The sequence below is a fragment of the Balaenoptera borealis genome, assembly GCF_965194805.1.
Source record: "Balaenoptera borealis genome assembly, chromosome: 19".
NCBI lineage: Eukaryota > Metazoa > Chordata > Mammalia > Artiodactyla > Balaenopteridae > Balaenoptera > Balaenoptera borealis.
The window spans coordinates 63,375,680-63,654,343 of record NC_138878.1 but is presented as its reverse complement, the minus strand read 5'-3'; the positions used below and the strand labels follow the sequence as shown (position 1 = coordinate 63,654,343).

The 278,664-nt window shown below is 49.2% G+C and overlaps 17 protein-coding genes, 2 long non-coding RNA genes and 2 pseudogenes across 40 annotated transcripts; 12 read left to right on the top strand and 9 right to left on the bottom strand.

Annotated features, from left to right (window-relative positions):
* The first annotated feature begins 10,129 nt into the window (after positions 1 to 10,129).
* LOC309616550 (sialic acid-binding Ig-like lectin 14 pseudogene) lies at positions 10,130 to 11,170 on the top strand (annotated as a pseudogene). Its single transcript, XR_014249830.1, has 2 exons — positions 10,130 to 10,639; positions 10,863 to 11,170. The product of XR_014249830.1 is annotated as a sialic acid-binding Ig-like lectin 14 pseudogene (transcript).
* A 72-nt stretch (positions 11,171 to 11,242) lies between these two features.
* Positions 11,243 to 14,276, top strand: LOC309616549 (sialic acid-binding Ig-like lectin 14; the record flags this gene model as incomplete). The annotated part of the gene is made up of 5 exons (XM_082367204.1): positions 11,243 to 11,267; positions 11,385 to 11,432; positions 12,213 to 12,494; positions 12,577 to 12,712; positions 12,850 to 14,276. 5 exons carry the CDS (start codon positions 11,243 to 11,245, stop codon positions 13,040 to 13,042), a joined length of 684 nt encoding a protein of 227 aa, XP_082223330.1. The 3' UTR covers positions 13,043 to 14,276.
* Positions 14,277 to 23,705: 9,429 nt separating this feature from the next.
* Positions 23,706 to 49,340, top strand: LOC309616548 (sialic acid-binding Ig-like lectin 5). The gene is made up of 15 exons (XM_082367203.1): positions 23,706 to 23,826; positions 23,904 to 24,284; positions 24,508 to 24,786; positions 25,040 to 25,087; positions 25,867 to 26,148; positions 26,231 to 26,366; positions 26,504 to 26,691; positions 37,143 to 37,595; positions 37,819 to 38,097; positions 38,351 to 38,398; positions 39,178 to 39,435; positions 39,521 to 39,805; positions 40,030 to 40,129; positions 40,971 to 41,052; positions 48,820 to 49,340. Exons 1-15 carry the CDS (start codon positions 23,790 to 23,792, stop codon positions 49,009 to 49,011), a joined length of 3,048 nt encoding a protein of 1,015 aa, XP_082223329.1. The 5' UTR covers positions 23,706 to 23,789; the 3' UTR covers positions 49,012 to 49,340.
* A 4,430-nt stretch (positions 49,341 to 53,770) lies between these two features.
* On the bottom strand, positions 53,771 to 61,595 carry LOC309616481 (cytoplasmic tRNA 2-thiolation protein 1-like). The gene is given in 4 exon segments (XM_082367098.1): positions 53,771 to 55,609; positions 57,051 to 57,595; positions 58,967 to 58,998; positions 59,000 to 61,595. Coding segments are annotated over 4 exon segments (1,371 nt in total). The 5' UTR covers positions 59,195 to 61,595; the 3' UTR covers positions 53,771 to 55,010.
* On the top strand, positions 55,492 to 71,934 carry LOC309616485 (beta-1,4-galactosyltransferase 3-like). 5 transcript variants are annotated; one of them, XM_082367106.1, is made up of 8 exons: positions 55,492 to 55,630; positions 58,205 to 58,293; positions 58,921 to 59,018; positions 69,804 to 69,848; positions 69,931 to 70,118; positions 70,674 to 70,796; positions 70,910 to 71,108; positions 71,592 to 71,934. In XM_082367106.1, the coding sequence occupies exons 4-8, from the start codon at positions 69,834 to 69,836 to the stop codon at positions 71,664 to 71,666; spliced, it is 600 nt and encodes a 199-aa protein (XP_082223232.1). In that variant the 5' UTR covers positions 55,492 to 55,630; positions 58,205 to 58,293; positions 58,921 to 59,018; positions 69,804 to 69,833; the 3' UTR covers positions 71,667 to 71,934. The 5 variants fall into 5 exon arrangements, with proteins under 5 accessions (XP_082223232.1, XP_082223233.1, XP_082223229.1 ...); XM_082367107.1 differs by lacking the exon at positions 71,592 to 71,934 and adding an exon at positions 71,201 to 71,445 and having other exon boundaries at positions 71,007 to 71,108; XM_082367103.1 differs by lacking the exon at positions 71,592 to 71,934 and adding an exon at positions 71,201 to 71,445.
* On the top strand, positions 59,215 to 110,401 carry LOC309616483 (sialic acid-binding Ig-like lectin 14). Its single transcript, XM_082367100.1, has 7 exons — positions 59,215 to 59,241; positions 102,742 to 102,802; positions 102,869 to 103,252; positions 103,471 to 103,773; positions 103,951 to 103,998; positions 105,598 to 105,733; positions 105,848 to 110,401. The coding sequence occupies exons 2-7, from the start codon at positions 102,769 to 102,771 to the stop codon at positions 105,888 to 105,890; spliced, it is 948 nt and encodes a 315-aa protein (XP_082223226.1). The 5' UTR covers positions 59,215 to 59,241; positions 102,742 to 102,768; the 3' UTR covers positions 105,891 to 110,401.
* Positions 72,385 to 84,019, bottom strand: ZNF175 (zinc finger protein 175). 8 transcript variants are annotated; one of them, XM_082367096.1, is made up of 7 exons: positions 83,835 to 84,019; positions 82,473 to 82,744; positions 81,777 to 82,376; positions 79,654 to 81,617; positions 78,988 to 79,114; positions 78,629 to 78,724; positions 72,385 to 74,645 (listed from the first exon to the last, which is right to left on the bottom strand). In XM_082367096.1, the coding sequence occupies exons 5-7, from the start codon at positions 79,019 to 79,021 to the stop codon at positions 72,781 to 72,783; spliced, it is 1,995 nt and encodes a 664-aa protein (XP_082223222.1). In that variant the 5' UTR covers positions 79,022 to 79,114; positions 79,654 to 81,617; positions 81,777 to 82,376; positions 82,473 to 82,744; positions 83,835 to 84,019; the 3' UTR covers positions 72,385 to 72,780. The 8 variants fall into 8 exon arrangements, with proteins under 8 accessions (XP_082223222.1, XP_082223221.1, XP_082223216.1 ...); XM_082367095.1 differs by having other exon boundaries at positions 79,654 to 82,376; XM_082367090.1 differs by lacking the exon at positions 79,654 to 81,617 and having other exon boundaries at positions 83,775 to 84,018.
* Positions 110,402 to 116,503: 6,102 nt separating the features above from the next.
* Positions 116,504 to 124,064, top strand: SIGLEC10 (sialic acid binding Ig like lectin 10). The gene is made up of 11 exons (XM_082367097.1): positions 116,504 to 117,662; positions 117,751 to 118,131; positions 118,279 to 118,563; positions 118,885 to 118,932; positions 119,022 to 119,285; positions 120,436 to 120,483; positions 120,613 to 120,870; positions 120,953 to 121,237; positions 121,553 to 121,646; positions 121,749 to 121,884; positions 123,295 to 124,064. Exons 1-11 carry the CDS (start codon positions 117,521 to 117,523, stop codon positions 123,559 to 123,561), a joined length of 2,208 nt encoding a protein of 735 aa, XP_082223223.1. The 5' UTR covers positions 116,504 to 117,520; the 3' UTR covers positions 123,562 to 124,064.
* A 723-nt stretch (positions 124,065 to 124,787) lies between these two features.
* On the bottom strand, positions 124,788 to 143,863 carry LOC309616490. The gene is made up of 8 exons (XR_014237494.1): positions 143,759 to 143,863; positions 140,728 to 141,751; positions 140,320 to 140,591; positions 139,499 to 139,543; positions 135,158 to 135,325; positions 128,994 to 130,680; positions 128,315 to 128,407; positions 124,788 to 126,721 (listed from the first exon to the last, which is right to left on the bottom strand). It is a non-coding gene; the product is annotated as an uncharacterized lncRNA (long non-coding RNA).
* LOC309616487 (piRNA-mediated silencing protein C19orf84) lies at positions 132,138 to 135,130 on the top strand. The gene is made up of 2 exons (XM_082367110.1): positions 132,138 to 132,392; positions 133,064 to 135,130. The coding sequence occupies exons 1-2, from the start codon at positions 132,358 to 132,360 to the stop codon at positions 133,575 to 133,577; spliced, it is 549 nt and encodes a 182-aa protein (XP_082223236.1). The 5' UTR covers positions 132,138 to 132,357; the 3' UTR covers positions 133,578 to 135,130.
* On the top strand, positions 135,170 to 140,808 carry LIM2 (lens intrinsic membrane protein 2; the record flags this gene model as incomplete). Its single annotated transcript, XM_082367111.1, has 4 exons — positions 135,170 to 135,479; positions 139,047 to 139,196; positions 140,332 to 140,466; positions 140,705 to 140,808. 4 exons carry the CDS (start codon positions 135,170 to 135,172, stop codon positions 140,764 to 140,766), a joined length of 657 nt encoding a protein of 218 aa, XP_082223237.1. The 3' UTR covers positions 140,767 to 140,808.
* Positions 143,864 to 145,973: 2,110 nt separating the features above from the next.
* On the top strand, positions 145,974 to 147,216 carry NKG7 (natural killer cell granule protein 7). Of its 2 annotated transcripts, XM_082367109.1 has the most exons (4): positions 145,974 to 146,137; positions 146,214 to 146,360; positions 146,448 to 146,582; positions 146,687 to 147,216. In XM_082367109.1, exons 1-4 carry the CDS (start codon positions 145,981 to 145,983, stop codon positions 146,743 to 146,745), a joined length of 498 nt encoding a protein of 165 aa, XP_082223235.1. In that variant the 5' UTR covers positions 145,974 to 145,980; the 3' UTR covers positions 146,746 to 147,216. The 2 variants fall into 2 exon arrangements, with proteins under 2 accessions (XP_082223235.1, XP_082223234.1); XM_082367108.1 differs by having other exon boundaries at positions 146,448 to 147,216.
* A 136-nt stretch (positions 147,217 to 147,352) lies between these two features.
* On the top strand, positions 147,353 to 150,349 carry CLDND2 (claudin domain containing 2). Its single transcript, XM_082367112.1, has 4 exons — positions 147,353 to 149,075; positions 149,425 to 149,562; positions 149,866 to 149,985; positions 150,236 to 150,349. Exons 1-4 carry the CDS (start codon positions 148,709 to 148,711, stop codon positions 150,307 to 150,309), a joined length of 699 nt encoding a protein of 232 aa, XP_082223238.1. The 5' UTR covers positions 147,353 to 148,708; the 3' UTR covers positions 150,310 to 150,349.
* A 662-nt stretch (positions 150,350 to 151,011) lies between these two features.
* Positions 151,012 to 162,936, top strand: ETFB (electron transfer flavoprotein subunit beta). Of its 2 annotated transcripts, XM_082367101.1 has the most exons (7): positions 151,012 to 151,171; positions 158,005 to 158,163; positions 158,399 to 158,557; positions 159,342 to 159,404; positions 161,359 to 161,517; positions 162,127 to 162,244; positions 162,723 to 162,936. In XM_082367101.1, exons 1-7 carry the CDS (start codon positions 151,115 to 151,117, stop codon positions 162,800 to 162,802), a joined length of 795 nt encoding a protein of 264 aa, XP_082223227.1. In that variant the 5' UTR covers positions 151,012 to 151,114; the 3' UTR covers positions 162,803 to 162,936. The 2 variants fall into 2 exon arrangements, with proteins under 2 accessions (XP_082223227.1, XP_082223228.1); XM_082367102.1 differs by lacking the exon at positions 162,127 to 162,244.
* On the bottom strand, positions 151,085 to 151,570 carry LOC309616492. The gene is made up of 2 exons (XR_014237495.1): positions 151,462 to 151,570; positions 151,085 to 151,304 (listed from the first exon to the last, which is right to left on the bottom strand). It is a non-coding gene; the product is annotated as an uncharacterized lncRNA (long non-coding RNA).
* Positions 162,937 to 165,241: 2,305 nt separating the features above from the next.
* VSIG10L (V-set and immunoglobulin domain containing 10 like) lies at positions 165,242 to 174,818 on the top strand. Of its 5 annotated transcripts, XM_082367086.1 has the most exons (11): positions 165,242 to 165,599; positions 165,681 to 166,520; positions 166,940 to 167,233; positions 167,392 to 167,676; positions 168,525 to 168,779; positions 169,215 to 169,493; positions 169,907 to 170,013; positions 170,119 to 170,203; positions 172,706 to 172,819; positions 173,044 to 173,198; positions 173,698 to 174,818. In XM_082367086.1, the coding sequence occupies exons 1-11, from the start codon at positions 165,374 to 165,376 to the stop codon at positions 173,767 to 173,769; spliced, it is 2,712 nt and encodes a 903-aa protein (XP_082223212.1). In that variant the 5' UTR covers positions 165,242 to 165,373; the 3' UTR covers positions 173,770 to 174,818. The 5 variants fall into 5 exon arrangements, with proteins under 5 accessions (XP_082223212.1, XP_082223211.1, XP_082223210.1 ...); XM_082367085.1 differs by having other exon boundaries at positions 169,907 to 170,203; positions 173,909 to 174,818; XM_082367084.1 differs by having other exon boundaries at positions 169,907 to 170,203.
* Positions 174,819 to 177,261: 2,443 nt separating this feature from the next.
* IGLON5 (IgLON family member 5) lies at positions 177,262 to 192,262 on the bottom strand. Its single transcript, XM_082367099.1, has 8 exons — positions 192,130 to 192,262; positions 183,458 to 183,536; positions 182,528 to 182,760; positions 180,816 to 180,935; positions 179,305 to 179,439; positions 178,973 to 179,093; positions 178,249 to 178,403; positions 177,262 to 177,531 (listed from the first exon to the last, which is right to left on the bottom strand). Exons 1-8 carry the CDS (start codon positions 192,206 to 192,208, stop codon positions 177,443 to 177,445), a joined length of 1,011 nt encoding a protein of 336 aa, XP_082223225.1. The 5' UTR covers positions 192,209 to 192,262; the 3' UTR covers positions 177,262 to 177,442.
* A 9,635-nt stretch (positions 192,263 to 201,897) lies between these two features.
* SIGLECL1 (SIGLEC family like 1) lies at positions 201,898 to 207,358 on the bottom strand (the record flags this gene model as incomplete). Its single annotated transcript, XM_082367202.1, is given in 5 exon segments — positions 201,898 to 202,943; positions 206,334 to 206,394; positions 206,397 to 206,435; positions 206,582 to 206,863; positions 207,205 to 207,358. Coding segments are annotated over 5 exon segments (732 nt in total). The 3' UTR covers positions 201,898 to 202,747.
* Positions 207,359 to 214,578: 7,220 nt separating this feature from the next.
* Positions 214,579 to 218,251, bottom strand: LOC309617442 (UPF0193 protein EVG1 pseudogene; annotated as a pseudogene). Its single transcript, XR_014249829.1, has 2 exons — positions 215,477 to 218,251; positions 214,579 to 215,159 (listed from the first exon to the last, which is right to left on the bottom strand). The product of XR_014249829.1 is annotated as a UPF0193 protein EVG1 pseudogene (transcript).
* Positions 218,252 to 245,640: 27,389 nt separating this feature from the next.
* On the bottom strand, positions 245,641 to 274,236 carry LOC309616761 (sialic acid-binding Ig-like lectin 5; the record flags this gene model as incomplete). 3 transcript variants are annotated; one of them, XM_082367711.1, is made up of 9 exons in its annotated part: positions 245,641 to 253,078; positions 257,240 to 257,321; positions 257,670 to 257,766; positions 258,075 to 258,359; positions 258,445 to 258,702; positions 260,872 to 260,919; positions 261,141 to 261,419; positions 261,637 to 262,023; positions 262,092 to 262,140. In XM_082367711.1, 9 exons carry the CDS (start codon positions 262,138 to 262,140, stop codon positions 252,896 to 252,898), a joined length of 1,668 nt encoding a protein of 555 aa, XP_082223837.1. In that variant the 3' UTR covers positions 245,641 to 252,895. The 3 variants fall into 3 exon arrangements, with proteins under 3 accessions (XP_082223837.1, XP_082223838.1, XP_082223836.1); XM_082367712.1 differs by lacking the exons at positions 245,641 to 253,078; positions 262,092 to 262,140 and adding an exon at positions 273,910 to 274,236 and having other exon boundaries at positions 256,637 to 257,321; XM_082367710.1 differs by lacking the exon at positions 245,641 to 253,078 and having other exon boundaries at positions 256,637 to 257,321.
* Positions 266,798 to 273,238, bottom strand: CD33 (CD33 molecule; the record flags this gene model as incomplete). Its single annotated transcript, XM_082370200.1, has 5 exons — positions 266,798 to 267,357; positions 269,882 to 269,963; positions 271,270 to 271,366; positions 272,668 to 272,715; positions 272,947 to 273,238. Coding segments are annotated over 5 exons (690 nt in total), but the record flags the coding sequence as incomplete, so codon positions are not given.
* Positions 274,237 to 278,664: the final 4,428 nt, after the last annotated feature.

Here is a 278,664-nt window from a genome sequence, read left to right as displayed (position 1 = left end):
GTATTTCAGATTGATACCCTCAGGGATTTTAACATCATGCATGGTACAAAACGAGGTCCTCCAAATCTTGCAGCCCTCCAGGATTTTAATATCAGGAGAATATAACTGAAGTTCCCATGCCAAAAAGGTAGAGGAAATGCAAAACTGCCAGCCCTGCATCTTATTTGAGAGGCTTTCTGTGGATGATGTCATTCTCCTAGGTATCATCTGCCGTCATGTCCTTTCTCCCAATATGGGAACAAAAACTTCTTTCTGGCATTCTCCAGCACTATGAATCCAATGGGATTATGTGTAACATACTTAAAGTTTGGGGACTGCAGCAGGGAATGACCCCACAAAAAAGGAAGCAACTTAAATGGGATATTAATCCCCAGTGTCTATCTCCACGCCATGAAGCCCCATACCAGCTGAGAGTCTCCTGTCACCATGCTGCTGGGACCTCATCTCTCGTGACACAAGATGAGGTCCTGTCCCCACCATCCATTGCCGCTGAGACCAATGCTGCCCAGACTTTTTTCCCTAAGCCATAATCTTAGGCTTCACATAATTTAATTAGGCAGAGAAATTATTTTTAATTAATTAATTAATTTATTTATTTTTGGCTGCATTGGGTCTTCATTGCTGCGTGCAGGCTTTTCTCTAGTTGCGGTGAGCGGGGGGCTACTCTTCGTTGCGGTGCGTGGGCTTATTGTGGTGGCTTCTCTTGTTGTGGAGCACGGGCTCTAGCCGCACGGGCTTCAGTAGTTGTGGCATGTGGGCTCAGTAGTTGTGGCTTGCAGGCTCTAGAGTGCAGGCTCAGTAGTTGTGGCGCACAGGTTTAGTTGCTGTGCGGCACATGGGATCTTCCCGGACCAGGGCTCGAACCCGTGTCCCCTGCATTGGCAGGCAGGTTCTTAACCACTGCACCACCAGGGAAGCCCAGGCAGAGAAATTTTAGCCTGTTCTTTAGCTCAACCACCAGACTAGTCCTGCGTCTTCTGTTTAGACATTCAAGAAGGTAACTGATTTGTTTTGAAAAAATAACTGTGTAGGTCCTTTCCCTGAGATGATTTTGCAGCTCTTCTTGAATGTGGGGTTTGTTCTACAACACTGTGAGAGTCTGAATATACAAATGGATGACCTCAGAACATATGTCAAAATAGAACCTTAACCCACAATGGGCAGCACCAAGCCCAGGAAACCAACCCATCATCTACAGAAACCAGCCCACGATGCCAGCCTGCTATCAACAAGTCAGACTTGTAGAAAGTCAGACCATATCTTTGGCAACCTTTCAGGAAGCTAAACAACAACCCCTGTATCAATCAGCCCCAAATGGACAGGACTTGAGGCAACTTCCCTAGTTTTTGGTCCCTGCTCCCAATTTAGAAACAGTCAGAACAAGCCAAATATGTACCCCCAACCAATCACATAGCATGCCCCACTTCTACTCAGCCCACCTCCAGCTTCCCCAGGTCCACAGTCCCCATCAGCACACACCTGAAGCCTTCTCTTTTCTCCTCTATGAATCTCCCCCACTCCTCTGCCTGCCTTTGAGTGTAGGCCAAAACATACGTGATGGTGGCCAACTCCCTTGTCACAGCAAGCTCTGGCTAAGTGGCCCCTGCTTGAAATGAGGCAGGACCCTATGGTTTATGCCCTCCATGCCCTCCACCTGCCTCTTGTTTGTGGAAAAACTTTAGCCAAATAATAAGTTTATTCAGAGAAGTGAGAAAATGCAGAAACGAAGGAAAACAGTCAAAGGAGACCAAATAATAATAGTTTAGTCATTAAGCACAGTCAAGGACCTTTAGTTCCTCCTTAAGGGCTACAGGTAACCTTCTGAGCCATATCCTGGGAGCTGTCTTATAGATACTGAAAGCCCCACCAGGTGGAAGAAGTTAACTGCATGATGACCAGACCGTAGCCATGACATAAGCTGCCACAATTCCGAGAACTGGCCTCAAAGAAATGGAAACAAACCAACCCTGGAACTGAAGATTAACTTTACCTAAAACAATTAAGATGATATTGGTCAGACCACCGAGGACCAATTTCAAGATGACTGTCAGAGCTGACAGAGCTGTTTCTGCATGTAACCCCCTCCCTCTGTCTATAAAAGCTCTCGCCCCCTGATTGTCAGAGGCAGGGAGTCGGCCTTTGGACAGGTGTCCTCCCCATCGCCCCTGACCACGGTTACCAGCATCCAAAATAAAGCAAACTTTCCTTTCCACCAACCTTGCCTCTTTATTGGCTTTTGAGGGGTGAGCAGCCGGACCCCACTTTCGCTTACAACAGCAAGCTCTGACTAAGTAGCCCCTGCTTGTTCTCATTTGGTTGGTTGTTTTGGACTGAATGTTTGCTTCCCCACCCAAATCTATATGTTGGAGCCCTAACCCACAAAGTGATGGTATTTGGAGGTAGGGCCTTTGGGAGGTAAACAGGATTAGACGAGGTCATGAGGGTAGAGCCCCCATGATGAAATTAGTGTCCTTATAATAAGAAGAATGAGCAGTGCTTGCTCTCTCAATCTCTCTCTTTCTGCTGCAGGAGGACACAGTGAGAGGATGGCCATCTGCAAGCCAGGAAATGGGTCCTCACCAGGGAACCGAATCAGCCTGCCCCTTGATCTCGGACTTTCCAGCCTCCAGGACTGTGAGAAATAACTTCCTTTTCTTTAAGCCCCCCAGTATTTCATTATGGCAGCCTGAACTAAGACACCGGTCTTTGTTTATTTCTACGGCAGGTTTTGGTCATTTTTATTTCATATTAATGGGCATCAGAGAAGGAGTTGCTAAAAACTATGAACATAGGTCAGCGTGTTTCCCAGAAGTCCACAGAAGGGTTGTGAACTGGGAAATTGAAAACAAGTCCCACGGGGAGGTTTGGGGCAGCTTCAGGGGCTGAGGCAGAGGAGGTAAGGGTGTGTGCACTTGGCAGTGAGGGGCAAGGTTGTGTTAGGCACACGTGAGATCTTTCCAGCTCAAGTTGGCCTGATGGAGAAAACAAAACAAAGTGTTGACTCACTTAGCTTGAAAAGCTCTGAAGTATACTGGCTTCAGGCACTGAGGGTTTTGGGACTTGGTCAGTGTCACCAAACTCCTTTTTTGAAAAAAAAATTGTTGGGACTTCCCCAGCAGTCCAGTGGTTAAGACTCCGTGCTTCCACTGAAGGGGGCATGGGTTTGATTCCTGGTTAGGGATCTAAGTTCCATGCGAGGGTGGGAGTGGGAGGGGGTGGGGGGAGAGGGGAAACTAGGGTCCCGCGTGCCATGCGGCGCAGCCAAAAAAAGAAAAAAAAAATCATTCACCCTGTAGCTTTGCTGGCCTTGTTCTCAGGCAGGCTCTCACCAAGTATCGAGCTCTGAGGATGTCCAGTTCAGCCTCTTCCTTCCCCAGAGATGTTGCAACCGAGCAGGACCCTATGGGGCCTTCCTGGGAAAGACCCCCTCCCCCACACCCTCTGCCGTAGCTCTTCTCTGAAGTATGCCGACAATAGTATCTCATGTATATTTCCTGAGTTTTCCGGATGCTAAAAACCACCACCAAATGGGAGAAATTAACTACTTGATGATCAGGAACATGTAGCCCCCAGACCTTCTGGCGCCTAAGTATTGATTACCATCAACCAATTAGAGAATTGTGCACGAGCTGATCACACACCCTGGGACACCCCTCACTCACCTGGCCTTTAAAAATGCTTTGCTGAGACCCTTCATGGAGTTCAGGTTTTTCTGAGCGTGAGTCATCTGTCTCCTTGCGTGGCCCTGCAATAAACCTTTCTCCAAACTCTGACTTTTGGGTTTGTTTGGCTTCACGGTGCATCCGGCACATGAGCTTGCGTTTGGTAACAATGTTACGGGGAAACTTCCTTTTCTGTTCAATCAGCATCCCTGCGTCTCGTCCTTCCGTCTATGCGCTGCGGCTTCTAGAAGCAACTTCCTTCCCGCTCCCTGATCTTGTCTGTGCTCCCATTCCTGATAGATGAATCAGAACATGGGGTAAGAGAATGAAGTAATACCAGGGTGTTGTAGACCCAGGTCCTTAGACCCTTTAATCAATAGAAATTGATGAGGGACTTCCCTGGTGGCTCAGTGGTTAAGAATCTGCCTGCCAAGCAGGGGACATGGATTTGATCCCTAGTCCAGGAAGATGCCACATGCCGCGGAGCAACTAAGCCCGTGCGCCACAACTACTGAGCCTGCGTTCTACAGCCTGCAGGCCACAACTACTGAGCCCACGTGCCACAACTACTGAAGCCCGTGTGCCTAGAGCCCGTGCTCCGCAACAAGAGAAGCCACCGCAATGAGAAGCCCGTGCACCGCAACAAAGAGTAGCCCCTGCTCGCCGCAACTAGAGAAAGCCCGTGCACAGCAACGAAGACCCAACACAACCAAAGATAAATAAATAAATAAATAAATAAATAAAATAATCATTAAAAAGAAAAAAGAGAAATTGATGAGAGGCCAGCTGAGAAATTCAGGTAAGGCTTTATTGGGCTTTATTGGGCTGCAGAAAGGTGCCCTTGCTCACTCTCTAGGGAGGCGAGCTGGTCCCTTACATGGGGTGAGGGTCGGGGCAGATCAGTGGGTGGGCTGGAGGGGGTAGCTTAGGTGGCCTGCCCACCCCCTTGCTGGTGCCGTGTGCAGGAATCATGTGCAGGACCCTGCTTTTGCTCCCCACACCTCAGAAGTGGCAGTTGGGTTTTGGTCTTTTTGTATCTTGTTGCTCATAATTTGCTCCACTTGCCCATGCATGCAGTTACTTTTAGTCCTTTATAGTTTCTTTGTATTTTATTGCTGAGTGAGACGTTTCTCCAGGTGCAAGCACTTCAGTAAATGGTCCCAGGTCCCAGATGCCAGGTCACCAAGTGTCTCAAGGGCAGGGTCTTGACCTTCCAGCCTAGAGATGCTTCTGCCCTCCCTACTAATGACTGGGTAACCCCGGGGTGGGGGCGGGGAGTGGGGAGTGCAGGCCCACCTGCAGGGCTGGCCCTGCTCTAGTCTCCATCCCCCCTAGACAGAGCCTGAGATTGTGCAGAAGCTACATGTGACCACGAGCCCCAAGCTTTTCCCTTCCCTGACGTCTAGTCTGACTTGGATCCTCAGGTCCATGAAGCCTCAAATTCAAGTTCTTCATGTTCAGAATTCCCTCAGGGCATGTGTGACTTGGGTTCCCTCTCTGGATTTCCACCCTCTCCTAGATTTCGGACTGAAAATTCTTCTCTCCTGCCAGCGCTTTGAGGATTTTCAGAACAGTTACAGTGATTATTTATATTAAAATGAAATTGTATTTTTAGTTATTTTCAGCAGGAAGCTGGGTCTGATATGCAGCTCCTAGAGCCCCTGGAGATGGTCCTCATCTCTTTTCCTTTTGTTTTTTGGTTTTTTTTGTCGCACAGCGCAGCTTGCGGGATCTCAGTTCCCCGAACCTGGGCCACAGCAGCGAAAGCGTGGAATCCTAACCACTACGCCATCAGGGAACTCCCTTCTCGTTTCCAATTAAACTCACTCCCTCTGTGATCTCTCTTAGGCTCATGACTTGAAATGCTGTCTGCATGGTGACAGGCCAAGTTCGTGTGTCCAGCTAGAACTTTTCCTTAAACTCCAGACTCATAGATTGAGCGTCTGTTGATTCTCCATTTGTGTGTCTAATGTGCATTTCTCACTCCACACATTCCCAGTAGAGTGCCCAATCCTCTTCTTTAAAAATCCCTTAGGGACTTCCCTGGTGGTCCAGTGGTTAAGACTCCGTGCTCCCAATGCAGGGGGCCCGGGTTCGATCCCTGGTCAGGGAACTAAGATCCCGCAGGACGCAACTGAGACCCGGAGCAGCCTAAATAAATAAATAAATATTTTTAAAAAAATCCCTTAAAGTCTTTGCCTCTGTGGCAATGGTGGCTTCACGTCGGCAACTGTTACCCAGCAAAGTGCTCACTGCTGGATGCACCTAGAAGCCAATATGATGGCACTGGCTTTTGAGAAAAGAAAAAAGCTTTACTGAGGGGTCGACCAGCAGGGAGACAGGAGGCAAAGCTCAAATCCATCTCCCCAAGTTGGATTTGGTCAAAGTTTTATGAATTAGGGGAGGAGGTTGGTATGCAGAACCAATGATAGGGGAGGTCTGGACCGGAGGCCATTTGTGGGAAGGTATATAACGGGTGCTTCAGCTCCAGATCTTCCTGGACAGCAGACCCTTTGCTTCTGAAAGGGTTTCTGGTGTTCAGGTTCTGGTGTGCTTCTCACCAACTCCACCTGGTCTGACCTGGCCACCCCCATCTCACATCCCAGGCATTTGCAACAGCCCTGGCGGAGGAGTCTAGGCTCAGTACAGCCAAGTAGAGTGATCAGGTGAAAGCAAATCAGAGCCTAACCCCTTTTCCGCTCAAGCCCTGAACTGCCTTCACACCTGTGATATTGTGATTTATAATAAGAAATATATATGTTTGGTCTTCATCTCTGTTTCTGGCACAGAGCTCCTAAAAACCTGGGGATTTCCTAAGTAATGAGAGTGATAAAGGGGTCTTGTGTTATTTTAATGAGGCCGCTTTTGAGAAGCACTTCAGATGGGGTTTGGTTGCCAGGGAAGCCCTAGAGATGATTAGAGAGTTGGAACTTTCAGTCCCATGCCCTTGACCTCTAGGGAAGAGAGAGGACCCCAGAAGTTGAATCGATGACCAATGGCCACTGATTTAATCAATCATGACTATGTAGTGAAGTCTCCAAAAAATCCAAAAGCATGGGGTTTGGAGAGATTCTAGGCTGGCGAACAGGTGGAGATTCAGGGAGAATGGTGTACCCAGGAGAGCGTGGAAATTCCATGCCCCTTCGCGCATACCTTGCCTTATGCATCTTTTCATCTGGCTGCTGATTTGTATCCTTTAATATCCTTTGTAATAATCTAGTAATCTAGATTACTGGTAAGATAGTAAGTAAACTGGTTTCTCTGGGTTCTGTGAGTTGCTCTAGCAAATTAATGGAACCCAAGGAGGGGATCATGGGAACCTCTGATCTATAGCCAGTGGGTCAGAAGCACAGGTGACAACCTGGATTTGTAATTGGTGTCTGAAGTTGAGGCAGTTTTGTGGGACTGAGCCCTTAACCTGTGGGATCTGGTGCTATCTTTAGGGAGGTGGTGTCAGAATTGAGTTAATTGCTTGGTGATGTGGAAGAAGCCCCCACACACACATCAGTATCGCTGTTGAAATCACAACAACTCAGTCAAGTGTGATAACTCATTTTGTGTCAACCTGGCTGGGCCACGAGGTGCCCAGACATTTGCTCAAACATTATTCTGCGTGTTTCTGTGAAGGTGTTTTTGGATGAGACTGATATTTGTTTGTTTGGGTTTTGTTTGTTTGTTTTGTTTACATTTTAATTTAATTTTATTTATTGAAAAAATTTAAAAATTTTAATACAATTTTTAAAAGTTACTTTCGATTTACAGTTATTACAGAATATTGGCTATATTTGCCATATTGCACAATACATCCTTTTTTTTTTTTTTTTTTGGCTGCGTTGGGTCTTTGTTGCTACACGCCGGCTTTCTCTAGTTGCGGTGAGCGGGGGCTACTCTTTCTTGTGGTGTGCAGGCTTCTCATTGCGGTGGCTTCTCTTGTTGCGGAGCACGGGCTCTAGGCGTGTGGGCCTCAGTAGTTGTGGCACACAGGCTCAGTAGTTGTGGCTCACGGGCTCAGTAGTTGTGGCTTGCATGGGCTTAGTCGCTCCGCGGCATGTGGGATCTTCCCGGACCAGGGCTTGAACCCGTGTCCCCTGCATTGGCAGGCAGATTCTTAACCACCGTGCCACCAGGGAAGCCCCACAATACATCCTTGAGCCTATCTTATACCCAATAGTTTGTGCCTCCCGCTCCCCCACCTCTATATCCCCCCTCAATGGTAACCATTAGCTTGTTCTCTATATCTGTGTCTGCTTCTTTTTTGTTATATTCACTAGTTTGTTTTATTTTTTAGATTTCACATATAAGTGATATACAGTGTTTGTCTTTCTTTGTCTGACTTATTTCACTTAGCATAATGCCCTCCAAGTCCATCCATGTTGCTACAAATGGCAAAATTTTGTTCTTTTTTATAGCTGAGTAGTATTCCATTGTATATATATATATACACCCCATGGATGAGATTGATATTTAAATCAGTAGGCTGAGTAAAGCAGATTGCTCTCCTGAATGTGGGTGGGCCTCACCCGATCAGTTGAAAGCTCGAATAGAAGAAAAGGGCTGACCTGCCCATAAGTAAGGGAACTCCTCCTGCCTGACTGCATTCCAGCTGGGATATGAGTATTTTTCCTCCCTTCGAACTTGAAACAACAGCTCTTCCTAGGTCTCAAGCCTGCATACGTTCAAACTAGAACCACACCATCAGCACTCCTGGGTCTCCAGTTTGCTGACCACACATCTTGGGACTTGTCAACCTCTGTAATCACATGAGCCAGTTCCTTATAATGAATCTCTTTATATATGTATACACATCCTGTTGGTTCTGTTTCTAGAGAACCCTAATACACCCAGAGTAAAAGTCAAATTCTTACAATAGTCTCAAAATTTCTTCATCATCTGACCTATGATACCTCTCGGACCTACTCTCCTTATTTACCCTGTTAATCACTCTGCTACCCTGTCATCCAGCTGCTGCTACACACACCACACACGCTCCCACCTTGGGACTTCTGAATGCGCTCTTCCTTCGGGGTGGATCACTTCTGCCTGGATACACATAGGAGTCATTCTCTTACTTTCTTCATGTGTTTACTCACATGTCACCCTCTCCATGAGGCCTGCCCCAGCCACGTTTTAAAAACTTTGAGCAGTTCTCAACAATTCCTCTTCTGCTTTCCTGTTTTTCTCAATATTTATTTATTTGGTTGCACTGGGTCTTAGTTGTGGCAGGGAGGCTCCTTAGTTGAGGCTCCAGGGCCCCTTAGTTGTGGCATGCGAACTCTTAGTTGTGGCATGCATGTGGGATCTAGTTCCCTGTGGGACTGAACCCGGGCCCCCTGCGTTGGGAGCACGGAGTCCTATCCACTGCGCCACCATGGGAGTTCCTGCTTTCCTGTTTATGATTGTTTCCTTAGACTACATCATTCTCCAAGAGACTGTGTATCTTAATTTTCTTATTAAATGTTGGTCTACCCACTCAGATTTTTGACCCACCTTTTCCATCCTAGGAGCTTATCCTGTGTTGTATCTCCAGCCCCTACATAGCCCCTACATGGGGACATGGCGCACAGCAGGTGTCCTCAGAGCCTTAGTTGAATGCGCGAGTATCAGTGCCAGCCTGTGTCCTAAGCACTTGACACATATGAGCTCATTTCATCCTCACACAGCATTTCTGCTAGTGTCTCTGTTTTTCATATGAGCAAACTGAGGCACAGAGAGGCTAAGTAACTTTGGTAAAGTTGAACAGGTGGCAGCTGAGGTGGTAGGTAGGCAGGTGTCTGGGTTCCAACCCGGGCACTCCTTGCCTTCAACTCCCACATTCCAAACGCCCTGCGCTCGGTCTGCCTTGGGCACCAACAGCAGGACGAGAGTCTGAGGCTGCCTGGACGAGGACAGGGATGGGAAAGGGGACCTGACTCTGAGGGGTCGGGAGGCTCCAGGGTCGCTGGTGGGGACCGCAGCTCTGTGACCACTGTGGACCAAGTCATGTCCAACTGACACGCTTGTTGCTGAGAACTTACCTTCTCTCCTGACTTGGGGGCGGGCCTCCATCACCTGGACCCTCAGCCTGGGCTCCCTTCCACATGGGATAATGAATTTGCTCTTTGACCCCCCCCGGAGGCTCTGATCCCCAGGGAGCCGGACAGATGAGGCTGTCTTCCCTGTGTAGACAACAGCGCACGGGGAAGGGCTGCAGCGACGGGTACGGGAGCCTAGACAAGCCTCACATTTCAGTAGCTCACGGTCTGCAGCTGCAAATGGGAGAGATGAGGGAAACAGGATGATTTCCCAGCCTGACCTTCCCCGTCCTCTGGCCTGTGGCATCCAAGTTCCCCTTCTGTGCTGGGCCAAGGCTGTCTCTCTGTCACCCACTGGCTTCCTGTTGGGGCTTCCTCGGTCGCTCCCCACATTCGCGGCGCCTCCTTCCCTGACGGAGGCACTTGGACCCGGGCTCTGCGCTGGCGGACGCGGACATGGTGCCCCTGCTGTTGCTGCCCCTGCTGTTGCTGCCCCTGCTGTGGGGGGGTGAGTGGGCCGAGGGAGGAGGGGCGGCAAGGGTGGGGGAGGGGCTGCAGCTGCAGCGGAGCCTCTGTGTCCCCCAGGGTCCCTGCAGGACGACCAAGGGTACAAGCTCCGAGTGCAGGAATCAGTGACGGTGCAGGCGTGCCTGGGCGTCCACGTGCCCTTCTCCTTCTCCTACCCTCGGAGGTCGTGGCCCTTCTCTGGCGAACCCTTCATCTATTGGTTCCGGGAAGGGGACAACATACACCACAGTGATCCTGTGGCCACAGACAACCCATGGAGACAAGTGAAGCCAGAGACCCAGGGCCGATTCCACCTCCTCTGGGACCCCAGGAAAAACAACTGGTCCCTGAACATCAGAGATGCCAGGATGAGCGACACAGGAGTTTACTTCTTCCGAGTGGAGGCAGACGATGTGAAATACAGTTACAGAGATAAGAAGCTGAATTTGCAGGTGACAGGTATGGCAGGGGCCCAGGAGAGGACCCTGGGACGTGGAGACTCCCGTATTAGAACAGGAACAGGACACAGGACCACTGCCTGCTCCAGGTCTCGGGGTTTAGGGGTTCAGAAGAGACACAGGACCTGGGGTGAGCTGTGGCTCTGAGGCACCGGTCCCTCTCAGGGTCACGCTCTGGGCCCCCACGCCCCTGGGGCCCAGGCACCCCCCTCTGTCCTCCTCAGCCCCAACAGAGAAACCTGACATCCGCTTTCTGGAGGCTCTGCAGTCCGGCCGCCCCACAAACCTGACCTGCCGCCTGTCTCTCGTCTGTGATGGGGGAAGAGCTTTCTCATTCTCCTGGGCGGGGGATGCCCTTGACGCCGTGGACCCAGAGACCCTCCACTCCTCGGTGCTGACCTTCACCCCGAGGCGCCAGGACCATGGCACCAACCTCACCTGTCGTGTGGAACTCCAAGGAGATCAAGTGACCATGGAGAGAAGCATCCGGCTCAATGTCTCCTGTGAGTTTGGAGGGGGGCTGGGTCCCTGAGGGCAGTCGGCTGTGTGTGTGTGTGTGTGTGTGTAGAGGGCAGGGACGGAACGAGGGCCAGCTCACTCTTTTATGCATCTGAGCGCTGGGAGCCGAGGTGGGGAGAGGCCGTGAAGGGCAGCCATCCGCGCTCCCTGGTCTCCTTCCTTGGGTGCTGGGTCAGTTTCCATCCCACTCCTCACCTCCGAAGCAAGGCCATATCTTTCCATCCTAGATGCTCCTTGGAACCTCAGCGTCAACCTGTGCTTCAGAAATGTCACAGGTAGGAAAGGACCGCTCTTCTCCAGGGCTGGGTCCAGCTCCTGGGACCACCTCCAAGCAGAGAGGGTGGGATTAGGGCTTGAATGCCATCACGTATGGGAAGAGCAAGGATAAAAATCACCACCCTCCCTCCCCCACCTCCCAGGCACTAGTCCACACACAGGTTCAATTCACATATACACATGCACGCACATACATATATACATGCACACACATACATATATACATGCACACACATACATATATACATGCACATACACACATCCAATCCACATCTCTACACATACAGACACATACAGAAATGCACATACACACATGCACATGCAATACACACACACACACACATGCACCTACACACGCATGGACATGCACACACAGGCCACACACACATACACACCACACACATACGCACTCACGCGCTCTGGTCAAAGCCCATGTCGCTTCACCACGGTTCTGCTCTGTGGCTTTCCTCCACAGAAGCCTCCTGAGGCCCATTTCCTGGTGCCTTCACTGCCTCAGCTTCCCAAGGCTTGAGGCTCTCTGTGCTCTTTCCACCAAGCAGCCCGGGCACGTCCCACTGAGACACTGAGCCTCCCCTGAAGATACGAGGCCCGGACACGTTGGGTCAAGCTCCTTCGGGTGTGAGGGTCCAGCCTGGGAAGCCACACCGAAGCAAGCTAGCGGGCCAGGGGAGGAGAAGGAGAGGCCAACTAGATGCTGGGAGGGCGGGAGGGATGGGACCTCGGCGTCCGCGAGCTCTCGCTGCACTTTCCCCCCAAAGCCCTCAAGGCTCTGCAGAACAGGGCCTCGGCCCTTCTCATCTCGGAGAGCCCGGCGCTGCGGCTGCTGTGTGTGGCTGACAGCAACCCCCCCGCACGGCTGGGCTGGTTCCGGGCGTCCCGAGCCCTGAACGCCACCCGCATCTCCAGCACCAAGATCCTGGAGCTGCCAGGCTTAGGCGCTGCAGAAGGAGAATTCACCTGCCGAGCTCAGAACCCTCTGGGCTCCCAGCAAGTTTCCGTCAGCCTTGCTGTGCAGAATGAGTTGCAGGACAGGCGCCAGGGTAGGCAGCCTGGGCAGGTGTTTGGAGTGTGGGAGGGGCTGGGGGCTGGGGGCAGAACTTCACCCCTCTCTGCCCTCCCCAGAAAGGCCGTCTTGCTGCAGCCGCGTGACTGAGGCTCAGCAGGGCTCCTGGCCCCTGGTCCTCACCCTGATCAGAGGGGCCCTCATGGGGGCTGGCTTCCTCCTCACCTATGGCCTCACCTGGATCTACTACACCAGGTGAGCAGACCCGTTCCTCTCCAGGGAAGTCGGGTAAATGGCCCTGGAGTTCCCGGTGGGGCTGAGCTGGCCCATCCTGCCTGGAGCCACAGTTAAATTGTCCGACTCTCTGACCTGAGACAGTGTTGGTCCTGCAGGTGTGGAGGCCACGAGGGGGCAGGGCTGAGCCTCCCTCCTTCTCAAGACGGGATTCACGTGAGGATGCGGAGCCCAGAAGACAGCCGTGGGGCCATCACTGTCGGCTTCTCCCCGGAAACGCTCGACTCAAACCCTCATTTGCAACCACGAGCTTTTAACTTGCGTGATGACATGAAGAGTCAATACCGTTGAAAGGAGACTTTTATTACTTAACATCTTCCAAGAGTAGGTGGCTCGTCACGCGGGCAGGACCAAAGGGGAAGCACCTGGTTTTGCTCAAGAAGCAGGAGCAGGTGCGGAGAAGCCTTTATTGGGGTTTCCACGGGAAAGGCAGGGCTGCGTAGGGAAATTTCTTTAGGATCTGCTCATTTGAATAATTCTGGTGGGCTTTGGGCGGCAGGGGTGATCTGTAGTAGTCTGTTACCTGTTCGTGAGTGACTTCGGGTAAGGGAAATAGTGGCTTGGCGAGTGAGGGGTAGCTAAAGGGGTGGTTGGGGATTATGGGGTAGCGATTGATTGGTTTGCATTTTAAAGGTGAGGTCCTGGAACAGCCCTTTTCTGTCTCTAACAGTTGCGAGGCGGTGTCCTTTTCAGGCCAGCAAGCTTTTTAAGATGTCAAAACGTCATAAGATACAGAAAATAAAACATGGTTATTGATGACGCACCCTCACTGCCCGCCCCATTGTTTCTGAAGCGCCACTCCCCATCTGCTACCCTGCTTGTGCCGTGGGTCGTCCTTCAGCCCTCTCCTCCACCCGGCTCCTCTCTCTGCATCGCCAGCCCTGCAAAGGGCTTCTCCTCTCATGACCCGGAAGTTACCTGCTTAACACCTGAGTTTCTGGTCTCCAAAACTTCCCTATTAGTGGGGACATCCACACACAGTAGAATCAGGAACACAGATTTTCTTTCTTGGTTTCAAGTTGCTTACCTCATAATAGTTAGTGTAAAATATCACAACATTTCATTATTTGAACGTATTATTAAGTAACATAATAATAGAAAAATCATTCTTACCTTTTAGTTTTCCTGTGAGAGTTTTCAGCAAAATGATCTCTTCATCTACCATTATTTTTGAGTGATCTGTTACAAATAAGGCTGCTTCTTCTTTTTTTTTTTTTTTTTTGGCCATGTGGCATATGGGATATTAGTTCCCCAACCAGGGATTGAACCCACGCCCCCTGCAGTGGAAGCTCAGAGTCTTAACCACTGGACCGCCAGGGAAATCCCAACAGTCCCCAAATGAGATAAAAAGGAAATTAAAAGAAGAAGAAATATTTATTCATTGTTTGGCTCTCCCTTTTCTGTCCCGATGGATGCGTGTGCCAATCTTTGTACTTTCTCTCAGTATTATGTTTTTCAGATTATGCATGTTTTTACATGTATCAATAATTCATTTTGGTTTTGCTATAGTTTTTGTCTTTAAAATTGTATTTTACGTGTGACTATTTCTCCAGTTATGTATCGACTGTAAAATATGATGACGTTGCATTTGTTTCCAAACTTTGGCTTTTTCAAAATAACTTTGTTATGAATATTGTGATGAAAATAGGAGGACTAGCACCATTTTCCTGGTGAGTATGGGACTGCTTCATCATAAGGTCGGCATATATTTAGTTCTAGAAGGTACCATCAAAGAGTTCTCTTGAGTAGTCAAATGAATTTACATCCCACCATCATATATGAGTGTTCTGATCTGTCTGCATCCTTAGCAGCACTTGTTTGCCTGCTCAATATTCAGCATTGCAATCCATTTGTGGCAGTATTTCATTATCTTTTTAAAAAAATTCTATTTTTGCCTGTGTCGGGTCTTAGTTGCAGCATGCGGGATCATCGCTGTGGCATGCGGGCTTTTTTGTTGCATCACGTGGGCTCTTCACTGGGGTGCGTGGTCTTCTCTCTAGTTGTAGAGTGCGGGTTTTCTCTTCTGTAGTTGAGGCGCGCGAGCTCAGTAGTTGTGGCGCTTGGGCTTAGTTGCCCTGCGGCACATGGGATCTTAGTTCCCCGATTGAGCCCACTTGCCCTGCATTGCAGGACAGATTCTATTCCACTGGACCACCAGGGAAGTCCCTCATTGCCTTTTTAATTTATTTCCCTTATGTGTGATGATGTTGAGTCATTTGAATGTGTTCTTTTGTGAAATTCCTGTTTTGCTTCTTGCCCATTTAAAAATAAAAATTGGGCAATCTTTTTCTTATTGATTGTGAGTTCTTTATTCTGGATGTGAATCTTTTTTAAAAATTGGAGCATAGTTGACTTATGTTCTGTTAGTTTCACGTGTATAACAAAGTGATTCAGCTATACATACATACATATATACATATATTCTTTTCAGAATCTTTTCCATTGTAGGTTATTACAAGATATTGAGTATATAGTTCCCTGTGCTATGCAGTAGTTCCTTGTTGGTTATCTATTTTATGTATAGTAGTTTGTATATATAATCCCCAAACTCCTAATTTATCCCTTTAAATTGTGAGTCTTTAACTTGTGACTGTCTTTCTCTCCTTCTCTCTTTCTTCTTTGCTGGGCAGGAGTCTAAAATTTTTTATGACATCCTCTTGTCAATCTTTCCATTTAGATGTAGTGCTCTTGCTGTCCAATTATGAAATCTTTGTATATCTCAATATCTTTTTAAAATTAAAGTATAGATGACATAAATTTATGTTTGTTTCAGGTGTAGAACAGAGTGATCTGCCACCAAATACGTTACAAAATGATCACCCTGATAGGTCTAGTAACCATGTGTCACCGTAAAAAAATGATGACAGTATTATTGACTATATTCAATTACTGTGGCTTTATAGTACAGTTTGAAACAAGGGAATGTGACACCTCCAGCTTTGTTCTTCTTTCTCAAGGTTGTTTTGGCTATTTGGGGTCTTTGGTGGCTTCATACAGATTTGAGGATTACTTGTTCTAGCCCTGTGCAAGATGCCATGGGTATTTGGATAGGGATGGCATTGAATCTGTAGATTGCTTTGGGTATAATTGATACTTTAACAGTATTGATTCTTCCAATCTATGAGCATGGTATATCTTTGACTTCATTGTGTCTTCTTCAATTTCATTCATCAATGTCTTATAGTTTTCAGAGTACAGATCTGTCTCCTCCTTGGTGAAAGTTATTCCTGGGTATTTCATTCTTTGCGATGCAGTTGTACATGGGAATGTTTTTTAAAGTTTTCTTTCTGATAGATATCTTCTTGCATTTCCAGAGCACTAAATACAAGTGTATTTTGTGTAAGTGTTGGGGGCAGCAGGAGAAAATAGTCCTTCATGACAGGAAACAGTTTCAATAGGATACTAGGTATCATGTTGCAAAAACTCACCATTCATTCTCAACATAGAAAGTCTTTTCCTGGATGTGTGTGTCTGGTGCCCATGCTGCTGGCGCCAAGAGGCATCTCCCAAATCCTCATTCCATTGTCATGGAATGACAATGAACTTTCAACTGTGCTTCCTCTCTCCTCCACAAGAGGGAGCCTCTGCGTTCAAGTTACTTTCTCATCCACTGTCATTTTAGTTTCCTCTTCATCTCATCCTCCAAAAGTGGATACATCCAAAATTATCATTAGTATTTTCATGTCATGTGAATACCACCTCAATAAAAATATAACTATTAATTTGTTTTTTTAAGTATATGTATGATATACACACTCCTTTCACTGATACGAAGTCTGTAACTCTCCTCGAATGTAAAAATAGTTGTTTCATTTCCCCAACTCAATCGTTTGGGTTATTTTACTTTTTTTTTTTTTAATTTTATTGATTTATTTATGGCTGTGTTGTGTCTTCGTTTCTGTGCGAGGGCTTTCTCTAGTTGTGGCAAGCGGGGGCCACTCTTCATCGCGGTGCGTGGGCCTCTCACTATCGCGGCCTCTCTTGTTGCGGAGCACAGGCTCCAGACGCGCAGACTCAGCAATTGTGGCTCACGGGCCCAGTTGCTCCGCGGCATGTGGGATCTTCCCAGACCAGGGCTCGAACCCGTGTCCCCTGCATTGGCAGGCAGATTCTCTACCACTGCGCCACCAGGGAAGCCCTATTTTACTTCTATTAGGGTGGGCATTGTGCCCCTGAGGTGGGCCAGCTTGGCCTCTTCCCTAGCCTCAGGGGCCAGCTTTCCTTGCCCAGGTTATGGGGAAATTTCCTCTTCTGCATTTCTGTCTCTACCTTGTGGCTTCCGGCTGCAGTTTCTTCCCATCTTATCCACCCCAATTGTTTCTGACTCCCAACATCCAGGACAGAGTATGTGGGGTGAGTGGAATGAGGCTGTCCCCAGGCAACATCTGAAATTAAAATCTTGAGAGCTGCTTCTACTGTCCGTGGTACGAAGGCCAGAGGATTCCTGACTATATATCCTGGTGAACATGGGAAATATTTTTTCTATGGTCACTATCTGATAAACATAATGTTAGCTCTATCTAGGAGCCATATGTGTTATTTAAAGTTTTCTAAATGCCATATTAAGAAAAAGTTTTAAAGGTGAAGTTAATTTTTGTAATATATTTTTTTAACGAATATATCAAAACTCTATTGCCTCATAGAGAACAGACTTGTGGTTGCCAAGGGGGAAGGGGAGAAGGGGAGGGATGGATTGGGAGTTTCGGATTAGCAGATGCAAACTATCATATATAGAATGGATAAATAACAAGTTCTACTGTATAGCTCAGGGGACTATATACAATATCCTGTGATCAACCATAATGGAGAAGAATATGAAAAAGAACATATATATGTATAACTGAATCACTTTGCTGTACAACAGAAATTGACACAACATTCTAAATCAACTATACGTCCATAAAATAAATTAAAAACTCTATTTCATCAATCTGTAATCATTATGAAATTATCAATGTGGTAGTGTGATATTGCGATTCATAACATGAAACATATATTTAGTCTTCTTCCCTGTTTTGGCACAGAACTTATAAAACCTTTGGCATTTCCTAAGGGCTGAGAGCAGTAAAGGTGTCTTTTGTCATTTTAATGAGGCAACTTTTGGAAAATAGCTAAAGATGGGGACTGGTTGCCCAAGGATCCAACCATGTGACTAAAGGGATGGAACTCTCATTTCTGCCCCCCCACCCAACCTCCGGAAAGGGGAGAGGAGCTGAAGGTTGGATCAATAACCAATGGCCAATGATCCAATCAATCATGCTTATGTAATGAAGCCTCCCTTAAAAACACAAAAGTGTGGAAGATCAAAAGAACTCCAAGTTGGTGAACAGGTGGAGGTGGTGGTAGAGTGACAGGTCTGGAGAGGGCATGGAATCTCTGTGCCCTGATCCATGCCTTGCCCTATACCTCTCTTCCATTCAGTTGTTCCTAAGTTGTATTCCTTCATAATAAACCAGTAATCTCTGAAGTGAAGTGTTTCTCTGAGTCTGTGAGCTGCTCTAGCAGATTTATTGAACTTGAGGAGAGAGTCTTGGGAACCTCTATCTGTAGCCAGCAGATCAGAAGTACAGGTAACAACCTGGAGTTGAAATTGGCATCTGAAGGTGGGAGGGAGGGGCAGTCTTTAAGGACTGAACTCTTAACCTGTGGGATCTGATGCTATTTACAGGTAGACACTGTCGGAATTGAGTTGGATTGAATTGAATTCTAGAGCACCCTGCTGGTGTCTGAGAATTGCTTGTTGGTGGTGTGGGTGAAATTACAGACACATTGGAATTGGCCTCAGAATACCAAAATAGTTTACATTCATTTCCTTGTACTAAGTCTGGAACTCCAGTGTGTATTTAGCCCTTATAGCAGCACTTCGTGTAGCCCCTTACAGCACCCATCCTTATAACCATCTTTCAAGCAGTCGATTGCCACATGTGGGGTTTGGCTGCCATTGGTCATGGCTGCTCTAGAACATGCATCCAAGGAGTGGAATTTCTGGGCCCTGATGCAAGCACATCGTCAGTTACTTGGATGATGCCGATTTCCTCTCAAATGCTTGGACCAATTTATATTTCACACATTCCCTAATACTTGGTGTTTGCAGGTACTTTAATAGGTGCCAACTTGGAGCACGTATAGTAATAGCCTATTATTGTCTTAATGTGTGCGCTTTCCTGATTGCAGTGAGGTGCAGCAGCTTTCCATTCATTGATGGCCTTGTTGAATGTTGTCCTCTCTGAGGCCCCTGCTCAATTGTACCCATTTTTCTATATTTCCTTTTCCTTATGTATTCATAGAAATTCTTATATCCTGGATACTGACACTTTGATGGTTATATGTGTTGTAAGTACCTGCTCCCACCTGACGGCTGATGGTTCGGCACTTCTTGTGGTGTCTTTTATGAACAGTTCTTCATTTTAATCCAGTTCGAGTTTTCAATGTCTCTCTTTTATAGATGGTGCTATTTCTGTCTTGTTCAGGAATCTTTCCCTACCACCAGTTCATGGACACCTCCTGCTAGATTGTCTTCTAACAGCTCTATTGTTTTGTCTTTCCAAAACAATACGTCTTCAGAGCATCTGCACTTGATTTTGTGCCTGGTATGAGCTAGCGGTGCAATTTCATTTGACTGTTTCAGATCCCTTATTGCCCACAAAGTTGGTGAAAAGGCTATCTCTTTGTCACTTCTTTGTATCACCTTCTCTGTCACACAGGATGCTTCCTGTGGTTGAGGTTTATTTCCAGCTTCCCTCTCCTGTTCCATCGGTCTACCGGCCTATCCCTCTTTCTATACATAAGTTATCTTCTAGGACGTTGTACTACTTATTGATATCTTGCAGAGCCGTGCCTCACACATTGTTCTTCTTCTTGGTAACCTTGGCTATCCTTGAAATGTCTACTTCATTATAAATTTTACAATGGAGTTATCGAATTCCACAAAAAATCCCCTTGGGGTTTGGGTGACGTATTGTTTTCATTCCTCAGATGAAGTTGGGTAGAATGCATATTTATACTCTGTTGTTCCACACCTATAATGTGGCAATTTTTGCATTTATTTCCGTCTTTAATGTCCTTCAAGACCGATTTATAATTTCCTCCGCTGAGGTCATGCACATTATACTTTTGTTATATTCCTTTCTAAATGTCAGGTATATCCTGATTTTTGATGCTATTGTCAATGGCCTGTCACATAAAATCCCAGTTATTTATTACTATGATATGGGAATGCAACTGATTTTTATTTTTTTTATTATTATTTTTTTTTATTTTTTATTTTTTTAAAATTTTTGTTTATTTTTTAATATTTCTGGCTGTGTTGGGTCTTCGTTTCTGTGCGAGGGCTTTCTCTAGTTGCGGTGAGCGGGGGCCACTCTTCATCGCGGTGCGCGGGCCTCTCACTATTGTGGCCTCTCTTGTTCCGGATCACAGTCTCCAGATGCGCAGGCTCAGTAATTGTGGCTCACGGGCCTAGTTGCTCCACGGCATGTGGGATCTTCCCAGACCAGGGCTTGAACCCGTGTCTCCTGCACTGGCAGGCAGATTCTCAACCACTGCGCCACCAGGGAAGCCCGCAACTGATTTTTAAAATTTGCAATTTCTGTCTTGTAATTGTGCTCTCATTTATTTATTTTTTTAAAATGTATTTATTTATTATTTTATTTTTGGCTGCATTGGGTCTTTGTTGCTGCGCACGGGCTTTCTCTAGTTGCAGCGAGCAGGGGCTACTCTTCATTGCGGTGCGCGGGCTTCTCATTGCGGTGGCTTCTCTTGTTGCAGAGCACGGGCTCTAGGCGCACAGGCTCAGTAGTTGTGGCTCGCAGGCTCTAGAGCGCAGGCTCAGTAGCTGTGGCGCATGGGATTAGTAGCTCCGTGGCGTGTGGGATCTTCCCAGACCAGGGCTCGAACCCGTGTCCCCTGCATTGGCAGGTGGATTCTTAAGCACTGCGCCACCAGGGAAGCCCTCTGCTCTCTTATTAAGCCCCCAAATGTGTGTGTATATACTTCTGGATTTTTCTGTATACATAAACCTTTATGAAGAGAAACCTCTTTGGTTTATTTTTCCTTTCAATTGTTATACCTTTTACCTATATTTATTGCCTTCCTAGGGTAGAACCTATGCTGCTGCATTAACTATGATGTTTCTGAAGACACCCTTTATCTTTTTAGAGAACTTCTCTTTTACTTCCAGTTGACTGTGAGTTTTATCATAAGGGCATTTGAAATCACCCCATTTTTTTTTTTCATCTCTTGAGAGTTTATCAGTCCAGGGCCAATAGTGAACACAAAAGCCACACTATGTATTTCGGCAGAGGGGATTTAACATAAGTAATTCATTAAGCAGGTGTTTAAAGGCCAGTGGAGCCTTTCAACTAGGGAACACTGCCTGGTAGCCTTGGACCACTCTAATCTAAGGACCCAACTTGCGATTTAAAACTCTTTTATATATTTTTTTTTCTTTGAGGTATAGATATAACATTATGTTAGTTTCAGGTGTACAACACAATGATTTGATACATGTATATATTGCAAAATGATCACCAAATCTACCTAGTTAGCATTCATCACTACATATAGCTAAAAACTTTTTCTTGTGATGAGAATTTTTAAGATCTAGTCTTTTAGCAACTTTCAAATATACAGTACAGTATTCTTAACTATACTATTATAGTTAATAGTATTATTAAGTCTAGTCACCATGATGTACATTACATCCCCATGATTGATTTATTTTATACCGGAAGTTTGTACCTTTCGACCACTTTTGCCCATTTTGCCCATGACCCAACTCTCCACCTCTGGGAACCACAAATCAGTTCTCTGTATCCATGAGTTTATTTGATTTTTGATTTTTTTTAAGATTCCACATGTACATGAGATGATATGGTATTTGTCTTTCTCTGTCTAACTTATTTCACTTAGCATAATGCCCTCATGTCCCACCCATGTGTTGCAAAAGCAGGATTTCCTTCTCTTTTATAGCTGAAGAATACTCCATGGTGTACACATAGCACATTTTCTTTATTCATTCACCCACCGATGGACATGTAAGTTCTTTCCATGTCTTAGCTATTGTAAATAATGCTTCCATGAACATGGAGGTGCATATATCTTTTCAAATTGTTGTTTCCATGTTTTTAAAGATAAGTACTCAAAAACGGAAGTGCTTGATGGTTCTATTTTTAGTTTTGAGGAACCTTCATACTGTTCTCCACAGTGGCTGCACCAATTCACATTCCCACCAACAGTGTACAAGGATTCCCGTTATTCCACATCCTCACCAACACTTGTTGTTTCTTGTTGTTCGATAATCCCAGCTTGAGATTTGCTAGACCACCACCTGCTGTGAATTTGTGCAGCACAAGCCTGTGAAACCCGGCCCTCATTGTTGTGTTCAGCAATGTCCCCTGCAACAGGTGAGGACCGAGGGGAGAGAGCTCATCACCTCTTGTTCACCGGGATCCAGCAGCAGGGCCAGTCTGTGGAGCCTGACATTTATACAAATGTTGAGATCCCTCCTCAGAACAAAAAAAGTCACTGAATACAATACAAACGTGGCACCCAAGTACAAAATGGGACACCCATGTCACCTGTTTGGCCCTAAAGTGCTTTTAGGAACTGAGAACAAAGACCAAATCTTATAGCAAAAGATGCTCCCATATGTCCTATGGGATCAGAAAATTCCAGGTGTTCTAGGAGCTGTGAGTCAGGAACTGTGGGTGAAGACCAAATATACATATTTCTTAAAGGTCACATATCGTAGGCACACATCTTAGTTTCTTTTCAAATAAGAAAACATATTTCATCAATCATAAAAGCTAAAATGCTCCAAACCAAAAGATAAGTCAATTCAGAAAAATTACAGACTACTTTTCTTAATAGTAAGGCACACCTGTGTGTCACACCTGTGTAACACCTGTTCCCCACACTTTTGGGCTGATTCTTTATAGGAGAATTATCTTGTATATTAATAAATATTAATATGATACTAATAATATTATTAATTATAAGTATGTTATATCTAAAATAGAGAGAATGGAAAGAAGAGACATTATTTCCACTGGCACAACTGATGGAAATTTCTTTTTATTTTTATAGTTTAAGAAACTAAAAAATAGATGTATTTCTATACAAACGTAAAAGAAAGTTTCTTTCAATCCCACAGCTTGTTACTGGAGTGTCTAAAATGTTTACCATCATTGTCAAATTTGGGAAACCTTTATGAAATGTCTTCTCTAGAGAGCAGTAAGTTTACAGGTTATTTCCACATGTGGCTTGAGCCCTTCTTGGGGATTTTTTAAAAAGGCAGTGCAGAGTGAGGGGTCCTGAATTATGCTTCTCTGTGTGGTCTAGCCTTTCGGGGTGCCCACTGAATGGGGCAAGGGTCTCCCTTTACCCACCCCTCCCCGCCCTGTTTTTCGTGGGCCTGTGCTCCACGGCTGATCCCACAAGACCCTTAGATCCATGAAGACCAACACCCCCGTTTGCCATGTTTTGAAAACCCTTCAGAGTAAAGGAGCTTTTAATGCTCAGCTTTCCTTCCTGGGTTCCACCTCATACTGTGTTTGGGTCTGGAAACTTCCTTCCTGCCCGAACGTGAATGGTTTTGAGAAAATTTTCAATATTCTTTTCCAGAATGTTCAGTGTTTCTCAGCCTCAGGGTGGGTCCCGCCGGATGAGCAGGGCTAGACCCCATTTCTCTTTTCTGCTTGCACTGGCCCCCTCGGCGATCCCACTGTGGACGTGAACATCGTTTGGAAGGTGATCATTTCAGAGCCACATGCGGTGAAACGTCTCCGACACTGGGGGCCTCAGGATCTTCCCCTGCAGCGTAGGGCGGGGGGAGAGGGTGGGACAGCGTGACTTCTCGGTCCCCACCTCACCCCTACGGCCTGTGGCGTCCAAGTTCCCCTTCTGTGCTGGGCCAAGGCTGTCTCTCTGTCACCCACTGGCTTCCGGTTGGGGCTTCCTCGGTCGCTCCCCACATTCGCGGCGCCTCCTTCCCTGACGGAGGCACTTGGACCCGGGCTCTGCGCTGGCGGACGCGGACATGGTGCCCCTGCTGTTGCTGCCCCTGCTGTGGGGGGGTGAGTGGGCCGAGGGAGGAGGGGCGGCAAGGGTGGGGGAGGGGCTGCAGCTGCAGCGGAGCCTCTGTGTCCCCCAGGGTCCCTGCAGGACGACCAAGGGTACGAGCTCCGAGTGCAGGAATCAGTGACGGTGCAGGCGTGCCTGGGCGTCCACGTGCCCTTCTCCTTCTCCTACCCTCGGAGGTCGTGGCCCTTCTCTGGCCAACCCTTCATCTATTGGTTCCGGGAAGGGGACAACATACACCGCAGTAATCCTGTGGCCACAAACAACCCATGGAGACAAGTGAAGCCAGAGACCCAGGGCCGATTCCACCTCCTCGGGGACCCCAGGAAAAACAACTGGTCCCTGAACATCAGAGATGCCAGGATGAGCGACACAGGAGTTTACTTCTTCCGAGTGGAGGCAGACGATGTGAAATACAGTTACAGAGATAAGAAGCTGAATTTGCAGGTGACAGGTATGGCAGGGGCCCAGGAGAGGACCCTGGGACGTGGAGACTCCCGTATTAGAACAGGAACAGGACACAGGACCACTGCCTGCTCCAGGTCTCGGGGTTTAGGGGTTCAGAAGAGACACAGGACCTGGGGTGAGCTGTGGCTCTGAGGCACCGGTCCCTCTCAGGGTCACGCTCTGGGCCCCCACGCCCCTGGGGCCCAGGCACCCCCCTCTGTCCTCCTCAGCCCCAACAGAGAAACCTGACATCCGCCTTCTGGAGGCTCTGCAGTCCGGCCGCCCCACAAACCTGACCTGCCGCCTGTCTCTCGTCTGTGATGGGGGAAGAGCTTTCTCATTCTCCTGGGCGGGGGATGCCCTTGACGCCGTGGACCCAGAGACCCTCCACTCCTCGGTGCTGACCTTCACCCCGAGGCGCCAGGACCATGGCACCAACCTCACCTGTCGTGTGGAACTCCAAGGAGATCAAGTGACCATGGAGAGAAGCATCCGGCTCAATGTCTCCTGTGAGTTTGGAGGGGGGCTGGGTCCCTGAGGGCAGTCGGCTGTGTGTGTGTGTGTGTGTGTGTGTGTGTGTGTAGAGGGCAGGGACGGAACGAGGGCCAGCTCACTCTTTTATGCATCTGAGCGCTGGGAGCCGAGGTGGGGAGAGGCCGTGAAGGGCAGCCATCCGCGCTCCCTGGTCTCCTTCCTTGGGTGCTGGGTCAGTTTCCATCCCACTCCTCACCTCCGAAGCAAGGCCATATCTTTTCATCCTAGATGCTCCGTGGAACCTCAGCGTCAACCTGTGCTTCAGAAATGTCACAGGTAGGAAAGGACCGCTCTTCTCCAGGGCTGGGTCCAGCTCCTGGGACCACCTCCAAGCAGAGAGGGTGGGATTAGGGCTTGAATGCCATCACGTATGGGAAGAGCAAGGATAAAAATCACCACCCTCCCTCCCCCACCTCCCAGGCACTAGTCCACACACAGGTTCAATACACATATACACATGCACGCACATACATATATACATGCACACACGTACATATATACATGCACACACGTACATATATACATGCACATACACACATCCAATCCACATCTCTACACGTACAGACACATACAGAAATGCACATACACACATGCACGTGCAATACACACACACACACACATGCACCTACACACGCATGGACATGCACACACAGGCCACACACACATACACACCACACACATACGCACTCACGCGCTCTGGTCAAAGCCCATGTCGCTTCACCACGGTTCTGCTCTGTGGCTTTCCTCCACAGAAGCCTCCTGAGGCCCATTTCCTGGTGCCTTCACTGCCTCAGCTTCCCAAGGCTTGAGGCTCTCTGTGCTCTTTCCACCGAGCAGCCCGGGCACGTCCCACTGAGACACTGAGCCTCCCCTGAAGATACGAGGCCCGGACACGTTGGGTCAAGCTCCTTCGGGTGTGAGGGTCCAGCCTGGGAAGCCACACCGAAGCAAGCTAGCGGGCCAGGGGAGGAGAAGGAGAGGCCAACTAGATGCTGGGAGGGCGGGAGGGATGGGACCTCGGCGTCCGCGAGCTCTCGCTGCACTTTCCCCCAAAGCCCTCAAGGCTCTGCAGAACAGGGCCTCGGCCCTTCTCATCTCGGAGAGCCCGGCGCTGCGGCTGCTGTGTGTGGCTGACAGCAACCCCCCCGCACGGCTGGGCTGGTTCCGGGCGTCCCGAGCCCTGAACGCCACCCGCATCTCCAGCACCAAGATCCTGGAGCTGCCAGGCTTAGGCGCTGCAGAAGGAGAATTCACCTGCCGAGCTCAGAACCCTCTGGGCTCCCAGCAAGTTTCCGTCAGCCTTGCTGTGCAGAATGAGTTGCAGGACAGGCGCCAGGGTAGGCAGCCTGGGCAGGTGTTTGGAGTGTGGGAGGGGCTGGGGGCTGGGGGCAGAACTTCACCCCTCTCTGCCCTCCCCAGAAAGGCCGTCTTGCTGCAGCCGCGTGACTGAGGCTCAGCAGGGCTCCTGGCCCCTGGTCCTCACCCTGATCAGAGGGGCCCTCATGGGGGCTGGCTTCCTCCTCACCTATGGCCTCACCTGGATCTACTACACCAGGTGAGCAGACCCGTTCCTCTCCAGGGAAGTCGGGTAAATGGCCCTGGAGTTCCCGGTGGGGCTGAGCTGGCCCATCCTGCCTGGAGCCACAGTTAAATTGTCCGACTCTCTGACCTGAGACAGTGTTGGTCCTGCAGGTGTGGAGGCCACGAGGGGGCAGGGCTGAGCCTCCCTCCTTCTCAAGACGGGATTCACGTGAGGATGCGGAGCCCAGAAGACAGCCGTGGGGCCATCACTGTCGGCTTCTCCCCGGAAACGCTCGACTCAAACCCTCATTTGCAACCACGAGCTTTTAACTTGCGTGATGACATGAAGAGTCAATACCGTTGAAAGGAGACTTTTATTACTTAACATCTTCCAAGAGTAGGTGGCTCGTCACGCGGGCAGGACCAAAGGGGAAGCACCTGGTTTTGCTCAAGAAGCAGGAGCAGGTGCGGAGAAGCCTTTATTGGGGTTTCCACGGGAAAGGCAGGGCTGCGTAGGGAAATTTCTTTAGGATCTGCTCATTTGAATAATTCTGGTGGGCTTTGGGCGGCAGGGGTGATCTGTAGTAGTCTGTTACCTGTTCGTGAGTGACTTCGGGTAAGGGAAATAGTGGCTTGGCGAGTGAGGGGTAGCTAAAGGGGTGGTTGGGGATTATGGGGTAGCGATTGATTGGTTTGCATTTTAAAGGTGAGGTCCTGGAACAGCCCTTTTCTGTCTCTAACAGTTGCGAGGCGGTGTCCTTTTCAGGCCAGCAAGCTTTTTAAGATGTCAAAACGTCATAAGATACAGAAAATAAAACATGGTTATTGATGACGCACCCTCACTGCCCGCCCCATTGTTTCTGAAGCGCCACTCCCCATCTGCTACCCTGCTTGTGCCGTGGGTCGTCCTTCAGCCCTCTCCTCCACCCGGCTCCTCTCTCTGCATCGCCAGCCCTGCAAAGGGCTTCTCCTCTCATGACCCGGAAGTTACCTGCTTAACACCTGAGTTTCTGGTCTCCAAAACTTCCCTATTAGTGGGGACATCCACACACAGTAGAATCAGGAACACAGATTTTCTTTCTTGGTTTCAAGTTGCTTACCTCATAATAGTTAGTGTAAAATATCACAACATTTCATTATTTGAACGTATTATTAAGTAACATAATAATAGAAAAATCATTCTTACCTTTTAGTTTTCCTGTGAGAGTTTTCAGCAAAATGATCTCTTCATCTACCATTATTTTTGAGTGATCTGTTACAAATAAGGCTGCTTCTTCTTTTTTTTTTTTTTTTTTGGCCATGTGGCATATGGGATATTAGTTCCCCAACCAGGGATTGAACCCACGCCCCCTGCAGTGGAAGCTCAGAGTCTTAACCACTGGACCGCCAGGGAAATCCCAACAGTCCCCAAATGAGATAAAAAGGAAATTAAAAGAAGAAGAAATATTTATTCATTGTTTGGCTCTCCCTTTTCTGTCCCGATGGATGCGTGTGCCAATCTTTGTACTTTCTCTCAGTATTATGTTTTTCAGATTATGCATGTTTTTACATGTATCAATAATTCATTTTGGTTTTGCTATAGTTTTTGTCTTTAAAATTGTATTTTACGTGTGACTATTTCTCCAGTTATGTATCGACTGTAAAATATGATGACATTGCATTTGTTTCCAAACTTTGGCTTTTTCAAAATAACTTTGTTATGAATATTGTGATGAAAATAGGAGGACTAGCACCATTTTCCTGGTGAGTATGGGACTGCTTCATCATAAGGTCGGCATATATTTAGTTCTAGAAGGTACCATCAAAGAGTTCTCTTGAGTAGTCAAATGAATTTACATCCCACCATCATATATGAGTGTTCTGATCTGTCTACATCCTTAGCAGCACTTGTTTGCCTGCTCAATATTCAGCATTGCAATCCATTTGTGGCAGTATTTCATTATCTTTTTAAAAAAATTCTATTTTTGCCTGTGTCGGGTCTTAGTTGCAGCATGCGGGATCATCGCTGTGGCATGCGGGCTTTTTTGTTGCATCACGTGGGCTCTTCACTGGGGTGCGTGGTCTTCTCTCTAGTTGTAGAGTGCGGGTTTTCTCTTCTGTAGTTGAGGCGCGCGAGCTCAGTAGTTGTGGCGCTTGGGCTTAGTTGCCCTGCGGCACATGGGATCTTAGTTCCCCGATTGAGCCCACTTGCCCTGCATTGCAGGACAGATTCTATTCCACTGGACCACCAGGGAAGTCCCTCATTGCCTTTTTAATTTATTTCCCTTATGTGTGATGATGTTGAGTCATTTGAATGTGTTCTTTTGTGAAATTCCTGTTTTGCTTCTTGCCCATTTAAAAATAAAAATTGGGCAATCTTTTTCTTATTGATTGTGAGTTCTTTATTCTGGATGTGAATCTTTTTTAAAAATTGGAGCATAGTTGACTTATGTTCTGTTAGTTTCACGTGTATAACAAAGTGATTCAGCTATACATACATACATATATACATATATTCTTTTCAGAATCTTTTCCATTGTAGGTTATTACAAGATATTGAGTATATAGTTCCCTGTGCTATGCAGTAGTTCCTTGTTGGTTATCTATTTTATGTATAGTAGTTTGTATATATAATCCCCAAACTCCTAATTTATCCCTTTAAATTGTGAGTCTTTAACTTGTGACTGTCTTTCTCTCCTTCTCTCTTTCTTCTTTGCTGGGCAGGAGTCTAAAATTTTTTATGACATCCTCTTGTCAATCTTTCCATTTAGATGTAGTGCTCTTGCTGTCCAATTATGAAATCTTTGTATATCTCAATATCTTTTTAAAATTAAAGTATAGATGACATAAATTTATGTTTGTTTCAGGTGTAGAACAGAGTGATCTGCCACCAAATACGTTACAAAATGATCACCCTGATAGGTCTAGTAACCATGTGTCACCGTAAAAAAATGATGACAGTATTATTGACTATATTCAATTACTGTGGCTTTATAGTACAGTTTGAAACAAGGGAATGTGACACCTCCAGCTTTGTTCTTCTTTCTCAAGGTTGTTTTGGCTATTTGGGGTCTTTGGTGGCTTCATACAGATTTGAGGATTACTTGTTCTAGCCCTGTGCAAGATGCCATGGGTATTTGGATAGGGATGGCATTGAATCTGTAGATTGCTTTGGGTATAATTGATACTTTAACAGTATTGATTCTTCCAATCTATGAGCATGGTATATCTTTGACTTCATTGTGTCTTCTTCAATTTCATTCATCAATGTCTTATAGTTTTCAGAGTACAGATCTGTCTCCTCCTTGGTGAAAGTTATTCCTGGGTATTTCATTCTTTGCGATGCAGTTGTACATGGGAATGTTTTTTAAAGTTTTCTTTCTGATAGATATCTTCTTGCATTTCCAGAGCACTAAATACAAGTGTATTTTGTGTAAGTGTTGGGGGCAGCAGGAGAAAATAGTCCTTCATGACAGGAAACAGTTTCAATAGGATACTAGGTATCATGTTGCAAAAACTCACCATTCATTCTCAACATAGAAAGTCTTTTCCTGGATGTGTGTGTCTGGTGCCCATGCTGCTGGCGCCAAGAGGCATCTCCCAAATCCTCATTCCATTGTCATGGAATGACAATGAACTTTCAACTGTGCTTCCTCTCTCCTCCACAAGAGGGAGCCTCTGCGTTCAAGTTACTTTCTCATCCACTGTCATTTTAGTTTCCTCTTCATCTCATCCTCCAAAAGTGGATACATCCAAAATTATCATTAGTATTTTCATGTCATGTGAATACCACCTCAATAAAAATATAACTATTAATTTGTTTTTTTAAGTATATGTATGATATACACACTCCTTTCACTGATACGAAGTCTGTAACTCTCCTCGAATGTAAAAATAGTTGTTTCATTTCCCCAACTCAATCGTTTGGGTTATTTTACTTTTTTTTTTTTTAATTTTATTTATTTATTTATGGCTGTGTTGTGTCTTCGTTTCTGTGCGAGGGCTTTCTCTAGTTGTGGCAAGCGGGGGCCACTCTTCATCGCGGTGCGTGGGCCTCTCACTATCGCGGCCTCTCCTGTTGCGGAGCACAGGCTCCAGACGCGCAGACTCAGCAATTGTGGCTCACGGGCCCAGTTGCTCCGCGGCATGTGGGATCTTCCCAGACCAGGGCTCGAACCCGTGTCCCCTGCATTGGCAGGCAGATTCTCTACCACTGCGCCACCAGGGAAGCCCTATTTTACTTCTATTAGGGTGGGCATTGTGCCCCTGAGGTGGGCCAGCTTGGCCTCTTCCCTAGCCTCAGGGGCCAGCTTTCCTTGCCCAGGTTATGGGGAAATTTCCTCTTCTGCATTTCTGTCTCTACCTTGTGGCTTCCGGCTGCAGTTTCTTCCCATCTTATCCACCCCAATTGTTTCTGACTCCCAACATCCAGGACAGAGTATGTGGGGTGAGTGGAATGAGGCTGTCCCCAGGCAACATCTGAAATTAAAATCTTGAGAGCTGCTTCTACTGTCCGTGGTACGAAGGCCAGAGGATTCCTGACTATATATCCTGGTGAACATGGGAAATATTTTTTCTATGGTCACTATCTGATAAACATAATGTTAGCTCTATCTAGGAGCCATATGTGTTATTTAAAGTTTTCTAAATGCCATATTAAGAAAAAGTTTTAAAGGTGAAGTTAATTTTTGTAATATATTTTTTTAACGAATATATCAAAACTCTATTGCCTCATAGAGAACAGACTTGTGGTTGCCAAGGGGGAAGGGGAGAAGGGGAGGGATGGATTGGGAGTTTCGGATTAGCAGATGCAAACTATCATATATAGAATGGATAAATAACAAGTTCTACTGTATAGCTCAGGGGACTATATACAATATCCTGTGATCAACCATAATGGAGAAGAATATGAAAAAGAACATATATATGTATAACTGAATCACTTTGCTGTACAACAGAAATTGACACAACATTCTAAATCAACTATACGTCCATAAAATAAATTAAAAACTCTATTTCATCAATCTGTAATCATTATGAAATTATCAATGTGGTAGTGTGATATTGCGATTCATAACATGAAACATATATTTAGTCTTCTTCCCTGTTTTGGCACAGAACTTATAAAACCTTTGGCATTTCCTAAGGGCTGAGAGCAGTAAAGGTGTCTTTTGTCATTTTAATGAGGCAACTTTTGGAAAATAGCTAAAGATGGGGACTGGTTGCCCAAGGATCCAACCATGTGACTAAAGGGATGGAACTCTCATTTCTGCCCCCCCACCCAACCTCCGGAAAGGGGAGAGGAGCTGAAGGTTGGATCAATAACCAATGGCCAATGATCCAATCAATCATGCTTATGTAATGAAGCCTCCCTTAAAAACACAAAAGTGTGGAAGATCAAAAGAACTCCAAGTTGGTGAACAGGTGGAGGTGGTGGTAGAGTGACAGGTCTGGAGAGGGCATGGAATCTCTGTGCCCTGATCCATGCCTTGCCCTATACCTCTCTTCCATTCAGTTGTTCCTAAGTTGTATTCCTTCATAATAAACCAGTAATCTCTGAAGTGAAGTGTTTCTCTGAGTCTGTGAGCTGCTCTAGCAGATTTATTGAACTTGAGGAGAGAGTCTTGGGAACCTCTATCTGTAGCCAGCAGATCAGAAGTACAGGTAACAACCTGGAGTTGAAATTGGCATCTGAAGGTGGGAGGGAGGGGCAGTCTTTAAGGACTGAACTCTTAACCTGTGGGATCTGATGCTATTTACAGGTAGACACTGTCGGAATTGAGTTGGATTGAATTGAATTCTAGAGCACCCTGCTGGTGTCTGAGAATTGCTTGTTGGTGGTGTGGGTGAAATTACAGACACATTGGAATTGGCCTCAGAATACCAAAATAGTTTACATTCATTTCCTTGTACTAAGTCTGGAACTCCAGTGTGTATTTAGCCCTTATAGCAGCACTTCGTGTAGCCCCTTACAGCACCCATCCTTATAACCATCTTTCAAGCAGTCGATTGCCACATGTGGGGTTTGGCTGCCATTGGTCATGGCTGCTCTAGAACATGCATCCAAGGAGTGGAATTTCTGGGCCCTGATGCAAGCACATCGTCAGTTACTTGGATGATGCCGATTTCCTCTCAAATGCTTGGACCAATTTATATTTCACACATTCCCTAATACTTGGTGTTTGCAGGTACTTTAATAGGTGCCAACTTGGAGCACGTATAGTAATAGCCTATTATTGTCTTAATGTGTGCGCTTTCCTGATTGCAGTGAGGTGCAGCAGCTTTCCATTCATTGATGGCCTTGTTGAATGTTGTCCTCTCTGAGGCCCCTGCTCAATTGTACCCATTTTTCTATATTTCCTTTTCCTTATGTATTCATAGAAATTCTTATATCCTGGATACTGACACTTTGATGGTTATATGTGTTGTAAGTACCTGCTCCCACCTGACGGCTGATGGTTCGGCACTTCTTGTGGTGTCTTTTATGAACAGTTCTTCATTTTAATCCAGTTCGAGTTTTCAATGTCTCTCTTTTATAGATGGTGCTATTTCTGTCTTGTTCAGCAATCTTTCCCTACCACCAGTTCATGGACACCTCCTGCTAGATTGTCTTCTAACAGCTCTATTGTTTTGTCTTTCCAAAACAATACGTCTTCAGAGCATCTTCACTTGATTTTGTGCCTGGTATGAGCTAGCGGTGCAATTTCATTTGATTGTTTCAGATCCCTTATTGCCCACAAAGTTGGTGAAAAGGCTATCTCTTTGTCACTTCTTTGTATCACCTTCTCTGTCACACAGGATGCTTCCTGTGGTTGAGGTTTATTTCCAGCTTCCCTCTCCTGTTCCATCGGTCTACCGGCCTATCCCTCTTTCTATACATAAGTTATCTTCTAGGACGTTGTACTACTTATTGATATCTTGCAGAGCCGTGCCTCACACATTGTTCTTCTTCTTGGTAACCTTGGCTATCCTTGAAATGTCTACTTCATTATAAATTTTACAATGGAGTTATCGAATTCCACAAAAAATCCCCTTGGGGTTTGGGTGACGTATTGTTTTCATTCCTCAGATGAAGTTGGGTAGAATGCATATTTATACTCTGTTGTTCCACACCTATAATGTGGCATATTTTTGCATTTATTTCCGTCTTTAATGTCCTTCAAGACCGATTTATAATTTCCTCCGCTGAGGTCATGCACATTATACTTTTGTTATATTCCTTTCTAAATGTCAGGTATATCCTGATTTTTGATGCTATTGTCAATGGCCTGTCACATAAAATCCCAGTTATTTATTACTGTGATATGGAATGCAACTGATTTTTAAAATTTGCAATTTGTGTCTTGTAATTGTGCTCTCATTTATTTATTTTTTTAAAATGTATTTATTTATTATTTTATTTTTGGCTGCATTGGGTCTTTGTTGCTGCGCGCGGGCTTTCTCTAGTTGCAGCGAGCAGGGGCTACTCTTCATTGCGGTGCGCGGGCTTCTCATTGCGGTGGCTTCTCTTGTTGCAGAGCACGGGCTCTAGGCGCACAGGCTCAGTAGTTGTGGCTCGCAGGCTCTAGAGCGCAGGCTCAGTAGCTGTGGCGCATGGGATTAGTAGCTCCGTGGCGTGTGGGATCTTCCCAGACCAGGGCTCGAACCCGTGTCCCCTGCATTGGCAGGTGGATTCTTAAGCACTGCGCCACCAGGGAAGCCCTCTGCTCTCTTATTAAGCCCCCAAATGTGTGTGTATATACTTCTGGATTTTTCTGTATACATAAACCTTTATGAAGAGAAACCTCTTTGGTTTATTTTTCCTTTCAATTGTTATACCTTTTACCTATATTTATTGCCTTCCTAGGGTAGAACCTATGCTGCTGCATTAACTATGATGTTTCTGAAGACACCCTTTATCTTTTTAGAGAACTTCTCTTTTACTTCCAGTTGACTGTGAGTTTTATCATAAGGGCATTTGAAATCACCCCATTTTTTTTTTTTCATCTCTTGAGAGTTTATCAGTCCAGGGCCAATAGTGAACACAAAAGCCACACTATGTATTTCGGCAGAGGGGATTTAACATAAGTAATTCATTAAGCAGGTGTTTAAAGGCCAGTGGAGCCTTTCAACTAGGGAACACTGCCTGGTAGCCTTGGACCACTCTAATCTAAGGACCCAACTTGCGATTTAAAACTCTTTTATATATTTTTTTTTCTTTGAGGTATAGATATAACATTATGTTAGTTTCAGGTGTACAACACAATGATTTGATACATGTATATATTGCAAAATGATCACCAAATCTACCTAGTTAGCATTCATCACTACATATAGCTAAAAACTTTTTCTTGTGATGAGAATTTTTAAGATCTAGTCTTTTAGCAACTTTCAAATATACAGTACAGTATTCTTAACTATACTATTATAGTTAATAGTATTATTAAGTCTAGTCACCATGATGTACATTACATCCCCATGATTGATTTATTTTATACCGGAAGTTTGTACCTTTCGACCACTTTTGCCCATTTTGCCCATGACCCAACTCTCCACCTCTGGGAACCACAAATCAGTTCTCTGTATCCATGAGTTTATTTGATTTTTGATTTTTTTTAAGATTCCACATGTACATGAGATGATATGGTATTTGTCTTTCTCTGTCTAACTTATTTCACTTAGCATAATGCCCTCATGTCCCACCCATGTGTTGCAAAAGCAGGATTTCCTTCTCTTTTATAGCTGAAGAATACTCCATGGTGTACACATAGCACATTTTCTTTATTCATTCACCCACCGATGGACATGTAAGTTCTTTCCATGTCTTAGCTATTGTAAATAATGCTTCCATGAACATGGGGGTGCATATATCTTTTCAAATTGTTGTTTCCATGTTTTTAAAGATAAGTACTCAAAAACGGAAGTGCTTGATGGTTCTATTTTTAGTTTTGAGGAACCTTCATACTGTTCTCCACAGTGGCTGCACCAATTCACATTCCCACCAACAGTGTACAAGGATTCCCGTTATTCCACATCCTCACCAACACTTGTTGTTTCTTGTTGTTCGATAATCCCAGCTTGAGATTTGCTAGACCACCACCTGCTGTGAATTTGTGCAGCACAAGCCTGTGAAACCCGGCCCTCATTGTTGTGTTCAGCAATGTCCCCTGCAACAGGTGAGGACCGAGGGGAGAGAGCTCATCACCTCTTGTTCACCGGGATCCAGCAGCAGGGCCAGTCTGTGGAGCCTGACATTTATACAAATGTTGAGATCCCTCCTCAGAACAAAAAAAGTCACTGAATACAATACAAACGTGGCACCCAAGTACAAAATGGGACACCCATGTCACCTGTTTGGCCCTAAAGTGCTTTTAGGAACTGAGAACAAAGACCAAATCTTATAGCAAAAGATGCTCCCATATGTCCTATGGGATCAGAAAATTCCAGGTGTTCTAGGAGCTGTGAGTCAGGAACTGTGGGTGAAGACCAAATATACATATTTCTTAAAGGTCACATATCGTAGGCACACATCTTAGTTTCTTTTCAAATAAGAAAACATATTTCATCAATCATAAAAGCTAAAATGCTCCAAACCAAAAGATAAGTCAATTCAGAAAAATTACAGACTACTTTTCTTAATAGTAAGGCACACCTGTGTGTCACACCTGTGTAACACCTGTTCCCCACACTTTTGGGCTGATTCTTTATAGGAGAATTATCTTGTATATTAATAAATATTAATATGATACTAATAATATTATTAATTATAAGTATGTTATATCTAAAATAGAGAGAATGGAAAGAAGAGACATTATTTCCACTGGCACAACTGATGGAAATTTCTTTTTATTTTTATAGTTTAAGAAACTAAAAAATAGATGTATTTCTATACAAACGTAAAAGAAAGTTTCTTTCAATCCCACAGCTTGTTACTGGAGTGTCTAAAATGTTTACCATCATTGTCAAATTTGGGAAACCTTTATGAAATGTCTTCTCTAGAGAGCAGTAAGTTTACAGGTTATTTCCACATGTGGCTTGAGCCCTTCTTGGGGATTTTTTAAAAAGGCAGTGCAGAGTGAGGGGTCCTGAATTATGCTTCTCTGTGTGGTCTAGCCTTTCGGGGTGCCCACTGAATGGGGCAAGGGTCTCCCTTTACCCACCCCTCCCCGCCCTGTTTTTCGTGGGCCTGTGCTCCACGGCTGATCCCACAAGACCCTTAGATCCATGAAGACCAACACCCCCGTTTGCCATGTTTTGAAAACCCTTCAGAGTAAAGGAGCTTTTAATGCTCAGCTTTCCTTCCTGGGTTCCACCTCATACTGTGTTTGGGTCTGGAAACTTCCTTCCTGCCCGAACGTGAATGGTTTTGAGAAAATTTTCAATATTCTTTTCCAGAATGTTCAGTGTTTCTCAGCCTCAGGGTGGGTCCCGCCGGATGAGCAGGGCTAGACCCCATTTCTCTTTTCTGCTTGCACTGGCCCCCTCGGCGATCCCACTGTGGACGTGAACATCGTTTGGAAGGTGATCATTTCAGAGCCACATGCGGTGAAACGTCTCCGACACTGGGGGCCTCAGGATCTTCCCCTGCAGCGTAGGGCGGGGGGAGAGGGTGGGACAGCGTGACTTCTCGGTCCCCACCTCACCCCTACGGCCTGTGGCGTCCAAGTTCCCCTTCTGTGCTGGGCCAAGGCTGTCTCTCTGTCACCCACTGGCTTCCGGTTGGGGCTTCCTCGGTCGCTCCCCACATTCGCGGCGCCTCCTTCCCTGACGGAGGCACTTGGACCCGGGCTCTGCGCTGGCGGACGCGGACATGGTGCCCCTACTGTTGCTGCCCCTGCTGTGGGGGGGTGAGTGGGCCGAGGGAGGAGGGGCGGCAAGGGTGGGGGAGGGGCTGCAGCTGCAGCGGAGCCTCTGTGTCCCCCAGGGTCCCTGCAGGACGACCAAGGGTACGAGCTCCGAGTGCAGGAATCAGTGACGGTGCAGGCGTGCCTGGGCGTCCACGTGCCCTTCTCCTTCTCCTACCCTCGGAGGTCGTGGCCCTTCTCTGGCCAACCCTTCATCTATTGGTTCCGGGAAGGGGACAACATACACCGCAGTAATCCTGTGGCCACAAACAACCCATGGAGACAAGTGAAGCCAGAGACCCAGGGCCGATTCCACCTCCTCGGGGACCCCAGGAAAAACAACTGGTCCCTGAACATCAGAGATGCCAGGATGAGCGACACAGGAGTTTACTTCTTCCGAGTGGAGGCAGACGATGTGAAATACAGTTACAGAGATAAGAAGCTGAATTTGCAGGTGACAGGTATGGCAGGGGCCCAGGAGAGGACCCTGGGACGTGGAGACTCCCGTATTAGAACAGGAACAGGACACAGGACCACTGCCTGCTCCAGGTCTCGGGGTTTAGGGGTTCAGAAGAGACACAGGACCTGGGGTGAGCTGTGGCTCTGAGGCACCGGTCCCTCTCAGGGTCACGCTCTGGGCCCCCACGCCCCTGGGGCCCAGGCACCCCCCTCTGTCCTCCTCAGCCCCAACAGAGAAACCTGACATCCGCCTTCTGGAGGCTCTGCAGTCCGGCCGCCCCACAAACCTGACCTGCCGCCTGTCTCTCGTCTGTGATGGGGGAAGAGCTTTCTCATTCTCCTGGGCGGGGGATGCCCTTGACGCCGTGGACCCAGAGACCCTCCACTCCTCGGTGCTGACCTTCACCCCGAGGCGCCAGGACCATGGCACCAACCTCACCTGTCGTGTGGAACTCCAAGGAGATCAAGTGACCATGGAGAGAAGCATCCGGCTCAATGTCTCCTGTGAGTTTGGAGGGGGGCTGGGTCCCTGAGGGCAGTCGGCTGTGTGTGTGTGTGTGTGTGTGTGTGTGTGTGTAGAGGGCAGGGATGGAACGAGGGCCAGCTCACTCTTTTATGCATCTGAGCGCTGGGAGCCGAGGTGGGGAGAGGCCGTGAAGGGCAGCCATCCGCGCTCCCTGGTCTCCTTCCTTGGGTGCTGGGTCAGTTTCCATCCCACTCCTCACCTCCGAAGCAAGGCCATATCTTTCCATCCTAGATGCTCCGTGGAACCTCAGCGTCAACCTGTGCTTCAGAAATGTCACAGGTAGGAAAGGACCGCTCTTCTCCAGGGCTGGGTCCAGCTCCTGGGACCACCTCCAAGCAGAGAGGGTGGGATTAGGGCTTGAATGCCATCACGTATGGGAAGAGCAAGGATAAAAATCACCACCCTCCCTCCCCCACCTCCCAGGCACTAGTCTACACACAGGTTCAATTCACATATACACATGCACGCACATACATATATACATGCACACACATACATATATACATGCACACACATACATATATACATGCACATACACACATCCAATCCACATCTCTACACGTACAGACACATACAGAAATGCACATACACACATGCACATGCAATACACACACACACACACATGCACCTACACACGCATGGACATGCACACACAGGCCACACACACATACACACCACACACATACGCACTCACGCGCTCTGGTCAAAGCCCATGTCGCTTCACCACGGTTCTGCTCTGTGGCTTTCCTCCACAGAAGCCTCCTGAGGCCCATTTCCTGGTGCCTTCACTGCCTCAGCTTCCCAAGGCTTGAGGCTCTCTGTGCTCTTTCCACCAAGCAGCCCGGGCACGTCCCACTGAGACACTGAGCCTCCCCTGAAGATACGAGGCCCGGACACGTTGGGTCAAGCTCCTTCGGGTGTGAGGGTCCAGCCTGGGAAGCCACACCGAAGCAAGCTAGCGGGCCAGGGGAGGAGAAGGAGAGGCCAACTAGATGCTGGGAGGGCGGGAGGGATGGGACCTCGGCGTCCGCGAGCTCTCGCTGCACTTTCCCCCAAAGCCCTCAAGGCTCTGCAGAACAGGGCCTCGGCCCTTCTCATCTCGGAGAGCCCGGCGCTGCGGCTGCTGTGTGTGGCTGACAGCAACCCCCCCGCACGGCTGGGCTGGTTCCGGGCGTCCCGAGCCCTGAACGCCACCCGCATCTCCAGCACCAAGATCCTGGAGCTGCCAGGCTTAGGCGCTGCAGAAGGAGAATTCACCTGCCGAGCTCAGAACCCTCTGGGCTCTCAAAATACCTCTGTGAGCCTCTCCGTGGTCTGTGAGTGCGGGGACCCCTGGGGGCAGGACACTTGGGCCCAGGTGAGGGGAGAGGCACCGCTGACCCTTCTCCTCCCTCTGTACAGACCCCCCGCAGCTGCTGGGACCCTCCTGCTCCCCGGAGGATGAGGGTCTGCATTGCAGCTGCTCCTCCCGAGCCCAGCCGGTCCCCTCCCTGCGCTGGCGGCTGGGGGAGGGGCTGCTGGAGGGGAATTTCAGCAACGCCTCCTTCAAGGTCACGTCCAGCTCGGCTGGGCCCTGGGCCAACAGCTCCCTGAGCCTCAGCGAGGGGCTCAGCTCTGGCCTCAGACTCAGCTGCGAGGCCCAGAACGTCCACGGGGCCCAGAGCGCCACTGTCCTGCTGCTGCCAGGTCAGGGGGCCTGTTGGGGGCAGAGGCTTAGGGGGAAAGGAGTTAAGGTCCTAGAAGACGATGCCTGGTGGGAGCGGGGCTGGGGCCTGGACGGAAGGCGGTTGCTCGGGCAGGCTTCTCCATCTCAGACCTGAAGGGCTTCTCCAGCAAGTTCCGCAAGGAGGTGGGAAGGCAAGAGACTGACTCCCGGAAGTGAGCCCATCTCACAGCCCTCTCTTCTGCAGGGAAACCGGCATCCCTGACCGGAGTGCTTGGTGGGGCCCTTGCAGGTGCTGGTGCCATGGTCCTGCTGTCACTGTGCTTGTGCCTTATCTTCTTTTGCATGTAAGCCTGTGTTCTTGGGGAGGCATACAGGGAGGTGTGTGGTAGGCAGTCCAGAGAAAGGTCACTTAATCCCAGAAAGGCAGAGCTGAGTAGACTAGATCCAGAGGGGGTCTTTTTTTTTTTGCAGGGGGTGGGGAATGGGTAACAGCCTTCGTGAGATAGAATTCCCATACACTTAAGGTGTACGATTCACTGGCTTTTAGTCTATTCAGAGTTGTGTGTCCATCACCGTGATTTTGATAGAACTTTTTCATTAGCCCATGAAATGAAACCAAAAGGAAACCCACACCCCTTGTCATCCCATCCGATCCGTCCCCTGCCCTAGACAACCACTAATCTGTTTTCAGTCCCTCTATTCTGGACATTTCATATACGTGGAATCATAAAATACGTGGTCCCTTGTGACTGACTTCTTTCGCTTAGCGTGATGTTTTCAAGGTTCGCGCATGTTGTGGCATGTGTCAGTACTTCGTTCCTTTTTATTTCCAAATAATGTTCCCTTGTATGAATGGACCACATTTCTACTCATCCGTTCATCCACTGATGGACATTTGGGTTGTTTCCACTTTTTGGCTATCATTTGCCAATAATAATAACATTCATGTGCAAGTTTTCATGTGTAAGTGGGGTGTTTAGTGATGGAAATTCAGTCTTGGCCAAGGTCCTGGTCATCCAAGAGGTTGAAGCACTCACCTGCACGTCAGGAAGGCCTCCGAGTCCGGTTCCAGGGTCTGGATGCCTCAGTTGTCTTACCAGGGAGTGGGGACAGGCCTGCTTACCTTTGCCCGAGCCATCCTGGCTGCAGTTTCTTCTCTTCTCTTACATTGTTTTCTTCTCTTAGAGTGAAAGCCCGCAGAAAGCAGGCAGCCAGGAGACCAGAGGGCGTGGATGGTGAAGACCCCGTCATGGGTACCATCGCCTGGGTGAGTGATGTGGGCGTCTTCTCCTGCAGTGGGAGCCCTGGGCATGTCCACTCGGTGGCCAGACTGAGCTCCTCAGTATTTCCTGCTCCTCCCTGGCTTTCACTATCAATGTGTATCTCTTCACAGTGACACCTACCTCTACTGGGGTGTCATCTGTCTGTGTGCCGAGAATTATCTTTATTCTCTCAGTAGGTGCAGCAGTGAGTGAAATGTAATGACCTATTTGGTTGATTTTATATTCTTCCAATTTGCTAAGCTCTCCTGTTAGTTCTAATAATTTGTATATAGACTTTTTTTTTTTTTTTTTGGCCACATCGTGTGGCATGACATGCAGGATCTTAGTTCCCTGATCAGGGATCGAACCCGTGCCCCCTGCAGTGGGAGGGCAGAGTCTTAACCACTGGACTGCCAGGGAAGTCCCAACATAGAAGTATTTTTAATGGATTTTTGCAATCTAAAAAATATTACAGGTTGGTCTTGGGTGCCACTCAGAATCTTTGAGGATTTCAAATTCAATGATCATATTATCTGCAAAATAATAACAGCTTATTTCTTCCCTTTGATCCTAACTAAGCATTTCCTTCTTTTTTCTTGTCTTAATATCCTGGCTAAGATTCCAAACCCGAATAGAAGTGGTGATCATGGGTATCCTATATTACTCCTGGCTTTGAAGGAAAGGCACCCACTATTCCATTTAAGTTTAACCAATCCATTTAAGTTGGTTTTTGCTGTAGGTTTTTGTTTTGTTTTTTAGTGTAGATAACCTAAACTTCATCAGGGTAAGGAAGTTCTTTTCTATCACTAAATAACTTTAAGTTTTTATCATACATCTCAGTTGAACTTTTCAGATACATCTAGTAATATGATTTTCCCCCAATCTGTTACCAATGGTGAATAAAACAGTTAAAGATTTTTGTAACATGAAACTACTCTAACATTCCTGAGAAAAGACCAAATTGTTCAGTGTGTGTGTGGGTTTTTTTGTTTGTTTTTTTTGTTTTTTTTACACCCTAGTAGATTGTTTGCTAATCTTTTGTTGAGCACTTTTGCACATATATGCAAGAGTAAAATGGACCTCTTGTATTCCTTTCTCTCCGTGTTGTTTGCTTGTTTGAGTATCAAGATAATAGTGAGGAACTGGAGAATATTCCCATTTTTTCTATTATCTGAGAGTGTATAAAACTGAAATGACCCGTTTCTTGAATGATTAATGTGTCGCTCGTATTACCACCTGCGCCTCCTCTTGTCTTTATGTGCAGTTTTCCTAATTCAGTCATTTTATGTGTCCGTTAGTGAGCTTTTCTTTCCCTAAAAATTTGTTCATTTAATCTAAGTTTTATAATTTTTTGACAAAAGGTTATGGGTAGTAGTCTCTTAATTGCATACTGTTTAATTAGGATTACTTCCCCTTTTACATTCCTGACATCAGTTTTTTGTGACTTTTTTTTTTTTTTGGCCGCTTGGTGCGGCCTGGGGGATCTTAGTTCCCCAACCAGGGATCAAATCTGCAGCCCCTACTTTGGGAGCACAGAGTCTTAACCACTGGACTGCCAGGGAAGTCCCTCTTTTTTTTTTTCCTAGACAATTCTTGGTAATCGTTTGCCTATTTTTTATTATTAGTTTTAAAAAAACAGCTTTGGGGATTGTTGATTTCTCACTGTATCTTTGTTTTCCATTTTATTTATTTTTATTCTTATTTCCTTAGCAGCTCCCTTTGACTTGCTTTGGTTTATTCCAATGTTCTTTCACTATGTTTTTAAGCTGGATACTTAGCTTATTAATATGTAGCACACTTCTTTCATTATAAAAGTATTTTTGGATAAATTTCTCTCAGAATATGACTTTAATTTCATTCCACACATTTTGAAATGTGTTATTTTAAGATCATTCAGTTCTAAATAGTGCTAAAACCCTATTGTGATTTCTTTCTGGAATCTTAAATTATTGGGGATTTAAAAAAAATTCCAAATGTATGGGGATTTTAAAACATCTTTCCATCCTTAAATTCTAACTAAATTGAGTTTTTTCTCAGAGTGCATGGTTTTTATGATACCTATTTTTTAAATTTGTTGAGACTTGATCTGTGGCCTGGTATGTGATGAATGTTTGTAAATATTTCCTATATGCTTCAGAAAAAAATATATTTCCTATTTCATAAGTTCCAGGTAAGATGAGTAGGCCAGTGTGTTAACTGTATTGTTCAAATCCAAATCCATATCTTTCCTAATAGGTCTTCCTGACCTATCAATATTTGAAATCTTACATTATGATAGTTTACTTGTCAATTTTTCCCTGGAGTTCTATCAAATATATTTCTTATAATTGATGTATTTTTAAATTAAAACTGTATATTTTAGAAGTATTGTATCTTAGTGAATTGAACATTTTATCACACTTAATCACATGTAGTGATCGTCTTTGTGCCTACTGATACTTTTTGTTTTAAAGTCTATTTGGTTAGATCTTAAAACAGATACACCAATTTGTCATTGGTCAGTTTGAAAGGATTTCTCCATCCTTTCCTCTCCCCGCCCCCCTCCAACATTTTATTTATGCTTTGGCAGTGATTCTTTTAAATAGTATATAACCAGGTTTTAAAAAATCCAATTTGACATCCTCTGTTGAGTTCACTCTATTTGTATTTATTGTGGTTATTGATACATGTGGATTTCTTTGTACTATTTTACCTCTTTCTTCTGTTTGGTTCCATTTTTTTTCAATATTTCATTTTCTCCTGTCTTATTTAAAAATTTAATATCTCTGTCTTACACCTAACAAAAAGAACTCGAGTGCTTTTGTATCTATTGGTTTCCCCTCTGTCCACCTTCTACTGTAATGTTGGTTCTTTTTCTAGATCTCCAGTTTTCATTCTGGGTAATTATGAACACACTTAACATTTTTCCATTCTCTGGTCTTTTAAAAAATATATATACAGGTACACATTTTCCTGAGGTATTTGAGCACCTTTGTATCCTATATTTCTTGCGTGTGGTTTCTTAGTTTTTTGTTTTTTTTTTTTTGTTTCTTAGTTTTGTTATTTTTATTTGAATTCTTTTTATTTGAATTCTTCCTCCCAACGTGTTCTCATTTGGGTTTTCCTGTATTAAGACTTGTGTCTGAAAATATTTTTATGCCCCTACAGTTGAATTTCATTTGGCAGGATATTAATTCCAGGATCAAGGTGATTTCGCTTCAATGCTTTGAACACTTTATTCATTGTTTCTTGTACCCAGTATCGCTGTTAGAAATCTTAGGTCTCGCACATTGGTAGGTAATCCACTCATTCTCCCTGGAAAGGTTTATACGTTTCTCCTTGGTTTTGATATTCTTAAGAATACTCTGTTTGGATGTGGGCTTTTCCTTGTCTGTTTTCTTGTGTTTTGGGGGTCCTTTGAACTGAAGTGGTTCATTTTTTAATTCTGGCAATTTTATCTCCACTATTTTTGTCCAACTATTTCTTCTTCTTTTAATTTCCTTTTTACCTCATTTGGGGACTGTTGGGATTTCCCTGGCGGTCCAGTGGTTAAGACTCCATGTTTCCAATGCAGGGGCGGAGGGTTGGATCCCTGGTTGGGGAACTAAGATCCCACATGCCATGTGGCGTGGCCAAAAAAAAAAAAAAAAGCATATCATTTGGGGACTATTATAATCTGAGTTGAGATTTTCTATTTCTGTCCTCTATCTATTGTAACTTTTCTTTTCTTTTTTTTAAAAAATATTTATTTTGGCCGTGCCAGGTTCTAGTTGCAGCACGCATGCGGGATCTAGTTCCCCGAAGAGGGATTGAACCCTGGCCCCCTTAATTGGGAGCACGGAGTCTTACCTACTGGACCACCAGGGAAGTCCCAACTATTCTTTTCATATGTTGTGTTCTTCATCCTTCCCTACTTCCTTCTAGGGGAGACGTCAAAGGCCCTTCCAGCTCACTGACGTGCCTTCAATTGTATTCATTCTATTCTTCATTCCGCCATTGGGTTCTTCCTATTCTATTTTTCAGACATAATATTTCCACTTTTTACAGAACTGCATACACATTTCCTTCTCACATAATTTACGTGATTACATGACTTCTTGTTTTACATTTTATGTACATAATTTCTGATGTATATAATTTCCTTTTTTTCCTCACAGTTTTGAGATATATTTGACATACAGCACTGTATAAGTTTAAGGTGTACAGAATAATGATTTGACTCACATACATCATGAAATGATTAGCACAGTACGTTTAGCAGACATCCATCATCTCATATAGATACAAAATTAAAGAAATAGAAAAAATTTTTCCTTGTGATGAGAACTCAGGATTTACTCACTTAATAACTTTCATATATAACATAGAGCAGTGTCAATTATAATCATCCTGTTGTACATTACATTTCTAGTACTTATTTATCTTATAACTGGAAGTTTGTACCTTTTGACCGCTGTCATCCAATTCCCCCTCCCCCAGTCTCCCACCTCTGATCACCACAAATCTGGTCTCTTTTTCTATGAGTTTGCTTGTTTGTTCATTTTTGAAGTATAATTGACCGACAACACTATGTTAGTTCCTGTTACACAACATAGTGATTCAGTATTTCTGTATGTCTAGTTACAATATGTCACCATACAAAGATATTGCAGAGTTATTGACTGATGTACCGAATTTCTTATTCTCACTTTCATGATGGTAATATCATCACTCACTTCTCTTAGTGCATTTAGCGTGCTTAGTTTAAACCCTTGATCAAAGTGTTCTAATGCTTGTGCTTTGGAGGTACAGGAAGTTCCCAGGTTCCGTTGGTTTGTTTTCCTTCCGGGACATTTACACTCCACAGGTGTCCAGTCCTGTGAGCTGGGAGGGCATATTCCCCTGGAGATGTTAGTTACTCTGTCTGGAGTATTGATTGGGTGAAGGTGAAGGGCAGATGATAGTCTGTGTCAGCTCAAAGGAGCAACGGGGACCAGCCCCAGGGTGGAGCTCCCCCAGGCACCAAAACCACTGCCCATCATTCCCACTTCCTGTCCCCGCAAGAAAGCAGCTTAAGTCACCCCTTTGCCTTCTGACCCTCAGAGAGAAGGCGCTTTGGGCAGGGACTCTTCAGGGATTTTGATCCACTAGACTCTGGAGTTTGGAAAGGAGAAAATGATGACAAAAATCCCAAAGGCCAGTGAGGCTCCACCTCTGCTTTCCTTCTCTTCACTCCAGGGAAACTACGGTGCTTATCCAGCACTTACCTCTGGGCACCTGCATATCACTGCCCTGTCCACGCTCTCTGAATTCTGCAGGCAATGATTGTCCCAAGGCAAGAGTAGAAGAGAGAAAGGAGCAGAATTCAAGCACATTTGAGGGGAAACATCCTCTCATCAACAAGGCAGATTCCCCAGCCCTGGGCTGCAGCACATCACCTCCCCGACCCCATTTGTTCACATTAGCCTTTACTTCCCCCAAGGGACTTCGGTGTGATCAACTGATTAATCAAGCAATCGACTAATTGATTTATAAAACTTTGTCATCCTGGAGTTCCATCTGTAGTTCTTCTATTGTTGGATCTTGGTGAATAGAGCCAGTGGCATGTGTGAATTCACTATCTTGACAGGAACCGTGACAGAGAGCTTTGTTTTCCCCATTATTTTACTCTCAACCTTTCTGTAACTTTCATACTGTAGGCAGAATAGTAAAGCGATGAGCTTCATAGGCCCTGGAGTTCAACTTCCTGTGTTCAAGTCCTCGATCCAACCACTTCCAAGCTGTGTGACCTTGGACAAGTTAGTTAACCTCTCTGTTTCTTTATTTTCTCTTCTGGAAACGAGACCGTGGATATGGTGGTACCTGTTTCATTGGGTTGTTACGAGAAATGCTTAGAAATGTGCCTAGGTCATGGGGAAATTGCTTACAACTGTTACCTAATGTTACTATTCCCCACTCTAATAAGGAACTGCATGAAGGCAGGTATTTGGGGCTGTTTCAGTTCCTCTTATGTCCTCATTTGCAAGAACGGCACCTAACTCATAGCCAGCACTCGGCAAAGAGGTATTGAATGAAAGAATGCACATATCACTTTCTCCTGTTTATTAATCTGAGCTGCATGTTGCCTTATGATGATCAATTTAATCCCTTCTTAATATATGGTAAGGCTATTATTAATGGACGCACATCCTTATTTCTCCCTCTTTGGCTGCAGTAGCGTCAATACACCTAGCTGCTTTGCCATTTCATTTTACCTTGCTCATGTCTGATATGGGCAGCTCTGTCTGGATATTCTATTTTTTTCCTGAGGTCATAAAACCATTTGTTCCTAACCTGGAACTCGTTTTTTTTTTCTTTCTGAGCTACTTTTGAAGGCTAATGTTGCTTTCAACACACTCTTCTATAGCATGATGATGTAGGGGTGTGGGCAGACTTGAGAGAGAAAAGGGAATGGCTTACCAGTGTCTGGGTACCATCTTTGCTGGGAGACTTGGGTCCTGCTTTATTTTCGTTTTTGTTTTATGGAGCCCAGGCCCAGGATCCAGAATTGCCATCTCTTTTAAAAAATTATTTATTTATTTATTTTTGGCTGTGTTGGGTCTTCGTTGCTGCGTGCGGGCTTTCTCTAGTTGCGGAGAGTGGGGGCTACTCTTCGTTGTGGTGTGTGGGCTTCTCGTTGCGGTGGCTTCTCTTGTTGCGGAGCACGGGCTCTAGGCATGCATGCTTCAGTAGTTGTGGCACGCAGGCTCAGTAGTTACGGCACACGGGCTCAGTAGTTGTGTTTCGCAGGCTCTAGAGCGCAGACTCAGTAGTTGTGGCGCACGGACTTAGTTGCTCCGTGGCACGTGGGATCTTCCTGGACCAGGGCTTGAACCTGTGTCCCCTGCATCGGCAGGCGGATTCTTAACCACTGCACCACCAGGGAAGCCAGAATTGCCATCTCTTTTCTGGTTTCTGCATAAGCTATCTCACAACACACCGCGAAGTTAGAAATTTCCTTTGTTTACTTGTCTCTAATCCAGTGCTCCTAGCAGACTGTAAGCTGCCTGAGGTCAGGGTCCATGTCTGTTTTCTCACACAGTCCATCTGGCCCCTCGCCCAGGACTTGGCATGGGAGACACTGTCAATAACACAGCAGACCTGGGTTTGAGTCCTGGCTCTGCCATTTACCATATGAGTGACCTTGGGCAAGTTACTTTACCTCTCCCCACCTCAGTTTCCCTACCTGTAAAATGGGGATAATGAGAGTATCAATCATACTGGGGCTTTTTGTGAAGGTGAAATACGATTCGTAAGCCCTTGATATGGCCTAATCTGTCTTAGTATTACAAAATTGTAAATGAATGAGTGAATATTTGAGTTCATAGGAAACACGTGTGGAATAAGAAGATGAATGGGGCTTCCCTGGTGGCGCAGTGGTTGAGAATCTGCCTGCCAATGCAGGGGACACGGGTTCGAGCCCTGGTCTGGGAAGATCCCACATGCTGCGGAGCAACTAAGCCCGTGTGCCACAACTACTGAGCCTGCGCATCTGGAGCCTGTGCTCCGCAACAAGAGAGGTTGCAGTAGTGAGAGGCCCGCGCACCGCAATGAAGAGTGGCCCCCGCTCTCCGCAACTAGAGAAAGCCCTCGCACAGAAACGAAGACCCAACACAGCCAAAAATAAATAAATTAATTAATTAATTTAAAAAAAAAAAAAAAGGAAGATGAATGAATAAATGAATGAATAAATGTCCCATCAAGCTGACTTTCCCTTGGAGGGAAAAGTGCCTGCCTTACTCCTTCTCTGACTCCCTTTTCTCCCCTTTACTCAGGGTTCCAGGCAAAAGCCCTGGCCAGACGGCCCCCCAGACCGGACGTCGTCCCCTGCAGAGGAAGCCCTGCCTTCAGGGGGGCAACAGGAGCTCCATTACGCCTCCCTCAGCTTTCACGGGATGAAGTCTTGGGAGCCTTTGGACCAGGAGGCCACCAGCACCACCGAGTACTCAGAGATCAAAACGAGCTAATGAGGACTCGCCCAGAGCTTGGTCCTGGCTGGAGGAATCACAGCCTCTGTGGGGAAGAGGAGAAGTCAGGGACTAGTTGATGAAGGCTTTGTGGCAGTGTTAGCATTAACTACTGTGTGAGTGTCCCCAGGTAGAGCAGAAAGAAGACAGGTGATAGGATTAGAGAGACTTGGGCTCAATCAAATGCAGGTTCCAGCACTTCCTAAGGCATCGTTAGCAAGCAATTCACTTCATCTCTCTGTGTCTCAGTGTTCCGTTCTGTAAATCAGAGATCATGTGTCTTACCTCAAAGTCGTGTGAGAATTAAAGAAAGAACACATAAAAATCAACCAACAGAGGTCCCGTCATGTGACGTGCGCTTAGTGTCTGCTGGTTTCTCTTCCTTGAACAGAAAGGTCCTCCTGGCAAGTTCTCCTGAGGCTGGGGGTGACGAGTGTTGACCTGAAAAAAATCGACGGCCAAACATTTCTCCAGCAAACATGGGTTTATTCCGCATTACCTGAGCATGGCAACTTGGGGTCTGCAACCATTGTGAGCCATGCGCAAGTGCTGACACAGCAAGGGAAGGAGACTGCTTTTACAGAGGGGCAAAGGAAGTTGGGGGCTAGAGTAAACAAAGAGTCCCTGGCTTTTCATTGGCTGAGTCCTTGCCAGGAAAGAAGAGCAGTCTTTCTTCTTCCTGTTGGGCTCTACTATCATCACAGGGGGTGAGAGCTCCTCCTCTGGTCTCCTGACTCTATTAAATTGAGGCTTCATTTTATTTATTTTTTACAACAGGCATAGAGGAAAGGGTGGCAACTTGTTGATGTCATTCTCCTTCCCAGAACTCTTCGAAGCCTCCCCAGGGAGAGATCAGCCCCTCAGCCTGACATTCGGTTCATAATCTTTATCTCCCTGCCTCACTCTTACCTGTCAATTCTTGCAGCACATTTCCTTCACTTCCTGACCTCCAGTCCCTTCCCTATCTCATTTATGGACCCTAAAGGGATCTTCCCAACAGCCAGAGGGCTGACCCTTATTCTCCTGCACAAACCTGTCTGTGGCTTCCTCGTCTTAGTACATTGCAAGCATCTGTCCCAGCATTTAAAGTCCTTCATGGGGACTTCCCTGGTGGCACAGTGGTTAAGAATCCGCCCACCAATGCAGGGGACACAGGTTCGATCCCTGGTCTGGGAAGATCCCACATGCCGCAGAGCAACTAAGCCCATGTGCCACAACTACTGAGCCCGCGCTCTAGAGCCCACGGGCCGCGACTACTGAGCCCGCGTGCCACAACTACTGAAGCCCGTGCGCCTAGAGCCCATGCTCTGCAACAAGAGAAGCCACCGCAATGAGAAGCCCGCGCACCACAACAAAGAGTAGCCCCCGCTCGTCGCAACTAGAGAAAAGCCCACGTGCAGCAACGAAGACCCAACGCAGCCAAAAATAAATAAAATAAAATAAATAAATTTGTATATAATAAAGACCAATTACCTTCCAAAGAAGAGCAGTTTGACTGACTTATCAAGTAGCACCATGGAGAGCAGAAGAAAGCAAATACTATCTTGAAATATAATTTTATAACCTATACTCTGTAAAGATAATTCAAAAATGAGGAAGCAATACAATTTAGAACAAATAAATGGGGGGTTCTTTACCTGTAGAATAACAATAGAAGATAGTTTAAAAATTCCTGACAATAGGGATTTCCCCAGAGGTCCAGTGGTTAAGACTCGGCCTTCCAATGCAGGGGGCGTGGGTTCGATCCCTGGTCAGGGAACTAAGATCCCACATGCTGTGGGGTGCGACCACAAACTTAAAAAGATTTCCTGACAATAGCAACAGCTAAGTCCAAAGCTGGGGGCAGGGAGAGGTAAGTGGACTTTACATTTCCTAATATCTGCAGATTATCCAGGAGGAGATAGAGGTTTTCATTTACTTTAATAGGTTAATTATGCATGCAGGAATTTTATGGTAATGATGACAAGAATAGAATCAGAATGTATGACTTACAAACTAGAAGTCTTTAAAAGTATCCTATAAAAAGCTTAGTAAATCAAAAGAAGACAAGAATGGAGAGATAAAATAATGTGAAATTGGTGGCACATATAGAAAATAAAATGTAACGTGGGGTACCTACATTGACTATATTGGATAAATGCTTCAGTTAAAAACAGAGAGTCGGCTTGGATTCTTATTCCAAGTATATGCTCTTTATAATATATGCATCTAAATTATAAGGATAGAGAAGGTCAAATGTAAAAGCAGACAAAATTAGATACCATGACAACATTAAAAAAGAAAGCCTTCTGAAGCCCCTCCGACTTAGGTGCCCTGCTGGCCTAAGGCTCAGGACCTTGTGCCTGTGGATTGGGGTCCTTGACAGAGTTGGGGTTTTCCTGAACTCAGTGCCCAGCTATGATCCAGAACCATGGACAGCGTCAACCCTTCAGCTAGGACCTCCCCGGGGTCTGGCAGGGTGGTTGGAGTGCCCCCTGGGGGCAGATCCCTGACCTGTCTCAATTGCAGAGGAAAGAGGGCTGGGGGAACGGGAGTGGTGACGTTCTGTCCCTCAGGACAGAGGTGCTCATCAGGGGACAGCCAACTCCTCCTCAGTCTCCCTTGAAAGCCTCCTCATCCTAGGGAAGAGGGGACTTAGCTTCAGAGACACAATGCATTTCTCACAGTTCCTTGCCCCTCGGGGCTGACTCTACCCTCACCCCCTGCAGAAAATCTTCCCTGTGTCAGATTCCTCCCCTTTCTCCCCTCACTTTCCAGTAGGGTGATAGTTTGCGCTTGTTTTTAATCCCTTTCTCATACTGTCATGGAACTCTGGATGACAGAGAACATAGTTTATGATCATTTTCTATGCCTGGCGCTCTGCCACGTCCTGATTCAGCTCAAATAAAGGAATGAAGTATCAGAAGTCTGGTTTAGCTGATGGGTCACAGAAATAAATTCTAAGTTTTCCTTATTCTCCATGAATGGTAAATATTCAGATTGGGGAAAAGATCTTGTGGCCTCAGTGGACCACAGCATGGAGAGAGTTATCATGAAGTACAGAGGAAGCCAGGCAAGGTCAGGAAAAAGTAGTACTGGGGTAAGGAGAGGAAGCTTCGATAGATACCATAAAGAGGGGAGACTCTCTGAGGCTGGAGGAATTGTACAGAAGTTAGAACTCATTCTGAAGGTGCGAGTGCAGGGCTCATGGGAAACCTGAGAACGGACGGAGAGCCACATACAAATCCAGTGGCTTTCTGAACTGAAATTGACACCAGAAACCTGCAAACATCACACCCAATTCTGGGTTTGGACCCAGCACCCCAGTTCTCAGTTTCAGCCTCTGACCAGAAGGAGCCCCTTGCAGATGAGTTTGAGGTCAGCCATCCCTTCTTGAAGCTTCTTGTGTGATCAGGCCTGGGCTAAGAGCCAGGATTGAGAAGATTCCGTTTCAGGTAGGTCCTGTGCCCCCCACACTCCCCTGCTCTGAGAGAATTCGAGGAGAGCAGCGAGAGACCACAGTCCATCCATTTTCTGAAGGGGATGGAGATGGACACTTGCGGGAGGCAACATGAGTGGCGAGTGGGATGGAAGGAACCACCTTGACAGGTTATCATCAGACCTGGGATAAGAAGAGCTCAGCCTTCACTTCCCTGGTCATCACTGGGGAGAAGGGGAGCTCCTGAAAGAGGGAGGAGTGGAGGCAGCCCAATCCAGAAAGAGTCTCTGGATGACTGCTGCTTCTGAAGCTGCCCTTTATCTCCAGATAGAAGGAACTGATCTGGTGGTGTCAGGCATCCCAGACTTGCCCCATCCAAGCCCAAGCTGCTGCCACTTCCCTGGCTGCGAGTGTATAGGGGTAAGTGGTCTGCAACACGTGACTCTATGCAGGGTCCTTGGTCTCCACTTCGGGGTACAACTTGGAGAAGCACAAAGGGTAGGAGCTGCAGGTATAAAGATTGGGGACACTGTGTAGGACAAAGTGCTTCTTCATGCTCTGACGTTCTCTCATCCTGAAATTTCTAGGTTTACTCTAAAAGAGTCTACATCTTCTGATTTATGGAAGGGGCCAACATAGACCACGATCCTCCTATGCCCACAAACAGACCAGGTCAAAAGCTGCAAGGGAGGATCAAGGACCTTGGGCCTTTTCCATCTCTTTGAGGACCTCCACCTATGACTGCTCTGTGAGCAACAGGTGCCAGGATGGGGGCAAGCAGGACACTGGGAGATGGCATGAGGTTCATCCTAGTGTCATACTTTTCTGGGCTCTGGTTCTCTCCGTCCCTCCCCAGTGTTGACCCAGACACCTGACATCTATATCCTGGGGACCCTGGAATCTGGGCACAAGGGAATCCTGAGGGGGTAGGGCACCCAACAACTGGCAAGGGGTGTCTCTGAGTCACCCTCCCCCCAACACACATCTTATGGTCGTGAAGATGCAGAAGCTCTGCATCCTTGCACCTTCTCCACCGCAAGATGCTCAGGTGGATTCAGATCCACTTCATGGCGGCTGGTTCTGGGAAGGAGACATCCTCACCTAGATGGGAGGAATCAGGGAGGCTTCTGGGAGGTCCCTGGAGGATGTGAGCCAGAAAATGGGCAAGGAGGGCACTCCTGACAAGGGACCAGCCCAGCAACGCTCGGAGGTGGGACTGAGGACACCAGGTCTCCCCAGGGGTCAGGCAGGAAGTTTCTGAGCCTCACACCTGTCTGGACTGGCAGGAAAGCAACCCTGCAACCCAGAGCCCCCTGGTGGCCAAACTTTAATACGAACAACCAAGTCGGACACCATTTATTGAACGCTTTATCAAATACTCACAACAGTGCTCTTTTCTAGGAGGCTTTGATTCCATTTTCAGTGGAGGAAATAGAAGACCAGAGAGGTTAAGTCACTGACCCAGGCTCACCCAGCTTTGCCTCTAGAATCTTGAGGTCTGGGGAGCTCACCCAGCGGCTCCCCACCCATCACACAGAGATTGGGGGTAAGGACTAAATCCACTGTCTTGAGGAGCCCCAGGCAGACCTGGGTGAAAGCCCCTAGTTGGGGCTCCAGCAAGGTGACCTCAGGCTAGTTGGCCTCAGGTTGTAACAGGGAAGAGTCAAATCTGACAACATGTTGGATCTGTTTCTTTTACTTTAACCTTTGCTTTCCGCTGCTTTTGTTCACTAAAAGGATACTATCTATACATAATGGCCTGCCTCGGGGAACCCTGCCCCTCTGCCTGAAGGTTAAACCAAAGTGCCTTTGTTCAGGGAAACATCCGGACCCTGTCCACCTGTGGATGGATACAAGAAAGAAGAAATTAACACATCCCCTCCCCGAGGCTGGCTATTCCAGGTGATATTTACAAAATTTATGGCCTTTTCACTTTACTTCCTCATCTCCTCGCCCTCTCTGTGCAGTAAAAGAAACTGGCAACCAAACCCCATAAGATGCTTATTTTGAGACTTCAGTCCGCCATCTTCTTGGTCTGCCGGCTTTCCGAATAAAGTCGTTTCCTTGCCTCAACACTTCCTCTCCGATTTATTGGCCTGTGGTGCAGGAAGCAGAGCGAGCTTGGACTCAGTAACAAGGCTACAGCCAATGAAATCATGCTGGGGATAAAATGAGACGACCCAGCGCCCGCCCTGTGTACAGCGCTCACACAGAAGCATCACGATTGCTGTAACTGACGTGCCCATCAAGTTACATGGTTTTGCTTATCCTACTACAGGCAAACATGAAACCTCAGGCACACAGTAGGCGCTCAAGAAGGGTTAGGACTATCTGAGCACGCCCAGAACCCCACAGAGGTACAGGCAATCAGCCTCCTAATTCCCACTCGCTCAGGAATGTAAAGTTGTTTAGTTCTCTCCTCTCTGAGGCCCAGGAGTCCCCCAGACACCCAGGAGACCTCCGCAGCCCCAGGAGCCCAGAGCCCCAGCTTCTGCAGGATCACAGGTAAGGGGTTCCGACCCCTTCCCAACCTCACACCGAAGCCCGGCCTAAGGTAACTCGGGTTCCTTCACAGTGTCATTTACAGGCGGCCCCGCACTCCCACGTCGTCGGATCCCAGCGGAGAACCGGAGTCTCTAGAAGCCGGGGATGGGCTCCGAAGCCGGGGGTCCGGACGGCTGCGGCTCCCGCGGCGACCCGGCGGCCCCTCCTCGTCCAGCCCCCGGCGGCCCTTGCCGATGGCCAGGCGGGGCCGGCCGCGGTTCAGGCCGTCCAGGAGGGCGCAGGCCTGGCAGAGCGCGCGGCTGGCCAGCGCCCCGCAGCGGGAGCAGGCGCCGGGCGGCGGGGGCCGCGCGGCCGGGGCCAGCGCCAGGCGCTCGGCCGAGTGCACGAGGTCCAGCACCGCCGACGGCCGCGCCGCCTCCAGCAGCTTGAGCAGCTCGCGCGCGTGGCCGCGGAAGGCCTCGGGCGCGTACACGCACTCCTCGGAGAAGTAGTCCAGGCGGCGGAAGTGCGCGTACAGCACCACCTCCTTCTGCGAGGCCAGCTGCAGCGGGCGGCAGCGCGGCAGGGCGCCCCCCTCGCCCGGAGAGCCCAGGCCCCCGCCCCGCGCCAGCCGGCCCGCGTCGCCCCGCAGGAAGTTCATGAGCACCGTCTCCGCCATGTCGTCGGCGTTGTGTCCTGGGGGAGAGACGCGAGCCGGTGAAGAGGGGGCGCGGGGGCCGGCGGGTCCGCGGGAGGAGACCTCGCGGTACCGCGGGGCGGCCGGGGGGAGGCTGCGGGTGGACCCCGCGAGAAAGGAGAGGGGAACACACCAGGCTCCCGTGGAGCAACTTGGGGTGCCCTCATTTGCCCCCCTCGTATTGCAAACCAGGCTCTGTGCTCGGTGCCCTTTCAGGTAGTGAGTAAAACTGCTTTACGCTACAGATGTAATTTCAGTCTTAGTGAAAAGTGTACTTCAGACTGCACAGACATCAAAATGGTATTTGATGGAGATGCTCAAGTGGGCTGTTGACACAAGTGCCTCTGGGAATGCAGATTATGGTGTTTAGAAGGACCAGGGAGAAAGTAAGTGCATATTTACAGAACAGTCACCATAAATTTGAAGCTAAATCTCTACTTATTCTGCAACTTGTCATCTTATACTTGAGTCTGTAATAAAACACTGGTCTTAGGGCTTCTCAAGTCGGCCATACTTTTCCTCCTCAGGGTCTTTGCATAAGCTGTTTCCTCTGCTCAGAACCTCTCCCCACCCCCTTTTCGTTCTTCACCTAGTTACCCACTCGGCTTCAGGTCTCCGCTCACTCAGGAAACGCTTCCTTAATCCCCACGTTTCTCCCTTCACTAGGTCCTCCTGTGTCATTTTCCTTAGTGGCACAGGAAATAATTATAATCAGGTTATAATTACGTATGTGAGAAACGGACAGGAGCAGAGACTGTCTTGTGCATCATCATAACGGCAAACATTTATATGTTTACCGTTTCTCAGTGTCTTGTCTAAGTGCTTCATACGTAATTCCCATAATTCATCTAATTCCCAGTAACTCTAGGACCTAGATAGTATTAATATCCCCATTATATAAAAGAGGAAACCAAGGTTGGGTAGTTTGTTCTAGGCTATATAGCTTGCATCTGGCACACAATAAATGGTCAACAATTATTTAAGTAATGATTGGTACAGAGAAAGTGTTATCAAAGAGAAGCGAATAGAGAAAAGGACACAGTTGCGTTCATACTATAGATGGCTTCTCATGGGAGATGCCCCTTCATACCCCTCCTTTTGTGACAAGGGACACAAAGAATGTCATTAATAAAGTGCAGAGAACCACAGCCCTAGCCCCTAGAGAGTACCCTATCACCCCTCTATTTGCCAGTGTGTGTGTACAAAGATGATGGCAGTGACTCAAAAGCTTACCATGCCCATCCTAAGGACACGCACATACTATGAACCTTAAGTGTGCATGCACAGCTCCTCCTCCCTGTTTAGGCTCCAATTAGGATATGCGCAGTCTCCATTACCACCTCTGGGGCACGCGCCTCAGTGGCCTTACAGTGTCCGCCCATCGTCCGCGCATGCGCCCGTTCCTCCCACCGCGCCCCTCTGTGCCGCGCCTGCGCTCACCCGTCACGACGTGCGTGGCTCCCACGCGGCGCGCCCCTTCCTCTAGCGCCCGGCGGCGCAGCACCCCGCAGAAGGTGCAACAGGAGCGGCTGCGGCCGGAGCCGGCCGTGCTGCGGGCCACGGCGTCCATCGTCCAGCCCCCGAAGAGCTCTGCGTAGGCCACGACGGTGAGCGGGAGCTCCCAGCGCGCTGCCTGCCGCCGCACGGCCGCCAGCGCCGCGTCCCGGTAGCCGCCGATGCCCTCGTCCACGGCCACGAGGTGCAGCGAGATGGCGAGGCGCGGGGCCAGCTCGCGCAGCACGTGCGCCAGCACAGTGGAGTCCTTGCCGCCCGAGGCGCCCACGGCCACCACGGCGCCGGGCGGCAGCAGGCGGCCCGCCACCACCGTGTGCAGCACCTCGGCCTCGAAGGCGGCGCAGAAGCAGGTGCCGCACAGCGCCTGGCCCGAGCGCGGCCGGCGGAGGGCGGCTCGCGCCTTGCGGCAGGAGGCGCACTGCGGGGCGGGCATCGCGGGCTCCTGGCGAGGCGGGAGGGGTCGGCTTCTCCTGGATGGGTGGAGAGGGGAGGCGGGTTACACGTGGATTCCGGATTGCGGGGTCGTTGCCTCCTGGCGGGCTGCCTAGATAGTGCTCAGAGTAAACCCATTGTCTGGAACACTTTGCCCCCAGCACTGTGCAGGCCTGGCACCTTCAAGTCTCAGCTTAAGCTTTCATTCATTCGTTCAACAAATATCCACTCAGTGCCTCCAAAGTGCCCAACTGGTTAGGCACTGGGGACACAGCAGGAAGCAAAACAGGAAAGGTTGCAGGCACTAAGTTCTAGTGGAGGAGCCGACCCGAAATACTTTTCAGATATAAACAGTAATATGAGGGAACTATCCTCTGAGCTGAGGCCAGAAGGAAGAGAAGGAGTTAGGCATTAAATCAAGGTGGTAAGAATTTTCCGGATAGAGTTAATACCAAATGCAAAGGACCTGAAAGGGCAGGTCCTGTCTGTTCTCTTGGCTGGAAGGTGTGTTGATGGTTCAAGACTGGAGAGGGTCGGGGGCTTGGAGGTTGGCAGGGTGAGGAGCTTGGACTTTATTCTGAGTGAAATAGGAACCGTTGGATGGTTTTAAGCTGGGTAGTCACAGGATCTAATTTCTATTTTAACAGGATTCCTTGGGCTGCGTGTGAATAGAGGGGTGGAGAGTGGCAAGGACAGACATGGGCAGACCAGTGGGGAGGCTCCTGCAGTGATCCAGGTAAGCAGCAGTGGTAGCTCGGAGCAGAGTGGGGACAGTGGAATTGGAGAGAAGTGGTCAGATTCTGGATCGCTTCCGGAGACAGAGTAGATGGGACTCTGCCAAGTTTTGGGGGACGGCAGTGGATGAAACAGAGGACTCACGACAACTCCAACTTCTGTTTTGACTTGAGCACTTGTAAGGGTAGCGGGACCATTTAGTAAAGAGGTGGTGGGCGTTATGGAAGAATGGGGAAATATCGTAAGAGGAGTAAGTTTAGGGCAAAGAATCTGGAATTTCTTTTGGGCATGGTAAGATTTGAGGTCCTTTGCTCTGGAAGTCTTTCCAGAACTCTGGGCTGGGTCTGGCGCCTCCTCTGGGCTTCCACGGCCGTCTGACCCTCACCGAAGGCCAGCCCTGACCACTCTAAGGTTGTAATCGGGACAGAAGAGGGTGCGCGCACCCAGCTTGGGCGGCGGTGGGAACAAGGAGTGAGACCCGGCCGGCAGAGTACAAAGCGGGTCAGCAGGGACACCAGTGGCTTAGGGCACTCCCGCGTGGAGGGCCGCCGGGAGACCGGCTGTGGGGGGATCACGGAGGGGAATGCGTGGGAGAAAAATATGGAGACCGTTAACTTCTCCACTGCAGCGCGACCAAGGGCCGAGATCGACCCGCCGAGGCAGGAGGAACTCACCTGAGTAGAACCCGCGCCGGACGGTCCAGGCTCAGAGAAAACGCGGAAGCAGGTAAAATAACTACGACTCCCAGAAGGCTTTGGGTCAACCCGCGAATGACTCCCAGGTGCCCGTGCGGCGGTTCGGCCTGGAGCGCTTACGGCTCTCAGACAAGCTGGGCCTACAACTCCCGGCGATCCTCGCGGCGGTGTCTTTCGCTCCCGCCTACGGCTCCCAGAGTGGTCCATGCCAGTGCGGTTCGATTTCCGAGTGCGCCTGCGCAGGAGCTGGTGAGGTGTGTGATTTGGGTGATGCCCTGCGTTGCGCGGTGTGGTTTATTTCAAAGATGGATGTTTTTCAGATTTTCTGCTCTTGTGGGAGCATGGTAGAGTTTGTGGTGGGGGTGGAGAGGCGTCAGGGCGGGATACGAAGGGGATAGGGGTGCGAAAGGGAGAGGTAGAGAGGGCGGTGGACCGATTCCAAGGATCGGGATACAGTTTGGGTTCTTGCGCGCGCCCCCACTGACGGGAGAGCGGGTGTGCGCCCCGGCTGAGGACCGCCGCCGTGCGGGCTGGGGGCGTTATGCTTGCGCGGAGCCGAAAGGTAGTGGTTTGCGGTTCTCTACGCGGGTTCGGGGCATAAACGCGGTGAGCAGATATGCGCGCACCTGGGTCAGGGGCCAGTGCTCACGCCTCCTGCCTGGTGGAGTTGAAGGCAGAGGTCGGGATGGAGGGCAGGTGAGACCCGGAAGACGGAGGGTTCCCCGGGGAACAAGTCCTCCCAAACCAAAAAACGGAGCACCTTCCCAAGAGTCAACCGGAGCCCTGATCCCCAGGTCCAAGCTTTCAGCCCCCTAATTGCCGCCTCTCCTGCATGTTATATTCTGAGATCCTTTTGTCTCTACTCCTATGAAGCCTTTGAGAGGGTAATGATGGGGGACATTTGGGAGTCTGAACCTATTTGTTGAAGCTTGGTCATCGGGTTCATTCATTTGTTAATCATTTCCTGAGGCTTTCTGTGTGCCAGGTCCTATTCTCTGGGACACAGGTGTACCAGGCCTGGTTGGGGAGATAAGGATGGCACAGCTTGATGTGGAGGTTCCAGATGTCAGGGGCTGCAGGAGCCCAGAGATAACAGGTGCTGCTAACCAGGGCATGGGGGGTGGGGGGCACTTAATAAGGAGTTAGCATGTGCCAGACACCGGTGCTCTGCACTTCCCTTGCACCATCTCAAGTTCCTCGTGTGTAAAATGGGGATGATGATCATAGTACCTGCCTCACAGAGTGTGTGTGAAAATAAATGAGTTCACAGCAAAGTGTTTATTGACCAAACCATAAACTTTTATCATTTTCGTGTCATTTAAGTCTCATAACCAGGCATGGCTGCCTTTTCTGGGGGGCTAGGCCTAAGTTTTCTTTTAAAGCAAGCCGTGAGTTGGGAATTTCAAAATTTCAGGCAACCTACAGATAATCTAAGGCAGTTCTCAGTTGGGTGTCAGTTTATCCCCAAGAGAACATTTGGCAATGTGTGGAGACATTTTTGGTTGCCGCGACTGGGGTGCGAGGGGAAGGGTGTGACTGGTGTCAGGCAGGCAGCGGCCAGGGATGCTGGTAAACATACTCTGCACAGGATAGCCTCCCACAGCGAAGAATCACCCGGGCCCCGAATAACAGTAGTGCCGAGGCTGAGGGGCCCTGGCTTAAGTGGTATTCTGCTGTGCCTGGTTTTCTACCCCCAAATTAGTATACATTCAGGTGTTGCTGTGTTTTAGCCCCTCGCTATGAAAGTTTCTTTAAGTATTTAAGCGGATCTCCACACCCCTCACATATTGAGTGAGAAGTTAGTTAAAAAAAAAAAAAAAAAAAAAAAAGTTCGTCTTAAACTGGGCTTCAGTGAAAAAAAAAAGAGGATGTGAAAGCCAGCCTGCCCTCATGACTCCTGTGCCACTTGCTTAGTCGTGTGACCTTGAGTAGGTGTCTTAACCTTTCTGGGCTTCCTCTGTTCAGGGGATAATAAGAGCAGCTGTTGGAGGAACTAGATGATTTCATACGTGTAAAGCATTCAGGACAGGGCTTGGTGCTTAGGAAGAGCTGTGAAAAAAGTGCAGGGTAGTGTTCTGGTTCCTTATGTCACTCCCCTGGGGCAGCAGTGGTAACACGTTAGCTTAGTTTCTAAGGGGAAAGACTGAGTTGGTGTCCGGGGCTTCTGGAGAGGGCGGATTACTGTCTGCAGCTGCTTGTCGATTACAGGGTAAAGATTGAGTCCCTCAGCCTGGTGTGTGTGACCTGGCCCCTGATGACTTTCCAGCCTCATCTCTCACACCTGCACCTCGGGCAGGTCCCCACCTTTGCTGGAGAAATCACTTTTTCTGCCGGGTGTTTGCACACTCTCTCTCCCCTTCCCGAAGACCTTCCGTCCCTCACTCCTCCTCCCCCGCCACACTGACTCCTGTTCCTACTCCAGGTAGCCACTTGGATGTACTTCCCCCAGGAAGTGCACAGGATCCCTTCTCCCCCGCCTTGGATTAAAAAGCCACCTCTGGGCTCCCACGCCCCTGGTCCCTTACTTTGTCAGAGGCCCTGTCACCTTGGGCTGTGGCTGTCTCTGTTTCAGCATCTCTTTGGGTTGGCTGCTTTTTCTTTCTTTTTTTTTTTTTTTAAATTTATTACTTTATTTATTTTTGGCTGCATTGGGTGTTTGTTGCTGCATGTGGGCTTTCTCTAGTTGCAGCGAGAGGGGACTACTCTTCTTTGCGGTGCGCGGGCTTCTCATTGCGGTGGCTTCTCTTGCTGCGGAGCATGGGCTCTAGGCGCGCGGGCTTCAGTAGTTGTGGCTCGCGGGCTCTAGAGCGCAGGCTCGGTAGTTGTGGTGCTCGGGCTTAGTTGCTCCACGGCATGTGGGGTCTTCCCGGACCAGGACTCAAACCCATGTCCCCTGCGTTGGCAGGCGGATTCTTAACCACTGCGCCACCAGGGAAGCCCCAGAAATATGTTTTTTAATATGTTTTGCTGTAGAAAAAATAGGAACAAGCAGAATTTTCTCTAGCACCAAGAGAGTTAAGAAGAAAAAAGATGTTATATGCTATATACACGAGATCTGCATGTAATGAATAGGCTCAGAAAGTGAAAGTAAAGGGTGGGAAAAGATATACCAGGAAAAGAACTCAAAGAAATCTTTTAGCCACATTAACCACCAACCAAAACAGATTTTGAGTCAGAAAGCACTGTCAGTGATAAAATGTCATCACAGATGAAAAAGGAACAACCGGGATGATGAAACAGTTCTAAACTGGGATGCACATAACAGCATAGTCCCAGAAGAAATAAAACTAAAGTTAACAGGACGACAGGAAGAAATTGACACATTCCAGAAGCACTGTGACATTTTATTACGTCTCTCAGTAATTAATCAAGTAGACGACAAACAATAAAGCTCTGGAAAATTTGAACAAGACCACTAACCAGCTTGAACTCATGGACAGAAATGGAACCCAGTGATGTGAGCATATAGGTTTTTGCCAGGCACACAGGAACTATGTACAGATGTCTGAGGTGTGGCTGTTCAGAATGGTACCCATTGGGCCACATGTGGCTAATGAGTATTTGAACTGTGGATAGTCTGATTTGAGCTGTGCTGAAAATGTAAATACATACCAGATGAGAAGACTTTATGTGAAAAAAAAATGTGGAATATCTCACTAAATGTTTTATCTTGATTACATGTTGAAATGGTAATATTTTTTATACATTGGGTTAAGTGTAATATTAAAAATTAATTGTACTTGTTTATTTTTACTCTATAAATGTGGCTAGTAGGAAATTTTAAATTACATCTGTGACCTGTATTATGTTGGATAGCCCTGTTCTGGACTACATGTAAGTCTTAGCAAATAGCAAAGTCACTCTGCTCTACTCCCCAAGACAAGGGACCTTAACCAAGAAGTTTAATATGTGTACTTATGATCCAGTAAATGAATTTTCCCGTTAGCCTCTGTTTTACGATTTAGGAAATGGCTAAGACAATTTTTCATAAGTCTTGAAACTAGCTAAGACGTAATAAGTCTGAGTGTGTGTGTGTGTGTGTGTGTGTGTGTGTGGGCATATATTATAGTCATCTTAAAACACTTTTGCTTGGGAGACCCCAAAACCATTCTGAAAAGCTTTGTACCACCACCTCACTCATTTTAAGTTGATACCTGAAATTTTTCAACATTAACAAGTGTTTGTTTTTGTTACTCACAGGTAGAAACCACACATTTTATAAGGTGACATGAGATGAGGGTAGGCTGTTCATGGAATAAATATTTCGTGACATGACTCATATAAGTTTTAATTATCTTAGAGAATAATGTGCACCAGTTCTAACCAGTTTACCTGGGTATTGTATTCAGTGTAACTTGAAAAATTTGTCCCTGAAAACATTCCAGTTAAATTTTTTAAAAAATTAGCTTCACCAACTTATAATACTTTTGGTTGTTCTAAACACAGAACATTCCAACGTGAGCCAAGCTTCACCTTCATCAAAATGAGTAGACTAGAAGTACACGCCACTGCCCAAGGAGTTTTGTGTGTATACCCCACTTGGAGACCTCTACTTTGTTAGATAAAAAAGCTTCCATATCCCCAAAGACATTTCTTACCTCCTTGGAGGTCAGGAAGTTTAGGGATTGCCTTAGGGCAAAAAGCACAATCTGATCTGGGGCATGTATATCTGAGCCTAACAGATGCAGGCAGAAAGATATTTTCTTGACTGAAAAAAATGGCTTTCATTCTTAAAGAAGACATGTTACTAATGTGAGATTTTCTTTGGAAAGAGGGGCTTCTCGATGGTTTGCTTTCCACACCTTCCCTCTTGCCTACAAATGAAAGTATAAGATTATTAGACCAAACAGTACCGTGTCAGCTGGAAAATGTGGGTGTACACTTTACTAATTTGAATCATGTACCCTGCATGAACATTGCTGCTGGTTTAAGACATCAGAATTTTTTCCTGAAATCTTACATAACTTTGAGAAACAAAACATAAAATTGATTTTATCATACCCGGTTTACCTTTCAATGGTAGTGAGATGGAATCTTTTCTGTTTTTTGAGGAAGTAATAAGAACACACCTTTGTGCTGCCACAACTATAGTCACATGATAATACTGCCAAATTCTTTTTTTAAATTTTTTCTTTTTTAATTTATTTATTTATTTATTTTTGGCTGTGTTGGGTCTTCCTTTCTGTGCGAGGGCTTTCTCTAGTTGCGGCAAGTGGGGGCCACCCTTCATCGCGGTGCGCGGGTCTCTCACTGTCGCGGCCTCTCTTGTTGCGGAGCACAGGCTCCAGACGCGCAGGCTCAGTAGTTGTGGCTCACGGGCCCAGGTGCTCCGCGGCATGTGGGATCCTCCCAGACCAGAGCTCGAACCCATGTCCCCTGCATTGGCAGGCAGATTCTCAACCACTGCGCCACCAGGGAAGCCCTTAAATTTTTTTTTAATTGAAGTATAGTTGATTTACAGTGTTGTGTCAATCTCTGCTGCACAGCAAAGTGACTCAGTTATACACATATAGACATTCTCTTTTTATATATATGTTTTTCCATTATGGTTTATCATAGGATATTGAATATAGTTCCCTGTGCTATACAGTAGGACCTTGTTGTTTATGCATCCTATATATGATAGTTTATATCTGCTAATACCATATGCTATCACTTAAATGTGGAATCTAAAATGTGACACAAATAAATCTATCTACAAAGCAGAAACAGACTCACAGACATACTGAGGACTAGGAGTTTGGGATTAGCAAATTCTTTTTTTTTTAATCATTGTTTATAATTAAACTTTCATCATCAAGAGCCCCAAATATAGTAGCACTGTGTAGCACTAAATCATAATCCCTGTGGATACAATAGAGATTAATTATAAAACCAGGAGTAAGAAAACAATCATGTGAAATCTACGTAACTCTCAGGCTCTAAAAGTGCCTCTCATGTATCCTGTGGAATCCGAGGGGTCATTTTTACTGGGTTTTCCAAGAGACAGACCACACTTTCAATAGCAGCAGGCTTTCCCATCCCAGCATGAGGAGGAGGACATCTGGGAACGTGAGTCTGGCTGTCTGAACTCTGTAACCAACATGATGTGTAACTAACACACTTGCTCTGTTGGTGGCTTCCCGGAAACCACTGATGCATCCACTCCTGCATGAAGAATCATGCTCCTGAGAGGACATACCCCACCTGAGACTCTTCGCTCCTCCAAGCTCACTGACCCCCCTGCCTCGGAACGGGAAATGTCACCATCGAGGCTTTGTTGGCACCTCCTGTTCACAGAGCAGCTGGACACTGGCCCGTGTGGCATGATTCAGGCGTGGGCCACACCCGCAGCATTCCCAGCTGGGACATAGGGATTGTTATGAGCCCTGCTCTTTTCATCCCAGCAAACACGTCCATAAGTTGCTGCTGGGCCAACTCTACCAGGGTGTTTCAAAGACTGGTCTTGGTCCCTGAAGGACAGCACCAAATCGGGCTGAAGTTCCTGAGTTGTTTTTGACTATTGATTACTTTCTGTGTGTGAGCAGGGTGCATTTCCACCATACATGTGGGGTCTAGTTCTTCTCGTTTTGCCTAAAGGACGGCTGTCTAATTCTAGATGTGCCACTCAAAAAGCCTGGATGGTATTCTCTGAAACAGCGCTCCTTTGAAACCTGCCTTTCCAGCTGAAAGGCTGGGAGAAACTCTACCTTATGCCTATCCCACAACAGAATCTGCTACCGAGATTGGATTCTTATTTCCTTAATGCTCTTGTTTCCTTAAGTTGGAGGATTGTCTATCCCTGATCACATTCTGTCTTGCCCCACATTTGAGACTTGGTCCTGAGCCTGCTTCTGTAACGAGATCGTTTTCTAGTTCATCTAAAAGTATACTTGCCAGTTCAGTGACAAGGACATCAGCCTGTATGTAACTTTTCCGTGCCTTTCGATTAGCTCGTTGATGCATCTATTCATATTCTTCACCTTTGGCTTCAGAATGATCACGGGGACCAGCATGGACCAATGCAAATCCTACCCGTTTCTGTTCACGGGACCCATTTGCTTCCAGCTGAAAGGTGTCCCCTGGGATGAACCTGGGGAGCAGAACTTCTGATCCCATTTCATTCTCTACCATCTTTCCGCAAGATCCCCACTTTCCACTTCTCTCCAAGTGTAAGTTCAAAACAGGATTCGTCATCCATCAGCTGGGAGCCCTTGAAACACAGAAAGGAAAGGGGAAAAAAAACCCAGGATTTGTTCTTCATGCTACAGCCAGAGGGAAGCCTTCAGGGTCCATGAATCAGTCCCTGTCATCAGTGAGTCTTTGGAAGAGCAGGAAATGAGAACACTCCCCAGTCCTCCTTAGGAACCAGTGCTGACAGCGACCCAGGTCTCAAGGCCAAGAAGTGTCTTTGGGGAAAGAGAGAGAGGTGGGGGGTGGGGGAGAGGGAGGAAGAAGGGAAGCGGAGGGAGGGAGGGAGGGAGGAACAAAGAGACCAAGGCATTCCTCCCCGCTGGGTCACCCTACATTGCTGAAGAACATACCACATTGCCTGTAGAGCAGTTTTGCAACCTCAGTACTTGATATCCTTGGTTTTACGGGGTGTGGGTGGGGCCATCTTGTAAACCGTAAGATATTCAGGGGCATCCCTGGCCTCTACTAGCCCACCAGATGCCAGCAGCACCCCCCCCCACCATTTGTGACAATCAAAAATGTCTCTAGACATTGCCAGATGTCCTCTGGGTGGGGACAGAAACTTCCCCAGTTGTGAACTCTCGCTCCAGAGCGATCTTTTATATATGTGAACCAGATCACACCTCTCTCCTGCTCCCTCACCGTGACCTGGAAGAGCCTTTCTTTTTTTCTTTTCTTAAAAATTAAATTTAATTAATTAATTTTTTTGGCTGCGTTGGGTCTTCGTTGCTGTGCGTGAGCTTTCTCTAGTTGTGGCAGGCGGGGACTACTCTTCATTGTGGTGCACAGGCTTCTCATTGTGGTGGCTTCTCTTGTTGTGGAGCACAGGCTCTAGGCACGTGGGCTTCAGTAGTTGTGGCACGCGGGCTCAGTAGTTGTGGCACACAGGCTCTAGGCGCACAGACTTCAGTAGTTGTGGCGTGTGGGCTCAGTAGTTGTGGCTCACGGGCTCCAGAGCACAGGCTCAGTAGTTGTGGCACATGGGCTTAGTTGCTCCGTGGCATGTGGGATCTTCCCGGACCAGGGCTCGAACCCGTGTCCCCTGCATTGGCAGGCAGATTCTGCCTGCGCCAACAGGGAAGACCACGGAAGAGACTTTCTGATCTAGCTTCAGTCCCCTGCCACTCTGATCTCTTATCTACCACTCTTTCTGTATTCTCCCCCTTCCTGCCTCAGGGCCTTTACACTTGCTGTTCCCTCTGCCAGAGACACTTCCCATGGCCGCCTCTGCCCCGTCTTCCAGGGCTCAGTTAAATGTTGCCTCGCCAGCCACCAGGGCTAAGATAAGGGCATGTTGGATAAGCGATATTGTTTTGGCCATCTTGGGAAAAAAATATGGTCTGCTGCTGAAAGAAGAGGCACAGCTGGGGGCGAGTGAGTGGACGGTGAAGCCCTCAGTGAGAGCGGGAACTGAGAAGGAGGCTGGTCTGAGACGTAGGGAGAGTGGGTGGCCTGAGAACCGCCCAGGAGGAGACATTTGGGAGGCAGGTTGGGGTTGGAGCTCAGGAGACAGATTGAGGACCATCAGGGCCCAAAGGAAGAAAAGCAACAGGAGGTGATGAGCTTGCTGAGGGAGGGACAAGAGAAGCATGGGAGCCAGGGGAGAGATGAGGGGAGGAACACAGAAGAAGGTACGGAGAGGTGAAGGGAAACCCAGGAGGGCAGGACATTTTTGAGCCAACTGGGCCCAGCTCAGAGCCCTTCGGACTGGTATGTTAGTTTGCTAGGGCTGGCATAACAAAGTACCACAAACTGGGTGGCTTAAAACAGCAGAAATTTATTCCCTCACAGTTCTGGAGGCCAAAAGTCTGAAATCAAGGTGTTGTCAACGGTCGGTTCCTTCTGGAAGCTCTGAGAGACACCATCCTGTGCCTCTGTCCTAGCTTCTGGTGGTTGCTGGCAGTCCTGGGCTTGGAGGAGCATCACTTTAATTTCTGCCTCTGTGGCCACTTACTTTCTGTCTGGTTCTGTGCACGGCCTTCTTATAAGGACCCCAGTCATTGGATTTAGGGCCCACCGTCAACCAGTATGACCGCACTTCAACCAATTATATCCGCAAAGCCCTTATTTTCAAATAAGGTCACATACTGGAGTTCCAGGTGGATATGAATTTGTGGGGGGTGTGATTTAACCCAATACAACTGGGTGGTGGGGTGTCTGGGGTGGGTCCCTGACCATCCCTGGCCTCTGCCTCTCTCAGGTGGGCCCTTGAAGGTGATGATCCCAGACAACCTGACGATGGCGCAGGTGGTGGAAAAGAACGCCCTGGTGGAGCTGGGAGGCCAGTACTGGCCACCTGACTGCTGGACACAGCACCACACGGCGGTAGTGGTGCCCTACGGGCAAGCCCAGCACCTGCAGCACCTGCTCCTGCACCTGCACCCCTTCCTGCAGCACCAGCCACTGCACTATGCCATCTATGTGGTGAACCAGGTGCGGCAGGAATGGGGAGGGGCAGGGGCAAGAGGGCAGAGGGGTCTGAGCCTGGCCTTGGAGCGTCAGGGCTGGAGTTGTCAGTCTCTGAGCTGAGAGCATCTGGGCCAGAGAGTATCCAGGGGGCAGGATTGATGAGTCAAGAAGAACTTGCACTGGGGGAAACCAGAACCAAAGGCTATAGGTTTGGTCTAGACTGGCTGAGTCTGGGATCAGCTTGAATAGCTGTCTGAGGGAAGGGCTCAATCCCAGTGAATCTGGGTCTCTCTGAGACCAGGGCTGGTCAGATTGGGCAGTTAACCTAAGGGGTAAATTAAAGCACTGGGTTTGGGGTCTGTTAGATGCCTGTTTGAATCTTGGCCTTGTTCATTATTACCTGTGTGATCTGAGGTTGGGACCGATCATCCACCTATCCATCCATCGATCCATTTATCCATCCATTCATTCAGCACACTGTTACTCAGTATAACTATGTATAAACTTGGGGCATTTATGCTCTGTGCCACTGTTTTCTCATTCATGAGACAAAGATTCATTGAGTTAATGAGTATAAAGCAGTGAAGCCAATGCCTGGCACATAGTAGGTGCTCAGTAAGTGATAGTGATAATGATGGTGGTGATTATGATGGTGATGGTGGTGTTGATGGTGGTGACTGTGGTAATGATGGTGATCGTTAAGATGCTGCTGATGACAGTGATGATGATGGTGGTGATGATAGTGATGATGGTGGTGATGGTCATGATGATGTTGGTAATAGTGATGATGGAGGTTAGGTGACTGTTGGTGATGTTGAAGATGATGAAGATAGTGATAGTGATGATGGTGGTGATGCTGATGATGAACATCACGGTAATCATAAGTGATGATGGTTATGGTTAGGATGGTGATAAAGAAGATGATGATGAAGAAGGAAGAAGAGGAGGAGGAGAGGCAAACCCTATCCTGGGCATCAGACCTAGTCTTTATCTAGTAGGAGTAGAAATAGAGACACAGGTGGTCCCCAATCACTCCTGACCTCTGCCTCCCTCCGATGGCCTCTGGAAGGTGATGATCCTTGAGAACCTTGAAGATGGCCAAGGAGGGAGAGCTGAGAGGCTAAAGATACTGACTCTGACCAGGATGGGGGTGGGGATCCAAGAAAAGTTTCTCAGGGGAGGTCACCTTTGAACTGCACCTTCCTGGACAAGTCTGGGTTTTCCATCTCCACAGTGGGAATAAGAAGGGGTTCCAGGCAGGAGAATGGCACTTGACAAGGTGAGAGAGGACAGGCCTGGCAGGTGGCGGGGACACCACTGCCTGCGGTGAGGGCAGCGCCGAGCATCTTCGTCCACCCCAGGTGAACAACACCGCCTTCAACCGGGGCAAGCTTCACAGCATGGGGTTCTGGGAGGCCGTGCAGGAGGAGGGCCGGGACTGTGTCTCCTTCCACGATGTGAACCTCCTCCCCAAGGACGATCGCAACCCCTACATCTGTGACATCTTCCCTGCCCACGTGTCTGTGGCCATTGACAGCTTCAAGTACACGTAGGTGGAGGGAGGGGACCTCCTGTGGGAGACTCTGGGCCAGGCCCCCAGTTCCCTGGGCCTTGCCCCGCCTCTCTGTGTAGTCCAGGCCCTGATCCCTGGTGCTGAGGGTGCAGAGGATGATGGGGCCTGGGGAAAGGCCTTGTAGACGGTGAAGAACCTTCCTCCTGGGTGTGGGTGTCAAATGGGAGTGGGATTGGCTATCAGTGGGGGAATCAGGATGCACTTAGTAAAGCAGTAGGCAGAGAGGTTGCACCAGAGGTCAGAGAAGGAGAAGTTATAAAAGGAGGGACCCTTAATGGGGTCACAAGAATGGCCTGTCAGATGATTCAGGGAGGGGATCTCCCGGGGTCACGTGAGGGGCCATCTCAAGGGTCAGGGGAAGGGCTGCCCCAGAATCAGGCATGGAGACATCCTAGGGGTCAGGGGAGAGGTTCCCATGGGGGTGAGTGGAGAAGGGCTAACCCAGAAGTCAACCTTGTGATCCTGGCCAGGAAAGGGCCAGGGACCGTTCCCTGAAATTCTCTGTGCTTCCAACTCTCCCTGCCTCTGCAGGCTGCCCTACCGGGGCTACCTTGGAGGGGTGTTTGCCCTGCGCCGCCTTCACTACGTCAGGATCCATGGCTTCCCCAACACATACTGGGGCTGGGATCGGGAGGATGATGACGTCACTTCCAGGTAGGGGGCCCTGCTCTAGGGAGCCTAGCACAGGGGGCGGCAGGTCCCTCCATGGTGTGGCGGACACAGGCTGCCCTAGACTGAGAGGGGACACGAGCTATGTCGGATTGCAGGAGACGCAAGCCACTCTGGCCTGAGGGGCCGGGTGTGGCGTGGGGACTCTTATCAGAGGAGACAGGCATCTGGCCTCCCTGCCCTCTCCCCTGTAAGGCTGAAACTCAGTGGGATGCTCCTCTTACGGCCCCATCTGCTCTTTGGCTGCTACCGTATGCTGGAGGGGCAGGACTGCAGCCAAAAGCAGAGCCCCCAGAGGTGAGTCATGGTTGGGGGCGGGGGTAGCCAGTCCTGGGCCTGTTCCCGAGCCCTCGGCTCACACGGCCTGCCCCTCCTGCCCCTCCTCCTAGTCCTGGCCTTCTGGCCCGGATCCGTCGCAAGTGGCGGCACGATGGCATGAACTCGCTGGGATGCAGGCTGCTCTCCAAGGAGCTGCAGCCCCTCTACACCAGCCTCACTGTGGACATCAGCCTCTCAGCCCCAGGAGCCCTGGTGCCAGGCTGAGGGGTATCTAGAGGCTGGAACAGAATCCCTGAGACCGGGGCTGAAGGGCACCCATCGCACCTGGTTTCATATTAAAGGAGGCTTTATTTTACTTGCTTCTCCTCTCTGCCATCCCTAACCCCCATCCTTTCATTTCCATTCACTTGGTCACACAGGGCCCTACTCAAATTCACCAAGGTCTGGTTCTCTCCACGCAGTTAAAAGTTAAGGCTTATTTACCCATTTATTTCTCACAAGGACTCGTGGGGTAGCACTACTGTCATCTTGCTTTTGAAAACCAGGACAGATGAGTTAAATATCTTGCCTGATTGATGTAGAAGCAAGTACAGAAACCTGACTCCTGGGCCTGTCCATTTACAGATTATGCTATTCTGCTGCTTTCTTGTAGCAAAAAAGGTGGGGGAAAGAATGAATAATAAAAAATGTGAGGATGGTTGAATAAATTACAGCATGTCCACATACTGATAGAATACTAATGTAGTCACTGAACAGCTGTATTGTAGCGTGAAAAGAACAAGTGCACACGTGTATATGATATGGTCTGATATTTATAAAACAAAGGGAAGAGTACCTATATAGGTGTATGCTTATGAGCATAGTAATGAGTGTGTGTGGATAACAAGTGTTGGCAGACTTCTGTAAGGGCCGGAGAGTAAATACTTTCAGTTTGCAGGCCATACAGCCTTTGCCGTGACTACTCAGCTCTGCCACTGGAGCACAAAAGCAGCCACAGACAATACATAAACAAATGAACATGGCTGTGTTCCAATAAAACTTTATTTAAAAAACACAGGTGGCCAACCAGATTTGGCTGATGGCCAGTTTGCTGACTCTTGGCGTAAATGATTAGGAGCGTGTATAAAAATACGAAGGAGTCCATAGACCAAAAGTTTCACCATAGATGGTGGAGGTGGAAAGAGGAGGGTAGAGCTGAACTAATCATGAAAGAAGAGAAAAATGACACTGTGAAGACTAGAATCACATTTATGCATTTACCAAAAAATATACATTCATCTGTATACATATTAGGTTCTTTTAAAAAATATGTAATTTATTGACACCTCCTGTTCTGCAGTGAATTCTATAGCAAACACTACAGAATTGAGGGTATGTGTATGTGTGTATATAAACAAATATGCTGACCTAAAGATTCTGTCTTATACCATATTCTACAGAAACTTCTCAATGCATTAGTCAGGGTTTCTTCCCCAAGTGAATTTTATAACTTTTAATGAGGCTAGTACAAATATGGACATTTCCACTCATTCTTAAAAGTTCTTTCCCGAATAATTTCCTTCACATAAAATGTGTAACTTGGTGACATGCAGTGCATCCCTAGAGTTTTTCTGAAGCATGAATTCTATAATATATGATTAAATCTGACTCATAAGATTTTTTTCTTCAAGAAATTCAGAGTTTATTGCATTTACGTATAATGCATATTAGGAATTGACTTCTGAGTAAAGCCTTGCACAGAATAACTGCTTTTGTAAGATTTGTCTCTGGTATGAGTTGTTTGGTGTTTATTAAAATTTGATCTGTTGTTGAAGGTCTTCCCACACTTGGAACACACGTAAGGTCTCTCTCCCGTGTGGATTCGTTGATGCACTTTGAGTTGTGGTTTCCTACTGAAGGATTTTCCACAGTCACAGCATTCGTAAGGTTTCTCTCCGATATGAGTTCTCTGATGTGTAATCAGCTCTGATTTCTGGGTGAAGGTGTGTCCACACTTGTAACAGGCAAAAGTTCTCTCTCTACTGTGAGTCATCTGATGTTTATGGAAATTTGACCTACCATTGAAAGCCTTCCCACATGCAGTGCATACGTAGGGTTTCTCTCCAGTGTGGATCCGCTGATGCTCTCTGAATTGTGACTTGGAAGTAAAGGCTTTCCCACAGTCACTGCATTTGTAAGGCTTCTCTCCGGTGTGAATTCGCTGATGCATGCTGAGTATTGACTTCTGGTTGAAGGCCTTCCCACATTCACTGCACACGTGGTGTCTTTCTCCAGTGTGAATTTTCTGGTGTATGTTGAGGTGCGACTTTTGGGTGAAGGTTTTCCCACAGTCACTACATTCATAAGGTTTCTCCCCAGTATGGATTCGATGATGTATATCAAGTTGTGACTTGGAAATGAAGGATTTCCCACAGTTGTGGCACTGATAAGGTTTCTCTCCCGTGTGACTTCTCTGATGTACAATCAGGTGTGCCTTCTGGATAAAGGCCTGGCCACATTCAATACAGACATAAGACTTCTCCCCTGAATGGATCCTCTGGTGCAAGCTGAGTGTTGACTTCTGGGTGAAGGCCTTCCCACATTCGCTGCATACGTACTGTCGCTCGCCGGTATGAATTTTCTGATGTATACTGAGGGTTGAATTCTGGGAGAAGCCCTTCCCACATTCAGTGCATTCGTAGAGTTTTTCTCTAGTATGAGTTCTTTGATGTCTGAAAAGAGATAACATCTGGAAAAAGGCTTTTCCACATTCATGGCATTTATAGGGCTTCTTTCTAGTGTGAGCTTTCTGGTGTGTAACCAGTTCTGGCCTCTGAACAAAGACTTTTCCACATTCCTTACATATATACGGTATGTTACCTGTATGATCTGTCACATATACACAGAGTTTTGGTTGTGGGGTGAAGGCTCTCCCGCATTTACCACATTCCTGGAGGTTTTCTACACTATGGAATCTCTGTTGCTCAAGGAGGTGTGACTTCTGGGTAAAGTCCCTCCCACATTCAGTGCACTTATCTGGTTTTTCCTGAGTGTGAACTTGATGTTGTGTGAGTGACTGTTTACGGCCGAAGACTTTTGTACATGAATTACCTTCACAGAAGGTCTCTCCTGTATGAGTATTTTTGCAGCTGGCACTGGAAGAGCTATGGGTGAATAGCTGACCAGATTCAACCATCTCATCAAGATGTTCTGTGGTGTTGCTTTGACTTTGATGATTTACTTCTAGGTTAGGTTTCAACCTTTTTGCAAAAGAGCAATGTTTATGAGGTCTCTTTTGTGAAGGAACAAGGTGGGGCCTCGTGTGGATGATTTTCCCAGGGTCCTTATAATCACAGTCCCTCTCTGTGTTCAGTTTTTTCTTGTTGATGAAAGCCCCCTGATGTGAAGGTTTACTTTGATTTTTCTGGTCTCTCTTTGTTTGGTCAGCTTCTTCCCACAGCTTTTCTAAAATGGAACACCATGAGCCATCTCTTGTGACTTCACCCAACATCTCATTGTGAAATGAAGCTGTTTCAGAAATTTCCCATTGTGGGGTTTCAAGCCCAAACTCCCCTTCTAGAAGGAGAAAAAAATGAAATAGATACAGTGAACAGTTAGCAAAGGATAGAGGAAAAGTCACGTGGAGCTGATTGAGATTGCGCACAGGGAAATTGCTGGGTCATATACCAGTGGTGGTCCTGATGGTGATCATGAGAGAAAACAGTTGCACAGCCCTTATTTTATGTCAAGCACTTATCTGTATAGCACTTAGCACTCGCCAGGCAATGTTCTACGTGATGTGTACACATAAGCTCATTCAATCCTCGCAACAACCCCAGGAGCTAACTACTTATTATCCCGGATTTCCACATGAAGAAAAGGAAACACACAATGGTTAAGTAATTAGCCAAAATCACTTTGCTCAGCCTTGGGGAAAGTTAGATTTGAACAAGGGCAAACTGGCTCCACTCATGTAGGCGGTCTTGATACCCAGACCTAGTGGGATGACTACAGGATAAAAGAGGCAAGTGTGTCATAGGGCAGCATCTGTGGATAGCCAAAGGTTGAAGGAGGGGGCTCAGAATACAGAGTCTCTTCGACTTACAGTGGGGTTGTATCTTGATAAACCCATCAGAAGTTAAAAATATCGTTAAGTTGAGAATGCATTGAATACACCTAACCTACTGAACGTCGTAACTTAGTCCAGCCTACTTTAAATGTGCTCAGAACACTTACGTTAGCCTACAGTTGGGCAAAACCATCTAACACAAGGCCTGTTTTATAATAAAGCGTTGAATATCTCATGCAATTACTTGAATACTATACTGAAAGTGAAAAACAGAGTGGTTATCTGGGTACAGAAAGGTTGTAAGTGTACTGGTTGTTTCCCCTCGTGATCACATGGCTGACTGGGAGCTGCTGCCCAGCATCACAAGAGTAAGGTACTGCATATCACTATCCTGGGAAAAGATCAAATTTCACAATTCAAAGTATGGTTTCTACTGAACATGTATGGCTTTTGCAACATTGTTGAGAAATTCATAAGTCAAACCATCATAAGTCAGGGACCATCTGTATAGGTCTTCATTAGCTTTCAGATCTAAATTGTAACTAATCTCCCAGCTTCCTCCCACTCGTGAGAAACAATACAAAATCCATCAGCCCTAGATATTCCTCTGAAATACTATTAAAGTATCAATCCTAGGGGCTTCCCTGGTGGTGCAGTGGTTGAGAATCTGCCTGCTAATGCAGGGGACACGGGTTCGAGCCCTGGTCTGGGAAGATATCCCACATGCCATGGAGCAACTAGGCCCGTGAGCCACAACTACTGAGCCTGCGCGTCTGGAGCCTGTGCTCTGCAACAAGAGAGGCCGCGATAGTGAGAGGCCTGTGCACCGCGATGAAGAGTGGCCCCCGCTTGCCGCAACTAGAGAAAGCCCTCACAGAAACAAAGACCCAACACAGCCAAAAATAAATAAGTAAATTTTAAAAAAAGTATCAATCCATAGCCAAGCACTGAAAGAATACCTATACCCAAACTCGCAACTCTCCATGAAACTGAAGTTTGTCTTCTTGAACTTAGGAATATGCATATCCTAAGAAGGGTACACTGGAAGACTGGACAAGCAAGCTGTCCCCTAGAATCTGTTTCACCCTTCTTCCACAGAGGTTAACTGTGGCCAGGTACAGGGCAGCCAAGCCACGTAACAGCTCACAATTTCCTTTGCAATGAGATGTGACAGACACTGTTTTTGCTGATGGAATGTGCATACAACATTATGCACCACTTCTGGCCAGGGTAATAAATCACAGCTTCTCAATACCCTCCACCCCTTTTCTGCCTAGTAGAACCTGGCTTTGGGTGCAGTGCATTCAGTCCCACAGAGCGACAGCATCATAAAAGATGGTACTGCAATGACAAAAGAAAAACTTCAACACCCGAATGAATACAAAACGTAAGGCTTCCTGCTGACCTGCCTTTTAGAAGTGTTTTATAGGAGGGAAATTATTCTGGAAATTATACTGGTCCTTGGTCTCTTTGTTAATAACTTTCAGCTTTACTTAATATGCCATTTTTTTCCTAAGAATGGGAGTCACTGATCATCCTATTCGCTAGTAAGAACGTAACAACAGATTCTTTAAAAAAAAAAAGTGGCTAAATTTTATTATTACTTTATCCTACCAGAGATATAAATACTGAGTATGATAAGACCATCACATCTTGTTTTCTTTTCTCTTTCCATCACTTGGATAAACTGTATCCCAGACCCTTGTCCTGTCCCCAAACCTCAGTCATCTATCACTATTTTTAAAAAATGAGAATGCTCTTTATAATCACTTTTAGTGTGTATGTGTGTGTGTGTATGTATGTGTATGTATGTATATATATATATATATATTTTTTTTTTTTTTTAATTAAAATTTGAGAAAAAAGAAACAAAATACCAATCTTTGGGGTAATAAAATCTGTCAATGGCATCTTGACCGAACTCATGATGACCGGGAATCCACAAATCCCATTAGGAACAAAATAACCCAAGCATGAGAAACTAGGGAGCTGGTTTATGGTGATACCCGTGTAATTAATGAAAAGGGTGAATTAAATTGTACTTTCAAAAAGAAAAAATGGGGCTTCCCTGGTGGTGCAGTGGTTAAGAATCTGCCTGCCAATGCAGGGGACATGGGTTCGAGCCTTGGTCCAGGAGGATCCCACATGCCGCGGAACAACTAAGCCCGTGCGCCACAACTACTGAGCCTGCACTCCGGAGCCCGTAAGCCACAACTCCTGAAGCTCGGGCGCCTAGAGCCCGTGCTCTGCAACAGGAGAAGCCACCACAATAAGAAGCCCACGCACCGCAACGAAGAGTAGCCCCTGCTCACCGCAACTAGAGAAAGCCCGCACACAGCAACAAAGACCCACCGCAGCCAAAAATAAATAAATAAAATAAATAAATTTTTAAAAATACCTTAAAAAAAAAAAAAGAAAAAATGGAAATTCCCTGGCGGTCCAGTGGTTAGGACTCTGCACTTTCACTGCTGAGGGTGTGGGTTCGATACCTGGTCAGGCAACTAAGATCCCACAAACCGAGTGGCGTGGCCAAAAAAAAAGAAAAAAGAAAAAGGGGTAGAATTTCTAAAATAAGAAAATGAGTTAGAAGACTGAGATGGAAGAGCCAAGAAACAGAAGAATCTAAGAAATGTATATGGTGAGAAGAATTTCTGATTTGTGTAATGATTCCAATTTCTGAGCTCCCCAAAATAAGGAAGTGAGTCATCCCACGGGAACTGTCCACCATGTAGCTAAATAAGAGAACACAGTTTAGGCATGGGGCCTGGAGGAGTTGATAAAGGGATCATCAGAAAAAAATTTTTAGGCCTAAGTGTTGAGAATAGAAGGGCCCTTTAAAGGGATTTAAGGGATTTAAAGTAATTCCTCTATGAAGGGATGACCAGAGGGAAGTACAGAGGCCCAAGCTGGAGGCACCGCAATTAGGGGTAAGAAGAAAGATCCAGCACAGGAAAAAAATTGATGAATTCAGGGGACAAATAAAAAGGAAAAAAAAAGGCTTTCAGAAAACTCCACAAAGGGATAAAACAAGATGACAAAAGCAATATACAGATGGAAAATCCAGTCAGGTAACGTGAAACACTCTGTTATTAGAAAAATGAGATTAAAATATGAAGCAGCTCTATCATAACACAGGCCATAAATGAGGAATTTGATAAATATTAAATGCTGGCAAGCAAGATGTACAAATGCAAATCCCTGTGCATTCCCACATGACAGTGTGGATGGTGAAGCCCACCTGAAGAGCCACATGGTTTACTTAGCTAAATTCAGTGTAGGCATATCCAGTGATGAGGCAATCCCACTCCTGACTATTCACCTCAGAAATTCTTATGTTGGCCCCTATGGGACATTTACAAAATAATGTTTGGCGGCATTAGCCTTAGAAACTAGGAGTAGGAGGTAACCTGTGTCCACTACTGGGGGAATGGATAAGTGTGGTAGGTTGAATAATGGCCCCTCAGATCTTCACGACTTGACAGTCACTCACCGTGATACCTCTGACGTGGGAGTTCAGCCTCCCCCATCCATTGCTCCTTTCCTTTTTCCATCCTGAAAATGATCTCTTGGTTGGGAATGTGATACCCTGTGAATAAGAAAGGATATTGCATTCGGACATGGTCTTGGGCTTTAGAGGCCATTCAATGAAGCTCTATTGGCACATCAGAAAAGTCAACACCTTTCACTAGGAACAAAGTAACACTCAAAGATGCCCAAAAGGAATCAACAGTTTGGGACAAGCCAAGGGCAAACTGATTACATTCTTAAGACGTCCCACTGCATGCCACAAGAAGGAAGGGCATCTCCTCAAGGAGGCCTGTCCAAGAGTCCCAGGTCAGATGTGCTCACCCACGGAGAAGAGGTGGCTGTAGATCTCCAGCATCACGTCCTGGTACAGGCGTCTCTGGGCAGGGTCCAGTTGCTGCCACTCCTCCCTGCTGAAGTCTATGGTCACGTCCTCAAATGACACGGAGCCCTGTAACAACATACCCCAGCTCAATGAGAATTAGTCATCATTGGTGAACGGGCACTTACATACAAGGGTGTGTTTTTAATGATTTTTTTCACCATGATATATATGGCTTCCCAGTGATGTGACTTCTTTTATGTTATGATTCCTACTCCTCTGTGTGAAATTCATAGGATTTAAGCTATGTTAAGTAGTGCAAAATGGAGTCACAGTGGCCAATGTGAACTTCCGCATTAGTTGTTGTGAAACAGCCGGTATAGGGCTGGGAGCGTCTCAGAGTGATAAATTAAGAGTAGATAAGGAACGACTTTACTGGAACAGAAGGAGCAACTGAGCGAGACAAGATCCCCTGGGGTGTAACCATTACATCCTATTGACAGACTCCTTATAATGAGAGCACTGGGCCAAGTGACTCCTTACTCCCCACCCCTTTTCTCCCTACTTTGACGAACCTGTGTTGTGTGCTAATTGTGTACAATAAACTGAGTGACTTATTAATTGAATATTGGCTACATTGCATACATCTCTAACCCCATGATTCTTACCTGGCCTCACTGCTGGGCCGCGTGACAAATTGGCTCCTTTGTTCTGCACCTCGTCCTATATATCTCTTTATCTGGCTGTTGATTTGTGTCCTTTAATTATCCTTTGTAATAAACTGGTAATCTAGCGAGTAAACTGGTTTCCTGAGTTGTGTGAGCCACCCTAGTAAATTAACTGAACCCAAGGAGGGAGTTGTGAGAACCTCTGACTTATAGCCGATAGGTCAGAAGCACAGGTGGACGTGCCATTGGCATTTGAAAGGGGGTGGGGGGACTCTTGAAGAACTGAGCCCTTAACGTATGGGATCTGACACTGTCTCCAGGTAGACAGTGTCAGAATTGAACTGAATTGTAGGACACCCAGCCGGTGTCACAGAGAATTGCTTGGCGTGGGAAAAATCCCTGCACATTTGGTGACCATAAGTGTCAGAAGTGAAGTGTTCTATGTAGAGAGAGACACACAGGAGAAGTAATTGATTTCAGGGAATACTGAGCTAATCAAAATTTAACCCACCTCGTGGAAAGGTAAGCGTGAAAAGCATGCATGTGAGTGCTGCAGGTGGGAGTATATGACAGAGGGCCAAACATAAACCTGGGAATCTGAGGCGGAGCTATATTAGGGTGTCATTAAAGGATTAGGAAGTAAGTACCAAAACATTTAGTTAAAAAGGTAAAAATTGATTGCCTCTCAGGAGGTGGATTTTAGAAGAAAAGACAATGGTGACAGCTGTTTTATTTACAAGCCCAGCGAAACAAACCATGTGCAAATAAAACCAAAAACTACTTCTAAGGGAAACAGTGGCAAAAGAAATTTACACAGATATGCAAAGAAAAATGGGTTATTAATATATAATACATCTTTGAAAGTCCAGAGACTAAGTCAAACTAAAATATAAATTGTCAAAGGACAAGAAAAGTAAATCACAAAAGAAAAATCATTGACCAATAAAACTTTGGGAAAAAAAATTATCTTGCTTGTAAAAAAAATACAAATTAAAGCAACAATGATATATCTCTTTTAATTAAGTTAGCAGAGTTATTTAAAACAAAAACAAAAACAGAACCAAAAAAAACCCTAACAACACAGTATTGGCCAGAGTAGAGGGAAGGCTGCAAAGCCAAGATGACGTGAATGTTGTTGGAGAACATTCTAACGTGAGCGGAGAAACTGCTCGAATATCTCAGTGAGCAAAACAGAATCAGGGCAAGCAAACGAAATATCTTCAATGTTAAAAAAGGAACAAGGCTACTAAGTATCATGTATCTTAACACGTAACTGAACGTGCTTTTGGAAATGCTCTTAACAATTCAGCCAACTTTAGTACAAAATGAAAGACATTTTTCTACAACAGTGTCACTGGTATGGGCTGAATTGTGTGCCCCGACCCGAAATTCATATGCTTAAGTCCTAACCCCCAGGACCTCAGAATGTGCCTGTATTTGGAGAAACAAGGTATTTCAAGAGGTAACAAAGTTAAAATGAGGTCTTCGGAGTGGGTCATTATTATTTTAAAAACATGCAAGTAAAGTGTCATGAAATACACAGAGTAACTTGGAATTTCAGGAAATCTTGAGTATACCGAAGAACCCTGCTTTCTCATTCCAAAATATCAAATATTAATATCTGTGAGCAATTTGGAAACATTATTCCCCGGCACTTTTATTCATCTTTTAAAGTAGGAAAAACAACATGGTCCTTAAAAGCCAGTTCTTGCTCTAGTAGCCAATGACTGTAAACTATGAGGACAAAGGGGAAACCAGCCAGTCTCGGGTGAGGAGTCAGGTGGGGACCAGCTAAGACCATGCGAAGACCCAGCGGTGGATGGAAGATGCAGGATCTTCGCCTGTGCTGAGAAGGAAGGAATCAGCATTTCCCCGCCTGTGGCTGGATGTACTTTTGCTTCTTCCTTTGCCCCAGGGCCAGCCCTCTTCTACTACACATCCTTCTTCAGCCAGTTCAGTTTCCTCTGTAACACACAATGCCCATGGATGAGGAAACATCGGCCACCTGTGCTCTGCTCTACGCAGGAGAATCCAGCTTGTCTCAGACACAGGGAGTCCAATATGCTGCTTCCTGTGCCTGCCCTCAAGTTCTGGAGAACTGTCCCCGTGGGGCTCCTGCTTACCTCACATGATCTATCCCGCTCCTCTGGACCCAAGACCTGGGGCCTCTGCAGTAAATTCACATCAGCAAGCATGTCGTTTCTGGGCTTCAGTTCTTGGTCCCTTTTGCTGACAGCTCCACTCTTTCCAGGAGCCTGGAGCTGGGTGGGCATCAGAAGGCTCCAATCAGAGCTGCTGGGAAGAGTCAGGCTGGGGCTGTGAAGGGAGGTCCTGCAGCCTCAGCGATGTGGCCTGACCCAGGGGCTCTGCAGGGACACCAGAAGTCCTGGAAAGGCAACGACCACATAGTTCTCATCTAATATTCACTCCACATGAATTTCTGAAGGCCATTAGGTGAAAGTCACTGTGTTCGAGATGAGGGTAGACAAAACTCGGAAAAGTCTAGCTATTGGGGTAAAAAATGAGAAAAGATGAAGAGGTTTGGGCTAAACTTAATGAAGCTTTCATTGCAGCTCTGACACCTTTTAACCGTGAGAAGACGAAGATAGTACTTCAGTTGCAGTTTCCAAAATGAGAAGGAAGGTATTTATTGTAGGCATCGGGGAGCTTACATGAGATGAGGCTTGTCAAGCCCTCAACACCTGCCTGGCATATGGGAAACACTGAAAAAAAATCAGCAAGTTGCAGAGTCAGATGTCAGGTACCTTGTTTAATTTTCATGCAACCCTGTCAGCTAAATATTATGATCATTATTATACCCATTTTGTGGATGAGGAAACAGTGCTGTTACAAGGTCACTCAGTCTGCAAAGGGAAGAACAGGGAGTGAGACCCAGGTCCGCCGCACTTTAAACTGCACACAATTGCCACTATCCCATGCGGTCCTCTACGTGGTCAGTTTCCAGAAGTGCCATTTACATTTCCTGTTGCCTTCAGAGAGCTGAGGCTTCAAGCTGTCCGTGTCTGGAGTGCCTAATCCGACATTCTGGCCTTTTCAGTGCCCATCCATAATATAGACAGCTCAGCATTTTCTGACAAAAACAAAACTCAAATTCAATATATGGAACTCCACCTTCACCTGGAAAGCCTGCAGACATGCACCAGGACTCCCAATCACCTACCATTTCTTGCCTCTCCATTTCTCCCTCCCCGCCCCAACCAAAATATAGTCGTTGACCACACTGACCTCTAGAAATCCCCAGTGAGTAGACCAAAGAAGGTCATGAAATGCCTCCCAGTCACCCACGGCCAGGCTTTTGAAACCATTACTGCCCTGATTGCCAAGAAATGTTTCCAAAGGGAGTGTGATTTCCACAGGACCCCCCAAATAACCACCAACATAGGGTTCCAAATAATGCACCCCAGTAGGAAACTCTCATTGATCTGCTCAACAGCCAATCACTGACCCTTACCATGTCCACAGGGACCCGAGGAGACCAACACGGACCTACTCAAACATTCCCAAAGGACCCCAACACCCACTGCTCAAAGAGCAATGCAGTCACCCTCGCAAACCTCCATCACTGACCCCCTAGGTCTCCCATCCACTGGTTCCCATATGCTACCCGTAGCACCCCACTTTACTGATTTCATAGATCCTCAATCACTGCCCCCCTTGCGTGTGCTACAATGTGACCCTCAAAGCCCTCCAATCCCTGAAGCTCCTGCTCCCAATCAATCACTGCCTCCTACAGCCCCCCCCCCAAGCTGTGGATCACTTCCCCAAATGGCTCCCGGTACCATGCCAAGGCCCTCTTGAGACGCACGTTCACTGTCATATGAGCAAGATGCCCAGGCCAACAATGTAAGATCTGCATTAAAATACACTTGGAATTCAAGTTACAAAAATACTTACATACATACAGAAATTAGGCACAGAAAGAGTGAAAATCAGCGAGCCAAGCATTCAACTTAAATTAGAAAACCCCGCTTACCCCATAGCCTCCACCACTGAGAACCCCATCGCTCACCCCATAGACCCCCACCACTCACTCCGCGCACCCGGCATCACTTATTCCACAGGCCCCCATCACTCGGCCCCCAAACGCCCACATCACTCACGCCAAGCCGATCTCGCCTCATTGACCCCACGGATTCCGCATTGCTAATACTCCACATCACCTCAGCATCTCGCAGGCGGTTCACGGCTTAGAACAGTTGACAACATAAGCGAAATGGCCGCTCTGGGCCCCTTGCGATTTGGGATTCCGGTCAGGACTTGGGAGGCCGGGTTTGAACTGTGCGCATGCTCACTAGAACCTTTGAAGCCACTGCCTGCCAATAGTTATCATGGCGTGTCACGTCGTCTCTGTACTCCGCGGTTCAATTTCTTTCAGGGACTGTGTCAGGATGGACGACATGGCCGCGTCCATAAGGATTATGATAAGGAGACCGCCATTTTCAAAGAACTTCCATTCCGTACATGCAGGGAAAACATTAGGCAACTTTCCTAAAAAGTCTTGGAGTTGTCCCGCGTTGGAAGGGGACCAATTAAATACTTGTGTATATATAGTTCTAGGAGAAAACAGCATTGCATATTCTGAAAAATACCCTTTCTCTGTACTTTTTACACTGATTTAAAGCCCCACTCTCAGAATGCAGGTATCCGGCCCCTTCGTCCCTCGCACAACTCTGCCCAGAGAGGAGACACATGTTGGGAGCCCAGAGGTGTTGAGCTTGACAGAGAACTCCTAAAAACTTCGACATTGCCTTAGTGATGAGAGCCATAAAAGTGTCCTTTGTTATGTTAATGTGATGGTTTTTGGAGAGCACTTAAGGATGTATTCCCTCGTTATATACAGGCTCTCCTCGCTTTATTGCGCTTCGCTTTATTACGCTTCACTGATAACTGCACCTTTTTTTTTTTAAACACACTGAAGGTTTGTGGCAGCGCCGCGTCGAGCAAGTTTATCAGCACCATTTTTCCAAAAGCATTTGCTCACTTCATGTCTCTGTGTCACATTTTGGTATTTCTCGCAGTATTTCAAACTTTTTCATTTTAGTTTTTACGATGATCTGTGATAGTGATCTTTGATGTTACTATTGCAAAAATTACAACTCTCTGAAGGCTCAAATGATGGTTAGCATGTTTTACCAGTAAAGTGTTTGTGAATTAAGGTGTGTACATTGGGTTGTTTTTCTCTTTTTCTTTATTTTAGACATAATGCTATTGCACACTTACCAGATTACATAGTGTAAACATAACTTTTATATATGCACTGGGAAACCAAAAAAAAAAAAAACTGTGTGACTCACTTTATTTCGCTTTATTGTGGTGGTCCGGAACTGAACCTGAACTATCTCCAAGGTATGCCTGTCTGCTAAAATGTCTGTATGAAGTTGAATTTCTCAGAGGGCACGTGCATTACTAGCGTTGATAGATATGGCCAAATGGCTCTCCAGGAAATTGTGCCAATTTGCATCACCGTCTCCTGCAATGTGATGAGAGTCTCTGCTTCACTCCAACCTCAACAGCAGGTTGCGTTAGCACTGATTTTGATCTTTCCATTCTTAACAATGAAAAATGTACCCCATCATAGTTTTAACTAGAATTTCTCTTTTTAGGCATGAAGGTGAGCATTTTTAAATAGGTTTCATGATGATTAATATTTTCCATTCTAATCTGTTCTGCCATTCAGTGAACTGACTATTCATATCTGTTTCCATCATTATTAGCCTATATTTCTTTTCTTAAGGATTTGGACAAGTTCTTTTTTTTTTTTTTTTTTTGAAATTTATTTATTTATTTATTTATTTTTGGCTGTGTTGGGTCTTCGTTTCTGTGCGAGGGCTTTCTCTAGTTGCGGCGAGCGGGGGCCACTCTTCATCGCGGTGCGCGGGCCTCTCACTGTCGCGGCCTCTCTTGTTGCGGAGCACAGGCTCCAGACGCGCAGGCTCAGTAGTTGTGGCTCACGGGCCTAGTTGCTCCGCGGCATGTGGGATCTTCCCAGACCAGGGCTCGAACCTGTGTCCCCTGCATTGGCAGGCAGATTCTCAACCACTGAGCCACCAGGGAAGCCCCTGGACAAGTTCTTTTTATGTTAGGAAATACAATCATTAGTCTATAACATGACCATGAATATATTCTCCTGGTTTGTCATTGTCTTTTGATTTCATTTAGCTTGGATTTGCTATCCAAATTTCATTTTATATAGTTGAATTTACGTCTTTAAGCTTTAAAGCTTATACGCTTATAACTCTTTGCTAATCACTCTGGCATTCCCAACTCTGAGATTATATATGATGTTGTGAAATGTGAAATTAAATGGAGTCATTTATGTCAAGGGTTTTTAAAATGGATCCAGGAGGCCATTAAGGGGGTGGACCTTATGCACGTCCCCACCAGGTGGAACCATGAACTTTTGAACTGGATCAAACCACAGTTATTTCAAGAACACTGCAAGAACACCTGCGACTTGTCACTGCAACGAACTTTTTCCACCCTCTAGTTATAGCCTTAGCACTCAACCATGTTCATCTAAGACTAGACTCTGCCTCCAACTCTAATGAAAATTCTTTTTTAAAAAAATAAATAAATAAATTTATTTATTTATTTTTGGCTGCGTTGGGTCTTCATTGCTGCACGTGAGCTTTCTCCAGTTGCGGTGAGTGGGGGCCACTCTTCATTGCGGTGTGCAGGCTTCTTATTGCGGTGACTTCTCGTTGCAGAGCATGGGCTCCAGGCACATAGGCTTCAGTAGTTGTGGCGCATGAGCTCAGCCGCCCCGCAGCGCGTGGGATCCTCCCAGGGCTCGAGCCCGTGTCTCCTGCATTGGCAGGCGGATTCTTAACCACTGCGCCACCAGGGAAGTCCCTCCAATAAAAAATGTTTGTAGTGCAAATCTCCCCTTTTTGCCTTTAAAAACCCCTGACTTTTACTCCTGTGTGGGACGCTGTTTGGGTTGCTACCTGAATCTGTGTGCCCTGAATTGCAATTTTTTGATCCCAAATAAATGCTTTCTGCTTGATTATTGCTTCCTAAATTTATTTAGGTTGACAATGTATGTATCACCATGTATACACGTATGCACACAAACACAATTATATTTATGTTTATATTTAATTTGGATTTATATTTACATATAATCTTGCCAAGGTTTCCTCTCTTCGCCTCTGCCCTCCACACTTTCATACACACTCCTTTCCTCTTGCCTTTTAGGGTTATTTTCCATACCTTGAAAATCCAAGGCCCTTTCTCTCCACAGTTGTCTTTCTTCAACTTCATTCTCTCTTCTAGCTCAGATGACTATTATGTCTGTAGAGAAATGTGTTTTATAGTCCCTGGGTTTGACCCTCCTTAAGGGGACCCTCATGGGGACCAGCTTCGTACTCACCTGTGGATTCACCTGGATCTAGGTGAGCAGCCCCTTCCTCAGATGATCTGACACGTGAGCCCCCAAATCCCAAGGGAGAGTGGCCTTGTCTGTCTCTGCAGCCCTAGCCCAGAACCTTCTCTTACCATTTCCCACACAATTGGAGGGTCCTAGAGGAGCATGGCTGGGATTGTGGGCTGAACCACTCTCTCTCCTCCAGACATGGTGAAAGGCAGGGCACAGAAGCTCAGAGGGACAGAGTCTCTGTCCCCCAGGCGTCGCTCTCACCACAGCTTACCTCTGTGTATCAGGTCATACTTGCTGACTTTTCTCAGCCAGAAATAACCTCTGTCCAGTTTCATGTCTGGTCTTCTGAACTGGATGGACCTATGGGAGAGGATGGGTGGATGTACAGATCAGTCCTTGGCTAGTGTGCTCTCAGGCCATTTCCTGGTCCCTCACCTACACTGCTCTGTACTAATGGGATTTACCCCTGCAGGCTACATTTTCCAAGTGCCTTTATTAGCTGGCTTCCAACTAGGTTCAGTTACTGAGTCAAATGCTGGAGATTAAAATCAAGGAGGAAAATGTAAAATCCAAGGTATTTATTTCTTCCCCTCTCTTTGCATTGTGCAACCTCTCTGGCAGTGGCTGCATCCCCTCTGAGCCTCCAGCTCCCAAAGGGGAGGACCTGCCATGGTCCAGCTTCCTCTGGGTGTCCAGATCCCTGGGCTCTGTCACACTGCCCCTTCCCTTTGTCCTGGTGGTGGTCTCCTGCTGTTGTTCATTTCTAGGTTGCATTATTGTCCTCTGTTGAATTTTTCATCTCTTCTGTCAACTGTGTAGCCAATCTTATTGATTAAATTTCCTTTGTCTTAAATACTTAGAGTGATTTCCATTTTCGTAATTGAACCTTACCTGGTAGAGATGAACAGAAGAATGGATGGATATATGGAAATACAGATGTGATGGGTGGATGGGATGGATGGAAATATGGATAAGTGGATGGATGTATGGATGGATGTATAGATGGGCGGATGAATTGAATGAATGGAAGAATACCTGGGTGAGAATATGTTATTCAAGGAATGTGACCCTCTTACCAGTCTTAGGGTTCGTCCCAGACTTTTCGTTCTTGTTTCATTTCCCAAGCATCGCCATTCTCCCTGAGTCTGAAATGTGTTTTCTCGTGCAATCATGAATTTGTAGACCTGAGTTATTTCAGTGTTATTTTGTGTGATATTCCCTTCTAATGGCTATCCTTCCCGTGACCATGAAATGCTTCCGTGTTACCATAAATGAGGCTCATTTCAGATCCTTTCCTTCAGAACCTCACTCGGCCTCACTCTCCCTTTCCTGAAATCTGCCCCATTGTTTACTTTATGGCCACTACTGCCCACTTTTCTAGGGTACGCTTCTGATGATGGAAAAGCCTCCTGAAAATTCTGCCCAACTGGGCTTGCTGGCATTGTCCCGACTAATTGTATTTTCCTCTTAACTCGACTTTTCTTCTTTCTCCTCCCTTTAAATGAAGTGTCCCAATGATAGGGACAGAGTAAAGGACAAATTAGGTAATTAATAGTTAATCTCACTAGGGTATTGTAAGTAAAGAAAAAAGTATGGGAGACCCCTGTAAGTTAATGATCACTCAAGAAAGCAGGTTTACTTAACCCCAAAACCAAGCAGGCTTGCCTGGCAACAAAACCATGTGACAGAAATTTGAGACATGTCCCCAAACAATAAAACAATGGTGGCATGAGACCCACATCCTGCCCAGTGAGCTCAGTAGGTTAATGACCCCCAGGACATGCTCTCTGCACACATAAAAAACAATAATTTTTGGAAAGGTACTCATCATACAGAGACCTAAAATAATTTTTACAGTCCTGGCTTGACCATGTAGGGACAAAAAAACTCCCCTGCCCAACCTGGAGGCGGAGCTGATGATGGAAGCATGACGTCTACTCAAGAATGAGGAAGGAGGTGGTCTTCTCCCCCTCCCCACTTTTCCTTTGATTATAAAACTGTAGCCCACTAAGTTCTTGGGGAGGCACCCTCTCGCCCACCTGCTTGTAAGCCTCACAAACATCCTATTCTTTTTTTTTTTTTTTTTTTACTTTTTGTTATTTAAATTTTTCTCTAACAACCATAGCTTGCTTTCACACTAGAATTTATATTTTTAAAACTCTCTGGACAGGGATGGATTGAGCACCTGGAAGAAATGTACAATTACAAAATGCAGATAATAAAACCACATACTTGATATTAAATACCAAATTATACATGTAAACACATGCCAAGTTCTTAGTCTTATACAACAAGGGATGAACAGAGAGCCCCATCAATAAAAGAATTTTCATTCTCTTCCCAGAAGAATTGCTCAGCCAACAAATACCCAGACAGGAAACTTGCTGTCTCATAGTGAGAACATCAGCCTTGTGCTTAATTTAATTTATGACTTCACAGCAGCTCGCCAAAATTTGAGATAATGTCTTCACATTCCTGAATTAGTTTACTGAAACATCTCAAAAGGCACAGTTGAGCCCTTAGCAGATGGCAAGCTTCAATCCCTGAAATGGGATTATAGTTCTTTCCTTGCCGGCAGTTGACAGATGTGTATCATCACATGCCTCAGGGCAAAGACTGGAAAAGCATCCTATTCTAATAATCTGGATAGGCAGTGAAATGTCCAGAACTCAGAGTAGGCACACCAGACATGGCCACTCCAAAACCTAAGCTCTCTGAAGGCAACAGGAAACGGAAATGGTGTTTCTGAAATTGGATCATGTAGGGAACCAGATGGGATAGTGGCAATTGTGTGCAATTTAGAATGAGGTGGACATTGGACTGATTCCCTGTACTTCCCTTTGGACCTTAAGGCAAATTATGTAACAGCACTCAGCCTCAGTTTCCTCATCCACAGAATGGGTGTAATAATGAACGTAATATTTAGCTGACAGGATTGTGTGAAAATTAAACACGGTACCTGATACCTGACTCTGCAACTTGCTGATTTTTATTTTATTCACTGTTTACCACGTGCCAGGAAGGTGCTAAGGGCTCGACAAGCTTCATCTCCTATAAGGTTCCAAACTTAGGTCCCTTCTCAGATGCATGTTTCACTGTCCTCAAATGAGCAAGTCTCATGAACCAATGATGTAAAACCCAACAGTAAAATTATACTTGGAGTTTAACGGTTACAAAAGTACTTATATACGTACATACAGAAAAGCAAAAGGAGAGGGTTAAACTTCAGGAACCATACGTCCAACTTAAATTAGAGAAACTGGCCCCCAACACTCAGAACCTCGTTACTCACCCCACAGACTCCCTGTCACGCAGTCAAAAGATCCTCCCATCACTCACCTTACGCAGTCCCCCACAGTCACTCTCCCCACCAACGCCCTGGAAGAGATCACTCTCCTCAAAGACACCCCCTCACCCACTGTAAATCTCCCCAATCACTCACCCTGGAAACAACCCTGATACTCACCCCACGGATTCCCCATCACCCTCCCCAGCAAATCTATTCCAACAAACACATTCTGGGGCCTTCCCTGGCGGTCCAGTGGTTAAGAATCCGCCTTCCAATGCAGGGGATGCGGGTTCGATCCCTAGTCAGGGAAGTAAGATCCCACATGCCGCGGGGCAGCTAAGCCCACGAGACGCAACTAGAGAGAAGCCTGCGTACCGCAACCAAGACCCGACGCAGCCTAATTAATTAATAAATTAATTCAAAACAAAACAAAAACAAACACATACTTCTTCATCAGCCAGACCGTGGTTTACCTCCGTAACACTGAAGGCCTGTGGACGAGGAAACATCTGCCCCCTGTGGTCTGCTCTCAGCAGGAGGAACCAGATTGTCCCAGGAACAGGCAGTCCAGAATATCTGCTCCCTGTGTCTGCCCCCAGGCTCCTGAGAACTATTCCTGGGGCTGGGGGACATTAGGGGAAGTGATCCACCACTTGGGGGGCTGTAGGAGGCAGTGATTGATTGGGAGCAGGAGCTTCAGGGATTGGAGGGCTTTGAGGCTCACATTGTAACACACTCAAGGGGGACAGTAATGGATGGAGGACATCCGAAATCAGTAAAGTGCGGTGCTGAGCACAGCATGTGGGAACCAGTGGATGGGAGACCTAGGGGGTCAGTGATGGAGGTTTGCGAGGGTGACTGCATTGCTTCCTGGGCAGTGAGTGTCGGGGTCCTTTGGGAATGAATGAGTGGGTCAGCGTTGGCCTCTCCTTGGGTCCCTGTGAACATAGTAAGGGTCACTGATTGGCTGTTGGGCAGATTGCTGATGGTTTCCTATTGGGACGGGTTATTTGAAACCCCAAATTGGGGATTATTTAGGGTACAGTGTTTACCAAGTGCCAGGCAGGTGCTCAGGACTTCACAAGCCTCATCGAATGTCACTTTCAAACCTGTGATTAATACCTTCCAACACATTTTGGAAACTACAACTAAAGTCATAGCTTCATATTCTCACAGTTAAAAGGTGGCAGAGCTGTGATTAAGTTTCATTAAGTGTAGACCAAATCTCTTTTTTTTTTGTTTTAATGCTGTTCGATTTTTCTGAGCTTTGTCTACTGTCAGTGTCTAGCACAGTGACCTTCCCAAAGGGCCCCCAGAAATTGGTGTAGAGTGAATGGTGGATGAGTGAGCATGTGGTCACTGCCTTTTGAGGGCTTCTTGGTGTCTCTGCAGAGCCCCTGGGTCAGGCCACATCATTGAGGCCCTACAGAATCCTCCTTCACTTCCCAATCCCACTCTCTCCTGTGGCTCTGGTTGGAGCCTTCAGATGCCCACCTATCTTTGGACTCCTGGGAAAAGTGGAGTTGTCAGCAAGAAAGACCGAGAGCAGAAGCCCAGAGAGGACATGCCTGCTGATGTGAATTTGCCCCAGAGGCCCCAGGTCTTGGGTCCAGAGGAGCGGGATGGATCATGTGAGATAAGCAGGATCTCCGGAGTCAGTTCTCCAGCACTTGAGGGCAGATACAGGAAGCAGCAGATTCTGGACTCCCTGTCCCAGAGGTACTACTCAGCAATAAAATGGAATGAACCACCGAGGCAGGAACCAACAGCATGCAGGAATCCGAAGAAGCTAGACATAAAAGAGTACACAGTTATGATTCCATTTTTATGAAGTTCTAATATGGCCAAAACTAAGCTATGGCAATAGAAATCAGTAAAGGCTGCCTCAGGGAGGCATAGTATAAGGAAAATTTGAGTAGTGATGGAAATATTCTACATCTTGATTGGGGTGGATGTATGCATTTATCAAAAGTCATTAAAACCTGTGTGCTGGGCTTCCCTGGTGGCGCAGTGGTTGAGAGTCTGCCTGCTAATGCAGGGAACACGGGTTCGAGCCCTGGTCTGGGAAGATCCCACATGCCGCGGAGCGACTAGGCCCGTGAGCCACAATTGCTGAGCCTGCGCGTCTGGAGCCTGTGCTCCGCAACAGGAGAGGCCACGACAGTGAGAGGCCCGCGCACCGCGATGAAGAGTGGCCCCCGCTTGCCGCAACTAGAGAAAGCCCTCGCACAGAAACGAAGACCCAACACAGCCATAAATAAATAAATAAATAAATAAAAGAAGTAATGGAAAGACATTAAAAAAAAAAAAAAACCTGTGTGCTAAGCAAAGGAAACCATAAACAAAACGAAAAGACAACCCTCAGGATGGGAGAAAATATTTGCAAATGAAGCAACTGACAAGGGATTAATCTCCAAAATATGCAAAGAGCTCATGCAGCTCAATATCAAAAAAACAAACAACACAATAAAAAAATGGGCAGAAGACCTAAATGGACATTTCTCCAAAGAAGACATACGGATGGCCAACAAACACATGAAATGATGCCCAACATCACTAATTATTAGAGAAATGCAAATCAAAACTACAATGAGGTATCACCTCACACCAGTCAGAACGGCCATCATCAAAAAATCTACAAACAATAAATGCTGGAGAGGGTGTGAAGAAAAGGGAACCCTCCTACACTGTTGGTGGGAATGTAAATTGGTGCAGTCACTGTGGAGAACAGTATGGATGTTCCTTAAAAAACTAAAAATAGAGCTGTCATATGACCCAGCAATCCCACTCCTGGGCATATACCCTGAGAAAACCATAATTCAAAAGGATGCATGCACCCCGATGTTCATTGCAGCACTATTTACAATAGCCAGGACATGGAAGCAACCTAAGTGTCCATCGACAGAGGAAAGGATAAAGAAGATGTGGTATATGTATACAATGGAATATTACTCACCATAAAAAGGAATGAAATAGTGCCATGTGCAGAGACGTGGATCGACCTAGAGAGTGTCATACAGAGTGAAGTAAGTCAGAAAGAGAAAAACAAATATCGTATAATATTGCTTATATGTGGAATCTAGAAAAATGATACAGATGAACTTATGTGCAAAGCAGAAATAGAGTCACAGATGTGGAGAACAAACTTATGGTTACCAAGGGGGGGGGGGTGGGATGAATTGGGAGATTGGAATTGACATACATACACTACTATGTATAAAATAGATAACTAATGAGAACCTACTGTATCACACAGGGAACTCTACTCAGTGCTCTGTGGTGACCTAACTGGGAAGGAAATCTAAAAATGACTGGATGTATGTATGCATACAACTGATTCACTTTGCTGTACAGCAGAAACTAACACAACATTGTAAAGCAACTATACTGCAATAAAAATTAATTAAAAAAAAAAATTTTTAAAAACAACAAAAAACCTGTGGACTAGACATAAATACATTAAATAAAAATTATTTATATATATAGCTATATGTCATACATAAGTGTATATCATGCATATATGATAAAATATGTATGTAAGATACTATAATGGTGGATACATGACATTATGCTTTTGTCAAAACCCATAGCATTGTGTAACACAAAGAGAGAACTTCAGTGTGAACTATGGACTTTGGTTGATGATGATGTGTCAATATTGGTTCATTATTTGTAACAAATATACTACACTAATGCAAGATGTTAATAATAGGGAAGAATATGAGGGTGTTGGGGTGCATATGGGAACTCTGTACTGTCTGCTCAATTTTTCTGTAAACCTAAAACTGTTCTAAAAAAAAAGTCTATTGATTATTTTAAAATTTACTTGTTGTGTATAAATCTATTATTTATAAATGTACCTAAATATATATTCATTATATGTAAATTATATCACAATAAAAAAATGAAGCAACACACAGGCAATGACATATAATATGATTGCACTTATAGAAAGTGCAAAAATAGGTTTATCTGAACTATACTTTTTTAAAATAAATTTATTTTATTTATTTATTTTTTGCTGTGCTGGGTCTTCGTTGCTGTGCACGTGGGCTTTCTCTAGCTGCGGCGAGCGGGGGCTACTTTTCGTTGTGGTGCGCAGGCTTCTCATCGCGGTGGCTTCTCTTGTTGCAGAGCATGGGCTCTAGGTGCGCAGGCTTCAGTAGTTGTGGCTCGCGGGCTCAGTAGTTGTGGCTCACGAGCTCTAGAGCCCAGGCTCAGTAGTAGTGGCGCACGGGCTTAGTTGCTCCGCGGCAGGTGGGATCTTCCCAGACCAGGGCTCGAATCCGTGTCCCCTGCGTTGGCAGGCGGATTCTTAACCACTGCGCCACCAGGGAAGCCCCTGAACTATAATTTTTAGGGATACATTGGTGATAAAACTATAAAGAAAGCATGGAAATGGTTAATGTAAAAGCCAGGATCATGGATACTTTTAGGAGGGATACACAGTGTTGTGACCAGAGACACATAGATTTGATTGCATCAAAATGAAGGTTCCCATCAAATAGAGGACAACTGAGATCAATTTAATTGAGAAATGACAGAATGGGAGGAATTATTTCCTTCATTTAAGCTCACAAGAGCTTTTTAACTAGAATGTACCAAAACTTTAACAAATCAACAAGAAGAAAAACAAGCCATCATAAAAATAGCAAATGACATGAATCTTTATTTCAGAAATGTGGAAATATGAATGGAAAACAGGTCCATATTGAGATGCTCAAACACACTGGTAGTTGAAAAAAAATCAAACCGAAACGAGATACTGCTCTACACACATCAGATTGGAAAACCAAGAAGGCAGATAGCAGCAAGGGTAGCAAAGATGTGAGGAAGTAGGAACCTCTGATGGTGGGTGTGTAGACTCTTGAGCTACTTTGGGAGCTGGCGATACTCGATATCTCAAACTGGCGATATTTCGTGAACTGAGTGCATTTGCTTTGTGATAAGTCACTGTGCTGCACACTTACCCATTTGTATCTTCTGAACATTATACACTTTACCATAAAAAAATTTTTTTAGGGCTTCCCAGGTGGCGCAGTGGTTGAGAATCTGTCTGCCAATGCAGGGGACACGGGTTTGAGCCCTGGTCTGGGAAGATCCCACATGCCGCGGAGCAACTAGGCCCGTGAGCCACAACTGCTGAGCCTGCGCGTCTGGAGCCTGTGCTCCGCAACAAGAGAGGCCATGATAATGAGAGGCCCGTGCACCGCGATGAAGAGTGACCCCCACTTGCCGCAACTAGAGAAAGCCCTTGCACAGAAACGAAGACCCAACACAGCCATAAATAAAATAAATTAATTAAAAAAAAATTTTTTTTAGCTGATACCAAGTGGAAGTAGCCAGGGAAAAAAATGTGTACTGTATGATGCCATTCACATAAAGGTCAAAAATAGTAAAACCGTAACTTTGAAATCTAGGGATGCATATTTTGTTGGTAAAAATATATTATCCTCTAAGGTTAATAATAGGGATGAGATCAGAATCTTTAGAGAAGTTGGTAAGGAAAACTCCACTGTCCTTGTGTGTAAACCCTTTGAATAGATAAATCACAAAGAAGGATTACAGTTAATTTAAAAAGATGGGAAAGGTTGTTTATAATCACATCAATGCAAAGTAAAGAAAAGATATAATACTGTTTCTCTACTCTTGAATTTGCAAAAGTGAAAGAAGTCAGGCATACGGGGCACTCTCATGTGAGTAGGGCACTTTTGGAAAATGTCGTGTTGGCTTCAAATGGAATTGGAGGAATCATCTCCACATACTGTATCAATTAGAAATGCATTTCACTCTAAGTTACAAAAAAAGCTGACTTTCAGGAACCTTAACAAATAGGGCGGGACTTCCCTGGTAGCGACACGGGTTCGATCCCTGCTCTGGGAAGATCCCACATGCCGCGGAGCAACTAAGCCATCACAACTACTGAGCCCACGTGCCGCAACTACTGAAGCCCGCACGCCTAGAGCATATGCTCGGCAACGAGAGAAGCCACCTCAATGAGAAGCCCGTGCGCCGCAACGAAGAGTAGCCCCCGCTCACCGCAACTAGAGAAAGCCCGCGCTCAGCAACGAAGACCCAACACAGCCAAAAATAAATAAAACAAAAAAACCAAAACCAAATAGGGCTTTATTTTTCTCATGAAACAAGAAGTGGGGGTGGGGGGGCGGGGAGAGCTGCTGCTGGCTTTGATTCAGTGGCTTGGCAGAATCTACAAGACTTTCCAGAGAGTAAAGAAGGAAGAAGGAGAGGCTCAGGATCGGCCCCAGACCAGAGGGTCGGCCCCTCCCTGATCTTCTCCTTCCTAGACAGGCCCAGTCCTTCTGCCTCAGATGGTTTTCTGGCCTGAGGTCCAGATCTGGTTCGTGTCTAGTCAGACCCTTCTGTACAATCCAGTTATTCCTAAACTCAAGACCCAATACTGCTTCAGCACCACGGACAGCGACACCCCCCCCCCCCCCCTTGCTTCCTGGGGACGAGATGGTGTCTTGGCTGGAAAGAGCAATCCCGCTGTGGGTAGGTTCTGATGGGAAGGCAACTTGGGAGAGGCTTGGGGACTTGATATGAACAGGATAAAGGCCTCCCTATCTACGTCTATCTGGACTCCAAGAAACCTGTCTGGGGAAAATAGACCCCCAAACTCCCCATGTCTCTTAAGGGGAGCGGGCGTTGGTCTTCAGGAGGTGAGAGTCAGCGTTTCAGGGTACAGGAAGAGTCCACCCAGCTGTGGTCCCAGGCGAGAAGAGCTTGGCTTTCACTTCCCCCCCGCAGTGGCCTGAGGGAGAGATGGGTAATTCTGTTGAAGGGAGAAGTTTGACATAGAAGCCATACACTTCAACCCAGGAAGCATCCTCAGCTCTCTTAGCACGCCATGGCCGCCCCCATCTCCGAGCTAGGAAAGGCTAATCAGATGGTGTCAGGCGAATCTAGATTATCCTGTGCAGCCCAGAAATGCTGCTGCCACTGTGGCCACAACCGTGAGGGCAACAGATGTGAGGAAGAGGTTTCCGGGCGGGGCTGCAGACAGAGACTCTGTTTCCTGCAGTGGTCCCTGGAGGCTGGTGCAGGTGCGATCTGTAACCTTCACTCAGTGATGGTGAAGGAGGACCTATACATCCCATCCCATTCTCCATTTCAACCCATGGATTTTCTGGACTGACTTGAGCCCACTCGACATCCACCTTCAGATCCTGGAGGTGGGCAGCAGACATTGTAATCCCCTTCTGGCCACAGACCCCATCAAAACCTGGAAGAAACAATCTGGGGCCAATCCAACCTTCTGTGGGATCCAGGGGCCCACAGTTGCTCTCTAAGCATCAGATTCTCCAAAGATGCGGGAAAGTGGGAATACTTTAAGGTAGAGAAATATTATGTGAAAAATGACTCCCAATATATCTGAATGTGACAAGTAGCCAGGGATCCCCAGGAGAGAACCCCAGAGACAGGAACACATGTACTCCTTATCTGGAGGGTGGGGGACTTGTTGAGGACCCCAGGGGAAGCCAAGGTGGAGTCTCAGGGTCTCCTCTCTGGGGTCTGAATCATTTTCTCCTCTTCAGCTTGTACCAGATACCCCAAATCTACATCCCTTTAACCTGAAGTACAACCATCTTGGAGTCTAAACAGCCCAAAGTCCAGTAGGAGGCTGCTTCTCTCCTCCATGGGGCCCAAGGTCCCTCATTCCTTATTATTCACCCATATGTTCGGGTCCCAAGATCATGACACCAGGATATATGTATATGTATAACTGATTCACTTTGCTGTACACCTAATACAACATTGTAAATCAACTATACTCCAATAAAAATATTTTAAAAAATAAGTAAAATTTTTAAAAAGGATCATGACACCAGCCCTGCGTTGTCAGGAGACCTTCCTAGGAGGTGATAGGTCTGTGTGTAGAGCCATCTGAAGAGTTCAGCTCATGGCTACAAACCTATACGTGATTTTTCAGGCCTGATCATAGGCAAATGCAAAAGCTTTCCTTGGCTGGCCTCATAGGCGTGCACTGTAGTCTCTGAAAAGAGTTGCAGTGAAGGACTCAGACTGCTCTGGCCCATCGTGCTGTTCACATTTTTGCATTCCTAGCTCAGATGACTTTATTCTTTGGTCTGTTTATCTGAAGCCTTGGGCAGAGGTCTTCAGGCATCTCTAATGAAGCCTCCTTATGGAGGAGGAGCAGGAAAACTTGGAGACACTTTTCCCCACTCTGACTCAGGACTCAGTACATTTCCATTCCCAACGCCACCCCCAACCCAGGGTCCTTAGACCCACTAGAGCTTTTTGTTCTGGGTCCCTCGTCAGTGAGACGACCCCCATGTCTGTGCTGGCCACCCTGACCATCGGCAAAGGTTCTCTCCATGGCTAAACTCTAGCCAGGCTCTTCAAGCTCTTTTTCAACAAGTTCTTGGGCTTCCCTGGGGGCACAGTGGTTGGGAGTCTGCCTGCCAGTGCGGGGGACACGGGTTCGGGCCCTGGTCTGGGAGGATCCCACATGCCGCGGAGCAACTGGGCCCGTGAGCCACAACTACTGAGCCTGCGCATCTGGAGCCTGTGCTCCGCAACAAGAGAGGCCGCGACGGTGAGAGGCCCGCGCACCGCGATGAAGAGTGGCCCCTGCTCGCCACAACTAGAGAGAGCCCTCGCACAGAAACGAAGACCCAACACAGCCAAAAATAAATAAATAAATAATTCTTTAGAAAAAAACAAAAAACAAACAAACAAAAAAACAAGTTCTTGACTTCTGCATCTATCTTTGCATCATCCATTTTTTTTCAAGAATCCTGGTAAGTCAGTTTAACCAAAATCCCTTACCCTCAATGTCTGATGGGGTTCCTCATCCTCCACTAGCCCCCAGCTGATATCCGATCACCCTGGCCTGCCTTCAGCAAGAAGCCTGGTAGGTCGGTTTAGCCAGAATCCCCCTTTGCCCCTATGTTTCCTCTTAGTAATTTTCCATCCGCCGACCCCTCGCCCTGCTCCTTGGCAATAAATTCCCACTTTTCCTCATTGTATTCAGAGTTGAGGCTGATCTCTTTCCCCTGCTGCAAAACCCCATTGCAGGGGTCCCTGCACCTATGACAATGGTCCTGAATAAAGTCTGCTTCACTGTTCTTTAACAAGTAAGTGATTAAAGGCTTAATTGTTATTTTCACTTTGACTCATTGCTTTAATCAGCTACTTGACACTAGCAGCTCAGGCTCTCTCTCCCCGCTTGGCTGAGCTCCTGGTCCCATCAGGCCCGGCATCCTCTGGGGGGGGTGGTCAGGACACCTGGATCCCTGAAGAGGGACCCAGTTGCAGAGCCTGTGGGACCTGATGTGTGGCCAGAAGCCTGGCCTGAGAAGGGAGAAGAAAGCACAACCGTCCCCACCTTGCCACCCTTCTGTGGATCCAACCAAAGAGTTAAAGCCACCATATCTTCCCATGATTGAAGTAGAAAATATTTTCTTTCTCTATCCCGAATGCTCCCAGAACCTGGCTATTGGCCCCGTCCAAGGAAATGGCACAGGTAGGAGGGAAGCTCTCCTCTGCGGCACTGACGGAGGTGGGGTCGGTTTCTGCGGCTCAGGGCAGAAGCGGGGTCTCAGAGCTCAAATAGGAGAGGGCTAAAGGCGGTCAGCGCAATGCCTCCCATTCGCATCACCCCTCTGCTTCCGGCCGTCTGGCTGCCGCCCTCTCCCACCCCTGCCTGGCAGAACTCTCACCTGGGTCACCAATAACCACCTTGTTCTCTTCCTCTCTCCCTGGCCGGGCCATCTCAGTCACCACTACCACCTCCCCCTACAACCCACAGTTAAGCTTAAGCCCGTGCGCACCGCGCGTGAGAGCGTACATGTCCTCAGTACTCCGCCCAGGGCCCTCTTCTCCCCCCTCGGTGAATGTGTCCATGTGTCCACCTCCAGGGGCAACTCTGCTACCTTCTCAACCCCTGACTTCCCAGCCCAGACCTGCACATGTATAGTGCTCTTGGCGATGGCAAGTTGTTAACTGAAATATTCATTATGTAACATACTTTATAAATTTTTTATTTATTTATTTTGGGGGGGCGATGGGTCTTCATTGCTGAAAAGAGCATGGGCTCAAGCAGATACTTGCATGCCATCGTTCATAGCAGCAAGATTCACAGCAGTGGTGGAACCAATCCCAGCATCCAGCAACTGCAGAATGGATGAACCAAATGTGGTAGACACATACAGTCAAATATCATTCAGCCTTTCAAAGAAACACGTGCCATTGTGACACATGCTACAGCACCGGTGACTCTTGAAAACAGTACGCTCCCTGAAAGAAGCCAGACACAAAAGGACAAATATCGTTTGATTCTGCTTATATGAGCTCCCTACAAGGCAAATTCATCGAAACAAAGTAGAATGGTGTTGCTTGCAGCTAGGGGATGGGGATGGTGAGAAGTAATTGTGTAACTGCAGCAGAGTTTCTGTTTGGGATATGAGAACATGCTGGAAATAGAGAGTGATGATGGTTGCACTAACGTTGTGAATGTACTTAGTGCCATTGAATTGTACCGTATGCAATGTTTAAAATGGCATTTTGTTTTATGGCGATTTTAGAAACGAGAAGTACTTCTGTCCTAATGGGGATGTCGTTATGCGGACAAGGATTTTTCAAATAAATAATAAGTAAAATTAGAGCATGTCAGCTATTGACAGGTTTGGAGGAAAATCACACAAGGACAGGAGCATGTGACATATTGGCGTGGGGAGGCAAAGGGACTGGGGAGAAGATGGGAGGATTCTGCAGACCCCGTGCAAGGCGACTGCAGGCCAATGCAGGATTCTGGAAGCCTTTGAGGAGAGCGGACATATGATTAGACCCTCATTTGGGTAGGATCCTAAGGCTGTTGGGTTCAGAATCAGCCAGAGTGGATCCAGGGCAGCAAGAAAGAGATGTGGCACGACACTGCTGGGTACTGCAGGCAGGAGGTGATGGTGCAATGGACCAAGGAGGTCGTGTAGATAGAGAGGATATATTTTGAATATATTGTGAAGGTCAAGCCAACAGAATTGTCTAATGGACGTTGTAGGTGAAGGGAAATGAGGATCAAAGACGATGCAGAAATGTATGTAGAGAGCTGGATATGAAAGTCTGGGGATCAGAGGAGGGGTCCAGGGTAGAGACCTTAAATTGTATAGTTGGTGTAAGATGACAATAGATGAGGTTAAAAAAAAGTGGGTGGGGTGGGATGATGAGAGTCTGATACTTCCTCAAAAACTTAAATATAGAATTAACATATGATCCTGACTTTCACTTCTGGATATCTCTCAAAGAGAACTGAGAGCAGGGACTCTAGGAGATATTTGCACACTCGTGTTCCTAGTAGCATTATTCACTATAGCCAAGGGATGGAAGCAACGCAACTGCTCCTCAACAGATGAAGGGATAAGCAAAACCATGCAATATTATTCAGCCTGAAAAAGGAGGGAATTTCTGACACTGGCTACCACACGGATGGACTTTGAGGACATTATGGTAAGTTCAACAACCTAGTGAAAAAAAGACAAACACTACACGATTCCACTTATACGGGGTAGACAAAGTAGTCAAATTCCTCGACATAGAAAATAGAACTGTGGTTGCCAGGAGCTGGAAGAAGGAATAAGGATTGGTTGTTCAGTAGCTACAGAATTTCAAGGTTTTCAACTTGAAAAGAGTTATTTTTTTACTAGATTAAAAAAAAAATCATACTCATTAAAAAAAAAAAAACCCCAATATGCTACCAGGACACATGGCAATCTCACATGCAGCTCTAAAGCCCGACACTGCTGCCTGTTTGGGGACGAAGTGATGGGGCCGGGTGGGAGCATCTCCTGGGCAGGGACCAGGCCAGCCTATCCCTTCTGGTCTCCAGGTCACCAGCCCAACATGCTCACTGTTGGGTGAAGGAGTGAATGGCTGATTGGCTGCTGCCTTCACGTCACCCAGGAGCCCCTTCTTGACTTCTGCCCCAGACGCTCACACAGACCCTAAAGAGCCCTACGTCTTGCAGGACCGGCCACCCGAGGGTCTAGGTGAGGCTGTGAGCCTCCAGGTCGAGACGGGGCTTGAGCGGCTCCCTGGTGTGGACGCCGGTGCTCAGACGGGAGGCCCTTAGGAGGCTCGCCGTGTCCTACGTCCCCGTGTCCTCAGAGGCTCTGGGGCGGGAAGGACCCACCCGAGATGGGGGGCAGGGCAGGGGTCTCCTCCTCGCCTGCTCCTCTCTGGGCAGGTCTCCGGGGTCTCTGGGCCGCGGGGTGTCCGTCCGCTCTGCGCGGAGGGGGGACGAGCTGCGGCTCTGCAGTTCCTCTTCTGTGCACAGCGGAGTCTCGTGTTCCTCCCCGGCTTCCCGTGGGTCTCCCCGCAGCCCTGCCTTCCTCTCGCCTCCCGCTTCTCTTTTCACACACAGGACGCCCAGGAGCCCTCCGTCTCAGAGATGCCGCCGCTGCTGCTGTCCCTGCTGTGGGCAGGTGGGTGGGCGGTGGGGAGAGGGCTGGGCGGGGCAGGGGCTGCGGCTGACCCTCGTTCCCCCGCAGGGTCCCTGGCTCAGGATCGGAGAATCCGGCTGGAGGTGCGGGAGTCCGTGACGGTGCAGGAGGGCCTGTGTGTCCGCGTGCCCTGCTCCTTCAACTATCCCTGGAGCTACTGGGATGACTCTGTCCCAGCTCACGGCTACTGGTTCCGGGAAGGTGCCAGTATCTACCAGGATCCTCCAGTGGCCACAAACAACCCAGATCGTGAGGTGCTGACGGAGACCCAGGGCCGATTCCACCTCCTTGGAGACCCCCAGACCTACAACTGCTCCCTGGACATCAGAGATGCACAGAGGGGAGACACGGGGACATACTTCTTTAGGGTGGAGAGAGGGCCTATTGTGAGATATAGTTACAAAGAGAACATGATCTTCCTGAATGTAACAGGTGAGGATGGTGTCAAGGAGAGGACACACAGACGCAGGGGCCCTGAGGGCCCCCAGGGCAGGGCTGGGAGGGGACCCCCTGTCTTCTCATCCTGGGAGGGACCCAAGGGGACCTAGGAGGACAGGACGATGTGGCTGGCCTGGGGCAGAGGCAGCTCTGAGGGGCACACTCGGGGTTCCCCCCTCCAGGGCCTGGGTGCTTTTCTCTCTCCTCTCCAGCTCTGACACAGACACCCGACATCCGCGTCCAGGGGACCCTGGAATCCGGCCGCCCCAGGAACATCACCTGTGCAGTGCCCTGGGCCTGTGAGAGGGGGACACCCCACACCTTCTCCTGGATCGGGGCTGCCCTCACTTCCCTGCACCCCAAGAGTCCCCATTCCTCAGTGCTCACCCTCGCCCTGAGGCCCCAGGACCATGGCACCAACCTCACCTGTCGAGTGACCTTCCCCGGAGCTGGTGTGAGCACGGAGAGGACCGTCAGGCTCAACGTGTCCTGTGAGCGCGGGGCCAGGACGCCGGGTCCCTGAGGGCGGACGGCGTCGGGGCGGGGAGGCCTGGGTGGGATACTTGGGGATTCTTCTTGGAGGCACGCTGGGGTCAAGATGAGGAGAATGCTGAGATCCCCCCCCCACGGTGTCATGTTACTCATGACATGTCATCATACTGCAGGGGGACATTTATTTCTTTCTGTTCCAGATGCTCCACAGAACCTGGACATTCGTATCATCCGGGGAAATAGCACAGGTGGGAGAGCACCTGGGTGGAATGGAGGTCAGATGCAGGGGTGTTGTGAAGATGGACAGAATCAAGCCCATCACTCCTCATCCCCTCTCTGCTCCTACGTCTGCCCTCCGCCCCCCAACCCTGTCCCCTGGCAGGACTCACCTTAGGGCCACTGTGGATTCCTAGTGACAACTCACTGTCACCTCCGCTTGCTCCCTCCCTTCCCACCTCTGCTCCCTCCTCACTTTCCCATGACATCCTTTCCCTGATTCCCTGCCACCTCCCTGTCTCCGTCTCTCCCACAAGGAGACTGAGTTCCCAAGCTGGGTACCAGGCTGCTGGCTGATTTCTGCAGGATTCCAAGGGGAAGCTCATCTACCCCGGGGTTTCCAATCCTACCTCTGCCCTGAAGACTCTCACAAACCTCTGTCCTGAGTGCCCTCCACTCCCCCTGCAAGGGACCCTCTGATATGAGTAATCCGAGCCTAAATCTCGGAAATTCCTTTAGACTCTGTGTCTCACCCAACCGTCCCCAGGACTCAGTGAGTTTCGCAAAGTTGACTTTCTGAAAATGACTCACGTCATCGCCCTCATCCATCCCCATGACCACAGCTCCAACTCAGGCCTCCATCCTCTCTCTGGCCTGGACCCGGACCAGCCTCCCCTCTGGCCTGTCAGCCTCTAGTCTTGGCCCTGTCCAGCCAGCAAGAATTGGGACCCCAAAGGGATCTCTACATGCCCCAGATCTGACCCTATGGCTTCCTTGCTCAGAACCCTCCCGTTGCTCCCTGGGGCCCTCATCGCCTGTGTGCGGGCCTCCAAGTGGCCAGACCCACGTGTGTCAGTGCCCTGCGCAGTTTCACACATCAGGGGCTACCTCCTGGGATGTTCTCTCCCAGGCCTAGATATGGCCGACTCTTCCTCAAGCGTCCACTTCCCCCTGTCCTGGGATCATCAAGTTGCCTCTCCTTCCCCCATCTCACCTCATAGACCGCCCCCCCCTCCTTGGCCTTGCCTGCAGTGCTTGTCTCAGAGCCGCTGTTCCTGTGTCTGGGAGGACAGAGAGAAGGGCCTCTCAGCCTTGCCCTTCTAGCTCTCTCTGTCTCCCTAGTCCCAGAGGTCCTGGGCAATGCCACCTCCCTTCGGGTCGTGGAGGGCCAGTCCCTGCTCCTGGTCTGTGCCGTCGACAGCAACCCACCCGCCAGGATAAGCTGGGCCCGGGGGTGCCTGACACTGAGCCCCTCACAGCCTTTGGATCCCGGGGTCCTGGAGCTGCTCCAGGTGGTCTTAGGGGATGGAGGAGAATTAACCTGCCGAGCCCAGCACCTGAGGGGCTCGCTCCGTGTCTCCCTGAACCTAGTTGTACAGGATGAATATAAGCCAGGATGCCTGAGTTCTGAGCTAGGGTGGTAAGCAGGGTTAAGGTGGGGACTTCCAGGGACTTCCCTGGTGGTCCAGTGGTTAAGACTCCATGCTTCCAATGCAGAGGACGTGGGTTTGATCCCTGGTCACAGAACTAAACTCCCATATGGCAAGCAGCGCGGCCAGAAAAAAAATATGGTGTGGACTTACAGAAACTCACACCTAACGTCCACCTTCCTCTCTCTTTTCGTCCTCCAGGTGTCTCCTGTTCCTGTCCCCAAGTCTCTGGGGAGCGGCAGGGCTCCTGGCCCCTAGTCCTCACCTTGCTCAGGGGGGCCCTGATGGGGGCTGGTTTCCTTCTCACCTATGGCCTCACCTGGATCTACTATACCAGGTGAGAAGCCCTTCTTAAGGTGTCCCTGATTTGGGGACACCTCCATCTTGTCCTTTCCAGAGCAAACCTTCCACGAAACTGGTCCCTTACTTCAGAACTGTGTTTCCCTTACAGGTGCAGAAAGTCACAAGGGAATAGTGTTGAGAGGTGTGTCTGAGTCCCCTTCTTCACGGTGGTGCTTCAGAGGTCTATGAACAAGGAGGTCCTGGATGACTTGGCCCTGCTTCCTTTCCAGAAATAACATGTCTTCACATCTGGTCTCCAGGTTTCTTCTTGATAGTTCTATATGAGTTGTTGTGAGGGCAAGGAGGAAATAGATATTTTTATTATTAAATTGAACTATGCTCCATGTAATATTTTTTCTTCTATGTGCTTACCTTAGCATGGTTTTGATATGCCCATAACGTGACCTATAATACATTGTTATAAATCCCATAATATAGTATTTTTTGAAGTTAATTTTAAAGAGATTTTTTTAATTAGAAAAATTAACTATTTTATATTTATCCACATATGAACCATTTCAATTGCTCTTCATCCCTTTGTTGTAAAAATAAAATCCCCTAAGGAAAAGTAAAAATAAGAGGAATTCCCTGTGGAAAGAACATATTTAGAAAATGGACCTGTTGTGGCTAACAGTTACCCCAAATAAAATGGAACCAGGCAATCATGACAGACCTAGGGTTCAGTCACGTACTCTTGAGTTCTTAGAAAAACCACGAACAAAAACTATAAGGACTTCTGATTGTGCTGAAAAAACCCTAAGGAGATGCTCCAATGACAGCCATCATTGGAAACTTCTGGTCAGGCTGCAAGGGCCATCCAGTCCCCTTTTACAAGTCTCCCAACTGTGGCTTCTGGGGCTTGTGCTTTTAAAAATCCCTCACCCCTTCACCTCCAAGGAACGTACTTTTGGTTACAGCCAAAGGCTTCTTATCCCTGGTTTGCAAACCTTGCGAACAATAAAGCTGTCCTTTTGCATTAAGATAACCCTGCCTCTTTTCTCAGATTTATTTCTAATTTAAGATGACAGTATAGTTTCTCTATAGTATCATTTTCCTTTTACCTGAAGATCTTTTCATATATTTTTGTAGTGTAGGTATGCTGGTGATGAATTCTCTCAGCCAGTGTTTGTCTGGAAAAGTTTTCATGTACATTAGCTTTGGAAAGATATTTTTATTGGATTAGGAATTCTAGGTTAAATTTTTCCCCGTTCTGTTGTTTAAATTCTTTTGGCTTGCCTAGTTTCTTATGAGAATTCTGCCTTATTTTCATCTTTCTTTCTTTGTAGTTTATATTTTTCTCTAGCTGGTTTTAATATTTTCTCTTTTTCACTGCGTTTTAATAATTGAATAATATGTGCCTTGGCACGTAAATGTGTGTGTGTGAGAGACAGAGAGAGAGACAGAGATTATCCTACTTGGAGGGTGTTGAGTATCTTGAATCTGAAATTTTATAGTAGTGATCAAATTTCTAAAAATAGAAGCCAATGTTTATATATATATATATATTTTTTTTTCTATTCTCCTCTGAGTCTCCAATTTTACATATGTGATATTGCCCAATATTATCTCATTATCAGCTCTGAGCATCTGTTCACCATTTCCAACCTTTTTTCTCTATATTCTTCAGTTTGAATAGGATCTGATGCTACATCTTCAAGTTTACTGATTATTCTTCCACAATATTGAATCTGATGTTAGTCTCATTCAGTGAAATTCTCACTTCAGATAATTTATTTTCTTCTCTACAAGTTAATTTCCTTGGTTTTTAATCTTATGTTTCTTCTTTTATTATGTTAATGTTTTCCTTTACATCCTTGAGTATATGGATAATATTTGTAATCAATGTTTTAATGTTTTTGTCTGCTAGGTCTGTCTCCTCTGTCATGTCCAAGCCTGATTCCATTGAATGGTTTTTCTCTTATTAAGTGTCACATGTTCCTACTTCTTTATGTGTCTAGTAATTTTTCACTGATTGCTGAACATTGTCACTTTTATGTGGCTGATGACTTGGTCTTGTCTTTTCTTTAAATAATACTGGTCTTTTTCTTGATGGCAGTTATTTGTATGTTGGGTCAATATTTTAAAGGTTCTTTAATTTTTATTGAAGTAGTGTTGATGTACAATACTGTGTTAGTTTCAGGTGTACTACATAGTGATCTGACGTTTGCCTACATTATGAACTGATCGCCATGATAAGTCTAGTAACCATTTGTCCCAACACAAAGCTCTTAAAATATCATTGACCATTATTCCTTCTGCTGTATATTACATCCCTATGGCTTATTTATTTTATAACTGGTGATTTGCACTCCTTAATCCCCTTCACCTATTTTGCCCACCACCCCCTCCTCACTGGCAACCACCCATTTGTTCTCTATATCTGTGAGTCATTTTGTTTTGTTTGTTTGTATGCGTTCTTGTTTTTTAGATTTCACGTATGAGATCATATGGTATTTGTCTCTCTGTCTGACTTATTTCACTTAGCATAATACTCTCTAAATTCATCCATGTTGTCAAAAATGGCAAGATTTCATTTTTTATTATGTCTGAGTAATATCATATATATTATATATTCATTCATCTATCACGGATAATTAGGTTGCTTTCATATCTTGACTATTGTAAATAATGCTGCAGTGAACATTGGTGTGCATATACCGTTTTTATATATATAAATTTATTTATTTATTTATTTATTTTTATTTATTTTTGGCTGCGTTGGGTCTTCTTCACTGCGCGCGGGCTTTCTCTGGTTGCATCGAGCAGGGGCTACTCTTCGTTGCGGTGCATGGGTTTCTCATTGTGGTGGCTTCTCTTGTTGCGGAGCACGGGCTCTAGGTGCGCGGGCTACAGTAGTTGTGGTGCGTGGGCTCAGTAGTTGTGGTGCATAGACTTACTTGCTCTGTGGCATGTGGGATCTTCCCGGACCAGGGCTCGAACCCGTGTCCCCTGCGTTGGCAGGCGGGTTCTTAACCACTGCGCCACCAGGGAAGCACCCATATATCTTTTCAAATTAGTGTTTTTGTTTTCTTTGAGTAAATACCCAAAAGTGAAATTGCTGGATCATATGGCAATTCTATTTTTAATTTTTTGAGGAACCTCTGTACCGTTTTCCATAGTGGCTGCACCAATTTACAATCCCACCAACGGTGCACGAGGGTTCCCTTTTATCCACATCCTTGCCAACACTTGTCATTTGTTGTCTTTTTTATTATAGCCATTCTGACATGTGTGAGGTGGTATCTCACTGTGGTTTTGATGTGCATTTCTCTGAGGATTAGCGATATTGAGCATCTTTTCTTGTGTCTGTTGGCCATCTGTTTGTCTTCTTAGGAAAAATGTCTATTCAGGTCCCCTGCCCATTTTTAGTCAGGTTGTTTGGTTTTTTGATGTTGGGTTGCATGAGTGTTTTGTATATTTTGAATATTAACCCCTTATCAGATATACTGTTTGCAAATGTCTTCTCCCATTTAGTAGGCTGTGTGTTTGTTTTGTTGATGGTTTCCTTCACTGTGCAAAAGCTTTTTAATTTTTTGTAGTTCCATTTATTTATTTTTGCTTTTGTCTCCCTTGCCTGAGGAGACAAAAAGATGTTGTTAAGACCAATGTCAAAGAGCTCACTGCCTATGTTTTCTTCTAAGAGTTTTATGGTTTCAGGTCTTACATTTGGTATGTCTAGTAGAGCAGCCAGAACGGACTGAGACACCACAGGAACATTTTCTTACGAGGACATCACATGTTCGGTGTGCCTGGGTAGAAGTCATTTGAGAATGACACTGTGAGAGATATTGAGGTGTTTTAAATTTCAGGAAGGGTGGGTTTGCAGTGAGGTAAGCGGGATGGTTGTGGTGACTTAGTGTTTGCTTTGAGATGCTCTCCCCCGGCAGAGACTCAGTTGTACTGAGGTGCAGTGAAAAGAGCAGAATCATTATTTGTAGGTTCAATGAGAATGAATGCAGCCTTTTTGGATGAGCAACGGTTGCAAATGTGTCCAGAGCCTGAGAAATATTCCCTGTAGAGCTGCAGTTCTTCAGGACTCTGGACAGCAGAGATCCTGGTGACTGGGGCTCGAGGGTCAGTGTGTGCCGGGGAAATGGAGCGCCCTCTGGGGGCAGCATCCTGAACTGCAGCACAAGCGTTATGGGCGGGAACTGGGACAGGTGTATCTGAATAATACAAAGATGCTAGCCAGGGGGTGTCTAAGATACTCCCTTCCCCCCAACAAAGGCTCCTAAGCACCCTCAGGGCCTCAACTACAGCCAGACCCAGACTCTTCATTCACCACTGGAATGCTTGCCTACATCTCCTTCATTCATCCCTCCTAATGAATCCAGCCCTCAGACCCACACCCAGCACCCTTCTAGGGCAGAATCCTGAACTACCTACCTACCTACCTCTCTTCCTCCTCCTCAGTTGCTCCCACCCCATACCTACCCACCCACCCCCAGTCTCACTTCCTCTCAATATCTGTCTTTGCCCCCGTTGTGACCTCAGGGACAGACAAAGCAGGTGTTCAACGTCTGTTGAATTAGAGAAGGAAACCAGAGGCTTGTAGAGCTTTTTTCTTAAGGAATAGGCTCAGAGAAAAATCTGAACATTCTTAGGCAGAGAAGACAGATATGAGGATGACCGATAAAGATTCTCGTGGACTCAGGTAGCCCCTAGTCTGTGGTCTGCCCAAGGGTGGGGTGGGGGGGAAGGGTGGCTTGGATGAGAAGGCAATTGCAAAGTGGGGAGGTGCTCTGGTCACACTGAGGAAAGGTGGAAAGTTCAGAGGAGGCCAAAGAAATCACCAAAAATCTGGAAAAGTGTACGGGTGGGGAAATGTTGGGGCAAGTTGGTTGTAAGGTCAGGAAAAGCATTTCAGAAGAGATGGCCTTTGAGCTGAGAACAGTGAAAAGGGGGCCAGCCACGGGAAGAGCATTCCTGGAAGAGAGAACAGCTAGTGTCATGTTCTTGAGGCGGAAATGAATTTGGTAAATGTGAGAAACAGAGTGGGAATCGCCGGCGGGAATGCAGAAGTAAAGTTCTGGGTTCAAAGTGAGTTTGCAGGGGTCACTGGGGGTTACATCAGGTCGAGTTCTATAGGTTATGGTGATTAGTTTGGATTTTCTCCTAAATATAATAAGATGCCATTGAAATGTTTGGGCAAGAGGGTGACTTGATCTGATCTATATTTTAAAACTAACTCTGGTTGTTGTGTTGAAACTGCATTACGGGGGGAGCAAAAATAGAAGCAGGGAACTGTATTCAAGAGCCTGGGATAAACCGTAATGGAAAAGAGTCTGAAAAAGAATGTCTGTATATGTATCACTGACTCACTTTGCTGTACAGCAGAAATTAACATAACAATGTAAGTCCACTATACTTCAATAAAATAATTTTTTAAAAAAAGAAGCAGGAAGAATCATCGATAGATTTTTGTCAAACAGATGAGTGGTGATGGTGACCAGGACCTAGATAGTCATTCTCAATCAAGGGTGATTTTTATCAACAGGTGACAATGCCTGGAGACATTTGTAATTGTCACGACTGTGATGGGGGAGGGAGGCAACTGGCATCTGGAGGGTAGAGGCCAGGGATGCTGCTCAACATCCTACAAGCTCGCAAGAGTTCGCATGCCATAACTAAGGAGCCCGCGTGCCGCAACTAAGGAACCCACCTGCCACAACTAAGGAGTCGGCGAGGCAGAACTAAGGAGCCTGCCTGCTGCAACTAAGACCCAGTGCAACCAAATAAATAAATAAATATTTAAAAAAAAAAAAAACAACAACTTGCAGGAGAGAAGAGTCTCCGACGGTGTCAGGAGCCCTTTCTGCCGCACGCTGGCACACCTGCCACAAGCTTGTGATGCAGGAGTCCTGGAACCTTCCTGTCCGAAGGCCCTCGATAAAAGGCTAAATCCTTCCCTGGCAGCCACGGTGAAATAGACATCAACACACCCATCGCCACATCCTGTGTGTTTCCTATTCAGTCAGATTCATCCACGTCCATTGATTTTGCGATCATCCTCTTACCACGTCACTTGCTTTCCCATCTCCTAAGTGCATACAGAAGAACTTCATTAGAAACACGTTTAGAAGCTATCCCTAATCATTTTCCAAATAGTGACAGAAAGTAAGCAAATGTGATAGTAAGGAACTGGTTAGGCTACTTTATGCATTTTTTCATCCTTCTGGGTGACCAAAGTAATAATCAAGACCTTGTATGTAGAATATAGGTTCTGTAGCATGTTCTTATTATATATCAGTGTCCTTCAAATTTTGACAAGCTTGTTTGTCACCTTGGGAACCATGCTAAAATAAAGATTCCTTTTTTTAAAACAAACAAACAAACAAACAAAAAAACATCCTACAAGCTCAGGGCAGCTTCTACTCCCCAAGAATTATCTGACTCAAAATGTCAATAGTGCTGAGATTGTGAAATCTTGGCCTAGGGTAATGAATGGTAGTGGGGATGGGGATAAGTGGATAGATATTTTTTTAATATTTAAAAAGTTGAACTGACAGGTCTGGCAAGGACTGAGGCAAAGGAAGACATCAGAATGTTGCTAGGATATGGGCAGATGTTGGTACCACAAAACAATAACATTTAGACAACTGAAAAGGAGAGGGTTTGAGATGAGAAATAAGAGTGCTGCATGGGGGCTTCCCTGGTGGCGCAGTGGTTGAGAATCTGCCTGCCAATGCAGGAGACACGGGTTCGTGCCCCGGTCCGGGAGGATCCCGCATGCCGCGGAGCGGCTGGGCCCGTGAGCCACAACTGCTGAGCCTGCGCGTCTGGAGCCTGTGCTCCCCAACGAGAGAGGCCGCGGCGGTGGGGGACCCGCGCACCGCGGTGAGGAGTGGCCCCCGCTCTCTGCAACTGGAGAAAGCCCTCGCACAGAAACGAAGACCCAACACAGCCAAAAATAAATAAATAAATAAATAAAATCTAAAAAAAAAAAAAAAAAAAAGAGTGCTGCATGAAAATTGAGATACCGAGTTTGAGATGCCCATTATATAGTCCTGAGTAGATGTCAAGTAGACAGGGGAGAATTGAAATATATAATTTATGTCATCAGCATGTTTCTTTATTGTTGTTGTTGTGTGTCTTGTGATCATTTATTTTAGTTTGTAGTTTAACTTCACTTTGAAGCAACTAGAGACTCAAAGGAGGTTGCAGAGAAATGAACCGTGACATCTCATGCATTCCACTTACCCCCAGTGTTAACATCTTACACAACTGTAGGACAATATGAAAATCAAAAAATTGATATTGGTAGTACAATTCTGATTACCGATTTCAAAGTGTGGGCCGGGGGGAAGCTCCCCACACCACCAGGCAATTCTCCGCACTAGCTGGGCATCCTACAACTCAACGCAACTCTGACACCACCCACCTGGAGATAGTGTCAGATCCCACAGGTTAAGGGCTCAGTCCCATAAGACTGCCCCCCAACCCGCTTCAGATGCCAATCACAAGTTCATGTTGTCACTTGTGCTTCTGACTGATGGAGTATAGATCGGAGGTGCTCATGACCCATTCCTTGGGTTCAATTAATTTGCTAGAGTGGCACACAGAACTCAGAGAAACAGTCTACTTCTGAGATTACTGGCTTATTATAAAAGGATATAACTCAGGAACAGCCAGATGGAAATGACGCATAGGACAAAGTATGGGGAAAGGGCTTGGGGCTTCCATGCCCTCTCTTTGGGGAGATGCACCACTCTCCCCAAATCTTCACGTGTTCTCCAACCTGGAAACTCTCTGAACCCCATACTTTTGGTTTTTATGGAGGCTTCATTCCATAGGCATGACTGATTAAATCATTGGCCATGGGCGACTGACTCAACCTCTAGCCCCTCACCCCTTCTGGGAGGTCAGGGATTGGACTGAAATTTCCTACCTTCTAATCACATGGTTCATTCCCCTGGCAACCAGCCCCCATCCTTATGTGCTTTCCAAAAGTCACCTCATTAACAAAAACTCAGGTGTGGTGGAAAGGGGTTTGTCATGAATAGCAAGACATTCATTTCTGGCTCTGAAGTGTTTTCAGGAACTGAGGACAAGAGACCAATATTATAACAAAAGATGCTCTCATTGCTCTTATCACTCAGGAAATTCCAAGGGTTTTGGGTGCGGTGAGCCAGGAACCATGAACAAAGACCAAAATATATACTTACTATAAATCACAATATCACATGTAGCATGCATTTTTAAAGTCATGGATGAAATAGGGCATCTAGGGAGAGTGATCCTGATGCATTCTAAGGTTTAGGAGTCAAGGGCAGAGGCGGAACCATTAAAGATGAAGAAGAGTGTCTAGAAAGGTCGAAGGAAAACCAAGGAAGTAATGGTGTCCTCTGTATGCTATGGGCAGCCCGACTCCGGCAGGTGCCTTCGAGATGGCAGTTCTAGGTGACAGGGGAAGCCAGACTGAAGTGTTTCAAGAAGGAAGGGGTGGGGCTTCCCTGGTAGCGCAATGGTTAAGAATCCGCCTGCCAATGCAGGGGACACGGGTTCCAGCCCTGGTCCGGGAAGATCCCACATGCCGTGGAGCAACTAAGCCCGTGCGCCACAACTACTGAGCCTGCGAGCCACAACTACTGAAGCCCGTGTGCCACAACTACTGAAGCCCGCGTGCCTAGCGCCTGTGCTCTGCAACAAGAGAAGCCACCGCAGTGAGAAGCCCGTGCATCGCAACAAAGAGAAGCCACCGCAGTGAGAAGCCCGTGCATCGCAACGAAGAGTAGCCCCCGCTCTCAGCGAGTAGAGAAAACCCGCGTGCAAGCGAAGACCCGGTGCAGCCAAAAATTAAATAAATGAATAAATAAATAAATTTATAAAAAAAAAAAGAAGGAAGGGGTGACGGAGCACACCAAGTGCTGCTGGGCAGGTGGCATCCAAATGAGATGAGAATGGAAGTTACCTATGGGTTTTAGCCATTTGAGATCCTTGGTGATCCTGACAAGAAGAGTTTGAGGGATGCAGGGATGGAGGCAAGATTGGACTAAGATGTGCAGGATGGACAGTAAATAAAGGGCAGTTCCTGTGAAGAGAAGAGCGAACCCTCAGGGTTTCCGGGAAAGCGGAGGAGGGGAGCTCAGGACCACCTCCAGGAACCTGTTGGCAGCTGCCTCCGGAAGGGGATGGGTTGGTCCACAAGTGGGGTTACTGAAGGGTCCCCTGGCTCCACTCTGTTTCCATCTCTTCCTGGCCGCTTGGCTATGGATATAAAGCTGCCCAACTGACCTCACCTGGTACAGGAGACCTCCTCACCTCCACATGTCAGGGATCAGCTCTGAGCTTTGAAGGCATATCTAACCCTGAGGGTGGCCCACATTCGTCGGTGGGGCGTGTGAGACCTCTGGGTTGGCCTGGAGTAGCTGGGGATTGGTTTCTTTCAGCCCCAGGGTAGCAGACGGTCCTCTCTCCCTTTTCTGTCTGATGGGGTAGCATGGAATAGTGTGGAGAAACCCACGGAAGGCCTGAGATGTTGCCACTCTCCTGGTTCCTACTCCCATCAGCCCCATAGAGGCATGGAGATGCTCCAAGGCAGAGGGGAGGCTGGATCTAAGCTTTGGGGGGTGGGGAAGCGCAGTTCTCAGCTCCTTCAGGGCAAGCCCTCAGCAGGACCCAGGCATCCTTCCCTCCCTCTCACTCCTCCCTCTGAGAGGCCCTTCCTCTGTGAACTTGACAGAAGGAAGGGTGTGATGTCCCTGGCTGCAAGGGCTCCCCTGGGAGAAGGGAAACCGCTTCCCCCCAGAGAAAGCCCAGGTTGGGCAGTGGGGACCCGGGAGCAGAGTGAAGAGGAGGGTGGATGTTATGGGTTGAATTGCACTCCCCCTGCCCCCAAGTTCATATGTTGAAGTCTTAACCCCCAGTATCTCAGAATGTGTATTTGTAGATAGAGTCTTTGAAGAGGTAATTCAGTTGAAATGAGGTCATAGGGCAGAGTCCCAGTCTAGTATGACTGGCGTCCTTATGGAGAACACACATACACACAAGGAAGACCAGGTAAAGACTGGAGGAGAAGACGGCCGTCTCCAAGTCAAGGAAAGAGACCTCGGAAGAAACAAACACTGCTGACACGTTGATCTTGAACTTGTAGCCTCCAGAACTGTGAGGAAATACATTTCTGTTGTTTAAGCCACTCATTCTGTGCTCTTTTATTATGGCAGCCTGAGCAGACTAATACAGTGGATTCAAGGACTCTTTTATTACGCAGCCTGAGCAGACTAATACAGTGGATTCGAGGACTCTTTTTTTTTTTTTTTAAGGAAATTCTTTTTTTTACATATAAACTTATTTATTTTATTTTATTTATTTTTGGCTGCGTTGGTTGCTGTGCACGGGCCTTCTCTAGTTGTGGCGAGCGGGGGCTACTCTTCGTTGCAGTGCATGGGCTTCTCATTGCAGTGGCTTCTCGTTGCAGAGCACGGGCTCTAGGTGCGCGGGCTTCAGTAGCTGTGGCACGTGGGCTCAGTAGTTGTGGCTTGAGGGCTCTAGAGCACAGGCTCAGTAGTTGTGGCACATGGGCTTAGTTGCTCCACGGCATGTGGGATCTTCCCGGACCAGGGATCGAACCCATGTCCCCTGCATTGGCAGGCAGACTCCTAACCACTGTGCCATCAGGGAAGTCCCTCGAGGACTCTTTTATTACACAGCCTGAGCAGACTAATACAGTGGATTCGAGGACAGGGATAGTTACATGTCACTTCCTCTGGGAAGCCCCTCTTGACTTTGCCAGGAAGTAGTGACCACCCTTTCCCCAGGGCCCAGCATGTGGGGGGCGGGGCACTTATGAACACTTCAGTGCTCTTCTGTTTCTAAGGATCTTCGTTTACCAAGCTGGGTTCCCTTGAGGTCAGACACTCTCTGATTTACCTATGTGTGTCCCCCTCCGCCATATACAGCATGACACCTGTCACACACAAGCTTCCAGAGCATGGAGGTCAAATAGGCAAACACAGTGTCTCTACGTGACCAAAACAGAGAGTCATTTCAAGGGGAGGGGAACAACAGTCCACATCTGGGGGAGTTTAACTGACTCACTCCACAAATCCCATGCCCCTTACATTGCCTAAGTCTCCCACCATCAGCATCACCCCTGGGTGTCTGTTTTCTTATCACAGCAGGTGTTACAAGTGTGTGTCGTCCAACTGTGTGACAGAAGGGGAGACTGGGAAGCAGACAAAGACCTTGGGGTGGGTGCTCCTGGGGGACCAGGAGTCAGTGAGCCCATCAGGGAGGGTGAAGGGTTGCCAGATTTAGCCAATAAAAATGCAAAGTGCCCAGTTGAAGTTGAATTTCAGATCTCAATAATGAATGATTTTAGTAGAAGTATATCGCATGCACTCTCTGGGACATACTTATACTAAAAAAAATTCATTATTTATCTGAAAGCCAGTTTTAACCGGGCATCCTGCCTCTTGTCTGGCAAGACTAGCCCTGCACTATCACTCCCACCCTCTGCCCCAGAAATCCACCCTGCCCAGCACCATCACCATCACCAGAGGCCCCTGTAAGAAGGACTTACTGGGGACTTTCACTTCTGCTTCCCCAACGGCTCAGGGTCCAGCGGGAGAGTCCCCAGCTTCCACCCACCCAAAGCCAGGCCCCAAGTGTAGACACATGTCCTCCCCTCCCTCCCCCAGAGATGACTCGGGAAGGTGACCAGCTCAGGGACCCCAAACGCCAGGCGAGCCCCTCAGGAAAGAGTGAGTTCAAGTGGGCGAGACGGGGGTGGGGAGAGTCCAGAAAAGGAAAATGAGTAGTGTGGGTCTCAGAAGCTCATTTCATGCATCAGTCCCCCGGGGCTCAGCTTCCGCCTTCTGCCCTTGCCGAGTGCCAGACACAGTGTCTGGGGAATGAGCGTGTCCCAGGGCAGGTCCCCGTGCCTGAGATGCTCCCACCACTGCTCTTGGCTGTACTGTGGGCCGGTGAGTGAACGAGGTGGGGGGCCAGGAGGGGCCCGGTTGGGGGCCGGGACTGGGGTGGCAGCTTGAGCCTCTCTCTGTCTCCCCGTAGGGTCATGGGCTCAGGATCCAGGTTTCCAGCTGCAGGTGCAGGAGTTGGTGAGGGTGCAGGAAGGCCTGTGCGTGGTCGTGCCCTGCTCTATCTCCTATCCCGCCATAGGCTGGGTTTCCTCCACCCCGGCTTACGGCTTTTGGTTCAAAGACCAGACCGCCACAGACAGTGGTCTGCCAGTGGCCACAAACAAGCCGGGTCAAGACGTGCAAACACACACCGAAGGCCGGTTCCAGCTCCTTGGCAATGTCAGACAGAATTGCTCTTTGCTCATCAGAAATGTACGTATGGAGGACAGTGCATTGTACTTCTTTCGCTTGGAGAGAGGCCATTACGTGCGATATAATTTCATGGAATACAAGTTCCGTCTGGAGGTGACAGGTACGGAACTGGCTCGAGCTGGAATGGGGTGGGACCCCCCTCCCCCCTTCTCATACTGGGGAGGGGCTATGGGGAACGGACCATGGGGGACCCCCGGGAGTACCCCCATCGGGGTCTAGCATCCCACCCTCTCTCCCTCCATCCCAGCCCTGACTCAGAAGCCAGAGATCTACATCCCAGAGACTCTGAAGCCTGGGCACCAGGTGACACTCATCTGTATGTTTGACTGGCCCTTTGAGGAATGTCCAGCCCCTACTCTCTCCTGGAGGGGGGCCGCTGTCTCCGCCCACAAGGCCAGACCAAGAGCTTCCTACCTCTTAGCCCTCACCTTCACACCCAGACCCCAGGACCACGGCACTAAGCTCACCTGTCAAGTGGACGTCTCCAGAAAGGGACTGAGCACAGAGAACACCGTCCTACTTAGCGTGGCCTGTGAGTTTGGTGGCGGGAGGGACGTCAGGGCGCGCAGACAGGCACGGGGGATGCGGAGGTGGAGAGAGGCAGCAGGGAGATGATGGTCAGCTCTCTGCGGATCCGTGGGGAGGAAGGCGTGGAGTCTAGCGACGCTTGCCTCGGCCCAGGGAGGGGGAATGGGGATGCCGTCTGGACCTGTGTCCATAAGCGCATCTTTGGCACTCATTTGTCACTTGTCTTCCCGGAGGGTAGTCACACTTTCTTCTCCCCGAGGGGGTTCTCTCTGGCGGTGGGGAATCTCTCATTCCTCCCCAAAGCCAGCCCCCCATCCTGTTACAGATGCCCCCAAAGACCTGGTTATCAGCATTTCCCAGACCGATGTATCAGGTACTGAGGGCCACTTGGGGGTGTCCGGAGGGCGGGGGAGTGGTGTTCCCCCCTGCAGTCCTTCTCTCGCGCGCTCTCTCTCTCTGCAGCCCTGGAGCCGCAGGGAAACAGCCCCCATCTGGAAGTCCAGAAAGGCCAGTTCCTGCGGCTGCTCTGTACAGCTGACAGCATGCCGCTTGCCACACTGAGCTGGGCCCTGCAGGACAGAATCCTCTCTTGGTCCCACCCCTCGGGCTCCAGAACCCTGGAGCTGGTGCTGCCCCGGGTGAAGGCAGAGGATGCGGGTCGCTACACCTGCCGAGCTGAGAACGGACTTGGCTCTCAGAGCCGCAGCCTGGAGCTCTTCGTGCAGTGTGAGTGTGACCAGCAGGGGCCTGGTTTGGGGGGGGGCGCGGGGGGCGGGGAGGAGGGAGGGGGCTGAGGGCAGGGTCCCAGAGCTCTACGGGGACCTGGAACCCCAGGCCTATGGGGCTAGGGATTCTGCTTCCAGCTCCGACTGCGGTGCGCGCGGGGGCGGGGGCGGGGGATTTCCCCACGCCACCAAGCAATTCTCCAACATCAGTGGCATGTGCTACGATTCCACTCAGTTCTGACGCTATCTACCCGGAGGTAGCGTCAGATCCCACAGGTTCAGGGATCAGTTTCTGGAAACTGGCCCCGCCCCCGCTTCAGCCACCAATCACAAGTCCAGGTTGTCTCCTGTGCTTCTGACCGGCCAACGATAGATTGGAGGTTCCCATGACCTCCTCCTTGGGTTCAGTTAATTTGCTAGAGCTGCTCAGAGAAATATTTTACTCACTAGATTACCGGTTTATTATAAAAGAATATAACTCAGGAACAGCCAGATGGAAGCGATGCATAGGGCAAGGTATGGGGAAGGGGCATCTAACTTCCATGCCCTCTTCCTGGGCACCACTCTCCCCAAATCTCCAAGTGTTCACCAACCTGGAAGCTCTCCAAACCCCATTTTGGGGGGGGTGGTTTATGGAGGCCTCATTACATAGGCACGATTGATTAAATCATTGGCCATTGGTGAATGAACTCAATCTCCAGTCCCCTTTCCCTTCCTCAGAGGTCAGGGGGTGGGACTGAACGTTCTAACCCTGTGATCCGTGGTTGGTTCCCTTGGCAACAAGCCCTCACCCTTGGGCGCTTCTAAAAGTCACTTCATTAACGTAAACTCAGGAGTGGCGGAAAGGGGTTTGTTATAAACAACAAGGCACATTAATCACGCTTACCTACCATTCAGGAAATCCAAGAGTTTTAGAAGCTCTGTGCCATGAATAGGGACAAAGATCAAATACCTATTTCTGTTATAAATCACAATATCTTAGGGACCTGCCCTTCTTACCGGTCTATTCCCTTGGGTCATTCACCTGAGAATCACTCAGTGGGTGATTCAACCCCCCTCCCCCTCCCAGCCCTTCACCCCCAGGGACGTTCACTTTGCCCAGAAGGAAACCCCTGGCTTGTTTAGAGTAAAGTACCCTGTCTCTGTTTCAGATGCCCCAGAGAACCTGAAAGTGATGGTCTCCCAAGGAAATAGGACAGGTAGGAAAGGAGATCAGAGGAACCAGGGCTCCTCAGTGCCAAACTGGGAACCCAGACGTCTGGAATGTCAGCAGGAAGAGGGTCCCTGTGCCCTCAGCTGTTCATCCATCCTGCCTCTTCCCTCCCTAGTCCTGGAAAACTTCAGAAATGGCACATCTCTTCCGGTCCTGGAAGGCCAAAGCCTGCGTCTGCTCTGTGTCGCTCACAGCAACCCCCCAGCCCGGCTGAGCTGGGCCCGAGGGGGACAGACTCTGAGCCCCTCCCAGCCCTCAGATCCTGGGGTCCTGGAGCTGCCTCAGATACAAACAGAGCATGAAGGAGAATTCACCTGCGGAGCTCAAAACCCTCTGGGCTCCCAAAATATCTCTCTGAGCCTCTCCGTGGTCTGTGAGTGCGAGGACCCCTGGGGGCAGGACACCTGGGTCCCGGGGTGGGGGGAGGCACCGCTGACTCTCCTCCCTCTGTACAGACCCCCCGCAGCTGCTGGGACCCTCCTGCTCCCTGGAGGATGAGGGTCTGCACTGCGACTGCTCCTGCCGAGCTCAGCCGGCCCCCTCCCTGCGCTGGCGGCTGGGGGAGGGGCTGCTGGAGGGGAAGCTCGGCAACGCCTCCTTCAAGGTCACCTCCAGCTCGGCTGGGCCCTGGGCCAACAGCTCCCTGAGCCTCAGCGAGGGGCTCAGCTCTGGCCTCAGACTCAGCTGCGAGGCCCTGAACGTTCACGGGGCCCAGAGCGCCACTGTCCTGCTGCTGCCAGGTCAGCGGCCAACTGGACGCCCCGTGGAGGCGGGGGCTGAGAGCGACAGCGACAGGGCCCTGTGGTTGGGGCAGGAGCTGGGGAGCGGGGACACGGGGGCGCCTGTGGCTGGGGATGCGGAGCGGGGAAGTTAAATCGGAAAGCCTGACACTTGGGCCTGGGGTGTAGCGGAGTTTCCAAGAAGTCGATGGGAAGGGGCTCTAGGTAAAAACCTCTGGAATGGGAGCCGGAAGCCGGAGCGCCTAGTGGCGGGTGGACATGAGGACCCACGGAGATGGGAAGGGCTCAGAGATGGCTGACCGTTTCCTCGTGCAGATGAGAAGGGATTCGCCTCCAAAGCGTTCTCCAGCGGAATATTTCTAGGAATTGGCCTCATGACCCTCCTTTTACTCTGCCTCATACTGATCATGTGAGCTAGGTGCAGGGGCAGCGATGGAGGGAGCGTGGGATCCGGGACCCGTGGAAAGGGGGGCGGGGCCAGGGCGCACACCAAGGCGGGGTGTTCCCTCAGCGTGAGGACTCTGAGGAAGAAGTGGACCCAAGCAGAGGCTCCGGCCCCGGCCCCGGGAGAGACTCCGAGGTCCAGGGTCTCACGGAAGAGCACGATCCTGCATTACATCAACGTGGTCCCTAAAACTGGCCCCCTGGTGAGTGGTCCCAACCAGCTGTCTCTTCTTCCCCCTCTCTGACTCCTGTATACCCTCCTCCCCAGCCCCGCCCCCGCCCTTTGCCCGGGAGACATCGCAGTGGAAAAGGCCCGGGTGCTGGATTCAAATCCTGATTCTGGCACTTAACCTCTATGAGACCTTGACCAAATCTCTCCCTCCACTGAGCCTCTAGTGCTTCCTCCTTGAGAGTTGGTTTGAGGATTACAACACACGTTATTGCCTAATAGGTAGCAGCTATTCCATTATTACTACTACCAACGACATTACTAAGTAAAATTAATGATGTCACCAATGATTAATATCACTGAGAGACGGTATGTCCTAGTGATGATTAAGGGTAGGGCTCTGAAGTCAGCCTGCCTGGGTTCCTGTCTGCTTTCATCACTGTGTGTTCTGGGATGAGTCACTTAACTTCTCTGTGCCTCGATTTCTTTAACTGTAAAATGGGGATAATAGTAGTACCCACCACGTAGGCTCATTCTGGGTATTCAATATGCTCATTTTCTACTTGTAAAGTATTTAGAACAGTACCAGGCCCCTGGTAAGTGTTGGGTGAATGCTGGATATTTTCAGGAGAGAACATCTATATGCGGATGATTCCAAAATTTACGTCTCCCAGACTCATCCCTGAGCTCTAGACTCATAGCCAACTGTCTAGGCAGCATCTGCATGTGGATGTCTAATAGGCCTCTCAAACTTAGCCTGTCCAAAACCAAACTCATGACTAAGCACCACTTAAAACCCTTCTCTTCCATCCTCTGCATCTCAGCAAATAGCACCACATTTGCCCAGCTGCTCAAGCCTAAAGACTTTAAGTCATTTCTTACTCCTCTCTTTTTTATCCCCCCCCCACAATCAATCCATCTGCAAATCTCCTCCCAAATCCATCCAAACCACTTCTCCCCCCCTCGGTTGGATAGAACTTAGGGACCAAGAAAAAAAAAAAGTGAAAAATGCCAATTTCAGATGGTCACATACACAGGATTCCGTGTATGTAACACTCTCAAATGATAAGATTGTAGAGATAGAGGACAGGTTAGTAGTTGCGAGGGGTTCGGGATGGGAGGATGATGAGAAGGACAGCAGGAGGGAGATGTTTGTGGTGATGGAGCAGTTCGGTGTCTTTTGGTGGTGGTTACACCAATCTATCTGCATTAGTTTGCTAGGGCGGCCATAGCAGAGAACCACAAGCTGGGAGGCTTAACCACAGACTTGTCTTTATTGTTTGTTCCTGTCCCGAGATGGAAGGCGAGCTCAGCGAGGGCAGGGTCTTTGTTTTACTGCCTGATGTAACCCCAGTTCCTCCATCGGTGCCTAGCACGTGGTAGGGGCTCAAGTATCTGTTGAATGAATGAATGAATGAATGAAGGATGGTCATTTTTCCCTTAGGCTCAGAAACAGAAAGCCAAACCAAGCAGTCGTTCCTGGGCCCCTGCTCCAGATACTCACCCCCCCGAACCCAGAAAGAACCAGAAGGAGCTCCATCTTGTTTCCTACAATTGTCCAGGACCCAAATCATCCCCTCAAGCCCCAGAATCAGAGAACAACCAGGAGGAGCTCCATTATGCTGTCCTCAACTTCCCAGGCCTCAGACCATGGGACACCCAGAGGCTCAAGGATACTCACCCAGAATATGCTGAAATCCAGTTCCACTGAGGGTCTACTGGGCTGGAGAACTGGGATCCAGACCAGGGAGAAAGGCAGAGCAATTGGGAAGAGGAGAACAGAGTGTAGTCTGTCTGTCTTTCTGTCTCCCTCTCTCTCTCAGTTCATCGTCCAAGGTTGGGATGATCCCATCCCAGATCCTAGCATTTTGGAACAGCTTGATGAATGTCTCCAGAGCGGCCTTCTCCAAATACACTATTCTAAGCAAGGTAAACCTTTTCCTCTGACAAACCCAGGCACCACCCTGGCTGAATACTCACAGTCTCAGTTTCTCAATGGTGGGAGGGCCTTTAAAGAAGATTAAGCGCTCATCTTTGCCAACCTCACAGGTCAAGTCTGGGCAGCTGCCTATTTTGCTGCCACCTGTGAGCCAAGAGTGTGTTTTACATTTTAAATGGTTAAGGGGAAAATCAAAAGAAGGATGCTTTATGATGCATGGAAATGACTTGAGATTCAAATTTCAGTGTCCATAAATAAAACTTTATTGGAGTGCAGCCATGCCCATTTTTTTCTGTATTGCCTATGGCTGACTTCAGGCAGAGTGGAGTTGTTGCCCTGCTAAGCCTAAGATAGCTAGCCTTCGGTTTAGGAGAAGTTTGTGGAATTTTCATGTAATGTAAACTCACCCACTTATTTGTACAGAAGAGCAAACAGAAGCGGAGGTCCAGAGAGAGTTCAAGAGTAGCCAAGGTGACACTGGCTAGCTCTGTGACTAGATGGAAGGTTTCTAGGGTGAGAACTTGTAGGGCGAGGAGACTTGAGTGGCAGTTTAATAGTAAGAGGGAGGAAATTAATATTTTTGAACACCTGCTATGTATCACATTGTGAGCCAACTGTACTGTAAGATTTAAGAGTATCTCCATTGGGAAGATATCTGAGACTCAGAGAGGTGAATTAACTTATCTAAAGACACACAGGAGAAATCGACAATATCAGGGGTCCCACCCATGGCTGACTCCAAAACCACTGCTCTCCCTGCTTTTTCACAATCCCTCCTGAAGTGGCGCTCTTGAGTGAAAAGGACCCAAAACTCAGGGCAGAACGTGAGGATGGTCAGTCATCTCAGATATAAAGAGAGGCTAGCTGGTCACCTCATCTCAGCAGGAAGGAGTGGTCAGGCTGTGTCCATGAAGCTGGCCTCTGTTGATCTTTTTTTTCCTTTCTAAGACCATGGTGGGGGAGTGGGGGTGGAGGGGATGTCTTTACTCCTTAGAAGGATAAATGCAATTAGATAAAGAGGGAAAGAAAAGAAAGAAAAAGATTTTGAGTTGGAATTTTCCAAGGGTTCCTTTATACAGATATTATCTCTATTATACAGTTGGGCAAACTGAGTCATGAGAAGGTTACAGACACATCCAAAGCCACAGGATTAGTAAGGTTTGATTCCAGAGCCCAGGCTTTTGGTCATGACCTTATATTGGCCTCTTGGTGGCTTGTTGAGCAGAGGGGACCTGATAAGGAGGGGTGGCAGGTGCAGTATATGGAAAGGACAAAGGACTTGCACTTGTGTCCAGATTCTACTACATACTAATCAGAATAAGTGTAGGCAAGTGACTTTCTCTCTCTGAGCCTCGATTTCCCCATGTATTAAAATGAAGGTAACACCCTTACTTGGAAGGCTTGTTATAATGATTGAATAAGAGAGTACAGATGAGGGGGGTGGGGCAGTATAGGGGTAGGGGATTAAGAGGTACAAACCCTTAGGTATAAAATAAGCTACAAGTACGTATGGTACAACACAGGGAATATAACCAACATTCTACAATAATATAAATGGAATATAACCTTAAAACTTGTGGATCACTCTATTGTACACCTGTAATTTATGTAATATTGTACATCAACTATACTTCAATAAAAACATGATTTTTAAGAAAAAGAGAGAACACAGATGAAGGCACTTTATAAACTGTAAACTGTTACCCAGACTTTAAGTACGATGATCTGAGTATCAAGTATGATGAGTTATGTATGGTGGGTGTCCTTCTTTGATTCGGAAGAATAGAGAAAGTTATCATCTTACATTTGTTTAATGGCAACTATAGTGTTTTAAATTTTCTCAGCTTGTGGAAGGTATTAACTGACTAGCCCAGTTGGCTGAGCCATGGAGCTCCAGTCTGCAGGTGGGATGCAAATAGCTTTGGAGAAGAAGGTAGCAAAAAAGAGAGCTGTGCTCACTGTGTCCTAAGCGCTCTCTGTTTTTCCTCCATAGTCACCCCCAGAGCCCGGATTTGGTAGTTACTGCATATGATGATATGGTAAGGAGGCCCACGCTGACATGTTTTGCCTCCGAAGTGTGCCAGTGCCTCTGTGTACTGAATAAAATAAAAAACTGAACTAGCTGCAAGCACTGAAGTTGGCCACCAGAAGCCAGTATACCCAGAGTAATTGAATTACAGACCCATGGAGTAGGATCAACCAATGCAACTGCCTCATTTTTTAAAATTTTTTTTTAAAAATTGAGGTATAGTTGATATACAATATTATATGTTTCAGGTGTAAACATAGTGATTCACAGATTTTAAAAGTTATACTCTTGTTTATAGTTATTATAAAATATTGGCTCTATTCGCTGTGTTGTAAAACATACCTTATAGCTTATTTATTTTATACATGGTAGTTTGTACAACTGCCTCATTTTATAGATGGGGCTTCGAGAGGGACAGGTTCACACAAAAAAATAGCAGAAGTGACATTCAAACTCAGACAGGTCCTAAAAGGGATGACCACTGCAGGTCCTGAATTCCTTTTAATAAACTTAGAGGGGGCAGAATGCTGGAGGGGCCTGTTTCCCTCCCTCTGCCCCCAAATCCTGCCGAGCGACCCTTCAAAATTTGTTTGACCTGGGAAATTGCAAGATTATGTTGCTAGGACAACAGGTTTGACCAGGGGTCAGTAACTTTTTTTTTTTAATTTATTTATTTTATTTATTTTTGGCTGCATTGGGTCTTCGTTGCTGTGCGTGGGCTTTCTCTAGTTGCGGCGAGCGGGGGCTACTCTTCTTTGCGGTGCACGGACTTCTCAATGCGGTGGCTTCGCTTGTTGCGGAGCACGGGCTCTAGGTGCACGGGCTTTAGTAGTTGTGGCGCATGGGCTTAGCTGCTCCGCGGCATGTGGGATCTTCCCGGACCAGGGCTCGAACCCACGTCCCCTGCATTGGCAGGCAGATTCTTAACCACTGTGCCACCAGGGAAGCCCGGGGGGTGGGGGTCAGTAACTTTGAAATACATGTGTTAAAGTCCTGACTTCTGCAATAACGACTTGGGACTTGGAGTGGGGGGTTGGGGGAGGAGAGTGGTGGTGTCCTGTCCTCTTGGGGAAAGGCAGGTGTGGATGGATAGACACAGCGACAATGACAACGGGCTTGGAGCCAGTAGACTCAGCTTGGCGATTCCGCATTGCCAGATGCTCTCTATAGCCAGTTAATTGGAGACTATGAATGCCAGGAGGTATAACTAAAAAATAGGTCTACGTTTCTGATTTCTGACTCGATCATGCTCTGTTAAAACTCTTTTTCTTATCTCCTAACAGTATCTCAGACCTTCTGTTACTGTCCAGTCAGCTCTGATTATTAAAACTCAGCCTGGTCTTAAATCTTCACCTCCAACTCCGTTTAAATCCCTTCGCCTCCCCTCTCCATCCAGTGGAGGTTTTAAGCGGGGACTGGACTCCGTGGAGAAGGGAGGGAGACCAGTTGTCCCTGACACAGCCCCCGTTTCCCAGAGTACTGGGGCCTAGAGGAGGGACACCATGTATGGGGACAAGTGACTCTTGACCTAAGTGGCCACAGCAGTGGCCTCTTGTTGGTGGAAGCTTCTTCTCTGGCTAATCCTGGATGGCGCTCTGAGTGGCAGGTGTCCAAACTCTGGCTCTGTTGTGGAGCAAAAATGTGAGGACTTGGGTGGATGGGTCTGAAGAGGTTTCCTGGACTCTTCTGCTGCTTTTTTTTTTTTTTGGATGGTAGTCACCTTTAAAAAAATTTTTTTTTAATTGAAGTATAGTTGGTTTACAATGTTATATTAGTTTCAGGTGTACAGCACAGTGATTCAGTTATATACATATATGGAAAAGACTATGAAAAAATATATATATATGTATAACTGAGTCACTTGCTGTACAGCAGAAATTAAACACAGTAAGTCAACTATACTTTAATAAAATTTTTTTTAAAAAGGCTTTCTAAAGACAATAAGAGAACTTGGAGTAGCTAACATTTTATGTGGAATGTATAAGGTAAAGTTCACCTAGTACTTCAAGTAAGCATGATTATAAATTATATACAACAAAGTCCTCCAACATATAGTATGATTCTGATGTGAAATTTTGAGTGCATTTTCAATAAAGAACTGGTGAAAACCTTAAAAAAAAAAGGTTATGACGAAGAGGCAGCACAAGAGAATCTGGAGGGATGATAAAAATACGCTGGATCTTGTTTGTGGTGATGGTTACATGGCTCTATACATTTGTCAAAACTCGGAACTGCACGCCAAAAAGAGTGAATTTTACTGTATTATAAGATAAATAATACAAATGCAAAACAAACAGAGCACTTTTTAAATTATGAGAATTTAAATGAGTTAATGCAAGTGAAAGTGTCTAAGTGATCTCCCTTTCTGGGGCCCTTCGACCTCCAGACTCCCACAGCCACTTGAGCAGACACTTCTAGCAAATCCCAGCTTCCAAGCAGTCTAAAAAGCATTCATGACAGCCACATAAACCTAGGGGCACTCATTCCAGCACAAACCTCAGCCCACGAATCTCTCACGCCAGTAACTTCTTGCCAAGGATCCCGGCCATTTTCTGGGGTAGTGGAAAACCCCCAAGACTGGAAGGGCCCCTAAGTTGGAGAAGTTGAACGAGTGGGGTAAGGCTCAAGGGAGAGAGCAGGGCCCCCAGGGATCTCCTGCAGGGGGACGGAAGGCGGGGGTGGGGGTGGGGGTGGGATGGGGACTTAAGGGAATCCGTGAGCCCTGTGGGCTGGGAAGGCCCTGAAGATCGAATCTTGGGACTTTGACAGTCCGAGCCCTGTAGGGGGCAGTGAAAGGAAGAGACTGGTCCTAAGACTGGTAAGGGGCAATGAGGCTCCCTAGTGGGCCAAGAAGATCCCTGTATGGGACTCCCCTCAGCCTGAGGACCCCTCTCCCCTCCAAGCTTCGCTCAGCATCGCTAGGCCTAGACTGGGTCTCCCCGGACGCGGACGCTGCCACCGTGCCGGAGATCAGACAAGGGACTCTGCTAAAGGCCGGGGCAAAATAGTCAGTTAACAGCCCGGAGAAGGCGCGGAAAAGGAACAGCCAATCAGAGGGCGAGAGAGAGAGAGACTCGCGCTCAGAAACGTAGCCAATCAAAAAGCGAGGGTGCTAGCCCTCCCCCCCCGGATTTGACGGACGGAGGGAGGAGACGCGGAAGCAACGTGGGCTTACCCGCCAATCAGAGCTGAGGATTACGTCTCGCGCTGTTCAACGTAACAAGGAGTGGGCGGAGCTCAAACCTATTGCTGCAGGCGTTCCCCAACAAATCGGAACCTTCGTTCCCTCCCGACGCAGGAATTGATTGGTCACTTTTCAGAACTTGCCTGTCAATTTTGAAAGCTGGGTAAAGGGCATTTCCTTAGAAGCGCAAGAACACGCCTCCGCTCTCCCAGCTCGGGGAGGAGGGCCTTTAAGGGCCAGGTACATGGTAAGTGGCGAGGTCGGACCCTGACCGCAGAAACAGGAGCGACAGTAACAGAACAAAACCAGAAGCAGTGCCGTTACGCTGGAATTGAGTTTTATGTCGCAAAAATCCAGAGACTTAGCTTACTTTAGGTCAAGAGCTAGTAAGAAGCGGAACGAGGATTCGAACCCTTATTTCGGAGCCCTGTTCGACATAAGCTTCCTAACCGGATGGATGAGACCTGCATGCTAATCATAGGCGCCAGGAAAGGAAAGCCAGCCTTCTTGGTAAAAATCTTTAGATTCCAGCCACCTAGCCTTTGCTCGCGCCGTTTCTTCTACATCAAATACCCATTCACCCTAGACCTAGCCCAAAGGCCACCTCCTCTAAAACAAAACAAAACAAACCCCAAAAAACCCAAAAACCTCTCCGACCTTCTCCCCCACGCCTTGCAAGCTAGCAACAATGTTTTCCTGGCCCCCGACCTCCCCCTCCACCTCCTTGCCTCCAGGCAACGTTTAATCCGCTTCCGGCTCTCACTGTCCTGTTCCTCCCTGTGTCCCGGCTCCCATCACCCCAGAATGTTACTGTCCATCTCGGTGTCTGTCCCCCACCTCTCAAGACTGAGAGCCCTTCGAGAGCAGGTAGCGGTTCTGCGTCATCTCGGCGTCACCAGCATCATCCAGCACAGAACTCGAAAGCTAGTCTCGGATTTCTCATCCTCAAAGTGGGATGTTGTGAAGTTCTTGTAAGAAAATTCATATTCAAAGGCGCCGCTCAGGTTGAGAACTTTGCATCATCCTTGATTCCCCATCACTCACGTCCAGCAGCCCCGCAGCAAATCCTGATGGTTCTCCCTCCAAAATACATCTTAAATCTATTCACATCTTCCCATCCCCACTACCCCCACCCTCCTTGGAGCCGTCACCACCCATGCCTGGAGGATGGCAGCTTTCTCCCTAGGCTTCCTGCTTCCACTCTTGCGTTCCACCACAACCCACTCTCCAAGCTGCAGGCACAGTGCTCTTCTTAAAACATAAATTATGTCACACTTCTGCTTACAAATGTTCAAAGTCATCTCAATGTTCCAGAATTAAAAAAAAAAAATTCCAAAGTCAGCCTAGAAGGTACTATACAGTCTGCCTCCTACTTGTGTCTCCATTAATCACAGACTCTGGAGCCAGGGTTCAAATCCCAGTCGTGCTACTGACTAGCTCTGTGACCTTGAGTAACTTACTTAGCCTCTCTGAGGCACAGTTTGAACCTCTGTGAAATGAGGACTAAATAAATTGGAATTATTCATTAAAATAGACCTCTAGTTTGTTAAAAAGAAGAAACTGACCAGTAGTCCTCAAAGCTGTCAAAGTTGTGAAAAACAAGGAAAGACTGAGAAACTGCTGCAGAACAGAGGCGACTGAGGGGATGTGATGACTCAGTGGGATCCTGCCTTGGATTCTGGAACAGAAAAAAGAGGACATTCGTGTAAAAACTGGCAAAATCCAAATCAAGTCTGGAGTTTAGTGAGAAGTCTTAAGAGTCATGTTGGTTTCTTAGTTGTGACAAATGTTCCACGATAATGTAAGAAGATAGCAAGAGGGGAATCGGGGTGAGTTACAAAGTTATCTTTGTAACTTTTCTGTAAATATGAAGGTATTCCAAAATTTTAAATATATATATATTTTAAAAATAGACCTGTCCCTCTCCTCCTAGCTTATTGCTTCCCAGTCCCTCAAACACTATGTTTGCTTCACCCTGAGGGACCTTTGCACCTGCTTGTCCCTCCACTGGGAATAATCAACTCCCAGGTCAGCTGGCTGTGTCCCACAGTATCCTTCTCTAACCATCTTATCTAAAATAAGCCCATGGGGGACTTCCCTGGAAATCCAGTGGTTAAGACTCTGAGCTTCCACTGCAGGGGAACGCAGGTTCCATCCCTGGTCGGGGAACTAAGATCCCACATGCCCGGTGGCATGGCCAAAAAATAAAAAATAAAATAAAATAACCCTCTGCCCCCTGTGCATCTATATCACTTGTCCTGTCTTTACACCTTCACAGCCCTCCTGCATATAGGAAATGTACTGTGTATTGTGTGTTTCTCTCCCAACATGTAAAGTTTCATTAGCGTGCATGTATTTTGTCCCGGGCTAAATCCCCGGCGCCCAACCTGGGGCGTAGCATATAGCAGGCACTGAATAATATTTTTTAAATAAATAGATATGAGAATGACTATTGCTTCTCAATAAAATACTACCACGACCACCAGCAATAACAATAAGAAACTCTCATTGGTTGAGACTAATTGTAGTCCAGATCATGTGTTGACTACTTTATACACGTGATACATCCTTTAAACCTCACGAGATCCGAGAAGGTAATATTAGTCCCGTTTCTCAAAAGCACAGAGACTAGAAGGGCTTAAGCTCACAAAGTTAAGTGAGAGACGGAGCTGAGAGTGAAATCCAGCCTCTACGATTGCCAATCCATCTACTAACCCCTCTGCCCCCGGGAGAACCCAATGTCCAGACTTCCCTAAATGTCCCTTTAGTCCTAAAGAACACCATCGGGTCCCCTGAGGACACGGCCCAGGAATACAGGTGGAGAGAGAGCAGGGGGCTAGGGACTCCTGGGTCTGAGGGAGGAGGGTTTGGGGGCGGGGACTCCTGGGTCTGGGGGGGGGGAGGGGCCGGGGGCCTGGACCCCTGGGTCTGAGGGAGGAGGGGCCGGAGGCCTGGACCCCTGGGTCTGAGGGGGGAGGGGCCGGGGGCCTGCACTCCTGGGTCTGAGGGGGGAGGGGCTGGGGGCCTGGACCCCTGGGTCTGAGGGAGGAGGGTTTGGGGGCGGGGACTCCTGGGTCTGAGGGCGGAGGGCCCGGGGGCCTGCACTCCTGAGGCTCGGACGCCCGGCTCCTGGGTCTCCGGCAGGCGGGGTCTGCGACGTGAGATACATGGGGTTGACGAACTGGAACCCCGCGAACTCAGCCGTACACGCTTTCCTGCGGCTCTGCACGCCCCGCAAACCACGCCCTCTTTCTGACAAAGTCCCACCCATCTTCTTCCAGACGCCTCCCCGTCACTGGGCCCTGGAGAAATCGACGCGAAGGTGCTCGAAAAGACTTGAAAGACCCCGGTGAAGATGGAACAGCAAAAGGAAGGGACTGGGCCAGAGGGGTGAGAGACGCAAGACTTCTCGCGGGGGGCACGAAGACCCAGAAAGAGGGAGGACAGAGAAAATAAGAGAGTTGAACAGACCCAGAGAGTATCAGGAAAAAAAAAAAAAAAAGTCTTGGGTATCATCACACAGAAACAGAATCTTCGACGATCTTGGTGACAGAGAGAGTTGAGCGAGATGCTTAGAAATAGGGAGAGAGCTAGAAATATATTTGTGGAACAGAGAAATTTCGAGAAGGAACCAGGAGAATTGAAGATGCCAGACACAGCCGTAGGGCTGGAGAAATAATAATTGTCCACATTTATTGAACACTTCCCAGACCCAGCCCTTTAATAGGCACCTTTGATACCACCAGAAGCTATCTCTTGGTATGAAAAAGTAAGGTTAGGAATGGGAAAATGATTTACCCAAACACACCGCGAGGGAGGCAGACTGGAATGGGAACCGCGTTCTGTGGGATGCTAAAGCTCTGGCAGAGCTGTCTGTCTGTCTGTCTGTAAAGAAAACGGGAAGAAACAGAGAGAGAAAGGGGCCCGGAAGTCAGAGGCCAGCTCCGTCCTGAGGATGGGGAGAAATGGACTTCTGGGAGAAGCCGGGAAGCAGAAAGGCTGCAGTAGGGAAGGCATATGCAGATGGGGAGACCCGCTGACCTGTCCTTTTGTCATTCTAGGAACAACCTGCCGTCCCTGGGGACTGAGTCGTGGCCGCCTGCACCTTTCCCAGCCCTGTTCCCTTCTCTCCTGGGCACCCCAGATCCAGCCCACCTGGGGCTCCCCGAGACCCTGGCCTCTGTCACTGTGCCCGTCCGTCTGGATGCCCTCTCCTACCTCCTGCACAGCGCCCTGATGGGAGCCTACACGCTTCAGCAGTCCTTGCCCTCCTGCCCCTGCGCCCCCAATGCGTGCTGCGCCCAGCCGGGCACCGCCAAGAGGCCGCCCAGGGGACGCGGGGGCTGGGATGTCCGACGCAGGCCAGGCCGGGGTCAGGGCCAGCGGCAGTGGGGACTTGGGAGGGCTGAGCAGGCAGAGAGGGGCTGGGTGGGGAGCCCTGGGGCTGGCCCCAGGACCCCCCCGGTGACGCTGCCATCACCAACACCACCCGCCCAGGATGGGAAGAAGGACACCCAGGGTCCGGAGCCGCCCCTGGAGACGCCGCCTGCTGAGGACTGGGAGGCCGAGTACTAGGGCCTCGAGGACCCTGCACCCTGGACTCCGGAGGGCGCCCTGGAGGGTCACCAGGAGGGTGTTCCTGGAGCCCAGGGTGGCCTCAGCCCTGCCAGAGACACCCAAGAAACATCCTGCTCCCATCCCTTTTCCTCCCAAACCACAGCCTCAGCAGGGGGTCCTGCGAGTCGCCTGGTGAAACCCAGACCTGACATAGGATCCCAAGCCAGGGAGGCAGCTCCGAACCTCAAGCCCAAACCCAAGCCTCTTCCCATTCCTGACACTGTGCCCAACTACAGCGACAACGCTCACCTCACTCTCGATGCCCAGGGCTCCTCCAGCCATGCCCAGGCCCAGCCCTGACCCCAAAGCCATTCCCACCTGCCTCTGCCAGCCCCATCCCCTGGCCACACTGAGGCCCACATCCCCCAGCCGTTCACCCCCATTCCATTCTCCGTCTCTGCCCTGACCCATCCTCATTCCCAGCTCCCTCATCCCCATCCCCATCTGCCTAAAGGCCAGCCAACCCTCATCCTTGATTTCTCCTGCCTCCAGCCCATCTTCAACCCCGGCCAGCCCCGCCTCGTCTCCAACCTCCTTTCTGTCCCAGCCCCAAAGGTGACATGCCCTGTGACCCCACTTGCGAAGAACCCCATCGGCCCAACATATCCAGAGCCCTGCAGCCCCACCCCATTTCCTGCCTGTGGGGGAGGGGGGCCGGGTTGAACAATAAATGGCTGAGTGTCCCTATGTCTTGTGTCTGTGTGTGCTTACACAGCTTGGGCTAACCCCGAGGGTGCCGTGGAACGAGGCCTGTGAAAGGGTGCTAGCGTGGCTGGGAGGGTCACAGAGAGAGGCCGGTGGGACCAGGGGCTGCAGGGAGGGAGGGCCTGGATTCCTGCTTCAGCGAATTCCATCTGGGGCGTCTGCCACCACTGCACTTCTGCCTGCTGGAAGCTGCTGGGCCATGGGGCCATTGTATGGGGAGGCTTAAGGGATTTGGGAGACCCTGGGAGCAGAGAGGCCAGCGACCTGACTGGGCTCAGTCTGCACAGAGGGGCCGAGGCAGACGGAGGGTTCAGGGCAGGCTCTGCCCCTCAGGTAGGGACCAGGCGTGGGAGCCATGGGCCCCTCCTCCCCCTAAACCTAGGCGGCCAGGCCTCCCTTCTCTCGCAGGGACTTGGTGGGGTCCTAGCCCTAGCCCCTTCCTCACCTCGAACCTGGGAGTCCAGGCCCCCAGCCCCCTCCATCCCCCAAAGACTTGGTGTCCCAGTGGCCAGCCCCTTCCTGGCTTAGGACCTGGAAGTCTAGGCCCCCAGCCCCTTTCTCCCCCCGGGATCCAAGGGTCTAGGTTCTCAGCCTCTCCTACCCCAGACTCAGGAGTCCAGATCCCTCCCTCTGCCCCCCAGACCCAGGGATCCGGGTGCCCAGTTCCTTCCTCTCCCTGGGACCTAATGTCCCAGCCCCCCAGCTCCCTCCTCACCTAGGATCTGGAAGTCTAGGGCCCCAGCTTCTCCTCCCTCAGACTAGGAATCTACACCCCCAGCCCCTCCTCCCCCAGGACATGGGAATCCAGCTCCTGACCCCATCTCTCCCCTTACCCACAGATCACCATGTACAGCTTCATGGGCGGTGGCCTCTTCTGCGCCTGGGTGGGGACCATCCTCCTGGTGGTGGCCACGGCGACAGACCACTGGATGCAGTACCGGCTGTCGGGGGCCTTCGCCCACCAGGGCCTGTGGCGATATTGCCTGGGCAGCAAGTGCTACCTGCAGACGGAGAGCATTGGTGAGGATCCGGGGCGGGGTCTGGGTTGTGCCTGGGATCAGAGCCTCCCGCAGGGCAGAACCTTACGGTGGAAAGGCCACCTGTTTTGCAGATGGAGAACCTTGTGGCTCAGAGAGGGAAAGCGTCCAGCCCAAGGTCGTTCAGCATGGAAGGGGCAGAACTGGGATTTCAGTAGTTTTTTCTAGTACAATTACAGGATGTACTGATTGAGAGGTTAAGTAGAGAGGTGACATTTCCTGGCATGAAATAGAGGTCAGGTAGAGCAGTTGGGGCTGGGGTTATCAGAAGAGCATTTTCTAAATATCTACTAGGTGTCGAGAACTATGTTAGGTACCAGGAGGATACAGAAGCAATACGGACCCTAAATTTGCTAATACTGGATGAGATACTTTTTAATACTTGCTGTGAGCCAAGCCATGTAATACATATGTGTATATGTATATATGTGTGTGTATGTATATGTGTATATAGATATATACGTGTATATATTACATTATATATTGTAAAAATGGGGATAAAAATAGTACTTACAGTATAGGGTTCCTGCAATCTATATTATAGAATACATATTATTATAATATACTATGTACCTCTATGTGCCTCTTTCCATATACATATATATTTGTATATATGTACAGTCTTCCCTCAGTCCTCAGTAGCCACAGAGAATTGGTTCGAGGACCTGCCGTGGATACCAAAGCCCCTGGATGCTCAAGTCATGTAGTCGACCCTCCATATCCGCGGTTCCGTATCCGTGGTTCTGCATCTGGGGATTAAACCAACCGCGGATAGTGTAGTACTGTATGTATTTATTGAAAAAAATTCTCGTGTAAGTGAACCTGCACAGTTCAAACCTGTGCTGTTCAAGGGTCAGATGTATATACATGCATATACATGGAAAGAGAGATGCATAGAGATGTATAGTATATTACATAATATATATTATACAATATACATTATATAATATATTAATAATATATAGTGTATCACATGTTCTATATTATCTGTATCCAACAATAGTGTAGTAATAATAATAATAACAATAACTGGCATGTATTGTTACTGTGTCCTACGTGCTATTCTAAGCGCTTTGCCTGGATTAACTCCCTTCGGTGTCCCAACAACACTAAGAGGGCTGTTCCGTTGTGTCTATGAATTAAGACATGATACTTGACCTCAAAAAGTCAATTCTTTTGGTGGGGGGGGGTTGGGAGGAGGACCCAACCCTCACTGAGCCCTGTGATATGACAGGCTCGTGGCAGATTTCACCTACCCCATCTCACCAAACCTGTCCATTTGCTGGAGGGATAAATTGAGGCAGGGAGAAGTGGAAAGGTTTGCCCTGGGCTACCAGTTTCAGAGCCCCATCTGGCTGACTTCGTGCATCCTTTTCATTTCTGGCTGTCTCCTTTGTCACACTTCTACCTTTCCTCCTGCTTCAGACTGGGAATACCACCAGACACTCTGAGTTCCCTCTGCTGGGGATGGGAGAGAGGGAAGCTGGATGGAGGTCTTCAAGTTCATTTGATATCTTCATGACCACAAGACTGAGAGCCTCAGGGACATACCTCACCCCGATTGATTCTTGGGTATTTGTCCAAACAGCAGGTTTAATTTGTTCATCCATTGTATAGCTGATGTAATCCGATCACCAAAATTAGAGCAGGAGCCCTGAGCTTGCTTCCCAGAGGCCAAACCCAACCCAAGACATGTATGCATAGCAGTTTTTAAGTTTCCAAAGTCATTACCAGTATTTAAAAAATCTGGAGATTTTACATTAAAATCTGGACTTGCAGCTCTTTTTGAATAATCCAGTTTTGCCTGTCTTTTCCAGGCCCATGGTCAGCTGGGTATGAGCAGCAAATGCCCCCTTCAAATGGGGTACACCAGTCAGGGTCCCCTCAGGAGACGGAAACCACACTGTGATTTGAATAGGGAAGGTTTTATCTAAAGATGAAGCTGATAATTGATCGTTGGTACGTGGGACATACATGTTCCCCATGCAGCCTGACGTCTCCTGCCTTTATTCACAGCTGCAGCCAAGCCTCAGAGGCATTTGTGTTTTCCACTCCTACATTAGCCCAACCATGGGAAAGAAATAGGCTATAACATCCCCCAAAAGTCCTCCAGACTTTTAAATACCCAGAGGCACGTGTATTCGTTTTCTAAGGCTGCCGTAACAAAGTACCACAAACTGGGTGGCTTAACAGAAATCTATTGCCTCACAGATCCAGAGGCTAGAAGTCCAAAATCAAGGTCTCTGCAGGGTTGGTTCCTTCTGAGGGCTGTGAGGAAGAATCTGTTCCCTGCCTCTCTCTTAGCGTCTGGTGGTTGCCTGGCAACCTTTGGTATTCCTTGGCTTGTAAATGCACCAGCCCATCTCTGCCTTCATCTTTGCGTGATGTTCCCCTGGGTGTGTGTCTGTCTCCAAATTTCCCCATTTTATGAGGACACCAATCATATTGGATTAGAAATCCACTCTACTCTGGTATGACCTCATCTTAACTACTTACATCTGCAAAGACCCTATTTCCAAATAAGGTCATATTCCGAGGCAGTGGGAGGAGGCGGGGAGCAGTTAGAACTTCAACATATGAACTTGAAAGGGGAGGCACAACTGCAACCCAGCAACCCATAACAACATCCGTGGAGAAGTATCCAGGAATTGTTCTCCCCTAGACTTTCACAAGACAAAAGACTGCATTTTGCAAAGATCTAAGGCTTTTTCAGTGGCAGGATCCCCGTTCTGCCCGGGGTGATAATTGTCCTGGGTACTCCGAGAGACAGAATAACAAAGCAGTTAAGACTGAGGGCGTGGAGCTTGGCTCTCAACTTCAGTCCCTCTGCTAATTATGGGACCTTGGGCAAATCACTTCACCTCTCTGAGCCTCCATTCCTTCACTTGAAAAATGGGCATGAAAATATGACTTACAGCATAGGGCTCTTGGAAAGAATAAATAGGATCATACATGGGAAGGGAGCCTGGCACGTACTTGACAGTTGCCAAACGGAAGATGAGATCATGATGAGTGGTCCCAGGGCATCTCCATTCATTCCACATGTTTCTTGTACACCTATTACGTGCCAGGCACTAGGTGCTGGGGATGCAGCAGTGAGTGAGAAAGCCAGGCCCTTGTCCTCACAGAGCTGAGAACTCGGTGGAGAGAGATAGGCATCATAAACAAGTTAGAAATAAATAAATGGGACATTTCCAAATATGGGTAAGTGGTATGAAGGAAGGGAAAGGGAGCATGGGAGAGAGGATAGAGAGTGAGTAGCAGGAGGATATGAGAAATCGGCATTCATTCACTCATTCATTCATTGAACAAACACTTCTCCAGGCCCATGTGCAAATCAAACCTCTGCTGGGTGTGTCTGCGGTGTAGAATCAACCAGGTCCCCGTCCTCAGGGAGCAATCAGGCCGGAGAGGGAAACAGGCAAAGAGAGTCTCAACCCAGAGCAGGGAGTGAGGATGGTGCCTGAGGGGTGAAGGGATGCTTCCCAGAGGAGGGGATCTGGGAGCTGGGCTTTGGAGGATGAATAGGAGTCTGCCAGGTGAAGAGGAAGGCTTTTTCAGAGAGGTGAAGGAGGAGCTAGGTCAGGAATACTGAGAGGGGTGAGGCATTCCTGCCCTCAGAGGTAACAGCCTTCCCCACTGAGGGCAAGGAAGGCACAGGAGTGACCGTGAGGTGCTCCCACAGCATACTGGAATGCCACCCGGGCCTTCATGATCCTGTCCTCCCTGTGTGCCACCTCTGGCATCATCATCGGCATCATGGCGTTCGCTCAGCAGCCCACTTTCACCCGCTTCTCCCGGCCCTTCTCTGCAGGCATCGTGTTTTTCGCCTCCAGTGAGTGAATCACCCCCTACACCTACCCCTCTCCCAGCTCCCTCTCCAGCTCTGCCCCCAACACCACGTTCATTCCCCACTGCTCCTCACTCTCCGCTGCACCCGCACCCGAATCCCACCTCCACCTTCAACGACAACTTCAGGACTATTTCTAATGCCAGTCAGTTCTGACACCAGCTATGTGTACTGCCATTCAATTCTGGCACTAACCACCGGAGGTGGCATCAAACCCCACAGGTTTAAAGGCACTGTTCCCAACCAGACTGCCCCAACTTCAGCTGCAAGTGGGGTCCCCAGCTCACCTGTACTTTTGACCAATCGGCTACAGCTTCAGGGGTTCCCGGGACCTGCTCAGGTTCAGAAATGTGCTAGAATAACTCACAGAACTCAGGAAAGCATAATACTTACAGTTTTATTCTAAAGAGTACAACTCAAGACCAGCCAACTAAAGAGATGCATGGCGTGAAGCCGGAGAGGGGTCCTGAACATGGAGTTTCCATGCACGCTCCCTGCAGAATTAGGGCTCTTCAGCGCCCCCCCCCCGTCCCCGCCCCCCCCAGCTCATCCACGCACTCACCAAACAGGGAGCTCCAGTGAACGTCAGCATCCAGCATTTCTACTGGAGTTTCATTACAAGGGCATGAATCACTGGCCATGTAATTGAACTCAGTCTCCAGCTCCCCTTTCCTCCCCAGAGGCTGGACTGATTCCAAGCGGCTCAGAGCCCCAACCCTCTATTCCCACGGCTGGTCTTTCTGCTGTCCAGCTCCTGTCCCCGAGTCATCTCTGCTCATCAGCATAGACTCAGGTGTGATCCAAGAACAACAGAGACACTCCTGGTACTCAGAAAAGTCCAAGGATTTAGAGTTTCCCTCCCAGGAACCAGACACAAAGACCAGTCAGATTCTTTACGGCACAGCACAACCCCACAGCATTCCCACCCTAACCCCACTCCTCATTCATTTTTACTCCCACTTTCAACTCAACCCCCATCCTCACCCTTATCCCTACCTGCACCCATACCCCCTTCTCAATTTATTCATTCCCACCCGCATCTCCAAACCCGCTCCCATCCCCATTCCACACCCACCCCCCCCACCCCCCCCGCCTCCCGCCCACCGACCTCTCTCTCCAGCCTTTTTCGTCCTGCTGGCCTTGGCCATTTACACTGGAGTCACTGTCACCTTCCTCGGTCGCCGCTTCGGGGACTGGCGCTTTTCCTGGTCCTACATCCTGGGCTGGGTAGCCCTGCTCATGACCTTCTTTGCAGGTACTGGGTTTGGGGGTGGGAAGGCCAGTGTCTGTGGCACTGCGGGCAGCACTCAAGAGGGTGAGATGATGGGGGGGTCCCACACAGGCGCCCCCGGCACTGAACCAGAAGGCAGACCCCAAGCCCTGTGGACACCAGGGAGAAAGGGAATCCTGTGTCGGTGTCTCGGGCTGGGAGCAGGGGCTGGGAGGGCTGATGGGGGGCTGGGCGGGGTCAACCGGGATCTCTTCTCGCGCAGGAATTTTCTACATGTGTGCCTACCGGATGAATGAATGTCGGCGCCTGTCCACTCCCCGCTGAACCCAAACGTGTGCCCCGACTTCATCTGGACGTCAAAGTCAGGTCACTGAAGAGGAGGAGGAGGGTCTAGAGGCCTGAAATCCTGGTTCCTAGGGCCTGGTGGAGGCAGTTGAGGAGACCCAAGGCCCCAGCCACCAGGGGGGGTTGTTAGAGAAATGGAATATCCATTAGAGAGACTTTTTGGAGTCTAATAAAACTGACGGAAACTACTGACGTGTGGTCCCTGAGGGGTTCGGGTGGAGAGAAAGAGGGGTGAAGTGTGGTGAGGGGGGCAGGGGTGGTGGCATTAGAGTAGACCCGCCTGCTCAGTTCCTGTAGGGATGGGCACAGAGATAAATTACACAGTCCCCACCCTACTAGGTTCACCATTTTTTTTTTTTTTTTGGCTGCACCCCTCGGCGTGTGGGATCTTAGTTCTCCCGCTAGGGATCGAACCTGGGCCCCCTGCAGTGGAAGTGCGGAGTCCTAACCACTGGACCGTCAGGGAAGTCCCTGGGTTCAACTGCTAGGAAACCCATGTGTAGGTCCAATTCTGATGGGTGTGCTTTTTCCCCACACCACCAAGCGAGTAACTCAATTCTGACACGATCTCCCTAGAGAAAGTGTCAGATCACACAAGTTAAAGACACAGCCCTAGAAGACCGCCTTCCACTTCAGATGCCAATCACAAGCCCAGGTTGTCACTTGTGCGTCTGACCAACCAGCAATAGACTAGAGGTCCCAACAGCCCCCTCCTTGGGTTTCATTAATTTGCTAGAGCAGCTCCCAGAACTCAGCGAAACATTTTACTTACTAGATCACCAGTGTTTTATAGAAGGATATAACTCAAAACAGCCAGATGGAAGAGATACACAGGTCAAGGTAAGTGGGAAGAGGTGCGGAGCTTCCGTGCTTTCTCCAAGTAGGTCACTCTCCCCCAGAAAGCACGTGTTCACCAGCCCGGAAGCTCTCTGAATCCTCCTCTCCTTCTGGGTTTTTCTGGAGACTTCATTACATAGTTATGATTGATTAAATCATTGGCCTTTGGTGGTTGAACTCAATCTCCAACTTCTCTCCCCTCCCAGGAGGTCAAGGGGTGGGACTGCAAGTTCTGACCCTCTAATCATGTGGTTGGTTCCCCTCGCTCTCACAACTTAGGAAATTCCAAGAGTTTTAGGATCTCTATGCCAGAAGTGGGGACAAAGACCCAACAATATATATTTATTATAAAACATAATATCACAGTAGGATAATACGATAAATGAAAATATCTGTGGAACTTCCCTGGTGGTCCAGTGGTAAAGACTCCACACTCCCAATGCAGGGCGCATGGGTTCTATGCCTGGTCATGATAGGGACAGAATAAAGGGACAAAGTAGGTAATTAAATAGGGGATTAGTTAAATAGGGGATTTACTTACACTAGGGGATTGTAAGTAAAGAAAAAGTATGGGAGACCCCTGTAAGTTAATGATCACTTAAGAAAGCAGGTTTGCTTAACCACAAAACCAAGCAGGCTTGCTTAGCAACAAAACCATGCGACAGAAGCATGAGACATGCCCCAAACAATAAAACAATGGTGGCCTGAGACCCACATCCTGTCCAGTGAGCTCAGTAAGTTCATAACCCCTATGACATGCTCTCTGCACACATAAAAAACAATAATTTATGGAAAGGTGACATTTCAAAGTGAAAGACCCTCATTGTACTGAGACCTGAAATAATTTTTCCATAGTGCCATGACAGTCCTGGCTTGACCATGTAGGGACAAAAAAACTCCCCTGCCCAACTTGGAGGCGGAGCTGATGATGGAAGCATGACGACTACTCAAGAATGAGGAAGAAGGTGGTCTTCTCCCCCTCCCCACTTTTCCTTTGATTATAAAACGGTAGCCCACTAAGTTCTCGGGGAGGCACCCTCTCGCCCACCCGCTTGTAAGCCTCACAAGTGTCCTATTCTAATAATCTAATAAATCGCTTCTTATCTCACCACTTTGCCTCTCGCTGAATTCTTTCTGTGCTGAGACAACCAGAGCTCCTTGGAGCCCTCCAAAACGCCACTGAGAGAATTCAGCCTGGGAACTAAGATCCCACATGCTGCCCAGCACGGCCAAAAAAAAAAAAAAAAAACTGTGAAAAACAACCTCCTTGCCCACTCGCGCCATCTCCAGTTGGCTCTCCCAAACTCCTGTCCCTTCCCTGGATGGACCCTTCCAAGGAGAAGCACCAGAACTCTGATCTGCACCTCGTCCTGCACCTGCCTCTTCATCCATCATTCATGACCTAGATCTTCTCTTCATTCACTCATTCATTAGTTCATTCAACAAACTCATGCCAACCGCCATGAGATTTACTAAAGCTTATCATAAAATAATAAGACTGGGCTTCCCTGGTGGCACAGTGGTTGAGAATCTGCCTGCCAATGCAGGGGACACGGGTTCGAGCCCTGGTCTGGGAAGATCCCACATGCCGCGGAGCGCCTAGGCCCGTGAGCCACAGCTACTGAGCCTGCGCGTCTGGAGCCTGTGCTCCGCAACAAGAGAGGCCGCGACAGTGAGAGGCCCGCGCACCGTGATGAAGAGTGGCCCCCGCTTGCCGCAACTAGAGAAAGCCCTTGCACAGAAACGAAGACCCAACACAGGCAAAAATAAATGAATAAATAAATAAAAAATAAAAATAAAGGAATTCCTTTAAAAAAAAAAAAGACTATTTAGGGAGGCTTATTCCAATAATAAGAACATTTATTACAGCCTATGCTAGGAACTGTTATATTAATAGAGGCTTACTCCCTAGAAATATTTATTGGGACCTCCTCAAATAACAAAAATACTCTATTTATAGAGGCTTCCTCTAGTAATAATAGCAACTGAAGGCTTCTTCTCTAATTAGAATTTATTGAGGCCTATTTAAGTAGAAATATTTACTGAGACTTATTCCAGGAATCATATTTATAGGGGCTGACTCTAGCAATAATAATGATGTTATAACTTCAGACTCGTATCTCCAACTACTTACTCAACATTTCCACTTGAAAAGAAGCGGCATCTCAATTTCCGCATATCTGAAGTTGAGCTCCTGATCTCTCTTACACTCCGCATCTCCTCCTCCCGTGGTCTCCCCCAACTTAGTAAATGACAAGTCCATTTTCATCTAGCTGCTCAAGCCGAAAACATTGGGATCGCCCTCCATAGCTTTCCTTCTGTTACATCTCACATCTGATTCATCAGCAAATCGTGTTGGCTCTACCTTAAAAATATATTCGGAATTTGACCCCTTCTTGCTCAACCATGGTTACCCCCCGATCCAAGCCAACATCATGTCTCACCTGGCTTATTGCCACAGACTTCTAATCAGCTCAACCTCAACCCTTACCCACACTCCACCCAACCCCTGCCCCTGCAGTCCATTCTCTACACAGTATCTAAAGGATTTTTTTTTCATTTTTTCTTTTTTTAATTTAATTTTTATTTTATATTGGTCAGGGAACTAAGATCCCGCAAGCCATGTGGTGTGGCACACACACACACACAAAAGTAAATAAAATAAATAAATAAAAGGATGGGATTGAATTTGTTGTTGGGAATGAGAATGGGGTTGGGTTGGAGGGTAGGGACGGGGCTAAGGATGGGACTGGAGCTGCCTGCAGTTGGGATGGGGTCAAGATCACAGATGGGGGGAATTCCCTGGCAGTCCAGTGGCTAGGACTCCTTTCTTTCACAGCTGAGGGTCAGGGATCAATCCCTGGTTGGGGAACTAAGATCCCACAAGCCATGCAGTGAGGCCAAAAAAGAAAAAGAGAGAGAGAGAGAGAGAGAGAGAGAGAGAGAGAGAGGAGAAAAAAAAAAAAAAAAAAAAAGAGAGAGAGAAAAAAAAGATCTCAGATGGGTTCTGTGCATGTGATCACCACATGCCCTCGGCTGCGACTTCCTGAAGGTTGTCCGGCTGCTAATCACAGGAGCCATGTCCAGTGCCATTTTTGTGATGGCACCCCAGCTGCCCCAGACCTGGATCCCCTTCTGGGAGCCTGTCCTCATGAGCATGTTTTTAGGACTGGCCAGTTACCCCACTGGTGAGGACCTGGGTGAGGGATGGGGGCCTGCAAACTGGAGTCTCCAACCGAGGAAGAGGACCCAGCCTCCTGGGTCACTCTGGTTCACCCCTTCGCCAGCTGTCCTGGGACCGTTAGCTCAGCTCATCTGCGGGACAGAAGTCCTCTTCCAGGTCATTCCTGCTTCATAGAGGTCAAGTTTGTCTGGGCCTTCTACCTGGGCTGTGGCACCTTCACCTTGTATTTGAGGTGGGGCCCAGGACCTGATGCTGCCGTGAGGGGAGGGCCAGAAAGTCCTGCACTGACATCCTTGACCCCCAACTCCCGCTCCCTGACCACAGAAACCCAGATCCTGTTGATGAAGCGCACCAGACTGAAGGCCTTGCTCAAAACAGCACTAAGTGTGAACTCATGTGTCAGATGAGGATGTGGGCACGTCTTCCCTCCACAAGCTCAAAACTGCGATCTCTGTTTACCTGCCCTGGGCATAAGCTCCAAGCAAGGAGCCGGGAGTCTGAGTGTCCCCACGCTCAGGACCTGGAGTCTAGGTCTCCTAGCGGCTTCCTCCTTCAGCCCCAGGTTTCCTAGCCTCCTGCCCCCTCCTTTTATGGAGACCCTAGAATTGGGGCCCCCGTCTGCCAGAACGGAAGTTTGCAGAACCCACAGGAAAGAATGATGCATCCCCCAACTGTCCCCTCTGGCCACACCTCCCCCTCCCATTTAACTCACACCCTGGCCTCACTCACCACACCCCACCTCTGGGCCTCCCAAGCCTCTCTCTCACCTCTTCCAGGAAGCCCCCTCTGGGTGTGGAGGGCTCCAAGGGCAGGAGGCATAGAAACTTCTGTAGAGACAGAGAGGCACGTCCCACCCACCCAAACCACTGACAATGTGACATCTCCAGGGCCCTCCCCCCCACCATATACTGTGAGGGGAACCTCAAGGGGTGGAGGGGGGGGGCGGGTGCCGATGAAAGCCGAGAAGGGAGGATGTGTGACAAGAGTCAGTTGCCAGGAACTGGGTGAGACCAAACTAGTCTGATCTGAAAGACCACAGGTCCCCCAGCTGCCCCAACTGCTTGAGTCTCCCAGGAGTCCGGGGGGCGTAGCTTCCTCCTCTCTCAGAGACCCAGGAATCTGCATCACCAGGCTGTTCCTCACCCAGGACCCAGAAGCCCAGCCTTCGCCCCATGGAGCCCTGCCGGTCCCTGGCCCTGCTCACGAGCTCCCTGGGCCTGCTGTCTCTCTTGGTGGCTCTGAGCACGAATTTCTGGTTTGTGGCCGAGGGGCCCAGCTCCTTGTCTCACTCGGGCCTCTGGCCAAGGGGGGATCAGGGCTCAGTAAAAGGTAAGGGGGAGCGGTCTCCCTCGGGGTGGGGAAGGGCCTGAGGGGACGGGCACTCAGCGGTCCCGTCTCTGAGCAGGCTATATCCACGTGACACAGAGCTTCTGCATTCTGGCTGCCCTTTGGGGCCTGATCTCTGTGAGCTTTCTGATCATGTCCTGCATCCCTTCACTGTCTGCCCCTGGACGCGGCCCCATCGTCTCGACCTTCCTAGCCTTTGCCGCGGGTAAGGACTCCGGGCTGCGCTTGGGGCGCTGGGACCTGGTGAGTTTCTGCAGAGGGGCTGAGCCGTCTCTCTTGTCTCCGTCCCCAGCCCTCTCCCTGATAGTGGCCATGGTGGTCTACACTGTCGAGCGGTGGAAACAGCCTGGACACCCCCAGATCCAGTCCTTCTTTTCCTGGTCCTTCTACCTGGGCTGGGTTTCAACTGTCCTCTTTCTCTGTGCAGGTGACTGCTGCCCTGGGGAGTTCCAGGGGGTGGATAGGGGCCCAGCTGGGGGCTCTGAGGGAGCAGGGCAGGAGCAAGGGTCTAACTTCTCTCTGCCAACCCAGGTGGCCTGAGTCTGGGAGCTCACTACGGGGCCCACCGGCCTGGCTATGAGGCCATGTGAACCACAGGATGGCTTTGGCACTCCATTCTCTGAAGGCATCATCAGGAACCACGAAAATAGCTGGCTCTCCTCCCTGCCCTGACTCCCAGCGTCTGCAAGCTCTTTCCTTTGTGTCTTCATTTATTCAACAAAAATTCGCTGGGATCTGGTTATTCCGAGGTTAATGCTGCCACAGCAGAAGGAGACGACGCTCCAGCTCCACAGTGGATGACATTGGGCACCCAGAGAGGAGTCAGTCCTGCTACCTGCCCTGCCCTAGAGATGCTCCCACCAGAGTGGGGACCAGTGTGGGCTTGGGCATGGCCCCAGGGCCCTCGTCTCTCCATCCTTTATCTCTTTTCTTCCCTTCGTCTTTCTCCCTTTAGCTCTTTTCTTCTTGCCCCCTCTTTGATTTTGTCACCCTTGCCTTCACCCTTAGTGTGCCTTGCTCATTTCATTAATAAATTCCCTCCTGGGACTTCCCTGGTGGTCCAGTGGTTAAGAATCCGTGCGTCCACTGCAGGGGACACGGGTTCAATCCTTGGTCAGAGAACTAAGACCCCGCAAGCCGCAGGGTGCAGCCAAAAAAAAAAAAAAAGAAAAAGAACAAATTCACTCTTTCAGCTGGCTTTTCCTGAGTGCATCCTTTCTGCTGGGCCTCCCACTGGGATGCTGAGGTGAGTCAGATCAGGCCCTGCCCGCCAGGGGCTCCAAGTCCGGTGGGGGCAGGCAGAGCCCAGGGCGGGTACGGCAGGAAGACTGGCTGTGTCTGGAGGAAGGGTGCGGTGTGGAGGTGAGCTTTCTGGGGAGATGGTGTTTAGGAACTTCTCCAGGGCCGAGGGAAGGTAATGCAGGCAGAGGGACCCTAAGGTGAAGGCGTGGAGAGGCTGGGAGTTCTCAGAGGATGGAGAATAGTGCTTTGTGGTCCACTGTAGAATGTGAGGGTCCGGGGAAGTGAGGATGGAGAGGCGGGTAGGAGGCAGCGCCTCTAGCCCAGCAGTTGACTGTCTCTTGAGGGTGATGGGGAGCTAAGGGTGTGAGCACGGGAGGGACAGCGTCTGGTCTGGGTTCCAGAAAGCTCCTTCTGGGGCCCATGGGGGAGGCTTGAAGGGGAGAGAAGAGCTTGGCAATCCAGCAGGTGGGACATGAGACAGGACAAGGGTACACTGGGGCCAGGGCATGAGAGGGAAAGGAGGGAAGGAGCCAGAAAGTTTCAGGGGGTGGGAGGAACTGGACTCAGGGATCCAAGGGCTTTGTAGGGTGAGAGGCAAGAAGAGGGCAAGGATAGTGCCCGGGGGTGTGGTCCAACTAACTGGATGGGATGATGGTGTCCTCCCTGGTTTGGTGGAAGATGCTGAGCTCAGTGGGGGTGTGGCTGAGTGTCAGGGTCTGGGAGACGGTCAGAAGCAGGTGAGGACCTGGGCTGGAGATGGAGTTTGGGATGCTCTCAGAGCATCAGAGGTCACTGGAGCTCACCTGGTAAGAAGATGCAGAATGGAGTTCTCCAGGAGAACCGGCCTTGAGAAGTGGAGGGAGGAGGAGGGGCAGGAGGCTGCATGGGGGCCTGGGAGGGCACAGAGAGCTGGGGACCAGGAGAGCTTATGGGGTCAAGGGAAGAGCAGTTTCTAGAAGGACATGGGCTACCATGTCATGGCCCTCAGGGTCCCCCAGACTTGCCATCTGACTCTGAGCTGTCAGTTTGCCAGAAGAGCTGCCTCTGTGTGTGTGTGTGTGTGTGTGTGTGTGTATGGGTGGGTGGGTGGTTATCTCTTTAAATGGCCACTAGAAGAGGGGGTTCTGGAACTCCTGCTGCCTCACAGAGACCCAGTCTCCCTTCCCCCACCCTCTGGGCTCTGTCTGAGAAGCCCTGGGAGCTGTGGGTGAGTCATTTAGGTGGGTGTGTGGTGGGGAAGGCAAGGGACAGGCCAAAGTCACGTCCACTGGGGGATGGAGGTCTCTGGAAGGCAGAGGTTCCTAAGCAGTGATGCCTGAGGGGGCAGGTGGTTTTGGGTCTGAGAGGGGCCTGAGGGGGGTGGTCCCAGAAGTAGGGGCACCAGGCAGGGGTGCAGGGGTAGCCATCTGGGATACGGAGGGACATGCAGGAAGGGGTCTCAGGGACCTGGGGGTGGGAGGAGCGTTGGCCAGTCCTGCACGTGTGGTCCTAGGCAGCAGCCTCCCTGGCATGGGGGTGAAGTGGAGCCTTCAAAGCGGGGGCACCTTGCTGGGCTTCTTGGCCAACATCCTCACCATTCTGTCCACGGCCACCAACTACTGGATCCGTTACTCTGGGGGCCACAGTGGCCTGTGGCAGGAGTGCAGCGGGGGCACCTGCTCCAACATCCCCTGCCAGAGTGAGGCCCGGCCACCCAGCTGTCAGACCCTCCCCCCCTACTGGAGAGACAGCCCCCAGCACTGACCACAGCTGGCCCCCTCACCTGACACCACAGCCCGGCACATCCTGCGGTACCCCCGCCCCCAGCCCTTCCACTTCAGCCTAAGATCCGGCTGCCCCTCCGTGACCAGGCCACCAGGAACCCCAACTCGGGGACCCGCCTCCCTGTTGCAACATTAACCGCCGCTCACGATGTAACTTCCAAGTCCCCATCCAAAACCCTGACTCTGCTCCCAGCTCCGAGCCGGCGGATGGGGGTGGTGGCCAGGAGCGGCGCCAGCGGGGTTGATGCGGCCCGCTGTCCCCAGCCATGCTGGCGGTGACCGGGGCGTGCATGGTGCTGGCGGCGGGCTGCAGCATCGTGGGCTTGGTGATGGGGCTGCGGATTCTGTGCCAGGAGGGCGACTCGCGGGGCCGGACCACGAGTGCCATCTTCTTCCTCTGCGGTGAGATAGCATAGGGTGGGCCTGGTAGTTGGAGGAGGTAGGGGCCCAGGGGTCGCGCGCGACTAGAGGCACCAGGAATTCCGAGAGCCAGAGACCCGGGGCGGCGGGGGAGCTCGGGGCGGGGCGGGGGGAACCAGGCCTCGAGGGGGAGGAGCTAAAGAGGCGGGGTCAGGGGCGGGGCCAGGGAGGTGGGGGACGGGAGGGAGGGCAAGAAGGGCGTGGTCTGAGGCGGTGGGCGCGGTGAGGGTGGGGCCTGGGTGCAGCCCCCTGGCCGCCCTCACCTGGCGGGTGGGCGGGGCCCAGGCCTGCTGCTGCTGATCGCCATGACAGGCTACACAGTGAAGAACGCATGGAAAAACGACGTCTTCTTCTCCTGGTCCTATTTTTCGGGGTGGCTGGCTTTACCCTTCTCTGTTCTCGCGGGTAACCTGGATAACGGAAGAGGGTGGAGAGGAGACTGCCCCGAGGACCCCCCCCTCCCTGCAGAGACTCCCCAGCTGTCCTCCCAGGAAACACCACAGTGACCTCCCAGGGACTCTCGAACACACTCCTGGGCTCCCGCGGACCCGACAGAAACGCCCTGGGAGCCCCAAACCCCAGTCCCCGGGGCCCTTCCGGCCATCCGCGCTAGGACCCACCCTCCTCCACCCGCCCTCCGTTCCCTTCCCGCCAGGCTTCTGCTTTCTGCTGGCGGACATGATCATGCAGAGCACGGATGCCATCAGTGGATTCCCCGTGTGCTTATGACCGCAGCTGCCTGGGGCAGAATAAAGGAACTGCTTCCATTGCCGCGGCTCCACGTGCCTTTCTGGGGGACCTGAGGACGCGGACACGGGGGTACCTGGAGGCTCAGGGAGGAAGTAAGGACACGAACCTATAGGGAACGTGGAGACATGGGGGGACACGGGAACGGAGATTCGGACACGGACAGGACAAGGGTTTTGATGGGAACAGGGACAGGGGGTAGTGGGGTCAGGAGGGGACAAGGGCTCGTGGAGAGGATGTAGGGACACAGACATCGAGGAAAAGTGGAGACAGGGACGGGGGAGGACGGATATGGGGGAACGTAGAGGCACGTTCATAGAGGGGATGAGGAACACGGGCATGGAGAGAATGGGGGGACTCGGACACATAGGCACCGCGACTCGGAGAGGCGAGGAAGAGGTGGGGAGCTAGGGGAGAGGGCTAATCCTAGGGCACTGGGAAAAGCTTAGGACGACTCGTTGGAACTCCTCCCTGGCAGCGCTTCCCTCCCCCGCAAGACCTTTCCCCTAGTTCTCGGCCACGCCCCCTTCACGAAGCAGTTTTTCCCTTCCCCTCCGGGTTCCGCCTCTCTCCCCAGGATCCTCTCCCCATTGGCCCGCATCCGCTTGCCGCACCGCCCTCCCTTCCGGCCTCCTGATTGGTCCTTTGTCGGGGCGGGGAGGCGGGCACCGCAGTGGTTGACTGGCTGGTGACACGGGGCGCCGGCGCAGAGAAGGACAGGGGGCGGGGCGTCCGGACCGTGAGGCCGAGGGTGAGGACCGACCCGGCGGGTCGCCGCGGCGGGAAGATGGCGGAGCTGCGCGCGCTTGTGGCTGTCAAGAGGGTCATCGACTTCGCCGTGAAGGTGACCGGGCCCCCCTCTCCCTCCTCCCTGAGCCCCGCGGCCGTATACTTCCGGGGTCAAGAGCGCACACTGTATGAGGGTCTTCTGGTACCTCTGATCTCTGCAGCTCTTCCCTCAAACGTCAAAGTCACACCTGAGGGCAAAGATCAAGAACTGAGAGGTTCTGACGCCCCTTCCCTCTTCATTCAAACCCAGCCCTTCTGGGTCATGACCCCGTTCCCCTTCCGCCAGTTCTGTACTCACTCTCTTGAGAATTGTCTGCAGGGCGAGTTACCTTCTCTATTTCTTACCTGCTGGAGGAGCCATGGTTCCTGTTTAACACACGCAGAAACTGAGGCACAGAGGGGTCACTCAGCTGGGAAGGGGCACAGCCGGGATTCCTATCCAGGTCCCTCTGACTCCTCATCCCATCTAGTGCTTTGCACACAATCCAGGCTTTTCACCCACTCGGCTGCATTGGCTGTTCAGCACAGAAAAAGTGCTGTCATGGAGGTCCTGTGGGAACCCAGAAGCTATCACAGCCCCAGGGCAGGTGAGGAGACTCTGGCTGGGAAGGGAGAAGTGTGTTTGCTAGACATGAAAACCAATCTGACAAGTTGGTGGTCTAGCTTACAACCTCCACGAGAGGGGTGGAGGGCAAGGTCTCTGAGGGCCTGACTTGTCCCCAGACAGAAGCTGGTCCAGACAGAGGTAAATCAGACACAGTCCCTCAAGCCACTTTGTCTCAACAGTTGGCCTAAACCAGACTGAAGGCAGTGACTTTCCATCCATGTATGTCCCCACCCCGCGATGCCCATCAGACTAGGAGTCCACCTCTGTGTCCCCAGCATTGCCCAGTACAGGGCCTGGAGGCCTGACCCTAGCATGAAAACTTAAGCAGTCATTAACAACTCAACATTTAGTGGGTCCTTATTATGCACTAGGCAGCGTTCTGGGTCCTTGATGGAGATGAACCTATTCAGTCCTTTCAATACCGTCTAGATTTTTTTTTTTTGGCCATGCCACGTGCCTTGTGGGATCTTAGTTCCCCAGCTGGAGATTGAATCCGGGCCACGGCAGTGAAAGCGCAGAGTCTTAACCACTGGACCGCCAGGGAATTCCCCTGTTTAGATGTTATTAATCCTGTTGGACAGGTGAGGACACAGGTCTGTGGAGGTTCTGTTAGCTGCCGGATCACCCGGCTAGGCAACCGCAGTCAGGTCAAAACGCAGCCAAGTCCTGCTCTCACTCAACAGCCACTTGGCCTAATGACAGCTCTGGCAGCGTATGGCAGGGGGGTTGCTTGTTTGGGGGACAAGCTCGTCTTGGGGTCCTGGGACCCGATTCTTCTGGTGTCCTTCCCAATCTGACTGTCCCTTTGGGCTCCCATAGCCTCCCTCTGCCCCAGCCCTGGGCCCTGGCCTGAGATGTCTGGGGTCATGTCTGTCTCCCCCGCCGGACAGGCTCACATTTGACTCAGCTCTGGGTCCCAGCGTTGCCCAGCCCAGGACCTGGCCCATGGGTGCCTCTGGTGTTCGTGCCGAATGGGGAAGTGTGAATTCGTTCTGACATGAGCTCCTGTACTTTTTCGCAGTGTTGGCAGGGCCTGCCCCTTCCACAGTGCCCCAGGGCATCTCCCTGGACGTGTCTGAAACGAGTGATTCAAACGCTGCTAACTACCTAATCACCAACCCGGGCACCACCCCAGCCCTCCTTCCCTCATCTCCCAGAGCCTGTCATTTCTCAGCCCCGTCCCCCCCCCACCCCGCCCTCTCCATCTCTCTGCCCTGCTCCCTCTTCTCCAGCAGTTCAGGCTTCATCTTCTTCTACCTGAACCCTCACCGCTGTCTCCTCCTGGTTCCCCAGTCTCTCCCCTCCAGTCTGTCCCCTCCCAGCCTGCGTGTGGGGGGCTTCCTGCCCCCAGGGCTGACCATGCCCCTCCCCTCCTCCTCATCCCGCCACTCCCAGCACCCTGAGGACAAAGTCCCCGCCCCTCCGCCGGGTGCTCGAGCCCCTTCGCGGTCCAGCGCTGGCCCCCTGGCCCTCCATCGCCCCTCTGTGCCTCCCAGCTGCTCATACTTTCCTGACAGACCCGGCTGCTGCTTGCCTCGGGCCTCTGCCCCTGCTGTGCCTTCTGTCTGGGTGCCCTTCCAGCTCCCCCCTCCCACCTCTGCTTCTCACCCCTCCTTTGTCCTGCCTAACTCTGATCCCACTGGTTGTAATAGGGTGTAGGGATTCTCTGGCATCACCACGTCCAGGAAGCCGCCCCCCCCCCGCCCCCGCCCCACCGCCCCATCCCCTCAGGCTACCCTGATGTGTCCTTGGGCGCTCCTGCAGCCCCCTGGGCTTGTGTCTCAGCCCTTCCCACACTGGGTGGAGATCCTGTTTGCCCAGTTGTCACCCCCTGCGCCCAGACTGGCAGCTCCTTTCGGGAGGGGGTGGTGGTGTGCAAGGTCTGACCCAGCATTGCTTCCTCACTGCCTTCCAGACTTTCCTCAAAAGTCACCTTGTCTGTGAGGCCTTCCATGGTCACCTGCTTGGCCTCTTTGTGCCTCAGTTGACCCATCTAGCAAATGAGGGTGGTGCTGGCAGTAACCAACCTCCTGGGCTGTCCGGACGGTTAAATGAGTTAACGCCTATAAAGCCCTTGGAGGCTTGCCTGCCTGCCTGTTTCTGGCTCTTTCTTTCTTTCTTTCTTTTGGCAGCGCTGTGTGGCATGCGGCCAGCCAGGGGTTGAACCCATGCTCCTCCATCCCCCAGCACTAGAAGCGCGGAGTCTTAACCACTGGACCACCAGGGAAGTCCCCTCTGGCTGTTTCTGTTGAGAGTTAATTGGTTACACCTTAGAGAGAAAGCCTGGAAGCTTCACTGAATCATCTCCCTCAATTTATAAAACATCATTATTTAAAAAAAAAAAAAAAAAAAGACCGTCACTGATTTTTCAGGCCAACCGTGGTTTCCCGACTTACGTAATTTAACTAAACAGTGTTTTTGAAGCTTGAAATCAACTCAGGCTTCAAAGGTCGTCCATGGAGAAGGTGAGCTGGCACGGGTCCCTGGTGCTGGAGAGCTCGCACCCCTTCCTCCTTGGGGGTCAGGAGTCTGGGGCTGAGAGTCCTGCCAGGGCCGGAGCAGGCTTGAGGCCCTCTCTGGGGCCCCCTGGCTTCCCGGTGAGGCCTTATACTGATGGACTGCTTTCCTATTTATAAAGGGGAAACTCCTATCTTGGATTTTATTTTTTTCATGAAAGACAGGGCTTTGGCCTGTTAGTTTCCATGCTGTTTAGTAAGTGTTTGATGAACGGACAGGTGCAGGTTTTAATGCATGACCCTTGTGAGCAAATTCTCATTCATTCATCCGACAGATATTTCCAGTGCGTCCACCACGTGCCAGGCACCGTTCTAGGCCTTGGGGATACGGGCATGACCAAAATGCCCGTAAATCCCTGTCCTCGTGGAGTTGACGATCTGCTGGGGAGAAGACAGCTAATCAGTACAGCATATGTCATATGGCAGATGTGCTCTAGAAAGAAACAGAGGAAGGGGGCGGGGAGAGTTAGGAGGGATGCAGTTTGAGGAAGATGACCAGGGAAGGAGGTGAGGGATGGAGCCAGGGGCGTGTCTGGGAAATTCTGGGGAAATCCTGGGTGACATGCCCAGCCCAGGTTCCAGTGAAAAAAAAAAACATGGACTCAGCACATGGTGTTTGCTCCATGGCTTTTTCTGTAAAGTGCATTTATTAAGTTCTGGGGTTTGAGCCTTACTGTTGGTGCTAAGGTGACTTTTTCAAAATGAAGTGACAGTGATAGAAAGTGCGAGTTGTCCTTTTCCTCTTTCTCCTCCTCCTTTTAATGTTACCGGTCCCTGAGGTACAGCCAGACTGGGGGACCCCTGCCTGAATCCCACATTCCCATCTCAGTTCTGTCCGGTGGATGGGAGGAATCACCGCATCCTTCAGCCCCAGAGAAACAGGTACAGGGAAATAGTCCCAGAGAGAGAGTCCCTGCTGTCAACCCACATCTGCTCCGGCCAAGGAGAAGAAAGAGGTCAGGTCCCGAGCCAGATTATGCAGGCTCCCAAGCCAGGCTTCTCTGGAAGTCTCTCTCTCAGGCTACAGCCAAATTCAGCATCCTCGCCCGCTGTACTAATGTACCCACCAGAAACCCGGGAGTCCTGCTAGACTCTTCCCTGTCCTCCCCCAGCACCCTGTCAGTTTCACCCCCACAGACCTCTCCAATCCATCCCCTTCCACGTGTGGATGGGTCATCCGAGCCACTGCCACGGCTGCCCGAACCACTGTCCTCTCTTATTTCGGTGACCAACAGCTGCCCAGCTGTCTCCCCACTTCCGCTCTTGCCATCTTTCCAGTTTTCTACACCAAGAATCCAGAACGACCTTGTACAAACTTAAGTTGGATCCACTCACCTCTTTACCTTCCCTTGTTGTTCTTTGGACCAAGACCCAGCTCCCCGGCCTGGCCTGCTGGGCCCTGTGCAGTTGAATTCGTTTCCTATTGCTGCTGCAACTAGTTACCATAAACTTAGTGGCTCACAGCAACACAGATTTATTCTCTTACAGTTCTGGATGTCAGAAGTCTGAAATGAGTCTACTGGGCTAAGATCAAGGTGTCAGCAGGGCTGCATGACTTCCGGAGGCTCAAGAAGAGAATCCGTTTCCTGGCCTTTTCCAGCTTCTGGAGGCCACCTGCGTCCCTTGGCTTGTGGCCCCTTCTTATGTCTTCGATCAACAGTCTAGCGTTTTCTCTCTTGGACCCTGACGCTCTCTCCCCTCCCTCTTTCACTTATAAGGACCCTTGTGATTACTTTGGGTCCACCTGGATAATCCAGGATAATCTCCCTCTCTCAAAATCCTAAACTTAATCACTTTTGCCAAGTCCCTTTTGCCATGTAGGTGACAGTCACAGGTTCCAGGGATTAGGATGTGGACATCCTGAGGATCTGTTATTGTGCCTGTCATCCCGATTCAGCCCCTGCCAGCTTCTCTGACAGCACGCTGTGTTCCCCTGGCCGCACCAGCCTCCTGGGACTCCGCAAACCTCAGGGCTTTTGCACGTGCTCCTCCCCCACCCCCAGCACTGTCCCTCACACTTCACCTGCTCGATGCCAGTTCCTGTTTCAGGTTCAGCTCAAGTGCCACTGCCTCAGGGAAGCCTTCCCTGATAGCCTCCAACATCAGACTGGGTCGGGCCCCGATCGTGCCGTCTCACAGCTCCTGGACTCCCCTTCAGGAATTGTCAGGTGGTACAGCAGGGGACTTGAGTGCTTGGGGCGCAGAGCACTGCTGACTGGCCGTGTGACTTTGGGACACGTGCTTCCATTCGGAGCATCAGTTTCCTCGTCTGCCCACAGGGACAGCGACAGCTCCTGTTTCACGGGGCTGTTGCCTGGACTGATGAGTTAGGGTGCGTGTGATTGCTTAGAACAGGGCTCCTGCGAGATGCTCCTGCAGTGGCCAATACTGTCGTCCCTGTTTGCTACCAAGAGGATTGTAGTGGGAGGAACAGTGGGCCCCCCTGGGCCATGAAGTTCCTCATCCATGGAACCTGTGACTGTTAACCTTCTTTGGAGATAGGGTCTTTGCAGATGTGATGGAGTTAAGGATTTTTTTTTTTGGCTGCACGGGGCGGGTTGCGGGATCTTAGTTCCCCAACCAGCGACCAAACCCAGGGCCCTGGCAGTGGAAGTGCGGAGTCCTAACTACTGGACCACCAGGGAAGTCCCGACTGAGTTAAGGATCTGGAGATGGGGAGGTTCTCCTGGATTCCCCAGGTGGGCCCTAAATGCCATCTCAAGAGTCCTTATAAGAGAGGAGTCGAGTTTTGACACACACTCGGAGAAGGCCGCACGAAGACGGAGCACAGAGTTGAGGGTGAAGTGATGCCACCCCAAGCCAAGGAATGCTGGCAGCCCCTCCAAGTTGAAGAAGCCAAGGAATAGATTCTCCCCTTGAGCCTCCCGAGGGACCGCAGCCCTGCCGACATCTTGATTTCACAGCGAAACCTGTTTTGGCCTTCTGGCCTCCAGAACTGTGAGACGGTAAGCCACCAAGTTTGTGGTCATTTGTCACAGCAGCCTCGGGAAACTAACAGAAGCAGTAGTTAGTTGTTCCTGCCGTGCCCCCCTGTGCCAGACCAGGAGCTCCCGGGCCAGCAGACCTGTCTGCCTTGCACACGGTGGTGCCTAGGAATCCAGCGCAGGGCCAGTGTTCAGTGAAGACTCACCATGTGAGGAAAGGAATAGACAAGGTTTGCTTGCCCTTGACCTTAGCCTGTTTGGCAGAGAGAGGCTTTCAATGCTAGTGTTTTTCAGACTAGATCTTAACCATGTGTCGGTCAGGAAAACCATGTGGCAGGCTGGCATTTAAAAAAAAAGAACAGAAAATGTCAGGGTATGGTGTATAATGGAAGGGTTAGAATCGATCACCGAACCTTGCATTGCCTTGGTATTTATGTTTATGTATAAATGTATGTTGTGCATTTATAATACCCTTGGGGATATTGTAACATGTACCTCTCGCAGTGGGTTATGGTCAAGAAAAATTTGAGAAACACTCTTTCAGGCCCCAGGAACAGCCACAGAGTAGGACGAGCATGGCAGACGTCCCTGGTGCTCAGCGAATGTCTGAGTGAGGAGGTGACCTCCACCCGTCTGTGAATTCTCACCCTCTCTGTCCCTGGAGCTGTGGGACCCTGGACAAGGCCCTGCCCCTTTCCAGATCCCTGTGGTCCCCGTCCAGCCTGCGCGAGGCTTGGTGTCCCGGCCACCACCCACCCCCGACCCCCGCCTTCTCGCCCGCTTCCCCCTGACCCTGCCACCTCCCCTCCCGGCTGAGCAGATCCGGGTGAAGTCCGACGGGACGGGTGTGGTCACGGATGGCGTGAAGCACTCCATGAACCCCTTCTGCGAGATCGCCGTGGAGGAGGCCGTACGGCTCAAGGAGAAGAAGCTGGTGAAGGAAGTCATTGCCGTCAGCTGCGGGCCTACCCAGTGCCAGGTGCTCGGGGGCCTGGGGAGGGGCTGGGACCCCAAGTCCCGGGTCTGAGGGAGGAGGGACTGGGGCCTGGACCCTGGGTCTGAGGGAGGAGGGGCTGGGGGCGGGGACTCCTGGGTCTGAGGGGGGAGGGGCCGGGGGCCGGGACTCCTGGGTCTGAGGGCGGAGGGGCTGGAGATCGGGCTCCTGGGTCCCCCTAGGGCTAGAAGCCAAGTCAAGCCCCTTCTCTGCTCCGCAGGAGACCATCCGCACCGCTCTGGCCATGGGTGCAGACCGAGGCATCCACGTGGAGGTGCCGGCTGCGGAGGCGGATCGCCTGGGTCCCCTGCAGGTGGCCCGGGTCCTGGCCAAGCTGGCAGAGAAGGAGAAGGTGGACCTGGTGCTGCTGGGCAAGCAGGTAGGTGACAGAATCGTGACTCCAACTGGCTGAAGCCAAAAAGCAAACTCATTAGGTTATGTAACAAGCTTCAGGCACAGCTTGATCCAGTCCCACGTGCTCTACACTCCTCTCCTCTGTCTTGGCTTCACTCTGTGTCTCTCCAGGCTCACATCCCACCAGCCTAACAAACCCAAGAGAAAGATAAGAATCTCTTTCCCAAGGGCTCCAGCAAAGCTTCTAGAGCTGGCACTTCATTGGTCCAGCTGGAGTCATGTGCCCATCCCTGAACCAATCACTGGGGTCAGGGATAAAACGTTCTCATTGGCCCAGATGCCATTTCATCTAGTTCCCTAGTGTGACTGGCACAGGGTTTGGCTAGAGGGAGGCCTCTGGAATATTTAGACAGGGGGCAAAGATTTGGCATCTGGCATGCCAGGTGCCCTCATGTGCTCCTGGACAAGTGACTGCCTATCTCGGGGCCCAAGTGAGGGGATGGGATCATTCTAGACCAGGAGTCAGCAAACTGTGGTCCATGGCCACCACTGATTTTATAAATAAAGTTTTATTGAAATGCTACTGCGTTTGTTTACATAGATACTTATTGTCTATGGCTGCTCGTGCAATTGACTATGGCTGCTCGTGCACTGGTAGCAGCAGAGTTGAGTGATTGTGACAGAGACCTTATGATATTTACTACCTGGCCCATTAGGGAAAACATTTGCCAGCCTGCATTCTAGAGAAAGGCCCAAATGGTACGTGAGAAGCTCCGTCATTGTACAGTCTTCTCTCTTTCCCCACCCAGGCCATCGATGATGATTGTAACCAGACAGGGCAGATGACAGCCGGATTTCTGGACTGGCCACAGGTGAGGCCGGAGTTGGGAGCATCTGCTGAAGGCCAGGCCTGGGGGCTCAGAACACAGCCACCCCTGTCCTTGCCCTTCTGGAGGGAGGCAGGTGTAAAGCAGGACGGCCACTCCAGTGGGCAGGAAGGAGGGGCGCACAGCCAGGACCCCAGGCCACATTTGGGCCTTCACATGCCGCTTCCCCAACCTGTTGCTCCTCAGCCACACCACTCAGCCCTGCCTCAGGGCCTTTGCACTGACTGTTTCCTCAGCCTGGAGCAGGGTTCTCTCAGATCTCCTCAGGGCTTTTCACTCCCCACCAGGTCTCTCCTCAGACATCGCCTCTTCGGAGAGGCCTGCCTTGCCCACTGTCTATGAAAGTACTCACGCCCCCTCCCCAACCCCACGTTTCCCATTCCAGTCCAATAGAAATGCAAGCGACATGAGTCATTTAAAGCTTTTCACAGCTACATTAAAAAAGTAAAAAAGGCCAAATTCATTTTAATCCTATATTATTTCACACAATATATCGATAATATTATTTCAACATGTCATCAATAGAAAAAATATTGAGCTGGGAATTCCCTGGCGGTCCAGTGGTTAAGACTCTACTTTCACTACCGAGGGCCTGGGTTCAATCCTGGTTGGGGAACTAAGATCCCACGAGCCGCGCGGCGTGGCCGAAAAAGAAAAAAAGAAAAAAAAATATTGAGTTATTTTACATTCTTTTGGCTTTTGGTACGAGGTCATCGAAAACCAGTGTGTATTTTATATTTACAGCACATCTCAATTCACATGCTCAGTTTCCATAAGAAATACTTAGATTCCTAATACTCATTGTTGAAAAAGTAGATTGACGCGTCCAACTTGTTCTAAACAGACTTAAACGTTTTCCAATAACTGCATCAAGTATCCTTTTTTAAATCAGCTTTATTGAGATAAAACTGACCTGTACAATAAACTGCACACATGTAAAGTGTACAGTTAGGTAAGCTTTGACACGTGTAACACCTATGAAACCATCACCACAATCATGATAATGGATCTTGCTTATTGGTTTTAAAATGTAAATTAATGAAATAAAATGAAAAATTCCGTCCCTCCCTCGATGGAACTAACCACATTTCGCGTGCTCAGAAGCCACATGTGGCCAGTGGCCACTGTGTATTTACTTGGTTACCGGTGGTCTTCACTGCAGGATAAATGCCCCCAAAAGCTGGGTCCTTGTCGGTTGTGTTCATGGTGCATCCCCAGAGCCGGGCTCATGGGACATTCCAACTAAGACCTGAAAGATTTGTCCAGTGAATAAGTGAACAGAGAGAGCAGGTTGGTTAGACAGAGAGGGTGTAGGTCACGTCAGGAAATGGTGGTTCAGGACCGAAGGGCAGAGGAGCCTTGGGCCAGAGGGTGGGTGCCGAGGGGGCCCCAGAGGATGTTTCGAGGATCAAGGTACACAGGAGGCTCTGTTGTTGGCTCAGCAGAGGGACCTCAAAGGGAGCTCCTGGGGACAGAAAGGTGTGTAAATGAGACCATGACATGGAGCCTGGAACCAGGCTGGACACATTTTTGAGCCTCTCTCTGCCTCAGTTTTCCTCATCTGTAAAATGGGAATAATAGCACTTACCTCATAGAGTTCCTACGAGGATCTGATGACTTAATACAGTTGCTTGGAACAGTGCCCAAAACTCAATACATGTTCATTATCATTAAGGAAGGGAGATCCAACGGGCAGGTTCAGGACATTAGGACCTACACCCTGGGTCCCAGGAAAGACACCCTCCCCTGGATTTTGGAGTTCCCTTCTTGTGGCTTCCTCCTGTTTTTGAGCTTGATGTCTGTAGGTCACCTTGCGGGACTCTCCCACTTCTGTTCTCATTCACTGGCTCATCCGTGTGGCGTGCACTCAGCAGTGGCCTGCTCTGTGCCTGCCCTGGGTTAACCTCACCTGTGCTCCCGCAACGCTGTCCCTCCCCAGGGCACATTCGCCTCCCAGGTGACAATGGAAGGGGACAAGATGAAAGTGGAGCGGGAGATCGATGGGGGCCTGGAGACCCTGCGCCTGAAGCTGCCTGCCGTGGTGACCGCTGACCTGCGGCTCAACGAGCCCCGCTACGCCACGTTGCCCAACATCATGGTGAGTGCTTGGCAGATGGGCCACTGGGGGCCTGGGGACAGGTGAGTGCTGCAGGCCCAGTGCCTCCCTGGTGGTCAGGTCGGAGGAGAGAGGACCCAAGGGACGTCTCCTCCAAAGGAAGGGGTCACCCGGTCAGTTTGACTAACGGAGCGGGTTCACTGAATCATTTCTGCCAGTAGTGAGAGTTCGGGGTTGGGGGGTGTGGCTGTTTTGGCGAACAGGGAGGGTTTGCTGGTTACCTCAGCCAATAGAAAGGCTTCACTGGACTCTAGGAAGTGTTCCCCTGTCATTCCAACCAATGGGAAAAGTTCATTGTATAATCTTAGCCAAATAAGGAGGATTCATTAAGTCATCTTGGTTTGTCAGGGAAGGTTCCCCCGGTAATCATTACCAACAGGAAGGAATCATTTAGGCCATCATGGCTAACTAGGAAGAGTTCATGGGGTCTCTTGGCTAACAGGAAGAGTTCACTGTTCACCATGGCTCTAGAATGGGTTCATTGGGTCATCTCAGCCAATAGGAAGAGTTCAACGTATCATCTCAGGCAATACGGAGGGTTTAGTGTGTCATCTCAGCCAATAGCGTTTAATGTGTCATCTCAGCCAATAGGGTGAGTTGTCATCTCAGCCGAAATGGAGAGTTCGGTGTGTCATCTCATCTGATAGGGGGCGTTCAGTATGTCATTTCATCCAACAAGGAGGGTTCATTGAGTCATCTCAGCCAATAGGTGAGTTCAAGTGAGTCATCTCAGCCAGTAGGAAGGTTTCAGCATGTCATCCTAGGCAATAGGGAGGGTTCAGTAGGTCATCTCATCTAATAGGGAGGGTTCAATGAGTCATCATCTCAGCCAACAGGGAGAGTACAATTGGTCATCTTGGCCAAAAGTCTATTGAGTTATTATTGCCAGAAGGATGACTTTGCCAGTCCGTTCCAGCCAGTGAAGGACTTCCCACGGCGGTTGACTAAAGGTGGGCTCCCACGATAGGAGGGCTCCCCAGGGTATACCAGCCAGCAGGGATGTAGCAGGAATTGTCCACACCAGGTGTGGCCCTGTAAGAGGTCACGTGTGCCCTGGCCAGTGGGCAGGTCCAGAAGGGTTCAGCCAGTGGGAATGGTTCTGCGGACGTGGCACCCATGGAAGGGGGCTGCAGGAGTGTGGGCAGGGGCTCGGGCAGCCCTGTGAACCGTGGGCCTCCCATGTGCAGAAAGCCAAGAAGAAGAAGATCGAGGTGATCAAGGCTGGGGACCTGGGCGTGGACCTGACCTCCAAGCTCTCCGTGATTAGCGTGGAAGACCCACCCCAGCGCACGGCCGGTGTCAAGGTGGAGACCACAGAGGACCTGGTGGCCAAGCTGAAGGAGATTGGGCGCATTTGAGCCCTTTCCCTGAAACCAGGCAATAAAACCATGACTCTTCCGACGTCTGTCTTTGTTAACTCATTCCCCAGAAACCCATTCTTTGATTCATTCAACAAACATTTACTTAAGTCTCCTGTGTGCCAGGTCCTGTGCTGGGTGACACTGGGGAACCAGGGGAGTCACATCCGGCCCCTGCCTGTAGGAGCTTCCATGGTGAAGGGGGCACAGACAATGGGGCCAGGCTCTCGCTGAGACTTGGGACACAAGAGGGAATGAGGCCGGAAGGTCTGGTCCTGGTTGGGGAGACAGACAAGCAACAGACAATCAAAACCTAGTGTGAGGATGAAGAGCGGGGGGCTGGAGTCAGACATAGTGATTTTAGACCCTCACTGTCACACTTACCAGCTGTGAGATCTTGAGTGAGTTACTTCCCGTCTCTGATCTTCAGTTTCCTCATGTGGACGATCGAAATAGTAAGAGCTTGGTGCAGTGGTTGGGGGCCTAGGGTCTAGATCCCAAGGCCCTGGGTTCAGCTCCCAGCCTGGCCAGTCCCTGGCTCTGAGAGGACCTTTGGCAGGTTCCTATTCTCTGAGCCTGGGTTTCTTCCTCCATCAGGTGGAGTTAGTAATAATACCCATTTTCTGGTTGTCTGTCATGGCATGACAGACCTCTCCGCAACTTGGTGGCTTAAGCCAAAAATCATTTATTTTGCTTGTAAATCTGAAATTTGGGCAGGGCTTGGCGAGGACAGCTTGCCTGTCCTCCATGTAGCATCAGTCTGGGTGGCTCAAATGGCGTGTCTAAGATGCCTCGGTCATGTGCCTGGCAAGCTGGCTGGGGATGTTGACTTGAGCTGGCTGTTGGCCAGGGACCATGATTCCTCTCCACTGGGATGATTGAGCTTCCTCACATCATGGCGGCTGGGTCCCGAGCGGGAGCATTCTGTAATGCGGGAAGTGGAGTATGCCAGTCTCTCAAGGCCTAGATGCAGAAACTAGCACAGGGCCACTTGTGCTGTACTCTCTTGGTCTGACAGTCACAGAGCCTACCTAGATCCAAGGGAGGGCGAGATAGACCCTATTTCTTAGTAGGAGGAGGGTTGAATTTGTAGCCATTTTTAAGCTACAAAACCTGCCCCATGGGTTGTTTGTTTTTTTTTTTTTAATATCTATTTATTTATTGGCTGCGCCAGGTCTTAGTTGTGGCATATGGGATCTAGTTCCCTGACCAGGGATCGAACCTGGGTCCCCTGCATTGGGGGCGCGGAGTCAACCACTGGACCACCAGCAAAGTCCTCCCATGGGGTTTTGAAGGGTCATTAATGTAGCATCTTCAGAACCATAGCTGACATGCAGAAAATGTTACTCTGTATTATCACCACTATTAGCATGGGGTGGTAGGGAAAGCTTTCAGGAGGAGTGAGCAGCCTGACCTTTGTGGACCAAGCTCTTCCCTCTGGCTGTGCAACCTCCAGCAGTTCCCTTGATGTCTCTGAGCCGTGGTATCCTTGTTTGTAAACACCCAGCTCATAGAGCATTTGGAAGTGTTCAGCCTGATAACGCCCAGGAAGAATTTCGCACAGTTCCTGGACCACAGTACATGGGTAATTATTATTTTGGTTCTTGATAAGGTGAGACTTGAAGGACAAGTTGTGGTTAAGCCAGGTTGGAAGGGGTGGGGGAGTGAGCCAGAGCTTTCAGGCAAAGGAAACTGTCCCGGCCAAGGCTGGGAGGGGAGAGATGGCCTAAGAATGGCAGGGTGTTCAAAGAGAAAGTGCTGGAGGGGGAAAGGAGGGGGTGGGTGTAGGCCATGCAGGGCCTGGAGGTTCTGATGAGGAACTCGGTTGTCTTCCAAGGCCAGGTGCTTGGGAGCCACAGGAGGGCTGTGAGGGATGGGGGGTGCCGCTCTGGGGGTAGAAAGACTCAAGGACCATCTGGGGGGCCACGGACTGGAGGGAGGAGGCTAGGCAAGCGGACAGAGGAAGTCAGGGCCTGCGCTGGGGTCTGGCTGGTAGAAAGAGGAAGGGATGGAGCAGAGAGATTGAGGGGGCAGATGGGGTGGGATCCAGAGACTGACAGCAGTGAGGGGAAGGAAGAAGGGAGGAAGGCTCCCAGCATCCCTCTAGGTGGCAGAGCCGCACTGGAGATGGAGGATGCAGGAGGGTGGGGTTAGGGGGAAGACTCTAAGTTTAGTGGGACACGGGGCATGTTAAGACCTGGGGGTTGAGGAGACACAGTGCTGGCTCTCAGGAGAGACAACTGGGTGGAAGATAGCCACTTGAGACTTGGCCCTGAGGGCAGCAGGGGACCGTGGAGAGCAGACGAGGAGCAGGATCGGCCCTGCGGGCGGGTGGGGGCGTGCTCTCCTCCAGGAAGTCTTCCTGACTTCACCTCCCCACCCCCCTCCACGAGTTTGTTACTAAGTTTCCAGCTGGGACTCCAGTCTCACCGTCTGCCCCCAGGGGCTGGGGAGTGCAGGGGTTACGCTGGGCCTAGCTGATGAGGACAAGTGGGGCAGGGTGTGGGTGGCTCAGCCACAATATCTGGGTGGGGGATCCTGGCACCTCCCCCTGGATGTGGCTTCCTTCCCCGCCCAGGAAGCTATCAGTCCTGTTGGACTCGTCTAGCCCGGGAGGAATGGGTGCAGGCCCTGGGTCTTGCCCCAGTATCCTCGCGGGTGGCACCATGGACACCTCGCGGACTCTGCTGCTCTTCCTGTTCCTGGGTAAGCCCCCCTGCTCAGCCCCTTGCCCACCATTTCCCTTCTCTGCAGCCCAGCAACTCCCTCCCCTCCTTTCCTCTGCAGCCTCGGGAGTAAGAGTCCTCGCCGCCGTCAAAGCCTCTTCTGGAATTCAGAGAACCAATCTCTCCTCGGACTCGGAAAGCTCTTCCCAGGGCCCGGGTTTGAAAGTTCCCTCCATCAAACCCCCCATCTGGAAATTTCCAGATCAGTCTCCAGGTTCAAAAGCCTCTGCTGATATCCCTCATTCTGAATGGTCTCCTGAGGTGCTGAATTTGAAGGATGTGCCCGGGTCCTTCCGGTCCAGTGTTTCTGCTGAGAGCAAAAATCTGAACCTGGACCCCTTCTCCGGAATCCCTGGCTCCCAAGTATTTCCTCGTACCTCGGGTTCTCAAGTTCCTGCCCCAAACCCGGAGCCTTCCTCCTCTGTTAAGACCCCAGCTTCCAAAAGTCAAGTCCCCAATACTACCGTCTCTGTGGAGGCCCCAGTTTCAAAACTCCCCCCTCAGGATCAGGATCTTAAATCCTCTGCCTGGAGCCTGGACTCCAAAGTTACCTCAGAGGCCCGCTCGGGGCCAAGTTTGCCCCTGCAAATGGGGGGCCCTCTGGCGGTGCTGGTGGGGACCACCATCCAGCTCCCTCTGGCTCCAGTTCCTGGCCTTGGTCCCCCTTCCCCTCTGCTGGTTTGGCGCCAAGGTTCCAAGGTGCTGGTAGCTGGGGGTCTGGGGCCAGGGGCCCCGCTCATCAGCCTGGACCCCACGTACGGAGACCGCCTACGATTTGACCAGACCCGAGGGAGTCTGGAACTCTCCTCTGCCCAGCTAGAGGATGCTGGGCTCTACACAGCTGAGGTCATCCAGGCCGGGGTCTCCCGGCAGATTTGGGAGTTCATGGTGCGTGTATATGGTAAGTGGGCCCTGAGGTCCCGAGTGCTGGCTGCAGGAGCTGCTGTGGGCAGGTTACTGCTGTTCTGAGGATGTGTCTCCTGCCCCAGAGGAAGGGGTTCCTAGACAGGGGAGAGGGACTTCTGGGCTGGAGGGAGGGAGAAGAGGAGCTGGGGGTCAAGACGGGTGCTTGAGGGAAATTGGACCTGGGGACCAAAACTCCTGGGAGCCCGGACTCCCGAGTCCCAGAGAGGAGAGAGCTGGGTACTCGGACTCGGGTCTGTGAGAAGAAGAGGACTCTTGGGGCTAAGAGGAGGGCTAAGAGAGGGCCTCGGCTGGGGCGAAATCCTGGGTGTAAGAGGTGGAGGGGGCTGGGGCTCCCTGGGCCTAAGGGACGAGGGGGCTGAGAACCGAGTCCTGAGTCCGTTCCCCCTCTCCCAGAGCCCGTGTCCAAGCTGTCGGTGAAGCCTGAGGACCCGGAGACCGAGGAGGGGGCGGCGGAGCTCCGGCTGCGCTGTGTTGGGTGGAGGCCGGGTCGCGGGGAGCTGAGCTGGACCCGGGACGGACGCGTCCTGGGGTCAGCGGACCCTGCGGGAGTGGAGCCACTCCGGATCCGCGTAGAGGGCGACGAGCTGCTCATCGCGCGCCCTACGCGCAGCGACCAGGCCCGGTACACCTGCCGCGTCCACAGCCCCTTCGGCCACACGGAGGCCGCGACCAACGTCAGTGTTTTCTGTGAGTGCGGGGGTGCCTCCGGTCGGGGACAGGGATCTGAGGGCTCAGGCTCCTGGAGTCCCTGGGGAGGAGAGGGCTGGCGGTCCAGTCTCCGGAAATCCTGGAGGAGCCCCAGTTGACCCCGACTCTCGCGGTTCCGACCCCCTTCCTCCGCCTAGACGGCCCGGATCTGCCGGTCATCACTGTCTCCTCGGACCGCGACGCCGACCCCTCCCTCTTTGTCACCGCGGGCAGCAACGTGACCCTGCGCTGCACCGCCGCCTCGCGGCCACCGGCCGACATCGCATGGAGCCTGGCCGACCCGGCCGAGGCCGCGGTGCCCGCCGGCCCGCGCCTCCTGCTGCCCGCGGTCCGGCCCGGCCACGGCGGCGCCTACGCCTGTCTCGCAGCGAACCCTCGCACCGGCTACCGCCGCCGCTCGCTGCTCAAACTCATGGTGGCGGGTGAGGGCGGCGGGGTGGGATGGAGGGGCGGGGTCAGCAAGGAAGGGCGGAGGTGCCCGGGAGAAGGGGCGGAACCGGCAAGGGGCTGGGATACCCGGGGGGGATGGGCGGGGGGGAAAAAGCGTGGTGGGGCGTGGCCGGCAGGGAGGGGCGGAGATCCCCGTAGAAGGAACGGGGGGATGCACAAGAGAAGGGGAGGAGCAAGGATGGCCAGGAGAGGGGGCGGGGCCAGCACTGAGAGGGCGGAGCTTCCTCGGGATGAAGGCGTCTCATCAAATTAAGCAGCGGACTTCAACGGCAAAGAGTAGGAGACAGAAAGGAAAGGGACTAAGTTGCTTGGGCCAGTAAGTGGGATCAGCAAGAGAGAGAAGTTACCTGGGAAAGGGGGCAGAGTCACGAGAGAAAGGGGTGGAATCATTCTAGAAAGGGGCAGAGTCGTCTTAGAAAGGGGGCAGGGTCCACTAGGAAGGGCAGGGATGTCAAGAAAAGGGGAGGGTTCAGTAGGAAGAGGCTACTCGCGGAGTAATCAAAGAGGGGGGGCCAAAGTTAACCTGGTGGAAGGGGTGGAGCTAGAAAAAAGGGTCGGGGTTACGTTTGGAAGGACAGGTATCAGTGTGGGAAGATGAAGTTTCCTTCGGAAAGGGGGGCAGTCAGTGGGGCTGCGACTGCCCACCTAGCCCAGGAGTTGCCGGGGAAAGGGAGCGGGGTCTGTAAGAGAACGGGGCGGGGTCAGTGCCTACAGGGCGGGCCCAGGTGAAGAAGGGGTGGAGTGAACGCGCGAGAGGCGGGGCTAGAGGGGAACTGGGAGAGAACTGACTGACCCCTTGATCTCTCCCTCCCCTCCACAGATCTGCCCCCCGGGTCCCCACAGTGCTCAGTCGAAGGGGGTCCTGGGGATCGCTTCCTCCGCTTCCGCTGCTCGTGGCCCGGCGGGTTCCCTGCCGCCTCCCTGCAGTTCCAGGGTCTCCCCAAAGGCGTCCAGGCGGGACCGGTGTCCTCTGTGCTCCTGGAGGCTGTCCCCGCCCAGCCCCGGCTCAGCGGCGTCCCCGTCACCTGCCTTGCTCGCCACCTGATGACCACGCGCACCTGCACTGTCACCCCGGGTGAGAGCCTGTGGGACTTCTTTCCTGTTTCCCGAGGAGGAGGGGCTATTTCTTTCCTCCTTTAGAACTTGAGAAAAGGGGACTTCCTAACTACAGGAAGAGAGATTTCCTCTATCTTTAACCCTACAGAAGGTATGAGGTTTTCCCTATACCGCAAGCTGGGGCGGGGCCAAAATTTCTTTCCTGGACCCAGGAAGAGGGCTGACACTTTCCCACGTGTTCAGAGCAATACATGGTTGAGAATAATATGAGTTTCCCAGGCCAGGACCTGGCCTGTCTTACGTACTTCCTAAGTCCTTGTTAAGGAAATCAGATGAATGAATGAGGGAGTGATTGAAAGGGCAGATCTTCTTCTTTTGGCTAAGGTGCCCTATTAGATTCACCAAAGGGCACAGGACTTGTTCTCTTTCTTGATTGGGTTTCTTCCACCTGCAGAGGCCCCTCGAGAGGTGCTGTTGCATCCGATGGTCGAGGAGACACAGTCAGGGAAGGTGGAAGTGGCGCTGCAGGCCTCTGGCTGTCTCCCACCTTCTCGAGCATCTTGGGCCCGGGAAGGGCGGCCCCTGGCCTCCGGAGACCAGGGACGCCTGCGGCCTAGCCAGGATGGGCAGAGGCTCCTCATTGGCAACTTCAGCCTGAACTGGGACCTGGGAAATTACTCCGTGCTGTGCAGTGGGGCGCTGGGTGCTGGGGGCGACGAGATCACCCTCACTGGTGAGCCCCATCCTTTCCCAGAACCCAGGTCCTCCAGCCCTCTCTTCTCTCAAACCCAGGAGACTGGGATTCCAGCCTGTTCCTCCCTCAGACCAAGGAGTCCAGGCCCCCAGTTCCCTCCTCCCTTGGACACAGATATCTTGGTCCCCGGCCTCTGCCGACCCCAGACCCTAGAACTCCCACCCCCAGATCCCTGACCCGTCAGGGAATCCTGGACCCCAGTCACTTTTTCCATGAAACCCTCAGACCCAAGAGTTTGGGCCCCCAGTCCCTTCCTTTCTTAGACCCAGGAGTTGGGGTCTCCAGACCCTCTGCCCCTGGGACCTAGGAGTCCAGGCCCATGGCCCTCTTTCCTCTCCCTGCTAGGACCCATGAATCCAACCCCCACCTTGATTCCACCCCCACCCCCCCAGGACCTTCTATCTCCTCATGGAGGCTGCAGAGAACCCGGGATGCAGCAGTGCTGACTTGGGATGTGGAGCGAGGGGCCCTGATCAGCAGTTTCCAGATCCAGGCACAGGTAGAGAACCCTGACCTGAGCAAAGCCACCGCGTCCGAGGACTGGATCTCCCTGCTCACCCTCGGAGCTCGGGATCGCTCAGCTGTGGTGCCCCTCCTTCCTCAGAAGCCTCGGGCCTGGGTCTTTCGTATCCTGCCCACTCTGGGGCACCAGCCAGGGACCCCATCCCAAAGCCAGGTCTACCGCGCCGGTGAGTGAGAGCTGCTGGGCTTCCAGCTGGGCTGAGAAGCCCTTCTCCTGGGCTTCCTCCTGTCAGTCTGTTTTGTTGGATCTTCCTTCTTTCTCTGTGTTAGTTTCCTGGGCTTGCTGTAAGAAGGTACCATGAACTGTGTGGCTGGAAACAACAGAAATGTATTCTCTCCTAACTCTGGAGGCCAGGATTCTGAAATCGGGGTGTCTGCAGGGCCATGCTTTCTCCGAGACTCTGCATAGACCCCTTGCTTGCCTCTTTCTAGCTTCTGACGGTGACGGTCAATCCTTGGCGCCAGTCCAATCTCTGCCCTCAGCTTCTCACAGCCTCCTCCTCCTCCCTGTGTGTGCCTCTGTCTTCTTCTTCTTCTTCTTTTTTTTTAATAAATTTATTTATTTATTTGTTTTTATTTTTGGCCATATTGGGTCTTCATTGCGGTGCGCGGGCTTCTCATTGCGGTGGCTTCTCTTGTTGCGGAGCACGGGCTCTAGGCGCGAGGGCTTCAGTAGTTGTGGCGCACGGGCTTAGTTGCTCTGTGGCATGTGGGATCTTCCTGGCCCAGGGCTTGAACCCGTGTCCCCTGCACTGGCAGGCAGATTCTTAACCACTGTGCCACTAGGGAAGCCCTGCCTCTGTCTTCTTGTAAGGACACAAGTCATATCAGATTAGGGCCCACCCTCATGATCTCATCTCGACTTGATTGGTTGAATTGTGTCTCCCCCCAAAGATACAGTAGTCCCCTTTTATCCTCGGTTTTGATTTCTGAGGTTTCAGTTACCAGGGGTCAACCGTGGTCTGAAAATATTAAATGGAAAATTTCAGAAATAGGCGATTCATAAGTTGTAAATTGTGTGCCTGAGTAGCGTGATGAAATCTCACGCTGGCCCCCTCCATCCCACCAGGGATGTGAATCACACCTTTGTCCGGAGTATTCTGCCTGTTACTTTGAAACTGTCTCAGTTATCAGTTCAACCGTCATGCTGTGTCAGTGCTTGGGTTCAGGTAACCCTTATTTTAGTAATGGCCCCAAAGCGCAAGAGTAGTGATGCTGGAAAAAGCATAGAATACATAGGGTTTTGCACTAGCCGTGGTTTCAGGCATCCACTGAGGGTCTTGGAATGTATCCCCTGAAGATAAGGGCAGGGGGAACTACTGTATACTGACGTCCTGACCCTCAGTACCTGTGAATGTGACCTTCTTTGGAAAAGAAGTCTCTGCATATTATCTTGACTTGATTACATCTGCAAAGACTCTATTTCCAAAGAAGGTTACATTCACAGGTACTGAAGGTTAGGATATCACTGTATCTTTTTGGGGGACACACAATTCAACCAGCAACACTCCCCACCTTCTAAGTATTGGATGTGTCAGTCCTCAGCCCTCTTCTCCACCTATATTTCTCCCCAGTGTGGCCTGTCCACTCTCATCACCTTAAATATCATTAATACTCAGATGACTCTCAAATGTCTGATCTCCAGCCCAGACCTCTGAACTCCAGACTTGAAAAGCCACCTCCCTACTTGACATCTTCACTTTGGATGTCCAGCTGGCATTTCAGACTTTACATGTCCAAGAGAGATCTCTTGAGGTTTTTTTCTCTCCAACTACACCCTCCCCCCCAGCCCCCACCAACTCTCCAGTCTTCCCATCCTGGGACATGGCACCACCCACGTGCTGACGTCACCTCCAACATCCCAAATACCAGCAGGGTCCCATCACTTCCTTCTGAAATGCTTTCCCAATCCATCCACCTCTTTCCATTACACGCTGGTCAGACACCACCATCCTCTCTTGCCTGGACTGCAGCAGCCATTTACCTGGTCTCTATATGCCCCCTCTTGCCCTCTTACAATCCATTCTCCAGGTAGAAGCCGAAGTTATGCAAATCCGATCACGTTGTTGCTGCCTTGCTTAAAAGCCTTTCATGCCTAGGCTCTGGCCCCTGTTAATCCCTCTAACTTCATCCTTTACCTCTTCCACCTTCATTCCGTGTCCGCCACCCACAGTTTTCATTGAACGCAGAAAACTCTTTCCTACGTCTGAGTCTTTGCATGTTCTGTTCCCTCTGCTTGGAACACCCTTCCCCCTGTTTAGCATGCCCGGCTCCTTATTCCCCAGGTCTCTGCTCAAATGTTCCTCAAGGACCTTCCTTCACCAGCTTTTCTAAATGTCACCTCCCCTTCCATTATTTCTATCATAGCCCATTTATTTTTTCTTCTGAGCACAATCTGAAATTATGTTATTTATTTGCACATTCGTTTCTGATTTCCCTCCTAAAATTAATCCTCACGGTAGCAGGTATGTTGGTTTGCTCACCAATGGATCTTCACCACCTGGCAGAATGCCAGGCACACCACATTCACTCAGGAAATGTTAAATGAATTGAGAGTGCTGGGGTCCCAGATTCCTGGGTTCTGAGGGGGGGCTGGGGCAGGGGGCTCAGGAAACAGGTCCGGATTTGGCTCCTGCTCCCCTTATCCGCCTTCTCTTGGTCTCTTCCAGGCCCCACCCTGGGCTCCGGGGCCATCGCTGGCATCGTCCTGGGCTCCCTGCTGGGCCTGACGCTCCTGGCAGCAGTTCTCATCCTGTGCATCTGCTATCTGTGCCACTTTCAAGGTGAGTGAGTGACCAGCTGGTAGGTTCCCTACAGAGAGTCCCATTGGTTCAGGCTCTGAACCAATCAGCAGCAGTTACCTCATCCAACCTGCCTTCCTACCTCCGTATCAGCCAATCAGAGTAAGGCTCCACCTCTCAGCCCAGCTTCCCTTGCCATTGACTGGGTGGGCATGTCAGAGCAGCCAATCAACTGTTTCTATTTCTCTTCCTGTCCCTTTCCCCAGGAGAGACTCCTAACAAAAAGAAGCATCCTCCCAAGTTGACCCCTGTATTCTCCCTACCGGAAAGGAAGTTTCAGAGCGAGACCCCAGAGCAGACCCCACAGCCTCTGCCCCTCAGGGTTCCACTGGAGGACCCTAGCCCGACCAGGGCCCACCCAGTGAGTGTGGGTGCCCCAGTGTCCTGGAATGGAGGTGGAACTTTTTGTGTTTTAGTCAGGCAGAGGAGATGGTTTGAATTCTCTTCCTCCAGCTTTTCTTATTGGTTTACAAAGTTGGTAGATTTTCCCTGTCTTTTTTTTTTTTTTTTAAATATATAAAAGTTGAACGGGACTTCCCATCCAATTTTTATATATATTAAAAGAAGTGCGAAATTCCAATTCCCCCCCAAATGAAGGAAAACGCCTTCATTCTTCTCCATAAAAATTGGCAAAACTTCCATTTTCTCTCCGAAGTGGGATAGAACGTCTTCTTCCCCATACAATTTGGGTTGTTGCATGTCTTATCTCTCCCAAGGGTGGCTAGACATTTTTTCCTCCTTGCAAATGGAGGGAACTCAGCTAATTTCGGAATGGTGCGAGCTAGCTCTAGAAAAGGGTGAGTTATGTCACATCCAGGGTAACCCCTGAAGTTGTCCCCCATCCCTCCTTTCTCTTTCAGGCCACTGATCCCAGGACAGTCAACTTTTCACATGGGGTCCCCAAGACTGTTCGGGCAGCCACGCAGGTGTGACCAGGGCTTGTGGCCTGCTCTGCACAGGACTTTTGGGATGGGACTTCCTGTTTCACCCCAGCAGCAGTAGGGGACCTCCTGTCCTGCTGTGATTGAAGGTTGGACCCATAAAGTGGGACTTCCTGTCTCCCTCTCTCAGCGCAGAAGACTCGCCTTGTATTTGTGCAACTAAGGAGATGGGACTCCTGGGCTAGGAGAGACTCCTGCTGACCTAACAGTGTGGCTTGCACAACTTTCAAGCAGTCGAGGATCTGTGGCCGACTGGCAGGGCTTGCTGTGCTGCCCCGAGCTGGAGGGGGCGCCCTGCCTCCATTCTCTGGAAAGGTCTTCCTATATCAACGTTTGCCTGCTTCAGGCCACGCTCCATCCAGCTCCCAGAGACTTCATCTTAGATCAGATCGCGTTCCTCTTCTCTTTAAGCCCTTCTATGGCTGCCCGTTGCCCTTCAGATATTGTCCAGACTCCTCATCGTGACCTTCAAAGTCTTGTGGTTTGGCCTCTGTCACAGCCTCTCTGACCTTCCCTTCCAGAAATTTCACCCCTGCTTCTCTCCACCATACTTAAGTTTGCCTCCAGGCCTTTGCTCCCAGAGTGTACTGTGCCTGCAGCAGCATTCTTTGCTCTATGTCATTCATTTTTCAAGTGTAAAGGTAACCGTTACCATCTTAGAGGACCCTTCTCTAACCCATGACCCTAACATGCCTCAGTCGTGGGTTAGGTCCCAGAGGCCCTGAGCCTCCTACTCCTCGTACTTAGATACATAACTGTTTGCTTAGCCTCCGACCCCCTCTTAACTGGGAGCTCCACGAAGGTAGAGACCGTGTCATTATCCTGAGCACTTAACACAGAGTTTGGTACACTGCAGGCCATCCACATTTGTTGACTGATCAAATATTTGGGGCCAGTGAAGGCCTGGGCTTGCTGCTACCATCCCCAGCAGGATGCCTTCCTCTTCCACCTGGGTTTCTCACTGGAAATTTAAGGAGTGCATCCATGAAGATTCTTTTGGCTGTAAGTCACAAAATAAATGGTGGCAAGAGATGGAGGTAGGTGGTTTCAGGCTGGCTCAGCAACTCAGTGACCCCATCAAGTACCTGGGCTCTTCGTGTCCTTCTACTCTGCCACCCTCAGTGGGTCAGCATAGTGTCTCACGTAGCAAGATGGCTGCTGCAGCTCACATCTTCACACAACTGTATCTGACGACAAAAGGAAGGGAGCAGGGTTCCTCTCCTCTCGTGAGTGGGGGAAAAAATTTCCTGGAAGCCTAACAGTAAACTTCCCTTATGTCTCATTGAACAAAAACTGGCCACATCACTGCAAGGGAGGCTGGGAAACCAAATATCTCAGCCTGTATCGTGGGAGGTGGGCAAAGAGGAAAGTGGAAACAACTAAAGTATAGGCAACCAGCATCTGTCTCAGGGAAGGAAAGGATTCTGGTTAAAGATCGGGGTGAAAGCGGCCTTTAGGAAATACAGTCCTTGGATCTTTTTAAAAACGTGGTGCCTGGGGTCCTGGATACCTGGACTCTCTACATCTATATCAGCTAGAATTTTCATTTCCTTTTTAATCACTAGAAACAGAAAACCTAGCATGAGTTGGCTTAAACATACATGGGACTTTATTGCTTATGTAAGTGAATGTGGGCATCAGGTAAGTTTTGATCCACTTACTCAAGTGATGTCCTCATGGACTCAGTTTCTCTAGACCTTCCACTCTGCATTCCATAGTGTTTCTATGATTCTCAGGCTCCACGTGTTGTCTTCCCCACCATCGCTATCCCCATAGACCCAAGATCTCTCCATGCAATGGAGAAAAGGAACCCTGCAGATCCAGACTTCACACCATTGAGCCACATGATCCAGCAGAAGACCATCTCTTCTTGGGAAATCCACACAGCTCTGGTGTTCACTCTCTCATTAGTCTGGCTGGGTCACGTGCCCACCTCTAAACCAGTCACAGTGGGAAATGGGCTATGCTGAGTGGCTTAAGCCAATCGGGTCACCTCTGCAAATGGATCAATTCCAAATCGACCAAAGAGAAAAGGGAGGGCAGAAATGATGCTGGGGGGGCACCACCCATGACCACAACTCTCTGCCCTCCACTCACCCATATCCTTAATGACATTGACACCTGCAGGCGGAGACTTTGGAAAAAGGCGTTTATTGGTGCGGTGGTCTCAACACTCCCCATGACTTGGAACACACGGCCCCCAGGGCCCCCCGTCCCCCCTCCCTTGCACCCCTCCCCCTGCCCTCCCTGTCCCCCGGACCCTGGGAATGGAAGACAATGTGGGATGGGGCCCACGCCCCCGTCTGAGGTACAGTCACTGCCCCTTGCCCCTCTGCCCCTGCTCTGCCCTCTCTCCCCATCCCAAGCTCTGGGTGGTGTAGTTCAGGGTGGGTGTTTATAGAGGGTCTCCCGGGAGTTGGAGCTGGTGACTTGGCATCTTGGTCTGGGCTCAGGATGTCTGTGTGATGCCCCTCTCTCCCCCACTTTGTGTGATGTGGTGTGCCAGGGCGGGGTGTCCCTACAATCAGAGCTGAAGTTAAGCCTCAGAGCCCCTTCCTGATAACAGTTGCCCGTCCCGGGGGGAACTACAGCTGGTCACCAGCTACAGGACAGCTGGAGTTTGGACAATTGCTGGTCACAGCCGCTGGTGTGTGTGTGTGTGTGTCTGAGTGTGTGTGAGGGCGGTCAGGTCAGCCTTTGGGAGGCTCAGCCGGTGGAGAGGCCAGAGAGTGGTAGCCCAGCAAACCCACGCCTGTGGGCCGGCTGCAGGGGGGCTGGAGGCAGCTGGTTGGCGCTGCAGGTGGTCGAGGGGAGGGGGGCAGGGTGGGGCAAAGCACTGAGACAGACAGGTGACAACAGGCACCAGCCTGACAGCTGGATGGAAGCACCGATTGGCCCAGGAGGGGGCCAGAAAGTCCAGGGCGGGGAGGGACAGGAAAAGTGGGAAGGTCTCAGGCCGCTGAGCCAGCGATGGGGCCTCTGGCTCCAGGCGGCCGGCCGGCTGACAGCAGGGAGGCCCAGAGCCAAGAAGGAGATCCTGCACCTGCTCACAGAGTGAGCAGAGTGACAGCTTGACAGACAAGCGTGAGGCCCTTGCCCACTCCCAACCTGCCCAGGAGACGACCTTTCAACAGGGTGGGGAGCGGGTGGTGTGAATGCATATACTGGGAAAGCAGGGAGCCTGGAAAACCTCTCCTCACAGCTTCCGCCACGAAGCCCCCATACCTACCTCTAGCCAGAGGTGAGAGACAGCAAGGTTGGGGGCAGTGGATGTGCGGGGGTCGAGGAGGGAAAAGTGCTGAGCTCCCTTCCCCACCCATTCACACACACACACACACACGCGCGCGTGCAGGCTCACGCTCACACCCACTACACACACGCGATCCAGTTGACAGCCTGAGCTAAGAGAGGGATGTGGGGTGGCCGGGGGTGGGTCACAATCAGAAAGGTGAACGGTGGCGAGAATGGCTGTAGAAAGATGCATAATTTTGCGTTATCCCTCACAGTGATGGGTTCTGTAAAGATCTTTCCTCCTTCCCTTCCTTTTCCTCTCTTCTTCCTCGGCGGCCGAGAGCTCCTCTGCCCCCTCGAGACCCGCGGCGCTTGTTCCCCCTTCTTCTCTTGCTCTCGGCCTCAGGCCCCCCGCGGGGGCACTCGATTCTTCCTACATCCTCCACCACAGCCAGCCCAGGGCCGAGAGGAGGGTCAGAGGCCCTGGGGGCCTCGGGGCCGAGTTCTCCAGGGATCCTGGGCCTGGGGAAAGAGAGGGGGTCAGGGGAGGAGGCCCAGAGTGGGGAGACCCCACGTGTGTCTCTCCCGGGCGTCTTGTCTCTGCTCTGAGGGTGTTGTCTGAGGATGCCTCCTGGGGACCTTTCTGGGCTTTCACTCAGTGCGCCTGTTCTCTGACTCTGTTTTAGTCTAAGCATCTGGCAGGTCACTGGCCGCTCCGCCTACAAAGCTCTTCCCACAGATCTTGGCAGGGCTGGCTTCTCTTTACCATTCAGGTCTCAGTTCAAAGGTTACCCCCTCCAGGAAGCTTTCTCTGATGAGCTTATCCAATGCTACCATCCCCAGTTCTATTATTTATTTTCTTCATAGCCCTTATTGATATGCAAAATTATTTTTTTGCTTATTTATGTGTGTATTTGTTGGCTTTTCATTCTACTTATGTGTCTACCTGCTTATTGCTTTTCTACTACTGCTAGACCGTAAGCCGTGCGAGTCCCTAGACCTTGGCTCTTGTGTGCGTTGCTGTGTCCCCAGCACCCAGTGCCTGGCCCTTCGTGGGCGCCCAGTGAATACGCCTGTAGAAGGGATCGGTTTCTTGCTGAGTCGAGGGTGCGTCTCTTTCCTAAGCTCGGGGACAGTCTGGGGGCGGCCCGGCATCTCCACCTCCCTGGCCCCGCCCATTCAGCCCCGGCCCCACCCACGCCGCTCCGGCCCCGCCCCTCCTGCCGCTCAGTGACGCACGCAGGAGCCGCATGGAGGCGCTGGACATTCCCAGCCGGTTGGCTGCGCGACACGTGTAGTTGCCGTAATGCCGGGCGCTCACGTTGGCGAAGAGAAGCATCGAGCGGGTGCGCTCCGTCTGCACCTTCAGGCCCTCGGCCGTGCCACTGCTCAGCCTGCGGGGATCCGGGTCAGGGACCAGGCCGCAGGACCCCGGCCCGGGGCCCTCTCCAGGCGGAAAGCCCGGCCCCCTGACTGTCAGGCTCCCCGATTCCCTGGAGACCCTACCTTCTGTCCCCTCCCCCAGCGACCCGCGGATCTCGGGCCACTCCCACCGACGCCCCTCTCCAGGCAGCCCAGCCCGTCAGGGACACTGGACTCTCTCTCAGTGTGTACCTCCGACCACTAGGGGCACCCAGGCCCCACTGGACCCCAGACCCAATGGTCCCCTAACCCTAAAACTTCTCTGCCAGATCCTCAGTATCGACCCCCACCCCAGACCTTCTTCCTGAAGAGCCGGAGGAGACCAGGCTCCAGCATTCATCATCCTGGGACCCAAATTTCCAGTAAGCCACCACAGTTTCCCTGGGGCTCAGAGGACCCCAACACCTAGAAGCCGGACCCCCAAGTTCTCAGGAGCCAGTACTCTGCTCCCTCTGCACCCCCTCCCCGCGGTCCAAAGGACCAAGGACCCCACCACCACCACCACCATCACCACCACGGCGGGCCCCGGTGCCGTCCTCACAGTCTGTCATCCTTGTACCACTGGAAATCCGCGGGGGGCACCGCCATAGCTTCGCAGCGCAGGAGGGCGGCCCGGCCCACGGCTGTGCGGGCGCTGGTCACGTCCGTGATGGTCGGAGGATCTGGTGAGGGACCAGGGTCAGCGAATTCTCCTAGCCGGGTGGGAACGAAGCGGTCCCACCCCCAGCCCACTCCTCTCTCCTTACCAGGAGTCCAGGTCTCCAGCATCCCCCAACCCCCCCAAGACTCCTTCCTCACGCAGACCCCTCACACCCTTCATCCCCAGGGACCCAGGACCCGCCCCGCTTTCGTGCCCAGTGCCGGGGGGCTCACAGTTGACTGTGACCAGCACGCGGCGGCTGTCAGGTGCAGAGGTCACCCCGTTGTGAGTCACGCACTCGTATTCCCCGGCCTGGCCCCGCTGGATGTCGTAAATCTCAAGGATCTCGCCCTCGGAGGTGAAGCCATCTGTGGGGGGAGGGGAGGGGAGGGGGCGGGGCGGGGCCAGACACAAACACTTAACACGGGACAACACGGGCACAACACGGACACACATCAGCGGGGCGGACAGCGCAGGGCCTGGAGTGCCCGGGTCAGTGGGAATGGGGAGGGGCTTGCCAGGCCTGGGACCTCCTGCTAGGGGTGGGGCAGAGAATGAGAATCTGGGGCTTAGTAACTAGAACCCAGTGGGGAGGGTCCTAGAATTGGGGGCATTCAGGGGATACAGTGATCTGGGAGTCCATAACTCAGATCATGCGGCTCACAGGACCCAGTGGGGAGGATCCTAGGATCTTGGGGCTCAGAAAGATCTAGAAAATACAGACCCAGTGGGGGAGGATCCAGAGTTCTGGGATCTAGCCCTTGGGGCCCAAGGAATCAGGATCTGGTGATTGGGATCAGCAATCCAGATATCTGGGGTCTTATGACAGAGCGCCGGCTCAGAAGACCCTCTGGGACTCAGAGCATCCAGGGATCCAGAAACTCGAGACCAGGACTGTGGGGCTCAGATGAACCAGGAGGGGAGGATCCAAGGATCTGAGACCTAGTTACTGGGTTCTGGGGTCCCAAGGGATCTAGTGATTGGCACAATTGGTCTCCAAAGACCCAGTGAGTGAGGATCTAGGGATCTGGGAAATGGTAGTAGAGATCTAGGCAAAAGGGGAGTGGGTGATGTCTGCGATCTGGAACGTCCCTTTCAGGCCCCTTGGCACTCTGTTTGGGGGCAGCCGTGGTTCTTAGCCCTATCACTGGAATCACTTGAAGGGCTTGTTCAGACAGGTTGTGGTGGTGATGCGGGGAGGGGTGGTTCTGACTCATTAACTCTGGGGTGGGCCCAAGAATGTGCATTTCTGGCAAGTTTCCAGGTGATGCCAATGCTGCCAGCCTGGGGACCACACTTTGAGAAGCACTGGCCTAAGGCATCTGGCAGAGATGTAGTGATGTGCGCAGGAGACGGGAACGTGGGCCAGGGTCATGGCCGTAACCTGGCTCTGGCCATCTGGTGGTAGGGGTCTGAGTCCAGGAGAATCCTGTGAGCTGGGGGGGAAGAGACTGAGGCCACTGGGGTCGGGGATGTGGGGCAAGTTGGGATCTAGGAGGTGATTTGGAGGAAACAGCCCAGGCCTGGGATGGCAAGTGGAGAAGGCTCTAAGGCTCTGGGGTCTTCCACTGAAATAACAGGACCAGGGTAGGAGGGGGAAATCCAGTCATCACAAGGGTTCCGGGGGGAATCAAAGGAGGGGAGTAATGGGAGATTCTGGGTATCTAGCTAGGGATATGGGGAATTGAGAGGCCCAGACTGCGGAGTGAGGGAAGGGGCTTTTGGCCAGGAGTGGGGTCCTCACCTCGGAGCTGCCTCCAGGTGACCGTGGGCTCCGGCCGCCCCACGGCCAGGCAGAGCAGGTTCACGTTACTCCCCTCGTTCACGATCACAGGCGAAGAGATATTCACGATGCGGGCGGGGACTGCAGGCCGGAGGGAAGGTCAGTGAGAGGCCAGATGTGGGCTCCCAAGACCCAGGATCCAGGCCTGGCCCCTCCTTCTTCAGACCAGGATCCAGGCCCCCAGCTCCTCCCCCCTCAGACCCAGGGGTCCAGGCCCCCAGCCCCTCCTCCCTCAGACCCAGGGGTCCAGGCCCCCGGCCCCTCCCCCCTCAGACCCAGGGGTCCAGACCCTCAGCTCCTCCTCCCTCAGACCCAGGAGTTCCCGCCACCAAGCCCTCCTCCCTCAGACCCAGGAGTCCCCGTCCCCAGCCACTCCTCCCTCAGACCCAGGGGTCCAGGCCCCCAGCCCCTCCTCCCTCAGACCCAGGAGTCCCAGCTGACATTCCTCTGTCTTTCTGTAAGAAATCCTCTGTGTTTTCCATTCCCTCTGGGTCTGGCTCCTTCTCCAGCTGCTGGTCTTGTCTTCCTCACTCTTTCTCAGTCTCTCTCCACCTTCCTCCTAACTTGGTTTCTATTTTCTATCTTCTGGTCTGAATTCCTCCTTCCCCGTCTCTATTTTTATTGATTAGTATTATTATTTAAAAAAATTATTTAACGAATGCTCGTATGGCGCTTACTGTGTGTAAGCTTACAGTGTTCTAAGTGTTTGACAAAAATTAACCCATTAAACCCTCACTACTCCCTTCTGGGGTAGATGTTGCTATATTCATCAATTCTAACACACAGGGGCGTTTCCCACCTCGACCCCACCCGTTTGCACATTTCTCCAATCAGGATGGCTTTACGATGTAGGACGCCAGTGTTTAATTGGAAGGGTTTTTTTTGTTTTGTTTTGTTTTTCCGTTTCTAGCAAGGCATAAAATAAAGGTGCCCCTTCCAACTGACGATGTTTTGGACTTGATACATGACAGCGTCATCCCCGTTTTGCAGATGAGGAGTCTGAGACCGCCCGGCTCGCTCTGGATCCCTCAGCCACTGGGTGGTGGCGGTGAGGTGGGAACCTGGGGGAATCTGGCTTCAGGTCGGGGCTTGTCAGCGGCCCCGCTGGGCTGTCCCTGTGGTCCTGTCTCTCCAAGTGCTCCCTGCCCTCCAGACCACCTCTGAGGCCGTGTGAGGCAGCCTCCTGCCCTCTCCGTGGATCTCTCCAGCCCCACCTCTCCCACTCTGCGCACCCAGCCCCCGCACGTGCTGTTCCTTTTCCGGGACCATCCCCGCACCCACCCGAAGGTCTCAGCTCAGACGTTATGTCTGGGAAGCTGCCTGTCCTTGGAAAGTCACCTCCAAAGGGGCAGGGACAGCCTGCCTGGCTCCTTCTCTGTCCCCAGCCCGGGGAGCAATGCTTGCAGCTAGTAGGTGCTCCATAAACAGGGCTGAGTGGATGAACGCGCTCTTCCTCCGAGTTCACCCTCGCCCCTGTAGCGCTCCTGCCCTAGAAGTTGCCTGTGACGTTCCCTCCCTCTGCTTGGCTAGAATTCGTGAGGGCAGGGTGTGTGTCTGCCTCCCCATGGCTGTGTCCCAGGTATCGGCGAGGACATGAGGGTCCCCTGTCCCCTGCGCCCGCCACCCGGGCCCATCCCGCCCTCCCCCACCCAGGGCCTCAGCTGGGGGCTCACCGTGGACGATGAGGTAGACCTGAGTGGTGTACGGCTGGCGGCGGGTCTGGAAGGAGCAGGTGTAGAGGCCCTCGTCGCCCAGCCCCACCTGGGTGATGAGGATGGAGAACTCCTCGGGCGTGTTGGTGAGCAGCCGCACCCTCGGGTCACTGGTCCAGCGGTCGTTGCCCGCGTACAGGATGTTGGAGCGGTTCAGCCAGGCCACTCGGGTCACATGCTCGTCGATGAAGCAGCTGGCGGGGAGGACGAGGGCAGGGTGGTTTTCTTCTATCCCTCACCCCCGCCTGGCCCTCCAGGGTCCCCCGTCGCAGGGGCTTGGTGGTGGTGGTAGGAAGGCCCACTGCATCTCCAGTTCCCACTGCAGTCCTTGGAGGCAGGTATGACTGCACCCACTTTACAGGTGGGCAAACTGAGCCTCAGTGAGGGAGAGCTGTGAGCCCAAGTGCACAACAGAATGACAGCTGATGGTTATTGAGTGATCGTTGTGTGTCAGAGACCCAAAAAGAGGGGGACAGACACACTGGGGGAGAGGGACAAAGATGCAGAATGATGAGGGACCCAGAGATAGAAGGACAGAGACCCAGAGAGAGGGTGACAGAGACTCAGAGAGAGGGAGACAGACCCAGACTGGGGAGGCAGAGAGCTGGGGGAGTGTAAGCCCGGCTCTCACTGAGCAGGCACAGTGTGCCAGGCTCTCTAAGCTCAGGGCGTGTGTACAGACTCTTGAATCCTCACAACAACCCAGGTGGTGGTCACCATTCCTCCACCCATTTGACAGATGGGGACACTGAGGCCCAGGGGTGGACCTGGGCCCAGAGTCTGGGCCCCAGTGACCTCTCTCTTGACAGGGGAGGTGTGGGCTGTGCCTGGGGGTCAGGACCATTTCCCCCCAAGCAAGGTGAAGGGGCAGCACCCTCCGGGTCTCCCTACCTGAGCGTGGCGTTGTCACCTTCGCACACTGTGTAGTTGTCCGCAGGGGAGCTGAACTCCAGGCTCTGGGACAGCAGCCCTGTGGAAGGGAGGGCAGCTCAGCTCGGCGGGACTGTACACATCTGTACACACACACACACACACACACCCCAGCAGATACAGACACTTCCCACACCCACCAGCACACACGTTCACTGTTGTTTTCAGAGACACACATGGCAGACACACTCAGAGCAGATACACGCAGCACCTTCCCACAAGCCCGCACTGACCCAGACAGACTGGGACACACAAACCTATGCACCTCCAGAGACATTGAGACAACACACAATCACACACACAAACACACATGTACGTGCACACAGACACATGTACACAATACATATACACAGAGGTGCTGTGTACAGACGTGCACACACACAGACATTTGCACAGATTCACAATTACAGAACTGCATATGCGCAGATACAAACAGATATGCACAGGTGTGCACACAGGTACGTCTACAAGCACAGATACACATGTACACAGACACACACGCAGACATGGCACAAGGCACACACATACATGTTCACAGTGTACAGACACATACACACAGATTCAAGAATACACACATACACAGATATCCGCGTACACAGGCACACATACACATATTCACAGACTCACGAGTACATAGATACACATATACACAGATACATATACAGATGTAACAGACATGTGCACACAGATACACACAGGTACACACATTAATTCAGAAACACGTGGAAAGACATGCTTCAGGGAGATACTCAACACCCACATAAGTGCACACAGACATCCAGACATGCAAATGCAAACGCACACAAACACGGATGGAGGCGAATATCCACGCGGACACATGTCTATCACAGACGCCCAGGACGCGCTGAGGCGTGCTACAGAGACCCTCGCGTCTACACAGACTCCCCCGTGTGCCCGTGCCTGGTGGGGCACGCCCTTGAGGGCGCATACCCACGCCTGCCTGCGTGCTGCCGCGCCCCCCCGCCCCCCGCCCCCCGCCATTCATCTCTCTGTGGACCGTGGCCAGCGGCTGGACCGGGGCCAGGGAGTGGGAGCTGGGCACGCGGAGGCGGCGGATGGAGACAGCACCGGGAGGGGAAAGGAGGCTGCCGATGACCTTGGACGCCTGAGCGGCACGGGCCTACACCGGGCTGCCCTGGTCCCCGCCCCAGGATGAGGAGCTCATTAATCTAATGAGTTAATTGCCCGTGTCCCGCCAACGACTCCCGGAGGCCCTCTCCATCAGCAGCCCCTCTGGACGGGGCTGGGCCAGAGCCAGTGCAGTGGGCTCGCCAGGCCCTGGGGGTTTGCAGCCCCTCACCCTGGGCTCGCCCGGGCCAGAGTCGCTCCTGTAATCTGAAGGGCCCTGGAGGGAGGGAAGGGACTTGCCCGTCCTGAGCTGTGCAGAGAGGGTGCCGCCACGCACAACCCTAGTAACAGGATGGGGCGGCCAGGGGACAGACAGACACACACACAGTCACCAGCGTCCGGGAAAGATGCGCAGAGCCCGCCCGGGGGCCAGGAGATAGCCCCACGCATGGCAATGGGTCCTGCTCAGAGGGACAGAGACCTACATACTCATGCTGACGCACACAGCCCAGGACACACACCCAGGAGAAGGTCAGTTAGGACAGACAACTCTCTCCCAGAAGCATGCGTCTCAGCCGTCAGAGGGAGAACTCCAGGCCAAGCCGCTACGGCACCCTGACCCTCCCCACCATATACAACCGGACCCACACGGTTACCCGGACGCCAGCGGGCCAACACGCGCAGGTGCAAAGTCTACACGCGGCTACAGCCCTACCTGGAGGGCTGTCTCTCTCTCTCTCTCACACACACACACACACACACACACACACACACACACACACACACACTGGCTGATTCGGTCACAGTGACACTACCAGCGGGAGGGCTGTGCTCACCCCCGGCCCTGGAAGGTCGTGCATGAAGATACGGCCTGTGCAGTGAAACAGCGACACAGTTGCAGCCTCTCAAATGCAAAGGGGCTGCCCTGGGCCAAGAATCGGGCGCATGCAGTCAGGCTGTCACCTATGATCAGATCACACACAGCCCTGTCCGCACACACACACCCACAGCCCACAGGATTTGTCATACCCCTGGTCACACACATCCTAGACCAAGCTTTCTCCATCTCGGCACCACTGACATTGGGGGCTGGATGATTCTTCATTGTGGGGCCGTCCTGTGCGGTGTAGGATGTTCCGCAGCTCCCCTGGCCTCGACCCCCTAGACGCCAGTAGCTCCCCTGCCCCAAGCAAAATTACCTCTGGACATTGCCAGATACCTCCCAGGGGGCGAAATCACCCCACCTGCCCCCCCTCCCCCCAGCCCTGTGACGGCCACTGTCCAGGGTTCAAGGAGGACAACCCCAGTCTGGGGGTTGAAGAGGAAGCTGTCCAAGGTGCCCCACTTCAGGGAAGAACCCAGGGCTCCTGAGCTCAGGCTAGGGCCCTGGTGGGGGGGGGGGGGTGTGGACCTCACAGAGGTGGGCAGGATCTTAATCATATGTCCAGCAGACACAAAAACAGACAGACACACACACACTCCTTGCCAGAGGGATCTTTCCAACACTCGGAGTGGCCCCCAGGACGAAGTCCCAGCCCCTCAGCCTGGAGTCCGGGGTCCTGGCGTCACTCTCTTGCTTCCTCTCCCCTAGTGTAGCGCAGCTCTGCATTTCCCACTTTTCTCCCCTCTCCCTCCTTCCCACTGCTTCCCATCAAAACGCTTCTCCTTCTCCAGGGACCTAGTATATGGGGGCCTCTCCTAGGAGAGATGGCCCATCCGAGCCCATGTGAGCTCCCGCTCTGCTCCCAGAGCTCCGTGGACCAGAGTTCTCTGCCTCCCCCAGCTGCTCCTCCAGGGCAGGGCCTGGCTCAGACCATCTGCTTCCCCAGCACGCCCACCTGGGCCCTGGCTGCGGGCAGTCTCGGGAGATGAGTGATGAAGTTATCTCAAGTGGGTCTTCGATTCCTGGTCTGTGTGTCTATACATTTGGATGTTGTGGGTCTGCATGTCTGTCTCACACAGTTCCCAGACTCCAGGCTCAGGAGGACCCTCCATGCTGTGTGACCTTGGGTAAGTCCCTTCCCCTCTCTGGGCTCTGGTAAATGGGGGTGGGGGTCCGGTTAGCCATTCCACCACCCTGTCTGTCACCGGGCCCGGCCCCTCCCTCTGTCTCAGTCCCAGTCACCCTGTACTGTTTTCAGGTCTGCTTTCCTCACCAGACGGGAGCCTCTTAGGGCAGGGCCTGGGTCTCCCCACCTCCAGCATCACCCAGCTCAGGGCCTGGTCCACAGGAGGCCTCAAGAGATGTTTAATATAAAAATAAACAAGCTAGTGCACATGAGGTCCCCTCTGCAGGAATTCTCCTTGGGAAACTCCGACTCCCTACCCCCTCCAGCCCTAGTCTGTGTTCCCACAATGCCTGGACTACCTCCCTTACAGCTGTGGTGACTGTATCTGTCTCCCCCAGCAGACTATAAGTTTCTTTTTTTTTTTTTGACCATACCACGCGGCATGTGGGATCTTTGTTCCCTGACCAGGGACTGAACCCGTGCCCCCTGCAGTGGAAGTGCGGAGTCCTAACCCCTGGACCGCCAGGGAAGTCCCAGCTATAAGTTTCTTGAGGGCAGAGCCTGGGTCTGACTCAGGTCTGTATCCCCAGCATCTTCCAGCACAGGGCCTGGCCTGGAAAGCCTTGGGAAATATTTGTTGAATGAGTGAATGTAAATGGATTCCTACAACATGCTTTGCCACCTCTTGGACACTTACACATTCTTCAAAACCCCAACTCAAACGCCCCCTCCTCCCCAAGGACCTCCCTGACTGTTCAAGGCAGAGAGTCTCCACTCTACTGCGTACCCTCTGATTCAGCTGGGACACTGTCCAGTGGTGTCTGCCCTACCTGACCAGGAGTTCCCTGAGGGCCCGAATCTTGGTTGTGTCCCCCAGAGCTGGGCTTAGCTCCAAGCGGGGAACTGTTTGTAGAGGGGATGGATGGTCTCTAGAGACTCGCTAAGAAAGCCCTAAGGAGCCTGGGTTGATAAGATCAAATGTCTGTCCCCCTGTTTCCTGGCTGGGTGACCCCCGGCCAGTCTAAGCCTCAGTTTCCCCAACTGTAGAAAGGAGAAAAATAGTAGTTCTTCCCTCGGAGGGTTTCTTTGTCAGGGATTCCATGAGAATGTACAAGCAAAATGTTTAGCTCAGCACTTAGCAGGCAAAAAGGGCCCAAGAAATGCTAGCTGACCTAACAGCACCTTCTTTTTAAAGAAACATCTATTGTTATCCCCTGGTTCGGTGTCGGTCCCCCGGGAGTGGAGGGAGGGGGGCAGAGCGGGTCTGGCCTGTAGGTTGCTCTATGCCCAGCACCCGCCCCTGAGTCGGCGACGCATGTAAAGACGCGGTCAGCATCTGCTCTGCCACGACCATGCCAGCATGACCAGCCTGCTAAAAGAACGGACCGGGGAGCTGGGCTGCCAGGGTGGAAATCCCAGCTGTGCCACTGGGTTGCACAAGTTACTTCCCCCTCCCTGAGACTCAGTTTTCCCACCTGTAAAGTGGGGACGATCATCGTGCCTCCCTCACTGGGTTGTGGGGGAGAGGATGAAAGGAGGTCACCCAAGCAACGGGCTCAATACAGTGCCTGCTAGTTAAGTGCTTGCAAACAGCTCTATGTGTGTTGGCTGATGGGATGGTTACGGGGAAGGTGCCAGCCTGGCGGGAGATCCAGTGGTGATGGGACGGACCACACGGGTCTCTGCCAGTCCAGACCAGTGGCTCTCGTACCCGTTTGATAAACCAAGGGATGAAGGTTGCAGTGGGTGAATTCCCTTCTCTTGAGAGAAGGGGATTTCTAGGACTTCCCTGGTGGCGCAGTGGTTAAGAATTTGCCTGCCAATGCAGGGGACACGGCTTCGAGCCCTGGTCCAGGAAGATCCCACGTGTCGCGAAGCAACAAAGCCCATGAGCCACAACTACTGAGCCTGTGCTCTAGAGCCCTCGAGCCACAAATACTGAGCCCACGTGCTGCAACTGCTGAAGCCCGTATGCCTAGAGCCTGTGCTCCGCAACAAGAGAAGCCACCGCAACGAGAAGCCCATGCACCGCAAGGAAGAGTAGCCTCTGCTCGCCGCAACTAGAGAAAGCCCGCGCGCAGCAATGAAGACCCAACGCAGCCAAGCAAACAAACAAACCAAAAAAAAAAACGAAAAAAAGAAAAAAGGGAGAAGGGGATTTCTAACAAGCTGAGTGACCTTGAGCTGGACATAAGAACCGCCTGCCGCCCCTCAAAGGAACTCAGGCGGAAATGGGACCCTCCAATGAAGGGGATGCTTAGATTCCACCGTCCCAGAACTCACAGATGGGGAAACCGAGGCCCAGGAGTGTGTGTGAACTTGTGGCGGGCGTTTGGGGAGGAGACGCCGGGCTGGAGGGAGGGGTGGGGGCCGCGTGAGTGCGGGTCCGTGTGGCTTTGGCAGAGAAGAGCCGTGAGAAGGGGCCGGGCCTGGTCTAACGGCCACCGAGGAGCCCCCAGAGCCCTCTTCCTCTTTGCTGATCTCCCAAGTCCTTCTTAGCACTGACGCCCGGAGTCTGGCTGCAGAGCCAAGAGCCCGGGAACCTTCCACATGCTGGCTGTTTCTTTCCGCCGGTTCTCGCCGCAGGGCCTTTGCCTCTGCCGTTCCCTCGGGATCTTTCCAAGGCTGATTTCTCCCCTCCTTTCAGTCTGAACTCCCCTCAGCTGCTCAGACACCACCTGAGGTCACAAGGCCAACTTCTGCCGAGTCATTCTTATTTTCTCGACGTGACTCATCACATTCTGAAATTACCTGTTTACTTCTGAGGGTTTTTTTTTACTTTGTGGATCTCTCTCCATCCCACGAGGATGTAAGCTCTGCGAGGGCAGGGACTTCACTGCTGTGTTTATAGATTCCCAGTGCTTAGAACAGCGACTCTGTGCTCAGTAAATACCTGTTAAATGAGCCGATGACGCGGCGCCCACAGTCCAGACAAATCGGGGGCCTGGGGGGGTCACCCATGCCCAGGTTCACCCTGTCCCCCTCCGTGTAATATGGCAAAGGAACTGCCCCCAAATCTCCTGCAGCATCTACTTTTCTAAGTGGATGTGTGTGTGTGTGTGTGTGTGCGTGTGTGTGTGTGTGTGTGTGTGTGTGTGTGTGTTGGCATAAAGAATTTGGGGTGGGGGGAAGGCACGATAGAACAATATCTACAGATGCTGGGGCGGTAGAGTTAAGTGGGGAAAAAGTGCCAGTTTTGCAGAGAAATGGCTTTATTTTGTTTCTATCTGGGGAAAAACATCAACAAACTAACCAATCCCTTACAGATGCTGAACTGCGCGCGTCTGACTGTGTAGGTGGGAGAAGGCTGGGGACGCTGGGCCAGGGCTATGGACCCCGGCTCCCTGTCGAGAGTGGGTTTGGGGAGGGTAGGGGAGCGGGAAGCAGTGGGGTTTGCTCTTATGCATATTTGTAGTGGATGGTTCACTTTATGCTTTCCTCCCGTAATCTGGAAACCATCCAATGAATAAAAGAGAGGAGGGGATGCAATTTGGTGTGTCTTCCACCGGCTTTTTCTCAGTCCCAACGGTCAGAGGGTGGTGGGTGAGTGGGGCTCTCTTTCTGCCTCCTTAATCCCGTCTCAGCTCATCCCCCGCTCTGCCCTGTCTCCCTCGCTCTCGCAGTTCTCTGATGGGGAACAAAAGGCCCAGAGATGGGACTGGACTTGACCTAGGTCACAGACCACCTCCTGGTTCCACTAAGATCCCAGCCCAGCACCTGTGAACAGCAGTGATTTCTAGGGTTCTGAAGAGTAAAAGTAGAAGGAAAGTGGGAAGTTACTTGAGAGTAAAGGAAGAGAGGGAGAGAGCTAACGGGAGACAGCCAGAGACAGTGAAAGCACAAGGAGGAAAATGAGTGGGTGAGATGAGACCTGAGTTCCCAGAAGTGAATGAGGACCAAGGCACATCTCAGGGGCCAGAAAGAGACAGAGAGACACATGTGGTGTGACATGGAGAAGCAGTTCCAGAGGCAGGGAGGGACAGATGTGAAATTGTGCTGAGCCCAGCAGGGATGGAGAGAAGGGGACCCAGAGACAGAGACAAACGGAATGTCACCCAGAGCCAGGGAGCCTCCGGAAATGGCTGAGATGTGAGAGAGACCTCAGGAGACAAGTGACAGAGACAGAGACACAGACAGGCAGGGATTCAGACGGGTCAAGTGGGAGGGGCACTCAGACGGTCTGCACCAGGGAGGGAGGGACCCTCCGGCTCAGCATCCTGTGTCCTGTGTGTGCAGGGCCGGGTTTGTGTGACCGTGGGTGTCTGCAGGTGCGGCTCCGGGTCAGACCGGGGGGATGGGTGTTTACGTGGCTGTGCGAGGCCGGTGTGTGTGGGCGGGTGGCTCAGAGCCGCTGGCGCTGTCTCGCTGAGACTGTTGGGGGTTCTAGGGTGTTCCCGATTGTTTGTCCCTGGCTCTGTGATCCTGGCTTGGGGCACTGCCTGGGGGAATCCTCCGAATTAACCCTGTCCCCTGCCCCCTGCCTTCTTGCTCTCCCCTCCTCTCCTTAGGGGGCATCTCCTGGACCATCCCCAGGTTGCCAGCCCGCTGGGGAGACACAAGATCCAGCTACACGTCCTCTAAACAGAGACTGCCAAGTTCACTCCCCAGCCCCCCCCCTCCCCACTTTCCATTCTCCCCTTCCTGCTCAACAAAAGACCAGCCCCAGTCCCCCTCCCCCACTGGGAGGGCTGAGTTTAACCCTTTGACCCCGTGTTAACCCTTCCCTTCCCTCCCTCCTCAATCTGCCCGTCTCTTAGGCTCCGTCCTGCCCCGAACCCAAATATTCAGCCAGAGCTTTCCACATCTGAGTCCCCAGCCCAGCGCCCCAACTTCTTGGATCTCCAGCTCCATTGCCCCCCCACATAACTGCAACCCTCCAAATACTAATACTTTCTCCCAACCTAGACCACCCAGCTGGGGAATTTCAGCCCCTTCCCAGCTGGGAGACCAGACCCCACCCCCTTCTTTTCCCGGCCCTGGGACGGAGGTCTGTGGACACCCCTGCCCCCTCCTCTTACTGACCCTGGGAAGACACCATCCCCCCAACCTTTCTCCAGAAACGCCTACCCCAGCCCTCAGGCAGGGACCCCCTGCGGGACCCTCTCCACGCAGAGATGAAGACCCCCGACGGGCCATCCCTCTTCCTACCCTCCTCCCACCCCCACCAACTCAGTTCAGAGATCCTGCCCGGGGACCCTTACTGAGCTTCTATCTCCCTCCCCGATCCGGAGCCGCAGACTCCCGCCCCCAGGCCGGGACCAGGTGTCCGAGACCCTCTCGCCGGCCCGGAGAAGCACACCTCCGCCCCTAGGCCCAGGCTCGGGCCCCAGGACGCGGACCCCCGCCCCCGGGCATGGATCCAGACGTCCGAGGACCCCTTTCCCAGCCAGAGGATGCAGCCCCCGCCCCCGGGCCCAGACCTCCGCGTCCGGGGGCCTCCTCTTCCCTGCCCAGGGTTGCACCCTCCCCCGCCCCCAATCCCCGCCCGGGACCCTGGAGTCCCGGCCGAGCCCCCCGCCCCCGGCGCTGCGGTACCTCGACTGATGACGGCCAGGCCGGCCAGGGCGGCGGCGGCGAGAAGCCGGAGCCGGGCCCCGGGCGCAGGGGGGGGCATCGCGGCAGCGGCGGCGCGAAGGGGGAGGGGAAAGGGGGGGCCGGTCCGGGGCGCGCGAGGCCTGGGGGGAGAGGGGGAGGGGGAGGGGGGGGACCCCGCCTGCGGCTGCACCGGCCCGGGGGGCGGCGGGGGCGGGGGGAGGGGGCTGGGGGGGCGCGACGAGGCGGCCGGAGCTGCTGCAGACCCGGGGAGGGGGCGGTGCTGACGGGCAGGAAGGCCGACCAATCAGGGGAGGCGGGGGGCCGGGGAGGCGGGGCCGAGGAGGGTTGCTCGGTGGAGGGAGAGGCCTTTGTTACTGCGGCCCGGCCCCTACCCCCTCCCGCCCCCGGCGTCCACACGGCTTCCCACCTCGGATCCCTAGAACCCCGGGTCTGGGACACTTTTCCTGGAGCCCACCTCCCTCCTGCTTCAGGTCCCCATCTCATCCTCCCTCAGACCCAGAAATTCCGGCCCCCCAACCCCAGGAGTCCGGGCCCCCATCCCCCTCAGGCCCAGGGGTCTGCTCCCCAAGTCCCCACCTCCCCCAGACCCGGGAATCAGAACTCCCAGCCCCCTCTTTCTGTGGGACATAGTTCCGCTTCTCCATCTACTTTCATGAATAGCACTGACTTTGGGGTGAAATTTCCTTCTTCCGTCCACCCCAACCCTCATCCCCAGGATAACAGGGGACTGGGGAGAGACTGGGGGACTTGACCTTGGGAGATGGGAATCCAGGGTTCAGGTACAAAGAATCCCCACTGCTCATTCTTTCAGTCACTTGGCTGTGGCGGGACCTTGGACGAGTCACTTCTTTCCCCAGAATCTCAGTGTCTTCCTTGCAAGATGGAATCATCTCTATTTCTCAAGGTTATTGAGAAGAACAACGGAGATCCTGGGGAGGGTGCTAGCTCAGCCCGGTGCCCTAACAACCTGAAGTTAGTTCTTCCTCCTGGTCCCACTATGCGTCCATTTACCAGGTATCGTCCTCCCTCCTGGCCCACCAGGTATCCCTGTCCCCTGTGCCCCCATCTAGGCTCTGAGGCAAGAGAACAATCCCTGAGCCCACTCCATGTCTGGGGCACTTGGAGGCAGAAGTTCTTGAAGTCACCCCCTAGGGGCTGTTTAACTGCAAAAGCATATCCATCCTCTATTCCTACTGCCCCCCACCCCAAATCCAATCTGTCTGCAAGAGAGGCTAGCTCGGCCTCCACCTTCAAAACAGATCTCTACTCTGTCCTCTTCTTCCCACTCCACCCTTCTCTGAGCTGTCACGTCTCCCCTGGATGACTGCTCTGAAGGCAGCAGCCAATGCCCTGGTCTCTAGGCTTCCGCCTTCAGATCAACAAGCACTGGGCTCATAAACCAGCTGATGCTACTACACTGCCTCACTCACTCAGCTCCAGCTGCTGTGGCCTTCATTCGGCTCCTTGAACAAGCCCAACTTGTTCCAACCTCAGGGCCTTTGCACTTGCTGTTCCCTCTGCCGGAATGCTCTTCTCACTAGATTGACACAAGACTCTTTCTTATCATTCAGGTCTCACCTTTCAGAAGGCTTTGTTGGGACCTCCCTGGTGGTCCAGTGGTAAAGAATCTGCCTTACAATGCAGGGGACGTGGGTTCGATCCCTGGTCAGGGAACTAAGATCCCACATGCCACGGGGCAAGCCTGCATGCCATAGCTACTGAGCTCACGCACCTCAACTAGAGAGCCTTTGAGCCACAACTGCAGAGCCCACGTGCCCTGGAGCCCACACGCCACAACTAGAGAAGAGAAAATCCACCACCACAACCAGAGAGAAGCCCGCGCGCCACAATGAAGTGACAGCGTGCCGCAACTAAGACCTGACACTGCCAAAAATAAATAAATAAAGAAATAGAATAAATAAATAATAAATCTTAAAAAAATAAGCCTTAGTTGATCATGCTATCCAAAGTAACCCCCGCTCCCAATGCAACAGCTCCCTGTGACATCGGTTTTGTTTTCCCCATAGCCTTTACCATTCCCTTATTTCATGTGTTCACTTGTTTGTTTCCAGTCACTTCCCTTCCCCTCCATCTCCCACTTCCCGAATGTAAGCTTTGCTAAGGCAGGGTTTTGTGTTTTTGTTTGTTTGTTTAATTGAGGTATAGTTGATTTGCAATATTATATTCGTTTCAGGTGTACAATATAGTGATTCAAAATTTTTACAGATTATACTCCATTTAAAGTTATAAAATAGTGGTTTTATTCCCTGTGCTATACAATATAATCTTATAGTTTATTTCTTTTATACATAGTAGTTTGTACCTCTTAATCCTCTGCCCCATCTTGCCCCTCCATCCTTCCCTCTCCCCGCTGGTAACCACTAGTTTGTTCTCTATGTCTGTGAGTTTGTTTCTGTTTTGTTATATTCATTCATTTATTTTATTTTTTAGATTCCACATATAAGTGATAACATACAGTATTTGTCTGTCTGACTTATTTTACTAAGCATAATACCCTCGGGGTTCATCCATGTTGTTGCAAAAGGCAAAATTTCATTCTTTTCCTTTTTGGCTGAATAGTATTCATATATATACATATATGAATATTTATTCATTTATCTGTTGATGGACACTTAGGTTGCAACCATGTCTTGGCTATTGTAAATAATGCTGCTATGAACTCTGGGTGCATGTGTCTTTTCAAATTAGTGTTTTTCATTTTCTTTGGATATATGCCCAGGAGTAGAATTGCTGGATCATATGGTTGTTCTATTTTATTTTTTTGAGGAAACTCCATACTGTTTTCCACAGTGGCTGCACCAATTTACATTCCCCCTCAACAGTGTAGAAGAGTTCTCTTTTCTCCACATCCTCACCAGCATTTGTTATTTGTGCTCTTTTTGCTGATAGCCATTCTGACAGGCGTGAGGTGAGAGCTCATTGTGGTTTTGATTTTCATTTCTCTGGTGATTAGCAATGTTGAGCATCTAGGACAGGTTTTTTGTTTGTTTTTTGTCTGCTTTTGCTCAAGGCTTCTCTCCAGAGCTTAGCCCAGTGACTGACACCTAGTAGGTACTCAACAAATATGTACTGTATGCATGGGTTGGATGATGGATCTATTTGGATAGATGGAGAGATCGAAGATCCAGAGAGGGAAAGGGACCCACCTACGTTAACACAGCCAGGTGGCGTAAGAGCTGGTGGTGTGCCGCTGCTTGTTCACACTGATTTGTGAGAACTGATGGTTAAATTTTCAGGAATTTTGCAAAATGGATGTTAAACCATTGTTAGCCTGAAATTGGACATGATGGAAGTATTTACACTGTGGCAACTGGTAAACACTACAAATCAGGACTTTTTGTTTGAGAGCCACTGCACCAACACACCCTTGTACAAAATCCATTGGGATCCCGGCAAAAGGTCATTTATTGCTTCCCTATGATGAGGCTTAGGATGAGGACAGGGTTCCCTCTTCCTGGAATGACCCATCCCAGGCCTGATGACAATATGAGCACTTCCTACATGCAGGCATCTTTCTGAGCACATTTTACATTCTCCTTGAAGCCTTATCATGTCCCTGTGGGTGTGTCTTATCTTTACCTCTGTTTCACAGATGAGGAAACAGACATAGAGAAGTAAAAGCAGAGAAGTAAAAAAGTAAAGGAATTCCCCAAAGCTGTAGACACAGCTGAAGACATTTGCCATATGTGTATCTGATAACAAACTTATAGCCAGACTATATCAATATAAAGAGCTCCCACAAATCAACAAAAAAAGAGACGACTCAATTTTTAAATAGGCAAAAGACTTGAACAAACATTTCACAGAAAGAGGATTTCTAATAAGCACATGAAAAAAATACCCAACACCATTAGTCATCAGGGAAATCAAATCAAGACCACAGTGAGATACTCCTATTCACCCACTAGAATGGCTAAAAGGATTGATAGTAGCAAGTGTTGACAAGGATGTGGAGCACCTGGAACTCTCATACCCTGCAAGCTTACTTGCCCTTTGGCCTCAAGGGGGGTCTGGCCAAAGGGAGGCACAGGCAGAACACTGAAGTGCGGCTGGAGAATGCTCTGGTCCTTGCCCGCTGCCCTACCTTGGGGCCTGTCAGGTGGCCCCTTGGCCACGGCTCTTGTTCCTCAGTAAGGCCTCAGAGACACCATTTCTCTCCCTAGTTCCTCAAGGACGCAGCAGAATTTGGAAGGAATCTTTTCCTTCTGTTGCTGGTTCCTGGGAGTCTTACCATCCCTGTATCCCTAACCCTGCTCGCACCTCTGTGAATGGTACCTTTATCACAAAGTCTGTTTAGGAATCCCTCTGGAAGCGGCTGTCTCTTTCCGGCCAGGACCCCTGCTGTCCTAACACTATTGGGGTTACACAGTCGAGGCCCAAAGCCCCCTGAAGATGGCTCAGGAGTGTGGAAGATGCTCCATTTCACACCTAACAAGTGAAATAAAGATTCTGATGGCCACAGGTACTATTTTTTCATACATTGGATAGGCAAAGTTCAAAGGACCCAGAAACACACCAGGTTGGCGATGGCAGTTGTTGGCAAGAGTGAAATCGGTTCCCTTTCTATGAAGGGCAAGTTGGCATTATCCCTGAAAACTATGTACCTCACCCTTAACCTTGAAAGTCCATATCCAGAATTTTCTCCTGCAGGTGTATTCTCGTTCATGCCCAACGGCTGAGGGACCAGATCATCAATGTAGCGTTGTCTGCAGTGCTCAGAGGACAAACTACCTGAATACTCAACAAGGGACTGGTTTGATACATCATATGCATTGATAGGCAGCTGTTAAAGAGTGAGGTTAGTGATACAGACTGTGTGGTATTCTGTAAGTGAAAGGAAGCAAAGTACATAACGCAAATGTGTAACATACACGTATGCTCATATGTCCATCTTATTCCTCTAGAAGAGGCTTTCTCATTCTTGGCGTCGCTGACATTTGGGGCTGGGTGATTCTCTGTGGTGGGGGCTGCCCCGTGTGTTGAAGGGTGTTAAGCAGCATTCCGGAACTCCACCCACTAGATGTCATGACAACCCAGACTGTCCCCTGGGAGGCGCAACATGGCTCCTGGTTGAGACCCACCTCTCTGGGAGGAGACACTAGGCAACAGAACAGTGTTTATCTCTGGGAAGGAGGACCATGCTCCAGCCTGTCTGGGAGATGCGGAGAAGTGATCCTGATGGACCCAGGTCCTAGGAGCAGCCAGGAGAGGGCAGGTGCACCCGGATGGATTTGGCTTTGCCTCTCAGGCTGTGAGCCCCTGGGAAGGACCCTCCCCTTTCTGAATCTCAGCGTCCTCATCCTCGAGGGTAGGGGTGGGGGCCTAGCTCCCATCTCACAAGGTTGCAGTGTGACCATAGAGAGGCTTCTGAACCTCTCTGGGTCTCAGGTTCCTCCTCTGTGAAAGGGTCACAATGACCAGACCACAGGGCCGCTGGGTTAAGTGGATAAGGGCCGAGGGCTTGGGTCACTCAGTCCTGGCCAGTGCCATTATTACGGTTGTTGCCATCACCTCCTGAAGGGACCGAAGGGGTTTATACAGATCTGTCTTCCCGTGAGCTCCTCTTTCTCTCCCTCTGTGCACCCCCCCTTCATCCTTCTCTCTCTCTGGTTTATGTCCCTGTGTCCGCCTCCGTGTCATTCTCCAGCTCGGTTGCCATCTGTCTCTTTCCGTCTCTGTCCCCACCTTTCTGTCTCTCCCTCACGGTTTCTCATTCCTTCCTTCTGTTGCTCATCTAGCAAATGTTTCCACACTCCGTGCTGAGCAGTGCAGGGGTGCAGAGATGAGACAGGCCTCCCCCTGTCCAGACTGGGACACAGGTCAACCCAGGGGGGTGGGAGGGGCGGGGCAGGGCTCTGTGAGTGGGAGATGCCAAGGCTCAGAGGTGGGCACTAAACAGCCTAGACCACTGAGTCCCATCATCTCTCAGAGGCGGATGCTCTTATCCTCATCTCGGCTGACTCACCTGCATCTCCTGCGCTTTCACCTGGCCTCAGACAGGTGTGCAGTGAAGGGTTAACGCAGCAGGCCTGGGTTGTCCAAACCCTGCCCATTCTAAACAGAGGACTGGCTCCTGGGAGGGAACCTCTAAGCCCTTGGAATGTCCTGATACGAGTGCCTTTGTTTATCTGGGGACCTTGGGCCACACCAGATAGTCTATGCTAACAGTGTGATTTATGGGGGATGCCCTGGGTCGTGTGGTAGCAGCTTGACCTCCTGGTGGGCGGTGGCCCTGGAAACTAAGAGCTACATAACCAGCCTCCAATAAAACCCTGGACACCGAGGCTCAGGTGAGCAGCCCTTGTCGACAACACTCTGCGTCTTGTCGCACGTTGTTGCTGGGGGATCACGCAGACTTCCCACTCCACTGGGACAGGACCACTGGAGGCTCCTCGCCTCTCTGGGACTCTGCCCTGTGTGCTCTTCCCATGGCTAGTTTTTTTTTTTCCGAAATAAAATTTGTTTATTTATTTATTTATTTTTGGCTGCCTGGGGTCTTTGTTGCTGCGCGCAGGCTTTTCTCTGGCTGTGGCGAGCGGGGGCTACTCTTCGTTGCGGTGCGCGGGCTTCTCGTTGCGGTGGCTTCTCTTGTTGCGGAGCACGGGCTCTAGGTTCGCGGGCTGCAGTAGATGTGGGGCAGGCGGGCTTAGTTGCTCCGTGGCATGTGGGATCTTCCTGGACCAGGGCTTGAACCCGTGTCCCCTGCATTGGCAGGCGGATTCTTATAACCACTGCGCCACCAGGGAAGCCCCCATGGCTACTTTTAATCTCTATCCTTTTGCTGCAATAAACCGTGAGCATGACAGCTTTGCAGAGTTCTGGGATCCTTCCCGTGAATTGCTGAAACACATCAGCAAATGTCTGCTCAGAAGGGGGTGAGCTGTAGGTTCCTGGGGGCCCTCTGCGTGGGGGGCCCCCCGTGCACGACTACATTTCAAGCATTTGATTCTTATCCTGGTGCAGAGAGGCTGTGCCTGGCCCGATGTCACACAGCCTGGGGTTGGAGCCGTGTCTGACCCCTTAGCGCCCTCTTGTGTCTCTCTCTTGACTCTGGAGGAAAAGGTCAGCCCTGTAACCACTTCTAGGAAGATGATCCACTTTCCAAACTCATCTTTATTCATGGAGCTGCTGCCGGCTCCCTTCCGTCCCCACCCTGCCGCCCACCCAGGAGGACGTACCATTTTTCCTGAATTCCGTCTCCGTGTCTCCATGAGCCCCTAACTGGTGGAGTGTGGGTTTTTTTTTTTTTTTTTTTTGAAAAATCCCGAATCTTTAATGTTATTCCTCGTCTGGTTCAGCCCAGACTTGAGACACCTGAGCTTGGCAGAGTGTGGGGTCTTTGAAGTCGAACTCAAGGATGTTACCACGTGTGTTCTTATAATGAGAAAAACAACTTTTGAGGAAAATTACTTTGCTTTTCCCACTTGTGTCTCGGTGTTTTATAGCGTGATTACTCTGCTCACACCCGGAGTCTGAACATTAGATAAGGACTTGAGTGTAGGATGCTCGCCATAAGTTCACACTTTGTTTTTCCCAAGACACCTTTTAGAATAACCACTTGGGGGCTTCCCTGGTGACACAGTGGTTAAGAATCCGCCTGCCAATGCAGGGGACACGGGTTCAAGCCCTGGTCTGGGAAGATCCCACATGCCGCGGAGCAACTAAGCCCGTGAGCCACAACTACTGAGCCCGCGCGCCTAGAGCCCGTGTTCCGCAACAAGAGAAGCCATAGCAACGAGAAGCCCACGCACCCCAACAAAAAGTAGCCCCCGCTCGCCGCAACTAGAGAAAGCCCGCGTGCAGCAACAAAGACCCAACGCAGCCAAATATAATAAATAAATAACTTTATTAAAAAAAAATAAAAATAAAAAAATAAAATAACCACTTAGAGTTGAGCCCGAGAACAGTTAGTGACCTGGCCCCAACCACCTTACAAGTAATAGGTGCTGCTACCCCGCGATCTCGGGCTTGCCAGTGCCCGGGGATGGAGGACTGCCCTTCCCCGGCTCAACCGCGCCCCCTTGCGTCTGGGATCTGTAAGTCACCAAAATCCTGTGGCGCTATTGAAACCGCACCTTCCCCGAAGTGGGAGCTGGATGCTGAGGGGGCCATATGCCAGCCCCGTATGGGTGGCTTCTGCCTCCCCAGTTAGCAGGTCATAAGCTCATAAGCTGCATATATATATTTTTAATGCAATACCCCAGCTCTGGCTTCTCCACCCGGTTCGTCCTGGAGGGTGGGGGGAGCCGGCCAGGCACGGCCCCTCTTGATTCTCCTGAGAGTGGATTGGGTGAAGGTTGAGGCCTGTTTGCAGGGAGCCTCATCCAGGCGCAGCCAGTGGCACCTTGCCTGGCTTGTTTCTCCCTGTCGTCTGCCCCCTGCCAAGACCTTCTGCTTGTCCTGCCCTGGCTGGAGCGCTCCAAGCCCCCTGGGTGCCCCCTGGTTTTGATCCTGTGGCTTACTGTGCCTGGACTGCCATCAGCCCTCCCAGCTCAGGTGGCACCGCTCCAGCTCCTCAGGTGAGGTCAAGCCGCCCCCCCTTCCCCAGTGCCGGCCCCCCGCCCTCCCAGAGGCTCCCTGTACACAGCCCCTGGCCGCGCAGGCTGTGACAACCTGGATTCCTTGCGGGCAGGACCTGGATCCGACTCATCTCCGGGCCCTCCCTCCGGGAGCTGGCACACGGGAGGCCTCCGGGGACGTTCGTGGCAGCGCGAGTGAATGACTTCCTGGATCTTCCCTCTCCCCCGGGAACTCGTCCTCATCCTCCCAGCCCTGAGCCGGGGGTTCTGTTTGCGCTTGGCCTGAGGTGTTTGAACTCTGACTAAGGACACCTCCTGTTGGCAGGGGTTGGGTTTAGAGAAAGGGAGACCCTCTACGTCTGTGCTTCTGATGAGATTTGCAAATGAGAGGCCCACGTATGGCTTTTCCTGGGCCCATGCTGTTTTTTTAAAAAACATGGTCCCGATTACCAACGTGTGTGAATCCAGAAATTTCCCACGGAAATCTGGATCTCTGGGGAAAAAACCCCCCTCAGATCCGGCCATAGAGATCCTATTCCTGCTCGGGGCGGGTGGGTGGTGGAAGGCGTGGGAGTGGAGACGGCGGCTGCGGGGCGGCCCCTTCAGGTGGGGCACCTGCTCTCAAGGTGCATGCGGTCCCGCCAGGCACTTGTTTTGCTACCCGCCTGGCTCCTGTGGGCTTGAGTTTGCAGCCTCTGCACTGGAGACTTACAAGGTTGGGAGGAAATGATCAGGGACCCGGACAGCTGCTCCAGGGACCCAGGGGTCCTGAGCGGGGCAAGGTCTTGCTGTGTGGCCTGGGGCGCTGTGAGCCTCAGTTTCCCCGTTTGCCGTGTGGGGATGGGGAGGATCCCCAGAGTCCCTGCGGAGGGACCTATAGGGTCTCACTTCCCTTCTGCGGGTCTCAGTTTCTCTCCCTGTAGAATGCTGGGGCTGGACTTGGTCGGTGGTCGCTGTCACTCTGGTTCACAGGGCCCCATGTGGCCTCTGCCATGGTAACAGCCCATACCCTAGTACTGCCCCCTACAGGGTTCTTGTATTTCACCTGTGCTCCTGGGTGACGGAGGCCGGTCCAGACCTCGCTCCTCCAGGGCAGGGAGCAGGCGTGTGGGCGGACAGGAGGCCTGGGGGGGTGTCTGCTCAGTGAATGGGTGACTGCTGGGCAGGACCTCTGGTCTTAGCTTCTGAATTGTAGCCGCCACTCCTGCCCTGCGGGTCTGCGCGGGTCTGCCCCGGCCGCTGGATCTAGGCGGCTGTGAGCCACGTGCTGGGCTTGATCTGTCCTGGAGTTCACGTGTCTGCGGTCTTCTTTCGCTCTCAAGAGCCCTAGACTGTGGGAGAACCAGATCCTGGCATCCCTCTGCCGTGGGCAAGCCCCTTCCCCTTGAAGGGTCTCCCACAAACGGAGGGATCCAATTAGCTCCTTGAAGCCTCTGTTATGGGCTGAATTGTGTCCCTTCCCCGCCTCACCCCATCCATACGTTGAAGCCCTAATCCTCAGCACCTCAGAATGTGACTTTGTTTGGAGACACGGCCTTTAAAGAGATGAGGTAAAATGAGGTCACGTGGGTGGGCCCTAATCCAATAGGACTGGTGCCCTCAATAAGGAGGAGATTAGGACACAGACATACACAGAAGGGTGACCACGTGAGGACACAAGAGGAAGATGACTGTCTACGAGCCAAGGGGAGAGGCCTCAGAAGGAATCAACCCTGCCCACACCTTGATCTTGGACTTGTAGTTTCCAGAATCGTGAAAAAATAAATTTCTGTTGTTTAAGCCCCCAAGTCTGTGGTGCTTTCTTATGGCAGCACAAGCAGACTCATAAGCCCCCTTCTAGATTTTGCTCTCCTTTCCTGGTGGGGCAAGGGCTGCCTGTGGGCGGGGCAGCAGGTAGGGGCTGGGACCCCTCAGGGTCGTCACCATCTGGGGCACAGGGGGCTTGGCTGCTGGAATGGGGCCTCGGCTTGAAGAAGCAGACAGATGCTCTGCTTTGGCTGAGCCCTGGGTCTCCCGGCCGGTTACCAGGTATCCGGGGGCTCTGGGCATCTTTGTGTCTAACGCGTGCCCTCTGGTGGCCTCAGCTGTGCAGCAGCCCAGCCCAGGGACTTACCTCTGACAGAAGCAGGTGAGGTTTCAGCTTCAGACTCCTTGGGTGTTTCTGGCTCCTCCAGCAGCTCTGGTTTCTTGAGGATCAGGGCCTCATTGGCCATGGGAATATGACTCTCCTCCCACCACTTACGCATCTTCATTCTAAGGCAGTGAGCTCCATGGTTAATGCTGTGCTCAGTACCCCCTGGTTCCCAGAAGGAGCCCTGGGCTGGGGGTCAGAAGACCAAATTTCCCTCCGTTTGCTGGTTCTGTGACCAGCGTCGCCTCCCCTCATCAAATGGGGATCCAAGACCCTACTCCCTTGGCCTGGACCCTCTTCCCAGCCTCTTGTTCACAGCCCTCCCATGGCGCCCCCGTGTCCCCCGGGACAAAGTCCCAGCCCTCCAGCCTGGTGGCCCTTCATGACTGTGCCTTTCCTCTGCTTCTCTCCTGGCCCCCTAAAGTCCCGATACGTATGCAATTTTTTTTATAGACAAATCTTTTGTTTTTTTAATTAAAAAAATATTTTTTTGGCTGTGCTGCACAGCTTGTGAGATCTTAGTTCCCCGACCAGGGATCGAACCCACACCCTCGGCAGTGAGAGCACGGGGTCCTAACCACTGGACAGCCAGGGAATTCCCTAGAGAAATCTCTTCTGCATCTTTTTTCTTTCTCAATATTCCTGGCATATTTGTGCATATCAGTGTACAGAGAGTTCCCTTAGTCTTTTCACAGTTGTAAGTTTTGGGCACTCCTCCCATGGAGAGGTGGGGTTTATTTCCTCTCCCCTTGAATCTTGACTAGCTTATGACTTTTTGTAAAAGAATATGGCAGAAATGACACTGTCAATTCCAGGTCTAGCCCTAAACGGGACTGGCAACTTATGCCTTGGAAGAGACCACGATGAGAGGCCCTGAGACTCCATGGAAAGGGAGAGGGGCCCAGCAATCTTCTGACGGTTCCCATCAAAATGCCACAGCCCAGCCCAGCTGCTAGCTAACGACCACCACGTGACCTCAGTAGATGGCACAGGAGGGCAGAAGACTCATCCAGTTGGGTCCTACCCACATTCCTGATCTATGAAATTGTGAGATACATTAAAACGATCATGGCTTAAAATCATGGCTTAGGTAATAGGGCCAGGAGATTATGACAACAAGCAACCAGAACTGTCATCAAGTTCTCTTGAACTTGTTGAGTTCAGCTCTTGTCACCCACAACTGGAAGACTTCTGACTAATGCAACTTATCTCCCTTAATAACCACCAAGTTTCCATTATCCTCCAAAGTTTTCCACCTGTGAAAATATGAACCCCAATGCCCCCATGCTCTCCCTGGTTCTACTCTATCAGCTTTCCTGTGCTGTCATTCCAATCTCGTGCTCCTCTTCTTTGATCCCACAGGTGGAAACTTCAAGGCCAAGACACCATGTTCTCTAGCACCTGTGAAGACCCTCTTGGTTTCCCTTCTTTCCCAACCCCACAGGGTACAACTGGTTGCCCACTTGAAGTGCTCTCTCCCTCCAGCCTCCCTGCCTCCCTTTCCCCCACCCCATCACCCTTCTATGGGACCCTGCCTGCAAAGACCCAAACCTAGATCAATGCCACCATCTACTCTTTCTTTCCAATGACCACTGGTGGGAGGAAATATCACAGGGCAATGACGCTTGGTGCCATTAACAATTAATAATCTCCAAAAAAAAAATTAATCATCTCCAGTCACTGCTGGGCCTTTGCTGCTGCTTACCAAGTGTTTTCCTTGTCCTTGTACAGATCCCAATTATTCTCCTCAGTGGCTATTCTAACCACACCTAACCACACTTCTTAATTCTCTACCCCTCATCCCTGCTCCCACCCACATCACTTTCAGAAGATGGCTTTGCCATATTTCTTCCCTCTGGAAAGGAGCCACTGGGTAGGATCCAATCACAAATGGCCACCCAGTGATAAATGCCACTTAAAGGTGAACCAGAAAAAGAACATCTGCTATTGGATTTTAAACATTGGATGGTACATAGAAGGAGTTTGTGGGGCTGAGGTGGGAGAGATTTGGACATGCTTATATGATTCAGAGAAAGAGCCAGTGAAGAAATAGTGATTGATAATTTAAGAGACAGGAGGAATGATTAATGGAGTGTGAAGGAGATGGATTCCCAAGCAAAGGAGGTAGGGCTAACCTTGGACGGGAAAAGGGACGCCTCTTTCTCTGAAAAAGGCAAGGAGTAAATCATCAGTGCCCATGGTAAATAACTCTGTAGGTTTGGGGAGCTGCTTTTTTCCTGCGAAGTAGGGAAACCTTATTGCTAAGAGTGAGAGGAGAAGAGATAAGAGAGTTGGGGGAAAAAGGAAAACATTTGTAGTACTGACAGAGTGCTATGTTGGAAAGGGCTGACTAGAGGTAGGCTGACGGATTTCTGGGCAGTATTGATGCTTGCTCCCAAGGGATAAGGAGATGCTGAAGGGGTAAGTTTCCCTTAGTATCTTCCTCGTGCAGGCCTCTAACCCAGCACTTGTTTACTTGTCTATATCCTTGGAAAATACAGGAGACAAGGTTAGAGGGAAAAAAAAAAGAGAAAGAAGCTTTGACAAATATTAAATGAGAATCCCATAGTGAAAGGAAAGGGCAGAGGCATATATGAAAGAATGTTTGAGACTTTTCCAGGACTGATAAAAGACACCAACGCAGAGATTAAAGAGGTCAAACAAATATAACAACAAACAAAAAAAGATATCCACACTTAGTCACATCAGAGTGAAACCATTAGTGCTAATACCCCAAAGCCCAGATGGCTATGGGGGCCCTGAAAAGGCACCCAGCTCAGGTACCAGGGAAGGTTTCCTGGAGCACATGATGGAAGAGCTGTGAGCTGAGTCCTAAACAATGAGTAAACGTCAGCCAGGTAAGAGAGGGGTTCAGGGATGCGAGATGAAGTGTAGAGAAGGGCACCAAGCAGAACTCACAGTACAGCTCGAAAAGATTTAAACAACATGACTAATAAATTTGGTTTAAAGGATATATATATATATACATGTACATATATATAATATTTATATAAAACACTGCATTCAACAAGCGTAGAATGCATATTCTTTTCAAGCCCACCTTGGAATATTTATTTATATAAACTAAACAAAAATTCTGTCACAAAGAAATAAGGAACTGAAATCATGCATAGCATATTCTTTGACCTTATTGGAGTTAAATAGAAATAAAGAAATGAGGATTATTAGAAAATATTGATGCCTCTAAAAAAAACCTCTATGGGTCAAAAAATAATAATGGAAATTAGAGATATTTTAACCAAAAGATAATAGAAGACTTTATATTAAAATTTGTGAGATTCAGCTACAGTCATGCTTATGGGGAAATTTATAGCCTTAAATGGAAAACTGGAAAAGAAGAATGGCTGAAATTTAACGATGTAAGCGTCTGTATCAAGAAAACTGACAGAGCTGAATTAACTGGACGAATCATAAGGTAGGAAATAAAGAATGTAAATAAATGTGGTAGGCTTTGGGGAAGGCTTGCTGTTGAATTTTAACTTGATACTCACGCAAGGAGGACAAGGAAGAAGAAGAACAGTGCTGATGTAATGGACCCATACACAACGCCCCGATCAGCCCTTTCACGAACGCACTGGAAACTGAATTCTTATCTGGAATCAGAGGGAAGTGAGAGTAGTTTTCCTCCTATGGCTGTAAATTCTGAGCCACGACTCTTTCCTCTGGCTCTGTACCCAGCCTCATCCTGGTCCCTAGGTGTTGTCATTCTAGCCCGGTAACTAGACCCCTGTATACTTACCTGTTATGAGGAAGATGCTTGAAGTATGGATTCCGTATTGGTTCTTCCCCTCACAGTGGAGGCCCGTGACTATTTCAGGCTCCCCGAGGAGGCTGATGGTGCTGTTGGCCCAAGGGGCAATTATGCTAAAAGTCACCTGCAGGATGTTATTCATGTTGTTCAGACCCACGGGAACACCTCCCATCAACCACTGCACGGAGGGCGTGGGGGTCCCGTGGAAGGAACAGTTGCACTGCAGAGTCTTCTCCAAGGAACAAGAAGAATAAAGCAGCCTGGCGGGGGCTGTAGGGAAGCAGGGTCAAGAGTCAGCAAGCATCCTGACTTCCCTTCTCTGCTTCCTCCAGGACCCAGCCTTCTCCTTATTTGTGATGCACATGGGGCTTCAGAAAGACTTTCCGGAAGCCCAGAGGGGCTGGGACTCAGACTAGCTCCCCTTCATCTTCTCTCCTCACCTGCCTCAGAATCAGCCTCAGCTCTTACCTCTGGCCTTTCAGCCCAGAACTTAGGGGAAGAGGAGACAGCGCCCCAGACTGTTCCTGTCCCCCAGCCCAGGACTTAGGTCTTTCTCTTGGGCCCACCGTTCCTCACAGACTCTGGATTTTCCCTTGCCCACCAGCACTCACAGGCCTCCTGGAGGCAGACCATGCTACTCCCGGTCAGGTTAGCTGGGGAGAAGTTCAGATGACATCCGAGAGTGGTGCCATGGTCCTTAGGCTTCAGGGTGAAGTGCAGCACCAAGGAGGAGGAGTTGTTGGAGCCGTCTGTGTTAGAGGACATATTGGGCCTTTTCCGGGAGAGGAAGAGGGCTTTGGTTTCTTTGCAGGTGCTTCTGAAGGCACAGGCCAAGGACATACGTCCCCCAGCTGCAAGAATCTCTGGGATGTGGCGCCCTGGTTTCTGGGTCAGGTCTGGAGGAGAGAGACAGATTGGACCCAAAACTTGGAGACAAGGGACCCTCATGGACACTTCAGTGATGAACAGTGTTCCAGGTTGCAAAGTGCTTTACCACCCATTAGCTCATTTGGTACCCCTCCCTTAATCCAACCACCTCATAGAAGCTGGGATTGTTATCATTGGGTGGCTTTTCACAAGTATATTTCCCTTCTCTATATGGAAGGGGCACACCTCAGGGTCTAGGTGAGCAAACTGAAGAGAGTTGCTTAAGGTGGCAGAGCTTGAACCAGAACCTTGACTTTCAAGACAGGATGAGTGAATTTTCTGAGGATCTACATAGCCTTCGATTCTTTACCTGTCTCTTAGCCTACTCCCTCCTACTCTGCCTTCTCCCTCCCAATCCATCTCTTCCCTTAGGCTCTGCCCCTTCCCAGCTGATCTATGATCATTTACACCCCCAACTCTTACTGGCTGGGTACTGCTGGGCAAGTCACTTCCCCCCCTCTTTGCCATTCCTATTCGGGGGAAAAAGTTATCAGCTGTGCCAATTGAGTTGTATTATGGTTGTAAAAATGAAATACCTAAGATTTTGTAAAGCCCGGAACCAGGTGAAGCAAAAGCCACACAATTACCAGAACGCCTTCTGGAGTTCCTTCTTTCCAAACCATCCATTGTATGAGATTGAATGTCACCTGACACGGAGAGATCAATATTCTCCCTCAGCAAAGCACTCGTGTGTTCTCCTAGATCTGCATAGAGTAAGTACGTCCTGTTGTCCCTTTTGAGTATGTCGTGGATCAGCTGAGTACATTCTTGCTCTTCGAGACTCCAAATAGTGTGGGATCTGTCCTTGGTGTTACCATCTATGGCAGCATTGGGTTGATTCGTAGCTACAGGGGAGCTGATGCTTTTACTGAGCCAGGAGGCCAGGGTCATGGAGCTGCTTGGGGATTCTTTGGGAAATTCAAATACACAAGAGATTGCAGAGCACAGGCTCTCTTCCATTGGTATCTTCTTGACTTCTACCAACCTATGAAAAAGTAATCCTGTGGGGAGAGATTCAAGTTGAAAAAGACTCACCTCGTGTCCTATAGTATCCTACCTGTGCATTAAAGGATTAATCTTACCCTAGAAAGGCTTGGCTCTCGCCCAGGTTCTGGGTGGGAAGCTCTGGGCCCTTGCAATGTTCTGTCTAGTAATGACCAGTGTCTTGGTTTACCTGGGCCCTCGGGCCACACCAAACAGTCTATGCTAAAAGCATGATTTAGGGGAAGACTTGGGCTATGCAGTATCAATTTGATCTCTGGAGGGGCTGCAGACAAAGGTCGGCCAAGGGGGTGGTCTGCCATGATTATGCGATCGAGCCACAATAAAAACCCTGGACACCAAGGTCTGGTGAGTTTCCCATACTTTGTTGCTGGGAGAGGAGGGGTGCTGTCCACTGGGAGATGACAACTGGAAACTGGCGTCTGGTCTCTCCTAGGTCCCGCCTTATGTGCTCTTCCCTCTGCTGATTTTAGTCTCTGTTCTTTTGCTATAATAAATCATAACCAGGGGAGACTTCCCTGGTGGCGCAGTGGTTAAGAGTCCGCCTGTCAATGCAGGGGACACGGGTTCGAGCCCTGGTCCGGGAAGATCCCACATGCCGCGGAGCAACTAAGCCCGTGAGCCACAACTACTGAGCCTGCGCTCTAGAGCCCGTGAGCCACAACTACTGAACCTGCGTACCACAACTACTGAAGCCTGTGTGCCTAGAGCCCGTGGTCTGCAACAAGAGAAGCCACTGCAATGAGAAGCCTGTGCACCACAACGAAGAGTAGCCCCTGTTGGTCGCAACTAGAGAAAGCCTGCGTGCAGCAACGAAGACCCAACGCAGCCAAAAATAAATAAATAAATAAAATAAATTTATAAATAAATAAGTAAATAAATAAATAAATTGTAACCAGGAATAGAACAGTTCTGCTGAATTCCACTTCACCTGACCTCAGCCCAGCCCAGCTTCCACCCCCGCACCCACACCCACCCTGGCACTTCCTTGGCTTTCTCAACCACCTCCCACCCTGCCTCTCATTCCACTTACCCAGCCATAACAGTGGTCGTACCATCAGCACCAACAGGCTCTCAGGGACAAGAGAGGATCAGGACCTATTATGCTGCTAACTCTTGGTCTCAGGTCCACACGTCCTGGAGCGCAGGATTTGGAAGGCAAGAGGAGAGGAGCAGCAGTAAGAAGCAGAAGGTGGAGGTAGAAATAAATTCACTGTTTACTGGGGATTCTTATCTCTGCGATCACCCTTAAGGTCTGTCCACCTGTGAATTAGGAGACTCAGGGGACCAGAGGCTGAGCAGCTTCAAGAACAGGGACAGGGAAGGTTCCCCCTGACTCTCTGTGGAGCCTCAAGACCATGTCTGCTTTCTTCTCTTTCCTCTAGTCTTCACCCCCAGCCCCTTCTCCCTTTAAAGGGTCTCAAATGCCAGGCTGAGGAGCTTGGGCTTTTTCGCAAGTCGATGGGGAAGTCATGGAAATCATGGAAAGGTTTTGAACCATGGTTGGGGGGGTGGCAGACAACAGGTGTGGATGTTATAAAGGTCTCTATGGTCTGCGTTGAGGAGGAAGCAATAGTTCAAGAGAAAGATGATGTGGCCTGAGCTGGCCCAGTGGCTATGGGGGATGGAGAGGATGGGGTATATTTAAGAGACATTTGAGTGATAAAAGACATTTCTACGCTGGCAAGATAAATTCCAAACTCCCTTGCCTTGCATCAAGGCTGTCCATGATTTGGGCTCACACTTGCCCTATCTCTACTTCTCCCCTTTCTGCCATTCTTTGCAAGCTTAAGAGAAACAAGTATGTATACATATATATCACATCTACTCCGTGCATTCCTACCTCTGTATGTTTACTTGGGCCACTCCCTTTTTCATGGCATCCTTCTGCAACTCTCCCCTCTGCCCACATTCAAATCATACCTCTCTTTCTAGCCCAGGTCAAATGTAACTTCCTCCTGGTAGCCTTCCTGGATCCTCACAACCACAAAAAAGCCTCTTTTCTCAGACTGTCTTCAGCACTTCTATATATTCATCTCTTTTAGGGCAATGTCTCAGGCAGAACCCAAGAGTTGCCTGATATTTACCTTCTTGTATGTTCTTATTATTTCAAATTTGTTCAGTTGGTGAAGTTATCAGTTTAAAAAAAAAACCTATTTCCCTTCCTCCTTTACATCTAGGGCTGGCCATGTGACATAGTTCTGGCCAACGAAGCAAGTACAAGAAAAATGTTATTAAATTATTATCACCAAATAGAATTCTATTGAGCCGTTACCCCATTTTTTGCCATCACAATTGAGCTCTGAAGGTCTGTTTTTTGCATATAATACTAGCTAATGAAATTTGAGAGCTCGTTTTTTTTTTTTTTTTAAATAAGTGTTCATGATAAAGGAAACATGTCTCAGAAAGAATTGAAGATGTTCCCTTCCCCTGCAGCTATAAATCAAAAGATACGGTTTTGTGTTATAAAAGAGTTCAGGGAGTCTGATTTGATATTGTGCAAAACTGAGAATGCTTATAAGAACATAATTTATGTTCTCTGCAATATACAGTTTCATATGAATATTCAAGACTGGTACTGATTTGTTCTGTTCTCTGTTGATATAAACCCACCCTTGGAAGAACAATTCAAACAAAGCGGCCTTACAATACTCCAAAGACATTAGAAATTATTCCATGTCTTATGAAAATGATATCCAAATAAAATGGAATTCTGACCGGTTGTCTTACTTGATAATTTCTTGCTCTGGTAACAATAACATTGTAATTGACATCTCTGTTTCTTAAATTGTATACCTATCTGTAGGATGGTACTGTTCTCTTCTCCCACGTAGACAATGCAAAAATAAAAACCACAGACTCTGCTGTTAGATTTATTATTAAGCAAATATTTTGAGCGACTTGCCTACTTGAAATACCAAATGTCTGAGGCTATCTGCTGGAGACTTTTGGGGAGTTCTGGTTTTCTGATATTAGCACCACTACTTTCTTCTTGTTGCTTTTCTTCTTCTTTTTCCCTGGGATATAGATGTGATACTGGGAGTGGAGCAGCCGTCTGGCAACCGTGAGGAACCATGTAGATCAAAGCCACAGACTGAGGATATTATTGACAACAGTATAGGGATCCTTGTTCCCTGACAGCCTTGTGGAGTTGCTACACAAACCTGCACAGTCTACCACACGCTTCTTCATTTGGTTACTGCTTTTGTTGGGAAACTGATGAAATACCCTACCAGGGAATCTATCCAAGAGTGAGCTCCTTGAGAAAAGGCCCTACATCAAATACATCTTTGTGTCCTTCCCAGTGCTTGGAAAGGTTCTCTTCTGAAAAATATATTCCTTATTATCCTTGTAATGTCTTTAGGATCTGTGGTTATAACTACTCTTTCATTCCTGGTATTCAAAATTTGTGTCTTCTGTCTTTTTCTCAGTCAGTTTACTTAAGGTCTATCAATTTTATTGGGTTTTTTTTTTTTTTTTTTTAAAGAAAAAGCTTTTGGTTTCAACCGATTTTTCTGTATCGCTTCTGTGTTTTTTTTTTTAATGAAAAAGTCACTTTATTGAAAATTTAATTGTTTCCAATTCTGGAAGGTTAATTTTTTTTTAAACATCTTTATTGGAGTATAGTTGTTTTACAATGTGTTAGTTTCTGCTTTATAACAAAGTGGATCAGTTATACATATACATATGTCTCCATATCTCTTCCTTCTTGCATCTCCTTCCCTCCCACCCTCCCTATCCCACCCCTCTATGTGGTCACAAAGCACCTAGCTGATCTCCCTGTGCTATGCAGCTGCTTCCCACTAGCTATCTATTTTACATTTGGTAGTGTATATATGTCCATGCCACTCTCTCACTTTGTCCCAGCTTACCCTTCCCCCTCCCCATATCCTCAAGTCCATTCTCTAGTAGGTCTGCATCTTTATTCCCGTCTTGCCCCTAGGTTCTTCATGACCAGTTTTTTTTTTTTTTAGATTCCATATATATGTGTTAGCATACAGTATTTGTTTTTCTCCTTCTGACTTACTTCACTCTGAATGACAGTCTCTAGGTCCATCCTTCTCACTACAAATAACTCAGTTTCATTCCTTTTTATGGCTGAGTAATATTCCATTGTATATATGTGCCACATCTTCTTTATCCATTCATCTGTTGATGGACACTTAGGTTGCTTCCATGTCCTGGCTATTGTAAATAGAGCCACAATGAACATTTTGGTACATGACTCTTTTTGAATTATGGTTTTCTCAGAGTATATGCCCAGTAGTGGGATTGCTGGGTCATACGGTAGTTCTATTTTTAATTTTTTAAGGAACCTCCACACTGTTCTCCATAGTAGCTGTATCAATTTACATTCTCACAACAGTGCAAGAGGGTTCCCTTTCCTCCACACCCTCTCCAGCATCTATTGTTTGTAGATTTTTTGATGATGGCCATTCTGACCGGTGTGAGATGATACCTCATTGTAGTTTTGATTTGCATTTCTCTAATGATTAATGATGTTGAGCATTCTTTCATGTGTTTGTTGGCAATCTGTAGTATATCTTCTTTAGAGAAATGTCTATTTAGGTCTTCTGCCCATTTTTGGACTGGGTTGTTTGTTTCTTTTTTTTGATATTGAGCTGCATGAGTTGCTTGTAAATTTTGGAGATTAATCCTTTGTCAGTTGCTTCATTTGCAAATATTTTCTCCCATTCTGAGGGTTGTCTTTTAGTCTTGTTTATGGTTTCCTTTGCTGTGCAAAAGCTTTTAAGTTTCATTAGGTCCCATTTGTTTATTTTTGTTTTTATTTCCATTTCTCCAGGAGGTGGGTCAAAAAGGATCTTGCTGTGATTTATGTCATAGAGTGTTCTGCCTATGTTTTCCTCTAAGAGTTTGATGGTGCCTGGCCTTACATTTAGGTCTTTAATCCATTTTGAGTTTATTTTTGTGTATGGTGTTAGGGAGTGTTCTAATTTCATTCTTTTACATGTAGCTGTCCAGTTTTCCCAGCACCACTTATTGAAGAGGCTGTCTTTTCTCCATTGTATATTCTTGCCTCCTTTATCAAAGATAAGGTGACCATATGTGTGTGGGTTTATCTCTGGGCTTTCTATCCTGTTCCATTGATCTATATTTCTGTTTCTGTGCCAGTACCATACTGTCTTGATTACTGTAGCTTTGTAGTATAGTCTGAAGTCAGGGAGCCTAATTCCTCCAGCTCCGTTCTTCTTTCTCAAGAGTGCTTTGGCTATTCGGTGTCTTTTGTGTTTCCATACAAATAGCGAAATTTTTTGTTCTAGTTCTGTGAAAAATGCCATTGGTAGTTTGATAGGGATTGCATTGAATCTGTAGATTGCTTTGTGTAGTAGAGTCATTTTCACAATGTTGATTCTTCCAATCCAAGAACATGGTATATCTCTCCATCTATTTATATCATCTTTAATTTCTTTCATCAGTGTCTTATAATTTTCTGCATACAGGTCTTTTGTCTCCTTTGGTAGGTTTATTCCTAGATATTTTATTCTTTTTGTTGCAATGGTAAATGGGAGTGTTTTCTTAATTTCACTTTCAGATTTTTCATCATTAGTGTATAGGAATGCAAGAGATTTCTGTGCATTAATTTTGTATCCTGCTACTTTACCAAATTCATTGATTAGATCTAGCAGTTTTCTGGTAGCATCTTTAGGATTCTCTATGTATAGTATCATGTCATCTGCAAACAGTGACAGCTTTACTTCTTCTTTTCCAATTTGGATTCCTTTTATTTCTTTTTCTTCTCTGAGTGCTGTGGCTAAAACTATGTTGAATAATAGTGGTGAGAGTGGGCAACCTTGTCTTATTCCTGATCTTAGTGGAAATGGTTTCAGTTTTTCACCATTGAGGATGATGTTGGCTGTGGGTTTGTCATATATGGCCTTTATTATGTTGAGGAAAGTTCCCTCTATGCCTAATTTCTGGAGGTTTTTTTTATCATAAATGGGTGTTGAATTTTGTCAAAAGCTTTCTCTGCATCAGTTGAGATGATCATATGGTTTTTCTCCTTCAATTTTTTAATATGGTGTATCACGTTGATTGATTTGCATATATTGAAGAATCCTTGCATTCCTGGGATAAACCCCACTTGATCATAGTGTATGATCCTTTTAATGTGCTGTTGGATTCTGTTTGCTAGTATTTTGTTGAGGATTTTTGCATCTATGTTCATAAGTGATATTGGCCTGTAGTTTTCTTTCTTTGTGACATCTTTGTCTGGTTTTGGTATCAGAGTGATGGTGGCCTCATAGAATGAGTTTGGGAGTGTTCCTCCCTCTGCTATATTTTGGAAGAGTTTGAGAAGGATAGGTGTTAGCTCTTCTCTAAATGTTTGATAGAATTCGCCTGTGAAGCCATCTGGTCCTGGGCTTTTGTTTGTTGGAAGATTTTTAATCACAGTTTCAATTTCAGTGCTTGTGATTGGTCTGTTCATATTTTCTATTTCTTCCTGGTTCAGTCTTGGAAGGTTGTGCATTTCTAAGAATTTATCCATCTCTTCCAGGTTGTCCATTTTATTGGCATATAGTTGCTTGTAGTAATCTCTCATGATCCTTTGTATTTCTGCAGTGTCAGTTGCTTCTGTGTTTAATTTAATTGATTTCTGCTTTCTCTTATTTCTTTCCTCCTGCTTGCTTCAGGTTTAATTTGCCCTTCTCCTCCTCCTCCTCATTCTTCATCTCCTCCTCCTCCTCCTTTTCTTTTCTTTTCTTTTTTTACGTTAAATGTGTTTTATTAGCCAGTTAATCATAGTAGTTAAATATTTGCCCAAAACTGCAAGAAGTCAAATAAGTAGGTCCTAAGACAGGTAGGAAGAAAGGAATCATATTCATTACTAAGTTCAGGAAACCTAATGTGCCGGACACAGAGACAGGCAGTGGGGGAGGCGGTGGGAAGGGGGCCCAGTGGATGCCCTTAGACACACACCCAAGATGGTGAGACCTGGATCCTTGTTTTCACTGTGTGTGGGGCTCTTTCCCCAAGAAGAGACTCGTGTGTGTGTCTGTGTCTGTATCTGTGACGGGTCTCAGAGGCTCAGCTGACCAAGGATCCCTGGGCACAGCCTCAAGGAGAATCAGCTCATTTTCTGAGATGCGGTCCATTTTCTAGGGTGCTGTCTATGTCCAGGGTACCCTAGGCGGGGGCAGTGCTATACAACCATTTACATGGCTGAAGGCCGGGGTGGGTGGGCTGACCTGGGGGTGACCCTGCTTGGCAAGGGGGTGGGCTCCAGTGGTGGAGGTTGGGTTCCCCCGCCCCCCTCCGGAGGCAGATTAAGTGGTGGCAAGAGCCTTCCTAAGTTCCTCACTCCTCTTGTGGTCAAGGTCTTCCAGTTCCTGTAGTTTCTGGGAGATTTCAGTAAGGATGATCCCTCGGTACTGTCTGCCCTGCCCTAGGGCCTCCATGTCAGCCAGGAATTCTTTCCTCTCCTGGATTTCCTTCACCAATTCTTCACACCGGTCCAGCTCAGGGGCTGGGTCCTCCTGTCGCACAGGAGGGGGCTTTCTTTTCCGTTCCTCTGGCTCCTTCCCGGTGGCAAAAATATTTTGGAGTCTTTGCTTCTCCTTCTCCAGATCTCGGGTGGCTTGAGGCTTCAACTGCTCCCGGCTGTAGGTCCCGTTGGCTTGGCACATGCTGGCAGTCCGGAGGTGGGACCGGGAGGCCAGGATGGGAGGCAAGCAGATGGCTGAGGCCGGCGGCTTGGAAGGCAAGACCCTCTGGCTGGAAGTTGGGCTGCATTGTAGTGGGAGAGTGTCTCCTCGTTTCATGGTGTCCACGATGTGGCGCTGTTGGAAGTTTGTCAGTTTGGATTCCTTCAACATCGCTCTGAGCAGCTCGCAGGTCCCTGGGGTGTAAGTGGCCGGCTTGGGGCAGCGCCAGAACCCAGTTCCTTTGGTCACTGTCTCCACCCTCTCCTGGGAAGCCTAGGGAGGGCTCCTAAAGTGAGACCCCGGCTGGGTGGCCCCTCCCCACAGAGAGTGGCGGCTGGGCTCGGCAGACTGTAACCAAGGCTCTGAAGCAGCGCCCGGGGGCGCCGCAGAGATCTCACTCTTTTCCTCCTTCTTTTCTTAAAGCGGCAGCTCTTACCATGGATTTGAGCCCCCCCCCCTTTTTTTTTTCTAGTCTAAGCACTGCTTGAGTGGCATCTTATAGCTTTTGATATGTTGTTTTAAAAATACATTCAATTCTAAATATTTTCCAGTTTTGTGCTATGGGTTGAATTGTGCCCCCAAGAAGGTTGTGTTGAAACCCTAACCCTACATACCTGTGAATGTGACCTAATTTGAAACTGGGTCTTTGCAGATTACCTTTGGAGTGGGCCCTACTCCAACACAACCGGTGTCCTTATAAGAAGAGGGAAATTTGGATGCAGAAACACACATCCAACACACGTGGATAAGGCCGTGTGAAGATGAGGGCAGAGATTGCAGTGTTGCATCTACAAGCCAAGGAATGCCAAGGATTACCAGTCGTCACCACAAACTAAAAGACAGGCAGGGAACAGATTCTCTCTCAGAGACTTCAGAAGGAACCAACCCTGCCAACACCTTGATTTTTGGACTTCCAGCTTCCAGAACTATGAGACGATAAATTTCTGTTGTTTTAAGCCACCCAGTTTGCAGTACTTTTTTATGGCAGCCCTCAAAATCTAACACACCCTGTGATTTTTTTCTTTGACCCATCAGTTGTTTAGAAGTGCATTGTTTAGTTTCCAGATATTTGGTGATTTTCTAGTTGTCTATTATTAATTTCTGGTTTAATTCCATTGTGCTTAGAGAACATACTTTATATGATTTCAATTCCTTTAAATTTGTTGAGACTTGTATTGGGGCCCAGGTTATGGTCTATTTTGGTAAATGTTCCATGAGCCCTTGAATAGAATGTGTATTCTACTATTGCTGGGTGAATATTTTATAAATATCACTTATGTCAATTTGGTTGATAGTATTCTATATCCATTCTGATTTTTTTGTCTGCTTGCTCAGTTACTGAGAGGGGAGAGTTGATGTGTCCAGTTCTCCTTTCAGTCAGAGTATATATTAAAATTTTTTTTTTGAAATAAAAATTGTAGTTAGGAATTTTCAGAATCTAATTGCTTCAGAGAATATAGTGATTTATACACAACCTCAGACTGAAGATTGAGAAGAGCTCTGGGGTGGCTCCAGCCAGGGTTTTACCAGGAAAGCAAAGTACTTTAGGCAAGTATCGTGCCCTCCCTGGATTCCCCTCATTTTCCTCATCTGTAAAATGAGTGGGTTTTATTGCCCAGCATGTAAGGGTCCTTCAGACTTGAAAATTCTGATCTCTTCCAGGTCTCATTCCCTTCCCTGGGCCTTGGCGCTTCCATGGGTTGCCTCCACGGGCAACCTTTCTCCTCCCCCTAAATAATCATTTCTTTTTCCAAATTAACCTCCTTGTCTGGGGTTCAGAGAGTTCCAGCCTAGACCTTCCTTAGCACAACTCCATCTGGCTATTTCCTTGAAAACTGAGTGTCCTCCTTGACTTGTGCTGAGTACATCAAGTGACAGGCTAACTTACTATTATAGAAACAACGGACTGGAGAACTTACTTTCCAGAGGGACGACTTGTTGGATTGATTTAACACCTCACGATGAGCCCAATGAACTGACACGTGGGATAACCGTGGGCACAACGACTAACTCACCAGGAAGTGACTAAGATGGAGGAAGGCTAACTCATTAGCTGTCCTATAACCAGCTCATTAGGCGGCCGGGAGTCCCCGAGCCTCTCCAATGCCCCCCACCCCCAGGAGGTCACCCGGGGGTTCCCGCCCCACCCCCCTGTCCCCACCAAGTTCCACTCCCCAGGCGCGCCAGTGAGCATGCGCGAGTGCACCCAGAGCCAATCGGGACAGACCTTGCGCCAGGAGTCTCTACTGTCTGTGCCAGCACCGAACAGCCGTCCAACCATCACTACTGGGTGCCCTGGGCTCTAGCGGTCCTGGTGAGAATCGTCTTTCTTGAGCAGGCATTTCTAAACCCCTGCTAGACCTTGAGACTCCAGATCTCATCAGCGTTAATGACACTCCTTTTGCAACCCAGTACTTCTGGGCAAGAAGGTGATGGGTGGATTGGAAGCCATTGATCAAGGAACAAAATGCCAAGTGCGCGACCTTCAGGGCTGATCAGGAGGCACCTTGGTACCCCCTTGTTTCCTGTCCTGTAACCAAGGCCCTTATCACGAACGAAACAAGACCCACCTTTCCATTTTCATGTCCAAACGCATCACTGACCTATTCCTGTAATAGGGGCGTGGCAGGGGCGTGGCTGTCAAGCTAGTGACCGGTAGCGGTCCTGCTCAGCCATTGGTTGGGGTCTCAGTGGGCCCCTCCCCCAAGTGAGCGACAGTTAGCGACGACCATTAGTCAGCCACCGTTAGGGGTCCCGCTCAGTCACTGGTTGGAATTGCAGTGGGCCCCTCCCCCTCCCCCTCTGCCTCCTCTGTATAAAAGGAGCCCAAATTCGGACGGAGGGAAGATGGTTTTTTTGAGGCACTAGTCTACCATCTTCTCCGTCTGCTGGCTTCCAGATTAAAGTCGTTATTCCTTGCCCCAACAACTTGTCTCCTGATTTATTGGCCTGTTATGGGGTAAAGCAGAGTGAGCTTGGGCTCGGTAAAAATTTTGACGAAGTTAGCCAAGAGCCTTGCTGCTTGTGGCCAGTGGGCCCTGCTTGGGGAATTTTCGGGTAAGGCCCTAGCAGCTGACAGGACCACTTGTCTTGAGGATCTTTCCTTCAAAATCCCCTGAAGTGGCACCGGCTGCCCCAGCACTTGGCAGTTGGAGCCAGGAATCGACATTTGGGAGCCGACGGGCTCCATACAGTAGGGTAAGTAACTCTGGTGTGTACAACCGGGAAAATTCTCCCCTCTCAGTTTAGGCTTTTCCTTTAGGGGAAAAGCCAGTTTATTTTGCATGGATTGGAGTGCCCTGTTGAAGAGGGGAATTGTTGTTGGACTCTATACCCGATTTGTGAACTGGTTTGTTTTGCTTTTGTTTTGTATTCATTCGTGATGGAATCTGTGCTTTTGGTATTGGAATTTGCTTGTGCTTTTTGTGTTTTGTTGTTTTTGAACTAACAAATATGGGAAATACTCCATCGGTCCCTAAGGAAAGCACTTTGGGACGTATCTTAAATAAATGGGCAAAATATAGTTGTGGGTCTGTGACTAAGAAAGAGATGATATTCTATTGTATAGTGTGTGGTCCCAATATACGTTAGGATCAGGAGAGCAATGGCGCTTGAATGGCTCACTTATTATACAATCTTGCAATTACAATTGCTTTGTGAAAGAGCACGTATAAATGATGAGATTCCATATGTAGAAGAATTTATGCTATTGCATCAGGAGGAAAAGAAGTCAGACAGCTGCCGCCTTATGGTACAGTGGTCTGAAAGGAAAACCAAGGGAAAATCTGTTCTACAAGAGGGAGAGGGAGAAAATGAGACTGAGGACATATTATTTCAAAACTTAACCTCCCCCTCCGGCCAACCTGGCTCCCCCAGTGGCCGAGCAGTCTACACCAGTGGTTGTTCCGACTGCCCCCATGCCACCAACATATTCACTCCTTTCACCACCTCCTGTTTCCCCTACTTATGGGGACCGATTAGAAGTTTCTGTGTTAACCCCTGGGGCACAGGGACCTGGTTTGGTGTCACCATCTAAGATGCGACAGAGCATCCAGTTTGCACTGGGCGCCACTTCTGGAGCAGGCAATTTCCCTTGCACCGATACCCCGTAGGAGGCCTTAAGGCAGATGGCCAATCAGCTGTTTCAGATTTAATTGGAAAAACCATAACCCTACATACCGAGAGGACCCCCTCCACATGACTGAACTTTTCACGTCTATCTTTGTCACTCACCATCCCTCTTGGGGGGACATTCTCACCCTTATGAATATGATGCTTACTGGGGATGAAAGGAGGATGGTCACTGACAAGACTATAGAGGAAGTGCATCAGCGCCATCTAGCGGACCCAGGTGGAACTCCAGAAGCAAATCTGGCAGTTCCTCCTGAGCCTGACTGCGAACCTAATAACGGAGATACGCCGCACCTAGAGCGTTACAGGAAGTGTATCCCAGCGGGTCTTTGACAGGGAGTAGCTAGGCAAAAGAGCTTAAACAAAATTCAAGAGATACACCAAAAACCCAATGAGGATCCATCAGAGTTTCTAGAAAGAATTTATCAAGCTTATAGGCGCTACACTGATGCAGACCCTGAGGCCCCCCAAAATCGAGAATGGTAAATGTGACCTTCATTGGGCAAAGCGCCCCAGATATAAGAAGAAGATTACAAAGTTAGATGGTGCATTTGGAATGAACCCTTCTCCATTGGTAGATGTTGTTTTTAAAGTGTTCAACAACGGGGAACAACGAAAGGAGCTCTTTGCAAGACTTAACGCCACTTATCTGGTGGCGGCACTGGATTCCCGGAAGGCGAGTAGCCTGGAGAGAGGTGAGCCCCGTTGGGGAGGGAACAATGTGCTTACTGTAAGGAGGAAGGGCATTGGAAAAAAGACGGCGCTCGGCTAAGGAATAAGAAGGAAAACAACAAAAGAAAGACGGGAGCCTCTCCTATGGTAGAGACAGAGCAACGCTCTGAAGATGCCCCACAGGAGCCCCGGGGAACTCTGACAGTGGCGGACAAGCTGATTGACTTTCTGATAGATACGGGTGCAACATACTCTGTGGTAAACAGCACGGTGGCGCAGAAAACATCTCAATCCATCCCAGTCACAGGAGTTTCTGGAGAAGGACAAAATTGTTCTTTCATACAACCTCTAGAATGCCAATTAGGGGACCTCACCTTGAAACACAGCTTCTTATATACGCCAGCGTGTCCAATCCCTCTTTTGGGCCGAGATCTCCTTTGTAAATTAAATGCTCAAGTAACTTTTTCACCAGAACAGCCTGACATCAGGGTCCCACCACAGCACACTGTAAGCCTGCAGATGGCACTCATGGACGCCCCAGAAAAGGAGACTGAGCTCTTTACCCCGAGGTCTATGAAAAGGTAAGGCCGGAAGTGTGGCACCCCAGGGAAGGCCAAAATTGCATGGCCAATACAAATCCCATTAAAAAGGGACCCTGGGACACTTAATCTAAAACAATACCCTCGGGCTTCCCTGGTGGCGCAGTGGTTAAGAATCCGCCTGCCAGTGCAGGGGACACGAGTTCGAGCCCTGGTCTGGGAAGATCCACATGCCACAGAGCAACTAAGCCCGTGAGGCACAACTACTGAGCCTACACCCTAGAGCCCGCGAGCCACAACTACTGAAGCCCACGCACCTAGAGCCCGTGCTCCGCAACAAGAGAAGCCACCGCCATGAGAAGCCCGCGCACCACAACGAAGAGTAGCCCCCACTTGCCGCAACTAGAGAAAGGCCGTGCGCAGCAACACAGATGCAACTCAGCCAAAAATAAATAAATAAGTAAATTTAAAAAAAAAACAAACAAAAAACCAATACCTTCTGAGGCAAGAGACCCCAAAAGGGAATTCAGCCAATTCTCGAAAAGTTTTTGAAAACAGGACTGATTAAACCTTGCAGGTCCCCGAATAACACCCCTATCCTCCCGGTCAAAAAGCCAAACTCAACAGAGTATTGCTTTGTCCAAGACTTGAGGGCTATTAATGAAATAGTCCAAGATTTGCACACTGTGGTACCTCATCCATACACTCTGCTTACAACTATTCTGCGAGAACACAGCTGGTTCTGTTTTGGACTTGAAAGATGCTTTTTTCTGCACTCCTACTACAGAAGAATCACAGCAGCTGTTTGTTTCTGAATGGCAGGACCCAGAAACACAGGTAGTAAAAGCTGAGGAATTGAATTATACATTACAAAGGAGCATTGCTAGAATATGACGAGACTAATTTAACGTGGGATGAGGCCTTGCCAGCTGCCCTGCTATGGATGATAGTGGCTCCCAGAAGCAGGCTTAAATTAAGCCCCTTTGAAATATTGTATGGTAGGCGATTCCAGGTGTCTGCCTGGGTGGGAGAATCTATACATGCCCCCAAAAATCTAGCAGTAGCCAACTGTGTTAAAACTCTGGGCACTGGGACTTCCCTGGTGGCGCAGTGGTTAAGAATCCGCCTGCCAATGCAGGGGACACGGGTTCGAGCCCTGGTCTGGGAAGATCCCATAAGCCGCGGAGCAACTAAGCCCGTGCGCCACAACTATTGAGTGTGCAGTCTAGAGCCTGCGAGGCACAACTACTGAGCCCGTGTGCCACAACTACTGAAGCCCGCGCACCTAGAGCCTGTGCTCCGCAACAAGAGAAGCCACCGCAACGAGAAGCCCGCGCACCGCAATGAAGAGTAGCCCCCGCTCGCCGCAACTAGAGAAAGCCTGCACGCAGCAACGAAGACCCAACGCAGCCATAAATAAATAAATTAATAAATAAATAAATTTATAAAAAAACAAAAAACAAAAAAACCTCAACTTCTCATCAGAGTCTTGGAGGCCCTGAAAGGTCTGGCCGCTTGGGAGCTCACCCCACAATCTGAGCTCCATCCTCATAGACCCGCTCTGGGCTCCTGACCTCACCAAACCTCTCCCATCTCAGAGCCTAGAATATGCTTTTCCTTCTGACTAGCTCCTCCTACTCCTTCAGGTCTCAGCACAAATGTCACTTTCTCAGAGAGGCCTCCTCCGACCCTCTGTCCAAACTAGGTGCCTCCCCTGGTCCCTTAGACTTTCTCATCGCATTCTTTCCTCTTTTCCTGACACTTATCAACATTTTAGGCTATAATTTTGTGTTTATTTCTTCATTGTCTGTGTACTTGTGCAGACTGTGAGGTCCAGTGTATGGCTTCTTTGCCTCATTGTATGGCGCACGGTGGATGCTGATATTTCTGTGAAATGTGTGAACTGCGTGCATATATGCATGGCTTATATAAACACCTACCCTGAGCACAGGATGACCATCTCACTGGTGACGAAGGGAGAACCCCTGGATTTACTCACAAATAATGTCCCAGCAAAGAGATGATACTTTCCCCAAACTCTGAAAACTTATCAGCATCTGGCTTCAAAAATGAGGTTGTCATCCAATCTGAAGGGAGCACACAGCCGTGGTCCGTCCTCATGCCAGAATCCCATTCTCATTCCTTGTATTCCTTTCTGGCCAAGAAATATTGCAATAACTTCCTCACTGGGCACTTTGCCTCCAGTCTTACCTCTTCTAAATACACCTCAATAACTACTCCTAGGATCATCTTTCACTATATATCTGGTCACTCTACTTTGCTTTGAACCTTCCAACAGCTTAATCATTCAATTATTCGACAAACATTTTTGAAAGCCTATTTTAGGAGCCATTCTGGTGCTGGTGATAAAAGTAGAAAATAAGACAGACAAGATCTCCGCTCTCATGGAACTTACATTCTAAGGGAATCAGGATAAGGCCCTACCAGAAAAGTCCCAATGCCTTATCTTGGCATTCGGGCCGTTTATGTCATTATGTCTTTCCTCCTCTTGTATCTCTGGACACCACTTTTCACTCACTCTCTACCCAGGTACACCTCAAGTGAGGATATGGAAGTTCAATGTGAAGGCGGGGGGGAGGTGGGCAAAAGATCGTATCCAAAGACATATAACCAGTAAGCATTCAAGGGAGGATTCAATCCATATGTGATGGCTCTTGTATGGTTCATGTATTAGGCACATAGCAGGGGATCAAAAGCTACTTCTTGGTGGACTTATTTCACAGTCTCACATTTATTTTTCCTTCCTTTGACACCATCCCAGGATGGGGCATATTTCTTCTGGCTAACCCAAACGGCAGATCATAGAGTTTGCTTTCAAGGGTTCAATGACCAGGTCCAAGAGTAACCCTATTCAACAGATAACCAGTGAGAGGGGTAGGTGGGGCTTGAGAGGGCTTTGTGAGCTGAGGAGACTCTGTGGGCTCCGAGTTTGTCATAGACTCCAGGGTTCCTGAGGTCTCTAAGGATTCTGTGAACTTTTGTAATTCCAGGGATGATGGGGACTCCAGGTATGAATGTCGTTTTCACAGGCTTTGTCAGCTCCACTTTATCTTCCTTTTCCTGGAAGTTTAGGGCAATGGGTCCTGCAGGGCAGGGCAAAGAAAGAAGGATGTTGGAACCAGTCTAGAGGTGAGGTACCCAAAGCTGAAAAGGACAGAATTCTGTCCCTCCCTTTGAGCACAGAATTAAAGGCAGTGTGGAGCAGTGATTGGCTTCGCCTCTCATCAAAATCCCGTGGTTGGAGCTTGCAACACTGTCTTCTCCTGTTGATCCTTCCTCCCTGTGAATTCCCACCACCAGGAACCACCCGACTGTCCCCCAGACTCCCCTGGGAAGTTCTGCCTGACTTCTCCAGCGAGAGTCAGTCCCTCCCTCCTCTGGGCAACCTTAACCCCCAGCTCAGCCCTGTTACTGTGAGGCTGCCTTCCCCACCAGCCTGGTTGCTCTGAGGGCAGGTCCTTTCTGAGATCCCAGCACTGCCCCACGTGGAGAATAGGAGATACTGCAGGAAATATTGGTGGAAATTAACAGATGCATGGTTTATGCACAAAGGGACACCAGCTCCTAGTGCAGGGTGTAAGGAGAGCAGCAGGGCACTTTGGTCCTAGAGAATCATAAAGAGTAAAGAATAGTGAGACCCAGCCACTCAGGTGCTGACCCTTCCAAGCCCTGCGGAGGATATGGGGCGCAGGGTAAATGAAGGAGTAACCTGGGCTTGGCCTGGTCTTCAAGCACTTCGGGCTGACCTGGGCCTCTGGCATCTGCACACTGTGCTGACTGCAGCCTGCCAAACAGAGACCAAACCCTTTGATTTCCACTCTGATGCTACAACTGCTGTTAGGGGTTCTCCCAACCCTCTTCTCAGTGGGGACTCAGTGTGTGTGTGTGTGTGTGTGTGTGTGTGTGTGTGTGTGTGTGTGTGTGTGTGTGTGTATGTGTGTGTCTGTGTGTGTGTGTGTATGAGTGTGTGTATGTGTGTGTATGTGTGTGTCTGTGTGTGTGTATGTGTGTGTGTATGTGTGTGTGTGTGTGTGTGTGTGTAGGGGATGGGCTGCTGATTCTAGTCGCCCTTTAAGTTATTCCCCTTAATTTTCATCCTTCTCCTCCCCGGGCCCTAGCACCATCATCTATAAGATGATTTGGAAGCACGTCCTGGCATTCTAGAAGTCCTGTAGGATTGAGGACGGTACTTCCTTTAAACACTGTATGTACCTCTTCTCATGGGTGTTATGCCCATTACTCTGATAGACTGGATTCCAGACACATGGGGTACCCACCAATATCCGGCTCTCAGAAGATGGGGTGACTATGGATTTTTCTCGTCCCTCAGGCCTCAGAGACATCTCGGGTTCTTGGTGTGCTCTGACTTTAGGGTTCTTTTCTGCGTTGATTGTTGCAATTTTCTTTGCCTGCTTCATTCTGATATGCTTTGCTCTAAGGAAATGAACTTCCTGATCAGTTCTGGCTCTCCACCCCACCACATGGGCTCTGGTCTTGATAGGAAGTGCTGGTTTAGAGCCTCAGCACGCTGCCAGCTTGCCGCGTGGTCTGGGGCAAGCCACGCAGCCTCTCTGGGAATTGCTTTCATACTCTGGACAATGGGGACACAATGCTTGGGGGCTCAGATGAGGTCAGCTGTGAAAGGGCTTTGCAAACTGTGAAGGATTCTTGTTGGTCTTTAAGTCCAGCTGACTATACTTTAAACATATCCCCCCACAGACTTCCTTGGCGGTCCAGTGGTTAAGACTCTGCACTTCCATTGCAGGGAGCATGGGTTCAATCCCTGGTCGGGGAACTAAGGTCCCACAGGCTGCGTGGCACGGCCAAAAAAAAAGGAAAAGAAAAAGAAAAACCACATAGCCCCCAGTTTGCCCTGCCACCCTGCTCCTCTTCTTTCTCATCCTGATACACAGTTATTCCCAAGTCCCACCTCTCTGCCCCTCGACACTTGCCAGGCTCAGGCCCGGCTTAGACCGCGGCACCAGCTTCCTGCCTGACCTCAGGCCTCCAGCCTCTCCCTCTCTGGTCTGTGTCCCAACCCAAGTTCACGCCTTCCCTCCCAGCTGACTCTTCCCCCAGCTGAGGATCTGGGAAATCCACCCTTCTCACTCCAGGCTTCTAGCCAACATGTTTAGCCAAGTTCCAAGAGTCTTTACGAACCAACACCTAAAACCTTTTTCAACCTCATTTTTAGCCACTACTTGTCACTTTCAGTGCAACTGAGGTTGCACAAAGACACCGGGAATCCTTCAGACGTGCCCCTGGGGTCTGCATACACTCCTTCCCACTGAATGAGCGAATGCTCAGCGCCGCTGCCACTTCGGACAGAGCCCCATGGAAGGAACAGCTGCACCTGCAGCGTCTTCTTCAAGGAACAAGAGGACTCGAGCAGCCTGGCGGGGGCTTGGGGGGGGAGAGTCAGGAGTCGGCAAGGCAGCCTGATTCCCTCTGCGCTGCCCCCAGGACCCAGCCTTCTCCTTACTCCTGATTCACAGGGAGCTTCGGAAAGACTTTCTGGAAGCCCAGAGGAGTCGGGCCTCACAGACCAGTTGCCCTTCATTCTTTCTCCTCATCTGGCCTGCACCTGAATGCTCAACTTTCCAGACCAATGGCAAGGCAATCTCCTCAGGATCTGTGACACATTGCCCGCGCTCCCTTATCTGCCCCCCACCCCCAGGCTAGACTTCTCACCCTCAGCTTCTCTCTTCCTCCCATCGCCAACTCTGCCCCTTCCCAGCTCCACCTGTGATCAGATTTTCCCTCCGTCACTGTCTGGATGCCGTTGGCCAGTCACTTCTCCTCTCTGCTCTTTCCTAGTCTGGAAAATAGGGATAGTCACTGAACCCGTATCATACTATCCTTGCTGTAAGGATGCATGCCCTAAGGTTTGCCGTGTTCCTGGCTCAATGCATGGCCAAGTAGTACCCATTCAATAAACAGAACCCCTCTCTAGATTTTCTTCTTCCCAATCCCAGTGGCCGTTGACTGAGCATTCATCTTAAGCAAAGATTGTTAATGCCAGTTTCTGAGGAAGAACATGTGAAACTGTCTCGCTCTACATAGACTAGCTAGGACATGCTGCCCATTTGGTGAGATCATGGCTTGATAAGGGACAGTCACGCTCTTCAAGGTCTCCAGTAATGAGGACTCGGTCCTTAGTGCTTCCACGTGCTTTCTCATTGGAGTTGTTTGAAGTTACTGGAAGAAAGGGGTAATTTCCCCTGAACAGTAGCCCTTGATCTTGGACTTTTTATCTGGGTCACGTGTTGGTGGGGGGGGGGATGAGGAATTTGCAGGGAATTGTGATGTAGGGCTTCTCCTCCACTGCTGTCCTCCAGATTATTCATTTTTACCATCTGGGGAAGCACGCCACGGAGAGCGACCAACAGACGCTGAAAAACTGACTAACCTTGGAGCTCCCGGCACGTGCTAGTGATATTCAGACTGCTCCTGTGCTCTCATCTCTTCAAACCCCCCTTACTGAGCTCCTACCCTGGCCCCCAACTCCACTCCCTGGCGCAGACCCCCCCAGCCCTGCCAGAATCTGGCACGCAGATGTCTAACCCACATCGATTACTTGGTACCCTACACCCTCAAGTCCTCTTTGGTCGCATCACCGCAGCCCAACCCACCCCTGGCTCTGGGGCCTCGGCTTCCTCAGAGCCCTCCTGCACTGCCTCTCATCCCACTCTCCCAGCCGGAGCCGGGCGGCACCATCTGTGGCCGCAATGGTTCTCAGGAACAGGAGAGACCCAGGGCCTTCTGTTCTGGCTCCGAACAGAACTGTCTGGTTCAGAATGGGTGAGATGATGAGTAACTGAAAGAGGCTGTGGGGGCGGGGAGAGCAGAAAGTATTCTTAGCAAAGCCAGGGGCTTCTGCCTCTTTGGTCATCCGGAAGGCCTGTTCCCTCTGAGAAGCAGGAATTCTGTGGGATGTGTTGCTTGAGTGCCTGGGGAGAGGGTGGCACCACCACGACCCTCTGTGAGGCTCCAGTGCTGTGTCTCCTTTCTCCCCTAGTCTGTCACTCCCCACCCCAACTCCCTTAGTAGGGTCTCAAGTACCAGGTCTTCAGGTTTTCTCTCAAAGCTAATGGGGATCCATGGAAGGGCTGGGTACCACAGAGGGACAGGATCAGGTCTGGATGTTTGCAATGTCCCATTGGGACCCGTGTGAGAAATGGCTTGGAGGGGGAGTGACTGCAGGCCAGGTGTCCAGGGGAGAGACTGGTGTGGTGATCGGGGAAGAATGACCCACTTGAGCTGGTCCATGGGCTGTGAATGATGGAGAGGATGGAACCGACTTAACATCTTTTGGGGGAAATAAAAATGGATAGGGGTTCTTACTGCTGATGGGAAAAGTTCCCAGCTTCCTTGCTTTGTAGATGAGGTTCCCCACAACTTTTCCTCCCTCTTGCCTTATGTCCTCCTGTGCCTTTTCCAACATTTGCCAAATGTTCCCCTCTCCAAATTCCACCCTAAACGTATCTCTCTCATCACTCAAGTTTTCCCCCTTTTGCAGCTTTCCCTCTTGCAACTCTCCTCTGTCCACATTCAAATCCTACTTCAACTTCACAGCTGAGTTCAATGTCTCCTCCTCCATGCAACCTTTCCTGATCGTCTTACCCAGTCAGAAGCGGGTAATTTCTCCCCTATCAGAATTATCAAGTGATTTTATCTGTTCTTTTCGGGGGAAGTAATTTTTTCCTCATGAGAGAGTTATTTGTTTTTGTGTATGTGCCAGACAGTAACCTACCCTGCTCTTCATTACTAATAAATTCAACCTGTTTAGGGGTGCCATATTGCAAGCTAAAGCACTAATTTGGCCTCCTTTGCAGTTAAGGGGGTGCCATGTGACATTGTTTTAGTGGAAGTGAGCTGGGGAATCCTGGGAAAGTTTTGGCTTTCCTGATATTGTCCTTTTCTTCTTCCTGTCACTTCCTTCTTCTTCCTCCCTGGACTTTGGATGTGATACTGGAGGTGGAGCAGCCGTTTGGCAACCATGAGGTAACCATGAGGATGAAAGCCACTCATTAAGGGTGTTTTACCAGAATAACTCAAGAAGCTTAGTTCCCTGATGGTCTCGTGGAGCTGCTCCGCCAACACTGCACAGCCCACCTCCGCACATCTTTTTTTTTTTAATTGAAGTATAGTTGATTTAATGTTAATGTCTGCTGTACGGCAAAGTGATTCAGTTGTACATATATATGCATTCTTTTTCATATTCTCTTTCATTATGGTTTATAAAAGGATATTGAATATAGTTCCCTGGGCTATACAGTAGGACCCTGTTGTTTATCTATCCTATATATAATAGTTTGCATCTGCTAATCCCAGACTCCCAGTCCCTCCCTCCCCCACCCCCTCCCTCTTGGCAACCACAAGTCTGTTCTCTATGTCTGTGAGCCTGTTTCTGTTTTGTAGATAGGTTCATTTGCACATCTTCTTATATGAGGAAAATAAACTCTAATTTGGGTAGGTCACTCTAGTTAGGAAACTAATGAAATATCTCACTAGAGAATCTACCTGAGAGTGAGCTCTTTAAAAGAAAGCCCTATATCAAGTAGACCTTTGTGCCCTCTGCAGAGCTTGGAAATGAACTTATTTGATAGTCACTGATAAAATGTTCATGTCAATCTCACCTTTCTTGGGGCGTGCGGTGGTGGTGGGATGAATTGGGAGATTGGGATTGACATATATACACTAATATGTATAAAATAGATAACTAATAAGAACCTGCTGTATAAAAAATAAAAAATTTTAAAAAATCTCACCTTCTTGAAACTATTCCTCCCCCCAGCCCCCCGCTTTTTTTTTTTTTTTTGGTAAGCACTGACTTCAGAGCAGGAATCCTGGGTTTGAGTGCTAATTATGTAAGCCATGACACTGATTCATTGGGGAACCAGAGACAATTCCTTTTCCTCTCTGGGCCATTTCTGCAATAATTCTGCAATAATTCCTGGGAAAGAGGCAGAATGAGAAAATATGTCTGGATGTGGCCTTCCTTATTAGCATTTTTATCAAACATTACCAAAGACATCATGGGTATTTCAGGTTCCAGAATTATTTTATGTCCTCAGACATAGCGGCGGTCTCAATTAAAGCCCAATAGCGGGACTTCCCTGGTGGTGCAGTGGTTAAGAACCCACCTGCCAATGCAGGGGACACGGGTTCGATCCCTGGTCCGGGAAGATCCCACATGCTGCGGAGCAGCTAAGCCCATGCGCCACAACTACTGAGCCCACGTGCCTAGAGCCTGTGCTCTGCAACAAGAGAAGTCACCACAATGAGAAGCCCACGCATCGCAATGAAGAGTAGTCCCCGCTCACCACAACTAGAGAAAGCCCACGCGCAGCAACAAAGACCCAACGCAGCCAAAAAAAAAGCCCAATAGCTGGCTAGTTGTCTCTTAAATGGAAAATTTCCAGTATTTTTATGGGCAGGGGCTAGGAATAATCCCAGATGTAGAATACTGTCCTCTAGAATCCAAATAAGCCAATCAAACACTGGGCTTCTAACATCTTTTTTCAACCAGATATCCTATACTTTTCAAATTAACAAACTGTGTGAGCTTGGGCAGTTTTATTGGTTCCTATTTATCAAGTTCAATCAGTTTTGATTGAAGGGAGGATTTACATGACTCCTGTTTAATAATACTAGGAAGGGGAAATGTTCCCTAGTCCTACATGGTATCTATTTACATTCAGGTAAAAGAGGAGACACAGTGACTTCACATAAAATCTGTTCAAACATTCCAAATTTCATGCAAACTCTCACCTTAATCCCATCAAACCTTGCATTCCCATAGCTTCCCAATCTAACTATAATTCCCATTCGGACTCAACTACAGGTTTTAGAATCACAGTGCATGGGGCTCCCGTGTTAAGGAGTCCCAGAAATATCTCTTCTCCATTTTAACACTAATGTGCATAACATATGGCTTTGAGTCCCCAGCTGGGAGTGGGGTTAAGGAACCCAGGCCCTCTTATCAGTCTTTATCTTGACTAGATTATGGGGCCATCATCTCAGGCGATTTGCAGTCAGATTTCTCATTGTCATTTCTGTCCTGTGGCTTTTTGAATTCCTCCAAGCTAGGGTAAATAGAGCAGACTCGATTGAGGTCCTTCCATGTTGGGGGACCACCCAGGGTTCCCACTGGTCCACCCAGTCTCCCAGAATGCTGCACTGAGACTTTTGTTTTGATCCCATCAATGTCCACTTTATTTATCCCACTTCTTAAGCACTGTTTAAAGATTTCCACCCTGACGGGATGAGTTGCTTTAACTTCCCCCTTCATCTTTCTTCATTCTCTTGGGAATCACTTTAATGTTCTCTGCTCTCTGTGGTTTCAACATAACTTTTCCCTTTAGTAGCAGCCCCAAGGCTAACAGCTGTACCTTGGACTGGACAGAACCCAAACTGGGCTCAGTGTCAGGATCTACCCCAGCCCTTTCCTCTCCTTTCATTTTAGCTATTACAGATAAAAATAACCAAGGGATTATATATTTAGCTTGTTATATTGCTTTTCCTTATGCATCCAGTGAGTCAACTCCTTGGGGGTTGGATTCGTAATTTAAAAAAAAAATTAGTGGTGCACTACCCTGTTGGTGCAGTGGTTAAGAATCTGCCTGCCAATGCAGGGGACACGGCTTCGAGCCCTGGTCCGGGAAGATCCCACATGTCCCGGAGCAACTAAGCCCGTGCACCACAACTACTGAGCCTGCACTGTAGAGCCCGTGAGCCACAGCTACTGAGCCTGCATGCCACAACTACAGAAGCCTGCGCACCTAGAGCCCATGCTCTGCAGCTAGAGAAGCCACCACAACGAGAAGCCTGCGCACCACAACGAAGAGTAGCCCCGGCTCGCTACAACTAGAGAAAGCCTGCACGCAGCAACAAAGACCCAATGCAGCCAAAAATAAATTAAAAAAATTTTTTTTAAAAATTGGTAACTTTTAACCTCCTGTAACTAATTATAGAACTGTTGTATTTCCATACCCTTGAGTGACCCTGGGACTACCCAGGAATCAAAGATTCATCACCTGTCCTCACAGCCTTCCTTTTCCCAAATGATACGTTTCAGTGAGTTGTCTTTGTTCTAGCAGATTTCATTTCTGATGCCACCAGCAAAGCTAGGAAACAGTCCACAAGATGCCCTCACTCCTGACAGCAACTGCAGATTTCAAGGGTCCCTAAAACCCCCTAATTTCTGATATCTATTGAAAATTTTGATAGATATCAAAAGACTACCCTCAGGCTTGATAATTCACTAGATGTACTCCCAGAATTCACTGAAAGCTGTTATAGTCATGGTTAGCGTTTTTTTTTTGCATCTAAAGGGTACAGATTAGAACCTTGCCAAGGGAAGGAGCCCATAGAGCAGAGTCTGGGCAAGTTCCAACCACAGAACCAGAGAACTTCCTGTTTTCCTCTTCCTGAGGAGTCATAGACAGAGCAAACTAAATGTTCTGCTATTAATGTGTGACAACAGGCGCAGAAGATTGACAACCAGAGAAGCTCACCCAAACCCTGGGTCCAGAGTTTTTACCGAGCCTTCGTCATGTGCGCATGATTGCCTGCCCCCGTGGCTGATTTCATTCTCCCGCTCCTTCTGAAGGTGAGCTGATACCACAGGATCCAAAGACCCCACTGTAAATCACATTGTTAAACTATCTGGTGTGGCCAGCCCCTGCCCTTAATCACAGTTTAAGACTATTCAGTGTGATGCCAGGTCCCCAGGCAAACAAAGACACTCCTTTCAGGCAGGACTTCTAAGGGTTTAGAGATTATATCTCCTGGAATCCAAGGGCAAAGGCCAGAACTCTCTTCAGGCTCTGTTAAATTCCTTACTCTACAGAATGATGTGTGCCTACTTCCAGGTAGCAGTTATTACTAGGTTTTAGTGGGAGATGTAGTTGGGGAAGGGGTACACAAGGGTTAGTGTTTTAAATTTTAAGCTGGATGACAGGTACGTGCTCTTGTTACACCATTTTTATACATTTCTATATGTCTGAAATATATCGTAATATTTAAATGAAAATTTGATCATTTGTCATTTATGTAAAAGTTTTATATATGTGTATTACATGTAAATATGTATGCTCATATATAATACTTATGTGCTCATATATAACATATTCATAAATGAATAAAACAATGATCTAAAAAGATCCAAAATAAGCTGATGCCAGTACTTACCTGTGGGTAGAGCAGTGGTTAAGGAAAAAGGATTAATGAAAAGGTTAATGAAGAAGGATTTTCAGTTTTTATTACGTACATTGTGTGATTGTTTGATATATAAGTTCACATTCATGTATTACACTGGTGAACAAATTCTTTTCATAAAGATGGATTAGTAAGAGAAAAAAAAAAAGAAAAAAGAAAGGATCACCTAATTAGGCCATAACAAGATTTTAAAAATCTTTAACTTAAACCAATATATATTTATTGTTTACTACATGTCTGTCAATTTCACATACACATCATCTCATTTACACCCCTGCCAAGAACCTGAGAGACAATATACAGAAACAATAGCCAGGCTATATATGACCCTCAAGCCTCAACTACATGGCACGTACAACTCTGATCCCCGATTTCCAGCAACCAGTCCAAGAAGCCAAACCACACCGCTGTGGCAATTAGCCCAGAACAGTCGGAATTTGGTCAGTGAGTATCAGGTTCCTTATTATTTGCCCCTGCTTCCAGCTTAGAACCAACCAAAGGAAGCCAAACATGCTTCCCAATCCAACCACCTAAGGTGCTAACTGCCAGCTTCCCCACGATCACCGTCATCTCTAGACACCTCTGAGACTCCTCCACTTTTTTTCGCTCTAAAGGTCTCCCACGACCCTGCCGGCCTTTGAGTCTGTGCCTAACGCAAAGGGCTGTGCTGGCTCTCTCACTATACCAAGCTCTGAATACATTGCCTGTGTGTTCTCATTTGAGTGGCCTTCGTTTATTTCCACAAACCCTGTGCAGTTAAGTCTTATGATTCCCTCTTCATAGAGGAGGAAACTGCAACTCAGAGAAATACGTGATTTTCTCAGAGTCACTGAGCAAATACGGTTAGAGATGGATTTAAAACTCAGGTTTCTCTTTCCCCACACCAACTATCAAGAGGGTAGAAATTTTATAAGCTCCCCACATTCTCTGGCCAATTGGCAGTATGGGAAGGGTAGAAATTAATCTCAGACGTTTAATTTTTATTTATTTATTTACTTATGGCTGTGTTGGGTCTTTGTTTCTGTGCGAGGGCTTTCTCTAGTTGCGGCAAGCGGGGGCCACTCTTCATCGCGGTGCGCGGGCCTCTCACTGTCGCGGCCTCTCTTGTTGCGGAGCACAGGCTCCAGACGCGCAGGTTCAGTAGTTGTGGTTCACGGGCCTAGTTGCTCCGCGGCATGTGGGATCCTCCCAGACCAGGGCTCGAACCCGTGTCCCCTGCATTGGCAGGCGGATTCTCAACCACTGCGCCACCAGGGAAGCCCCTTAAACGTTTAAACAACCTCACCCTCATCTCAGAGAAAGGAAAAAGTCAATCACCTAAAATCTAGGACACATGTCTCAGAGCCCAATAAAATCACGTTCAGGAGGAAATCAAGAATCAAAACCTCGGTGTCCGCTTTGACTACTCTTTTCTCTCACGCCCCACAGCCAATACGTCAGAAAATCCTGTTGGCACTGTTTTCAAAATATATTCCAAGTCTCACCACTTCTAGTCACCTGCACCGTGGCCACCCTGGCGCAAGCCACCATCCTCTCACTCAGATCGCTGCGATCATCTTCTCACTGGCTTGCCTGCTTTACCTGTGTCTCCCTGCATTCTATTCCCCCTCGTGGCAGCCGGAGGGATTCTAGCAACACCTCGGTAAGATCCTGCCCCTTTCTCCGCTCAGAACTCTCCCAACGGCTCTCCTCTCACTCGGAGTAAAAGGCAAAGTTCTGCACGATGTGGCCCTTTCCCTTGCCCTCTCTGATCTCACCTCCTGCCACTCTGCAGAGACTCTACATCAAAGAGCAGTCTGGCCCTCTCCTGAGCCTTTCTGGAGAAGCACATGCCTTTTTTTTTTTTTTTTAAATAACAGCTTTATTGAGATATAATTCACATGCCATAAAATTCAGCCTTTTAAAGTTTATAATTCAGTGGTTCTTAGTGTATTCATAAAATTGTGCAACCATCACCACTTTTGAATTTTAGAGCATTTTCAACTCTCCCCCCAACCCACCCCCAAGACTCCAGTATTCATTACCAGCCACACCTTATTCTACTTTTTAAAGATTTTTTTTATTTTTAAAGTTTTTTTTTTTTTCTTGCTATTCTGGATGCCTTGAATTTCCATATGAATTTTACCATCAACATGTCAATTTCTTAAAGAAGCAGGTCAGCTGGGATTTTTTTTTTTTTTAATATTAGCTCAAGGGGGAAATTCCCTGGTGGCACAGTGATTAAGAATCCGCCTGCCAGTGCAGGGGACACGGGTTCGAGCCCTGGTCCGGGAAGATCCCACATGCCGCGGAGCAACTAAGTCCGTGCGCCACAACTACTGAAGCCCGCGCGCCTAGAGCAACAAGAGAAGCCACCGCGATGAGAAGCCTGTGCACTGCAACGAAGAGTAGCCCACACTCGCCACAACTCGAGAAAGCCCGCACACAGCAACGAAGACCCAACGCAGCCGAAAATGAATAAATAAATAAATAAATTTATAATAAATAAATAACTAAATAAATGTTAGCTCAAGGCCAATAGGGGGATGGGAAGCTTGGATCTGAATCTAGATAGTTGTCTCCAACCAGCTGGGATTTTGATGGGAATGTGTTGAATCAGCAGGTCAATTTAGGGAGTACTGTCTTTTTTTTTTAATTAATTTTTATTGGAGTATAGTTGCTTTACAATGTTGTGTTAGTTTCTGCTGTACAACAAAGTGAATCAGCTATACGTGTAGATATATCCCCTCTTTTTTGGCTTTCCTTCCCATTTAGGTCAGCACAAAGCACTGAGTAGAGTTCCCTGGAGAAACATTGCCTTCGTGATGGCACTCTTTCATTCCTTCCTTCAGTTAACCAACATTTTTGAGCACCTCCTTTATGCCAGGCGCTGTTTTAGGGTTTTGGCAGTAGACAAGGATGACACAATCCCTGTCCTCAGTAAACAAGTTGACAGTGAGCATAATTTGATAGCTGTAAGCACGATGAAGAAAAAGAACCCAGGATAATAGGACAGAGAGTTATGGGATGGGGGACGATGGGGAAACAGTTTAGGTCGAGTGGTCAGAGAAGGTTTCTTTGAGGAAGTAACATCTGAGCAGAAACCTAGAGGGAGGAAAGCCATGCCAAGCTGGGGCAAGGAAAGCTGCAGGTCGAGGGAACAGCAATGGCAAGGCTTGAGGAGTTTAGCATGTTTAAGAGAAAAACAATGTTAGCAGCTGGAGGGCAGTGAGAGAGGGGAGACTGGCATGAGACGAAGTCAGATAATGGGTGGAGTCAGCTCCTGTAAGCCATGAGGAGGAGAGTGAATGCAATTCCATTGGAGTATATTAAGAGGCATGACCATGAACTGATTAATTCGGTTTTTAGTTCCCTCTGGCTACCGTGTGAAAAATGGACCACATCGGGGGCAAGAGTGGAAGCACAGAGACCATTGGGAAACTACTTCAGGCTGCCAGAAAAGGTGATGATGGCTTGGCCCACGGTGGTAGCAGTGTAGATCTGGGAGTTATTGTATTGAGGATAGATTCTGGAATTAAAATGAGAAGATGAGTTGGTGAATTAGACACGGAGAGATGAGTGAAAGAAAAGACTCAAAAATGGGACTACCCTGGTGGTGCAGTGGTTTAAGAATCCGCCTGCCAATGCAGGGGACACGGGTTCGAGCCCTGGTCTGGGAAGATCCACATGCCACAGAGCAACTAAGCCCGTGAGGCACAACCACTGAGCCCGCGTGCTGCAACTACTGAAGCCTGCATGCCTAGAGCCCGTGCTCCACAACAAGAGGAGCCACAGCAATAAGAAGCCGCCGTGCTGCAATGAAGAGTAGCCCCTGCTCGCCGCAACTAGAGTAAGCCCGCACGCAGCAACGAAGACCCAACGCAGCCAAAAATCAATCAATCAATAAATTTATTTAAAAAAAAAAAAAGACTCAAAGATGACTCAAGTTTTTCACCCAATCCACTGGGTGGATTTCATCTTATTGTAACTGACAGTTACTACGTCTGTCTCCCCCATCAAACTTTGAGCCCCCTGAGGAAATCACTGGGACTGAGTCACGCTGACTCTCCAGCACCCAGCACAGAGGCTGGAACATAGTAAGTGTCCAATAAATACTGCTGGTGAAAGAACAGTTTTGAATTGGGAGTTGAGTTTTAGTTGTGGTTCTGCCGAGAATTACATTTTTTATAAATAGTTTTAAAAATTGAAATATAATGGACACACCATATAATTACATATAATTATTACCCTTTTAAACTGTGTGATTCAGGAGTTGTCGGTATATTCACAAAAATGTGCAACCATCACCATGATCAAATTCCAGGACATTGTCATCACCCCAAATGAAACGAAAAGAAACACAGTATCCGTTAACATGCAGTCCCCATTTCCCCTAAGCCCCACCCCCATCCCCATCCTCCGGTCTTAAGCAACCACTGAGCTACTTTCTGTATCTGTGTGTTTGCCTATTCTGGACATTTAGCATAAAGGAGATGATGCAATATGTGGTCTTTTGTGTCTGGCTTCTTTCATTAGCGTGATGTTTTCAGGGTTCATTCATCTTGAATCAGAACTCCTTTCATTACTGTGGATGAACAGCATTCCGTTGCACGGATAGACCACATTTTGTTTATCCATTCAACTGATGGACATTTGGGCTGTTTCTACTCTTTGGCTATTATGAATTAGTTATGAATCACACTGCTGCAACTGGTCACTACTTTTCAGTTCACAGCTAATGAGAAATTATCCTTACCTTTCACAGCTCTAGAGATTTAGAAATTTTATCTTACTGAATCTTCTCAACAACCCTGTGAGAGAGATCTCATTGTCACCACTTCACAGAAGAGAGCAGAGACCCCGAGAAGTACAGTGGTCCCCCCTTTATCTTCAGGGGATACGCTCCAAGACCCCCAGTGAATGCCTGTAACTGTATATAGTACTGAACCCTATATATACTATATTTTTTCCTATTCTTACATACCTAAAGTTTAATTTATAAATTGGGCACACTAAGAGATGAACAACAATAACTAATAATAAACAATATAGAACAATTATAATAATATACTGTAGTAAAATGGCTCACAATTTAAAACTTATGAATTGTTTACTTCTGGAATTTCCATTTAATATTTTCAGACCACAGTTGACTGCAGGTCACTGAAACCACAGAAAGCGAAACCGCAGATAAGGGGGGACTACTGTATAGAGACTGACCCAAAGGCTTGCCGCCCTTAGTTTGACAAATTTCAGACTCAATCCTTGACTTCAAAAGCAGTGTACTTTCCATGACATCATTTTCCCTTAAAAACTGCTGTGTAAGCAGGATCAAAGTCATTCTCCTCTCTGAGCCCATTTCCTCATGAATAAAATATGGAAATAAATCAGCTAGCCCTGACCACCTCACAGGGTTGGTAAGATATGCAGAGAAAGAGCTATACACTGTATAGCAATGTGAGTTAAAGGCATCTTCAGCTATGACCTGATGTGACACACAGTATGCCCACCTTTCGCTCATTCCCTCCCTCCCCCCTTCCTTTCCTTCCTTCCCTCCTTTCTTTCTTTCAAAAGGGTTCTAGATTCTTCCTGGAAGTAGACCAGGAGTCAGAAAGCCTAATCTTTGTCTCCTGCTTCTGGAAGATTCTGGGTAAGTCACTTCCCTCACTCTTGGTCTGCATCAGAGATTGCAAACTGGTGGTACCCAAGCTGGATTTGACCCATAAATAGGTTTTGTTTGGCCTCCTAAAAGCTTAATTTATTAAATCAACTTTTTTCTTGTGGGGGGGATAACATTTAAAAATCAGGCTATTTCACACAAAAAAGTGGCAGGCCAGTGGTTAGGACTCTGTGCTCTGTCAAGGGCCTGAGTCTCACAGGGTCGTTCTTAGGATTAAACAAATTACTAGAACAGAGTCTTACATAGTATACACTCAATAAATGTTAGTTACTATTTATTAAATTACCTACTTGGCCTCTCTCAGCATTTGAATTGGGACTACTTCTTTCCACCTCTGTTCTTCTGGTTTTAGAGCCAGCTCTCTGCTTTCCTTTTTTTTTCTTTCTCTCTTTTCTTTTTTCCCCCTTTTTTCTTATACTTCAATTTTTTTCTCTCTTTTTTTAAATTTTTTTTTAATTTATTTTTTTGGCTGTGTTGGGTCTTTATTGCTGCGTGTGGGCTTTCTCTAGTTGCGGTGAGCGGGGGCTACTCTTTGTTGTAATGTGCGGTCTTCTCATCGTTGGTGGCTTCTCTTGTTGCGGAGCACGGGCTCCAGGCACATGGGCTTCAGCAGTTGTGGCACACGGGCTCAGTAGTTGTGGCTCGCAGGCTCTAGAGCGCAGGCTCAGTAGTGGTGGCACACGGGCTTAGTTGCTCCGTGGCATGTGGGATCTTACCAGACCAGGGATCGAACCCATGTCCCCTGCATTGGCAGGCGGGTTCTTAACCACTGCACCACCAGGGAAGTCCTCTCTCTCTGTTTCCACTGTTTTTCTGGTTTAGAGCCAGATCTCTTCTTTTTTTCTTTTTTTTTCTAATATTTTATTTCCTCTCCCCCCCCGCCACCCACTTTCCTATTCCATATTTCTACATGCTTTACAGGACCCCTTTGAGTGGACTCTGCACCAACCCTTAATCCCCACATGTCAAAACAGATTTCCTTTCTCCTACTTACATAAATAAGATGCTGTCCAGGCTTCCAGGTAATGAAGTATTTTCTCTTCTTCACACCCCACAACCATTCCCTTTTTGCACTGCCAAATTTTTTTTTTTTCCTTTTCCCTTCTCTGATTTAAAACTGCATTTGGGTGTTGGAACGAGCCCTGTCTGGGTCCTGGCCCAGGCTTAGCCAGTAAATCACGGAATAACCTTGGTCAACTATTTTCCTCTCTCTGGTTTTTCTTTTATTTCTCCATCTGTAACATGAGTGGGCTTGATTGTTTGAGGTGTGATGATCAGCCTAGCTCTAAAATTCTGATTTCTTCTTGCTCCTCTCTGCCAGCCTTTACAGATACATGGGATGAATCCTCATTACCCTCTTTTTTTTCCTGCCCTTCTATTGCCCTTCATTCATCACTTCTCCTCTCAATTTTACCTGTGTCTCTCATTCCAAGGGTTCCAGGAGATTCTTTATCCTCAGCACACCTCCCTCAGCAGAACGTAAGTAACGCAAAGGGCTTTCCAGACTTCCTAAGGGAGGGACTGAATTTTGGATGACTGACCTACTTAGGTTGCCTGGAAAACGAATTTTCTAGAGAAACCAAGGACTAACAGTGAAACTGATTAGCTGGTTTACACGCGGGATGACTGTGTGACTAATGACTGACTGCCTTGTAGGGGGATTAGCTTATTAAGAGGCTGATTTACAGGCAGCCTAATTTGACTGATTAACAGGGCAGGCTGTAAAGGGGGTGGATGATCTGATTAACTGATTAAATGACTTACGAGGGGACTAACTGTTGCCTCATCGGGGCACTAGCCTGAGCCTCCATCGACACACCGATTGGTGGTCTTACTGATATTGGTGACCCCTTAGCTCCCCTTCAGGCTGACTGGGTGACCCACTTGGTGGCAGGCTGACAAATACAGAGACAGGCTCCCGGTGAGCTGACTGGCTAGTTGGTGAGCTGGCTCTCGGGGAGCCTCCCAATCTGATCCAGAATTGGTCTTTCTGACTAAGGGGCTCTCGGGGGCCTCTCAGGCCGGACAGCCACCTTGGGAGGCCTCACTGACGTCGTAGCTGCCTAGCTGCCCAAGGTCACGCTGACTCACAGAGATGCCCTACTTTCATGGAAGCCCAGTTTGGACAGTCCCAACGCAGGTCCTGCACTCAATAACTGACGGGAAAGCCAACAGGCCCAGTGCGGCCCCGCGAGGCCCCGCGAGGCCCGATGCCGTTGCCTGTCTGCAAATGGAAGGCTGCAGCGCAGTCCCACGTGGAAACTGCCCTGATCCAGGCTGTGTGCCTCCTGCGCATGCGCTGTACGCGTCTACCCGGCAGCCAATCAGCTACTGCATGGGCCTGTCTCATAGCCAATCAGCAACTTCATGGATTAGTAGTCCACAGCCAATCAATGAGGCAGACAAAGCTTTGGGAGTTGATGCACAGCTGCAAGAGCCAATCAGGAGCTGAAAGCGCATGTCCCTCACCTCTTTGTGTGTGTGTGGGGGGCGGGGGCGTGGTGGGGGAAGGGGATCAATCTTCAGGGCTTGAGCCAATCAGTAGTGTGGGTGGTGCTATGGAAATTTAGGAGTCAATTTTCTTCTCGGAGAAGCCTTTTTTGACCACGTTAATGAAAACCATGGCGGGGGGGGGGGGGGGGGGGGGGGGGTGGGGGGGGGTGGTAAATTAGGAGTTTGGGATGAACAGATACACAGTACTATATATAAAATAGATAAACAACAAGGACCTACTGTATAGCACAGGGAACTATATTGAATATCTTGTAATAACGTATAATGGAAAAAAACCTGAAAAAAAATAGTCACTTTGCTGTACACCTGAAACTAACACAACATTGTAAATCAACTATACTTCAATAAAAAAAATTTCAAAAACAAAAAACACTCTACCCTCACCCTGATGGCTCTCATTCACACACACACACACACACACACACACACACACACCTTCCAGAATTCTGATTGGGATTTCATTGGATTAACAGATGAATTTGGGGACAATTTGACCAGGAACACAGCATAATATTCTTTTTCAAAACTGTGATAGGCCTTTTCTCACCTTCTGAGATGGCCCACACTATGTCTGTGTAGTGTGTTTCTCTCCAAATAAATCCATTTCTTACTTTAAAACAAAAATTGTGATAAAATATACATTACATAAAATTCATCATTTTAATCATTTCCACGTGTATAATTGAGTGTCACTAAGTACATTCATATTGCTGTGCAACCATCACCTCTATCCATCTCCAGAAAACTTTCCATCATCCCAAATTTAAACTCTGTAACCATTAAACAGTACCTCCTATTCCTCTCTCCCCTCAACCCCTCGTAATCACCATTCCACTTCCCTTCTCTAAGAATCTGACTAGTCTAAGTACCTCATATAAGTGGGACCACATAATATTTATCCTTTTGTGTTTGGCTTCTTTCACTTAACATAATGTTTTCAAGGTTCATCCATGTTGTAGCATGTAACAAGATTTCTTTCCTTTTTAAGGCTGAATAATATTCTGGTGTGTGTGTGTGTCTGTGTGTGTGTGTGTATATATATATATGCCACATTTTGTTTATCCATTCATCTGCCAATAGACACTTTGGTTGTTCCACCTTTTGGCTATTGTGGTGCTGCTGCTATGAACATTGGTTTACAAATACCTGTTTGAGTCCTTGCTTTCATTTCTTTGGGGTACATACCCAGAAGTGGAAGTACTGGATCATATGGTCATTCTATGTGTAATTTTTTGAGGATCCTTCAGACTGTTTTCCACAGTGGCTTCAACATTTTACATTCTCACCAGCAATGCACAAGGGTTCCAATTTCTCTGAAACTTCATCAACCTTATTTTTTCTTTCTTTGGTAATAGCCATCCTAATAGGTATGAAGTAATATCTCATTATTACTTTTATATCTTCTTTGGAGAAACGTCTTTTCAAGTCTTTGACATTTTAAAAATTGGATTATTTGTATTTGTTGAGTTGTAGGAGCTCTTTATATCTTGTAGATGTTAACCCTTTTTCAGAGATATGATTTGCAAATATTTTCTCCCATTCTGGGTGTTGCCTTTTCACTATGTTGATAATGTTACTAGATACACAAATGTTTTTAATTTTGGTGAAGTCCAATTTTTTCACTTTTCTTTTGTTGTCTCTGTTTCGCTGTCATATCTAAGGAATATTGGCCTGTGGTTTTATTTTCTTGTAGTCTCTTTGTCTGGCTTTGGTATCAGGGTAGCATTGGCCTCAAAGAATGAGTTAGGAAGTGTTCCCTCCTCTTTGATTTTTTGGAAGAGTTTAATAAAGATTGGTGTTAATTCTTCTTTAAATGTTTAGTAGAATTCATTCATGAAGCCATCTGGTCCTGAGCTTTTCTTTGTTGTGAGGTTTTAAATTACTGATTCAATCTTATTACTAGTTACAGGTCTATTCAGATTTTCTATTTCTTCATGATTTAGTCTTAGTAGATTGTGTGTTTCTAGGAATTTGTCCATTCATCTGGGTTACCCAATTTGTTGCTATACAATTGTTAATAGTACTCTTATAATCTTTTTTTTTATTTTTGTAGAATCAGTAGTAATATTCTCACTTTCATTTCTGATTTTTGTAATTTGAGTCTTTTCTCTTTCATTCTTAGTTCATCTAGTTAAAAGTTGGTCAGTCTTGTACTTCCCTGGTGGTACAGTGGTTAAGAATCCGGCTGCCAATGCAGGGGACACGGGTTCGAGCCCTGGTCCGGGAAGATCCCACATGCCGCGGAGCAACTAATCCTGTGCGCCACAACTACTGAGCCTGCGCTCTAGAGCCCGCGAGCCACAACTACTGAGCCTGTGAGTCACAACTACTGAAGCCCGCATGCCTAGAACCCATGCTCTGCAGCTAGAGAAGCCACCACAATGAGAAGCCCACGCACTGCGACGAAGAGTAGCCCCCACTCACCGCGACTAGAGAAAGCCCACGCGCAGCAACGAGGACCCAGCACAGCCAAAAATAAAATAAATAAATTTATATTTTAAAAAGTTGGGGCTTCCCTGGTGGCGCAGTGGTTGAGAGTCTGCCTGCCAATGCAAGGCACACGGGTTCGAGCCCTGGTCTGGGAAGATCCCACATGCCGCGGAGCAACTGGGCCCGTGGGCCACAGCCGCTGAACCTGCGCGTCTGGAGCCTGTGCTCCGCAACAAGAGAGGCCGCGACAGTGAGAGGCCCGCGCACCGCGATGAAGAGTGGCCCCTGCTTGCCGCAACTAGAGAAAGCCCTCGCACAGAAACAAAGACCCAACACAGCCATAAATAAATAAGTGAATAATTAAAAAAAAAAAAAAAAAGTTGGTCAGTCTTGTTGATCTTTTCAAAGAATCAACTTTTAGTTTTGTTGATTTCTTCTATTGCTTTTCTATTCATTTATCTCCATTCTAATCTTTATTATTTATTTCCTTCTGCCAGCTTTAGGTTTAGTTTTGTTTTGTTTTTCTAGCTTCTTAATCTGTAAAATTATGTGGTTTGTTTGAAACCTTTCTTCTTTTTCAATGTAAGCATCTACAGCTATAAATTTTTCTTTTAGCACTGCTTTGACAGCATCCCATAAATTTTGGTATGTGTTTTGGTTTTCATTTGTCCCAAGGTATTTTCTAATTTCCCCAGTGACTTCTTCTTGGACTCTTGATTGTTGAAGAGCGTGCTGTTTAATTTCCACATATTTGTGAGTTTTCCAGTTTCCTTTCTGTTATCGATTTCTAGTTTTATTCCACTGTGATCGGAAGGGATGCTTTGTCTGATTTCCATATTTTAAACTTTATTAAGACTTGTTTTTTAACAAAGAGAAGTTTCCTTTTCCCTGTTGCAATAATCCCATTCCCCTTATTGCAATAATCCTTTTGAATAAACTCTCTTTTTATCGTAATCCAGATTTGTTTTTTGTGTGACAGACTGAAGGATGAAGTCCAGCCTCCTCAACATGGCTACAAAGTCTTTGGAGAGCAGAGACCAGTCAAAGTTTCTAGGGATGTGACCTCACCTTGTCTCCTTTACCCCAGGTTTCACTACTGCACACTGATCACTCTTGCCCAAACAGCTGCCAGATCCTCTCCCACCTCCTTGTTTTATACCTGATGTTATTACTATCTGGGCTGCTTTTCGTTTTCTCTGCTTGGCCAACTCCTGCTTTTCTCTTAATACCCTATGTCCATCTTGAAAGGAACCTCATCACACTGTGTTTTAATAGGTTACGTATTTTTGTTCCTTTCCCAAACCTTACCCCATGAACTTGAACTCCTCTGAGGCAGAAACTGTATCTTCTTCCTCTTGTTATTCTCAGTGTATGGTAGAATGCAGATTGGGAACAACAACAAAAAGAAGTTTGGGGAACAAAGAAATGAGGAGCAAATGTAGGAATTTCCCAAGCCTCCTCTCATGAATGCGATGCAAAGGAACTGAAATGCACTTAATTGTTTTGAAACTTTTCCAGGAGTGAGGAAATGGTGTTTGTGGTGACTTTGAAAAGAAGAACTGGGGAAAGTTTGTCCTTCCACTGAAGTTTCTGTGTGAGTGCAGAGGAGGGAGGCTCTAACCCAGTGGTTCTGCTGGGGGGTGGGGGACTTTTTGCTCTCCCACGGGCATTTGGTAATGTTTGGAGACATTTTTGGTTGTCAAAACTGGTCAGGGGAAGCTACTGACATCTCATGGATAGAGATCAGAGGTGCTCCTTGACATCCTACAATGCACAAGACACACCCGCACAACAAAGAATCATTCAGCCCCCAAATGCCCAGATATCAATAGTGCTGAGGTTGATAAACCGTGCTCTAATCCACCCACGGGAAAGTGCAGGGGTGGGGGCGGGGTAAAGCAGGGAATGTATTGATAGCTTGTTTGAGGAGGTGATATTTGAGCCAGATCTCAAAGGATAAGCACGTATCGCAAAGATGGAGAAAGGGGACAATATTATAGTGGGATGGGACCATATGAATGAAGGTTGGAGAGACAGGAAGGGGTATGAGATCTTCAGGGATGTGGCTAAGGTGTGTGAAGTGGTGGCTAAAAGGGGGTGTGGTTAGGGTAGATGAGAGCGCCAAATCCTAACCACTAGACCACCGGGGAGCGCCAAGGGTAGATGAAGGTGTGAGTGTGAAAGTTCTTGAATAACTCTCACTGAAGTTGATACTTCCTCTTGAGGGAAAGGGGCAGGCATGGAAGGACATTTAGGAGGGGAGGGACAGAGTTGGAGCTGCGTATTCACTCCCTCTGCTGCTGGTGGTGGTGATGGGCTGGATGGGGTGACACCGGAGCCCAGATTTTTGAGGAGGACGGTGTTTTAACGATCAGGGGAGAGAGGCCAGGCTGGGATAGAGAAGAGGGGACAGATCAGGGAGTTGTTGACTCAGTGGGAACTGGTGAAGAAAGAGGGGGGGAATCGAAACAGAACCCTGACCACGAAGACTTGAAATAAGCCTCATATTTCTGCTTCGCTAACTTGCATGTCAACATCCTTTACCCATGACCACAGAAACACCCACTTGATGAGGGTGCCACACATTTACAGCTTCAAACCTAGCGGCTGTTGAGTAAGTTTAATGATTACCTGGGCAGTGTTCGGCTGGGTGCGCTGTGACCAGCCACCTGCAGGTGACAGTCACTGCGGGCTCACCAAGCGCAGGGCACTGCACCATGCCTGTGGGCATGAATTCACTGAATTCTCAAAACAACAAAATGAGCTAAGGAATGTTGTCATCCCCATTTGACGCGTGAGCAAGTGGCAGTAGCAAGAGGTTAATTGGTGAGGCAGGTGCTTGAATCCTGGTGGAAGGACTTTACATTACTGTTATTAGCATTATCATTATTATTTTAATAAAGGAGAAATTCTCATGACATAAAATTAACCATTTTAAAGTGAACAATTTAGTGGCATTTAGTATATGCACAATGTTTTGTAACCAACACCTCTATCTAGTTCCAAAACATTTCCCATCACCCCAAAAAGAAACTCCGTACCCATTAAACACTTACTCTCCAGTTCCTCCTCCCCAAAGCCCCCGGCAGCCCCTAATCTGCTTTCAGTCTCTATGGATTTACCTATTTTGGATGTTTCATGTAAATGGAATTTTACAATATGTGACCATTTGTGTCTTGCATCTTTCATTTAGCATATTTTTGAGGTTCATCCATGTCGTAAAGTGTATCCGTGCTTCTATGGCCGAATGATATGCCATTGTATGGATGGATCACAGTTTGTTTGTTCATTCATCCATTGATAGATATTTGGATTTTTTCCATTTTTTTGGTTATTAGGAAAGGGCTTACAATTTTTTTCTTTTCCATTATGGCTTATTACAAGATATTTAATATAGTTCCCTGTGCTGGACAGTAGGACCTTGTTATTTATCCATTCTGTATATAATAGTTTGCATCTGCTAATCCCAAGCTCCCAGTCCATCCCCTCCCCTCTTCCACCCCCCCCTTCCCAGCAACCACAAGTCTGTTCTCTATAACTGAGTCTGTTTCTGTTTCACAGGTAAGTTCATTTGTGTCATATTTTAGATTCCACATGTAAGTGATATCATATGGTATTTGTCTTTCTCTGTCTGACTTTCTTCACTTAGTATGATAATCTCTCAGTCCATCCATGCTGTTACAAATGGCATTATTTCATTCTTTTTTATGGCCGAGTAATATTCCATTGTATATGAATACCACATCTTCTTGATTCATTCAACTGTCGATGGACATTTAGGTTGTTTCCATGTCTTAGCTACTGTAAATAGTGCTGCTGTGAACATTGGGGTGCATGTATCTTTTTGAATTAGAGTTTTCTTTGGATATATGCCCAGGAGTGGGATTGCAGGATCATATGGTAACTCTATTTTTAGTTTTTTAAGGAACCTACATACTGCTCCCTATAGTGGCTGCACCAATTTACATCCCTACCAACAATGTAGGCGGGTTAGGGGCTTACAATTTTAATAGCTGCCCTCCTCTGCCTTCACTAAGACAGGTTAGACAGCCTCTAGGCCCTGTGATTAAAACTACAGTGGATGGGGCTTCCCTGGTGGCGCAGTGGTTGAGAATCTGCCTGCCAATGCAGGGGACACGGGTTCGAGCCCTGGTCTGGGAAGATCCCACATGCCACGGAGCAACTAGGCCCGTGAGCCACAACTACTGAGCCTGTGCGTCTGGAGCCTGTGCTCTGCAACAAGAGAGGCCACGATAGTGAGAGGCCCGTGCTCCGCGATGAAGGGTGGCCCCCGCTTGCTGCAACTAGAGAAAGCCCTAGCATAGAAACGAAGACCCAACATAGCAATCAATCAATCAATCAATCAATCAATCTTTAAAAAATAAAAAACTACAGTGGAGAGATGAATGAGGTCTGTGGGGTTCCAGAGGAGGGAGTTCCAGAATCTTCCCCAGGGGACTTCCATGGTGGCACAGTGGTTAAGACTCTGTGGTCCCAGTGCAGGGGGCCCGGGTTTGATCCCTGGTCTGGGAACTAAATCCCACATGCATGCCGCAAGTAAGAGTTCTCATGCCACAACTAAGGAACTGACAAGCTGCTACTAAGGAGCCGGTGAGCCTGCCTGCTGCAACTAAGACCCAATGCAAATAAATAAATAAATATTAAAAAAAAAAAAAAGACTCTTCCCCAGGATGATAGGACAGGGTTGAAGAAGGCTTCGTGCTGAAAGCTGGGCCTTGAATACTACTGGACCTGGTAGCTGGGTCTTGAGGCACTTTATACAGTGGCCAGAGGGAGCTTACAACCCCCGGGGAGAGGAGAAGATGCAGACTCACCAGATTCAGGAAGTGGTTCAGACAGTGGCCTCTTGGAGGAACAGACAGAGAGGAACCTAAATGGAAACCGGAGAGACTGGAGAAGGGGAGGAGGCCTGTTTCACAAGATCCAAGAAGTGCTGGGCCAGAAATTGTGTCCTGGTAGGGAGATGGAGCTAATCTGGGCACAGGGGTGCGATGCTCTCCTTGGTTGATATTGGGAGTCAGACACCGTGCTACTGGATGCACATTCTCGAGTCCCGGACGGAGGACACAGGGGAGAACCAGGCTTGAGGGGTGATGCAGAGTCCGGCTTGGGATACATTGAAAGCAAAGCACCTGTGGTCAATCAGGGAGAGATGTGGAGGAGGACACTGGGATTCAGAACTTAGGAGAGAGGATTGGGCTGGAAACAACATGGGAAGCCTCAGCAGAGCCCGGCTGTGTCTTCCCCTTGCACTTGAGTGCAAATCATTTCAAAGGTTTACTGAGTCCAGTTTATGTGTTGTGTCCAAGGCTAGGCTCTGAAAACACAAGGCTGGACCTAGTACTGTCCCTGCCCTGGGGAAGCTTATAGTTTGGTGGAAATCAGAGTTAGAAACTTACAAGGATCATCTTTTTAAAGCTTAATGGAAATTTTATTCAAGAGTAATATTCATATAGAAAAGAGCACACATCACAATTGTTTGACTCAAAAATGTTTCATAGGGACTTCCCTGGTGGCGCAGTGGTTAAGAATCCACCTGCCAATGCAGGGGACACGGGTTCGAGCCTTGGTTCGGGAAGATCCCACACGCCACAGAGCAACAAATCCCGTGAGCCACAACTCCTGAGCCTGCGTGCTGCAACTACTGAAGCCCTGGTGCCCTAGAGCCCATGCTCTGCAACAAGAGAAGCCACTGCAATGAGAAGCCCACGCACCGCAACAAAGAGTAGCCCCCGCTCGCCGCAACTGGAGAAAGCCCGTGTGCAGCAACAAAGACCCAATGCAGCCAAAAATAAATAAAAAATAAATTTGAAAAAAAAAAAAAAAAGAATAGGAGTAAGACCCAGTATTTAAAAAAAAACAATAACCTTTCAGAGAGTGAATATATCTGAGCAATGAGTGCCCAGATCAAGAAACAGATCCTTACTGGAAACCCCAGGATACCCCTACTGCCCTCCTACAGCCACTACCCGCTGCGGGTTACCAGTATCTGGACTTCTAATACCTAAGATCAGGGTTTGTTTTTTTTTTCAGCTGTGCCACACGGCTTGTGGGATCTTAGTCCCCCAACCAGGGACTGAATCTGGGCCCTCAGCAGTGAAAGCTGCTTTTTAACATTTTTTTCCTTTTTTTTAAGATTAGTTTTGTCTGAACCTCATATCAAGGATATCACATAGTATGTACGCTTTGTGCCTGGGTTCTTTCACTCAACATTGTTTGGAAGATTCATACATGTTGTGTGCAGTTGTTACGTTTTCCATTGCGTGAATAATTTACTATCTATTTACCTGTCTTACTGTTTTGGTTTTTTTTTTTAGACTGAAGTATAGTTGATTTACAGTGTTGTGTTAGTTTCTGGTGTACAGCACAGTGATTCAGCCATGTGTATATATATGTACATATATATGTACTTTTTCATATTCTTTTCCACTATGGCTTATTACAAGATACTGAATATAGTTCCCTGTGCTATACAGTAGGACCTTGTTGTCGCCTGTCTTACTGTTGATGGGAATTTGGGCAGGTTCCTGTTTTCAGCCATTACAACAAGCACTGCTATGAACACTCTTGTATACATTTGGTGAACATGTGTACGTGCTTCTGTTGGGTGCACACCTGGGAGTTGAATGGCTCTCTCGTGTGCTCAGTGTTAGTAGAGAGTGACAAATGCTTTCCCGAGCGGTTGTACCAATTCTCACTCCTACCAGCAGTGTAGGAGAGTTCCAGTTGCGCCACATCTTCACCAACACTTGATGTTCTTTAAGGAAACATTTTTTATTGTGATGAAGTATCCATGACATACTGGTTTAACCATGTTTCAAGTGTACAATTCAATGGCATTAAGCATATTCACATTGTGCAACCATCATCACCATCCATCTCTAGAACTTTTTCATCATCCCAAACTGGAATTCTGTACCCACTAAACATTAACTGTCCACCGACACCCCCAGTCCCCAGCCCCTGGTAACCACTATATAGTACTTTTTTAAAAATCGTGGTTAAAAAAAAAATAACATAAAATTTACCATCTTAACCATTTTTAAGTGTACGGTATAATAGTGTTAATTATATGCACATTGTTGGCCATCAAATCTCTAGAATGTTTTCATCTTGCAAAAATGAAACTCTACACCTATTGAATAGCAACTTCCTAACTCCCCTTCTCTGAGTCTCCCCCAGGGCCCCTCTACCTTCTGTTTCAGAGTTTGATTTCTTTAAATACTTCCTATAGCTGGAATCATGCAGCATTTGTCATTCTGTAACTGGTTTATTTCACTAAGCGTAATATCCTCAACACTTGATTTCCTTGATATTATTTTTACTATCTTAGCCAATGTAACTATGCAGTTGGCACCATTGTGATTTTAATTTTTATTTCCTTGACAGCTACAGAAGTTGAATACTTTTCTGTATGCTTATTGGCCATTTGACTATCTTGTCTTTCTATTCGGTTGTCTGCCTTTTTCTAATTGATTTGTGGGAGCTCTTTACATATCCCTTTAAACTTTTTTTCAAATTTATTTATTTATTTATTTTATAATTTATATATATATATATTTATTATTCTTATTATTTTAATTTATTTATTTTTGGCTGCGTTGGGTCTTTGTTGCTGCATGCGGGCTTTCTCTAGTCAGGGTGAGTGGGGGCTACTCTTTGTTGCGGTGCACGGGCTTCTCATTGTGGTGGCTTCTCTTGTTACGGAGCATGGGCTCTAGGCATGCGGGCTTCAGTAGTTGTGGCTCGCGGGCTCTAGAGCACAGGCTCGAGCCTGTTGTGGCGCATGGGCTTAGTTGCTCTGCGGCATGTGGGATCTTCCCGGACCAGGGCTTGAACCCGTGTCCCCTGCATTGGCAGGCGGATTCTTAACCACTGTGCCACCAGGGAAGCCCTCAAATTTATTTTTAAATTATTTGTTATTTAAAAAAATATATTCATTATATATTCTAGGTGTCCTTTGTTAGATACATGTATTGGGAAATATCTTCTCCATCCAGAGAGGTAAATTTAGGTTTACTTTAAAAAAATAATACATGTTTCATCTCCTCCCTCCCGGAAAAACAAACAAACAAAAAATAATTCATGTTCTTAAAAATAGTCAGGCAAAATAGAAATATGTGGTAGAGCCAAAAGCTGACATCTCCCTCCATCCTGAGGTAAACTTAACACATAACAATGTAGTTAACAACTCCCAAAGTGCATTTTTCCCACTTAACAATATACCTAATGGATATTATCCCCATTTTACAGAGAAGGAAACTGAAGCACAGAGAGGTAAAGTGACTTGCCTGATATAACACCCTTAGGGTTACCAGGGCCTGGATTTGAACCTAGGACTCTCTGTGACCTTTAGCCACTCCAAGGAGCTTCACATTCTCATTTATAAGCTCTGGCTCAGAGGGCAGTCAAGTCTTCAAGAATCGGTGCCTGGCACACATTTTCTTCAGAGATGCATTTTCTGGGCTCCAGCCTGGTTCTGGGGTTGGGGGCGGGGGCATTATTTCTGGATCTTGATCTCTGAGTACTCGGTGGTGTCCTGGTCTTGAAAGTTGTGGGTCCTCAGCCTGCGGAAATTGAGGGTGGCGTAATGGAGCTCCTGCTCCTTCCCTGAGGTGGAGGTGGCCGGAGCTGGGGTCTGGTAGTCTGAGGGGCTGTCTGAACAGGATTCATTGAGGTGACCCTGAGTGGGACGAGAGAAGAGCTTCAGAGCTGGCTGTTGAGGTCTGGAGAAGGGAACCTGGGGCTTGAGGGGGGCAATTATTCCCTTATCCATTTCACACCCATTTCCTGAGGATTCACTCATTCATTCACTCGCTCATTCATTCATTCATTCCTTTAATCATAGTGGTCTGCTCTTCTTGTTACTCACCCCACTGAATCCTTACAACTTCCCTCCATGGATCATATAAATATTACCCTCATTTTACAATTAGGAAAACAGACTGAGTGAGCAAGGTGAAGTGATTCTTCCACAGACAAGATCCCTGACCTTGGACAGTCTATGAGGACAAGGAGACTGTATGAAATTGTTGCAAACTCAAAACCTATCGAATTGCAAAATGTGACTTGATGGACAGAAGCAGGGTGCTGTGGGTGAGAGTCACAGAGGTCTGCAGGAGACCTGCACTACCCTCCAGGGGCTCACAGTGTGGTGGGGACAGGCCTGTGATTATTACAGGGATGCATGATGACAGTCGGTCTGGAATAGGGCAGGGGAATATTTAAATGACATAAAAAAAGAATGCAATAAAACAGAAACAGACTCACTGACATAGAGAACAGACTTGTGGTTGCCAAGGAGGGGGGGGTGGGGGAGGGATGGATTGGGAGTTTGGCATTAGCAGATGCAAAGTATTATATATAGGATGGATAAACAACAAGGCCCTACTGTATAGCACAGGGAACTATACTCAGTATCCAGTAATAGGGTTTCCCTGGTGGCACAGTGGTTAAGAATCCGCCTGCCAATGCAGGGGACATGGGTTTGAGCCCCGGTCCGGGAAGATCTCACATGCCGCGGAGCAACTAAGCCCGTGCGCCACAACTACTGAGCCCACGTGTCACAACTACTGAAGCCTGTGCGCCTAGAGCCCATGCTTTGCAACAAGAGAAGCTACTGCAACACGAAGCCCGTGCACCGCAACGAAGAGTAGCCCCCGCTTGCCACAACTAGAGAAAGCCCACATGCAGCAACGAAGACCCAACGCAGCCAAAAATAAATAAATAAGTTCATTAATTAAAAAAAAAATCCAGTGATAAACCATAATGGAAAGGAATATGAAAAAGAATGTGTATATATATATATATATATATATATATATATATATATATATCTGAATCACTTTGCTGTACAGCAGAAATTAACACAACATTGTAAATCAGCTATACTTCAATAAAATAAATTTTTCAAAAAAGAATGAAATAATGCCATTTTCAGCAACATGGAGGGACCTAGAGATTATCATACTAAGTGAAGTAAGTCAGACAGAGAAAGACAAATATCATATGATATCGTTTATATGTGGAATCTAAAAGAATGATACAAAAGAACTTATTTACAAAACAGAAACAGACTCACAGACAGAAAACAAACTTATGGTTACAGGGGAGGCAGGGAGGGATAAATCAGGAGTTTGGGATTAGCAGATACACACTATTACATATAAAACAGATAAACAACAGGGCCCTACTGTATAGCACTGGGAACTATGTATAATATCTTTTAATAAACTATAATGGAAAATAATCTGAAAAAGAATATACATATAGGAATCACTTTGCTGTATACCAGAAACTAACACAATATTGTAAATCAACTCTAGTTCAATAAAAAAATAATAATAAAAAAATTAATTGGGGCAAGAAAGATGACTGAGGGCTTGACCAGTGCAAATGGGATCAGGACAGAGGAAATCTCGAATGCAAACGCACAAAGTCACAAAGAGCGAGCCCTGCCTGGAGATATAAGGATCCTGGAACCACTTACAATATGGGGCAGGGGCGGGGGGATTTGCACACCAACAAGCATGTCTGTAGCACCAGCTGGGTGTCCTACAATTCAGAGCAATTCTGACACTGTTAAGGGCTCAGTCCCACAAGCCTGCCCCACCCTCAACCTCACATGCCAATCACAAGCCCCAGATTCTCACCTGTGCTTCTGACCAGACAGCTGTCAATCAGAGATTCCCACAACCCCTCTCCTCAGATTCCATTAATTTGCTAGAGCAGCTCCCAGAACTCAGAGAAATATTTCACTTATTAAATTAGCTGTTTTTTTTTTTAAATTAAAGGATATAACTCAGGAACAGCCAGATGGAAGAGATGTGTAGGGCAAGGTATAGGGAAAGGGTGCAGAGTTTCCATGTCCTCTCCGATTGCTTCATCCTCTTCAAATCTCCACTTGTTCACCAACCTGGAAGCTCTCTGAGCCCCATACTTTGGGGGGTTTTATGGAGGCTTCATTCCATAGCCATGATTGACTGAATCATTGTTCCTTGGGGATTAAACTCATCCTCCAGCCCCTTTCCCATCCCTGGAGGTCAGGGCGTGGGACTGAAAGTTCCAATCCCCCAATTGCATGGTTGGTTCTCCCAGCAACCAGCCCCAATCCTTAGGTGCTTCCCAAAAGTCACCCCATGAATCTAACAAGAGATACCTTTATCACTCCCATCACAGGAAAGTTCAACGGTTCTAGGAGCTCTGTGCCAGGAATAGGGGATAAAGACCAAATATATATTTCTTATTATAAATCATAATATCATAGAATATAATAAGCTCATTTTGTGGGGAGGGACAAGATGCCGGCTGGAGAACTTGGCAGGGGACAGATCACAGAACACCAGACTGAAGAATTTGGTCTTGATTCCCTAGGCCTGCACTGTCCAGCACAGGAGCCCCCAGCCACACGTGGCTCTTGAGCCTATGAAATGTGGTGAGCCAGAACAAAGATGTGCTGTGAGTACAAAATGCATACTGGAGTTCAAAGTCAAGAAAGAAAGAAAGAAAGAGAAAGAAGAAAGAAAGAAAGAAAGAAAGGAAAGAAAGAAAGAAAGAAAGAAAGAAAGAAAGAAAGATAGAGAAAGAAAGAAAGAAAGGAAGGAAGGAAGGAAGGGAGGAAGGGAGGAAGGGAGAAAGAAAGGAGGAAAGAAAGAAAGAAGGAAAGAAAGAGAAAGAAAGGAAGGAAGGAAGGAAGGGAGGAAGGGAGGAAGGGAGAAAGAAAGGAGGAAAGAAGGGAAGAAAGAAGGAAAAAAAGAGGGACTTCCCTGGTGGCGCAATGGTTAAGAATCCTCCTGTCAATGCAGGGGACATGGGATTCGAGCCCTGGTCCCTGGAGGATCCCACATGCCACGGAGCAACTAAGCCCGTGAGCCACAACTACTGAGCCTGCACTCTAGAGCCCAAGAGCCACAACTACTGAGCCTGTGAGCCACAACTACTGAAGCTCTTGCACCTAGAGCCTGTGCTCTGCAACAAAAGTCACCACAATGAGAAGCCCATGCACCACAACGAAGAGTAGCCCCCACTCGCTGCAACTAGAGAAAGCCTGCCTGCAGCAACAAAGACCCACGCAGCCAAAAATAAATAAATTTAAAAAAAGAAAGAAAGAAAGAAAGGGGGAGGGGGAGGGAGGGAGGGAGGAAGGAAGGAAGAAAAAGAAAGAAAGAAAAAAGAGGAAGGAAGGGAGAAAGAGAGAGAGAAAGAAAGAAAGAAAGAAAGAAAGAAAAAGAAAGAAAGAAAGAGAGAAAGAAAGAAAGACAGAAAAAGAAAGAAAGAAAGAAAGAAATCTCAATAATTTGTATGTTTATATTGACTGTTGATGACATGATGTTTGAAATAATACTTTGGCTACATTGGGTTAAATAAAATATTATATTAAAATTGATCTCATGTTCCTTTCTACTTTTTTAACGTGGCTAAGTTTTAAGTTATATACATGGCTCGCATCATATTTCTGTTGGATCTAGACAGTGGAGAGCAAGCACAGGGTGACCGAAGGACAGCTGTTATGGGAATTTCTTGCCGAGAGCTTGTTCGGGGAGAGAGATGAAGCCAGTGACCCAGCAGAGAGAATGTGAGGGCTCAGCAGGGAAGGGGCCAAATGGAGATGAGCTTTGCTAAAAGGAAGATGGACAAGACTTGGGCAATTCTTGGCTCTGGGAAGTGATGGAGGGGAAAGAGGAGAGGGTGATTTGAGTGCAACAGGAAATTCAGGAGGAAGAACAAATTTGGAGGTGGGGAGGAGGAACTCATTTTTTGAGGTGCTGAGTAAGCTGCTATGGCCCCTGTTGGGGGAGAGGTGTCCAGTGGAGACACTGGATGGAAAGTTGCCCACATCACTCACCAGAGAGATGGAACTCAACGCTGGACGGACGCCATCTCTGCTTGATGCCTTCTCCGCTGACTTCTTCCTGTAGATCTTCACTCTGAAGAGAGAGACCAGGGCCTTTCAGCTTGGTGGGCTCACTGCATGGAGCTGAGAAGGACTGACTGAGTGCAGGCTGGCGTCCAGCTGCAGAGACCATGACCAGAACACCTGTTCCCTCCTCCAGGATGGCTGGCACCAGAGTCCACACTTGGCCCAGATGTCAGGAGGCTACATTCCTGATGCCGATTCAACTAACTGCCCTCCTTCCTGGCTTCATCACTCTACCAGGGCCCTCAGCTCTGAGCTTTGAGTTCTGAAAAATTCTTTGAGTCTCCCCCTCCTTTGCCCCCTGCCCCCCGTACCACCACCTCGGGAAGTCTTGTCCCAAACTGGGGCCACCACTCACACGAAGAAGATGAGGCAGAGGCAGACAGCTAGCAGGGCTGTGACGCCAGATCCCCCGACGGCCCCCAAAGCCACACCGGTCCTGGGTGCTGGCCTCCCTGCAGATAAGACACTTGGGGTGACCTCCAGTGTCCCTAAGCAGGCACCTAAGTGACCAGCCTTCTCAAATCCATGACCCACGAGTGTGCCCACTTCTATCCAGGACTCTGTCCTTTGTCCCCCATCCTTCTATATGATTGTAGCCTCCTGTGTCCCCAGCCCCCACCCCAGCCAACCGACAGAGGACCCTGAACTCTAGTTCCCCTTTTGCCCTGAATCAGGCTCATTTCTCTCCCTCTCAGTATCTTCTAGCACGCAGACTCGTGTGTCCCCTTTCCCCGGACATGGCCCTTCACAGCTCCCAGACCTGGCAGCAGCAGGACAGTGGCGCTCTGTTTCCCGTGGCCGTTCAGGGCCTCGCAGCTGAGTCTGAGGCCAGAGCTGAGCCCCTCGCTGAGGCTCAGGGAGCTGTTGGCCCAGGGCCCAGCCGAGCTGGAGGTGACCTTGAAGGAGGCGTTGCTGAAATTCCCCTCCAGCAGCCCCTCCCCCAGCCGCCAGCGCAGGGAGGGGACCGGCTGAGCTCGGGAGGAGCAGCTGCAATGCAGACCCTCATCCTCCGGGGAGCAGGAGGGTCCCAGCAGCTGCGGGGGGTCTGTGGGGAGAGATGGGAGGGATCAGAGGAGACTCTCCTCTCCCTAGAACCCAGGCGTCCTTCCCTCAGGTGTGTTCCAACTCACTTTTCACAACGAGGCTCAGAGATGCTTCCTGGGAGGCCAGCGGATGCTGAGCTCGGCAGACATATTTCCCATGGTCCCCCAGTTCCACCCGGGGCAGCTCCAGGACCCCAGGGGTCGAGGAATTTGAGGGGCTCAGGGTCAGGCTCCCCCGGGTCCAGCTCATCGTGGCCGGAGGGTTGCTGTCGGTGACACAGTCCAGGCGTAGGAACTGGCCCTCCTGGACTGGGAGAGATAGGCTTTTGCCCAGAGTTTCAGGTCCTGGCAAGACAGAGAGAAAGCTAGCTTCAGTCTGCCCGTCTGTCTCTCTGTCTCTTCCATTGCCTGATGGCTCATGTCTTCCTGTTTTGTAGCATTTGTCAATTTCCTCTGTGTAAAAACTCCCATCTTGGCCAATTTCAAGCACCTAATTTGAAGCCACTGAACCCAGAAGTGGGAAAAGACGGACACAAGTGCACAACTGGCTCTCGCCAACCAGTCAGAGCTAATCCCAGTACATCATTGAATGCAACTTAAAAAAAAATGGCGGGAGTTCCCTGGTGGTCCAGTGGTTAGGATTCTGTGCTTCCGCTGCAGGGGGCACGGGCTTGATCCCTGGTTGGGGAACTAAGATCCCACAAGCCATGCGGTGCGGCCAAGAAAAAGGGCATGTTTTTGCCTAGCAAAATCACCATACACTAAGTCAAAAGCCCATGATTAGGCTGGAAATAAATCCTTTCAACGAATACGAAGATGATTGCGTTAATATGCAGAGTTTCTTCAAATCATCAAGAAAAAGACCACAAAGAAATACGCATGGTTTTTAAACACAATGAAAGATACTCAACCTATTCACAAAATGATAATGCAAGTTAACATGATAGTGTATTCCCTTATGGTATCAGCAAGGATGAAAATGTTTAGCAGGGAAGTAGACACATAGCAGGGGGTAGTGTAAACAGAACAACTTCCATGTAGCTCGATTTGGCAATATCTGTAGAAATTACAAACATACCCTTTGATCCAGGACTTTCTTCTCACTCAAAAGTTATCTTCCAGACCCACACTTTTGTCTTGTCTTTGCAAAGGATTGGAAACACCATAGTTTTCCACTAACAGGAGACCTATTAAGTACTTTATCATATAATATACTTCTAATTGGAAAACCATGGGGTCATCATTAAGAATGAGGAAGGTTTCCTATGTACAGATACAGGAAAATCTCCAAGATATACCAAGTTTGAGAAAAAGGTGAGTTTAGTTTGTAGAAATGTACCAACGTCACTTCCTTAGTTGTGACAAATACGCCATGTTGATGGAGGATATTAATGATGAGGTGAGAGATTTGTGGAAAGTCTCTGTACCATGTGAGTCTAAAATTACTCCACATGAAAAGTTTATTAAAAAATAATAATAGAGATGCAAAGCATGTGGGTAGTATGGTCTGCATATATGTGTGTGTTTTAAAATGTATATGTGTAGGTTATATTCGAAAAGATAACCAAGAGGGGAGATACACAAGTGCCGAATACTGTTTTATTCTTATTAAATTTTGCTAGGGACTGAACTATGTTCCCCTCAAATTCATATGTCAAAGCCCTAACCTCCAGTATGATGGTGTTTGGAGGTATTTGGATGGGTCTTTGAGAAGTTATTAGGGTTATATGAGATCATGAGATTGAGACTTTCACGATGACTTTAGTGGTCTTATAAGAGATACCAGAGAACGTAGACAAAAAGCAGCCATGTACAAGCCAGGAAGCGAGCCTTCACCAGGAACCCAATCAGCCAGCACGTTGACCTTAGACTTCCCAGCCTCCAGAACTGTGAGAAATAAATTCCTATTTTTTAAGCCACCTCGTCTCTGGTATTTTATTATGGCAGCCTGAGCTGACTAACACACATTGTATGCTTATTATTTCATTTTATTTATTTATTTTAAACTACGTTTTATTTCTTGTTTTATTTATTTATTTTTTTTGGCCGCACCGTGCGGCATGCAGGATCTTAGTTCCCTGACCAGGGATCGAACCTGCACCCCCTGCTTTGGGAGCGTGGAGTCTTAACCACTGGACCGCCAGGGAAGTCCCGTATGCTTACTATTTTAAACAATAACGTTAAAATGAGGGAAGGAAACTGAAGGAGTAGGTGGGGTCTAGATCCTAAGGAGGACGAGGGCAGGATGTGGGAGAAGGATGTAATCCTGGCAGTGGGGACAGCCACGTCCAACAGACAAGGAAGAGGCCACGCGATACCCCATGAGAGCAAGGTCAGCGAGAGGCGGAGGCCAGTTTGTAAGCGGATGAGCCAGTGGGGGGTTTCCCACCTCTGCTGTCCCCACCCCAGGCCTGAGCCTCTCTGCCATCTGAGTTCTGAAGCCCAGCTCTGCTCCGAAGGGCAGAGACACTTCCACTTCCACCACACCCCTGGAGAAGGGAGGTTTCGACCTACCTGTGCCTTCTTTCCGGAACACTCTGATGGTCGGCTTCTGGGGTGCATCTGGACAGACAGACATAACTGTCCCTTTTTCGGTGGCAGGAAGGTAGGCATTGGCCCTTTTCCCCCAGAAACATTAGAAATAGGAAGAGGGCGGAGTAGTGTCCTCTTTCCTTCCTCCCCAGTTCCAGCTCGCAGGGCTCAGTACCCAGTAGCCCAGGCCCTACCTCCCCGCCCTGACGCCCTCCGCCCTCAGGGACCCGGCGTCCTGGCCCCGCGCTCACAGGACACGTTGAGCCTGACGGTCCTCTCCGTGCTCACGCCAGCTCCGGGGAAGGTCACTCGACAGGTGAGGTTGGTGCCATGGTCCTGGGGCCTCAGGGCGAGGGTGAGCACTGAGGAATGGGGACTCTTGGGGTGCAGGGAAGTGAGGGCAGCCCCGATCCAGGAGAAGGTGTGGGGTGTCCCCCTCTCACAGGCCCAGGGCACTGCACAGGTGATGTTCCTGGGGCGGCCGGATTCCAGGGTCCCCTGGACGCGGATGTCGGGTGTCTGTGTCAGAGCTGAAGAGGAGAGAGAAAAGGACCCAGGCCCTGGAGGGGGGACCCCGAGTGTGCCCCTCAGAGCGGTCTCTGCCCCAGGCCAGCCACAGCGTCCTGTCCTCCTAGGTCCCCTTGGGTCCCTCCCAGGATGAGAAGACAGGGGGTCCCCTCCCAGCCCTGCCCTGGGGGCCCTCAGGGCCCGTGCGTCTGTGTGTCCTCTCCTTGACACCATCCTCACCTGTTACATTCAGGAAGATCATGTTCTCTTTGTAACTATATCTCACAATAGGCCCTCTCTCCACCCTAAAGAAGTATGTCCCTGTGTCTCCCCTCTGTGCATCTCTGATGTCCAGGGAGCAGATGTAGGCCCGGGGGTCTCCAAGGAGGTAGAATCGGCCCTGGGTCTCCGTCAGCACCTCACGATCTGGGTTTTTTGTGGCCACTGGAGGATCCTGGTAGATATTGGCCCCTTCCCGGAACCAGTAGCCGTGAGCTGGGACAGAGTCGTTCCAGTAGCTCCAGGGATAGTTGAAGGAGCAGGGCACGCGGACACACAGACCCTCCTGCACTGTCACGGACGCCTGCACTTTCAGCCAGTAGTAGCTCAAACCCTGAGCCAGGGACCCTGCGGGGGAACGAGGGTCAGCCGCAGCCCCTGCCCCGCCCAGCCCTCTCTCCCCGCCGCCCACCCACCTGCCCACAGCAGGGACAGCAGCAGCGGCGGTGGTGGTAATAGCAGCATCTTTGGGGGTAAGAGTGATGGGGCCTTTGTGTCACAGGATTGAGAGGAAGCCCCAACAGGAAGTCCAGAGCTGAGGTCGGAAGGTAACCGACCACAAGAGAGGAACTCAGCACCCAAATGCTCCCGGAGCTGTGTGGACCTTGGAGAGTAACCACTTCTACTTTCCATATGAGGCCCCGGTGAGGGTCGCAAGCAGCGAGTACAGCCCAAAGGTGTCTCCCGGGTCCCGGTCCACAGCCTGTCCCTCCCACACCTCTGTCCGCAGGAAATCGGGCCGGTCAGTCCCCGTCGGGTGTGAGATGCAGGAGGGGCAGCCGGCGAAGCTTCATGCATGAGAAGCGGGGACGGGTCCTGCCAGGCTGAAAGACGTGGTGATTAGTTACAGAAATTGTAACAGGGAAGAGCCAAATAGGACTACAAGTTGGATCTATTTCTTTTACTTTAACCTTTGCTTTCCGCTGCTTTTGTTCATTAAAAGGATACTGTCTATACAGAATGGCCTGCCTCGGGGAACCCCGCCCCTGTGCCTGAATGTTAAACCAAAGTGCCTTCGTTCAGGGAAACATCCGGACCCCTTTCCACCTGTGGACGGCTGCAAGAAAGAAGAAATTAACACACCCCCTCCCCGAGGCTGGCCATTCCAGGTGATATTTGCAAACCGTATGGCCTTTTCACTTTACTTCCTCATCTCCTCGCCCTCTCTGTGCTGTAAAAGAAACGGGCATCCAAACCCCAATAAAACGGTTTTTCAGAGACACTAGTCTGCCATCTTCTAGGTCTGCCAGCTTTCCGAATAAAGTTGTTATTCCTTCCCTCCACGCCTCGTCTCCGATTCATTGGCCTGTTGTGAGGAGAGCCGAGCGGGCTCGGACTTGGTGACAAAATGAACGTGACACAGGAGCACCTCTCCTCTCAGGGGAGGGGGGCACAAGGCAAGAAGGCGACAGACTTTGTCTCCATCCTTGAGAACTCCCCCCAAATTCATGTGTGCATGTCCTAACCCCCAGTACCTCTAAATGTGATTGCATTTGGAGACAAGGCCTTTAAAGAGGTAATTAATATAAAATCAGGTCATTGGGGTGGGCCTTAATCTAATAGGACTGGTGTCCTTGTAAGAAAGAGAGATGGGGACACAGACACACACTGAGGGAAGACCACGTGAAGATACAGGGAGAAGTCGGCCATCTACAAGCCAAGGAGAGAGGCCTCAGAAGGATGTATATATATATATGTATAACTGAATCACTTAGCTGTACAGCAGTAATTAACACAACATTGTAAAGCAACTATACTTCAATTAAAAATTTTAAAAATTTACAATAATAACAAGAAGAAGCCAGCCCTGCTGACACTTTGATCTCAGACTTCCAGCCTCCAGATCTGTGAGAAAATGAACTTCTGTTGTTCAAGCCGCCCAGTGGGTGGTACTTCCTTATGGCAGCCCTAGCAAGTGAACCCACGGGGTCACCCCGAAGATTCGATGTGTTCGTACAAGGGGAGTGCTCAGAGCAGCCTAGAGCAGCCCACGATGGACGCGGCCGCACAGCGGCCAGTGGCCAGCCTGCAGGGTGGGGCCGCTCTGAGGGCAGGAGGAGAAAAGGGAACGAAAGAGGTGGTAACCCGAGGACACCTCGGCTTCTCCTCCTGATCTCAGAGTGGCGGCAGTGAGGGGTGGCGTGAAGCGAGATCTTACTTCCCTGCCCGGGAATTGAACCTGGGGAGCCTGGATGAAAACCAGGAATCCCAGCCACCACACCCGCTGGCTGTTGCCCCCAGTGAAAAATGCATTTCTTACAGAGGCAAAACTGTAAAAACAGGTACAAAGTTTATTATTAGAGACACAGCACAACAACAAGTGAGAGAGCACACAGAGAAACAGTTTGTTTAGTTAAGAGAGAAGCAGGGCACAGACGCACACCCGGAGAGGAAGGGTGTGGGCGTCCTTCCTAATGACCAGGAGCCCCATAAAGAAGCGGTTAAGTCATTCATATACGGCAGTTCTTCCGGGTCTTTGTTTACCTTTGGCCAATTATCTGATTTCTTTTTCCACACCTGCCCTGCCCTAGGACCCTCCCCAACTTGCGTGCGCAACTTCTTTCCAAGATGGAGTCCAGCCCAGAGGCCTATGGGACGGACTTAGCATCACATATTATGGGGTGGTGCCCCCTCCCTTTTGACCCCCAAGGAGCCTTTCTGCGCATATGCAATGTTTCCCTTGCCCCAAGGATGGGAAATGTATGACCTCTTGATCTTTTAACAGGGTTTGTCCCACTCTGTTCCTGCCATAAAAATCTCCAATGTCTGGATAGTTACCCTATTTCTGTTGCTGGTTTTTATATTGAGGTGCAGATCTCGAAAGATAGACAGGAGTCCGGTCATAAATACGTAGTCCTGGAGCCTGTTTGTCTCTTGCTTCAGGAAATGTAAACAGGGGGCCGGGAATGAATGTCCAGCCTGGAGCCCATCTTCTTCTCACCCCAGGAAGTGTGAACAGGAGGCCAGTTGTAAATGTCTAGCCTGGAGCCCATCTATCTCCTGCCTCACTCCGGGCACCGGCTCTGACCTCTACTGGCTCTTACTTCACTCTGGCCACACTTTCGCTCCCCTCCTCAGGCCAGGACGTGCTGAGCAGGCCTCTTTGGGGCAGGTCCCTCTACTGGCTGGGCTGGTATAGCTGCTCCTGCGTCCTGGGTGCCTGTCTCCCATCTGTTAAGCAGAGTGTCCTGTGGGGTTGGGCTGAGGCGAGGCCAACACTGGAGGAGAACCAGGCAGGGTCAGGAAGGGGGATCGAGACACGATCACAGTCGGGTGTGACCTGGGCTGATGCCGCGGGGAGGACGGGGCTGTGGGGGCCCCGAGGAGGGAGAGAGGACATACCTGGATGATGGGACAGGTGAGCTCGTTCGTGACAATATGATGATAGCCCTTGACTGTTTCTCAGTCAGGGTTTGGGGAACGGTGGGTCTGAGTGTCCATCCTCGGTTGGGTGTAGGGATGGGATGGCCTGACTCTGCATTGTTCTTAGGGTCCTGGGGTCCTAAACCAACGTGCCGTCTTCTTCCCACTTTCCAGAATTCTCCTTTGGTTGTCCCTTGCACCATTCGCAGGGTTTAGAGTTGTGAAGAGAGGGAGAAGCAGGGAACGATGGGCCAATGTCATCTTGTCTGGATTGGAAGGCTGACCATCGACCTTTAATGTGTTGGGTCACATTACGCAGGCTGACATTATCATAAACGAAAGTCTGACTTAACTGTTCTTTCTGGGTGTAGGCGCCGGCTTTGGGCGACGGGTTTGGGTTTTGCCTTTTCTTACACCACACCAGAATCTTTCATCTGTTCAAGCGTCACTTTAGAAACTGGGGCATCATGCATTATCCCTGCCATGGTTTTGGTGCTGCTGGTATATTTGGGGCTGTTTTTTGCTTCAACTGATTTTCAGTAAAATTAGAGTATTAGGCTTTTTAGGAGGAAGTTTACAAGCTCCTGCCTCCCTCTACCTTCTCAACCCAGACTATAATTTTGAACTCACTTTGAAGGATAAGAAGATGTTAGCCACATGACTTCATGGGGCTGGGTCTTCCTGGAAGGAGAGATGCAGGTGCTCCAAGACAGTGAGGGATGCATCAGAATGGGTTCTTAGAGAATGGCTTGAGGGATGGGGTGGTTTGGGATATGGTGATGGAGAAGCAGATTGGGTGAGACTAAGAATAACCTAGAACAGAGGTCAGAAAACTACAACCCCGGGGCTGCCTGTTTTTGTGGATAAAATTTTGTTGGCACACAGCCACATTAATTCATTTGCAAATTGTCTATGGTTGCTTTTGCACTAGAGCTGAATAGTTGCAACAGAGACCATATGGCTTGAAACGCCTAAATAGTTACTATCTGGCCCTTTACCAGAAAGGTCTCCTGACCCCTGACCTAAAATGTCAGGTTGAGAAGCTTGTAAATTATTCTTCTAGGTTGAGGAGAGAGCAGTATTTTGGCTATGGTCAGCTCTAAGGTTTAGGAAATTCTCTAAATGTTATTACTTGATTTTGGCTACAGCAGGGCTAGTAGAAGACAGGGAGGATGGAAAGGGAAGGTTCAGGAATGGAAAGAGATGGTTCTGGAAGCCAAGTCAAGGAAGGGATCCATGGGAGGGTTTTGAGTAAAGAGTGAGACTGACATGTAGCCGATGTGGTGCCCGGGACAGGACATACGCAGCCTGTGGGTGAAATGTGCAAACAACAGAAAAAAATGTTGCCTGCCATTCCAGTAAACAAAGGATGTTGCCCGCCATTAAACCATCAACCACTGCAGTCTCCCCTGAAGGTGTGCCCCGAGGGGAATTCAGGATGGAGAAAAACACGATACTGGCCCTACCTTGTTAAGGCGCATATCTAAGGAATAATTTCCAATAAGCTCAGACTCTTGCATCTTCCCATACATAGAAAAGCTCTAAAAGCTCTAAAGCCATTACCTTGAGATGTCTGATTTTTGTGGTTAGACATCTTCTGATGTTCGACTACATGTTTGTTTGTTTGTTTTCAGCAAAAACACCTTTATATCCTGGCTTCTCCCTGACCTCCTTGGAGCAGTTCCTCAGAGCTATAGGAGAGGCTGTGTCCCAGGCTATAGTCCTCAGTAAGATCCCCAAAGAAAACATAACTTGCAACTTTTAGGTTGTGTGTTTTTTTTCAGTTGACAAAGGTCACAATGTATTAAGACTTGTGTTGCATATTTCATACTTTCGTTTAATCCTCACAACAACGTTGTGATGCTGGTCTTCTCACATCCATTTCACCAAAGCAGAAAACCAAGACATGGAGGGGTAAGGTGTCTCACATGATATCATACTCTTAATAAATGAAAAAGTGTGGATTTGATGCCAGGTCTCTCTGAATGCAAAGCCTAAGATAGTTCCAACATAGCAGGAAACTCACTAACAGTAGTTCGTAAGCCCATCACCTATGGGGAGGTTAAGTCTCTAAGGATTAGCCTGTGGGTCCCCCTTCCTGTAAATGATATGGACGTTCTGGCTGAGGCTGACGCTACATTCGGTTCCTCACTTGGTCCTGATCTCCGCGTATTCTGAGTGGGTGTTCTCCTGAAGATGCACCCCATGAAAGGTGAGGGAGGCGTAATGCAGCTCCTGCTCCATCCCCAAGGTGGGGGTGGCCCCTGCCGAGCTTGTGGGGTCAGGAGGATCCTCTAACTTGGACTCCTGCTGGTGTTGCTGTATGGAGAGCAAAGAAAGGGGTCAGATCAAGGTAGTTTCGGGGGGAGAAGGGAGAGAGGGTCCAGGAAGTGAATTTGACTCTGGGACAGAGCATTTATTCATTCTTCCATTCCGTTACCAAATGTTTCTTAAGGTTCCATTTATTCAGTCATCCAACAAATATAATGCTATAGATTGTTTTCCAGTTCTACTGAACACTCACACAGACCTATGTAGAAAATATTACTATGTTACAGGGAGAGAAACTAAGTCTCAGAGAGGGTAGGTTCTTCCCAGGGACACACATCTATTGATCACAAACTCAACTCCTGGCCCTCTGAGGTTTCCTGTGTGCCCAACGTTGGATACACAGGAGCGTGTTTATGGAAAAACTCACTTCTCCTGTGTGTCTCTCCTTTACTCTCGCACTATTATCACACTCACAACACTTCTGACACCAGATGTGTGGGTTCTTTTTACCCCCACACCAAGGAATTCTCCCACACCCGCTGGGTGTCCTACAATGTAACTCAATTCTGATCCTATCTGCCTGGAGATAGTGTCAGATCCCACAGGTTAAGGGCTCAGTCCCATGAGACTGCCTCCCCCCCCCACTTCAGATGTCAATCACAAGTCCAGGTTGTCACCTGTGCTTCTGACCAACTGGCTATAAATCAGAGGTTCCTATGACCTCCACCTCAGGTTTGATTAATTTGCTAGAGTGGCTCACAAAACTCAGGAAAACCGTTTACTTACTACATTACTAGTTTTCTATAAAAGGATAGAGCTTAGGAAGGCATGAAAAGTCCGATGAAGAAATACACAGGGCAAGGTATGTGGGAAGGTGTGCAGCGTTTCCATCCCCTCTCAAGACACATCACTCTCCCAGCACCTCCGCTAGTTCACCAGCCAGAAGCTCCCTGTACCCCATACTACTGGGATTTTTATGGAGGCTTCATCATGATTAAGTGATGCATCTCTCCAATGCATCAGGCTTGTCCCAACCTCTGAGCCCAGCCCTTGTAGCTCCCTCTGTCTAGAGCCTTTCAACGACTCTCTTTCAGGGGCTCACACTGTGTTCCTTCACTTCCTGCAGGTGTTTTCTCAAAGACTCCCACCCCCAGGACTGTCCCTCCCATTCTCCCATTGCATTTCCCTCCATAGCTCTTATTTCCTGTGTATTTTCACTACTTTCCTGTTCATTGCTTTCACCACAACCGCCCCACTCCCCTCTCAATAAATGTAAGTCCTTGACAGCAAGGGACATTTTCCACTTGTAACATATGTCTCTGTAAAAATACAGATATTACCCAAGTGCCCAGAACAATCGACAAGTGGGAGATAGTTGCTGAAGGAATAAGTGAATGCATGGGTGATGGATTTGCTCAAAACCCTCAGTGATGGCCACATTAGTCATAGCTCAAGAAATAAATGAAAGTCAGGGTTCAGAGGATGAGCAGGAGTAGGGCTGGCTGATACGGACACGTGAGGAGAAGGGGACAGATGGGCAATGATTCTGAGATGCAAAAAGCTTACTTTGCTTGAGCAAGCCTGTTTGGAAGAAGTGCAGCATTAAAGCTGACTCTGGCTTTCCTGCCCTAAATGTCAATCAAGTTGTTTGGCAGTGTGGAGAAACAGTGCATTTCAGACTTGGGCAGGATGGGACAACGGTCTTTGATGCAGGTAATGCAGATGTTTGGAGGAAGGTGAGGAGGCTTCAGCAGGATATGAACTAAGTGGGGAGCTCAGCTCAAAGGGAAGGTTTGTATCAAGCTGTATTTAGAGGAAACACAGACATGCTTTGCAGTGTATCAGTGCAGAAAGAGGTGATGGGGGAAAGGGATAGATCTCTGGCTGGGAGTCAGGTACCACCGATGAATTGGAGAACCCAGCAGAGGTATGTTTAGGGATGTATTAACCATGTGTTTCTGATGTTTTGACAACTGGGGCTTCGTTAACCCTCGAGGGATTGCCCCTAGCCAGTGCTAGTCAATTTCTAGAGATTCTAAGGGATCTGCCTGCAAGCCTGCCCTTCATATTGCAAATCGATCAGCCCAAACCACTTCCTTTATCAAACTCTTACTCTCTGGACCATTATCCTCCCGCTCTCGTCACCCCGGGGCCAGGTACCAGACAACTAGAGACAGCCCCTGCACCCCAGAGCATTCTGAAATCATTCAAACTAGACAGTCCTCAGTCTGTTTTCCCTGCCTGTTCCTTCCCACATAAACCACAAAAGAATCTCTTGCCCAGGTTTCCTCCTCACTCCCTCTGCCTCTTGACAGACCCTGGTGCTGCCTCTCATGGCCCTGCATGGTGTGGCGTGCCCCCTCCTCTTGGCAACTGTAATACCTGTCTTTTCTGTGGCAATCGTCTCCTGATCTGTTGGCCTCACATACAGGAATAATAATAAATCCTACATTTTCAAAGAAGCAGGAAGGGGAAGAGCTCATTTCTGGACACGCTGAATGGAGCACAGCTGTGGGCCACCCCGGGAGATACGCAGGGCAGGTCGCATTGCCAGGGTGCCCATGTCACTCACCAGGGAAGTTGGCCCTATGGCAGGGTGGACGTCCTCCACACCCACTGCAGTCCTGGCTGCCTTCTTCCTGTAGGTCTTCACTCTGATGGGAGACACCAGGGTCTGTGACACAGGGTATCTCTTTTGAGGCTGGAGTGAGTGACTAAGGCAGGTCAAGAGTAGGGCGAGCCCAATATATCCAGAGAAAACCGTAATTCGAAAAGATACATGCACCCCACCATTCATAGCAGCATATTTAAAATAGCCTGGAGGGCTTCCCTGGTGGCGCAGTGGTTAAGAATCCGCCTGCCAATGCAGGGGACACGGGTTCGAGCCCTGGTCCGGGAAGATCCCACATGCCGCGGAGCAACTAAGCCCGTGCGCCACAGCTACTGAACCTGCGCTCTAGAGCCCGCGAGCCACAACTACTGAGCCCAAGTGCCACAACTACTGAAGCCCATGCGCCTAGAGCCCGTGCTCCGCAACGAGAGGCCACCGCAATGAGAAGCCCGCGCACTGCAATGAAGAGTAGCCCCTGCTCGCCGCAGCTAGAGAAAGCCCGCACACAGCCATGAAGACCCAACACAGCCAAAAATAAATAAATAAAATAAATAAATTTATTAAAAAAAAATCGCCTGGACATGGAAGCAACCTAAATCCATCAACAGAGGAATGGATAAAGAAGATGTGGCACATATGTACAATAGAATATTACTCGGCCATAAAAAAGAACAAAATAATGCCATGTTCTGTGACATGGATGGACCTAGAGATTATCATACTGAGTGCAGTAAGTCAGACAGAGAAAGACAAATATCATATGATATGGCTTATATGTGGAATCTAAAAAAATGGTACAAATGGATTTATTTACAAAACAGAAATAGACTCACAGACATAGAAAACAAACTTATGGTGACCAAGGGGGAAAAGGGGTGGGATAAACTGGGAGATTGGGATTGACATATGCACACTGCTATATATAAAGCAGATAACTAATAAGGACCTACTGTATAGCACAGGGAACTCTACTCAATACTTTGTAATGACCCATAAGGGAATAGAATCTAAAAAAGAGTGGATATATGTGTATGTATAATTTATTCAATTTGCTGTACACCAGAAACTAACACAACATTGTAAATCAACTATACTCCAATAAAAATTTAAAAAATAAAAATTAAAAGGGTAGAGGGAGCCCAGGAACCTTTATAACAAGACTGTAAGAAGGTCCCTTCTCCCTCCCGGCTTCTGGATCTGGGACCAAGGCTGGGAACATACTCATGCCTGGCTAGGTGTCTACTAGCTGGATCCTCACTACCTCTGCACCCCCCCACCCTTGCTCTGGGTCCTCACAACCCCTCCAGGCCCCTCTTCTCCTCCACTGGCCCACACCCAACCCAGCTCACGTGAAGAAGACGAGGCAGAGGCAGACAACAAGCAACATGGTGACACCAGCTCCCCCAATGGCCCCCTCAATCACTCCTGCCTTGGTCCCCGATTTTCCTGCAGACAAGAGAGACTTGGGGAGAATTCCAATCTCGATAAGCAGGCATAAGTCTCCTCCTGTCCTCAGCAGGTAGAGAGAGGTGCCCCTCCCTTCCCACCGAGGGTGCAGCCCCTAGGTTCCCCCAGCATTTGTAGGACCTCAGCCTTTTCCAGAAGGACACAGTCTATGCCATACTTCCTCTCCAGCCCACATACTCCCAACAAACTTCAGCTCTTCGTGGAGTCAGCTATTTCTCCATCCAGGGTCTCTCTGCAAAAGACTCCAGACCTGGCCACAGCAGAGCCATGAGGTTCTGTGCCCCGTGGACATGCCAGAGAGACAGACAGACAGAGGGCACTGTGGGATGCTGAAAGGCCTTGTCTCTCCTTCCTTCCAGGGAGGGTGTCTAAATCTGCTCTCCTGGCCTCTGTTGGCCCTGTCACTCAGGGTCCACGGTGATCTTTTGTGCCTTCAGAAGGAGATGGAAGCAGGAAGCTTCTCAGACCTCCAGGTCAGACCCAGACAGCTCTTCTGGCCCTGCCTGGCGGCACCCCAACACCCAGGGCAAGGGATGTGCGTCTGGGCATCACCTGTCAACAGTTTGGTGGGCACTGCTGAGAGAGCCCTAATGGGGCTCACTCTCCAGCTGGAGGACCAGATGTTATGACCAGTGGGAATACAGCAGTGAGGGGAGCTCTGGGCTCCAGAGAGGGGTCAGGGTGAGGGCTGAGGGGCTGACAGTCAAAAAACTGGCCCAAAGAGATGTGGGGACAATGAAACTATTTTGTATGATACTATAATGGCAGATATATGTCATTATTCATTTGTCCAAACCCATGACATGGGTTGAACCCTAATGTCAATTATGGACTTGGGTTGAAAATGATGTGTCAATGGAGATTCATCGATTGTAACAGGTACCCTCTGGTGGGGAATGTTGTTGGGGGGAGGCCGTGCGTGTGTGGGAAAGTGCAGCGGGGACAAGGGAAGTCTCTTTACCTTCTGATGAATTCTGCTACGAACCTAAATCTGTTCCTGAAAATAAAGTCTATTTAAAAAATGCCCCCCCCCAAGGCCTTCCGAGACTGGAGAAAGATAAAGACCATATTTAGAATGGGCAGAGAGGAAGGTGTGGGTCACTTTGGCAAGACCAGAGTCGGAGGATACTGCAGGAAGAGACCTAATGGGGGCTTCTTGTGTCTAATTGCAGGACCACACCCGACCTGCACCATCTGAGCTCTGAAAGTGCAGCTCTGACCCAACCTGGAAGAGACCCCACTCCAGTCAATGCCCCATGGATGGGGGCGCTCCTTCTTACCTGTGCCATCCCCTAAGCACACACCTCTTGTTGGGTTCTGTGGAGCACCTAGGAGTGGAAGACAGAATTTCCTTCTTCAGTGGGAGGACTGGGCTGAGATAAGGGTAGGCGTCCCCCCCCCACAGATCCAGAAGCCACAGAAATGCAGGCGGGACAGGGCTTCTGTCCTTCTAGGCCTCCTACTCAGCCGGGTCTCCAGGGCAAGAACACCAATCATCCCCGGCCTGGCCCACCTGCCCGCATCCCCTCACGCCCCGGGCATCATGGTGCAGCACTCACATGTGACGTTGAGCTGGATGGTCCTCTCCACGATCACACCACTTGTGGGGAGCTTCACCTGACAGGTGAGGTTGGTGCCGTGGTCCTGGGGCTGTGGGGTGATGGTGAGCACTGAGGAGAGGTGGGTCCTCGGGCCCAGGGAGGTGAGGGCAGCTGACGTCCAGGAGAAGATGGGGGGCGTGCCCTGCTCACAGGCCCAGGGCACAGAGCAGGTCAGGTTCCCGGGGCGGCCAGACTCCAGGGTCCCAGAAATGAGGATGTGGGGTGTGTGGGTCAGGGCTGATGAACAGAGGGGGAGACGGGGTCAGGAGGAGGCTTAGAGGTGCAGCCCTGAGATAAGCTTCAGGCTTTGGTCCAGCTCCTCTTTCTGAGCCCCCGCTTGCTTTACCCCCGACCCCTCCCAGGAGGGGGTCCTATCCGAGTCCTGCCCTGGGGCTCCATGTCCTTCCCCTGAGGCCTCTCCCGGACCCCACTCCTTACCCGTCACATGCAAGGAGAGCTGGTTAGACTTATAACTCCATAGTGTACTTCCTCTTTCCACACGAAAAAAGTATGAACCTTCATCCCTCCTCCTGGCGTCTCTGATGTCCAGGGAGCAGTTGTTGTCTCCACGGTCCCCTAGGAGGTGGAATCGGCCTTGGGTCTCTTCCTGAACTTTACGACCTGGCTTGTTTGTGGCCACTGGGGCATCCAGCTTCTCATTGGCCCCTTCCCGGAACCAGTAGCCGTGAGCTGGGACAGAGTTGTCCCAGTAGCTCCAGGGATAGTAGAAGGAGCAGGGCACGCGGACACACAGGCCCTCCTGCACCGTCACGGACTCCCGCACCTCCAGCCGGATTCTCCGATCCTGAGCCAGGGACCCTGCGGGGGAACGAGGGTCAGCTGCAGCCCCTGCCCCACCCAGCCCTCTCCCCGCCGCCCACCCACCTGCCCCGCCCAGCCCTCTCCCCGCCGCCCACCCACCTGCCCACAGCAGGGACAGCAGCAGCGGCGGCATCTCTGAGACGGAGGGCTCCTGGGCGTCCTGTGTGTGAAAAGAGAAGCGGGAGGCGAGAGGGAGGCAGGGCTGCGGGGAGACCCACGGGAAGCCGGGGAGGAACACGAGACTCCGCTGTGCACAGAAGAGGAACTGCAGAGCCGCAGCTCGTCCCCCCTCCGCGCAGAGCGGACGGACACCCCGCGGCCCAGAGACCCCGGAGACCTGCCCAGAGAGGAGCAGGCGAGGAGGAGACCCCTGCCCTGCCCCCCATCTCGGGTGGGTCCTTCCCGCCCCAGAGCCTCTGAGGACACGGGGACGTAGGACACGGCGAGCCTCCTAAGGGCCTCCCGTCTGCGCACCGGCGTCCACACCAGGGAGCCGCTCAAGCCCCGTCTCGACCTGGAGGCTCACAGCCTCACCTAGACCCTCGGGTGGCCGGTCCTGCAAGACGTAGGGCTCTTTAGGGTCTGTGTGAGCGTCTGGGGCAGAAGACAAGAAGGGGCTCCTGGGTGACGTGAAGGCAGCAGCCAATCAGCCATTCACTCCTTCACCCAACAGTGAGCATGTTGGGCTGGTGACCTGGAGACCAGAAGGGATAGGCTGGCCTGGTCCCTGCCCAGGAGATGCTCCCACCCGGCCCCATCGCTTCCTCCCCAAACAGGCAGCAGTGTCGGGCTTTAGAGCTGCATCCCTGGTGAGATCGCCGAGTGTCCGGCAGCGTACTGGGTATTTTCTAAAAATATGATATGGGATTTTTTTTTTTAACTTCTACTATGCTGATTCACAAACTTTCAATGGCATCTTCAGAATAAAAACCATGTAGAGGGCTTCCCTGGTGGTGCAGTGGTTGAGGGTCCGCCTGCCAATGCAGGGGACACGGGTTCGAGCCCTGGTCTGGGAAGATCCCACATGCCGCGGAGCAACTGGGCCCGTGAGCCACAACTACTGAGCCTGCGCGTCTGGAGCCTGTGCTCCGCAACAAGAGAGGCCGCGATAGTGAGAGGCCCGCGCACCGCGATGAAGAGTGGCCCCCACTTGCCACAACTAGAGAAAGCCCTCGCACAGAAACGAAGACCCAACACAGCCAAATATAAATAAATAAATTAATTAATTAAAAAAAACAAAAAGCAAGAAAACCATGTAGCATCTTCATGTAAAACAAACGGGCAAGCACATGTTCTATGTCAGTGCAAAGGAAATTTCTTTTTTTTTAACGAGCCTCCAAATTATTTATTTTTCAATTTAATTTAATTTTTATTTTGTATTGGAGTATAGTTGATTTACAATGTTGTGTTAGTTTCAGTTGTACAGCAAGGTGATTCAGTTATACATATACATATATCTATTCTTTTTCAGATTTTTTTCCAGTATAAGCTATTACAGAATATTGTGTAGAGTTCCCTGTGCTATACAGTAGGTCCTTGTTGATTATCGATTTTATATATAGTAGTGTGTATGTGTTAGTCCCAAACTCCTAATTTATCCCTCCCCCATCCCCTTTCCCCTTTGGTCACCATAAGTTTGTTTTCTATGTCTGTGAGTCTGTTTCTGTTTTATAAATAAATTCATTTGTATCATTTTTTAGATTCCACATGTAAGTGATATTATATAATGTTTGTCTCTGTCTGACTTACTTCACTTAGTATGATAATCTCTAGGTCCATCCATGTTGCTGCAAATGGCATTATTTCATTCTTTTTATGGCTAGGTAATATTCCATTATATATATTCATATATATATACATATCTATCCATCTATCTATCTCACATCTTTATCCATTTATCTGTGGATGAACACTTAGGTTGCTTCCATGTCTTGGCTATTGTGAATTGTGCTGCCATGAACATTGGGTTGCATGTATCTTTTTGAATTAGAGGTTTCTTCAGATATATGCCCAGGAGTGTGATTGCTGGATCATATGGTAACTCTATTTTTAGTTTTTTAAGGAACCTCCATACTGTTCTCCATAGTGGCTGCACCAGTTTACATTTCCATCCACAGTGCAGAGGGGTTCCCTTTTCTTCACACCCTCTCCAGCATTTATTATTTGTAGACTTTTTGATGATTGCCATTCTGACTGGTGTAAAGCGATACCTCATTGTAGTTTTGATTTGCATTTCCATGAGGATCCTTTTCAAATGAAAGTTCAATCCTACCTCTGCTCTCCTCAAAGGCTTCCGGATACTTGCATTGGCCTGGAAGCCCTTGGGATAATTGTCTCTTAGGTGAACACAGAACCTGCTTTCTTCCACCTTCAAGTCTTGGCTCAAACATCACCTCGGCACACTCTCAGAAACAGAAAATTGGCCCCCCAAATGTCACTTGTTCTTTTCCTGCCTGATGCTTCTCCAAACACATATTACCATCAAACAGACTCAATATTTTTTCTTATTTTTTTTTAATGTTTCTATCCTTCCTATATCCAGATGGACAGCTTCTTGATGACAGAGATTTAAAAAAAATTTTTTTATTGAAACATAGTTATTTACAATGTTGTGTTTAATGTCTGCTGTCCAGCAAAGTGGCTCAGTTATTCATATACATATAATACATATTCTTTTTCATATTCTTTTCCATTATGGTGTATCACAGGATATTGACTATAGTTCCCTGTGCTGTACAGTAGGACCTTGTTTATCCATTCTATATATAATAGTTCACATCTGCTAACCCCAAACTCCCAATCCATCCCCCACCCCACCCCAGGTAACCACAAGCTTATTCTCTATGCTTGATGACAGAGATTTTTGACGCTGTGTTCACTGATGCCCCCTGGGAACCTCCAACAAGGTGGCACAGAGTAGATGTTCAATAGTACTTGCTGAATAGTCTATAATTAAGTGTATGTCACTCTTCCACCCAAAACCAGACAATGAAACACACACACACACACACACACACACACACACACACACACACACACACACACGGTGACGTTTAAGACAGAGCCTGAGGGTGCTCAGGACTTGGAGAGGCAGGAATGGGGAGGGAAGGATGTCTCAGGGGAAGGGACTGCACATACAAAGTCTCAGAGTCACAGAGGTCCGGCCAGGCTGGGTGTGGAGATGCTGGGAGATGCAGGGAGAGGAGGGATCTGGGTGGAGAGTCCAGCAGGGCAGAGCCCGCCAGGGCTGCAAATCCAGCCAGTGGTGTGTGCACCTTGGTCTCTGGCCGTGGAGAGGAAACACAGCTGTTCCTGCTGTGCAGCAAGTGGGTGGTAACGGTCTCTGCGAACAGTCCGGAGGCCTGTGTTTCCCAGGGAGATGGAGGCAGGAGGCGGGTGGGTTCAGAGACCCAGGGAAGAGACGAGGCTGTTGGAACGACTGGGGTCAGGATGGGGAGGAGACGGGCATCAGGACGAGCTGTGCTTAGGAGGAAGGATGGACAGCACTTAGTGATGATTGGATCCTGGAGAAGAGAAGGGGGGATGAAAGGGGGGAAACCCCGTCCTTCCTTCTGGCCTTAGAGATGGGGGCCACCTTGTCATCAGTGTGGCAGGGAACCCAGCAGAGAAGTGGGTTTGGGGAGAAAGATGGCAGCTCCACTTTGGGTATGCTGAGTGGAGCAATCCTGGGGGCCGTTCTGGGGCAGGTGTGCAGTGGGATGTTGGGTGGTAGGATGCTGACATCACTCACCTGAGGGGTAACCTGGAATGGCGTTTGCATCTGACACGCCCCCTGCCGGCCTGGCTGCCTTCCTCCTGCGGGATGTCACTCTGAGCGAGAGGAGACCAGGCTCTGGTCAGATCGGGTGCCGCGGGCCGCAGACTCACTCACCCTGTTCCTTGTTCAGGGGCGGGGGGGATGACCGAGGTGGGAGAGGGCAGGTCTGGCCCCACAGACCCTCTAGAGCACAGCGTCTACCTTCAACCCTGACACTGGGCGGGGAGGAGCCCCTGCCCCGGTGGAATCCTCACCGCCCCCAAGCCCCACCCCATTCCCCCTCCCGCCCGCCTCCTGCCGGCCCCGCCCCCGCCCCCTGCAGCGCTGCTTCCAGGATGCAGCCACCTGCGCCCTGCCCTCCCCACCCCTCCCCTCCCCCCTCTCCCTGGGGGTGCTCACAGGAGGGCGATGAGGCAGAGGGAGAGGAGCGGGATCTTGACAGCCGCTTCCCAGATGGCCGTCAGAATCACCTCTGCTGCTCCGCGCCCCGACTGCCCTAATTCTCACAACAGCCTTATGGACAGGAGACATTTGATAGCCTCATTTTCCTGGAGGAAACTCTAATTTGAAAAGATACATACACCCCAATGTTCATAGCGGCTCTATTCACAACAGCCAAGACATGGAAGCAGCCTAAATGTCCATCGACAGATGAATGGATAAAGAAGATGCGGTATATATATATATATATATACAATGGAATACTACTCAGCCATAAAAAAGAATGAAATAATGCCATTTGCAGCAACATGGAGGGACCCAGAGATTGCCATACCGAGCGAAGTAAGTCTGACAGATAAAGAGAAATAACATATGACATCACTTATATGTGGAATGCAAAAAGTGATAAAAATAAATTTATTTACAAACAGAAACAGACTCACAGACATAGAAAACAAACTTATGGTTATCAAAGGGGAAAGGGGAGGGGTAAATTAATAGTGTGGGATTAAAAGATACACACTATTGGGCTGGGGCGGGAGCGCGGAGGTGTCGGCGGGCAGGGCAGCAGCCAGGAGCCGGGGGCTCGGGGCGTTGGTCGTGTTTCCCTTCGGGCCCGGTAGCCGCGGAGGGGA

Excerpts from the sequence above, each read along its gene's own strand:
- ZNF175 (XM_082367094.1), bottom strand. The coding sequence starts at position 81,926 with ATGCCCACCCAGCTCCAGGCTCCTGGAAAGAGTGGAGCTGTCAGCAAA. Across the intron at positions 79,115-81,776 it reads AGCGGGATAGATCATGTGAG|GGCTCCGTGTCATTTGAGGA; the intron begins GTAAGCAGGAGC and ends ATGTTGTTACAG. Across the intron at positions 74,646-78,628 it reads CCCACGTCAGAGGTATCACG|AAGGGGAGTTTGGGCTTGAA; the intron begins GTGAGTGACTGT and ends TTCTCCTTCTAG.
- LOC309616487 (XM_082367110.1), top strand. The coding sequence starts at position 132,358 with ATGGAACAGCAAAAGGAAGGGACTGGGCCAGAGGG. Across the intron at positions 132,393-133,063 it reads GAAGGGACTGGGCCAGAGGG|GAACAACCTGCCGTCCCTGG; the intron begins GTGAGAGACGCA and ends TTGTCATTCTAG.
- IGLON5 (XM_082367099.1), bottom strand. The coding sequence starts at position 192,208 with ATGCCCCCCCCTGCGCCCGGGGCCCGGCTCCGGCTTCTCGCCGCCGCC. Across the intron at positions 183,537-192,129 it reads CCTGGCCGTCATCAGTCGAG|GGCTGCTGTCCCAGAGCCTG; the intron begins GTACCGCAGCGC and ends TCCCTTCCACAG. Across the intron at positions 182,761-183,457 it reads GGTGACAACGCCACGCTCAG|CTGCTTCATCGACGAGCATG; the intron begins GTAGGGAGACCC and ends CCTCCCCGCCAG.
- LOC309616485 (XM_082367103.1), top strand. Across the intron at positions 70,119-70,673 it reads ATTGACAGCTTCAAGTACAC|GCTGCCCTACCGGGGCTACC; the intron begins GTAGGTGGAGGG and ends CTGCCTCTGCAG. Across the intron at positions 71,109-71,200 it reads CAAAAGCAGAGCCCCCAGAG|TCCTGGCCTTCTGGCCCGGA; the intron begins GTGAGTCATGGT and ends CCCTCCTCCTAG.
- NKG7 (XM_082367108.1), top strand. The coding sequence starts at position 145,981 with ATGGAGCCCTGCCGGTCCCTGGCCCTGCTCACGAGCTCCCTGGGCCTG. Across the intron at positions 146,138-146,213 it reads GGATCAGGGCTCAGTAAAAG|GCTATATCCACGTGACACAG; the intron begins GTAAGGGGGAGC and ends GTCTCTGAGCAG. Across the intron at positions 146,361-146,447 it reads CTTCCTAGCCTTTGCCGCGG|CCCTCTCCCTGATAGTGGCC; the intron begins GTAAGGACTCCG and ends CTCCGTCCCCAG.
- ETFB (XM_082367101.1), top strand. The coding sequence starts at position 151,115 with ATGGCGGAGCTGCGCGCGCTTGTGGCTGTCAAGAGGGTCATCGACTTC. Across the intron at positions 158,558-159,341 it reads TGGTGCTGCTGGGCAAGCAG|GCCATCGATGATGATTGTAA; the intron begins GTAGGTGACAGA and ends TTCCCCACCCAG. Across the intron at positions 161,518-162,126 it reads CCACGTTGCCCAACATCATG|GGTGAGTTGTCATCTCAGCC; the intron begins GTGAGTGCTTGG and ends CTCAGCCAATAG.
- LOC309616483 (XM_082367100.1), top strand. The coding sequence starts at position 102,769 with ATGCCGCCGCTGCTGCTGTCCCTGCTGTGGGCAG. Across the intron at positions 103,999-105,597 it reads CATCCGGGGAAATAGCACAG|GTGTCTCCTGTTCCTGTCCC; the intron begins GTGGGAGAGCAC and ends TTCGTCCTCCAG. Across the intron at positions 105,734-105,847 it reads ACCTGGATCTACTATACCAG|GTGCAGAAAGTCACAAGGGA; the intron begins GTGAGAAGCCCT and ends TTTCCCTTACAG.
- VSIG10L (XM_082367084.1), top strand. The coding sequence starts at position 165,374 with ATGAGGACAAGTGGGGCAGGGTGTGGGTGGCTCAGCCACAATATCTGG. Across the intron at positions 165,600-165,680 it reads GCTGCTCTTCCTGTTCCTGG|CCTCGGGAGTAAGAGTCCTC; the intron begins GTAAGCCCCCCT and ends TTTCCTCTGCAG. Across the intron at positions 173,199-173,697 it reads GCCCGACCAGGGCCCACCCA|GCCACTGATCCCAGGACAGT; the intron begins GTGAGTGTGGGT and ends TTTCTCTTTCAG.
- SIGLEC10 (XM_082367097.1), top strand. The coding sequence starts at position 117,521 with ATGCATCAGTCCCCCGGGGCTCAGCTTCCGCCTTCTGCCCTTGCCGAG. Across the intron at positions 118,933-119,021 it reads TTCCCAGACCGATGTATCAG|CCCTGGAGCCGCAGGGAAAC; the intron begins GTACTGAGGGCC and ends CTCTCTCTGCAG. Across the intron at positions 121,647-121,748 it reads CTCTGCCTCATACTGATCAT|CGTGAGGACTCTGAGGAAGA; the intron begins GTGAGCTAGGTG and ends GTGTTCCCTCAG.
- CLDND2 (XM_082367112.1), top strand. The coding sequence starts at position 148,709 with ATGCCTGAGGGGGCAGGTGGTTTTGGGTCTGAGAGGGGCCTGAGGGGG. Across the intron at positions 149,563-149,865 it reads TGCCATCTTCTTCCTCTGCG|GCCTGCTGCTGCTGATCGCC; the intron begins GTGAGATAGCAT and ends GGCGGGGCCCAG. Across the intron at positions 149,986-150,235 it reads ACCCTTCTCTGTTCTCGCGG|GCTTCTGCTTTCTGCTGGCG; the intron begins GTAACCTGGATA and ends CCTTCCCGCCAG.
- LOC309616548 (XM_082367203.1), top strand. The coding sequence starts at position 23,790 with ATGGTGCCCCTGCTGTTGCTGCCCCTGCTGTGGGGGG. Across the intron at positions 23,827-23,903 it reads GCTGCCCCTGCTGTGGGGGG|GGTCCCTGCAGGACGACCAA; the intron begins GTGAGTGGGCCG and ends TGTGTCCCCCAG. Across the intron at positions 26,692-37,142 it reads TGACATGAAGAGTCAATACC|TGGGCCGAGGGAGGAGGGGC; the intron begins GTTGAAAGGAGA and ends TGGGGGGGTGAG.